Genomic DNA, 288,358 nt, shown 5'->3' on the forward strand with positions numbered 1-288,358 from the left:
GGATGCATAGAGCAAAAACTAGAAATTATAATAATCCATCTAATAGGCCCAATTAAATGAGAGATGCATGGTAGTTTGTTGTATGGCTACTTCGGGAATGTGAACTCATCATGCCCAGAAAAGGTGAGGAATTTATTCTGCAATGGTTAAAGGCTTATATGTATAATATTTATATATGAAATATTAGTGTCATCATATATTCATTCCCCTTTTGCACAAGGCTACTAGGCTGCTTTTACCTTCTTGCAATGCAAAACTTCAACCACTAGAAACTGAGACTCAAATTAAGTTCAGTTTTGATAAATTCCAACTTTTGCGTGAAAAATGGTGTATGAACATTTTTGGGTCTATTTTGTACATGTGCAAGGTTTATTTATCAAACATGCATACCCCCACCTGGTTTGGGCCCCACCTGTTTAGCTATTAAAAAAAAAAAAAATGAGAACACATATGGAATCAAAGTAGCCACCTTCTGCCTTGATGACAGCTTTGCACACTCACACATATATTTTGATATACACTGCTCAAAAAAATAAAGGGAACACTTAAACAACACAATGTAACTCCAAGTCAATCACACTTCTGTGAAATCAAACTGTCCACTTAGGAAGCAACACTGATTGACAATACATTTCACATGCTGTTGTGCAAATGGAATAGACAACAGGTGGAAATTATAGGCAATTAGCAAGGCACCCCCAATAAAGGAGTGGTTCTGCAGGTGGTGACCACAGACCACTTCTCAGTTCCTATGCTTCCTGGCTGATGTTTTGGTCACTTTTGAATGCTGGCGGTGCTTTCACTCTAGTGGTAGCATGAGACGGAGTCTACAACCAACACAAGTGGCTCAGGTAGTGCAGCTCATCCAGGAAGACACATCAATGCGAGCTGTGGCAAGAAGGTTTGCTGTGTCTGTCAGCGTAGTGTCCAATGTTTGTTGTGTCTGTCAGCGTAGTGTCCAGAGCATGGAGGCGCTACCAGGAGACAGGCCAGTACATCAGGAGACGTGGAGGAGGCCGTAGGAGGGCAACAACCCAGCAGCAAGACCGCTACCTCCGCCTTTGTGCAAGGAGGAGCCCTGCCAGAGCCCTGCAAAATGACCTCCAGCAGGCCACAAATGTGCATGTGTCTGCTCAAAGGGTCAGAAACAGACTCCATGAGGGTGGTATGAGGGCCCGACGTCCACAGGTGGGGGTTGTGCTTACAGCCCAACACCGTGCAGGACGTTTGGCATTTGCCAGAGAACACCAGGATTGGCAAATTCGCCACTGGCGCCCTATGCTCTTCACATATGAAAGCAGGTTCACACTGAGCACATGTGACAGTCTGGAGACGCCGTGGAGAACGTTCTGCTACCTGCAACATCCTCCAGCATGACCGGTTTGGCGGTGGGTCAGTCATGGTGTGGGGTGGCATTTCTTTGGGGGGCTGCACAGCCATATGCTGGTGCGGTTGGCTCTGGATTCCTCCTAATGCAAGACAATGCTAGACCTCATGTGGTTGGAGTGTGTCAGCAGTTCCTGCAAGAGGAAGGCATTGATGCATTGGTTCCATTGGTTTTGTCTTGTCTTCCTACACACCTGGTTCCAATCCCATTCATTAATTGTTGTGTATTTAACCCTCTGTTTTCCCTCATGTCCTTGTCAGAGATTGTTGTTATGCTCGGGATTTATGGATTGGTGGGCGACGGGTTCTTGTACTCACGTTTATTTTATTATGTACTTTGGTTTTGGAATTTTACTTTAAACTACTCCACTTTACCAAGTTTGATTCTCCTGCGCCTGACTTCCCTGCCACCTACACACACGACATGAAAGTCTAAAGCTGTGTTTGAATCAGAGAGCACATTTTCTATGCCAGGTGTACTCGCGCCTCATTAGCACATTATGAATGTATCCAAATAAATGTCACGAGGAAACAGTTTAAACAAATGCAAGTAGAGCTACTTTTATTTTATGCACTGTTTGACGTGACTAAGTTAGCTGTAGTTGGCTAGCTAGCAAGAAAGGGATAAGAACATTGCCTGCCAGTATGGCAAAAAAAAACATTTAGAACTAACAACTGGGTAGCGTCCATCGATACAGAACAAAAATACTTGTCACGTGGCTAGGAGTGGTGGGTGCGGAGTCAGGCGCAGAGAGCAGAGGGTTCTTTGGGTTAGCCGTATTTATTCCGTTAAGAATGTCACGCCAACAACAACAGGCGAAAATAATGACGACACCAAACAGTCCAAAAACTAACCAAACACAACCATCCACAAAGAGAACAGAAAACAAGTCCAGACAAAAGCAGACGGGCCAAGAAGGCTTAAATAGCCCTGAACAAAACCGCAAACGAGAAACAGGTGAAACCAATACAGACATAACCAACAGAAAATAAAAAGGGGTTCGGTGGCAGCTAGTAGACCGGTGACGACGAGCGCCGAGCGCCGCCCGAACAGGAAGAGGAGCCACCTTCGGTGGAAGTCGTGACAATATTGAACGACTGGGTCGCGTCTCTGGCAACCAAACCGATAGAACGAACAACCAGCAGGTTTGGGTAGCAACCCTAGATTTGTATCGGCACTATGTCTTGTGGAAGGATGCTCCCATGCTATCTCCCAGTTTCCTTTTTTTAAGTTTAACGAAAATATGTTAATCATTATTTGAATATGTTCATAATGCGCTCTAAGCCGGTGTTTGCAGGATATATTGGCACGGTTTGCCAGCCCAAGATGAACAACAACAAATAGAAAATGACTCCTGTAAAAGTCACCCAGTAAAATTCTACTTGAGAAAAAGTCTTAAAGTATCTTGTTTTAATTGTACTTAAAGATAGACTGCCACTAAAAAGCTAATCCCTTTTAAAATAGCCTATGTGACATCGATATGAGTCAGAAACATTTATTCTAGTGTCAAAATTGACTACAAAGGGTAAATAGGATATTTTTGGTCATATAGTCAGTCTTCTCTATCAGTGCTCTGTGTGTGGGTGGATGTGTGTATGTGTGTGTGTGTGTGTGTGTGTGTGTGCTGCTCTGCCCATCATTGGGAATCTGGCAAAGAATTCACCTCCAGCCTCACCTCTTGCCTGCTTACCAACTGTCATCGATGGGGAGACTAGAATTAGGTAAGTTTAGTAAGACCTATTCAAACGTAAACTTAATACCTGCTTGTGTATGAGATATTACCTATCCTAACTCCCATTGGTAATAGAACAGTTACTGTGTGTGTATGTGTTCACAGAAACATGTATAAAGCCAGCACAAGGAGACTTGATGCAAGATGCTGTGATGAAGTCCAGACTGACAGACACGCTTGATGCTGATGTCTCTGAATGGAGAAAGACCTGGCACACGGCATAAAAATGTCACTAGACCCAACTTTTACTTGTATTGTCTTTTTCTCTATTCAATGGTATCAGTCAATGTGGGGAGGGAGAAACCCTGTGTATTCTGCACCAGGATCAGGGAACTCCTGCTGTACACGGGACACCACACTGGAATGCATGACCATTCTGACATATTTTCCAAGGTAGCCCAATTACCACAAGAAGAATGCTGTTAGGTACAGTATCTGTATCGGCTGGGAATGACATTTGTACTCTATATTAGCAGAACACTGCTTCTATGGTATTTTGTAAAGGATTGTTTATTCTACATTTGAAAGTTATCAAAACACTTAGTATAGAACATCTACATGAATTCAGCAATTGCATTCTTCTCGTATTGCTTTGTAGGCTACTGACCTATTCAACTCTTCCTCTGGCACCTCACCATGCATCTGCCTGTAGTTATTGAACTCAACCTGCATCAAGTTTGTTTGTTGGCATTGAGTGGGGGGAAACAGCTGCAGGAAAGGTTCTGACAGATGGGTGTGTCTTGGTGGTGGCTAGGACACCTAAGAAACACTCACATCAAACCACACCCCCAAGCCAACTCACATTTGGCTTCTCTCCTCTTTAAGTACAGTGGTGAAAAAAGTACTGAATTGTCATTCTTCAGTAAAAGTAAACGCTACACATCAAATTCCTTATATTAAGCAAACCAGACAGCATGATTCTACATGGAACCCAAAAGGGTTCTACCTGGAACCAAATAGGTTCTACCTGGAACCAAAAATTGTTTGTCAAAGGGTTCTTGTATGGGTACAGCCGAAAACCTTTTTTAGATTCTAGATAGCGCCTTCCTCTAAGAGTGTAGCGGAGTAAAAGTAAAAGTTGTCAAAAATATAAATATCAAGGTAAAGTACAGATAACCAAAAAAATGACTTAAGTAGTACTTTAAGTACTTTACACCACTGCATATCACTTGATGTAAAAATCTGACACACAATACTCAGTCACCCTTAAAATAAAGAAATCATTTACTAAAAGTCAATGCCCTTGAAGACTATTACGTCATTGCTTTTTCCGCCTGCTATTGCTGCCTGGTGAACAATGGTGGAGGGTATGTGAGCAGCCACCACGTGTGTGTTTTAGATGAAAGATTAGATGAAAGATGAACATTCATTCTCTGGTGGGTCACCTTGATCCAAATTGCTACTGTGGGGCCAGCCAGACCACAGAAGTACACAGCACGTGTTTTTGCCCTTCAGCATAGAGAACAACTTCCTGGTAACTGCACAACTGAACGCATACCATTACCATTATCCAATCATGTGGATGTGGCCGTGCACAGTCATCAAAATGCACAAACAAGTTCTTCTAAAAACTGAGAAGAATGACAAATCCTTTCATTGTGGGTTGCTTGAGGCTCAAACATGACAAAAATGACTGGAATTCAAAATAAATGCTGAATAAATGCTAATCGTGTAGATACATACTGACAGAAAACAATTTAATGTTGATTAATGAAGGGATAGTGTTAGAAAAAAGCCCCAATATGGTCAATCTCCTTCCCTCCACATGACTATTATACTAATATATATATGAAATTACATTGGATTTTAGGCCTGTTGTGGTGACATGGCTAAATCACAGTCCCTGCTTACTTAAGATAGCCATACCAGAGAGCCTGTCCTGTTCTGGTGAATTATTTATAAACTAGATGACTATCGGCGGGGAGAGAGGGTATGGGTGGGGTTGGAGAGAGGGCAATAGGAGACAGAGGACAAGAGACCATATCTGTTTGTAATGCACATGTGTGTTACATTAGAGAGGGAAGAGGAAGACACAGGACAAGGAAGGAGAGAGAGAAAATATAGAGGGAGAGAAGCTGCCCCCTCCTCTGCTGCTACCCTATGCTCCTGCAGTTAAAGGCAGTGTATCAAGATCTATGATCCTAACCTGTCACAGCAGCAGTCCAGGCAACAGACGCCTAGAGCCATTTCCACAGGTACTGTGTGTGTGCGTGTGTTTTTGGTTTTACAATCTTTGTGGGGACCAGAAGTCCTAGGATAGTAAGGATAATAAAACAAGGATAGTAAAACAAGGAACGTTATGAAGTTGGGACATTTTGCCAGTCCTTCCAAGGAAAAAGGCTATTTTAGGCTTAGGGGTTAGGTTTAGGGTTAGAATTAGGGTTAGGGGTTAGGTTTAGGGTTATGTAGGAGTTGGGGTTAAGGTTAGGGTTTGGGGTAAAGGTTAGGTTAAGGAAAGCTGGATTTTGAATGGGAATCAATGGTTTGGTCCCCACAAGGATAGCAGAACAAATGTGTGTGTGTGTGTCTGTGTACTTGAAAGAGGCAGGCCTCATGATCAGAACAGGCCATTCCTGAGAACAAAACAGCCATTCACTTTGCACAACGGTAGGTACTACTTCTCTTTAGGCAACAGACACACACACATACTGTACACACCGACTCACCTTCCAACCCACCCACGTGCTGCTGTATTCACTAATATCGGCACTGTGTAAATTGAAAGCTGATAACAGCTATGACAGGATTCTGGGGATAAATCCCCAGTCTTTATTTGACTCCATCACCTCCTTCCTTCCCCTACTGTTAGTATAAAGGAGAGGTTGAACTCGGAGCACGACAACAGCACAGCGGCAGTCTGAATACCCCTCCATCTTGAACTCCCAACTGTGAGCATATTGGGGGCATATTGTGCAGAGGAGGCACTGATTTGGTAGCAACGTTATTCCCAGTTTAGTCATTTTATCAACAGCATTGACACCTGTATACAGTATGTGCCGAGATTTACACTCTGAGCACAGATAAACTGGAGGCTCAATACAAGATACAACCCACTAGGCACACACTGGTTGAATCAACATTGTTCCAATGAAATTGCATTTCGAACCAACGTGGAATCGACATTGAATTGACGTCTGTTCCCAGTGGGAAGTGACTTACTGTAAAACCTTGAATTTAGCTGTATGGAAACTCTGTAACTAGTACGCTAGGAGTTGGGAAGCAAGTACAGGGAGTTAATTTAATAATAAATGGAACAAAGCAAGCACCACAAGTAGTGTACAGACATAACACAGGAACAGAATCAATAACGCCTGGGGAAAGAACCAAAGGGAGTGACAGATATAGGGGAGGTAATCAGGAAGGTGATGGAGTCCAGGTGAGTCTCATGAGGCGCAGGTGCGTGTAACGATGGTGGCAGGTGTGCATAATAATCCTTGTTGATTGGCATGTTGATGTGGGATTTTCTAGAATCATATCTTTCAAGTACCAGGCAAAAGTGTGTTCAGAGTCATGTCAAAGCCATTACTTTTCCCCTACATGGAGCTGTGAATACCCCACAATATCATGTTACAGGATTTGTAACAGCTCTGTAACTGGTTTGTGTGAATCCAGACCACTACAGGGCCTCTTCTACCAACTGTCTCAAAATAGCCTGCTGGGGAGAAAAAGGCTTTTGTCACTCCTAGACATAGTATGGTGACATAACAACTGACAATTTAGTGGCCTAACTGAATCACAATAAGCCTAAAGGGACATTTTGTCTGTGCTACGCAAGACTGGATTGAAATTTCTTCAATGAACTGAAAACCCTGAAGCAAATGTTATTACCGGTATGTTGCATGACAGAATCCATGTCATATTAAAAGCAAGATGGCATCCATTGAGGTGTTAACTAATTGAAATGGTAATGGTCAAGCTATGGCATGCATCACTGTAATAGATATAGTATACATGTAGGATTTACTGTAATGAACCACCCTCACACAAAGTATATTAAATCAGTGGTGAAAATCCTTGAAGTTGTGGGGTGTCAGCCTTCCTTTAACTATGAAGTACTCTAAGTTACTATGACAGTCCCCCTTCTCCTGGCCTTTCACCTCGAGTTAGTCAAAGAAAGTATCACGCTCACACACACACACACACACACACACACACACACACACACACACACACACACACACACACAAAATAGTAGGTTTATGCAGAATAACAGACATAACTTACATTTCTTACCACCATTGAAATAGGCAGAAACATTAATAACATATTTATCCATAACAAGGGATACTATAAGACTGGTATCCTTGTTCAGCTATAGGCTCAAGACAATGTGGTTTTCTCCACAGCTGATACCATAAACCAGTTAGACATTTCTTATTTGTCAGATTGAACATGTAAACATGAATTCCACATCACCATTGATATGGTTTCCGAGGGATAGGCTCATAACAAGGAGAGCCTCAGTTTCTCCAAAACAACCTTCCTAACTCCCTCTTCCTGTCGTTTGAAGTTGCCCCTGGATATTGTGTTAACAGAGATTAGCGTGTTGATCCTAAAGCGCGCCGATCTCTGTGCATGACTAGGGGAGCCCTGCCGAGAGCAGCCAGGCTCATGTGGCAGTCCACAGATGGGCCGTATCACAAGTCACAGAGCCATGGGATAGCAAGAGGGGCGCAGACGGCAGCAGGGGAGGGGTGAAGGGGGTCTTGGAGGGAAAGAGGACTTCAGAAAAGTCCCTCCTCAAAATGAAGCCTCGGCTACGGTGGGGGCCCTATAAAATCCGAGATAAGGAGAACGCGGACGGAATCAAGGAACCTAGACAATAAAGCGGAATTCAACAATATTCAAAAACGTGTTGAAATTAGTAGGGAATCAACTAAATGTATAAAATAATAAAACAAATTGCCCAAGTTTATCATAAGACATAAACAGAATGCATCAGTGATTGATATTTCCCGCAACTTTCTGAAGAGGCAACGAGTGTACTGTATACGATGCTTGCAGCTAACACTTCTGGTAGATGGAAAGGCTTTCCCAAAAACATTCTCTATTAAATGTTAATTACAAAGAATCCTATGCTTGCCTGGCAGAATGATATCATGATTATTTGCATCAATCCAGTAGGTATGTGTTATGCAAACTCTATGTCACATGTGCCCTACAAAAACACTTAAACAACAGCCTCTTGCTAGGTGCCACTGGAATTAAAGGGTAACTACAACTCAAACGTGGTCTCCTGATGTGGTTAAAGCATTGTTGTGGACATAAAACATCCAATTTAGTTGTTTTTCTATAAAAAAATGTTTAAAAATGGGTGATTTTGAGAGCAAAAAACTGAAAAATCTGGGGGAAATGGAAATTTTGAAAAACAAAATGCCGAAAATGGAATTTGGGGGAAAAAAAACCTACAAGATTTTATAGGGCCTTAGGATCACTGCGCTTCCTCCGTCTGTGGCTCCCTCATTCACCCTCCTCCGTGCCTCATTAAAGCTCTTACTCCCCATTCTGAACCCACCGCCCTCCCACTGTCACCTAACCCTCCGCCTACGGCAGTGCCATATGCCTGCCATTCTGGTATTGGCAGAGACACGGGATCCAGATAAAATTCAACTCCAACTGATCTTAATAGGGGAAGCCAATTGCATTGCCTGTGAGGAAACTCAAACTCAAACTCAAAACATCTTGCCACATCACCTGCATATTATATTATTTGCCATACACTGTGCACACTGAACACTCTAAACACACTGTACCATTTGGATCATGCAAGCTGATGAGAACTCTTGGAGTAAGTACAGTTTGTGGTTGGCCTTCCCAGCTGGTAATCTGGGCAAAATGAGATCCAGGGTGGGTGGTGTGATAACCTAACCACTGCAAGTGCCACGCTGCCCATTTTCCTTGAGAGGGAGGAGCTCTGCTCTGGTGGAGGGAAGCCATGCTGGTCCCACACAGCGGAGCTGGGCTAAATATTCCTCTGCTCTGGGAGAGCAGACAATAGGATTACTGGCCCTGCCTTCTGCAGGCTGCCTGCCTAGACTTAGCATTGAGCAAACTGCTCTTTCAGAGAGAGTATAATTTCAGGCAGTAGTTAAAAAAAATGGTGCTAACAAGCCAAAGGGGGTCCCCGTTTTTTGTGTACCTCGTCATCCAATTGTGTACTACGCTATCCTGCTACGTTCTGCACAATATATACAGTGCATTCAGAAAGTATTCAGACCCCTTGACTTTTTCCACGTTTTGACACGTTACAGCCTTATTCTAAAATGGATTAAATAAAACATTTTCCTCATCAATATACACACAACACCCCATAATGACAAAGCGAAAACAGGTTTTTAGAAAAAGTACAGAAATACCTTATTTACATAAGTATTCCGACCCTTTGCTATGAGACTCAAAATTGAGCTCAGGTGCATACTGTTTCCAATGACCATACTTGAGATGTTTCTACAACTTGATTGTAATCCACCTGTGGTAAATTCAACTGATTGGGCATGATTTGGAAAGGCACACACCTGTCTTTATATACGGTCCCACAGTTGAAAGTGCGTATCAGAGCAAAAACCAAGCCATGATGTCGAAGGAACTGTCCGTAGAGCTTCAAGACAGGAATGTGTCGAGGAACAGATCTGGGGAAGGGTACCAAAACATTTATGCAGCATTGAAGGTCCCCAAAAACACAGTGGCCTCCATCATTCTTAAATAGGCTGCCTAGCCAAACTGAGCAATCGGGGGAGAAGGGCCTTGGTCAGGGAGGGGACCATGAACCCAATGGTTACTCTTACAGAGCTCCAGAGTTCCTCTGTGGAGATGGGAGAACCTTCCAGAAGCACAGCCATCTCTGCAAGACTCCATAAATCAGGCCTTTATGGTAGAGTGGCCAAACGGAAGCCACTCCTCGGTAAAAGGCACATGACAGCCCTCTTGGAGTTTACCAAAAAGCACCTAAAGGACTCTGACCATGACAAATAAGATTCTCTTGTCTGATGGAACCAAGATTGAACGCTTTGGCCTGAATGCCAATCGTCACATCTGGGGGAATCCGGCACCATCCCTATGGTGAAGCATGGTGGTGGCAGCATCATGCTGTGGGGATGTTTTTCAGCGGCAGGGACTGGGAGACTAGTCAGGATCAAGGGAAATATGAACAGAGCAAAGTACAGAGAGATCCTTGATAAAAATCTGCTCCAGAGCGCTCAGGTCCTCAGACTGGGGCAAAGGTTCACCTTCAAACAGGCCAAGACAAAGCAGGAGTGGCTTTGGGACAAGTATCTGAGTCCAGACTTGAACCCGATTGAAGATCTCTGGAGAGACCTGAAAATAGCTGTGCAGCGACGCTCCCAAACCAATCTGACAGAGCTTGATAGGATCTGCAGAGAAGAAAGGGAAAAACTCCCCAAATACAGGTGTGCCAAGCTTGTAGCATCATACCCAAGAAGACTGGAGGAAGTAATCGCTGCCAAAGGTGCTTCAACAAAGTACTGAGTAAAGGGTCTGAATACTTATGTAAATGTGATATTTTTTCAATACATTTGCTAAAATAAAATAAAAACTGTTTTTGCTATGTCATTATTGGATATTGTGTTTTAGATTAATGGGGGAAATACATATTTAATCAATTTTAGAATAAGGCTGTAACGTAACAAAATGTGGAAAAAGTCAAGGGGTCTGAATACTTTCCGAATGCAATGTATACTGTATGTATATAAAAATGTATTTGAATGATATGTTACAAATCCAATTTGTACAATATGTTACGAATTTGTTGTGCTTAAGATCCTGGACTGCATCTTTAAGTGATGCTTCGGTTCATGATCAACAGACTGAAAACAGGAAACAATGCACAGATTTAATGTTAGAGACTGTTGCCTAGGCAAAATGTTGATGTCTTATATCAATATCTACTTCAATTGTCACGCTACACATAAACCACTGTTTGCTGACAAGCCCTTGCTCCTGCTGTAACAATTAACCCAATGGCCTGATCCCTAACACTGTTTTCTGCGGCATTAACTTTATGGTGCAGAGGAATATTTTATCTGAGGGGCGGAGTTGCAACCAGTATGCAAAACAAGGCTGGCCTGTTGAAAACCAAATTTAAAAAAAAGAGTAATATGCCCCCAAATTCCTCACACTAGTCTAGTTTAGTAAATCAGACTGAAAAGAGAGAGGAACATAATGAATATTCATGACAGCTTGTGACAATGACGAATGTTTCAAGGTGCTAGAAAGCTATTCCTGGTACGCAAAAGCTATTCCTGGTATGCAATCATAGATCAATGCCGTTAGGGAATTGTGTACCTACAATTTCTTCGTCTTAGGTTACCACTTCCCCGTCATGTGAAATATTCTGTGGTTGTTTTAGGAGCTTACTACCACACTAGAAAGAGAATACGGTCTGCACTAGAAAGACACTATGGCACCAGAAAGAATATATCATTATTTGGCTGTGATGTTCTGTCTTCCTCTTGGTAATCATTCACACAGAGGGATACTGATTGAGTCCAATGTGTTTGTGTCACACGACTTAAACTAATATGACTTCGAAGTTGTAGAGTAGAGACAGAACTGAGAGAAGAGGGGAGTTGAGGACCTCATCTGTTTTTAGTTTTTGTATTCTGGAAAGTAACACCCACCATTTTATCACATGTTCAGTGGCAATTTGTTTAGCATAGTTTCATCCAATGTAACACAAGGAATGCTATGTGGAGAAAAAACAATCACTCATTTTATTTGAATGCTTTTCCAGCCTCTTGGGACAAAAAACAGAGCACAAAGCCAAAGCAAAAACAATTCCACAGTCATTTAAATAATATATTTGAAGCTGAACAGTGCCATATCCATGCAGTTAGAATGAGAGCGGGGTTGTGAGAGGACTGAAGGCTTCGACTGAGGGGATGAGAAGAGGGGATAACCAAAAGGACAGGGAGATGAGAGTGAGAGGGCGATAGAGGATAACAGAGGACAGAGAGAGGCAGCCATTCACTACCCTGTCCTTGGCTGCCGTTACTCTGTCCTACACTGATCAAGAGAGACATGGTGGCTGAAAGTACTTTGGTAGCCTAGACAGAGAAGCAACACCACGCCGTCAGTGACCCCAGCACTTCCCTACATCATTGCGGACCATGCACACTATTACATATCAGCAGGGGAGAGGGAAGAGAGAGGGGAGGCACAGGGTTCAACGTGTTTTCAGGGCTGAGTATCTCCCTCCCACCCGCCCATCAGGGGAACTAGACCGACTGGTCCCTCTCTCTAACAGGTAGAACCAGCATGACTCAGCTCTCTCTGGGACTTAACCCAAATTCACAGCTCAATCTCCAATGTAAAACTGTCAAGGAAACAAGGTCAGAGCCCGTCTCTCGGCACCGCTCTCTAAAACATTTGTGACATTTGGGAGGAAGGAAAAAAAACATGTTTTCTGAGAGACTGGCTCTAGATGTACCGCTACAGAAAGCCATCTCAGCTGGTGTCTGGGCCGGGGGTACGTCTCTTCAGACTGAACCACCCGACTCCCAGTCAGATACACAATAACGTCTTTCCGAACAATAACACAACTTATCCCTCAGAACTTTGCAATAATAGCTGTCTCGACTGGCCTACTTTACCCTGACCTCTGGTTGAGACTTTTGAGGGAAGGTGAGAGGGTTAGAATGATTTAAAGGGATACTTTGGGATTTTAGCAATGAGGCCTTTTATCTACTTCCCCAGAGTCAGAAGAACTCATGGATACCATTTTTATGTCTTTGTGTCCAGTTCAAAGGAACTTTGATTTCGGGAGCCAATGCTGACTAGAGTTACTGTAGTGTAATGGCTGGAAGTCTAAGGGTATCTGCTAGCATGCTGTCCACAAGTTCATCTGACTCTGGAGAAGTTGATAAAGGGCTTCATTGCCAAAATTCCACAGTATCCCTTTAATTATGGGTTTCACTTTCAAATCATAGTGAAATGAGCTTACAACTCATTAGCTTCTTCTTAGCCGCTCGTAACAAGGCATATTTACGTCCCGTTAAACTATTCATTCACATTCCATCGTTTTGCAAGTGAACACTGCCAGTTACATGGAATGTAATGCATGCTGTAGTGATGAGACATCCTGTGTTTTTCTTCAAAGGGCCCCTGTGAGAAGGAGAGAGAGGGGGGAGGGAAGCAAAGGGGAGTGGAGAGAGAGAGAACGACAGAAAGAATACATGCATAACAGGGTAACTGTTGCATCAGCAAATCTTCTCAGGTTGCCCTGTTTGGGGTGTGTGTGTGTGTGTGTGTGTGTGTGTGTGTGTGTGTGTGTGTGTGTCTGTGTTCCTCAATCTCACTCAGGTGTGTGAAATATTATCTCTCTATACTGTAGCTGCCCCAATAGTGATGGTCCACAGAGAAGCTCGCCAGCCATCAGCCAAGCTCCTGCTTATGAGATGGTACCAGGGTGCCTCCTCTGCTCACACTGCTTTGGACTCCCCCTTGTGGTTAGAGGGGAGACATGAACATGTAGGCCTACATGTGAACCCCCTACTGAGAATGCTCCCTTCCTCCATCATACCACCTCCTCTTTCTCTCTCTCTCTTTCAAACACACACACACACACACTCTCTCTCTCTCCCACTCTCTGTCTCCATCTCTCGCCAACATCTCCAGCCCCTCCCCCTACTCTGTCAAGCTGACTGCTGCATTGTGGGTCTCTGCGGCTAGCATGGTGTATCATCCTGGCTGCTGCTGACACACACACACGCAAAGCACAAAGACATAGACCCTGAAACACACACAATACAACCCACAAAAGCACACATCCACATAATGCTTTGTGTTCCACAGAAGTGATGTGCTTTAGAGTGGCTGTAGGGCAGCGAGTGGGAAGGCCCTCTGCCATAAAACTCTCATTACCACCCCCTCATAAGGATTTAATTCCACATCTTTCCTCTCCCTGACTTAATAGTAGATATGAATCTGATGAATCTGACCATCCTTCCTGTTTCTGAGCAACACAAATAAAGCTTAATAGAAAACTGGCAATTTAATTACACAGAAGAATGCTAGGAATGCTGGGATCTGAGATTGAGGACCCAGAGGCAAATTCAAGGGAGTTGATTTACTCTATGTGAGGGAAGGAGGGCATGGGGCCAGGCAGAGAGAGAGCTAAACAGTTGGGTCATGTGGGGTTTGATCCTCACACTGCAGTCAGAGTTGCGCCTCGGTTCTTGTTGAGATTATGGTCATTCCTATGGCCCCTTGGAATGGACATGGCCAATGTCACTGGTCTGTTCTCAATCAGGATTAGAAGCACAAGCATTTCGCTACACTCGCATTAACATCTGCTAACCATGTGTATGTGACAAATACAATTTGATTTGATTTGATTCTGATTGGCTAATCTCAGTTTCTGATTGGTTCATCCTAGTCCCATCCCTACACTCCTATTAGCGTCACTACATTCAGACTCCTCAGTTTACTCTTGCTCTATCCTAACCTTATCTCTCTCTCTCCTCAGATACACAAACATCCCTTTCTGAGTGTGCATCCATGGCTGTGTCAGCCTTTTGTCTCCTGTGCCTCCTTCCCTAACCTCGTGGAGCACCAGGCCACGCCACTTATCTGTGGAATTCGCCGTGCCCCTCTCCCCTCTCATCAACACCTCCTTGTGGAGCTAGCCCTTTGTCAAAACAGGCCCTGGCCTCAAAGGCTGTCTGCTCTATGTTCAGATAAAGAATTTCAGCCCAACTTCAATTTGTTCTCACATTGTCAGAGAAGCTCATCTGGATGGCTTATAGGGAGGGGAGACCAGTAAAAGGACATTGTTTCAGAAGTGCTCTGAAACAATGTCTGTTATTCACCTCGGGACATGCCGCAAATAATTCCCCTGGAAATTCTTTAAATGGCTCACATTGGTGAGATGTTTTTGAACTCTTTGTGTTTTGAATGTTGCAGTCAAAAAGAACAGGTGTTGCTAATAAAGAGAAACAAGTCTTGTTTTGTGTAAGGAATGGAGGGGGAGAGGAGAGAGGGAGTGAGCGACCCATTTGAGGCACATAGATGGGAGAGTATGAGAGAGGTGCTGTTAGTACTGCTTGTCAGCTTGGCCTTGGCTGCGTGGAGGAGACTGAGCTTCCCCTGTAGAAGCCTCTCTCCTGCCTGCTGGCCTGGGTCCCCCAGCTGCTCAGCCCTCCTCTGAGGCTCTTTCCCTCATAGGCATCCAGAAACTTTCCATATAGCAGGGAGGCGCAGCCTTGCTCCCGGGGTCGCAGAGTTCGCCCCCATGAGGAGTTGCGGTGTGCACCCTCAACTGCCTCCGAGCCAGAGCAACCTTGGAGTTCATGGAAAAACACACTAATCTGTCAGTCACCTTTGAGCTCTTCTGAAAAGGATAAATGATTTGTATACCAGTGGGTGCTGTTCATTAATATTCGGTACACCACTTCTGTTTTACTGTGGTGGAAAGATTTCTGTCTGACATGTTTTCAAATGGAATTCCGAGCCTTCGCCGGGAGATCTTAGTGATGGCAAATAAAGTACATGCCAGAGAGTGGAGATAAGACTGCCACCTTATAATAAAACATCTGTCCAGGACATAAGATCAAGCTCTCGATTCAAACGGTTTATTCCTAAACTCTTAACAGGCACGACCATAGCCTACGCCAAAAACGAATCGGTTAAATACACAATCACCAACAGTTATCTAGCACCCATGCCCAGGCCCCCTGCGGTTCCACCAACCGTAAGGACGCCTGGCACTGAACTATTCCAGGCATTCCTTTGATGGGCAGACAGCAGGGGGATTGGCCTGCTGGACCCAGCGAAACCTAGATAACTGTTTGCACCAACATACAATAAGATAATGTCATAACTCAGGCACACATACCTGTCTATGAGGATTGCTTCAACACGGTTCCTGAGTTAATGACACTCTAGACATGGACAACACATGCCATCATTAACACATTTACAAAAATTAACACAGCAGTAGAAAACACACATACAGACATATACACACACATACAAGCACACAATAGAGCAGTGTTCCAACCCACACTAAAAAAAATCCCCCATACAAAGCAGGTGAGAGGAGAACTGGTTGCACTGTACTGTGTATATGTTCAACTGTACTTTATGTGGTTCCACAGTATATCATATATACATGACACCAACAGGATCAGGGCCTCTTACATACTCTTCCTGTATATACGGTAGGTATACATCAGAGGAGGCTGATGGGAGGAGCTATAGGAGGACAGCTCATTATAATGGCTGGAATGCAACTACTCAATGGGCTTGGGAGAGGCGAAGGCCGAGACATGCATCCTCCGAAACATGACCCGCCTAGCGGCCTACTTAACACACTGCTCGCTTAACCCGAAAGTCAGCCGCGCCAATGTGTTGGAGGAAACACTGTTTGATTGACTAACGAAGTCAGCTTGCAGGCACCCGGCCCACCACAAGGGGTCGCTAGAGCACAATAAACCAGAGAAAGCCCCCCGGCAATACCTTCCCCTAACCCGGATGGCACTGGGTTAATTGTATGCCGCCTATTTGGCTCCCTGGGATCGAACCCCAGGCTGTAGTGGTGCCTCAGCAATGTGATGCAGTGTCTTAGACCTCTGCGCCACTCGGGGCACCTCATTCCATTCCATTGATTCCATTCGAGCCATTACAAGGAGCCCGTCCTCCTATAGCTCATCCCACCAGCCTCCTCTGGTATACTCCTCTGGTATACATACACTACACCTCTGAGACTAACTGTAAGGTCTGGAAATAAAAAAGAAATGAAAACACACAAACAAACAGTCGTAAGGCGACTGCAAATGGGAGACGCAGTCTTACTTTGGAATGAGACACCTTCAAGGTATAGGGTGGTAACAAGTCGGCTTGCACAATCTGTACAAGATAGTACTGTTTTACAGAAGTTAAATTATTGCAAGTAATTTATGTTTCGAAAATTATAATGTCCAAAACTATAGTCACATGTTTTAATATTATTAAAGGCATGTATGTCCTAAAACATCTCTCTGTGATGTTACATACAGTATAGAACACATTGCAAATTACATAAAGCACTAAAGAACCTCACGGACAAGATGATCTCTCTCGGATAAGAGGATCTCTGATCGTCTCCACACTGTGGTTTTGTTTGAGAATGAATGTGATTGTGCATAAGACATGTTGGAGGCACCAGGAGGAGGTGAGAGAGCCCTGTGGATGGACTGTGTGTGTGTGTGTGTGTAACACGACATCTACCACAGGCCCCGTGGGGCTGATCCAGAGATGAGGTGACTCTAAGCCTGTCTGGAAGGCCCCTCTGAGGGGATGAACGGGGAGTAAGACCTGGGCAGACAGGAAGAGGCAGAAAGAAACAATGTTGCATATGACACAAACTAAGAATCCAAATTTAGTTTGCTGTTGCATCAGTCTGCTGTATTTTAGCCTGCAAATGTACGATACCACCACAGGAGGCCGGTGGCACGTTAATTGGGGAGGACGGGTTCATTATAATGGCTGGAGCGGAATCAGTGGAATGGTTTCAAATACATCAAACACGTGGTTTCCATGTGTTTGATGCCATACCATTCGCACCGTTCCAGCCATTATTATGAGCCGTCCTCCCCTCAGCAGCCTCCACTGGACACCACTCACTACGTCAACACTCTCTTTCTGTTCAAGGACAACAAGTCAATTCACAATGTGACCCCCCCCCAGACCTTTAACAAAGAGAGCAGAAATAAATTGGATGCAAGTGAAGGGTGTTTATTTTACAAGACCCCTTAGCAAAACAGAAATGAAGAGAAGTGGATGTTCAACCAGGCTCTCCCCTTCCTTCCCCAGAGGGCGAGTGGTGAGAGTTACTGTAGAGTACTTGCATGGGCTGGGCGATGTTGTGTGTTTTTACTGTTTCACTGCAGTCTAACGGTCTATCCTCATCACCACATCCTAGTAAGGGGGCAGGTGGACTGGGTGTGGGGGGGGGGGGGGGGAATCACGCATGGGCTCACATGCTTTCCCACAATGTTAAAGGTGCATGAGCCGCACACCCCACCCCCCCACTCCCTGATTTGGCAGGCTAAACTCCTCCTGGGAGAGGGAGGTTCAACCGTGTGTTACATAAACACACTATATAAAGCACGGGGCTGACAGTGACAGGCCTTCACAGTGCCCATCTTCATACTCACGATCCCACTGACCATCCCACCACAACATGACTGGGAGCTACAGTATAGGATGACCATTGGAGTGAAATACAGCCTCAGAGGCATTAGAACCTTTCTGACATTGATGGAACTTTGACCTCTTTGTGAAAAATGACATATCCACATCTATCAGTCCACAGAATTCTCCCTGAAAGACTCATGTGAGGGTTAATACTCCCAGAATCCCTGCAGTCTTACAGTAAACAGACTAAACGCTCTACTCAAACAGCCATGTTTAAATACAGCCAAGCACTACTGGCCCCAGGGAAGAGAGCACAGCGCTGGAGCCCAGCCAGACAAATATCCAAAGTTATAATCACCAGGGATCAGCAAAACCACCCACTTCTCTCTCGCTCTCCCTCTCAGAACCAAAGCAGTCTTTCACAGAATGCCAGTAAAATAACACAGCAAATCACTGGCACTGTAGCCTTTCTGCAGAGTCAATGTTTCTGATTCACAGATCTTTGAATTAACGGCCAGACCACAGTAAAGCAGCGGACTCCTATTGTCCGGCCTCCCCTGTGACGGGAGATAACACTACACCCAAGCTGGGTTACTGGAGCCTTGATAAAGTGTGAATGGAATAGAGACAGACGGTACAAGGCCAGATGAGTGTGGGTGTACAGTATATATGTGTGTGGGTGTATGTGCATAGTGCATACAAAAAGAAAGAGGGTGGGAGGGATTAGTAGGAGGGTGAGTGAGCGGGTGGGTGGGTGGGTCGCTTTTCGTGTCACCAGTAAGGCAAAGGAGGGAACGAGTCTCAGTTTCAGAGACGCAGCTTCATCAGAATACCTTCCCAACCTTTAACCTCTGAAGGAAGATGAATCTATGGGAAATGTGAAAGAGGTTCTGTTTTTTTATTGAACCTTTATTTAATGTAGGATGTGCTCTACAGGAAGCATCAGAGCATACGCAACTCCATTAAATGGATTCTTCGGTACTTTTGTGTGCTTTTTAGCCAGGAGTTCTGAAAGTAGCGCTCATGAGCCAACAATGGTCACTGAAAATGTGCATACATACATTTTAAGTCTGAAGTTTACATACACTTAGGTTGGAGTCATTAAACTCATTTTTCAACCACTCCACAAATGTCTTGTTAACAAACTATAGTTTTGGCAAGTTGGTTAGGACATTTGTGCATGTATAGCTTCCGTCCCTCTCCTCGCCCCTACCTGGGCTTGAACCAGGGACCCACTGCACACATCAACAACAGTCACCCTCGAAGCATCGTTACCCATCGTGCCACAAAAGCAGCGGCTCTTGCAAAGCAGGGGGAACAACTACTTCGAGGTCTAAGAGTTAGTGACGTCACCAACGTCATCGAAACGCTATTAACGCGCACCACCGCTAACTAGCTAGCCATTTCACATCGGTTACACATGTCACAAGTAATTTTTCCAACAATTGTTTACAGACAGTTTATTATAAGTGAAATATTCTATTACAATTCCAGTGGATCAGAAGTTTACATACACTAAGTTTACTGTGCCTTTAATCAGCTTGTACAGATGAACTAGTACCTTCAGGCATTTGGAAATTGTTCCCAAGGATGAACCAAACTTATGGAGGTCTACAGTTTTTTTTCCCTGAGGTCTTGGCTGATTTCTTTTGATTTTCCCATGATGTCAATCAAGCAGAGGCACTGAGTTTGAAGGTAGGCCTTGAAATACATCCACAGGTACACCTCCAATTGACTCAAATGTTGTCAATTAGCCTATCAGAGGCTTCTAAAGCCATGACATAATTTTCTGGAATTTTCTAAGCTGTTTAAAGGCACAGTCAAATTAGTGTATGTAAACTTCTGACCCACTGGAATTGTGATATAGTGAATTATAAGTGAAATAATCTGTCTGTAAACAATTGTTGGAAAATTCCTTGTGTCATACACAAAGTAATGTCCTAACCAACTTGCCAGAACTATAGTTTATTAACAAGACATTTGTGGAGTGGTTGAAAAACAAGTTAAGGACTCCAACCTAAGTGTATGTAAACTTCTGACTTCAAATGTACACAATAAGACCATCTTGTAAACGGATCATGTCTGTGTTTATTTTCCAGTATGTCTGTTATCATTAGTACAGACTGTCACAATAGTGCAGCCTGTCACAATAGTGCAGCCTTATGCGACTATCTCGCAAGACACTAGCAACTGGCGGGCCCTGATACAGTGAGACAAAGGCTGCACAATGAGCATTTAAGGTAATTGAAGCCATCTCTGTATGTTTGAAATGGTCTCCACCGTCATGCTGGCATGTTGACACAGCTGTGCAGAGCGCTGGACAAACCATGGGCACACCAGATAGGTTTGACTGATGTTCTCAGCTGGGAAATAGGTCCTTGAAGAGAAATAAACTGCCGGAGAGACATCACATCAGAGGCTAAGCAGATTATAAAGCCTAGCTGCGTAGCTCGAGGAAGATTGCCAGGTGACATGAAACCGGCTGAGATAAAATCAGGTTTGTAGTTGAGACACATGGCCTTAAGGGCCAGATGATTAGCGACTCAGATCAAGAGATGTGATAAAATTGCAACAGTAAAATAAATATCCTTAGCCGAGAGAGGAGCTTCCTGCCCAGAGCCCATGCAGTCCAACCCCAACTGTGTGTAGATTAGATTCAGGGCTGGTTAAATAAAACTGGCATTCCAAACAGAATAATCTTAGAAGATTAAACTTTCTGTTTGGGAAATGGCCAAAGTACATTTTGGCAGGCCACTCGAACACCGTGATCTGCACCGTCCTCCTCAGGAAGGAGGCGGGGGTCTTACAAGGGAAAAAAAAATCTACCAGGGGCAAATTTCCACTCAGTTAAATCCTGCAGGCAAAACACAACAAATGAAGAACAGTGCCCTCTCTAAGCAACCAACCAACACATATTCAAAAGCAGCCCACAGTTATGTAACAGTGGCCTTCAGTATACCAACTCTCTTGTTATTGGTCCCTGGCTGGCTGCAACACAAATCAGATGTAAGCAATGAAGTGGTCATAATTGTTCTCAATGTTACCGAGCAGCACCAATGTTTCCAGAGACTGGGACATTGAACAAGAACATAGTGACTAAACAACATAACTGGTTTAGGCAGGCTTCTCATTAACATTTTGTAGCTAATGATGTCTGGTACAGTGGGTGCTATATAGTCAGAATTCGGGAATTATTCACTCAACACAATGATCATATGTGTGCCTACCGTTAACATGCTCTTCCCGCCGACATGGGAAATATCACCCTCTACTGAATGTAATCAGAATGGGTTTATATAAATATATATATATAAATGAACTATGCAGGAATTTATGTGCTGCAACAAAATACAGAGCATTGTTTATTAATTGGGGGGAGGAAACAGCCATACTCCCAAGAAATCTTTATGATGAGTTTCTGCTCCAAGTGTGTAGTCAGCAGAGTGCCTGCTCACCACAGAACACACACTGCATTTTGTGACAAACACCACTCCACCAATGCTCTATAATCTGAACTGGGGAAGGAACCAAAACAACATATTACACAGCTCTTAAGAGGATTTTTTATTGTTTTGCATATAGAGACGATTGTCATGTTGGGGTTATTCTACCAGTCAACAGGAAAAGGTAACACATTTTTTTCCACCATCAGGCCAATGTCTTGGGAATTGAGCCCAATCAGTCAACTTTGGGCAAATTAGGGTAGCAATTTTGCTTGTTCATCATGAAGCTCACATGATAGTCAGCTCATTTTGATTTGGACAGGACAATGTGACCCCTACTGCTGGCCATGTAAAGTACCATGTCCAGACTGTTGCCCATCAGGGCGCAAGATGTTGGAGCACAATCAGAGTTCCTTGGGTACCTAATGTACAGGTACACCACATGCATTTACCTCAAACTTCCTTGTCTGTTCAGTGCAGGATATCTTCAGAGGAAATCATTCAAACCCTGGGACATTTCTTGAATGGTTCGAATTTGGCTGGTAAATTATTCAAATGTACTAATAGGTACAACACTTAATGTGTGAGAATAAACCAGCCAGAACACAAACATTGAAAAGTAATCGGAAACAGTCCATCAGAACTTCCTCTTTCTTTCAGCCACAACATAATAATAATTGGTGGAAACATACAGTATGAACAAAGTGTTCCAACTACACAAACGTTCAGTTATCACTGCTACTGCGCTGCAACATTCCATTCATATAATTTACAGAGGGGTTAAGTGCATGTCATTAAGGAGGAAAATAGATTTTTCTACAGCTGAAACGTGGCAGTTGTCTGGGACATGGCATTGTAGATGAATGTATTGTTGAAGGGAACAAACTGACGAGTGATGATTTTGATGGCCTCTTGTGCAGCAGATCCTAAGGAAACACATTGAAAACGGTACATTTGGACCAACTCCAAGTAAACAAAATGTTTATCCCATAACAAATATAGCACGAGGATACTAGACCATAATAGGATCCAAGTCCTGTAGAACTCACCTCCCAAAAAGGATGCCACTGTGTGTGGCTCAGAAGCACCATAGCGACAGCTGTCGAAGAGCAAAGTGAAATGACATGTAGATTATTTAATCATGTTCCTCTCCTTGATGATAACCTCATACCCATTTTACAGTTAATGGAAATATTCTGGCGAAATTACAAATATAAACACAAAAACTGTAGGGAGGTTTTGCAGTGGGCTGTAAAATGACCATTCTCTCTGCAGAGAACATTTGACTGGACACTATGCACAATACATACAACTCGTGGATGTAGTCATCTTTCACATTGACGTTCAGGCTGTACTCCTGCAGAAGGCTGTTCACACACAGCTTCAACTTGCTAATGTCTTCTTCTACTTGATAATTGTAGACACCTTCAAAAAGGAGGAAGAACATATCACATATCTGGAGATGGGCAGTTTAACATTGCGGAACACAGTTTAGTTACGCTGTGTGCCAGGTTGTGAGTGACACAGTTGTGTTGGGGGCAGAACTACGCCAGCCTAGCCGTACCTGGGTAGCGGGAATGCTGCTGATAGAAACGGTCCACAGAGCGCAACATAAGGTACAACACCATCTCCCCATCTGCACTGTCCATGCAGGAGGCTGAGGAGAGAGAACAGAATCTTAGTACACACTACCAACACACAAAATCAAAGGGACTCAAAAACAGAATAGGCCAAGTCAAGGTGGGCGTCTGTACGGTGTTGAACTTACTGATCGCATCTTTATTGACCGTCTCCACGCTGTATTCTTCAGCCAGAGACCTGCAGCGCACCACCCTCAGGAAGGCAGCGTTCTTACCTGCAGACCGAAACACACAGCACAGGGCTCAACCTACTGCAGTGTTCCCTTTCATCATGGGTTCATCAAAGTGCAGCCACACTACTGTATGACAAACAACACCTGACTGACATGACGCTTTGAGTTACTGTTAAATGAGTTAGAGTATTCAATTTACATTCCTGCCATATTACGTGTCCTGTTCACATTATGGTTGTGTGTGTACTTGTCGGAATACTCACAGAATAGTTTGATGTCCTGCTCAGATATGCTCTCTGAGGGCTTTAGCAAGAGAAAAGACAGAAGTCAATCCAATTAACTAGATAATATCAGAAATCAAACCTTTTTACAATCTATCAAAGGTAATAAAATGTTGATCCTTACACAGCCCTACTGCTGCACAAGTACTACTGCAGGAGAGTTACTATGCATTTTGACATTGCATGAGATTAAATATCCCTGACACTACAGAATAAAGTTTCACATACCTTTCCAACAGACTGCAGGAGAGACTCCACATGCTTAGACACGACGGAAGCATCTTGCATTGCCTTCTCTCTATAACTGAAAACATATGCCTGCATTAATGCCCAGGCCAGGACTATGATGATCATGCCAGCACAAAGCATACCTTGTGTTCGGGAAATAAGGTTAAGGCACAGGAAATCGTAAACAACAGTGGAAATCGCAGCGTCATATGGTTTGGCACATACAATTCTACCATTTAGCTATGGACATTGGTTTATGGTTTATTATACAATGACTGTCCTCTCCTTGATATGCCCCACATTACAAGCATTGAGCTGTGCTCGCAATTAACTCATACAGCAACTGACTTTTTAATTAAACCGGCGGCTGGCTGCTTGCCATATAAATTAATAATATAATTATCACTACCTACATATTCTGGAGGTTGATGAATTTCTCTGAGTCCGCAATCATGTCTGGAATGGAGCCACGCACAGGTAGGTTTCCGCCACCGTCGTTGTGCACAAACTCCCTCACTGCTCGCGTCATCACCCAGAAGGCTGGAGTCTGCGTAAAGCAGAGAAAGACAGAACAACCAGTCATGCATTAAACCTACAAATAAATCATTCACAGGATGCTTCGATCAAGGCCCGAGTAGACGTGTCATATTTAGATTCACCTGTGATGTAATGTCATTGCATTGCTCTCCATTGAATATGTCGTCAACGCCACTTGAAATCTACAGAGAGGTGAGAGTGGAGTTAGCAAAGTTGACAAGAGTAGCAACTTCCAGTGATCTCGTGCAACCAGCAGCACGGATTAACATAATACGGCTGAAAGGAGTGAGGGGGTTTAGGGGTGCGGTATGAGAAGAGCCACCTTGGTGGGGTTAAGGGCTGTGTTGACGTTCTTGATGGCCTCCTCAAAGTTCTCCTCATCCTCAGGAGTTCCCTTCTCACTCTTCAGGATTCCTAAAGAAACCAAGTATCATGAGAACACAAACCATATACAGTCAGGCATAATCTGGATAAGATAGTGTCTGTAGACAACTAAAATTCTGTGAAAACGTAAAAATACAAATGAAGACAAGAAAAATCTGTGAAATGAAATACCTTGCCGTATAAGCTGTTTGAAGGCCTCCTTCTCTTTGTAGTTCTTCGGGAACTGAAAATTGTGCTAGAAAAAAAAAGATGTATTCAATTTTCAGCTCTCTTGCACATCATAGGTTGCTGTAGAATCTGCCTTTGGTTGTTGGTCACAGAAGTATTACCTCACTGAACCACTTTTCTAGGTATTTGGCAACAATGATGATCCATGGTGTATGACTGTGATCCTGCATAACACAAGAGCGTAAGAAAATACATGAACCAGTGAGGACAAAATTACAACTAAAATACAAAACACAACAGTGGCCTAAAAAGAAAACACACAAAAAAAACACCCAAACACACCTTCTTCCCCATTCCCTCCAAGTCGTAGGACTGGATGTGGTTCTTGAGCTCTGCAAAAGGTTGGTCAAGCCTCAGGTCCTCCAAGGCATTGTCTGGATGAGACTCAATCACTAGAGGGAGTGATTGCAAACAGCTTGTTTGAGTGTCTTCGATTTACTGCAAGAGAACACTGACCTTGAGTGCTTGTCACCATTACTACAGATACAGCAATACATGCGTGACTCACAAGAGTTGACCATACCTGTGTGCTCCTTCACTACTAGCCTCATGTAACCGACGAGGCCATACGTTCTACACACCAGGAAAGGTATGTTTGCATTCCACAACACTGACCCCAGTCTCAAACACGTGCTGTGAAAATAAAAACAAAATCATTTACATGACAAGAGAATGTTTAAAAATATATATATTTGATGTTACTTTGTAAGACTATCACAAATACCAAATAAAAACACTTCATTTGAAATATACACTACTGTTCAAAAGTTTGGGGTCACTTAGAAATGTCCTTGTTATTGAAAGAATATCACATTTTGTCCATTAAGATAATATCAAATTGATCAGAAATACAGTGTAGACATTGTTAAAGTTGTAAATGACTACTGTACTATTCATTAAATAGTACCCGCAAAACACCAGTCTCAACGTCAACAGTGAAGAGGCGACTCCGGGATGCTGGCCTTCTAGGCAGAGTTGCAAAGAAAAAGCCATATCTAAGCCTGGCCAATAAAAATAACAGATTAAGATGGCCAAAATAACACAGAGACTGGATAGAGGAACTCTGCCTAGAAGGCCAGCATCCCGGAGTCGCCTCTTCACTGTTGACGTTGAGACTGGTGTTTTGTGGGTACTATTTAATTAAGCTTCCAGTTGAGGACCTGTGAGGCATGTTTCTCAAACTAGACACGCCAATGTACTTGTCCTCTTGCTCAGTTGCGCAACGAGGCCTAGCACTCTTCTTTCTATTCTGGTTAGACAGAGTTTGCGCTGTTCTGTGAAGGGAGTAGTACACAGCGTTGGACGAGATCTTCAGTTTCTTGGAAATTTCTCACATGGAATAGCCTTCATTTCTCAGAACAAGAATAGACTGACGAGTTACGGAAGAAAGGTCTCTGTTTCTGGCCATTTTGAGCCTGTAATCGAACCCACAAATGCTGATGCTCCAGATACTCAACTAGTCTAAAGATGGCCAGTTTTATTGCTTCTTTAAATCAGGACAACAGTTTTCAGCTGTGCTAACATAATTGCAAAAGGGTTTTCTAATGATCAATTAGCCTTTTAAAATGATAAACTTGGATTAGCTAACACAACATGCCATTGGAACACAGGACTGATGGTTGCTGATGATGGGCCTCTGTACGTCTATGTAAATATTCCATAAAAAAATCTGCCGTTTCCAGCTACAATAGTCATTTACAACATCTATACTGTATTTCTGATCAATTTTAATGGATGAAACATGTACTTTTCTTTCAAGAATAAGGACATTTCTAAGTGACCCCAAAACTTTTGAACAGTGGTGTATGTCCATAAATAAATGTGTAAGAATAAGAGGATGAATAGCACCTTTCAGGCAGCTGGACACCAATCACCAGGGTAAATCTGTGGAAGAACTCTGGGTCGTTGTCCAAGAGCTTTTCAGGGCTCTATAATGGAAAATAAAATACCAGATCACAATAAGAGTTTGACAAACAAGACTGATCTACTATAAGTGCTCTGCTTGTTTTATAACACTCAGCAATCAATACATTCAGATAAAGAAGTGCACTTTGCGGGAAATGAGACCCATCAATGGCTAGTCAACCAGTGCAGCGTCATAGTAAATCTACACCTTGATCGGATTTAACACAGATCTACCGCTATACCCTGAGGATCTGTGCAGGGAAAGCTGTGACAGCCCTCTTCAGGAAGAACTGATCTACTGCTCATAGTTGAAAACACAAACCTCCTCCACAAAGTTGCCAGATACATCAGTGTTCAGCTCCTGTAGCAGCTCTGTGGCAGCCTGGGCTCGGTTCTGGAAAACACACCATCCCAAAAGACTTGTTATGACATACTGCATACAGGTAGAGCTAAGATATTGATAGAGTAGAATAGCATAATCGTTTACCCTTCCTATGCTGTTGTTGCTCAGAAAAAAGCTGAGTAGAAAAGGAAGTTAAAGATGAAGACAGTATATTGTATAAAACATTTTAAGATTAAGATCAAAAGCGCTTCAATGAGATGATAAACAATAGGCCTATCACGTTCTTACTTATTTCCGACGTCTTCCCCGGAGACTGTGTGTCCATCTACAATAGTGAACGCTCCAATGCCTGATGAAGAGAGCAACTAGCTTAGGAAGGCTAGCCTACTCATGCATTCCATTAGAGCAGTGTTTTCCCACTCCTGGTCATCGGTCTTTTCTAGTATCAAATATTGAAATATTTACCTGGAAGCACAAGGTTCTTGAGTATTTCAGTCCCAGATGCTGTGGAATTGATCAGGCATACGTGTGCATTTTCAAGTTCTTCTTGGCCATGGTCTCCCCACAATCTGAAATGGAGTACAGGCCATCATAACACCGGCATGTTGCCAATCTCCTTGTCATCTTCAATGCCTTGTTATTGAGCTATTATCACATCTCATCTGGTATGGTACATAGACGAGAACAAGGAACCTTTTTGAGATTCAGTCAATGAACGACACCAATTCTGGCTGGTGTTGTTGAAAGTAAATTAGGTGGCTAGAAGCTATAGCAGACAGCTAACCACTGACTGTAACAGGACAGCTAACTAGCATGTCAATGAAGACTAGCTACAGTAGCTAGCTATAATACTTTTAAAGCATGCTGGTTGGTTGGCATAGTTAACGTTAGGCCAAGAGAATACACTATCAATAATAAGTCAGTTAACGTTACGGGCTTGCTAGCATAACTACGTTAACTAGCTGCAATTTGTCAGTGGAGATATGTCTAACTCATGCAACGATTTAGGTTTAACAAATAACTGTATAATTTTCACATAATTTCTAGCTTTACATACCTCAATTGTCTATCGTATTTCTGGTCTTTAGAAGCTTTAGTAACTGCCATGGTCCGCTTGGAGAACCCCACCGGTTAATTTGATAGCTTCATTCGATGATTCGATAGAGAGACAAGTGATTGAACGCAGTTGTAAATTCAAAGCTGCACTTTCGATTTAACTACAGTTGACCACCAGAGGGAGTAGTAGTGAACATTCAATCGATTCAAACTTGCGCAAAATGTAATTCATTAATTCTGCCACAGTTGCATCACCCGTTCAGACTAATCAAGGAATTTGAATTTTGAATTACATATTATAGTAAGATGTGATGTGTTCTTTTAGATGCGACTTTTTAAATATTGGTTATATAATCATAAATATTAGTTATGGGTTTAAGCTGGAAAAGCAAAACAACACTATACCCATTGAAATATGTGCCATGCATTATCATTAAAAACATGTTGTGATACATGTTATTTCGTTAGTTCAGAGGAAAGTGTATCTTAATTGGCTGCTGTAATAGGTCTAATTATCATAAATGAGAGGTCTTTCTTTAGATGTTTTGAAGTACAATAAACAGAAATCAAGCGAGGTAATTGAAAAGGGGGCGTGGCAAGAAAGTATCATTACGATTGCCATTCGTCGCCACCTGATCATCCTTCCCAACCTCCACTCCCAGTCTTCATCAACACTGCTCACACACCAGCACTTCATTTTCGGCACGCCATTTATCCCATCATTTCGTACCGTCTGGGCTGTGAGTCGAGAGTCAGTCAGCATATAGATAAGGTGAATCTAAGCGGAATCCTCGCAATGACAGGGCATCACTGGGGATACGGAGAGCAGGATGGTAAGTAAACCTACCAACCTGGGAGAGCATCACTATGTAAGCTACTGTAGAACACACCGTATCGCAGCGTTGACCTTGTTTGGGGACGCTCATGCGCTGCGAGTGACAGGCATTCGGGAAAGACTGCATTTGTCTCTGCAAGACTGAATGCATATTTGATTAAATACGTTTCTATTGGCAATAGTCTATAATCACATCCATGTTTTGAACTATGTCTGCATCGGACCTTTTATTAAGAATCGACAGGTGACTGATTGGCTAATTAAAAAAATATATGTATTTATTCTGGTTTACTGCGTTCTGGGTGGGGATCTCGCATTGACATTCTCAGACAATAGTGCTAACGTTGAGAGAAACAGTAACTCTACGAGATTAGCCCAATTATACTTAACCTGCATGCCACCTTATTTAGCCATCTATTCAACAAGCAGGTTTTAGCAAGTCTTTGAATTCTAGGAGTCTATCAGTATTGTTAAGGTATTGGGGCCTATGATCAGTGTGTTGATTGATGCAGCAACCTAAAATGTTATGTCCTGGTGTGAAATTGAGAATGTCGTGGCTTTCTTCAGTTTTTATAAAATGGTGAATTAATGGATCTTATCTCCTTTCTTTACATAATGTCATGTCCAGCTCTGACCGTCTTTGTTTCTAAGGTCCAGATGCATGGCACAAAGACTACCCCATCGCCCAGGGCAATCGCCAGTCTCCCATAGACATAGTTCCTGAGGACACTGTATACGATGCCAGCCTGCCTCCCATATTCGTCTCCTACGACCACTGCAACTCAATCAACATCTGCAACAACGGCCACTCTGTGACCGTAGAGTTTGATGACACCGATGACAAAACAGGTAACAGCAACAGAGGATGAAGAGATCCTTTGAAGACCATATAATCATCCCTGAGTGGAAATCCTCTCTCACAGAGAAAATGCGGACATAAATACAAGCAATATTGAGTTACAGTATTGTTTCAGATTCGATCATCGACCCTTCAACTTTGACTGAGTGTGAAAGTCACCCAGCCCAGGAGGTATTTATCACTGTATATCACTCTGGTGGGTGGTTGTTTCTGGGCACCTTTATCACTCATGACTTTGACATTAGCCAACACAACCACTGTATTGGTAAGGGGACACCATTATGTTACGGGTACTGTGTAGTAGTACTATCATGCTATAACCACCACCCTTGCATGCACATGTGACACGTGTTTAGTGGCTGCAGTCCTACCTATACCAATCAATCCTACCTACATATGCAGATCAATTTAAAGTTCAGTGACAACAGATGCTCTACCTTCGTCCATTCTGAGCAGTGAAGTAGATTGTGGAAGCCTAATGCCCTAAATGACAAAGCATTTACTTTTACTGCCAGGAAACCTCAAATGTTAAATATTATCCATTCAAAATATGTTTTGGATTTGCATACTCCTTCACAGCCACCATCAAAATGTGGTTGATGGATAGACCACCTACATTTGTATATCATTAAGGCCACTCCTACTGGACGGTATGATTCAGTGAGATGTGTTTTGGTGGATATAGTGAAGCCAGTATTTAACTGTAGGAGTGTCTGTCTGCCAGAGCAGACATCTGACCACATCAGGTAATCTTCATGGTTGTGTCACATCTGTTTTTAAACTGACAGTCGAAGTTAACAAAGTCATAGACAAATAAGAAATGGGGAGAGACACTTTGCTTCTGTGGCATGAATAGGTCATGGGAAACAACGGTTTGAATAGAATGACAACCAAATAAGTTGGGGCTTGTATTTTGAAAAGTGGTAACTGAACACCTACTGTACAACAAAAAGGTGTTCGATCTTAACAAAAAGGCGTTCTACCTCAGTGATTTCGTACCCCTGCACATCAACTTGGTACTCGTACCCTGTGTATATAGCCAACTTATTGTTACTTGTGTATTTTTTCCTTATTATTGTTCTGTTTGTTTTCTCTCTCTACATTGTTTGGAAAGGCCCGTAAGTAAGCATTTCACTGTTAGTCTACACCAGTTGTTTACGAAGCATGTGACAAATCCATTTCATTTGAAAAAGGCCCTCCCTCAAAAGGAAAATACAAGCCACAACTGATTTTTGTTTTCTGTCTCAAAAAAGTGCGGCTGTTTGGCTAAGGTGCAGATCACTATGAAAAACAAATGTACAGAAACCAAACAAAGAAGTTCCACTCTGCATGACATGGTCTTACGATGGATAGGCTTCCCTATACTTTCACCATCAGGAGCTGATTAGAAGTTTCATCACCTAGGCATGCCCATTTTGTCCTTTTTCCCTTTTGTGGTTGTGTCCTCTCGCCTGTGTGTGTGTGTACCTTTTTGTACATGTGTGTACATGCCTAGTGTATCATTACCTCAGGAAACGTATGAACATGCTCTAAAGCACACATTACCAAGGTGCCATTCTTATCCGCCCAACCATTTCATGCGGATGAATTATTTGACGCATGGATTTTTATTTTTATTTTTTATAAATGTCAACAAACAATTTGTCCATTTGACATGGTGTGATCTTTGTTTGTAGGTCAAATGTATTATGCGAGAAATGGCGGAAATATCTTTGTGCAAATATTGATCTAGAAACCATCCTATCGAAGCAAACTTGGAGTCACGCATATATTATGTTGTGTGGTCCTCCCACTACAACTCAGGAAAGCATGCAGTTTATTAGGCTACTGATGAAATAAAAAAAAACAAAATAAAAATATAGGACAAAACACACATCACGATGAGAGACACCACAACACTGCATAGAGACCTAAGACAACAACAGCATGGCAGCAACACATGACAACGCAACATGATAGCAACACAACATGGTACGCACATTATTGGGCACAGACAACAGCACAAAGGGCAAGAAGGTCGTTTTGGTAAATAACAGAAAAATAGGCCAATCTATTGTAACTTTTGGTAACTTTTACATTAATATTTTAAAAATGTGTATATATATATATATCGGTCTCCATATTGTCCATGCATTTCTAGTAGATAGACCATAAGGTTCAAGACAAAATAGCCTAAATAATGATAAAACAATCATTAATGTCATTATTTTTTATGAACTCATCAAATAATTTACTTATTTCATTTTAATAACCGCCACCAGTATGACAACAAATGCACACTGACATAGCAAAATAAGTGTGTAAAAAAAAAAAATATATATATTTATAAATATATCTCTCCCAGGAAAAAAGAAATGTCCCTTTTTCAGGACCCTGTCTTTCAAAGATAATTCGTAAAAATCCAAATTACAAATCACAGATCTTCATTGTAAAGGGTTTAAACACTGTTTCCCATGCTTGTTCAATGAACCATAAACAATTATTGAACATGCACCTTTGGAACGGTTGTTAAGACACGAACAGCTTACAGACGGAAGGCAATTAAGTTCAGTTGTGAAAACTTAGGACACTAAAGAGGCCTTTCTACTGACTTTTCTACTTTAAAACACCAAAAGAAAGATGCCCAGGGTCCCTGCTCATCTGCGTGAATGTGCCTTAGGCATGCTGCAAGGAGGCATGAGGACTGCAGATGTGGCCAGGGCAATAAATTGCCATGTCTGTATTGTGAGATTGTGAGATGCCTAAGACAGCGCTACAGGGAGACCACGTGTAACAACACCTGCACAGGATCGGTACATCTGAACATCACACCTGCGGGACAGGTACAGGATGGCAACAACAACAGCCCGAGTTACACCAGGAACGCACAATCCCTCCATCAGTGATCAGACTGTCCGCAATAGGTTGAGGGAGGCTGGACTGAGGGCTTGTAGGCCTGTTGTAAGACAGGTCCTCACAAGACATCACCGGTAACAATGTTGCCTATGGGCACAAACCCACCGTCGAGTCGTGGTTTTGTCTCACCAGGGGTGATGGTCGGATTCGCGTTTATCATTGAAGGAATGAGCGTTACACGAAGGCCTGTACTCTGGATCGATTTGGAGGTGGAGGGTCCGTCATGTTCTGAAGCAGTGTGTCACAGCATCATCGGACTGAGCTTGTTGTCATTGCAGGCAATCTCAACTCTGTGCGTTACAGGGAAGACATCCTCCTCCCTCGTGGTACCTTTCCTGTAGGCTCATGCTGACATGACCCTACAGCATGACAATGCCACCAGCCATATGGCTCGTTCTGTGCGTGATTTCCTGCAAGACAGGAATGTTAATGTTCTGCCATGGCCAGCGAACAGCCCGGATGTCAGTCCTATTGAGCACATCTGGGACCTGTTGGAACGAAGGGTGAGGGCTAGGGCCAACCCCCCCCCCCCCCCCCCCCCCCAAAAGTAATTTTTTATGTGCACTACGTCATCACAAACACTAAGTCTGTTTGGCCGGGAAATGATTTTAGAATATTAGCATAAAAATCTGTTGCCAATTAGATGGAAGGAAACCTAGCTTGTGACACTCCGCTCTCTGGCATTCTCTTCATCTGCCATCATAAAGATGTCGTGTGTTTATATGAGTAGAGTGTGTGTGTGTGTGCTTGGCTCCAGTGGTATCAGACAGAATTTGTCACCTACTGCCCTGGCCTCCCTGAAACTCTTCAGTAAAGCGACAAACTGTCCAACACTGTCACTAACAGAGCCCATCTCAGACACTGTCTCTCCTAGGGACCTTATCCCCAGCACCACTCAAATTACATCAGTTAGTGATGGGACAAATCCTAGGCATATCAGGGTGCAGGCTGAAAGTACTCTCATTTGTCTCATGTCAGGTAAAGTAAGGCCTTCATGAGGACCTAGTTGTTTTAATACAGTACCTGTTTAGCCAAATGCTCTCTAGTACTGTAGGTAGATAGTTATTAGGAAGAGTAGTAAACCGTGTGGTTGTGGGGCAAGGTGCCGTATGTGTCTGTCAGAGTGTCTGCTGTCTGTCAGCTTTAGTGAGAGTGATTTAATGAGCAGTGGCAGGAGTTGCCATGTTGAGGTGCTCTTCCAGGCCTGGTGTGTGGTGGTTCTTGCCTGCCTGTCTAGTGTGTTGTGCTCTGCAGTGGTACCATGCTAGACAAGAGGCATAGGAGCATAGAGGCGTGGCAGTGGCTGACTGATGTCTCTTGTCCTCTGCCCTGACAGTACTCAGGGCAGGCCCCCTTGACAACGCCTACCGGCTGAAACAGTTCCACTTCCACTGGGGCGGGAAGGGCAGCCATGGCTCAGAGCACACTGTCGCAGGGAAGACCTACGCTTCAGAGGTGAGTGTTTCCCCCTAATCACACAGACGGAGCCTAGGTAACCCAATGTTCCCCGACATACTGTACATTCGGAAAGTATTCAGACCCCTTGACTTTTTCCACATTTTGTTACATTGCAGCCTTATTCTAAAATATATATATATTTTTAAACAATCATCAATCTACACACAATTTCTTAATAATTTTTGCACATTTTATAAGAAAAACGTAAATATCAAATTTACATAAGTATTCAGACCCTTTACTCAGTACTTTGAAATGCCTTTGGCAGCGATTACAGCCTTGGGTCTTCTTGGGTATGACACTACAAGCTTGGCACACCAGTATTTGGAGAGTTTATCCCATTCTTCTCTGCAGATCCTCTCAAGCTCTGTCAGGTTTTCAGGTCTCTCGAGATGTTCGATCGGGTTCAAGTCCGGGCTCTGGCTGGGCCACTCAAGGACATTCACTTGTCCCAAAGCCACTCCTGCATTATCTTAGTTGTGTGCTTAGGGCCGTTGTCCTGTTGGCAGGTGAACCTTCACCCCAGTCTGAGGTCCTGAGCACTCTGGAGCAGGTTTTCATCAAGGATCTCTTTGTACTTTGCCCCGTTCATCTTTCCCTCGATCCTGACTAGTCTCCCAGTTCCTGCCGCTGAAAAACATCCCCACAGCATAATGCTGCCACCACCATGCTTCACCGTAGGGATTGGTGCCAGGTTTCCTCCAGACATGACGCTTTGCATTTAGGCCAAAGAGTTGTTTCTCATGGTCAGAGTCCTTTAGGTGCCTTTTTGACAAACTCCAAGCGGGCTGTCATGTGCCTTTTTACTGAGGAGTGGCTGCCATCTGGCCACTCTTCCATAAAGGCCTGATTGATGGAGTGCTGCATAGATGGTTGTCCTTCTGGAAGGTTCTCCCATCTCCACAGAGAAACTCTGAACCATCAAGTTCTTGGTCACCTCCCTGACCAAGGCACTTCTTCCCCGATTGGTCAGTTTGGCCGGGTGACCTGCTCTAGGACGAGTCTTGGTGGTTCCAAACTTCTTCCATTTAAGAATGACGAAGGCCACTGTGTTCTTGGGGACCTTCAATGCTGCATAAATGTTTTGGTACCCTTCCCCAGATCTGTGCCTCGACACAATCCTGTCTTAGAGCTCTACGGACACTTCCTTCGACCTCATGGCTTGGTTTTTGCTCTGACATGCACTGTCAACTGTGGGACCTTATAGACAGGTATGCCTTTTTAAAATCATGTCCAATCGATTGAATTTACCACAGGTGGACTCTAATCAAGTTGTAGACACATCTCAAGGATGATCAATGGATACAGGATGCACCCGAGCTCAATTTCGAGTCTCGAGCAAAGGGTCTGAATATTTATATAAGTAAGGTATTTCTGTTTTTTAGATTTTTAATACATTTGTAAAAATGTGCTTTGTCATTATAGGGTATTGTGTGTAGATTGAGGATTTAAAAAACATATTTTTTTTTAGAGTAATGCTGTAACATAACAAAATGTGGATTAAGTCAAGGGGTCTGAATACTTTCTGAATGCGTTGTACATCTGCATCTATATTTGCCAAGAAGTAGTTTTCCTTTCTCTGGTTCGGTTCACCTCTAGGTAACTAGGTAACTGGTTTGTTTAGTACCTGAGACAAAGAAGCAGTGTTTCCCTGAATGTGGGTGCTTGTCTCAGGCTTGTCCCTAACCCTGCTGGCCCTCCTCCCTGTTTCCTCATGCAGCTACATCTGGTGCACTGGAACGCAGACAAGTACAAGACATTTGGGGAGGCAGCGGCAGCCCCCGATGGCCTGGCTGTCCTTGGCATCTTTTTAGAGGTGAGAGGATCTCCCCCGGCACCAGCCAGCAGCTGTTCATCTGTCAGCCAGTACATTGCTTTGGAATTGAATCTCTTTCTGCTTCACCAGGACTGTTTAACAGGGATTAGACTGAAGACCAGCAATCACTGAAGGAACAATGTAAAAACATGTTATGATATTATGTCTGAACAGAGAGGACCAAACATTTCACACGTGTTTGTGTTGCAAATTGTTCAATCATACCAGGACCATGTGGGAAATATGTGGCGCGCACTTTTATCGAAAATGTATTTAAATAATAAAAATATAATTTGTGTTTATGAAATATAGCTTATTGATAACACATTGATGTCGACACTGAAAACATTAGGAAAACCTGCTCTTTCCATGAGACTGACCAGGTGAATCCAGGTGAAAGCAATGATCCCTTATTGATGTCACTTGTTAAATCCACTTCAATCAGTGTAGATGAAGGAGAGGAGACAGGTTAAAGAAAGATTTTAAAGCCTTGATACAATTGAGATATGGATTGTGCATGTGTGCGATTGACTGTGGAAGGGCAAGACAATATTTAAGTGCCTTTGAATGGGGTATGGCAGTGGAGGCAAAAGGGGGTGCAACTCAATATTAGGAAGGTGTTCCTAATGTTTTGTGCACTCCAAGTATGCATACAGTACATGATGGTCAAAAAAACATATCAATATATGATTGTGGCAATGTGTGTATAATCTACTGTGTGTATATTTAGAATGTTAATGGGAAGCATCGTATTTTCTCATATGACAATCTGTTTGGGCTACTGTTAGAAGGTTGAGATAAAAAAAGGGAATGTGTTTTATTTACAGATCGGAGATGAACACAGAGGTTTACACAAGCTAACAGATGCTTTATACATGGTGAAGTTTAAGGTAAGTCATAATGCAAAAGAACAAATCACCTGATGAGTGACTAGAATGATTCAACAGGGCATTTGAAAGATATGCTTGATAATGTTGATACTCTGATCAAAGACTCATCTTAAGTGTAGCATAATCCATATTAGTCATGCTATTCTTTGTTCTATTTGCACCCAGGGAAGCGTTGCAGATTTCAAAGGTTTCAATCCAAAGTGCCTCCTACCTAACAGCCTCCACTTCTGGACATACCCGGGTTCCCTGACCACTCCCCCTCTTCACGAGAGTGTCACCTGGATCGTTCTGAAGGAGCCAATCATAGTCTCAGAGAAACAGGTGGGAGCCCTCACCATCTGGGTAGGGGTGAATCAGTGCTACCTGGGCCTAACCAATATGGAGATATCTCTGCTTATGGAAATGTGGGGTCTTTGCCTAGGGAAACCACAGTGAACCACTGCGTTTGCCATGATGTAAATGATGAACCATTTGAATGACAGGCGTCTGCCCTGATGGTGGGTTTCTGCCCTTCATCTGCCCTTCCTCTGCCCTTCCTCCATCAACACCAGAGAAAAGTTCAAGAAAAAAAAATGCACTGAGATTTTTACTGATTTATGTGTGAGTGTCTGTTGAATTCTTCTGAACCACTGAAATTGATCAGTTAAAGTATGTCAAGGTTCACTTTGATGGCACACTTGCAATACTATGGCTGCGTTTACACAGGCAGCCCAAATGTGATATTTTTTCCCACTAATTGGTCTTTTGACCAATCACAAATTTTCAGATCAGCTCTAGAAAACATTTGGTGTGAAAAGATCTGATAGCGCAAAAGACCAATTCGTGAAAAAATATCAGAATTGGCCTGCCTGTGTAAACGTAGCCATAGTGTTGCGAGTGAGCAATCAAAGTGAACCTTGGCATACTTTTACTTATCAGTTTCTGTTTGACAATAGACCAATTCATTTCTCTCCTCTTTTCATGGTGAATGGTTAATGATTTGAAACATCAATATAGTTGCTTATTGATGTGAAGTCTTTATGACCGTTAGTGAGTGAGCTGGGTTTGTCCTTGAACCGTCTATGATGTTACTATGGCTTCTCCAGACGGAGGGCTTTGATTGGAGGATGCCAGAGGAGTGTGTGTGTGTGTGTGGACTCAGTCGGGCTGCAGCAATGGCCTGCTGAAATCCAAGTGGGAACCCTAGATGTGAAAGACCTCTTTGTGTATCCAGGTGTCACAGCTTAAGCTCCGTTCAAACAGTGGGCATTACCCTCCGGGCTCTCGACAGTCACGCACACATCGATATCCTTTACCATGTAGCTGTGCAGTGCATGTTCTCCGAATGACTGTAGGCTAAATTATCCCTTGCATGTGCTTATATAGCTTGAAAAAAGAGGTGAGTCTGTCTACTCTAATGGTGGAATTGGCTATTAGACCCATTTCATTAATTTAAAATATTTACTTTACGCCTTGTAGTTCTAATTAATTCAAACCACAGTCTTCTATAGCTAAATGGTTAATTGAAGACCCATTTATTAACTCTGAGAGATTATCTCGTCTTTTCTTGTTTGTTTTTTTTATCAAGAAAGCAGGCTACAGCTTTAGGGATCTTGTGTTATGGATGTGGAGAAGTAGACTGTTTGAAGTCGGGGTGCATGCCCAGCTCTGCTCCATTATACAGGGGTTGAAAAAGTACCCAACTGTCATACTTGAGTAAAAGTAAAGATACCTTAATAGAAAATGATTCAAGTAAAAGTCAGTCACCCAGTAAAATACTACTTTAGTAAAAGTGTAAAAGTATTTTGTTTAAAATATACTTGCGTATCGAAAGTAAAAGTATAAATACAAAAAAATGCCTTACATTAAGCAGACCAGGTGGCACCATTTTCTTGTTTTTAAAATTTACGGAAACACTCCACACTCCAACTTTCAGACATAATTTACAAACGAAGCATGCGTGGCAGTATGGATGACCAGGGATGTTCTGTTGATAAGTGTGTGAATTTGACTATTTTCCTGTCCTGCTAAGCATCGGGTACTTTTGGGTGTCAAGGAAAATGTATTGAGTAAAAAATACATGATTTCCTTTATGAATGTAGTGAAGTAAAAGTTGTCAAAAAATATAAATAGTAAAGTACAGATACCCAAAAAAACTACATTAGTAGGACTTTAAAGTATTTCTACATTGGTACTTTACACCACTGCCATTATAACAAGCTGTTTACCAGGGAGGTGACTGCATGCCTTCCAGGACCCCTCCTGAGCTGGCCCTGTTTTGTGTTCTCAGCCTTTTTGCAATGGCACTGGGAAACGTAATTAATGTCACCTTTGGCCCATCGGCATGCTGTCTGCATACTTCTGTTCCTGGCCTGGCTGACTGTGCTGGGCCTGGGAGCCTGCTCCCTCCCTGCTCCTTCGCTGCCCTTCGTGTAGGACTCCAGGGCACAATCCTTTGATCCCTGGGAGCTGATTAACGTCATGGATGGAAACGTTTTGACCTTTTTTTAATTGTGAAATTCTTTGGAGATACTCAGCAGGGAAAAGTCTTTCTTACTTAAGAGGCTATTGTGTTTTTCCTCCCTCAGACACGGCAGCCAGGGACTGACTATAAGGTGTTTCTGTCTGTTTCCAAACATCTCTCCACAGATGGGAAAGTTCAGGATGCTGCTCTTCAACGGAGAAGAGGAAGAGGACAGGAAACGCATGGAGAACAACTTCCGACCCCCTCAACCCCTGAAAGGCCGGAAGGTGCTAGCATCCTTTGACTAACTTGACTGCAAATAACCTCCTGGTAGCATAGCCTAACATATGGTCTATTATATGTCAGAGTGAATGTCTGAATAGACTTTCTTCTCAACCTTGAATAGTTTTACTACTGATGATGAATATAGAACAAGGGGTATGAAGCATCACATCTCCCTCTAATGGTCAATTACTTTCAACCGCACTTTAATTGAATGTCAAATGCAGATATCGACGTTTGAAACAGTCATAATGACTACTATGTGCCCTCTGCACAGTTCTCTATTTTTAAACATAGTAGTCATCTGTAACATTTTTCTGAAGTGAAAGATATTGCTCACACAGCCATCCAGACATTGCCTTGACAGAAAACAGTATAATGTATGTAACTCTAGTGATTTCTTTTATTTTTAAAAATCTGATTGTACCTTTTTCAAACAAACGTCAACGTGGCCTCATGGGTGTAGTGAAAAGCATTTAAGTCAATGAACAATCCCCCTCCACCCCAAACACACGCGCACAAACGTACACACACCATTTTCTGTCCACCCAGTGGATTGCTGTTGTTTAGGCTGCTATTGTTTCTATGCAAGGTGCTATATCTTCTTCCCAAGGGTTTAGCCACACCTTATCTAACAATGGAAGATGATGCCAGTGCTCTGTAACATGTTGTCTGAATCCTGACTGCCTCTTGGTGGTAATCTATGTTGATTCATATTTAGATGGGCTGGATCCACATCGTCCCACAGTAGTTGCCATAGATCCTTTAACCCAACACTCATAACTGGAGGTGGAATTGGATTTAAATTGCTGAACTGTAAATTAAGAGTTTACTCTGTACTTTCCCTGTGCCCTGACAGCCCAGTGATTGATGGAATGGCACTAGGGCACTCTCAGCTGTACATCAGCTTTAAAGATGCCAAGCATGCGCTGAATAGAGTATTGAGTTCATGTTGGGTCAAAACAGTTCCACTTTCGAGAAATGAAGGAGAGGGCGTACACACACAGTACATTCTGTATGGAAATGGGACACTTCTGTAATGGGTTCATGTCCATGTCTTTGTGTGCTGCTCATTTCTCCTGTGCCACAGAACAGCCTCCTCCCTACAGTCGGTTCCTACACTACTGTATGGTACGTTGTTGCAGGCAGGGTGACGCTCCAGTTCTTTTACGATAATGGAAGGTCTCAGTAAGTGAAGGTCATAATGATTAATAGATCCCCACTGTAGCGACAGTTGTAAGAGACATTGCTCCTCGGTACACTATGTAATTCCTAATGAAAGTCTGCCAGGCCTCTGTGTGTTTGAGTAGTTTTACATAATGCTGTTCCATAGATAGAGGTGGGCGTTTACCCATATGGACAAACTGGTAGGGGGACACTCCTCTGCTTAGTCCCACCTATGGGAATTAAGCCTTGGAACTGGCACTTGAGCTATCTGTTTCAAACAATTGATATTGTTTTGTAAATTGTAGTTCTTCAATAATATTAGATTGATTCAGTACTGTTTCAGAAACAAAAGATGAGATTAAAGGAAATCTATCAAACGCTTTGTTGCCATTAAAATGCTTGTGTGGAGTATACAGATTACCTTTTTAAAAGTATGTTTATGACTAGTTCAAGTGTGGTTCCCAGAATTAGTCCTCACAATGGTGACTGCTGCAGTCTCTAAACATGAGTCACTGCTGCCACTGTGTAGTCTAACAGAGAGCTGGGAAGTAAGCGTTTGGAAACAGTTCCTAATGAGCCCCATGCAAGTACAAAATGCACTACAGTGGATTACTTTTAAACCCAACATGTATAGTTTTTGCCGTCCATTCCTGACTCAAACATTTCAATCAGTCCACTGAAATCAGTAAACACAACAGTTTACATGGTCACTGATTTTCTTGACAGCTATTGATGTGTGAGGAATTTCAGTATGCATTGAACCTTGATCCTGGTACAAATGTACACTACCCTTCAAAAGTTTGGGGTCACTTAGAAATGTCCTCGTTTTTGAAAGAAAAGCTTTTTTTTCTATTTTTAAAATAACATAATTGATCAGAAATACAGTGTAGACGTCAATGTTGTAAATGATTGTTGTAGCTGAAAACGTCTGATTAAAAAATATATATATATATTTTTTTAAAAATTGTATATCTACATAGACGTACAGAGGCCCATTATCAGAAATCATCACTCCTGTGTTCCAATGTTAGCTAATCCAAGTTTATCATTTTAAAAGACTAATTGATCATTAGAAAACCCTTTTGCAATTATGTTAGCACAGATAAACTGTTGTCCTGATTTAAAGAAGCAATAAAACTGTCCTTTAGACTAGTTGAGTATCTGGAGCATCAGCATTTGTGTGTTCGATTACAGGCTCAAAATGGCCAGAAACAGAGATCTTTCTTCTGAAACTTGTCAGTCTATTCTTGTTCTGAGAAATGAAGGCTATTCCTTGCAAGAAATTGCCAAGAAACTGAAGATCTTGTACAATGTTGTGTACTACTCCCTTCACAGAACAGCGCAAACTGTCTCTAACCAGAATAGAAAGAGGAGTGGAAGGCCCCGGTGCACAACTGAGCGAGAAGACAAGTACATTAGTGTCTTGTTTGAGAAACAACGCCTCTCAAGTCCTCAACTGGCAGCTTCATTAAATAGTACCCGCAAAACACCAGCCTCAACGTCAACTGAGAAGAGGCGTCTGGGATGCTGGCCTTCTAGGCAGAGTTGCAAAGAAAAAGCCATATCTCAGACTGGCCAATAAAAATAACAGATTAAGATGGGCGAAAGAACACAGACACTGGATAGAGGAACTCTGCCTAGAAGGCCAGCATCCCGGAGTCACCTCTTCACTATTGACATTGACAGGTGTTTTGCGGGTACTATTTAATGAAGCTGAAGCTGCCAAAAGTGTTTTCTAATGATCAATTAGCCTTTTAAAATGATAAACTTGGATTAGCTAACACAACGTGCCATTGGAACACAGGAGTGATGGTTGCTGATAATGGGCCTCTGTAGATATTCCATAAATCAACTGTGTCTGGCTACAAAGTCATTTACAACATTAACAATGTCTACACTGTATTTCTGATCAATTTGATGTTATTTTAATGGCCAAATATTGGTTTTCTTTCAATAACAAGGACATTTCTAAGTGGCCCCAAACTTTTGAACGGTGGTGTGTGTGTGTGTGTGTGTGCGCGAACGTGTTCAAAGAAAAAGCTTCTCAAGACTCTCAACGTTTAAACTCGGTCTCACTAATCAGAAGCCGTGAGGATATGTAAATGTAATCAGTGCGCCCCTCAGCCCAGGGGTGAGAGAACAAAGGTCAGTGATTGACGTGCTTGTTCACTGATATGAGGAGCACAGCACACAGTTGTGATTTCTTGCGTAGCCCCAGGGTGGTAGAGACATCTGGCAAAGAGCTTACTCCTGATTGATTGTGCTGTATGAGGGATATTCAAAACACTCAGGCCCTCCATTTAGTAATCACCCCAAGGCTCATTTCATCTCTCCCAGACACCTGCTAATGAACGTACTGAGAGGGCTCTTACTGTTTGCCTTGAGCCAGGCTGTCACTCTGCCACCTTCATTTCCATAACCAGCGTTGCACAACAACCATGGACCAATGCTTCAGCTGCACCAGGCTCAATGCAGCACAAGGAATTTAACACACCATAACAACACCACCTTACTGCAGACAAAAACGGGCTATCTTAGGCCTCCCAAGTGGCGCAGCGGTCTACGGTACTGCAGTGCTAGAGGTGTCACTACAGACCCGGGTTCGATCCTGGGCTGTATCACAACCGGCCGTGATCGGGTGTCCCATAGGGCGGCGCACAATTGGCCCAGCGTCGTCCGGGTTAGGGGAGGGTTTGGCTGGGGGGGCTTTACTTGGCTCATTGCGCTTTGGCGACTCCTTGTGGGGGCCGGGTGCATGCAGGCTGACCTCGGTCGTCAGGTGAACAGTGTTTCTCTGACACATTGGTGCTTGTGGCTTCCGAGTTAAGCGGGAGGTTGTTAAGAAGCACGGTTTGGCCTTCGCCTCCCGAGCCCGTTGGGGAGTTGCAGCGATGAGACAAGATCGAAAAATGTATCTTCAGTGGTCTGTGTGGGCTGCAGGGGTGCATTGATAATGATCATGGTGCAGGGTGCCTCTTGCACGTATCTATCCTGTTACTACTTTATGACCCTGGGGACATCTCTTAACTCTCGACTCCCAACTTCCATCCAGTTACCAGTAGAAGCTGTAATAGGAACCTAACCTCTGGAAATCCAGATCTAGGGCAACAGCACTAGTACGCAGAACATTGTGGGAGGCAATCCGTCTGCCTCGGGAGACTGGGACCCAGCAGCCCACCACTACAAAATCTGTTGGCAGTTTTAAAGATGTCCACATGGTGGCAGCATTTAACCATCATATATAACAGTAGTCTCCAACAAGACTTTGAGACTGATTTGAGTTTGAAGAGCCTGTGATGCCATGTAGAGCTTTATACTAAGATACCATATTTAACCTCAGGTTTCACTGCATCATGAACACGTTTTCTGCCCCAGTATTGCAAACCGTGACAACGGTCTGAAGTTAAATAACTCACAACTAAACTGTAGTATGTAGTGTAAAGTATTTTCTGTAGGGGTTATTCCTTGACCAACATAAAACAATTTTGTAAGTCATAGTACTTCTCTAAATAGACATGTCTTTGTCTGCGTAGGCTATATTGGATTCATTTCACATGAAAAATGGTCGGACAGTCATTTTGTTGATTTGAAGAATTCTGATACTCTCCAGTGTTTCTTAACTGGCCCCACTTGTCACCTGAGCAGTAACATCTATGGAAAAATTCTGTTTGCAGGTAGATGAATAATGAATGAAACCGGGTGCGTAGTGTATATTTAACATATCTTCTGACATAATCCTCCAAAGTTAGCATCCAATGAGCTTTCTTAAGCCTGAGGATACCCGAGCAAGCACATCATTGATGAGCACAATCAATGTGCTGTGTAATTGAAACTGCATTTAGTCTTCCAAAATAGGTCCTGTCAGATATATTTTTGGCATCAGGATGTCTGATTTCTACCGATGATTCTCTGACACAGCAGCATCTGACCAGCCTTTGAAATATGAACCCAATCAATCTACTATCTGTAGGACAATACACCTTTGTGTCTTTGTGCTTGAGCACACTGCCTGGGTTGTCTTTCTATTGACCATTTAGGTAACACTTTACGTTAAGTCGCTTGTATACTTGTGTGGTCATGCTGTAATTTATATAGTAACAACATTGCTGTTACATAGTACTTTGTAATTGCTTTGAGATTGCATAGTAATGGAGTTTAGCAGTTTATTTTAAGACTTTTCCTTCACTGCACATTGGACTGATGTCTCCATTTTTGTTTGTACACCGTCTTATCTCTTATTTATGTAACCCTTACAGTGAGTACTACTACACAGACTACATTTGTAAGTTTTTTTTTTTCTGATTTAATTCTCAAATTACATCCGCAAAGTGGAAAAGGGTCCTAAAACAAGTTTTGTTACTCAATATGTCAGGCCTGGAAGACTGTTATAGGCAATAATAAGCACTAACTTTCTCTTCTTCATCAGTTGACATGTCACAGTTACCATGGCTACAAACAACACAACCCAACACAAGCCCGTCGTGTATCTCCCCCACTTGCCTTTGAACAAGTGATCAATCGCTGTCACCCGCCAGAAAATAAAGGATGCCATCCCAAAATATCTCACGCCTGCCCCCCCAAATACTTGGGAGCACTGCATCGACACCTCCTAAAATACACGTGTTTTACTGTATGTGTTGGTATCTATATTTAGCAGTGTGTAGGTGTCGATTTGCCGTTCTCAGCGTAGGGTTCCTATAGACGTGCAGCTTCACTGACTACATGGCAGACCAGGGTCTCTCATCCCATAGGAACAATCCATCTGGTGATCACAATACCCTTTACACATAAAGCAGTGTAATACACATGGTGAGTATCGTCTTCACACAACCTACACCGAGGGTCATGGACTGTAATACTGACCCTGGCAGCAGACATAAATCATTCCCATGATGATTTATGGAATATTGTTCTCCAAAAAAAAAAAAAAAAAGACATCTTAATTGATAAATGGTCTAATACACAACAAGCATTTGTATCTGTGTGTCCCTGACATATCAAACATAGATTGGCAAAATGGACTTTACCTTGGTCTTTATGGTTCATTCACCTACCCATCATGTGACACCACTGGTGTGAGGTCACACGGTTTATGCAGGCTGGCAGAAACTACACAGACAACCATTAGGGAACCACCGGAAACAGGGAGACGGAGTGACCCCAAATGCACATTGATTCAGTGCATGGTGAACTGATTTGCTTCCATAGTGTTGCTACAACAGTACTAGTGACAGAACATGAGTAGCCTACTCCTCACTGTCCACGTCTGCTCTTGGCTATGCTGAGCTAGTTCTGACTGGGAGCACTTACATGTGAAATAGTGCCAATGGGAGTGAGATGTCTAGCCAGATGCCTTCTACATGATTAGTTTGAGAGAGATGGCATGCTCACAGGGCTGATGCTGGTAATGGGCTTTCCCCACTCCTTCCCAGAGAGAATAACTAAGAGCTCTGAGAGATCACCAGAATATACAGTAACTGCCTTTCAATTTACTGCCTTTTTCCAATGTCCCCAGCCCCACCATGAATACCATCCAGAGAGATGTCAAACTGCTGTGGGATTTCGTACAGAATGGATTTTTTAAACGTTTATTGTCATGAGTCTTGTTTTGGAGGCAGAACTGTGTGATTTTCCCTTTCGGCCATCTGCAAAGTCAAAATTGGCTATATTGTAAAAATTCATGTTTTTACCCCCCCCCCCCCCAGCTTTTTGATCATATACTGAACTAAAATATAAACGCAACATGCAACAATTTCAAAGATTTTAGTGAATTACAGTTCATTTAAGGAAATAAGTCTATTGAAACAAATTCATTAGGCCCTAATCTATGCATTTCACATGACTGGTAATACAGATATGCATCTTTTGGTCACAGTCCGTATCTGGTGTGACCACCATTTGCGTCATGCAGCAAGACACATCTCCTTTGCATAGAGTTGATCAAGCTGTTGAATGTTGTCCCACTCCTCTTCAATGGTTGTGTGAAATTGCTGGATATTGGCGTGAACTGGAACATGCTGTCGTACATGTCAGTCCAGAGCATCCCAAACATGCTCAATTTTTAACATGTCTGGTGAGTATGCAGGACATGGAAGATCTGGGACATTTTCAGCTTCCAGGAATGGTGCACAGATCCTTACGACACGGGACCCTGCATTATCATGCTGAAACATAAGGTGAAGGCGGAGGATGAAGGGCACAACAATGGATCTCAGGATTTCGTCAAGGTATCTCTGTGCATTATGCCTGCCCATACCATAACCCCTCTGTTCACAATGTTAACATCAGCAAACCACTTGTTGTGAGGCTGGTTGGACGTACTGCGAAATTCTCAAAAACGACGTTGGAGGCAACTCATGATAGAGAAATGAACATTCAATAATCTAGCAACAGCTCTGGTGGACATTCTTGTAGTCAGCATGCCAATTGCACGCTCCCTAAAACATTGAGACATCTGTGGCATTGTGTTGTGTGACAAAACTGCGCATTTTAGAGTGGCCTTTTATTGTCCCCAACACAAAGTGCACCTGTGGGACAAACACTTTACATGCTGCGTTTATATTTTCGTTCAGTATAATTTAAGGTTAGGCGTAGGCATTAATTAGGGGTAGCAGTGGGGTTAAGGCAGGACTGTGCAAAGGCCGGCCCACGGGGCCGTATGCAGGCTGCGACGTGATTCAATATGGCCCGCGGGAATTATACTCAGATCACAAAGATTTTGCGTTAATCAAGTTTTGAAAAACGTATTTGTTATTCAAATTAAAAGCCCAATGAAAACCGGCCTTTTTTCAACTCCGACCGCTTGTGGAACATTTATTTTGAAGGCACGTATAAATAACAACTGCACAAGGACAGACAGTGACTGACAGGCTATTTACACGTCAGTTACAAATTGAGCAAAAATGTGTTTTTCAAAGAAAAGGAAAGTAGACAGTGAATGTAGGCTGTTTAAGCAAGAGTGGACATCGACATATTTCTTTGAGGTAACGGAGAAAGCTGTGCACTTAGTGTGCAAAGAGAGCATCGTTGTCTTGAAAGACTACAACTTGTCCCGACACATCCAGACGAAGCATGCAGAGAACTATAGGAAGTCTTCTGAGCAGAAGGAGAGTTCCAAACCTCTCTGCCAATAACAGTTAGTTTGTTTTCCCCCTCACCTCTCAGACCACTCAGACAGTCCTAACAAAACTCTCGCTTGAGAAATTGCTCTTGCTAAGAAGCTATTTTTGTTTCTTTTTGACCATTTTGATTGAAAACAATCACAGTAAGGTCCTTAACTGTTAGCCAGAAATGATTTGATATAGAGATACAAACAGCTGTGTTGGGCCTTCTTTGTAGCATATTTAGATATTTAGAGTAATAGATCTCAGACAAAGTATATACAAACGTGTATAGTCATGGCAAATCCCTTATGGAGGAATTTTATAGCCTTTATATAAAATATACTGAACAAAAATATAAATGTAACAATTTCAACGATTTTACTGAGTTACAGTTCATAAAAAGAAATCAGTCAATTGAAATAAATAAATTAGGACCTTATCTATGGATTTCACATGACAGGGCATGGGCGAAGCCATGGGTATGCCTGGGAGGGCATAGGCCCACTCCCTTGAGACAAGCCCACCGACTGGGGAACCAGGCCCAGCCAATCAGAATTCGGGTTTTTTCCTACAAAAGGGTTTTTATTATAGACAGAAATACCCCTCAGTTTCATAAGCTGTCCAGATGGCTGATTTCAGACGATCCCGCAGGTGAAGAATCCAGATGTGGAGGTCCTGGGCTGGCGTGGTTACACATGGTCTGCAGTTGTGAGGCCGGTTGGATTTACTGACAAATTCTCTAAAATGACATTGGAGGCGGCTTATGGTAGAGAAATTAACATTTAATTATCTGGCAACAGCTCTGGTGCCCATTCCTGCAGTCAGCGTGCCAATTTGCACACGCCCTCAAATCTTGAGACATCTGTGACATTGTGTTGTGTAACGAAAGTGCACATTTTAGAGTGGGCTTGTATTGTCCCCAGCACAAGGTGCACCTGTGTAATGATCATGTGGTTTAATAAGCTTTTTGATATGCCACACCTGTCAGGTGGCTGGATTATATTGGCAAAGGAGAAATGCTCACTAACAGGGATGTAAACAAATATGTGCACAACATTTGAGAGAAAAAAACCTTTTGTGCTTATGGAACATATTTTTTCTTCTTTGGTTTCAGCTCATGAAACATGGGACCAACACTTTACATACATGTTGCATTTATATTTTTGTTCAGTAAAAAAAAAAAAAAGTGTAAATGATGAACATAACACCGTCAATCATGTTTTTACGACAGAGGTGCTTCTCTCATATCAATAAAGTAACCTAAAAAACGTAAGTAGGAGGAAAGAATTTGAAGACAATAATTCATTAATTAGTTAATATAATGATGAGAGCTATAGCTGCAGGCAGTATTGCTGTAAGGCAACCTGGCTGACCTGTTTTCAATAGACGGTGCTTCCCAGCAACGAGGGCTTACCGACATGTGACCTATTGAACGGTGACTGGAAAGCTTGCAAGTGGTGCTGTCAACAGCAGGACATAAATAAAGCTAAAGATAGGGCAATGTGGCTGAGGCTGCTGGTCAGCCCACTGCTTTTTATAGATACACTTTGATTTATAAAAGGCAATGGGGACTATTTTAGACCTTGGAAAATGTCTAATGATCTCTGGGTGTGTGATTGACCCCCCCCCTAGACCTAAGCGTGGTGGGTTCAGGAGATTGCAGATGTGGCGAGTGACGAGCCAACCTTAACCATGTTGGTTGAGGTACATGCAGTAGGAGATATTGTTGGTCATCCATTTGATGACTTTCCTTGAACCCAGAGGCAGGCCACCCTGTCTGATGATCACATACTAGAGAGGAGGTGACTAGGGTCATGTGGAGAGAAGGAGTGAAGGTTTACAACTTCACTCTCAAAGTGCCGTAATATTTCAGGTTAACTGCTGAGTTATGCAACCCTGTCAATCCTGTTAGCTGGTGTCAATGCTAGGGTCAGGGGTCAACATGTTGGCATGTTCCAAGAGGAATCCGCTGTAGAACAGACCAAGGACAAGGAGGTCTGTCCAGACTGGAGTCTGGTCGAGTGGGTAACACTCCTGTCTCCGGAACCCCCCTGCAGAGGTGGATCCCTGTTTGATCCCTGCATGAGCCCTAGGTTTTCTATGTCCTCTAATCTGTCTCTCGCTTCTACTCCTATAAAAATAGGTAAGTAGTTTGGAATTCTGTTCTCCTAAAAATAAGAGGCAGCTCTGCAGTGGTCACCAGCTAGCACAGCCACAAAGCAAATCAGATTTTAAACCTGACCCTAACCTTAACCCAGGCCTGGGCAATTATTTTCCATGCAGGGCCACATTAGAATATATTTTTGCCATCACGGGCCAGAATCATATTACAGGATTATACATCATGTGTATGACTGTGTTGACAGATATATCTACTGTATATCACATCCAGATATGCTACTTATTTAACTTTTTTAACATGCACAGGAATAAACCACATCCATGTTCTCCTTTTGGTAGGTATTTGTATTATTTAACATGCTATGAACTACACGGAGGGAAAAGCACACTATGCATTCAGCACCACGGACAAAACTCTGGAGAGAGGCCATCATATCAGTAATCCCATATAGACCTATCGCAATTCTTAACACAGATTATAAACTATATGCATCAATAATAGCTAAAAGAATGGAGAACATAATCCCAGAATTGATTGACAGAGATCAAACTGGTTTCAAACAAAATAGTATTTTCAAACAGATCTTACACTAAAAGAGCATTATCATTTTCACAATTTCACAGTATTATTCCAACCTCATAGTGTGGAAATATATATAAAACACAAGGAAATCACATTTTTGACTGGACTAGGCCTGGAGAAACAATGTCCAAAAGAGATGATTGCGGATGACTCCATACAGTTTTCCATTACAACTTTTTGGCATGCTGTACAAGTTTGGCCTTTGTCCAAAAATATCAAATATAAAGTCAACATCTTAATGACTAATCAAAGATGTTCTATATAAGAAACTGGACAACGTTATTGGGGTTTTAGGCTGGGTTTCTGTACAGTACTTTGAGATATCAGCTGATGTACGAAGGGCTATATAAATACATTTTATTTTATTTGATTTTATTGTAAACCAAAGTGACGGTCAAACATATAAAGCCCCAAACTTCACCTCAGAATACTTTGTGCTCAGTGAGTGAAACAGCTGAAGCCTTCAGCTGGCTTTGCAGAGAGCACTGAGGACTGGCACCAAGGACTGCCTTACACTCACCCAGGAGCCTTGCCAGGCCTGTTTCCCTGAGGCCAGGGACGTAAAGTCCCTCTCCAAGTTTCCAGGAAACATGCTTGATAAGCAGCGGGCTTATTTTGGAGTAGCCATTCAGTGTAAACTAAGAGCACTGGACGTGACAACTGTGTTACTTAACGCCATAGAGTCGATTTGATATGTTGCGTTGGTGCTTCGTATCCATGGCATAAAGGGAGAGTTCAGCTGACCCGGGGGTGTAGGGGCTAAGCCCAATCGCAGCCAGGATGACAGGAGGCCAGGTGTTGGAATTCCTGAGAGGAACCCAATACAGGTGTGGATGATTCGTTAATCCTAAGAGATCCACAGGGCCCAGCCGGCACACTGAAGCTGCTTGATGTAGTTAGTGTAGTAGTGTTTAAACTTGATGATCAGACACCAACAGCACCCTGGGTAATGTGTTATGTCACGCCCACATTACGGGTTATATAGCATTGCAGATCAGTTAACAAGAAATGGAATAGGGTTATATGCTAGGTTGGATCCCGAGTGGCGCAGCGGTCTAAGGCACTGCATCTCAGTGCTAGAGGAGTCACTATAGACCCTAGTTCGATCCCGGGCTGTATCACAACCGGCCGTGATCGGGAATCCCATAGGGCGGCGCACAATTGGCCCAGCATCGTTCGGGTTAAGGGAGGGTTTGGCCGGGGTAGGCAGTCATTGTAAAATAAGGATTTGTTCTTAACTGACTTGCCTAGTTAAATAAAGGTAAAGAAATATAAATACAGTTTAAGTTGGAAGTTTACATACACTTAGGTTAATAAAACTCATTTTTCAACCACTCCACAAATTTCTTGTTAACAAACTATAGTTTTGGCAAGTCTGTTAGGACATCTACTTTGTGCATGACACAAGTTATTTTTCCAACAATTGTTTACAGGCAGATTATTTCACTTATAATTCACTGTATCACAATTCCAGATATAAAAGACAAGGAGGGTAGATTTATACTTGTTAAATGTAAACTAGATAAGAAGGAAGTTACATTATTTAATGTATACGCACCCACAGGGAGTGACATGGTCTTCTACGGGAAGGTGTTTTATTTAATTGCCACAGAAATTGCCACAGAAACCACTGGCACTCTTATCACTCTTATCTGTGGAGGGGACTTTAACACAATTCTAAACTCAAAATTGGACAGCACAAATCAAAACAGGAAAATGAGCCTAGTTGCCAAAAAGATCAATGGGATACTGCAGGATCTAGGACTGCTCGATGTATGGCGTGACACCCACAAGATCGATAAGGAATATACTTTTTACTCAGCCCACCACACTGAATACTCCAGGTTAGACTACTTTTTTATGTACAGTGCAGATAGACACAGGCTTAAGGATTGTTGGATCGGGCAGAGCGACTTTACCTTACTCTACACCTTGATAGCAAACCAAGAAATACTAAATGGAGACTTAATACAAGCATGCTGAATGATCCAGCATTCAAGGACTCAATAAAGACAGAATTGAACATCTATTTGGAGAATAATGATAATGGGGAAGTATCTCCTGCTATATCGTGGGATGCAGCTAAGGCGGTTATTAGAGGAAAGATCATAGCCACATCATCTCTCAAGAAAAAGATTAAAAGCACAGAAACTGCTGAAATTACAGGAAACCCTAAAAACCGTAGAACGATCTCATAGTCAATACAAAGACCCTCTTATATTACGAGATTTTCAAAAGGTAAAACAGGAAATTGACCAGATTTATAGAGAAGAAGTAGAGAAAAATCTTAGGTTCCTGAAACAACGATATTATGAAACAGGCTCAAAGGCAACCAAATTACTTGCATGGAGAAATTACTCACATGAAAATTAGATGAAATACAGAATGCATTTGAATCATATTACACAAATCTGTACAAGCAACCAGAGAAGGCAGTTGCACAGACAATAGAGCACTCTGTCCCTTTAATTGGGACAGAGCAAAATGATAGACTAATTTTAGACATATCCACCAAAGAAATTAATAAAGCAATATCTCAACAAAAAGTCAACAAGTCTCCAGGCACTGATGGCTTCCCTTCAGAATGGTTCAAGACCTTCAGAGAACAATTAGCACCTCTACATAAGGCCTGTTTTAACTGGACTCTGAGGGAGGGGGGTCTCCCACCGTCATGGAGAGAGGCCATCATATCAGTAATCCCAAAAGAGGGTAAAGATAAGAAAGAATGCAGTTCATATAGACCTATCGCAATTCTTAACACAGATTATAAACTATATGCATCAATAATAGCTAAAAGAATGGAGAACATAATCCCAGAATTGATTGACAGAGATCAAACTGGTTTCATACAAAATAGGCACACAGGACAATATAAAGAGAACACTACATGTCATGGACCACATTTCTCAGAATAAGACAAGTGCAATATTAATCAGCCTAGATGCAGAAAAAGCATTTGATTCAGTGGGATGGGATTACCTATTCCAAGTTAAGGAAATATTTGGTTTCAAGAAAGAAGTGATACAGTGCATCAAAACACTGTATTCATGTCCGACCGCTAGAATAAAGATAAATGGACATTTGACACGAACGATAAAATTAGAGCGAGGGGCAAGACAAGGCTGTAATCTTTCACCCACGCTCTTCTTCTTGTACCTCGAACCATTAGCACAGGCAATAAAACAGGACCCAACCTTAGAGGGAATAACAATAAGAGGCAGTGAACATAAGATATGCATGTATGCTGATGACGTTCTGTTATTCCTTAAAGACCCAGGCTCAAGTGTACCTAGATTGATGGATGTTTTACAAACATTTGGAATATATTCAGGGTGTGTGCTTAACATACACAAGACCCAAACCCTAGTATATAATTATACTCCTCAGGAAGAGCTGAAGAGGAGATATAACTTCACCTGGACCTCTTCATCCATTAAATATCTTGGAGTATATCTACCAAAAGATACACCCAAACTTTATTGCATGAATTACGATCACATCAACAAGAAAATATATTATGACCTAGACAGGTGGAATTCACTTCCCTTAGATCTTAGTAGTAGAATTGAAACAATCAAAATTAACATCCTGCCAAGGTTACTGTATTTGTTCCAATCATTGCCCATAGAAAATCCCACCTAAACAGTTTAGGGAATGGGATAAACGGATATCAAGGAAGAGTAAGAGACCAAGAACTAGATATACAACATTACAGTTACCAAAAAAACGGTGGGGGTATGGCCTTACCAAACCTAAAAGATTATTATGTGTCAGCCCAATTGAGACCTCTGGTGTGTTGGTGCAATTCAGAATACGAATCCAAATGGAAAGACATCGAGACTACTTTGACAGAGATACCCATACAGTCAGTTTTGGGAAATAAGGACATGGTAAAAGAAATATACAATAGACAAAATCAGTGGATTAATTTCTCTCTGAAGACATGGTTTAGGGTAGTTGAGCAAAATAATTTAGACGGAGAGATAAAACTGCTGAGTTGGCCCGCATACGACCCCAGCTTCATCCCTGCAACTCAGGACAGCAGGTTTAAACAATGGACGCAGAAAGGCATCACATCATTCAGTACAATTATAAGGAATGGGAACCTAGATAACTTCCAGGACCTAAGTAAAAAACGTGGCTTGGATAAACAAGATTTTTACAGATACCTACAAGTTTGACACTATTTCTTAAGGGAGATAAAAGTGACTGACCCTCGAGCACCTCCAAAATTAATCCAAGTATTCACTAACGCATACAACTTGGGGAGTAACAAAAAAACTATTTCAAATCTCTACTTGGTTATTCATCCTCAAAGAAACATTCTACAAACTATATTAAAAAGAAATGGGAGGAGGAACTTAACATTGAAATAACTGATGAAACATGGTTGAACATATTAGAGACTCAACAAAGCTCCACCAACTCAAGGTCATGGAGAGAATTCTGTTGGAAGAATGTTATACGTTTCTTCATAACACCTAAACTGAAATGAAAACAGACTGGCTCACTACACCCTTGTTGGAGAGAATGCGGTCTACTCTCATATCTTTTGGACTTGCCCCGCAATCGAAACTTACTGGGGAGAAATAAGATCTAACATTGGAAAAATAATGGGATTTGACATAGAACAAACATTAATTTCTTTGTACATGGGTGAAATACCTGATAACTTACACAATAGAGAAAAGTACCTCTTGAAGGTACTACTGGCAGCCAGTAAAAAGGCTATCACTAGGAAATGGCTATAAGATAGACATTGTAGAAGAAATACACCACATGGAGCGTATGACCTTTGCTTTAAGAACTCAACAGGAGAGAGGTCAAGAATACTGTGAAAAATGGTTTTTGTACTTGGAAAAGGTCTAATTCAAAGATGTTAATGGAACTCATATGATGATATGATGATGAAGATATGAAGTGCACTGTAACTGCCAGATCTTTTTTTGTTGTTCTTTTATTTTACTTTATTTGTACTTTCTTTGTGTTCCTACAATAACAACAAAGTATTTAAAATAAAATAAAAACATACATGTATTGTGTAACATTAAGTCCTATGAGTGTCATCTGATGAAGATCATCAAAGGTTAGTGATTAATTCTATCTCTATTTCTGATTTTTGTGACTCCTCTCTTTGGCTGTTTTTCTGTGACTTGGCTCTGACCTAACATAATCATTTGTGATGCTTTCGCCGTCAAGCCTATTTGAAATCGGACACTGTGGTGGGATTAACAAGAAGTGTATCTTTAAAATGGTGTGAAATACTTCTATGTTTGAGGAATTTTAATTATGGGATTTCTGTTGTTTTGAATTTGGCGCCCTGCACTTTCACTGGCTGTTGTCAACTTCAAATCCAAGATGGCAGCATGTCAAGTCGTTTGTCGGTGACTAGTACATTTTAACCTACTAATAACCTATTTATTTATGGTTGCGTAACTTCGTTGTTGTGTAGTGCAAACTATTTTGTTTTTGCTGGTGTAAAGATCACGGGTCCTCCTCAACACGGCACTTCATTACTTGAAGTTGACCAAATTAACCCTATCTCTGGCTGGCCTGAGTTCCTCCTTCGTCTGCGGACTGTCTCGTCCAAGCTGCTCCTTTTTGCTCTTTGCCTGGCTGCCAGTGGCAGCTCAACAATCTCAATGTTCTCTCTATCGACCTCAACACCCAATCTACTCACACGCGCAAACACTCACATTCAGACTCATACATACACGCTGTCTCGCTCTCCCCTTACCTTCGTTGGCCTCTAATTTTTGGGGGTTTTTTTTGTCAGAGAAAATGACAGTTTTCGTGGTATTGCTTTGTGCACTGACTTTACTGAACTCTGGAGAAAACGAACATTGTCGCTGGGTGAGTAAATTTGACAATGTGCTCTCCCATCCATTGGACATTATGTCTGCAGGAACTCGCTCTTTTTCACTCAGTCCACTCGTCCAAGGGCCGATGTTTTGTGGCATGATGTGAACAGTACGAATTTGTGTCACTACCAAAGTCTAATGGTTTTAAATGACTGTTTTGTATTGTCTGGAAACTCACTTGTAGAATTTGCTTGCAGTAGGTCTCTTAAAAGAGAGAAGCCGTGCAAGGTTATTAGACAGAGGTGCCTAGATATTCTTCTTTTGTTGATGTCAGGTAATTGTACGCAGCCTGTTGTCAAAAATTGATTGGGTCAGGATTTGGGCTAAATCAACTGATGCTGATGTAATTGTGAAACCTGGCTCAGCAAGTTTTTTTTGTGTGTGTATTTTACCCCTTTTTTGTGGTATCCAATTGTTTAGTAGCTTGTCTTTAGTATCTTGTCTCATCGCTACAACTCCCGGATGGGCTCAAGAGAGACGAAGGTTGAAAGTCATGCGTCTTCCGATACACAACCCAACCAAGCCGCACTGCTTCTTAACACAGCACGCATCCAACCCAATGTGTCGGAGGAAACACCGTGCAACCTTGGTTAGCACGCACTGCGCCCGGCCCGCCACAGGAGTCACTGGTGCACAATGAAACAAGGATATCCCTATCGGCCAAACCCTCCCTAACCCAGAGGATGCTAGGCCAATTGTGCATCGCCCCAATGACCTCCCGGTCACAGCCAGTTATGACAGAACCTGGGCACGAACCCAGAGTCTCTGGTGGCACAGCTGGCGCTGCAGTACAGCACCCTTAACCACTACGCCACCCGGGAGGCCAGGAAGTCTGTTTTTGATAAGGATATTTGTTTCAGTGGTTTATCGCACTGATCGGGTTAAGAAAGGTGGGGGTGTGGCTATATATGTCAAATCTAAATTCCATGTAAGTGTGGCAAAGCACCTTATGTCTAAACTTCTTTACAGGGAAATTATCTTGATTGGTGATCTCAACTGGTGTTGGTTAAAGCCGGTGTCTGATGATTTAAAAATGTTTTGTAATTCTATGAATCTTACCCAGTTGATTAACTCACCCACTCGCCCAAATCTTAAATGCCCAGATAAATCTACCCTGATTGAGTTGATATTGTCACGTTCTGACCTTAGTTCTTTTGTTATGTCTTTGTTTTAGTATGGTCAGGGCGTGAGTTGGGTGGGTGGTCTATGTTCCGTTTTCTATGTTGTGTTTGCGTTTGGCCTGGTATGGTTCTCAATCAGAGGCAGGTGTCGTTAGTTGTCTCTGATTGAGAATCACACTTAGGTAGCCTTTTCCCACTTGTGTTCGTGGGTGTTTATTTTCTGTTCTGTATTTCACCGTTCAGGACTGTTTTCGTTTCGTTCTCGTGTCTTGTTGTTTTTGTTGGAGTATTCGTTTTCATGAAAAGAGAATAAGAATACTTACCACACTGCACCTTGGTCCTCCTCTCTATCTCCCAACGACGAGCGTTACAGATATTGACAAATGTTCCACATAAATATTCTGCGGTGTTTTTTGTAATGATTTAAGTGACCATTGTGCTGTTGTTGCTGTTAGAAATACTAAGGTTCCAAAGACAAACCCACATTTTATTCGGAAGAGAAATTTGAAGTGTTTTAATGAGCCTGCTTTCTTTCATGATTTGTTTTATTTTGACTGGAGCAAGATTGAGCTTATCCCTGATGTGGAAACGGCCTGGAAATTCTTTCATGATGGTTTTTCCCAAATAGTAAACAAACATGCCCCATTCCGCAGGTTCAGGGTTAAAGGGCGGGATAATCCATGGTTTTCTTCTGAGCTGTTTTGTTCTATTCACGACCGTAATCTAGCCTGGGAAGGAAGGTCAAGTCTGAATATTTTATATATGTTACCACTGATAACCTGAATGATCCTAGAAAGTTTTGGAAGGCTATTAAGTCTATGTCTGGTAACAGTAATGTTAATGAATTACCGTCATGTGTTTTGAAGGACTCTGTTGCTATATATGACAAAACTGAAATGCTGAATTGTTTCAATGAGCACTTTGTATCATTTGGTAGGCTATTTGATTCAGTGTCCTCTGTCTCTGTACAACCCTGTGTGGATGAACCAGTGAGAGCTGGTCAAACTTTTAGCTTTTTGCCATTCTCAGTGCAGGTGGTACATAAAGCCCTGAAATCCTTAGATCAGAGAAAGCCTGCAGGTCCTGATCTTTTGGATCCCTGCTTTATAAATCTGGCAGCTAATTTCATAGCTGAACCACTTACATCTCTGTTCAATCTATCCCTGGAATGTAATGAAATTCCAAAGATCTGGAAATCAGCATTTGTCCTACCACTTTTAAAAGAGGGAGATCCAACTCTTTTAAATAATTATAGGCCAATCTCAAAGCTGTCACCCCTGGTGAAAATACTTGAAACCCTTGTAAGTGAACAGCTAAAAGAGTTTTTATTTACTAACTCTATTTTATCAATGTACCAATCGGGCTTCAGGAAGAAGCATAGCACAATTACAGCAGCCATGAAGGTTTTAAATGATATCACTGAAGCCATTGACAAAAAACAGCACTGTGTCTCACTTTTTATTCATCTCTCTAAGGCTTTTGATACAGTTGATCATGCTATACTAAGGCAGAGATTGTCGAGTGTAGGTCTTTCAGAGCATGCAGTTGCATGGTTTGCTAACTATCTGTCTGATAAAACTCAGTGCACTCAATTTGATGGGCTTATGTCTGTTAAATTGTCTGTCTTGAATGGTGTGCCCCAAGGCTCTGTACTCGGTCCTCTCTTATTCACTATTTATATAAATGATTTAGACAAACATGTCCAAAATGCACAACTTCATTTTATGCTGATGATACTGTTATTTACTGTTGCGCCTCGTCTCTTACAAAAGCTTTCCAGAACATGCAAACTGCTTTTTATACTGTTCAACACACCTTGTGTCAATTGAAGCTTATGCTCAATACTGACAAAACTAAACTAATGGTGTTTTCAAATGCAAGAAATAGACCTCTGAACCTTTCACCTATTACTACCTGTCAGGGCAAGGAGATTGAGGTTGTAACCTCATATAAATATCTTGGAATTTTAATTGATGACGGCCTCTCTTTTAAATTGCATATTCAACAATTTACAAAAACATTGAAGCTGAAATTGGGATTTTATTTTAGGAATAAGGCCTGTTTTTCTTTTGAAACCAGCTACATTTATGCCTTTACTAGACTATGGGGATAATTTATATATGAATGCTTCCGCTCAGTGTTTGAGATCAATTGACACTCTTTACCATGGCACATTGAGATTTATTTTAAAATGCAAAACCTTTACGCACCACTGCACTTTGTATACCAGGGTTGGCTGGCCTTCTCTAGTCACTCATAGGCTCAGTCACTGGTATACTTTTATTTACAAAGCCATTTTGGGTTTACTACCTTTTTATTTGTGCATTTTTATTGTTCAGAAATGTGGTGGGTACTCTCTTCGTTCGCTGGACTTTATCCTGCTAACTGTTCCAAATGTCCAAACTGAATTTGGTAAAAGGGCTTTTATTTACTCTGCGCCATCGTTGTGGAACACCTTACAAAATACTTTTAAACTGGAAGAACTTGTCCCGATTGGTGTTTTTAAATCACCGATGAAGGATTTTGAGGCTGATTCCCTGACCTGTCAATGTTTTTAATTTGCTATTTTACACTCTTGTGAATTCAATGGTTTTTACTAGATTACTTGTCGTTTTTCATGTTGTCTGTCTGTAATTTTTTTGTAATGACTTGGTGCTGCCTATCTTGGTCTGGGCGCTCTTGAAAAATAGATTTTAATCTCAATGAGCCCTTCCTGGTTAAATAAAGGTTAAATAAATAAATAAATATTGATCCCATTAGCGGGATCTCAGCCCTAAGAAGTTTTTAAGGAAAACAAAGTCAAGGTATTGGAGTGGCCATCACAAAGCCCTGACCTCAATCCTAAAGAAAATTTGTGGGCAGAACTAAAAAAGTGTGTGTGAGCAAGGAGGCCTACAAACCTGACTTAGTTACACCAGCGCTGTCAGGAGAAATGGGTCTAAATTCACCCAACTTATTGTGGGAAGCTTGTGGAAGGCTACCTGAAACGTTTGACCCAAGTTAAACAATTTAAAGGCAATGCTACCAAATACTAATTGAGTGTATGTCAACTTCTGACCCACTGGGAATGTGATGAAAGAAATAAAAGCTGAAATAAATCATTCTCTCTACTATTATTCTGACATTTCATATTCTTAAAATAAAGTGGTGATCCTAACTGACCCAAGACAGGGAATTTTCACTAGGACTAAATGTCAGGAATTGTGAAAAACTGAATTTAAATTTATTTGGCTAAGGTGTATGTAAACTTCCAACTTCAACTGTATACATGTTACAACAATGTGTGTCTATAAGGCCATCTTAGTGCAGCTGCCAATATATTTAAGCACTTTACCCTACAGGATCATGGACAATACTGTCTGAGATCACAGAACTGTAAAGGCGCCTGTATTCTAGGTTCGGTTTGCTCCTAGCAGAACTCGGCTAGGCGAAGCGAATGTCTGTGCCTCGCATACTCCCTTAAAAACATTAAAACATCGGCAATATTACTGTGTGTGCCTCCTGAGACGCTGTAGCAACAACATACCCAGTAAAACATCCTCAAAATAGACAGAATGGATCTTAGATCAATATAGAAATCTGAAATTAAGTTGGACATTGTAGCAAAGGAGGTCCTAGTCATGTAATTTTACATCTAACTAAAATGTTTGGTGCAGCATTTAGTTGTCTCTCGGTGAATGACCACAAACACTTAATTGAAGAATCCTATCCATTGTTCCCACTCCTACTAAGAGTAGTACTGTTGGCCAATCACCGACGATGGGGGCGTAGACTTCGGCTACTGAACTCCAACGCATCAATAAAATGTTTTGTGTGGGGGAACAGCCGTAAAAAAAAAACTGCCGAATACCAAAACGAACAAAAACATCACAAAATGTCATCATAATATATGCGCGAAATGTTTAGACTGGGAACCATATGACAGGCTTTAAGAGTGCTTTGCGCTTTGCTGCCCCATCCTATTGGAACACTTTGCAGAAGGACTTAAAATTAGATAATTTTATTCTGATTGATGTTTTTAAATCCTGAATTGGACGACTACTGACTGCACGTGTTTTCAAACCTGCTCTTTTAAGCTCTCTTATGTACTTGGCACTGTTTTAACTTCCATTAGTTGTTAAGTTGTATGTGTTGTTGTATCTATTGTGTCAATACATGTATGCTGCTCTCTTGGCTGGGGCTCACTTGAAAAAGAGATGGAAATCTCAATGTGACTAACATTTAAAACAAAGCAGCTTTGTGGACTTGTGACACGACATTGGATACTCTAGGTGACATCTCGCTCTTTGTAATAGTTTTAGTTTGTGTGACCTTAAAGCGCTGTTTTGTCTCTGTTTTGATTTTGTTCTTCTCATTATTGGTCCATCTGCTCTTCAATTGTTTTAAAAGCCTTCATTATAGTAATGTATAGTACATCCACCTCTGTCAACATCTGTCTGTGCGTGTGATCATCCCTGTATTTATCAATGCATTTGGCCATTTTGTTTTTCGATTTGCACAGACTGTGGCCCATAGGGCTCTGTGAAGGGAGAGCTTCTGTCAGGACCAGCATAGCAGAGGAAAGGGAGAAAGATTTGAAGGAGATCTGAGCAGCGGCAGCCTTCACAACTGCCAGGCTCAACTTTTAAGGGAGCTATCTGTGCTTCTGTTGTTACTGGGACAGAGCCGTGAGATTAAAACCACTGATAGTCCCCTCACTGTGAGAGGTACTGTGAAGCTTGGTCTTTCAAATGAAAGATCTGTTGGAGAGAGGGTGAGGGGTTCGATGAGTTTAAAGAGGGGGCTTGTGTAAATGGAAAAAGTGAGTTCAAGATCTGCATTTGTCATTTCAAATGACGCTACTAGGTTCTCTCTCTCGCTCATATCCCAAAACAAACAGATGAGTAAGGGAGAGTCTTCGCTGTCTGCTTTGCCTCTTATCTTCTTTAGTCGGTCAAAATGCTCTCTTCTCTGTTGGCTTCATTGTTTTGATTTAAAATAGACCGACCTACTATAGCTCCCATTATGATGATATCAAGCAACATCATATTCATGTAGCCAGGCGTACTGTAGTTTGAAGTGTATACATTGATTGCATGCATAGTAAGGTGCTGATCAATATGAACCTTGAAGCCTTATGCCTGGCCTATCTTGAATATCCCTTGTAGTAGGAGTTGAAATATCATACAGACTGCCTGTGCCTCTGCCTGAGTGGAATTGCCCACACAGAGACAAAGCATCACATCCCACACAGCTCAAGGCTGCTTCTCCTTGTGATCTTACACATTGGCACTCCACTGGTGGGCACTACACACTCCACAGACTCAGACAGTAGGCGAATAGTGTGGGATACTACTGTGTCAGTGTGACTGTGGAGCAGCTTAGCTCAGGTGTTACTCTTGTACTATCACATAATGAACGAGTGAGCTGGAAGTGCTGGGAAGAGTGGGCGGCCATGTTGGATAAAATGAGCAACTTTTGCTCTTTTGTAGTGTGGCTGAGCTGAGTTGAGCCGTCAGTAAACCTTGAGAGGAGATGTGAGTGACTGTGGAGGCTGACTCTGTGTGTGACAGTGTACTGCAAAGGAGTATGTGTGGGAGTAGGAGAGAGGGGTTTGTGTAGGCAGGTTGTGTAGGCAGCAAGTGACTGTCCAGGGTGTTTGTAGTGCTTGAAATCAATTTATGTGCTGTGTTTTGTTCTAGGCAATTATCGATGACGGTGACAAATTGGTCATTTGGGTCATGGTAGGCACTTACATGGGAATAATATGTAAAATATATATATAATAATAATAATAAAACTAAGAATGTAATTAACATGGTTATTCATAATTGGAAACAAAAAACATTATGAGTATTGTGGGACAATTCTAGGTTTTGTTCAGTGTTTTAAAAGAACAGCAGCAGGCCATGCAGAGTGCAGCATTTAATGAGTGATAGTGCACAGTCACATGTGTTGTGTTCCCACAGCGTGCTCTCATTATGATGAATTGCACTGACTGCTTTCCTTTCTAGTGTCCAAACCTCTGTCTGTTACTATAGGAGCAGGGAGTAATCTAAAATGGATTCTCTGTTTTACTGGGGGATTGTCTCACTAAATTACGATTCTTTCTTGACAGACGCAACATTGAGCAGATGGCCAGACCAACGCACATGCAATACGGGTCTGGGTGCAGAGATCACTAAATTACAGACATACACATACTGCATGTTGTACTGTATGCGGTATGTGTTGGACATGCCGGCAAAAGCCAGCCATGCTGAGGTCCCTTCTCATGCTCCTGATTCTTTTCATAGCACCCATTCAGAGCATTGTTATGGCTTCCCAAAGAAAGCTGCTTAGCTCACAATGTCCCCATCCTAATGAGAGCCATGTGATTTAATGAAACCATTGTCCCTGAACAACCTTCCCTCTCTCCACAGTCCTCCACTCCTCTCCTCTTATCTCTCCACCTAGCTGTGAATCACACGGGTAGGCCTACTTTCTTCCCTCCCTGCCATGTAATCACGCCACTCTTTTGTGAAGTGAAAATGTCACAAAGGAGCGGCCTGATTTCAAAGAAAAAATATGAATGATACTCTTCATGGCATTATGTAGTAGTTGACTGAGGAGAACAAATGATTGTCATGGCATACAATGGAGGCATTATGGGATCTTCAGGAGGGTTACAATAATCAAACAACTAACCAAAACGCTCTCCATGTATTCATCCCACTTACTTCACTGAAAATAATTATAGATCACGATTGTCTGTAACCTTTTACCTATCACGACATTATATTGTATGTTGTGACATGTTGTTGTAGCCCATCACAGTGGCTTTTGCCATAATCTACTATTCGTCTGAGTACAATAAGAAGTGCTAGACCAAAAGCTAAGCTAATTGTATTAGCAAAGCAAAGCAGTAGCATTCTCACAGGGTGACCAATACTGACTGCCTTAATGCAATTACACAAAGGTCTATTCCATAGCCCACGCCTGGAACACTACTTTGATAGGGAAGATGCAGAGCCCATTATCTGCTATATGAATTTAAACGTCTGTGCCTCTCTGTGAATTATCCTGTACTACGTCACAAGTCACAAGGCTTCAAGGTCCAAATGAATCAAGAGCACCATCCACATCTCGTCCACCGCATCGCCATCCCGCAGATAGCATGAATGACGCACAGACCTGGTCCAACCTGTTGCTTACTTACAGAAACAAACCTCCAAATGGGTTATTTTTCATACAAAAAGAGTGAAAAGAAATCAGACGGACTCAGACATGAAGTTCGTACAAGCTGTTCCTAAGTGTTCTTCAGCGGTCTAACGGGCAGTAATGTACTTCACTCTTTTCAAAGGACTTCCTGCTCCTTCTCTGTTGCTTGGCAAATAATGCCTAAAGTGGGTCTGGAGACTGGAGAGTGCCTTTTCTTTAGCTGCCTACTTATACACCTCTGTGCTTTGATGAAGTGATGACCTTGCTCTGCTGTAGCACAATGCAAATGTCAGATGCAATGTTACGTGAACAGGCACCGTGGAAATGACTGTAAAATCATTCTGAAATACAAATTCATAATTTGGAGTGTACATATTCTTGTAGTATACATTCTTTTGCATGTCGTTTTCTTCAATAGTGGTGATAGCAATGGTTTTAGGCTACTGTTTGATATTGTTGTGTGAGGGCAGGACAGCGACCCGGATTCTGGAATAAACCCCTCCCGTGCCAGTGCCAGCCCCCTTAGGCAGAATCCGTTTCTGTTACTAAATTGGACCTTATTGGAGCCAAACCATGCCTTTCTGTTTCTGGGAAGGCTATGACGTCATGAGGAGCAGCTGGGGACAGCTGGATATGTTGGATATAGTTCCATGCAGCACAACAACAGTTAGGCTAACCGGAGAGCAGAGGCAGCCAGCTGGAGCATGAGGTTCACTGTCATGCAATCCAATACCTCAGTAACTTTTTCAATGTTTCCTGTCACTGAGTGTTTACAAGTTAATCTGGAAAGACCTTGAATAGTCAGGGCTTTTCATAGGTAAGACACTAATAGGCATAAGAAGAGGATAAATTATAACTAGGTGTTAATATAGTCAGCGAATCCAATCATGTTGTAATCAAAATGCTAAATTCAGACACCCTGTTTCTTGATTTCATGTTTCTTATTTTGAATTTGGTTCAAATGAGACTAATAAAACGCAGACACATTTGAAGGAGAGTAGTTATTTTCTGCAGACGTATTCTGTGTGTCGCAGAGCAGACCCTAATCACAACCCCAAAATGGTCCCTTTCCCAAACCCACGGGAGATAGAAATACTCGATATGATTAAATATCCATCAGATCAGGGAAATTACAGGTTTCCTGGTAGAGAGAGAAAGGCTTTTCACATTCTGTCTTCTAACCTTCAGTCGACTTCTGTAATCTTGCCCGTTGTAAACAGGCCGGTGCAGGGGAGGTAGGTGGAGAGGGGGCTAAGTGGCCAAAGCCCTATTAAATTAATCAAGGCAGCGGCCCTCTCTTTCTGAGAGAATAAGTGGGTTTATAAATAGGCGTTGGCGGCGGTGATGGTAAATTCCTTCCAAGTGTGTAACTTTCTATCTGCCCAGAGTTTTGTCCGAATTGGCAGTGGTGAGAGCAGCTAATTTTCACGCTGCTGCCAAGGCTGGCATGGCATCACTTTAAGGTCATTCACTTCCTGCTCTTACCAACTGAACAGGGCAACAGATAGACAGTAGAAGTGGGTCCCCCACTCACGGCAGAGGTAAAGCCAAGCAGAGGTACCCCAGGGATTCCCTAACGAAACATTCAGTATGGCAGCTTTTAAACTATCTCAGGAACACTTGTTAGGTTCTATAATGGTACTATGATGTCAAACTCTCCCAGTGCTTGACTTGGACTAAAATAGGTTCCGGGACTCATTTTGGTTTACGGTACTGTTTATATTTAGGTGCAGGAGCTCCACAATACCTTTGAGATAATATTCTATAAGAGGAACAGGAGTTCAAGCAGTAGAACATTTGAGGTGCCGGTACTCACCTCTGGTGAGCTCCTGCCCAAGTTGAGCACTGAGCTTTCCTACATGCTGCTGAAATACAAATAACCCCCTTTACAGATGCTCACATTATCATGTTTGACCAAAGTCAAATTGCTCACTGAGAGAATTCAAAATATACTTTTTAAAATGGGAGGGGGGGACATACCACAATGTTAAGTGACCCAGCAATGGAAACAGTACAGAATGCAAGCAAAGTCACAAAGCATCCATATTACCTCTCATTTTCCTTGAGCCAGTTGGCGTTGACACGTCAAAAAACGTCTCCTTCGGCCTCCTGGATGGTGCAGTGGTCTAGGGCACTGCATCGCAGTGCTAGCTGTGCCACCAGAGACTCTGGGTTCGAGCCCAGGCTCTGTCGCAGCCGGCCGCGACTGGGTGGTCCATGGGGTGACGCACAATTGGCCTAGCGTCGTCCGGGTTAGGGAGGGTTTGGCCGGTAGGGATATCCTTGTCTCATCGCGGACTAGTGACTCCTGTGGCGGGCCGGGCGCAGTGCACGCTGACCAGGTCGCTAGGGGCACGGTGTTTCCTCCGACACATTGGTGCGGCTGGCTTCCGGGTTGGATGTGTGCTGTGTTAAGAAGCAGTGCAGCTAGGTTGGGTTGTGTTTCAGAGGACGCATGACTCTCGACCTTCGTCTCTCCCGAGCCCATACGGGAGTTGTAGCGATGAGACGAGATAGTAGCTATTAAAAAAACTATATTTTTTAAACGTCTCCTTCATACATGTCCCTGTCCCATAGCCAGCTGAACCACTCTGGTCCACAGAGACGCAGAATATGGGCACAGAGAGGCTAATAATAGAGCAACAGTCCCTCACAGCCATACTAATGCTTGACCCTATGTCAAAAGCAGGCTTGCTGGGCCTCTTCTACAGGGCTTTTGCGGTTATTCTGATTCCGAAGTATGTAAGCATATGCTGTTTTTAGCTGGGTCACGTGTGTATTCGTTCCAGTGTAATTCCCTTGTGTATGATTCCATGCACATGTACTACTGTTGGCTACTATTAGAAGACAACATGGAGGAGCATCTTGCCTACCTGTTCTATATATGGTACACTGGATTGAAATGTTATTTTCAAACGTCTTAGTGCTTTCCTGTTGTTGTTGTTATTGTGTTTTTCCTAGTACAGCCTAGTACGCCTGTGGAGCATTGTGGAACACGGCTGAGCAGAGTGCCTGTGAACTCCTTTCTGCTTTGATACACCACAGCCCATTAACCCTGCTTGGGAGATTATATCGCTAACCCATCTGCTGACCTGCACACAGATGTATACATGAATAGCTATTGTCTCAGCGTCCACATAAACCAGATGCATGACAGGGAATAATGTGGCTGCTGGTCTTTGTTTTAAGGGCCGCCAACGGAGCTTGGGCCAATTGCTCCAAGGGAAAGTGCACCATTAGAAAACCATAATACATCGACTTGGCTAAACATCTTTCCTTTTTTAGTATACAATTATGTTGGTTGCCGCTGGGCGTCATTCAGTGGACCTTGAGCATTGGGCTATTTATGGCATCCCCCGGGTCTATTTATAGCCCAGCACCCTTGTCAGGTCATCAAGTTCACCTATGCTATTGTCATCATCCTGTAAATTGGAGGCACCTTGCTAAATGGGATTAAGACTGCTCTCTGGATAACCCTGGCTGTTCTTTTACATGTATAACCATTTTGAGGGGGTTATTATAGATCCACAGGGGATGGAATGATTAAAGGCCCAGTGCATTCAAAAATGTGATATCCTGTGTTTTATATACATTTCCACACTATAGGGTTGGAATAATACTGTGAAATAGTGAAAATTATGATAATGCCATTTTAGAGGTTTCTAGAGCTTAGAGGTTTAAAGACCACCTGCAATTTTAGCCTGTTTTGGTGGGTTAATTAGTTAATAGACCATTAAGAAAGAGAATTCCGAACCTCTCTGCCAATAATAAGTACTTTTCAGTTATCCCCTCCCCACTCAGACCACTCCGACAGTCCTAGCAAAAGTCTTGCTTGAGAAATTGCTCTACTAAGAAGCTATTTTTGTTATTTTATGCCATTTTATTACGTACAGGGTATTAAACCTGGGATTACTTTAACAATATATCAACCTCGATGTGGTTAAGCCTTCTAAAAAGCATTGTGAATGAACAGTAGGCTTCTCTTTTCAATAGTTTTATTACAATGTGAAATGTAATCAGTGGAATGATATGGTGCGAAGAATAGATTAAATTTGGCATCGTGCATTTTAATTACAAGGTTTAAAATCAACATTAAACAGGAAAAACCTACTGATTCTTACAAATCATTACATGTCAATATTTGAAATAGATAAAATGCTAAAATAACTAAATGTAACATCCCTATAATGCATAGCAGTATGACGCAATCTTAATTAATGATAATATTGTAATTGCGAGTATTGTGTGTGTCACAAAATATGACAGATACTATAACTGAAACGCAACAAATGTCTCATAAATGCTGTAGATGAGCAATGCCAAAAGTCTACAACTTGGGTGGTTCTTGAATTGCGGTGGCATTTAAAACCATCAAAAACACTTTCAAATGACGAATAGTTACATTTCAAACATGTTTTTGTCTATGATAAAATATAATACAAGCCATTTATACTGCCTTTATGTTTATGCATTTTTGAAAATATTTAGGGTTAGCAAATTGCCTTGTCCCAGTTGTGACCCAGTAGAGTTGTAGTCGGTGTCATATATTGAGAGTTCAGCCAGGTTTTTAGAACGGACGCCATGTTGGTTTCCAGTTTTCTTAGTCGTATGTACGGGATACGCATGTTATACATAATATACATTGTCCAACAAAATACTTGTTGGCACCTTTATTCACAATATTTTGGTGATATTTTGGTTACGAGAGCGTCTCCGACAATTCCCTATGAAATGACCCACCCCTCATGACAAAGTACTACTGAATTACTACACAGAACCTATTTGTGCAGTAGTGACTATGTAGAGTTTTGTAGGGAGTGTGTAGTGAATATGTAGATTATGCATTACTCAAGATACACAAGTAGAGTTTTGTAGTATTCAGTAGGAAAACAGTAGTGTTTCCAGTAGTAATCAGGTATACATTTTTACTACTTGATGTTGATAAATAAGTAGTCTAAACATTACAGCTTTACTACACAGGCGTGTCTATAGCAATCAAGTGGAGTTTTTAGCCATTTATATTGTTGTTTAGCCATTTATATTGCTTTTTACTACATCAACAAGATTGCTAGCCAAAACGGTATTAGCCGTTAGCCATTGTCATAGAGATGTATTGAGTTTAGCCTAGTTGTTTGCTAGCCACATTGAAATGTAGATATGTAGCCTCTGTTTTTGTCATGCTAGTTAATTAGTATGTGTGTTTGTATGCAAATGTTGGGTATGTTCATATTGGTATACTTAGCCATTCTACTTACCTCTTTTGACATAAGAAGACTAGAGACCACCAAATGTTTTTCTGTGTTGTTTTATGTGACCTCTGTTAGCTGATGATTGGTAATGGCTTATAATTGGTTGTCTCTTCTGCTTGTCTGTATTTTCTAAAAGGTTACGTGGTGGAGAAATGTTGCTGCAACAGAAAACAGGATCTAAAGATAGTTAAGTCAAAGCTGAATGAAGACAAGGCCTGAAATGGATTAACATAAAAGTGGAAATGTGTCATTTAATATGTCATTAATTTAATACAAATACAAAATGTATATATAATTGTTTGATGATATAACTACATTTAGAAACTGCTATGTAGTTACACAGTAGTCATTAAGGGAGAATTATGTAGTGATTTGAGTAGGAAATATGTTGTGTTCACCAGTCATAAAATGTCCCAATTTATCACTCATTACTACTTAAATTATTACATAAATCACTACTGGTTTACTACATATCTCAATAGCAATCAAGTAGTAAAATCAGTAGGTTTTGTGTAGTAATTCAGTAGTACTTTTTCATGAGGGGTCTGTAAACAAGCAAAACAGAGCAGCAAAGTTTTTTTAATTATCAGCATTCTGAATAATGTGTATCCAAGTCTCTACTGTGTTGTGGTGTCAACAAATGGCATTTTTCCACTTTCGCGGGACATCTTCATAGGTTTTTAAAAACGACCAGAAATAAACATTACAGCGTGGAAGCGTTGATTATCACTTGGCAATGGCTATGGAGCAAAAAGTGTCTCTTTCAGCGCGTTCAGACAGAAATTACATTGGCCAAACTCTCGCTATATACAGTATACTCTATGGCTCTGGTTGTTGTGACATGTTTTGGGGGATTTAGAGATATCTATCTATTATTTTGAATGCTAGAAAGTAAACAAAAGTATTAAACAGATTGTAAAGATCTATAAAAACAGTAGACTATTAAAAAAAAGTATGTTTTACTAATATAACGTTTCCCTCAGTTTTATATCATTGGTGTTACCGCCTCGAAAATCATTCATTACGTAAGGGATAATCAACGAGAGGCATGCGTTCTATGCAAAATAATGAGCAACTTGGAAGGTGTGTTCCACAACACGCAAGTGTGTTTCCCACTAGTGAGCATTCCCTCCAGTGGCAAACTGTTAATGGGGGAATGGTCTATTAAATACAATTACAAGCTAATCATACCCTTTTAGTATATCATACATTTAAGGATTCCATTGATCATTTGATGTGTCTAAATCCAAAGTCTTGCATGGTGTTGCTCTATTTAAATGAAGGAAAATTACATTGTGAGCAGAATTATTACTCATATCACTTTAGTAAGTGATCTTTAAAGGGTTAATGACCTTAGATTTTAGTATACTTGGCCTCCATTTCAGAAAATCCTAATTTACCTAAAATGTACTCCTACTGGTGGTACAATGTTATCATAATGGTAAAAATGATTTAAAGTCATTAAGCTGCCATTAGTTGATTTATACTGGGAAGATGTACCCAAATACATTTACTATAAATAAAAAAATGCACTGCCCAAATACCACCGCAATATAAGAACTACCCACTAGGTAAATACTATGCACAGTACTGAATAAACATTCTCACTATGTCATTGCTCTACTATCATGGCCCTGTCCATATGGGCAAAGTCGGAGACATATGCAGGCAGTACCCTCACAGTGAGATCCTCAGGGGTTCTCTCTCCTGGTTGGTTTTGCTCGGAGGTTTGGGGTTCTGGTAGGACAGCCTCACAAACACAACGATTAGAATGATTCCTGGGATAAATAAGAAAGATAAAATTAGGCCCAACATACTAAAATATCCCATGACTAACTCAAATGTAAGATCCTGAAAAAGATCCTAAGTGAACTCAGATCATCATGACACAAAATTACACAAAGGTCCATTTTGCTTATACTTCAGGCTCGGTTTCTGAAGTAAAACACGCTTTAGAAATACATTTGATTGATTGATTGACGTGGCTATTTTAACTTGGTAGCTTAATTAAAGGTGTTCAGTCTACAGTCAAACAGCAGCTACCCTTACCTATGACCCCCAAGGTTCCCAGTAGGATGCCGACGGTGGACTGGACGGTTGGCATGCCTTGCAGCTGCTTAGCGGCGGTCCTGCAGTTTCCTCTCACATTGCATGGGCACACCGTCACTGTGATTTAAGACACAGTCAACGCAACTCACAAAGGGGACATATTCAGCACTCGTAAACACATTACAGATACCCCGAGCAGACCACGATGACAGGGAGAGAACATCTCCATGCCCCTGAGGCCTCAGGGTTTTACTAAATCAGTTCGGTGTGCTGTAGAGGGGGATCACTAGGCAGAGACCAGGCTGCGACAGGGGGAGAAGATGCACCTGCGGTACATCCTGTCATGAGACCGCGTCAGTCTGAACACAATGTCTCAGGATGACCAGTACTCTATTCCAACATGCTGCCATTCATCAGGGAAACAAATCTACAGGGATTATTTTATTTAACTAGGCAAGTCAGTTAAGAACAAATTCTTATTTTCAATGATGGCCTAGGAACAGTGGGTTAACACGGCACTTGTGAAGGTGGTAAATGACATTTTAATGGCATCGGACCGAGGCTCTGCATCTGTCCTCGTGCTCCTAGACCTTAGTGCTGCTTTTGATACCATCGATCACCACATTCTTTTGGAGAGATTGGAAACCCAAATTGGTCTACACGGACAAGTTCTGGCCTGGTTTAGATCTTATCTGTCGGAAAGATATCAGTTTGTCTCTGTGAATGGTCTGTCCTCTGACAAATCAACTGTACATTTCGGTGTTCCTCAAGGTTCCGTTTTAGGACCACTATTGTTTTCACTATATATTTTACCTCTTGGGGATGTTATTCGAAAACATAATGTTAACTTTCACTGCTATGCGGATGACACACAGCTGTACATTTCAATTAAACATGGTGAAGCCCCAAAATTGCCCTTGCTAGAAGAATGTGTTTCAGACATAAGGAAGTGGATGGCTGCAAACTTTCTACTTTTAAACTCGGACAAAACAGAGATGCTTGTTCTAGGTCCCAAGAAACAAAGAGATCTTCTGTTGAATCTGACAATTAATCTTAATGGTTGTACAGTCGTCTCAAATAAAACTGTGAAGGACCTCGGCGTTACTCTGGACCCTGATCTCTCTTTTGAAGAACATATCAAGACCATTTCAAGGACAGCTTTTTTCCATCTACGTAACATTGCAAAAATCAGGAACTTTCTGTCCAAAAATGATGCAGAAAAATTAATCCATGCTTTTGTCACTTCCAGGTTAGACTACTGCAATGCTCTACTTTCCGGCTACCCGGATAAAGCACTAAATAAACTTCAGTTAGTGCTAAATACGGCTGCTAGAATCCTGACTAGAACCAAAAAATTTGATCATATTACTCCAGTGCTAGCCTCTCTACACTGGCTTCCTGTCAAAGCAAGGGCTGATTTCAAGGTTTTACTGCTAACCTACAAAGCATTACATGGGCTTGCTCCTATCTATCTCTCTGATTTGGTCCTGCCGTACATACCTACACGTACGCTACGGTCACAAGACGCAGGCCTCCTAATTGTCCCTAGAATTTTTAAGCAAACAGCTGGAGGCAGGGCTTTCTCCTATAGAGCTCCATTTTTATGGAACGGTCTGCCTACCCATGTCAGAGACGCAAACTCGGTCTCAACCTTTAAGTCTCTACTGAAGACTCATCTCTTCAGTGGGTCATATGATTGAGTGTAGTCTGGCCCAGGAGTGGGAGGGTGAACGGAAAGGCTCTGGAGCAACGAACCACCCTTGCTGTCTCTGCCTGGCCGGTTCCCCTCTTTCCACTGGGATTCTCTGCCTCTAACCCTATTACAGGGGCTGAGTCACTGGCTTTACTGGGGCTCTCTCATGCCGTCCCTGGAGGAGGTGCGTCACCTGAGTGGGTTGAGTCACTGATGTGGTCATCCTGTCTGGGTTGGCGCCCCCCCCCCCCCCCCCCCCCCCCCCCTTAAGTTGTGCCGTGGCGGAGGTCTTGTGGGCTATACTCAGCCTTGTCTCAGGATGGTAAGTTGGTGGTTGAAGATATCCCTCTAGTGGTGTGGGGGCTGTGCTTTGGCAAAGTGGGTGGGGTTATATCCTTCCTGTTTGGCCCTGTCCGGGGGTGTCCTCGGAGTGGGCCACAGTGTCTCCTGACCCCTCCTGTCTCAGCCTCCAGTATTTATGCTGCAGTAGTTTATGTGTCGGGGGGCTAGGGTCAGTTTGTTATATCTGGAGTACTTCTCCTGTCCTATTCGGTGTCCTGTGTGAATCTAAGTGTGCGTTCTCTAATTCTCTCCTTCTCTCTTTCTCTCTCTCGGAGGACCTGAGCCCTAGGACCATGCCCCAGGACTACCTGACATGATGACTCCTTGCTGTCCCCAGTCCACCTGGCTGTGCTGCTGCTCCAGTTTCAACTGTTCTGCCTTATTATTATTCGACCATGCTGATCATTTATGAACATTTGAACATCTTGGCCATGTTCTGTTATAATCTCCACCCGGCACAGCCAGAAGAGGACTGGCCATCCCACATATGCTCTCTCTAATTCTCTCTTTCTTTCTCTCTCTCGGAGGACCTGAGCCCTAGGACCATGCCCCAGGAATACCTGACATGATGACTCCTTGCTGTCCCCAGTCCACCTGACTGTGCTGCTGCTCCAGTTTCAACTATTCTGCCTTATTATTATTCGACCATGCTGGTCATTTATGAACATTTGAACATCTTGACCATGTTTTGTTATAATCTCCACCCGGCACAGCCAGAAGAGGACTGGCCACCCCACATAGCCTGGTTCCTCTCTAGGTTTCTTCCTAGGTTTTGGCCTTTCTAGGGAGTTTTTCCTAGCCACCGTGCTTCTTCACCTGCATTGCTTGCTGTTTGGGGTTTTAGGCTGGGTTTCTGTACAGCACTTTGAGATATCAGCTGATGTACGAAGGGCTATATAAAATAAATTTGATTGATTGATTGATTGAACTGCCTTGTTCAGGGGCAGAACAACAGATTTTTACCTTGTCAGCTCGGGATTCGATCTTGCAAACTTTCAGTTACTAGTCCAACGCTCTAACCACTAGTCTACCCTGCCACCCCAGAGCAGATGCTGTCAACCAGATTGAGTTGTGGAGATATTCTGAGGGGTGGGAGGGCCAGGAGAAAACACATGAACACAGACCCAGCATACTGTATGCCCAACCCACTCCTATTTGTTTTCAGAGAAAGGACAGACATTAATTACAGAGTAATTACAGCTGCAACATCCCAGTGTGAAAGGAATGCCCAGAAGTGACATTGATTGTAAACACTGCATGTTTCTTTTGATAGTTCAATTGTCCATCGACATGACTGTAATAACAGCACAGCTACCAGAGAGAACAATGGTGGTGCTGACAGAAATGTATATTCTACTGAAAGGAATGGATGACAAATAATGGCCATCTATGATTGTGACAAAATCAAAGTTACAGTTGTAATACATGAGAAATTATACGTGTCACATTTTGTAAACATGTCCTCGTAGAGCAATATATTCTGCTTCAACACATACTGTTGAAGTCAGAAGTTTACATACACTTAGGTCGAAAATCATGAAAACTTATTTTTCAACCAATCCTATAGAACATTTGTGGGCAGAACTGAAAAAGCGTGTGCGAGCAAGGAGGCCTACAAACCTGACTCAGTTACACCAGCTCTGTCAGGAGGAATGGGCCAAGGAAGCTTGTGGAAGGCTACCCGAAATGTTTGACCCAAGTTTAACAACTTAAAGGCAATGCTACCAAATACTAATTGAGTGTATGTAAACTTCTGACTCACTGGGAATGTGATGAAAGAAATAAAAGCTGAAAGAAATAATTCTCTACTATTATTCTGACATTTCACATTCTTAACTGACCTAAAACAGGGAATTTTTACTAGGATTAAATGTCAGGAATTGTGAAAAACTGAGTTTAAATATATTTGGCTAAGGTGTATGTAAACTTCCGACTTCAACTGTATCAATATGTGTCACCTGGCAGGTTGATGAAGGTGCTCCTGGGAGGAGAGCTGCTGTCAGAGATGGTGAAGGGGACCGTGTAGACCTCAGGAGACAGGTATGGGATGTTCAGGGACAGGTTGGTATGGGTGTCTGAGGAAAGACAGATATTACATTGGTAGCCTATGGTAAACCTTTATGACAAAGGTTTATTGGGCTCCATAACTTTGACATTTTCTGTACGTATTCTTGGTCAAATTAAACAATTGTTCACATAACTTTTCCAAGAATCATACACTATATTACCAAAAGTATGTGGACACCCCTTCAAATTAGTGGATTCTGCAATTTCAGCCACACCTGTTGCTGACTGGTGTAAAGCATTGAGCACACAGCCATGCAATCTCCATACACAAACGTTAGCAGTAGAATGGCCTTCCTGAAGAGCTCAGTGACTTTCAATGTGGCACTGTCATAGGATGCAACCTTTCCAACAAGACAGTTCATCAAATTTCTTCCCTGCTAGATCTCCCCAGGTCAAATGTAAGTGCTGTTATTGTGAAGTGGAAACGTCTAGGAGCAACAACAGCTCAGCCACGATGTGGTAGGCCACACAAGCTCACAGAATGGGACCGCCGAGTACTGTAGCGCATAACGCGTACAAATTGTCTGTCCTCTGTAGAGGGGGTATCAGCAGGCAGACTGGGCTGAGACCAGGCTGCGACAGGGGGAAAGGGTGCACCTGCGGCCCATCCTAGCCTGAGACTGAGTCAGTCTGAACACAATGTCTCAGGATGACCAGTACTCTATTCCAACATGCTGCCAAACATCAAGGAAACAAATCTACAGGGATCTATGAGATGTCCTTTTCTATTTACAGAGCAGATGCTGTCAACCAGATTGAGTTGTGGGGATATTCTGAGGGGTGGGAGGGCAAGGAGAAAACACATGAACACAGACTCAGCATATGCCCAATCCACTCCTATTTGTTTTCAGAGAAAGGACATTAATTACAGAGTAATAACAGCTGCAACATCCCAGCGTGAAAGGAAAGGACAGAAGTGACATTGATTGTAAACACTGCATGTTTCTTTTGATAGTTCAATTGTTCATCGACATGACTGTAATAACAGCACAGCTACCAGAGCGAACAATGGTGGTGCTGACAGAAATGTATATTCTACTGAAATGAATGGATGACAAATAATGGACATCTATTATTGTGTCCTCGGTTGCAATACTCACTCCCGTGTTCCAAATTGCCTCTGGAAGCAACGTCAGCACAAGAACTGTTCGTCTGGAGCTTCATGAAATGGCTTTCCATCGTTCTCTGGAGTGATGAATCACGCTTCACCATCTGGCAGTACGACGGAAGAATCTGGGTTTGGCGGATGCCAGGAAAACGCTACCTGCCCCAATACATAGTGCCAACTGTACAGTTTGGTGGAGGAGGAATAATGGTCTGGTGCTGTTTTTCATGGTTCGGGCTAGGCCCCTTAGTACCAGTGAAGGGAAATCTTAATGCTACAGCATACAATGACAATCTAGACAATTCTGTGCTTCCAACTTTGTGGCAACAGTTTGGGGAAGGCCCTTTCCTGTTTCAACATGACAATGCACAAAGCGAGGTCCATACAGAAATGGTTTGTCGAGATTGGTGTGGAAGAGCTTGACTGGCCTGCACAGAGCCCTGATCTCAACCCCATCAAACACCTTTGGGATGAATTGGAACACCGACTGCGAGCCAGGCCTAATCGCCCAACATCAGTGCTCACTAATGCTCACTAATGCTCTTGTGGCAGAATGGAAGCTAGTCCTCGCAGAAATGTTCCAACATCTATTGGAAAGCCTCCCAATAAAACTGGAGGCTGTTATAGCAGCAAAGGGGGGACCAACTCCATATTAATGCCCATGATTTTGGAATGAGATGTTTGATGAGCAGGTGTCCACATACTTTTGGTCATGCAGTGTACTTTTAAGACCAATTTAACTGACGGTACACAGAAACTTTTGTCCATTTTGGCTAGCGTCTAAAAGCAAAGTAAACATCAGAGGGAAATTCCAAAATCCCCAAAGCCTGTGCAAGAATGAAAAACATTACCTCTAATATATTTTTAAACATCTGCTTGTTCTCAGTAAAGAGTCTGCGATACAGGCCAATTCATTGGTAATGCCATTCACAGCTAAATATACAGTAAATACCCATGGCTGAATGATTAACTAGGTTTTGGTGAACATGTGTAAAATACTGGCATGATCAACAGCCCACATCAACATTATTCGGATAGAGGAAAGACCTAGGTCGGTTTATTATACACATCCTGTATGTGTGAGGGACCCTGTCACTTGTGTCCGGTAGACCCTCTGTGACGCAAAACAAACACAGTGGCCAAGGGGTGACGAAGGTTGGTTCTAGTGCAAATGCACTGATACTTTATCTAATCTATGAATGAATCCAAAATACAGCGATGTTTAACAGAGGGTCTACTATCAGACTGTTAGCTGTTATCTGGGGGTCCAAAAGCCCCTGGCTGGCCTCTGACACTGCTCCCCTTCATGTGCCTCCGTTCTGAAAGAGATGGAGAGACACAAAGGACATTCTAATCTTCTTCTATCTTCTACTATTATCACTACAGTTGCTGTACCAGGCGGTGATACAGCCTGACAGGATGCTCTCGATTGTGCATCTGTAAAAGTTTGTGAGTGTTTTTGTGACAAGTCAAATTTCTTCAGCCTCCTGAGGTTGAAGAGGCGCCTTCTTCACCACGCTGTCTGTGTGGGTGGACCACTTCAGTTTGTCAGTGATGTGTACGCCGAGGAACTTAAAACTTTCCACCTTCTCCACTACTGTCCCACAGATGTGGATAGGGGGGTGCTCCCTCTGCTGTTTCCTGAAGTCCCCAATCATCTCCTTTGTTTTGTTGATGTTGAGTGTGAGGTTGTTTTCCTGACACCACACTCCAAGGGCCCTCACCTCCTCCGTGTAGGCCATCTCGTCATTGTTGGTAATCAAGCCTACCACTGTAGTGTCATCTGCAAACTTGATCAATTGAGTTGGAGGCGTGCATGGCCACACAGTCATGGGTGAACAGGGAGTACAGGAGAGGGCTGAGAATGCACCCTTGTGGGGCCCCGGTGTTGAGGATCAGCGGGGTGGAGATGTTGTTTCCTACCCTCACCACCTGGGGGCGGCCCGTCAGAAAGTCCAGGACCCAGTTGTACAGGGCAGGGTCGAGTCCCAGGGTCTCGGGCTTAATGACGAGTTTGGAGGGTACTATGGTGTTAAATGCTGAGCTGTAGTCGATGAACTCAGAATTCTTACATAGGTATTCCTCTTGTCCAGATGGGTTAGGGCAGTGTGATTGTGATTGTGTCGTCTGTGGACCCATTGAGGTGGTAAGCAAATTGGAGTGGGTCTAGGGTGCCAGGTAGGGTGGAGGTGATATGATCCTTGATTAGTCTCTCAAAGCACTTCATGATGACGGAAGTGAGTGCTATGGGGATAGTCATTTAGCTCAGTTACCTTAGCTTTCTTGGGAACAGGAACAATGGTGGCCCTCTTGAAGCATGTGGAAACAGCCGACTGGGATAGGGATTGATTGAATATGTTCGTAAACACACCAGCCAACTGGTCTGCACATGCTCTGAAGACGCAGTTAGGGATGCCGTCTGGGACAGCAGCCTTGCGAGGGTTAACACGTTTAAATGTTTTACTCACGTTGGCTGCGGTGAAGGAGAGTCCACAGGTTTTGGTAGCGGGTCGTGTCGGTAGCACTGTATTGTCCTCAAAGCAAGCGAAGAAGTTGTTTAGTTTGTCTGGGAGCAACGGGGCTGGTTTTCTTTTTGTAGTCTGTGATTGACTGTAGACCCTGCCATGTTCCTCTCGTGTCTGAGCCGTTGAATTGCGACTACTTTGTCTCTATACTGACGCTTAGCTTGTTTGATTGCCTTGGGGAGGGAATTGCTACAAATGTTGTATTCTGTCATGTTTACGGTCTCCTTGCTCTGATTAAAAGCAATGGTTCGCGCTTTCAGTTTTGCACGAATGCTGCCATCAATCCACAGTTTCTGGTTGGGGAAGGTTTTAATAGTCGCGGTTGGTACAACATCACTGATGCACTTGCTAATAAACTCGCTCACCGAATCAGCGTATACATCAATGTTGTTGTTCGATGTCGTCCGGGAATATATCCCAGTCCACGTGATCGAAGCAATCTTGAAGCGTGGAATCAGATTGGTCGGACCAGCGTTGAACAGACCTGAGCACGGGCGTTTCCTGTTTTAGTTCCTGTCTATAGGCTGGGAGCAACAAAATGGAGTCGTAGTCAGATTTGCAGAAAGGAGAGCGAGGAACCTTGAGAGAATGCCAAAAGTGTGCAAAGCTGTTGTCAAGGCAAAGGGTGGCTACTTTGAAGAATCTCAAATATAAAATATATTTTGATTTGTTTGATTTGTTTGGTTGCTACATGATTCCATATGTGTTATTTCAAAGTGTTTGATATTGTTACGGTGAGTGAATGAGGACCCAAAAGCGAACTAACTTAAACAGAGCTTCTTTAATAACCAAACGTAGGTAGGCTCAGATAGACCGGCAGATTCCGACAGGACAGGACAAGGTTACAGCAAACAGGACGATAGTCTGGTTCAGGCATGAAACACAACAAACAAGAATCCGACAAGGACAGGAACAAAAACAGAGAGAGATATAGGGGACTAATCAGAGGGAAAAGGGGAACAGGTGGGAGAAGGGGTGACTGGGTAGTTAGGAGGAGACAAGGCACAGCTGGGGGAAAGAGGGGGAGAAAAGGTAACCTAACAACGACCAGCAGAGGGAGACAGGGTGAAGGGAAAGGACAGAAACACACAACATGACAATACATGACAGTACCCCCCCACTCACCGAGCGCCTCCTGGCGCACTCGAGGAGGAAACCTGGCGGCAACGGAGGAAATCCTCGATCAGCGCACGGTCCAGCACGTCCCGAGAGGGAACCCAACTCCTCTCCTCAGGACCGTACCCCTCCCAATCAACGAGGTACTGGTGACCACGGCCCCGAGGACGCATGTCCAAAATCCTGCGGACCCTGTAGATGGGTGCGCCCTCGACAAGGATGGGGGGGGGGGGGGGAGACGAGCGGGGGCGCGAAGAACGGGCTTAATACAGGAGACATGGAAGACCGGGTGGACGCGACAAAGGTATCGCGGAAGAAGAAGTCGAACTGCGACAGGATTAATGACCCGAGAAATACGGAACGGACCAATGAACCGCGGGGTCAACTTGCGAGAAGCCGTCTTAAGGGGAAGGTTCTGAGTGGAGAGCCAAACTCTCTGACCGCGACAATATCTAGGACTCTTAGTTCTACGCTTATTAGCAGCCCTCACAGTCTGCGTCCTATAACGGCAAAGTGCAGACCTGACCCTCTTCCAGGTGCGCTCGCAACGTTGGACAAAAGCCTGAGCGGAGGGGACGCTGGACTCGGCGAACTGAGATGAGAACAGCGGAGGCTGGTACCCGAGGCTACTCTGAAAAGGAGATAGCCCGGTCGCAGACGAAGGAAGCGAGTTGTGGGCGTATTCTGCCCAGGGGAGCTGTTCTGACCAAGACGCAGGGTTGCGAAAAGAAAGACTGCGTAAGATGCGACCAATAGTCTGATTGGCCCGTTCTGCTTGACCGTTAGACTGGGGGTGAAAGCCGGAAGAGAGACTGACGGAAGCCCCAATCAAACGGCAAAACTCCCTCCAAAATTGAGACGTGAATTGCGGACCTCTGTCCGAAACGACGTCTGACGGAAGGCCATGAATTCTGAAAACATTCTCGATGATGATTTGTGCCGTCTCTTTAGCAGAAGGAAGCTTAGCAAGGGGAATGAAATGAGCCGCCTTAGAGAACCTATCGACAACCGTAAGAATAACAGTCTTCCCCGCTGACGAAGGCAGTCCGGTGACAAAATCTAAGGCGATGTGAGACCACGGTCGAGAGGGAATGGGAAGCGGCCTGAGACGGCCGGCAGGAGGGGAGTTACCGGACTTAGTCTGCGCGCAGACCGAACAAGCAGCCACGAAACGACGCGTGTCATGCTCCCGGGTGGGCCACCAAAAACGCTGGCGAATGGAAGCAAGCGTACCCCGAACGCCAGGGTGGCCGGCTAACTTGGCAGAGTGAGTCCACTGAAGAACGGCCAGACGAGTAGGAACGGGAACGAAAAGAAGGTTCCTAGGACAAGCGCGCGGCGACGGAGTGTGAGTGAGCGCTTGCTTTACCTGCCTCTCAATTCCCCAGACAGTCAACCCGACAACACGCCCCTCAGGGAGAATCCCCTCGGGGTCAGTGGAAGCTATTGAAGAACTGAAGAGACGAGATAAAGCATCAGGCTTGGTGTTCTTAGAGCCCGGACGATAAGAAATCACGAACTCGAAACGAGCGAAAAACAACGCCCAACGCGCCTGACGCGCATTAAGTCGTTTGGCAGAACGGATGTACTCAAGGTTCCTATGGTCAGTCCAAACGACAAAAGGAACAGTCGCCCCCTCCAACCACTGTCGCCATTCGCCTAGGGCTAACCGGATGGCGAGCAGTTCGCGGTTTCCCACATCATAGTTACGTTCCGACGGCGACAGGCGATGAGAAAAATACGCGCATGGGTGGACCTTGTCGTCAGAGAGGGAGCGCTGAGAAAGAATGGCTCCCACGCCCACCTCTGACGCGTCAACCTCGACAACGAACTGTCTAGAGACGTCAGGTGTAACAAGGATAGGAGCGGATGTAAAACGATTCTTGAGGAGATCAAAAGCTCCCTGGGCGGAAACGGACCACTTAAAGCACGTCTTGACAGAAGTAAGGGCTGTGAGAGGAGCTGCCACCTGACCGAAATTACGGATGAAACGACGATAGAAGTTCGCGAAGCCGAGAAAGCGCTGCAGCTCGACGCGTGACTTAGGGGCGGGCCAATCAATGACAGCTTGGACCTTAGCGGGATCCATCTTAATGCCTTCAGCGGAAATAACAGAACCGAGAAATGTGACGGAGGAGGCATGAAAAGTGCACTTCTCAGCCTTCACAAAAAGACAATTCTCTAAAAGGCGCTGGAGGACACGTCGAACGTGCTGAAGATGAATCTGGAGTGACGGTGAAAAAATCAGGATATCGTCAAGGTAAACGAAAACAAAGATGTTCAGCATGTCTCTCAGGACATCATTGACTAATGCCTGAAAGACAGCTGGAGCGTTAGCGAGGCCGAAAGGAAGAACCCGGTATTCAAAGTGCCCTAACGGAGTGTTAAACGCCGTCTTCCACTCGTCCCCCTCCCTGATGCGCACGAGATGGTAAGCGTTACGAAGGTCCAACTTAGTGAAAAACCTGGCTCCCTGCAGGATCTCGAAGGCTGAAGACATAAGAGGAAGCGGATAACGATTCTTAACTGTTATGTCATTCAGCCCTCGATAATCTATGCAGGGGCGCAGAGACCCGTCCTTCTTCTTGACAAAAAAAACCCCCGCTCCGGCGGGAGAGGAGGAGGGGACTATGGTACCGGCGTCAAGAGCTACAGACAAATAATCCTCGAGAGCCTTACGTTCGGGAGCCGACAGAGAGTATAGTCTACCCCGGGGGGGAGTGGTTCCCGGAAGGAGATCAATACTACAATCATACGACCGGTGTGGAGGAAGAGAGGTGGCCCTGGACCGACTGAACACCGTGCGCAGATCGTGATATTCCTCCGGCACCCCTGTCAAATCACCAGGCTCCTCCTGTGAAGAAGAGACAGAGGAAACAGGAGGGATAGCAGACATTAAACATTTCACATGACAAGAGACGTTCCAGGAGAGGATAGAATTACTAGACCAATTAATGGAAGGATTATGACAAACTAGCCAGGGATGGCCCAAAACAACAGGTGTAAAAGGTGAACGAAAAATCAAAAAAGAAATGGTTTCGCTATGATTACCAGAAACAGTGAGGGTTAAAGGTAGCGTCTCACGCTGAATCCTGGGGAGAGGACTACCATCCAGGGCGAACAAGGCCGTGGACTCCCTTAACTGTCTGAGAGGAATGTCATGTTCCCGAGCCCAAGTCTCGTCCATAAAACAGCCCTCCGCCCCAGAGTCTATTAAGGCACTGCAGGAAGCTGACGAACCGGTCCAGCGTAGATGGACCGACAAGGTAGTGCAGGATCTTGAAGGAGAGACAGGAGTAGTAGCGCTCACCAGTAGCCCTCCGCTTACTGATGAGCTCTGGCTTTTACTGGACATGAAGTGACAAAATGACCAGCAGAACCGCAATAGAGACAGAGGCGGTTGGTGATTCTCCGTTCCCTCTCCTTAGTCGAGATGCGGATACCTCCCAGCTGCATAGGCTCAGCTCCCGAGCCGGCAGAGGAAGATGGTAGTGATGCGGAGAGGGGGGCAACGGAGAGCGCGAGCTCCTTTCCACGAGCTCGGTGACGAAGATCAACCCGTCGCTCAATGCGAATAGCGAGTTCAATCAAGGAATCCACGCTGGAAGGAACCTCCCGGGAGAGAATCTCATCCTTTACCTCTGCGCGGAGACCCTCCAGAAGACGAGCGAGCAAGGCCGGCTCGTTCCAGCCACTGGAGGCAGCAAGAGTGCGAAACTCAATAGAGTAGTCTGTTATGGATCGATTGCCTTGACATAGGGAAGACAGGGCCCTGGAAGCCTCCTCCCCAAAAACAGATCGATCAAAAACCCGTATCATCTCCTCCTTAAAGTCCTGATACTGGTTAGTACACTCAGCCCTTGCCTCCCAGATTGCCGTGCCCCACTCACGAGCCCGTCCAGTAAGGAGAGATATGACGTAGGCGACACGAGCAGTGCTCCTGGCGTAAGTGTTGGGCTGGAGAGAAAACACAATATCACACTGGGTGAGGAACGAGCGGCATTCAGTGGGCTCCCCAGAGTAACACGGCGGGTTATTGATTCTGGGCTCCGGAGATTCGAAAGCCCTGGAAGTGGCCGGTGGATCGAGGCGGAGATGGTGAACCTGTTCTGTGAGGTTGGAGACTTGGGTGGCCAGGGTCTCAACGGCATGTCGAGCAGCAGACAATTCCTGCTCGTGTCTGCCTAGCATCGCTCCCTGGATCCCGACGGCTGAGTGGAGAGGATCCGAAGTCGCTGGGTCCATTCTTGGTCGGATTCTTCTGTTACGGTGAGTGAATGAGGACCCAAAAGCGAACTAACTTAAACAGAGCTTCTTTAATAACCAAACGTAGGTAGGCTCAGATAGACCGGCAGATTCCGACAGGACAGGACAAGGTTACAGCAAACAGGACGATAGTCTGGTTCAGGCATGAAACACAACAAACAAGAATCCGACAAGGACAGGAACAAAAACAGAGAGAGATATAGGGGACTAATCAGAGGGAAAAGGGGAACAGGTGGGAGAAGGGGTGACTGGGTAGTTAGGAGGAGACAAGGCACAGCTGGGGGAAAGAGGGGGAGAAAAGGTAACCTAACAACGACCAGCAGAGGGAGACAGGGTGAAGGGAAAGGACAGAAACACACAACATGACAATACATGACAGATATCTTCACTATTATTCTTCCATGTAGAAAATAGTAAAAATAAAGAAAAACCCTTGAATGAGTAGGTGTGTCCAAACTTTTGACTGGTACTGTATGTAAATGTGATATAAACTTCTTTTTTATATATACATTTGCAAATATTTCTAAAAACCTGTTTTTGCTTTGTCATTATGGGGTATTTTGTGTATATTGATGAGGGGGAGAAAACGATTTAATAAATTTTAGAATAAGGCTGTAACATAACGTGGAAAAAGTCAAGGGGTCTGAATACTTTCCGAATGCACTGTATATCATCTTGTTAGGTAAGGCTGCAACCGACCGGCGTCAGTGACATAAACAGTAGAGGAGCCCTTGGTCTGCCGCATCCTCAATGGTTCTTATTTCTTTGATGCCATTGACAGGAATAGTGTATGTGAGAGTTTAAAAAAAATATAGACCTGCTTTTATCACAGCCCAGGAATAATGGAAAATATAGAGGTAAATCATTGCTGTGTCTATTTATGACTAATTAGAATTGACTGACTTTCTGTTCTGTGGTGGACAGGAACAGTGGAATCTACTGGTACCCTCTCAGGACAAGCACAGCACAGCCGACTATGTGAGCTTCTCAAAGACAGAGGCTGCGTCACACCTCCGTCACTCTCTCCAGCCTCTCCAGTTGTCAGGGAGGAGGGCTAAGAGCCACAAAGGTGAGGTAAATAGGTGCGCCACGGCACGTCTGCAGGAGGTGTTATTAGGGACAAGTCTTGCGGCTGCTGGGTGCTGCTGGGAAAAATACACTTTTAGCCTCTTAGCCTTTCAGCCTGGCGGGCCCCAGCTGTGACATCACACAAATTAAAAGGGAAATATAATTATAGCCAGCCTTCCGCAGCTTCCAATAATAACGCGTCAGAGAGAAATGGCGAGAGAGAAAAACTAAAGAGAAAAGGTTGTCACGGTGATACAATAGAGAGACTATGACAGCACAGCCGAGTCGACACGCCTGATTAATGTATGTCAGCCTGACACATTACAGACAGGCACAGCGACAGGAAGAGGGCCATTAGGTGATTTAGAGACATTGTCTATTCAGAGCGCCTCAGAAGAAAGGATGGGGGCAATTTACTTCCACTGTCAGTCAGTGTCTCAGTGCCACTCACTCTAATCCTCTACACGTGTCTGTGGATCAACAGGTGGTCTGAATGGATCCCTGAATTACATCCTATTCACTGTTCATCACACTGTAGCAAAACACCCTGGATTGTTCTCTTTCCAATATTATTCCATGTACATGCTTTCTATTTTGAAAACCATTTTATCGTCAATGACGTTACCCTATACACGGGTAACCACAATGAGAGTGTCAGGTCTAACGTCACCGTGACGACTCAAATAGAATAAGTGGCCTAATTTGGTACTTTCATTTAGCTGTCTGGTAGTGGTTCTTACACAGACATGACTCAACCAATCCCATACCTCGATCTGGATTGATCCTGCAGAGAGGTTAATGTTTCCTGGGTCCTGCATCCTACAGCATGGTGCGAGCCTACAATGTCATAGCGTTGGGTCACCATGTCGCTACTACAGTGACCACACCTACAGTATTGTCATGGTAATATACACAACAATTTCCACTGCTGGACTGGTTACTAAAATATCTGATGGTCTAAGAGGCTGGTTTGAGCGTGTGTTGATCTTTCTGCTTGTCAAGATAAAATACAAATGTGTTAGTGAAAAAACAGAAGATAGTTTATCTGGATGATGAGGCAGACCATTGATGGGGGTGAGTTTCCAGTTGCCGCGCACAGTGGCGTCACTGCGGAGGGAGAAGTTGAGCCTGCCACCGTGCTGGGGACCATCACTGTCCCGGGATGCCAGCACCAAGGCCTGGTCCTCCCAGCGTGGGGTACATAGGTACTTCCAGGAGTAGTCTCCCACCAACACCGGACTGTTGTCATTCACATCCAGGATATGGACTGTGACCAGTGTTGAAGCTGACAGAGAAGAGTTCCCTGGGAGGCAAATAGTACAGTTTTAATAAACATTAGTACCCACTGAATCATTGGTAACAACAGTCCTCGTGTTGTACCGTATTGGGTGCTGCTGGCCTTGCTTTGACAAGCACAGAGGGACATTAAAAGCATATTTTAAAATGTTTCTGATACCTGTACACTTTGATCCAACTAACATAATACATGATCTCCTCCACCAATTAACACCACTGCCCTCTCTAACCTCTATAGGTGTGGATTCAAGATGTGAGTCAGAGCCCCCATTCTGTGGGTTATGGACCAGTCTGAATAGATTTTTCACTAGATGTGATAAGTGCATGCGAGGGATAAGGGCAGCGGGTAATTGGAGAGGTGCCGTGTGCAGCTCTCAGACCCTGCAAGTCTGTCTTCTGTTCTGAGTCGTGCTTAACTAGTGTGGGGGAGGATTGGATTGGAGTTTTCTATACGACATACACCCCCTCCTCACTTCCCACTCTACACCCACCAGTTAGCTAGCTACACACTGGCTGTCACTTCGCATGACTCACTCCCTGCTTATTACATTGACAGTGAATACTGTGTGGTCTTGAATTCTCAATGTAAGTATTGTTTTAGCCTTGCATTATTACATTTGAAACCCTCTGGGGCAAACACAAGGTCAAGGTCTAAGTTGCCCTGGACCCTCTGTCTGGAAAGATATAGAAGTAGACATTATTCTCAGAAAACCATCTTACGTCCATCTTCAGCCATGACCTCCATGGTGTAGGTGCTGTTTTCTTCTCTGTCCAAGGCCTGGACAGTCTTCAGCTCACCTGAGTACTTCCCAATGGAGAAATACCTCTTTGTGTCTCCTCTGAGCGAGTATCTGGACAAAAACAAAACGGGGTGGGATAACACAATGATCTATGCCTTTAAACTGTGAATTAATGTTTATTTTTATATTATTTCCGATGAACGATGTTTCACCTGATTGGGTGTGAGTCTGGGTCATATCCACGAATAGTGGCAATAACCCGTCCTGGCTCCTCCCCCTCTCTGACGGTGACCTCGTAGTGGCTCTGGGACAGGATGGGGCCCTCGTTGATATCATCCACATAGATGGAGACGGTTGCCGTGGACGCTGGGCCATACCTCCCTCGTACCAGGGCCACTGGGTTTTGAGCACTAAGGACCAGGATGTACTCGCTCTCCCGCTCAAAGTCCAGCACCTGCATGCATACAGGTTGCCATAGAAATGCTGCTCATATGGAAGGGCACGCACTTACATACATGTAGTGTTCGAATAGTTGTAAAACATGGGAACACAGTGTTCTACAGTGCAAGAATGAACACCAGGAAAATAATCATGGGAGGGATTTACTAACATTTCCCAGAAAATAGCAGACATAATCTAAAGAGCATCAAAGCAGTCAGTGAATGTGTTGTGAATGTGCCATTTCAGCACTCCATGAGACGCACAGGCTGCTCATTTAGACTGAGCAACATATCGAACCGCCCCCTCCAACACAGGCATGGGATTGTATTACGCTCATGGAGCAAACACAGGAGGTCAGAAAGAGCTTGTATATATCTGCTGGGAATCGACGTGTTCCACAGATTTACAGGCTGATCCTACTGGAAAGGAGAGGGTTGTGGAACACTGCACAGTGACTCTAAACAAGTCCTCTATAATACCGTCACCTGCATATTACCGTCAGACAAGCTGAATTACCGGCAGAGAGGAGTTTTATTTCCACTGTAAAACAAACTGGAATGACAGGGAGGGCCATTTGATTCACGTGTCACTTGACATGAATCCTGCCTGTGACAGAGAATCCCGTTAGTGGACAGCCGTTGCTATGCTTACTCTGTGAGTTCACAGCCCGTCATTGTATCCCCTGTGTTGTCTACGTTCGGGTGAAATTAAGTGATTGCTGTTGCTAATAACATGTCGCCTGGCCCAAATAGCTACCTCTGTTGCTAGAGAGAAAACACAGATGTTGTTCAGTGTTGGAGTGACTAATGGTGTTGACTGGAAGTGAAGTGCAGGTTTGTATCAGGCAACAACCAGAAGAATCCAACCACCCCTCAGCTGCTGTTGCTGGCCTTAAGTTGCTGTGTGGAGGGCGGCCCACTAGGTTAAATAGGGACACTTGAAGCATGAGAGTCTCCAGCTCAATGGGTTTAAAAAGAAGGAGACGATTACTTGTGATCCCCTCTTTCATAGCAAGATCATAATAAGATCAAAGCATTAGTCCAGTGTGTGGGTGTGTGTGTGCGTGTGTGTGTGTATGGTATGTGTGTGTGTGTGTTAATTTGTAATCTCTATTCTTCCCACTGAAAATGATTGAATCAGCTATGTGCACCTGCCACCCAGCTCAAGGCGACTGACCACACACTTTTTTACGCCATCCTCTCTCATTCACTATTCATGACGACAGGTACTGCATGTATGCGCGTAGGAGACATTGCAACAGAACACATGCTTGACATGGGTCTGGTAAAAGGCCTGGAGTTTTCCCTGATCCGGTCACATGGATTAGCACGATATACCCAACCTCAGACACATCCGCCTACAGCACAGCAGGAGCTGAATATTCTCCTTGCTATTATCCTCACGCTCTCACAACAACTGTTGCACAGCACCAGAGAGACAGATTAGCTAGTGTTCAGTTAGCGGTGCCTTGCCTATGTGGTTTATAGTGAGTAAACTGTAATTGCTTTCTACAGACTAATGGCACTGTGTAATTATTCCATTAGAGTTTGTGCAAGCTGCTGTTATTGAGACAACGGGACTACCCTCTGGGTTGTCTCAGTCCCGCCACAAGATCACATATTAGTGAGCATGCTCTGATGTACTAACAAGCTATTTTACCAGACGGACGGTCGTTGGCTGGCTTTAAGCCTGTAACTGCTGCACTAAGGATACACTGTATGTGGTGCTTCAAAATGAGCTATAGTAGGCCTATGTCAGAACCTTATACAGCATATCATTACTGTATGGCAGGGTTCATCAGAGACAATGCAAAGGGAATGTGCTCCAGTCCTGTATTAGTTTAGACACCTGTTTTACCTCTGCGGAATATAGGTAACATTCCTCTACTCCCACAGAGAGGTAGAAGGTAGTTGCCCCGCTTCCAGAGAATGGGGACACAAACAATGACAAACACTCCGTCTTTGTCTCCAAAGCCCTCATGTCCAGGCCAGGGGAGATAGCTGAGGCAGGGCGGTGCTGGGGCAGGGCTGGGAGGGTGGAGGGGATTACAGGAGACCAGGGACGAGCCAGAGACACCCCAGGGATGGGCTCAGATTATTTTGGGATAAACTATTGTTTTTGTCATGGCTTATTTTTGGGACACGTGTCATTGAAATACCCATGTGTGTGTGTGTGTGTATGAAGAGACATAGAAAGTGATATGCAAAGCAAGATTCAATATGCATGTATATTTTCCTTATGGTTACTTAATGAAATGCATAATTATTAGAGTCAATATTGCATATTTCTATGAAGATATTATTACCATGTTAAGATCATGTTAAAATGCATCCTATTCATCGACATCTAGGGCTCTTTGGGTTGTGTCTTATTTGTGAATGAACAAGAGAGAATAGAGACTGTTGAATGAAGGAGATTGCCGTACCTTGGAGAGGATGAGGGAAACTTCATTGGTCTGCTTGTCTGTGACCAGCATGAACACCTCCTCCTCGTTGCCAGACTCCAGCCTGTAATTCACCTGCCAGCTGTCTCCTCCCCTCTCATCAGCATCCCATGCTGACACAGCCGTTACCGTGGCTCCCAAAGGAGCATCCTCTGCCAGGTGGAAGGGGCCATACTAAGAGAGAAGGGGAGAAAGGAGAGAGAAAGGTGACAGGAGAAAGGGAGCGAGGAGGGGGGATGAGGACAGGGAGAAGGAAAAGATAATGAAGCATGGGCATCTGCATAGCTTTCTTTTGGGCTCCCGAGTGGCGCAATGGTCTAAGGCGTCACTACAGATGCTGTGTCACAACCGGCCGTGATTGGGAGTCCCATAGGGCGGTGCCCAATTGGCCCAGTGTAGGCTGTCATTGTAAATAAGAATTTGTTCTTAACTGACTTGCCTAGTTAAATAAAGGTAAAATAAAAAAATAAAACAATTATCTCTGGGCTTTTAGGCTGGGTATCTGTAAAGCACTGTGTGACAACTATTGAAAAGGACTATAAAATAAATGTGATTTATTTTTAAAAATGTATAATTTAATATTATATTGATTTAGCTTGGAATTTGCACTTTTAGGATGACTCCATTGGTTCCGTTGTTCCAGGCTAACTAGCTAACTATATCAAGTGCATTTCAAATATTTGAACATATTTGACATAATCTAGGTTATGTATTTGACCCAGGTCTGGTGTGTCTATGCAGGCATGTCCCCTGTGGCCCTGTGTTGTTGACCTTCATTCACACACCTCCTATCTCTCTGCTTGGGAGTCCTTTAATCAGCCACTCACTGTGGCCCTCCACTGAAATGGCTGTGTCTCTGATCTGCCTGCCTGAGCTAGAGGGTCGCTGATACCATGGGTCTCACCACTCACCTGCCAGCTCCCTACAAACCCGATCACATGTTGCTGGAAAAAGCAGGGGCACTCTGGCGTGACCCACTCAAGAGCTTTTTCCACCTCTCTGTGTGTGTGTGTGTGTGTGTGTGTGTGTGTGTGTGTGTGTGTGTGTGTGTGTGTGTGTGTGTGTGTGTGTGTGTGTGTGTGTGTGTGTGTGTGTGTGTGTGTGTGTGTGTGTGTATGTGTGTGTGTGTGTGTGTGTGTGTGTGTGTGTGTGTGTGTGTGTGTGCCAGAGTGAGAGAATATGAGCCTGGGGCTGGCATCGACTCAAAAAATGATCGCCAGCATTGTTGAGGTGCATAGAGAATCCATAATGAGAATGGCTGTAAATCTTTTGGCATGGATTGAACCCAATGAGGAACAAACTGGATGACACTGGAATAACTCTAGAATATGAATATGTCTCCTGTATCTTAACAGTACCTTCTCTCACTCCGAGAGCATCTAAACATAGCAAGCACAGTTCGGGTTTACATTGACTTAGTCTAGCACCAGTGAGGACAACAACAGCTTTGTGCTTCATTGTCACATGTCCCCATTTTAAGATGGCGATTTGCTCCCACATCTTTCACAACTATCCTGTCTCCTGCATTATTCAGGAGGTGTGGGTGTAGACTGTTTTCCATTCTGGAACAGTATGTGAGAAAATGGTCTATCTTTGGCCCGTATACTGCATACCTTGAGGCCATCGCTAATCCAATGTTGTCTCATTGTGACCTCAGCGGTGACTTCATTATTAATGAGGATCGACTATGAAAAAGACAGCTGGAAACACTGACTGTCCCCAAAGATGCTCTCATAGATCAAAAATAGTGTTTATGTTAAGACTAAGGTCCCTTTCAGGGACACTCCCCCCGTACCAGAGGAGATGACGACACTGTGCGGCTAATGACATTTCTTATGAGTCACTTCTAAGGCCTTTTTATTGACAAATTCCAGAACAACGCAGTTCATTTCTGTACTAGAAGGGATGCATTTTTTCACTTTTAACCAAGTATTTCATATTTCATCTAGAACTGCTTTTTTGGACCAGTGAGCTCAGACATAATAGTAAATATTGCTCAGTGCGATGATTTTTCTATAAAGATGTGAAATGTTCCGACTGCTGTATGTGTGAGGGATATCATTTAGAGCTGTCTTATGGCGACGCTGTGGATTTGCCTATTCTATAAATAAAGGATTCTCACAGGCCTCATCTGAGGCTTATTCAGATTAACTCAGAGAACATTGTCCATTTGGAGCACAATGAGAAATAAACCCTACAATAATATGTTTCCATCTTTAAAGTTGTAGGATACTCATTTGATCACCCTGTTGTAGGAGAACTTTCCAGCAATGCAGGAAATGTAATGTAAAATGTAGTGTATTTGAGGTTTGAAAATGCTTCTGAAGTTTGTCATTTCCTCTCTGAAATTTCTGACTTGATTCTCCCTTACGAAAAATGGTCCATTAATTATAATCCACATAATAATTCACATTTTCTGTTGCTGAAGGATTACTTTCCTGCTGTAGCAAACTGGCTCAAATGAAGGTCCTACATTTGTATAAGCCTGAGATTAAAGCTTGGATCCCCCTCAAAGCACTCCATCTCGCTCCCCTCTGGGAAATCAAATCAGTGACCTGGAGGGAGAGTTCACACAGCAGCCATCCAACAGAAGAGAAACATCTAATATACTGTATAAGAGAGAGATTTTCAATGAGTGCCCTGAATCACGTCTATCCCCCAAACCCAAAATCACACTGTCAGTCCCCTCTTCAGCCTGTGTAAAGGTACCTCGTGTGGAGTGAAGACGGGTGGGTTGTTGTTTTCGTCCTGCACTGTCACAACCACAGTACAGGAGCTGTTTAGGCCTGCAAATGAAATCATCATCAGAGAGAGATAGGCTCCATTAGTGAGTCACTTAGTTTGGCATGCCTCTTTCATACTGAAGCCCTCAGTCTTAATCATGATCATCAGTCACTGTAGTGTCATATTTAAACAATATTCTCCTCAAAGGAAGCAGAGGGAAAACCTCCAACGTTACATCTGCTAGTCTAAAACTAATTTACACTACCACTGCACCCGTGTCTACATATCACAATAGGTTACTACTATAGAGTATCTCTGGATTATCTTTACATTGTACTATGTATACATTATCTTTGTGGAAGTAATCCCTCACCCCTCTCCCTAACACCACAGAACCACATTGCCATGCAGTACTGTTGGTCACCTTTAGCGTCCTCGGCAGTGATGGTCAGTGTGTACTGTGGGGCGGCTCCCTCCAGGTTGTCTGCCTGCACTGAGATGACCCCCGAGTCACGGTCCACCCGGAACAAGGCACGAGGGCTCTCTGGGATCTGGCCAACCAGCCGGTAGAAGATCCTCACGTTATCTGTTTTCGGATCATCGTTGTCGGCTGCTTGAACTGTGAGGATTTCCGTCCCTGGGAAAAGACCAAAGTCCTCACAGATTAGTGTGTGGGCAAAAACAAATTTTCTTTGAGTGAGAAACACAGAATCCTATTTTGAGCGTACTGATGAATTTCTCCATGTTTTTTTATTTTGGAGTATTTAGTTTCAAGCGTAAACAAAAGGCCTTTGCGATCTAGTATGTTCCAGAGTTGTCTGTAGGTGTGTGTTAAAAGAGTGTTCTGAGGGTTGTGCCTCACCCCGTGGGGCGAGCTCCTTGACCACGGTGTGGTACTGTGTGGTAGGGAACGTGGGCCTGTTGTCGTTGGCATCGCCCACCATCACCCTCAGCTCCACAGGCTTGGCGATCTCCCTGCCATCCGGACGCTCCACCACGATGCTGATCTGGAACTAACAGACAGAGGCACATGGGGTCATGTGCTTTTACAAAGTGTCTAGATCAAATCTCCCTGCCTGGACACACAGTGAGACCACAGACAGACACACTGGAATAACACAAAGTGCCAGCTCTCAGCCAGGAAAGATCTTCATGTTCTGTATTGAACGTGGCACAATTACACACTTGAACCACAGTCTGAGATGAAGCCACAACAATTTTGTATTCATTATATATTGAGCTTTCTTAGAACAGATGGCGGGTTGGAGGTGTGTGGGGTGTATGTGTGTGAATGAAATAAGTTGTTGCTTTTTTAGAGTGCAGATTGCTCACCCCCCCTTGCCCCTTTCACTCCGACCTGTCTTTAGAAGATGAAGCCATTAGGTTAACGATAGGCAGTGACAGTGCCAACACTCAGCGTGTCCATTGATTCCTTGACTGCTACTCAGCTCACAGAACTGAGGCATTTTGCTTGTATAGCGCCTTCTTTGACACATCCAGAGATGATTCATCATCTCTGCGCCCTATACGGGCACGCAACTCTGTCGACACCAAGCGAGAGGTACTGTACATGTGCATGCATCCCCTTCCTCCTCTCCTCCCGCTTCCCTCCATCAGCTGTAAGAGTCACATGTCGCTGACATATGAGTCTCAGTCAGTCAGCGGGGAACCGTCTCAATCAGGGAACCTGGACTGCCTCACTCGTGTTGTGTGAGGAGGTGGATCGATAGGCTGTGACTCAGTGTGATGCATGATGGAACATGACAACTCCATCATGATAGGTGACAGTCACTGCCAGGTAGGGATAGAGGAGAAGGAGGGAAGAGGGTGTGTGTCTATCTTTATAATTACTGTACTATAGGTATAGTTCAGACAGAATAGACTCTCTGAGGGCTTTCTGTAGAAACAGCACATCCAATACAGTGATGTGTTTTTCCTTGTGTCAGACCAGTGAGCAGTAAGGTCTCTGGCCAGACACGTTGCTTGCTACTCTGCAGAATGAACCCAAAGTCACCCTGTGCCAAAAAGTGATGTTTATCTAATCCTGTACAGCTTTGGAGCTTAGCTTCTTGGCAAACTGCAGAGGAGGAAAAAAGACACGTTGGGATTTGAATCATGACGCTCCTTTTCTTGTTTACCCAGATTTTCCTCCGTCCTTTCAGTGTAATGTTGTACATCACATTACATGACTATGCGTTCGCAGCCCTAACAAGTCCTTACTATATGATAAAGACAGGAGGTACGATACAATATGAATGAAAAATGTGTGGTCACTCACCTGGTCCTGAGTCTCTCTGTCTAGTGGGGCGTTGAGAGAGATGACTCCCTCTCTGCTGACAGTGAACAGCATCTCTGGGAATTCCCCCTCCAGGCTATACTCTACCAGACCTCCACTCCACTTCACCTAGACACAGCATAGGGAAGCAGGGAAAGCACAGAACAGCTCATAAACTGAACATGGTCAATTCAACGTTCTCTCTGAACTGCGGGATTGTAGGATTGACCCCCCTCTTCCGCTGTTCCCACTCTCTGTCTCTCTCATGTACCTAGGCTTTACTAGAAAGGGAAACCCTGACCTTTAGTTAAAACCTGTGAGGTGTTTAACCTGTTATGATAAAGTGCTGCGTCAATGTACAGGAAGTGATGAGGACCAGAGACCTCTTCCAAAACAAAAGCTCATACATGTTGGATGGGGAGCTTCCACTGATTTAAACCACAGGGCCGGACAGGGTATGATTGGCTCAGAGGACCCCATGAAACAGCACCCAAGAAGGAGAGGTCGCCGGCAGAGACACAGAGGGCATGTGCATCTCCTCAACACACTGTCACACTCCACTCCATTGTTTTGGAGCTGGCTCCCCAAACACTGAGGCTGTGTATACACAAGCCCCTCTTCTCACGACTGCTGTCTTCCCAGTGTCATGGTATTTCAGGGCCTCAGTGCTTTGAAGAGATGTAGTATATAACAATGTTATTAATGACTTGGTTGTTCTAAAAATGGATATGAGTAGAGTACACTGTAGCTGATGTAATGTTTTGCTTTCTGTGCTTTTTTTTAACAGCTTGCAGTGCACGCTCTGACTTCTCTGTCACCTTGTGAATAAGCAGTCTTAAAGGGCAATTCCGACACTTTTCAACCTCATATTCATTATCTCCAGCATCATACCGGTGTCTACATATGTGAAAACGGCGTGTTTCTATGATCTGTGGTTAAAAAGATAAGAAGAAAAGTCCGAAAAATGTATCTGTGACATCAGTGATTTTCAAAACCTGCAACGAGTTTCTAGCCTGAGGGAAGGTCTTTTCTTTCTCCTCACGTCACCAAGAAATTCTCACAGTGTTTGAAAATCACCATTTTTTAAATGTTTTCACTTTTGATGATGTCATCGGGTAGAACTTTGTAACTTTGTATATTTTTCTTCAAAACTTTGAAATGTGCCGTTTTCACATTTGTAGACACTGCTATTGTGCTGGAGATAATGAAAATGAGGTTGAAAAGTGGGGTAATTGCCCGTTAAGTGCATAACTACTGTATTTCTAATAGACAAATCTGACTTCCATGTATACGAAGTATGCACAATGTGGAATTCTCCTGCCTTGATTTAGCCTAATCGTTATTTTGGAAAAAGACCGAAAATGACCAAAGAGGAGCAATGCTTCTTGAGACCAACAACCAAAGTGCAGCTGTAACAATATCAATGACTGAAGGAAAATATTTTGAAAGACAAATGCACGATAGAAGAGAAACCCATGAGCATAACGCTTCATGTGTCTCACAACATTTTACTGAGTAGGAACACGACTTTCCATGCTGCTGATAGTAAAGGGCTCCCAGCCATACTCAGTCTTTCAACATGACCCCCCCCCAATCTGCTTGGTAACAGCACAGCTATGAGTCCTACCGCCTACATACACATGGTGGTAAATGCAGAGTGGGTGGAGAGAGGCTTTTCCCATCATGTAGGCATCATCACCAGTGGTGGATTCTACACTGTTAACCCTTTACATGGACATGCAGATGTGGTGTTATGTGCTGCCCCGACAACTATAATTATAATATAGTAATAGCATGTTGACAAACAGATTACTACTAAGTAAATGCACTGTAAAAAAAAACACAAGTAATAGCCGATATAATATTTACATCGCAGTATAAAATAGTATACATCATGATAAAATAGTATACATCATGATGATTTGTGGACCTTTGTAGCTCTTGGCTCAGTTGGTAGAGCATGACGCTTGTAACACCAAGGTAGTGGGTTTGATTCCCGGGACCACCCATCCATAAAATATATGCACGCATGACTGTGGATAAAAGCGTCTGCTAAATGGCATATTTTATTATTATTTTGCAATCAGATTTAAAAGAAGCTTCTAGTTTTGTGAGGGTTTGAGAATCTCAAGAACAGAGTCATCTTGTACTTTAAACCTGAGCCATGTTTTTCTGTCAGCAGCCCACCTCCCCGACCCTGCCTATGAGCTGTGAAGAGCTCTAGAGTACAACCTCTAGCACATTCTCTCTCAATCTCTCTCACAAACACACATAGACACACACATTTATGTTTTCCGGCAGAGATTAGGAGGATTTGCTTGAGATTTTGCCTGTCCACATTTGGATGGATTTTATTTTATGTTGGTAAATTGGCATGGAAAATGTGAAAAAGATCAAATCTGCCCATGTTTTGAGTCCACACGTTTTCAGTGGGCGGATGGCACTGGCGTGAGTGAGAGGAGGAGGAGAGGGAGAAGAGGAGGAGGAGGGGAGTTGCTGTTGCGACACCCACAGACCACACTGAAATGTAGAAATACACATATTTGCAGCAAATCATGACTTTATGTTCTCAAGTTTGCATTACTGTCTTAAGGTCTCGAGTTTGCATTTCTGTCCATGTTCCATTGTTGTAAGCATCTATATTTAGAAAACAGACTATTGTTCAATTTTTGTAAGCACCTATATATTGAACACAGACTATTGTTCCATTGTTATAAGCACCTATATATAGAACACAGACTATTGTTCCATTGTTATAAGCACCTATATATAGAACAGACTATTGTTCCATTGTTGTAAGCACCTATATATAGAACACAGACTATTGTTCCATTGTTATAAGCACCTATATATAGAACACATACTATTGTTCCATTGTTGTAAGCACCTATATATAGAACACAGACTATTGTTCCATTGTTATAAGCACCTATATATAGAACACATACTATTGTTCCATTGTTATAAGCACCTATATATAGAACACATACTATTGTTCCATTGTTGTAAGCACCTATATATAGAACACAGACTATTGTTCCATTGTTATAAGCACCTATATATAGAACAGACTATTGTTCCATTGTTGTAAGCACCTATATATAGAACACAGACTATTGTTCCATTGTTGTAAGCACCTATATATAGAACAGACTATTGTTCCATTGTTGTAAGCACCTACATATAGAACACATACTAATGTTCCATTGTTGTAAACACCTATATATAGAACAGACTATTGTTCCATTGTTATAAGCACCTATATATAGAACACATACTATTGTTCCATTGTTGTAAGCACCTATATATAGAACAGACTATTGTTCCATTGTTGTAAGCACCTATATATAGAACACATACTATTGTTCCATTGTTGTAAGCACCTATATATAGAACACAGACTATTGTTCCATTGTTGTAAGCACCTATATATATAGAAAACAGACTATTGTTTTCCAGACTAATAAATGTTGATAGAGATGCAGAGAAGATCAATACTACTGAGTAGTTACAGAACGTCCTGTTTTCCTCTTTCTGATAATGTCAGATGTTTCCAGTTATTTACGCAGCTTTAGTGATTTGGTGCTGATGCAAGCACTGGGCCGTGGCTGATATTATAAATGTTGAATAACAAGCTGAAGGTCAGACTGTAAAGAAGACCAGGTGCAGATACAGAGACACTGGCCCCGGACAGAGCACAGAGACTATTCAATCACAACCGCTAAGTCAGAAACAAAGTGTGATGTTTGATTGAACAATCTTTGACATTATAGACACACACACACAGACACACACACACACACACACCACCAACAGAACCTCAGGCTGCAGTGACTCAGGCAGTGGAAAGCCTAGGGGTATGAATGACATTAATAATGCACACCTTGGTCTCTTAAGGGGGGGGGGGGGGGGGGGTTAAAAAGACAACAACACAACTGCAGTATCCTGATGGTTCACCCATTCCATTCCATTATTACATTTTACAATGAACAGTCAAATAAAATATTGGATGAAAGTTCACAGTGTTTGATATTTGTCAGATGATCCCTTTCCATGATTCTATACTAGAGGCAAAGGTCACCTGAGCATGTAATGTATGCAGGAATATCCCTGAAAGCATCACTGTGTGTCACCTGTGAGATGGGGATGGAGAAGGAGCATGATACTAGTCACCTGTAAGATGGGGTAGGGGCCAGGGAGGTTCTACCTGTGAGATGGGAATGGGGTAGGGTCTAGGGAGGTTCTACCTGTGAGATGTGGATGGAGTAGGGGCCAGGGACGTTCTACCTGTGAGATAGGGATGGAGTAGGGGCCAGGGTGATTCTACCTGTGAGATGGGAATGGGATAGGGGCCAGGGTGATTCTACCTGTGAGATGGGAATGGGGTAGGGTCCAGGGAGGTTCTACCTGTGAGATGGGGTAGGGGCCAGGAATGTTATACATGTGAGATGTGGATGGGGTAGAGGCCAGGAAGGTTATACCTGTGAGATGGGGTAGGGGCCAGGAAGGTTATACCTGTGAGATGTGGATGGGGTAGGGACTAGGAAGGTTCTACCTGTGAGATGGGATGGGGTAGGGACCAGGAAGGTACCTGTGAGATGGAGATGGGATAGGGTCCAGGGAGGTTCTACCTGTGAGATGGGGATGGGATAGGGTCCAGTGAGGTTCTACTTGTGAGATGGGGATGGGATAGGGTCCAGGGAGGTTCTACCTGTGAGATAGGGATGGGGTAGGGGCCAGGGAGGTTCTCCTGGAGGCGAACAGGGTCCGGTGACGCCCAGGTGTTCCCCGTCACCTCCACTGTCACGATGCCCGTGGAGAAGAAAGCGTTGGGTTTCCCCCCCATGTCCTTCACCATCACTGACAGCTTGTAGCGACCACACATCTCTGGGTCCAGGGTGGAAGCCCCTGGAACACACACACACACACATATCAATATATTACAATCAGAGAGCTGCATTACGTTGTTCACAGACAGCACGTTGAAAAAAGCGGGAAAACATTGTTAATAACCCACTAACAAGTACATCATAAAGACGTAATTAGCTAATTTCACAGTTAAATGGCCCCTATAGCGGCAGCCAATGGGGTGGATTGGGGTTGTTAGTGTTGTCTAGCTTCAGTCAAGCTGTAACATAAGGGCACCAGCACTGTGCAGAAATAGTCAATAAATCCAGAAATAACACCAGCACTGTCCAAATTGGGACTTTTTAAAATCAGATTTAACTGGTGTATGTGTGTATGTGTGTACGTATGTGTGTGTGTACGGGGATGTGCGTGTGTGTATGTGGATTGTGCCCGTGTGTGTATGTGGATTGAGAAGGGGTGTACTAAGTAATTCATTTAACAGTGAACAGAGAAAAGTAAGACAATACCATGTAGAATAAAACAGGGCAGCTGAGTGAGGGGCCTGTAACTCACCGTCCTCAGTGAGAGACACCTCGCCGGTCACAGAGTCTATGAAGAACATGTGACTGGAGGGGATCCTGGGGGTCTGGTCCATCAGGCTGAAGCGCAGGTCAGCATGGGCTGTGTTACGGTCGTCACGGTCAGATGCCCCCACCTGCATGAATGAGATCCCTAGCCAAGAGACAGAGAGACAAGCTTCTTTACCGCTGTGTACATTCACACTGTGATTTGACTAGCATGACAATGCCTCGTTCTTATAGTGAAACATCCTTACACAGTCGAAATGCTAGTATTCCTCCTGGACAATCTTGATTTAATTATGATAACCTTCTGACTTTATTCTAACATCATTTGTCATGGCTTTGCATTTGGTAAAAACATTACTTGTTAACATATTTGTATCTACTGTAGTTCATTTGAATAGAGGGTCACTTTATGGGGTTATTAATATAATATCCTCTCAATGTAAAGTCTGCTCTTCAATTTCTTCAATTTCCTGAAGGTCATGTCCCAATGTAATCAATGGTAACCCACTATTATCTGGTGGTGTGATGCTCACACACGCACACAGCTCCCTCCACTCAAACGCGAGTCTCCTCAGTGACATAAATCCAGACGCTTGAGTCATCTCTGACGCAAGAACTCAAAGAACTACCCCACAATAGCCCAAGATCAGACTGTAGTAAGACTTCAATAAAAAAAGATGAAGCACATCACCTCTACTTCTAATACACATACCGTACATGTCCTTCACTAGAGCCATGTGGATAGTTCAGGTGATACTATTCATGTATAAGTCATAAAGATTCAGACAATGCAAACATCACTCATCAGTGTGTATCAAGAAATAAACTCATGAATGTGTCACAAATTAAAATCCCTTCTGTGAACTCCGGTATTTGTTTTGTCCTGAATGGTGGATGGGCTCTATGTTCTGGCTAGTACAACCAACCTTTCAGAAGTCCCAGCTGCACACTGCCTCTCATGCTCTCCTCGATAAACACAGGCACGTTGTCGTTTTTGTCAATGACGCATACCTCCACCATAAAGCTCTGAGACTGCACGGATGCTGAGAAGGACACCTGCGAAAAGCACAAAGTAAATGCAAACTGTAAGTATGAAGGGCAAATATAAGTTCATATAGACACATACGGAAGGTAGCCTGAAGATCTACTTTGATTGTAATTAACTAAGGAGCCTATGTCTCATTTGGTGTTGCTAGACAGTACATTGTTTGAGGACATTGTTTCTCTCAAGCCAGAGATAATACACCCCAATTAAAACAAATCATTGCAATATTTCGCATTCAATTTTATGGTATTTTTGATGAGGATGATTATAATTTCGTTCATTGAATTCTCACAGGTCATAATCACATGTATTGTAAACATATCACTACATGCTTAGATAATGCCATAAATGTGTGACTGTCAACCTGCAGAGAGTAAGATGGCTGCTTCTCTCTGTCCAGAGGCTTCAAGGCGTAAAGAAATCCTGCCTCAACTCCAAAGATCCCCTCATCGTCCCCTGTCACCACCACGTCAGTGGAGGTAGCTGGGAGGTTAGGGAGCTGTGTTGGACAAGTACAAAAATATGACTTAAATTTACAAGTCCCTCTTCTGTCACACCCTGATCTGTTTCACCTGTTCAAAAGTGATCGTATCTACCCCCTCCAGGTGTTGCTTATTTTCCCCAGTGTATTTATCCCTGTGTTTCCTGTCTCTCAGTGCCAGATCGTCTTGTATGTTTTGTCAAGTCAATCATCGTGTTTTTCCTGTACTCCTTTTCTGTTCTCTTTTTATAGTCCTCCCAGTTCGGACTCCTGCCTGACTCTGGACTATTTTCCTGCCTGCCTGATCATCCTGCCTGCCCTGACCTTGATTCTGCCTTCCCTTCGGTACCTATTAGACTCTGATCTGGTTTTGACCTTTTTGCCTGTCCGCGACCATTCTCTTGCCTACCCCTTTGGATGAATAAACATTGTAAGACTCCAACCATCTGCCTCCTGTGTCTGCATCTGCGTCTCGCCTTGTGCCTTGATATCTTCAATACAATTAGACTTTAACTTTAGTATTCTCGGCAAGAGTCACATGTGCAGCTAAAATAAAACGTCTGCTTACTGTGTGTGGGCAAATGTTGACCTTTTACGTCAAAGTTGAAAAGATAACTATGTCACTGCAAGCACAGGAGATCTCTGGGCCTTGTGTAATGAATTTTTGCTCTGTTCATAAAAAGTCAATTGAACATTCACCCATTCTATGATGTGTAAATGGTTGAGTATGTGTATGTATAGCTCCATCTGGCAATCCTTTTGACTCTTTTGAGTGAGCGGTTATGTGTCATAATGACCGTTGATATTTTCCCCCTTGTGGAAAACTTGTTCACCGCTGACAGTTTGTTCTCAAGGGTGTCACAAGCTGCTGGCAGAGGGGCTGTCACGAAACAGACGCCCTCTGGTCCAGACCCACAATCCCCGTGTCTGGCTCGGCCATGGTCAGGTATGAATGGGTATCCTAGTCATGGTGCTGTGTGACTGTCTGTCGTAGAGGACTGTCATGCAGCCTGGCCTGGTATGGTGTTATTGTTGCATGGCTAGAGCAGCCTATAAAACAGCAGCATGCTGGTGATCTCGTGTTTCCAATCAGCACTGCATGTTTTACGACTTCACATACCACATAGCAACTGGTTCTCAGCCGCCACAGCCGTGCCAATGATCTCAGCATGCGTTTAACTCCCGAGAACCCAACATTTTGATTTGGTCTGGGAAACTTATTTTTTGACTGCCCCATAACCTAATTTTAGACCAACAGGCTGAAAAGTTTATATTTAAGACTATGCAGTGGTTGACAAAGTAGCTAATCGTTCAAAACCAAACATTCTTCTCTTGTTATGCCTCTAATGTGTTGACATGAAATGCAAATGTTTTCATGACAGAAATGTACCTTTTTCATTCTTGCATTCATGTTGTGATAAAACACAACAGCTATCATGTGCCAGAGCAGAATATCTGAGAAGATCAGAGCCGTTCAAATAGTAAAACAGGTGAGAAAACAACTCTGTCAGTGCCTTTTCTGCTCAAGAACACACATTTTTAAGTAATAATGTTGTCCTTTCCACCCTAACACTAAGTTGTGCCAATTGTCTGATCTCCACCATGTCCACCATTAAAGTGAATCTGAGATGTGTTTTGATCATACATCATGCAAAAGGGAAGAACATTGACTGGACTCAAAAAGGCGTCCAATTACAGTGTCAAACACATGCACAGCCGGGACAAACTTGATGATTTATAAGTGCCATTTTGAAAAGAATCCTCCTGCCATGAATGCAGGGCTGATGGTCTAGCATTGAACAGACAGCCAGAGGCGTTCCAATTTTTGTTTCGGGATGAGGGGGCTATGCGGGAGTAGCTCCGTCATAATTATATCTTGAGCACTAAGTGTAGTGCAAGAGCGAAACATTGTATGGCCCTTCTCTCTCTTTAACTTGCATACAGCCATTAATACATCAATCTCAGCAGGCCCAGGGATGCATCACACAGACTGGCAGCAATATGGAGAGAATTATTCCTTAATTATTATTCCCCTATAAGCAAGCTGCTTTGTTGTAAATGTTTATTTTTTTTTGGCAAAAATGGTCAATCTAACTGAAATGTCTTACCTTAGCCAGGTACCATGGGAAAATACCATCATAGTTTTCAGGGACGCCAATTTTAAGATTGGCCCCTGAGCACTGTGCAGGAGTCTGAAGTACCACCAACTACACAATTCCAAGGAGACAAAGGACAGCATGAATTTCAATAATTTAGTTTAAGTTTGTTTTCACAAAAACAGTATAAAAAAAGGATAATAATCTGAGATTGCTATAATAACTTGTGAAGGCCACATTCAAAGGAAGCATACTTACAGTCAGTGTAATGATAAAGATGGACATAACTTATCTTCTAGTCATGTGTTTCTGTAACTGTATATCTGTAAAGTCAGGATGCACAACATTTCCAATCAAACAGTGGTTATCTTTTACGTTTGGGAACACATGGTTTCTATAATTTCTGTCTTGTTACTGATTGATTCTCACTGTTATAAAGCAGAGAAAGAAAGATGGAGAAAGAAAAACAATGTGAAGGCTGCATGTGCAACTATTCTATTTTACTAATCTTTTAAAACATTTTTTTTTAAACTAGACCTACCAATCTGCGGAATCAACCATCTTTAAAAGAAAATAATTTAAAAAGTAAATAAATACAACTTCAATAGGCCTACATCTGTGCAAGAAAATGTTTAATTTAAATGCCTGTTAGGTTAAACATATACTCAGTAGCCATGGGCAGTAGGCCTACATGGTACATTAATGTCTCATCACATTCACAGACCTAAAAGCTGAACTAACCCTGCAACCTGGACTCAAGGGTAGACGTAACATAGTCAATATAAAATCTGGGTCACTCAAATTAGTTTATGTTTCAAATTACAATTTCTATATGTTGCGAATTCCAATTTGTGTGATATTTCATGAATTACAATTTGTTCAATATGTTACAAATTTGAATGATATGTTACGAATTACAATTTGTTTTGGCTAACGTTAGCTAGGTGGCTAACACTAACGTTCGCTAGGTGGCTAACACTAACGTTAGCTTGGTGGTTAACATTAGCTAGGTTAGGGGTTAATGGTTAGGGGAAGGGTTAGCTAACATGCTAAGTAGTTGCAAAGTCACAAAAAAGTAGTAAGTAGTTTCAAGGTTATGCACCCGGCCAACAACCCTCCTTTAGTTTTTTGCCTTAAGTAGCCTTCTGTCTTGTGTAACCATATCGAAGCCATACTATTTTGAGTGTACTATGTCACGTATAGTCTATGAGACCGGGCTGCACTCTCTGTTTCCAGCACACGATTACACCTGCGACACAAAACAGCCTAGCAATGAATTGTTCTCTCAATAAAAATAATAAATAAATATTATGACTTTATAGTATGTGTTATATGGTCACAAAGGAGAAGGCAATTGGCACAAGAAAGAGTTAAGGATGAGATTTTGCATTCCAATAAATGACCCCAAAATAAAATTATGCTGGGCACAAGTCGTAGGAACCCCTGTGCCTCGCTCATCGCGCCGCAGACAGCAATTCACAACACCCATAGGCCATTCGCTTGGAACAATATTTAGATGTCTTATTATGATTTACAAAGACCGGCGAATGAAAACAAACGCACTCTCTCAAAATCAACCTGTAGGTCAGAATAAGAGCCTGTACCTCACAAAATCTGAATAAATGACTGGCAAACATCACTTATCTACCTAACACTCCACGATCATTTTTATAACTAAATTTTCATTCGAAAACGTTATATTTATTTTGTCTTACCTTCTCTCAATCTTGTGCGTGTTCCCTATGAAGGTGGGAGAACGGTTTGAATAGTGTGGAAAAACGAAGTGCGTTTGCAGGACTCTCCAGTTTAATGTTTTACTACCTTGTTTCCTTCCAGTAATTCTGTTGGTCAACAAGACTCCAGTCCACTGAACAATCTAATGAATGAATATTTATGAGGACATAAATCAAATAACAAGGAGGTCTGTTTTAAATATATATACACCTTTCGTTTTTGGTGTAGCCTAATTGTTTTATGATCTGGGTAAGAAAAAATATGGAATAGTTGTATTTCATTTTTTTTATTAAAAAAATTCAAATGTAAACATAAGGAAATTATTAAATATTAAAAGGAAGTGCAAATCAACTGTATTTAAAGCAAAACATTAAATTCACATGACAAATATAACTTATTGCTTTCTTCATTCACATCTGGACTGAAGGTAAGGACAATAGAATAATATATATTTTCCAAAACCTGGCCTAATCCCCATTACACATTATTCATGTGCTCAGTATCATGGCCAAAGTACGAACCTGCGTACCCAGTTTCAAGTAAAAATGACTCCAGGTGACAGAATGCAGTGAAATCACTCATAGTGCTTACATTTCCATTGCTTTTCAGGACAGTGTACCATAATCTAATATTTCATGAGGGCTATATACAACACTACCAACACTAAATGGAGTAGAACCAAACACACTGTCCCCCATTATCAAGGCAATCTTACAACTCATGGTTTAAAATAACAAGCCTTGGTGGATTTAATATACATACACATAAGGCAGACAAAAAAAAATGAAACCTCATGCAGATCATTAACATGAACATGTCTGTTGTGTTTAATTAATATAATAAAATATATAATTTCTGTACAGCTCTATCAGTCCTTGGGGTTAGTGATAAAAACACACAGCGTCTGGTCTTGAAGGCCTAAGAGAAAAAAGCAGTCCAGATACTGTACTCTCAGAGGACCGAGAGGTCATGGCAGGACTTGGACTTCTGTCTGAAGGCCATCTTCTTGTTCTTCCGGGCCACCATACGGCCCAGGAAACGCTTGGCCTTCTTGCCAATGCTCTCGCGTCGCTTGCAGTTGGCCATGCGGCGAGCATTCTCCTCCTTGCTGTCTTTGCGCAGTCGGATCTGCCGGACGATGCCATCGAACAGGTCCCTGACGTTGTGGTGGAGATTGGCTGAGGTCTCAATGAACTTGCAGTCAAACACCACAGCGCAAGCACTGCCCTCTGCAACAGCAACAAAAAAGAGGAGAGGCGCAGGTGAGAATCTATCATGTTCCCTGGGGACAGTGACTTCACCCTCACCATTATGCCTTTGCATAACACCTTGATACTAGCTTTGACATTCTAAAATAAGTAGCACTATGCAAATACAGAGATGCCTTGGACAGAAGAGATCACCGTCACTTACCATCCACAGAGACTTCTCTGGACCGCACCAGGTCGCTCTTGTTGCCCACAAGGATGATGGGAATGTTTTCAGACTGGCGAGCTCTGCGTAGCTGGATGCGTAGCTCTGACGCCTTCTCAAAGCTGGACTTGTCTGTCACTGAGTAGACGATGATGTAGGCGTCACCTATCCTCATGCACTGTTCCTTCAGCCACTGACTGTTATCCTGCAGGCGAAAGAGAAATAGAATTAGATTAGCTACATTGCTTATCTAATCAAAAGCTACAGGTGCTCAAATAGATTATAGTGATATATGATATTATACACCAGCATTAGAGCACTACACATTACGTCAAATGATATGCTATGACTAAGACCAATTTTACTGAGGGTCAGACTGAAATTGCATAATTTGCAGTATATGCCTCACCTGCTCCCAAATGTCGTACAACAAGATGGACGCCTCCTCCTCGTCCACCTCGATCGATCTGTCATATGTGTTTCCTGAAACAAAAGCAAGCAGACAGATAAATACTCCTGGCCCAAATTCTACAAACCCACTAACTTGGTCGAGTGTGAAGTCTCACTCACTATTGCCCATTTATATTGCCCATTTCATGATGCTTTTAGTACAGCTTATTAACTCTCAATGAACCTGTAACTATCTGTGATGGGTACTACTGTGCATTACTGTCTCCTTCCCTCAGTCATTGATTTTCATATCTCCCATCCACTATCGCTGTGGCTGTATATGTCAACAGCAGTACTTTGATATATGTGGCGCCTTACTGACTGGATGGAAATAGCAATAATCAATGTACTTCAACTTGTGTGCCAAGATGATATGGAAACCAATCCTATATTTACTTAGTTTGGAGCCTATGTACATTAGCTCTAATGGGGTGCTGAGAACAGCCACAGTCAAACAGTTATTTTCTTTGTCTAAAAAAGTATTGCCTTTGAGTGTATTCTCAATGCTATATAAACTTCAACACCATCATCTTCGGTAACCGTCATCAGACACACACCTGTCTCGTCGCAGTCGTGACCATCCTCGACTCCACCGAAAATACGCGCCAGGCTAGACTTGCCGACACCCTGCTCGCCGAGGAGAACCACCTTGTACACATGTCCCTCCGAGTCGCTGCCGGAGGAGATAACGGAATCGGACGAGTCCGATACACAGCTGTCTCGGTGAGGCTCACCGGGGGTGTAGGACGTGCAGCGCATAAGGTTGGACAGCTCTCCAGTTTGCACCTTGCGCATCTCGCGGTCGTCCACTGGCATGCTTCTTCTGTGCAGGTTCTGCAGGTGCATGGGAAACGGCATGCTCCCTCTCCTTTTGTCCATGTTCCGCAATTTGTCACCTTTGTTCAAAGTCATAATTTTTTTTGTCTGTGAAATAGATGCGCTCTTTAGTAAGATTCCGCTGTTAACATGAAAAGCAACCAACTCTGACAAAGAATGCATTTCTCATCACTACGCCTATATGTTGATTTTTTTTTAAATCCTTTATTTGGCCACAGCTTATATGAACTTTTGTGTCATATTTATTTGAACAAATGAATTTAAGACAATCGTGTGCCTGTATCCTATGATATTAATTACGGTTTGATGGAGCATTGACAATGTTAAAATTTAAGTTGAACTCAAATTATTTGAAACAGCAATAGCCTAATTAATGTATTATCACGACTGCAAAATAATTCAATTCCATAGGCAAACTTACATTTGATGTGCGTCTGTGGTATTCCAAAATCCTGAATCAGACAATCCACTTGTGATCTATCCTTTCGTTAGCTTGGTCACTCAGTGAAGGGAAGTTTCGGTTTGATACAGTGAACTGCACGGATCCCCATATTTATCTAGTTGCCGAGCGAGTGACGTCACCATGAGGTTTGCCTCTGAGAGTCACGTCTCTTCTCATTATAGTGCTACGTAACATCATGCCAGGGAGGGAGGAGAGGAAGTGAGGACCGCTCCACAGAAACGTGATTGGAAATGATGCGCGGGCGGGCAGAGGGATTTTCCCCTCCTGCAATGCAATGCCATCGTGCCAGTGATGTAATTATTTTTGCAGAGTAATTCGGCCATTTACTCTCAATAAGGGGTAGGCTAACTAGCATAGTTTTAACACCAGTTGGCCCAGAGCCATGGAGAGTTGACCTGACACGGCCTCCGTGCTTAGTGATGGCGCGCGCCACAATGTATATGGACAGGTCAGGTGTTCCCAGCCATTCGCAAGGTTTACCATGTTCAATCAATTATTTTAAATAACACGATTTGTTTGTAATTGATAAATGATCTGCTACAAATCGTCAGTGGATTAGCCAAGAGCATCTGAGACTTCAAGCATTTCCAAAAGATGCTTCTCAGCATTTCGGCCCGTAGCCTTGGTGACACGAGTTGTGATGTGAATGAGATTAATGTGAAAAAAAGCGACGATTCACCACAGAAATAGGACACATTATCACTTAAAACGACGCCTGGTCATATCACTGGGGCCACATGTATCCCAAAGGACTCAGCAAGCGACAGGAAAGAAAGACCATGAAAGAAAACCATTGCGAACCAAAATAATGATGATTTCACCTGCATCAGTCTGATTGAGGTTAGTTAATCTAGTCTGTAGTCGCCATCTGCTGGTGGTTATGTGAAATGCACAATGTTATTGTAGGCTGCTGGGACTGCAAGGTCTGTCTTTTACCATTCTGCTTCATGAGAAGGAGAGAAGACCAGTGACAAAGGAAGAATTACTAGCTTACTTCATTATTATCTCTGGCAAGTTGGCAAGCCTCATTCCTCATGATTGGAGACAATGCTCAATACATAAAGTCATTGGGTGGTGTATTGCCAGACAGACTAATGTTAAACGCATTCTCAAGTGACATTAACTGTCACACAGTTACTAAAGGTTTTCAGTTGAATAGCACAATGTTTCCAAAAACATGTATTGGTCAAATCTTTTCATTGATTGATGTTTTTCTTTGTTGTCTGGGCTTCTTTTGGTGGTCTATGAAACGTGTTTGACTCGCTGGGTTGCTCTGACTCAGTGGTAGCTTGATCTTTTTATCTTCTGTCTCCATCACTCACATACACATGCAGAACAGTGTGGAGATGGAGATGTTTTTCTCCATTCTTATAAACAAAGTCCACATTAAGATACCAGCTGTTTTGTCCTCAGTGACTCACTAGTTATATTGGGTTGCTCCTGTAGTTTCATTAGCATAACATTTTTAACATTGAATAATAGATCAGTCAGTGTTTACGTAGCCTACTGAAGCCTGCTGAGTGGTCAGAGTGGTGTTCACTGATTGTGGGCTATATAGGGTTGAAAACCTCAGTGAGAGAACCCATGGTGTAGGCTGTTGTTATTTACAGAAATACATTTGCATATTTCCGTTAGGAAACGCCTACTCTGTGAAGTGTGCGTGTTCAATATCACAATTCGCCTTTGCACTCCTAAACCACGCACTCCTAAATAACACATCTTAGTCCACTCTGCTCGAAACAGATTCTAGTATTGGGAACAGAATTCTGTATTGAGATCAAATGTTTCATCGATGACAAAATTGTCGGCCAAAACCCATCTCGTTTCATCTTCTCCCACGGCCGGCACTGGGTTTTATTTGGTAGTGAGTAGAAACGCCAAGCGGATTCTTCACATTTATACATCCGGTGAAATATCTGTCTCATTGTTCAATCTGCGCTACAACGGTGGATATTGCTCGTCTGCCTGCGGCTAACTCTAGCAGGATTGTAACTGCGCGTGCATGTCGCACGTGGCTGGCTAGTCCAACACTGAACTCTTCATTGAAACAATGCTGAAACTTCAAACCAAGGGCAAATCAGTGGTACATTTTAATTTGTGCCGAAATCGAAATTAAAATAAGTTATCTTGCAAATTCAGCAGGCTATCAGGTGAAATAGACGTTTAGAAGTGTCGTCTTTATTTAATTACTTTGGTGTGGTTATCAATGCACTAGCACCTTTTTTTACCTCTCCTATGATAATTATTTTTTTATTAAGTTGTACAAAAGTTTTACTGTGCGTGAAGTTTCAAATGCATTTGTCATTACTAAATGTGTAATGTCATCGGTATTTTAACATTACAATGTTTTAACACACAAAAACAACACACTCTTTGTGAGAGTGGGGGAATCTGATTTAATTGGTCCTCAACTTGTGGCTCAGACACTTCATTCATGATACATGTAGTTAGCCTGCCCTGGAGCAGGTTAGTTCTGAAGATTTCAGTGACATTTACCTGGCTAAAAGGAGAGCCACTTCATTGGTAGCAGTTATCCCAAGTTGAACTCAGAGTTGACCAAAGTTACCTCGCTAACTCCTCAAACTACATTCGTAGTATAAGGCTCTCCAGCCTGGCTTTTGAATTTTCAGGTATTTACTTAAAAAATAAATGGTAAAATGGTAATGACACAATAATAACCTATGTCACAAGAAAAAGTCTTATGTACTTAACTGTTCCATAGGGAATGAAGAGGAGTAAGTAAGTAGTCGTGCAAGGAATAGTCAGCTCCACTGAGACATGAGCTGTGTTCGAATACCCAGACTAAAATACTGTATGCTACACACTTAATGACTATATACTACATACTATTAGTTCATTTTAGTATACTATAAACGAACAGTATGCTTTCAGTTGAGCGTACTAGCTCTTCGCCTGTCTACTGGAAGTTGATGCTGTTGCTATGCAACCTCTTGCTAGCTAGTTAGCTTAACAAATTACTAGTTAGACATTGTACGACTTGGGGTGTGTTCTTAAATTCAATGTGGAGTACCAGAGTGCGCTCCTAAATTCAGAGCATTGTCAGATTGTCTGTTTGTAAATTCAGAGCGTTTCGCTCTCGGCGCGCACACTGGGTGCTCAGGCCGAAGAGTAAGGTTGATTTGAGCATTCTGACCTTACAACAGCAGTCAAGCACCCAAGCTAATGTTGGCTAGCTTGCTAGCTACTTCCAGATACAAATGAGACCACTGACCATTTTACTCACCATAGCAGAGCTGGTTAGGCCGTTTATGTTATCCAGTGCGTTGGTGACAGTAACTGTGCTGCTGGCAACAATTTAATTACACTTTCTTGCAGACATTTACTGACACCGGCCATATTCAACGGGTGTTGAGCGCTGGTATATTCATTATTCTGCGCTCTGGTACACTCAGACAGAGTGCTCTGAAATCGGAGTAGATAGCCAGAGCGAATTTACAAAAGCACCCGAATGTTCATTTCCTGAAGAATTGCATTATGGGCCCTACAGTACCAAAATAGTGTCCTCTGCGTGTATACTTCATATTTTGGCGAATTTAATACGACATCCGGGAACCTTTGGCATACTATGACCAATAAGCATACTATATACTCAATTCACATCACAAATAGTACGGTTAGTGCGGTTAGTATGAGAATTCGAACACAGCTATGCTGTATCTAAGAAATCTTCATTTTACTTTTGTACAATGCTACTCAACCAATGCTGCTTGGATAGGCTACTACAGTCATCTCCAATGCAACGAGAAGACTTCAGATCAGGCAGATTGTATCTACAGGAATCTGAAACAATTCTTCTCTGGTCCCCAATCTGAGACACCACATGTTAGCTGACAATGCATTGGCAATGGTAACCTTTAAATTCAACACCTTAGCCCACCACACTGACCCCCTCCTGACCTCTGATGACCCTTCACACAAACAGCCTTTCAGGTGAACACAAACTAGTGAACTTCTATATGGGTAAATTACTTCAGACAAATAGCTTGGTTGTGTGTATCGGTAACAGCATAGATTTGGTGCTATATTGGTGGAAGGCACTGACAACCCTCAGGGAATTGCAGATGGTCTTTAAATGGGCAAAATGGAACAGCATTGGAAAAGTGTTCTGTTACAGTTAGAAGAAACCGTATCACTCATCCATTTTTAATGCACAGCAATGGCAGCAGATTCAAGTGGTAACTGAGAGAAGTCTCCGGGGATAATAACTCCAGAACATTTCTACAACTTCATTTAATTTAGCTTTGTTTCAAACAAATTATATCACACATTTTATTAATCATAGTAGGCTAGTTCTAAATTAACTATGGCATGTATCTCTAAATAATCTAGCATGCAATTTTAAAAGGTATGGTTTACTTTATCATCAGTGTAACATCTTAAAAGAAGAATATTTTATTGCCCATGTTTACAGAAAACAGAAATGTGTCTTGTTTTACGTTTCAATTGTCAGGAGAGCGTCTAGGATCGCTTCCCACCCAGATTTTAACTTTGGGCCTGGGATTCAAACCTGCAACCCTTGAGGTTGCTGCTGCCTGAAAAATGCTACCTGCCAAAACCGAACCAGAGACCATCAGATCTTCAGTCTAACGCCCTACTGCGCCAAGGATATCGCTCATTAGACAAGGTTTTCCACCAGGAATTAACAAGTGTTGCGAATTCGGGGGGGGGTATTTTCTACCAAGAATGGACATACTCGCCGATGCCGACCCTGTATCGAATCCCGACACTGCTGCTGTATTTAGACTTGAATCTTTCTTTTTTATGCTCTCTTTTCCTACTGTGAAAATCTGACAGTAGAAAAGCATTGGGCTTCTTCTGACAATTCTCGTGAATCTGTCATCATCATTCATAACTTTTTAATATGAAAACCTGTTTATTTTCGTCAAACTGCTCTCCCTCGTCATGATTCAAACTTGTTAAAGGGTAAATGTGTTAAGCCTAAACACCACAGGAGTTCAATCTTGTTTATCTCAATTAAGAGAAAGGGCTTAATCTATACATTTAAGATCATTTTTACACCGAAAACGTAATGTTAGCGAAATTGTTTTGAATGTAAATCAAGGAAGTAATTGAAGCCGTGACAATGACAAATATACTCAAATTGCTTGAAATCGGTGCACATAGCACACAAAAATATGAACGCAACATGTCAAATGTTGGTCCCATGTTTCACGAGCTGAAATAAAACCCAGAATGTTTATATGCACAAAAAGTGTATTTCTCTCAAATTCTGTGCACAAATTTGTTTACATACCTGTTAGTGAGCATTTCTCATTTGCCAAGATAATCCATCCACTTGACAAGTGTGGCATATCAAGAAACTGATTAAACAGCATGATCATTACACCTTGTCCAGTGCACCTTGTGCTGGGGAGGAGAAAGGGTGGAGGAGTTGAGGAGAGTTCAGGGTTTTGTCCAACCCATAATCTCCCAACTAAATGTACCCTTTGAACCTGTGTTTCAGGCCAAATTTAGAAGTCTCGCAAAATAAACACTTGCCGAAACCCGGGATCAAACCAGGGACCTTTAGATCTTCAGTCTAACGCTCTCCCAACTGAACTATTTCGGCCATCCTGCTAAAATATTATTTCTCATTATTTTCTAAGGTGTCTTGTTAGCTGTCTAATTGATTTAATTGACTTTAGTATGTGTAGACCTCTCGCAAAAACTGTTCCTGCCGAAACCCGGGATCGAACCAGGGACCTTTAGATCTTCAGTCTATCTGGTAATAGGTGGAGGGGACGAGCTTATGGTGTATTTTATACATTGTCCATGAGAGGGGGGTAGTGAACACATGAAATTTGCACTTACCCTTCAGGATGACGCAATATTAATGTGGTCTAACTCACCCATTCATACTTTATAGTTGATATATTATATAAGTTATAGTATTGCTTACAAATACAATTTTAACGCATTCTTTGAAAACAAACTTATCCTTTTACTTTGTCAAATCTTAACTGTATGGTAGGTATCATTTCTATTGCATAAAGGCTTTTTATATTATCTTATGATATGTTTTTGTCTTCGCCGAATTGTCCACATGTAAAATTCATAGCAGAGGATGGTTTCGATCCATCGACCTCTGGGTTATGGGCCCAGCACGCTTCCACTGCGCCACTCTGCTATCTGGTAATAGGTGGAGGGGACGAGCTTATGGTGAAGATCTTATCGGCTCCTTAATGTCACGAACCAAATGTAGACCTTTCGCAAAAACTGTTCCTGCCGAAACCCGGGATCAAACCAGGGACCTTTAGATCTTCAGTCTAACGCACTCCCAACTGAGCTATTTCGGCCACCTTAAAGTGGTTGTGGTGTGGTTGGCTGTCTGGTGTATTCTGCTGACTTTAGGATCATGATTATTTTCTATTAATCTTTCTCCAACAGCGAGTGACAAATGCCTCCACATGGATGGAGTAATCACGCACACGTTATTTTTGAAGCGTCCACCTGCTGGTCCCCTGACAAACTCACACATACTTTCAATTAGAATTTTTGTTCAAATTAGGCTAACCCAATTACTGACGACAGCTACGAAAATGAGCCTCAGTTGATCTGGAGTCTTCTTCCTAACAGACACAGGCTCTCAATGTGTAATGGAAGTTCTAGAACTACTCAGATAAAATGACGTGTTATTTTATCCATTGTCCATGAGAGGGTGAACACATCAAATTTGCACTTACCCTTCAGGATGACGCAATATTAATGTGGTCTAACTCACCCATTCATACTTTATAGTTGATATATTATATAAGTATTGCTTACAAATACAATTTTAACGCATTCTTTGAAAACAAACTTATCCTTTTATTTTGTCAAATCTTAACTGTATGGTAGGTATCATTTCTATTGCATAAAGGAAGATGAATGAATGAAGATCTTATCGGCTCCTTAATGTCACGAACCAAATGTAGACCTCTCGCAAAAACTGTTCCTGCCGAAACCCGGGATCGAACCAGGGATCTTTAGATCTTCAGTCTAACGCTCTCCCAACTGAGCTATTTCTCTACCATAAACCAACATTTTCATGCCAATCATCTGCCGCTATCACCTCATGTTTCAGCATGATAATTCAGGGTCCCATGTCGTAAGAATCTGTACACCATTCCTGGAAGCTGAAAATGTCCCAGGTCTTCCATGGCCTGCATACTCACCAGACATGTCACCATTTAGCATGTATGGGATGCTCTGGATCAACGTGTACGACAACGTGTTACAGTTCCCGCCAATATCCAGTAACTTCACACAGCCATTAAAGAGTAGTGTGACAACATTCCACAGGCCACAGCCTGATCAACTCTATGCAAAGGAGATGTGTCGCACTGCATGAGGCAAACGGTGGTCACCCCAGATACTGACTGATTTTCAGATCCATGCTCCTACCTTTTTTTTTAAAGGTATCTGTGACCAGATGCATATCTGTATTCTTAGTCATGTGAAATCCATGGATTAGGGCCTAATGAATTTATTTACATTGACTGATTTCCTTATATGAACTGTAACTCAGTAAAATCTTTGAAATTGTTGCATGTTGCGTTTATATTATTATTCGGTGTAGTTTATACAATGGAGCATTCAAAGACTGACATTAATAGATCAAAATGTGATTAGAGCATTCAGATAATGTCACGAACGTCATCAGGGAAATGACCGGACCAAGGTGCAGCGTTGTGAGCGTACATTTCTTTTTATTTTGAATGTCGCAAACAAAAACAAGAACCAACACCACACCGCTTACTAGGGCTATACAGGCCACTAACAAAGTCAACTACCCACAACTAAGGTGGCAAAACAGGCTGCCTAAGAATGATTCCCAATCAGAGACAACTATAGACAGCTGTCCCTGATTGAGAACCATACCCGGCAAAAACATACAAACAGAAAACATAGAATGCCCACCACACATCACACCCTGACCTAACCACATAGAGAAATAAAACGGCTCTCTAAGGTCAGGGCGTGACAGATAAGGGCTTTTGTGAGTGAATTAAGAAGAAGGAGAGAATACTGTTGAGTAATAAATACATGAAAAATGATGCTGTATAAGCTTAAAAAATAGTAAGGAGGACTGGGGGCTGACTGAGGGACAGCCGAGCATAGTCATGGAGCATGGACAGAAGCCCAACCGGGCACACATGTGGAGATCACAGACAGCAACATGGTCTCAGAACATTTCATATTATTCTGTACGTAAATCTGATACATCTATTTGGTATTGTTTTTTGGATGCATATCATCCATTTCAAATGATATGTTACGAATTACAATCATACAAAAGTTACAAATGTTAGCTAGCTGGCTAACATTAGCTAGGGGTTAGGAATAAAGGTTAGGGTTAAGGTTAGGAGTTAGGTTGAAGGTTTATGGTAAGGGTTAGATTAAAGGGCTAGCTTAGGTTTAGGGTAACGCCCAGCCAGACACAGGCCTCGAGGGCTCGGACAGAGGCCCAGCAGGGCACAGGTGTTGAGGGCACATACAACGGATAAAGGCTGGTGTCTTTCAGGACAAGGCTCCCATCTGGCAACTTTTTGAAGGTGGGCCGCTTCATATCTGCTATTTGTAATTATGACTATAACATGTAACATTTAATCACAGTGAGCAGATCGGATGTTTAGTTGGAACATTAAATTAATAGTGTTTAACCTTTAGCTAACATCTCAACTTGCTCAGCACATTAGAACACACAACACACAAGCATAAGTAAGTGCATGTGTATTCAATATCAACAGCTAGCTAGCTGTAGCGTTGGTGAAGTAATTTCAAAGTATCTAATTTTAGCTAGCTGGGTGTGACAAAACAAAGGCCTAATATAAAATCACACAATGATTTCAGCTTAGTATGGAAATATTGGGGCTGACAGATTATTTTGATGATAATGTGACAAACTATTCCGATCATCTATCAAGGAGAGCAGGAAATGTGGAAACAAATGTGCTTGAAGGAAATGAGACTCCTTCACTCAAGCATCATTATGCAAATTACATTTATGCTACATGGGATTAATCACAAATTAAATGTGTAAAGTAGTACAAATACATGTACAGTAGCTAGTTGTGCTAGACATTTTATCGATAAAAGGATATGTAGCATATTGTTTTTAAATATTTGCATGCTTTTCTCCTCCCAGTAAAAAACAGCTGATTCATAGGGGGTGTAGCGGATCTCAAAACTCTTCTGCGAAGGACTCAGGTAGGAGGATACTCTTGTGCTTCCTCTCTGGGAGAAGGCTATCGAGTCGGGACGGCCACTCCTCTGTTGGCCTTTTCTCAATTAGATTTGCTCAAGTCCTGCGTCCTCTCTTCTGTGTCCTCTCTCGCCTTCTTTTGAAAAAGTTTAAATTACGTTTACAGTGTTGGATCCCAAAATAAATGTGTAATGTCATTAAAACAAATTGAGTCAGACGTGAAAGACAAATTGGAATTCGTAGCATATCATACGTTTAGCAAAATCTTAACATATTGTACATGTTGCTAATTTGTAATGTATTGTACGTTTTGGAAATTCTTAACATCATACAAATTGTAATTCATATCATATGAAATGGATGATGGACATTCCTAAATAATACATACAATATGAAATGTAACATATCATATTAAATGGAATATCTTTGATATACATACAGAATAATATGAAATCCTCTGAGTATAGGTTGGGTCACGGAGAAAGGGTGGAGGAGTTGAGGAGAGTTCAGGGTTTTGTCCAACCCATAATCTCCCAACTAAATGTACCCTTTGAACCTGTGTTTCAGGCCAAATTTAGAAGTCTTGCAAAATAAACACTTGCCGAAACCCGGGATCGAACCAGGGACCTTTTGATCTTCAGTCTAACGCTCTCCCAACTGAACTATTTCAGCCATCCTGCTAAAATATTATTTCTCATTATTTTCTAAGGTGTCTTGTTAGCTGTCTAATTGATTTAGTTGACTTTAGGATATTTTCTATCCTTTTATTTTGTCAAATCTTAACTGTATGGTAGGTATCATTTCTATTGCATAAAGGCTTTTTATATTATCTTATGATCTGTTTTTGTCTTCGCCGAATTGTCCACATGTAAAATACATAGCAGAGGATGGTTTCGATCCATCGACCTCTGGGTTATGGGCCCAGCACGCTTCCGCTGCGCCACTCTGCTATCTGGTAATAGGTGGAGGGGACGAGCTTATGGTGTATACAATGAAGATCTTATCGGCTCCTTAATGTCACGAACCAAATGTAGACCTCTCGCAAAAACTGTTCCTGCCGAAACCCGGGATCGAACCAGGGACCTTTAGATCTTCAGTCTAACGCTCTCCCAACTGAGCTTAAAAAATAGTAAGGAGAACTGGGGGCTGACTGAGGGACAGCCGAGCATAGTCATGGAGCATGGACAGAAGCCCAACCGGGCACACATGTGGAGATCACAGACAGCAACATGGTCTCAGAGCATTTCATATTATTCTGTACGTAAATCTGATACATCTATTTGGTATTGTTTTTTGGATGCATATCATCCATTTCAAATGATATGTTATGAATTACAATCATACAAAAGTTACAAATGTTAGCTAGCTGGCTAACATTAGCTAGGGGTTAGGAATAAAGGTTAGGGTTAAGGTTAGGAGTTAGGTTGAAGGTTTATGGTAAGGGTTAGATTAAAGGGCTAGCTTAGGTTTAGGGTAACGCCCAGCCAGACACAGGCCTCGAGGGCTCGGACAGAGGCCCAGCAGGGCACAGGTGTTGAGGGCACATACAACGGATAAAGGCTGGTGTCTTTCAGGACAAGGCTCCCATCTGGCAACTTTTTGAAGGTGGGCCGCTTCATATCTGCTATTTGTAATTATGACTATAACATGTAACATTTAATCACAGTGAGCAGATCGGATGTTTAGTTGGAACATTAAATTAATAGTGTTTAACCTTTAGCTAACATCTCAACTTGCTCAGCACATTAGAACACACAACACACAAGCATAAGTAAGTGCATGTGTATTCAATATCAACAGCTAGCTAGCTGTAGCGTTGGTGAAGTAATTTCAAAGTATCTAATTTTAGCTAGCTGGGTGTGACAAAACAAAGGCCTAATATAAAATCACACAATGATTTCAGCTTAGTATGGAAATATTGGGGCTGACAGATTATTTTGATGATAATGTGACAAACTATTCCGATCATCTATCAAGGAGAGCAGGAAATGTGGAAACAAATGTGCTTGAAGGAAATGAGACTCCTTCACTCAAGCATCATTATGCAAATTACATTTATGCTACATGGGATTAATCACAAATTAAATGTGTAAAGTAGTACAAATACATGTACAGTAGCTAGTTGTGCTAGACATTTTATCGATAAAAGGATATGTAGCATATTGTTTTTAAATATTTGCATGCTTTTCTCCTCCCAGTAAAAAACAGCTGATTCATAGGGGGTGTAGCGGATCTCAAAACTCTTCTGCGAAGGACTCAGGTAGGAGGATACTCTTGTGCTTCCTCTCTGGGAGAAGGCTATCGAGTCGGGACGGCCACTCCTCTGTTGGCCTTTTCTCAATTAGATTTGCTCAAGTCCTGCGTCCTCTCTTCTGTGTCCTCTCTCGCCTTCTTTTGAAAAAGTTTAAATTACGTTTACAGTGTTGGATCCCAAAATAAATGTGTAATGTCATTAAAACAAATTGAGTCAGACGTGAAAGACAAATTGGAATTCGTAGCATATCATACGTTTAGCAAAATCTTAACATATTGTACATGTTGCTAATTTGTAATGTATTGTACGTTTTGGAAATTCTTAACATCATACAAATTGTAATTCATATCATATGAAATGGATGATGGACATTCCTAAATAATACATACAATATGAAATGTAACATATCATATTAAATGGAGTATCTTTGATATACATACAGAATAATATGAAATCCTCTGAGTATAGGTTGGGTCACGGAGAAAGGGTGGAGGAGTTGAGGAGAGTTCAGGGTTTTGTCCAACCCATAATCTCCCAACTAAATGTACCCTTTGAACCTGTGTTTCAGGCCAAATGTAGAAGTCTCGCAAAATAAACACTTGCCGAAACCCGGGATCGAACCAGGGACCTTTTGATCTTCAGTCTAACGCTCTCCCAAATGAACTATTTCGGCCATCCTGCTAAAATATTATTTCTCATTATTTTCTAAGGTGTCTTGTTAGCTGTCTAATTGATTTAGTTGACTTTAGGATATTTTCTATCCTTTTATTTTGTCAAATCTTAACTGTATGGTAGGTATCATTTCTATTGCATAAAGGCTTTTTATATTATCTTATGATCTGTTTTTGTCTTCGCCGAATTGTCCACATGTAAAATACATAGCAGAGGATGGTTTCGATCCATCGACCTCTGGGTTATGGGCCCAGCACGCTTCCGCTGCGCCACTCTGCTATCTGGTAATAGGTGGAGGGGACGAGCTTATGTTGTATACAATGAAGATCTTATCGGCTCCTTAATGTCACGAACCAAATGTAGACCTCTCGCAAAAACTGTTCCTGACGAAACCCGGGATCGAACCAGGGACCTTTAGATCTTCAGTCTAACGCTCTCCCAACTGAGCTATTTCGGCCACCTTATTTTCTATTAATCTTTCTCCAACAGCGAATGACAAATGCCTCCACATGGATGGAGTAATCACGCACACGTTATTTTTTATGAATGTCACGAACCAAATGTAGACCTCTCGCAAAAACTGTTCCTGCCGAAACCCGGGATCGAACCAGGGACCTTTAGATCTTCAGTCTATCTGGTAATAGGTGGAGGGGACGAGCTTATGTTGTATACAATGAAGATCTTATCGGCTCCTTAATGTCACGAACCAAATGTAGACCTCTCGCAAAAACTGTTCCTGCCGAAACCCGGGATCGAACCAGGGACCTTCAGTCTAACGCTCTCCCAACTGAGCTATTTCGGCCACCTTAAAGTGGTTGTGGTGTGGTTGGCTGTCTGGTGTGTTCTGCTGACTTTAGGATCGCCTCCACCTGGATGGAGTAATCACGCACACGTTATTTTTTATGAACGTCACGAACCAAATGTAGACCTCTCGCAAAAACTGTTCCTGCCGAAACCCGGGATCGAACCAGGGACCTTTAGATCTTCAGTCTAACGCTCTCCCAACTGAGCTATTTCGGCCACCTTAAAGTGGTTGTGGTGTGGTTGGCTGTCTGGTGTATTCTGCTGACTTTAGGATCGCCTCCACCTGGATGGAGTAATCACGCACACGTTATTTTTTATGAATGTCACGAACCAAATGTAGACCTCTCGCAAAAACTGTTCCTGCCGAAACCCGGGATCGAACCAGGGACCTTTAGATCTTCAGTCTATCTGGTAATAGGTGGAGGGGACGAGCTTGTGTTGTATACAATGAAGATCTTATCGGCTCCTTAATGTCACGAACCAAATCTAGACCTCTCGCAAAAACTGTTCCTGACGAAACCCGGGATCGAACCAGGGACCTTTAGATCTTCAGTCTAACGCTCTCCCAACTGAGCTATTTCGGCCACCTTATGTTCTATTAATCTTTCTCCAACAGCGAATGACAAATGCCTCCACATGGATGGAGTAATCACGCACACGTTATTTTTTATGAATGTCACGAACCAAATGTAGACCTCTCGCAAAAACTTTGAAAACAAACATATCCTTTTATTTTGTCAAATCTTAACTATTTCGGCCACCTTAAAGTGGTTGTGGTGTGGTTGGCTGTCTGGTGTATTCTGCTGACTTTAGGATCATGATTATTTTCTATTAATCTTTCTCCAACAGCGAGTGACAAATGCCTCCACATGGATGGAGTAATCACGCACACGTTATTTTTGAAGCGTCCACCTGCTGGTCCCCTGACAAACTCACACATACTTTCAATTAGAATTTTTGTTCAAATTAGGCTAACCCAATTACTGACGACAGCTACGAAAATGAGCCTCAGTTGATCTGGAGTCTTCTTCCTAACAGACACAGGCTCTCAATGTGTAATGGAAGTTCTAGAACTACTCAGATAAAATGACGTGTTATTTTATCCATTGTCCATGAGAGGGTGAACACATCAAATTTGCACTTACCCTTCAGGATGACGCAATATTAATGTGGTCTAACTCACCCATTCATACTTTATAGTTGATATATTATATAAGTTATAGTATTGCTTACAAATACAATTTTAACGCATTCTTTGAAAACAAACGTATCCTTTTATTTTGTCAAATCTTAACTGTATGGTAGGTATCATTTCTATTGCATAAAGGCTTTTTATATTATCTTATGATCTGTTTTTGTCTTCGCCGAATTGTCCTCATGTAAAATACATAGCAGAGGATGGTTTCGATCCATCGACCTCTGGGTTATGGGCCCAGCACGCTTCCGCTGCGCCACTCTGCTATCTGGTAATAGGTGGAGGGGACGAGCTTATGGTGTATACAATGAAGATCTTATCGGCTCCTTAATGTCACGAACCAAATGTAGACCTCTCGCCAAAACTGTTCCTGCCGAAACCCGGGATCGAACCAGGGACCTTTAGATCTTCAGTCTAACGCTCTCCCAACTGAGCTATTTCTCTACCATAAGCCAACATTTTCATGCCAATCATCTGCCGCTATCACCTCATGTTTCAGCATGATAATTCAGGGTCCCATGTCGTAAGAATCTGTACACCATTCCTGGAAGCTGAAAATGTCCCAGGTCTTCCATGGCCTGCATACTCACCAGACATGTCACCATTTAGCATGTATGGGATGCTCTGGATCAACGTGTACGACAACGTGTTACAGTTCCCGCCAATATCCAGTAACTTCACACAGCCATTAAAGAGTAGTGTGACAACATTCCACAGGCCACAGCCTGATCAACTCTATGCAAAGGAGATGTGTCGCACTGCATGAGGCAAACGGTGGTCACCCCAGATACTGACTGATTTTCAGATCCATGCTCCTACCTTTTTTTTTAAAGGTATCTGTGACCAGATGCATATCTGTATTCTTAGTCATGTGAAATCCATGGATTAGGGCCTAATGAATTTATTTACATTGACTGATTTCCTTATATGAACTGTAACTCAGTAAAATCTTTGAAATTGTTGCATGTTGCGTTTATATTATTATTCGGTGTAGTTTATACAATGGAGCATTCAAAGACTGACATTAATAGATCAAAATGTGATTAGAGCATTCAGATAATGTCACGAAGGTCATCAGGGAAATGACCGGACCAAGGTGCAGCGTTGTGAGCGTACATTTCTTTTTATTTTGAATGTCGCAAACAAAAACAAGAACCAACACCACACCGCTTACTAGGGCTATACAGGCCACTAACAAAGTCAACTACCCACAACTAAGGTGGCAAAACAGGCTGCCTAAGAATGATTCCCAATCAGAGACAACTATAGACAGCTGTCCCTGATTGAGAACCATACCCGGCAAAAACATACAAACAGAAAACATAGAATGCCCACCACACATCACACCCTGACCTAACCACATAGAGAAATAAAACGGCTCTCTAAGGTCAGGGCGTGACAGATCATGATCATGATTCATCAAATTTGCACTTACCCTTCAGGATGACGCAATATTAATGTGGTCTAACTCACCCATTCATACTTTATAGTTGATATATTATATAAGTTATAGTATTGCTTACAAATACAATTTTAACGCATTCTTTGAAAACAAACGTATCCTTTTATTTTGTCAAATCTTAACTGTATGGTAGGTATCATTTCTATTGCATAAAGGCTTTTTATATTATCTTATGATCTGTTTTTGTCTTCGCCGAATTGTCCACATGTAAAATACATAGCAGAGGATGGTTTCGATCCATCGACCTCTGGGTTATGGGCCCAGCAAGCTTCCGCTGCGCCACTCTGCTATCTGGTAATAGGTGGAGGGGACGAGCTTATGGTGTATACAATGAAGATCTTATCGGCTCCTTAATGTCACGAACCAAATGTAGACCTCTCGCAAAAACTGTTCCTGCCGAAACCCGGGATCGAACCAGGGACCTTTAGATCTTCAGTCTATCTGGTAATAGGTGGAGGGGACGAGCTTATGTTGTATACAATGAAGATCTTATCGGCTCCTTAATGTCACGAACCAAATGTAGACCTCTCGCAAAAACTGTTCCTGCCGAAACCCGGGATCGAACCAGGGACCTTTAGATCTTCAGTCTAACGCTCTCCCAACTGAGCTATTTCGGCCACCTTATTTTCTATTAATCTTTCTCCAACAGCGAATGACAAATGCCTCCACATGGATGGAGTAATCACGCACACGTTATTTTTTATGAATGTCACGAACCAAATGTAGACCTCTCGCAAAAACTGTTCCTGCCGAAACCCGGGATCGAACCAGGGACCTTTAGATCTTCAGTCTATCTGGTAATAGGTGGAGGGGACGAGCTTATGTTGTATACAATGAAGATCTTATCGGCTCCTTAATGTCACGAACCAAATGTAGACCTCTCACAAAAACTGTTCCTGCCGAAACCCGGGATCGAACCAGGGTCCTTTAGATCTTCAGTCTAACCCTCTCCCAACTGAGCTATTTCGGCCACCTTAAAGTGGTTGTGGTGTGGTTGGCTGTCTGGTGTATTCTGCTGACTTTAGGATCGCCTCCACCTGGATGGAGTAATCACGCACACGTTATTTTTTATGAATGTCACGAACCAAATGTAGACCTCTCGCAAAAACTGTTCCTGCCGAAACCCGGGATCAAACCAGGGACCTTTAGATCTTCAGTCTATCTGGTAATAGGTGGAGGGGACGAGCTTATGTTGTATACAATGAAGATCTTATCGGCTCCTTAATGTCACGAACCAAATGTAGACCTCTCGCAAAAACTGTTTCTGCCGAAACCCGGGATCGAACCAGGGACCTTTAGATCTTCAGTCTAACGCTCTCCCAACTGAGCTATTTCGGCCAACTTATTTTCTATTAATCTTTCTCCAACAGCGAATGACAAAGGCCTCCACATGGATGGAGTAATCACGCACACGTTATTTTTTATGAATGTCACGAACCAAATGTAGACCTCTCGCAAAAACTGTTCCTGCCGAAACCCGGGATCGAACCAGGGACCTTTAGATCTTCAGTCTATCTGGTAATAGGTGGAGGGGACAAGCTTATGTTGTATACAATGAAGATCTTATCGGCTCCTTAATGTCACGAACCAAATGTAGACCTCTCGCAAAAACTGTTCCTGCCGAAACCCGGGATCGAACCAGGGACCTTTAGATCTTCAGTCTAACGCTCTCCCAACTGAGCTATTTCGGCCAACTTAAAGTGGTGTTGTGTGGTGTGGTTGGCTGTCTGGTGTATTCTGCTGACTTTAGGATCATGATTATTTTCTATTAATCTTTCTCCAACAGCGAGTGACAAATGCCTCCACATGGATGGAGTAATCACGCACACGTTATTTTTGAAGCGTCCACCTGCTGGTCCCCTGACAAACTCACACACTCTCTAAGGTCAGGGCGTGACAGATCATGATCATGATTCATCAAATTTGCACTTACCCTTCAGGATGACGCAATATTAATGTGGTCTAACTCACCCATTCATACTTTATAGTTGATATATTATATAAGTTATAGTATTGCTTACAAATACAATTTTAACGCATTCTTTGAAAACAAACGTATCCTTTTATTTTGTCAAATCTTAACTGTATGGTAGGTATCATTTCTATTGCATAAAGGCTTTTTATATTATCTTATGATCTGTTTTTGTCTTCGCCGAATTGTCCACATGTAAAATACATAGCAGAGGATGGTTTCGATCCATCGACCTCTGGGTTATGGGCCCAGCACGCTTCCGCTGCGCCACTCTGCTATCTGGTAATAGGTGGAGGGGACGAGCTTATGGTGTATACAATGAAGATCTTATCGGCTCCTTAATGTCACGAACCAAATGTAGACCTCTCGCAAAAACTGTTCCTGCCGAAACCCGGGATCTTTAGTCTAACGCTCTCCCAACTGAGCTATTTCGGCCACCTTATTTTCTATTAATCTTTCTCCAACTGCGAATGACAAATGCCTCCACCTGGATGGAGTAATCACGCACACGTTATTTTTTATGAATGTCACAAACCAAATGTAGACCTCTCGCAAAAACTGTTCCTGCCGAAACCCGGGATCGAACCAGGGACCTTTAGATCTTCAGTCTATCTGGTAATAGGTGGAGGGGACGAGCTTATGTTGTATACAATGAAGATCTTATCGGCTCCTTAATGTCACGAACCAAATGTAGACCTCTCGCAAAAACTGTTCCTGCCGAAACCCGGGATCGAACCAGGGACCTTTAGATCTTCAGTCTAACGCTCTCCCAACTGAGCTATTTCAGCCACCTTAATTTCTATTAATATTTCTCCAACAGCGAATGACAAATGCCTCCACATGGATGGAGTAATCACGCACACGTTATTTTTTATGAATGTCACGAACCAAATGTAGACCTCTCGCAAAAACTGTTCCTGCCGAAACCCGGGATCGAACCAGGGACCTTTAGATCTTCAGTCTATCTGGTAATAGGTGGAGGGGACGAGCTTATGTTGTATACAATGAAGATCTTATCGGCTCCTTAATGTCACGAACCAAATGTAGACCTCTCGCAAAAACTGTTCCTGCCGAAACCCGGGATCGAACCAGGGACCTTTAGATCTTCAGTCTAACGCTCTCCCAACTGAGCTATTTCGGCCACCTTAAAGTGGTTGTGGTGTGGTTGGCTGTCTGGTGTATTCTGCTGACTTTAGGATCGCCTCCACCTGGATGGAGTAATCACGCACACGTTATTTTTTATGAATGTCACGAACCAAATGTAGACCTCTCGCAAAAACTGTTCCTGCCGAAACCCGGGATCGAACAAGGGACCTTTAGATCTTCAGTCTAACGCTCTCCCAACTGAGCTATTTCGGCCACCTTATTTTCTATTAATCTTTCTCCAACAGCGAATGACAAATGCCTCCACATGGATGGAGTAATCACGCACACGTTATTTTTTATGAATGTCACGAACCAAATGTAGACCTCTCGCAAAAACTGTTCCTGCCGAAACCCGGGATCGAACCAGGGACCTTTAGATCTTCAGTCTATCTGGTAATAGGTGGAGGGGACGAGCTTATGTTGTATACAATGAAGATCTTATCGGCTCCTTAATGTCACGAACCAAATGTAGATCTCTCGCAAAAACTGTTCCTGCCGAAACCCGGGATCGAACCAGGGACCTTTAGATCTTCAGTCTAACGCTCTCCCAACTGAGCTATTTCGGCCACCTTAAAGTGGTTGTGGTGTGGTTGGCTGTCTGGTGTATTCTGCTGACTTTAGGATCATGATTATTTTCTATTAATCTTTCTCCAACAGCGAGTGACAAATGCCTCCACATGGATGGAGTAATCACGCACACGTTATTTTTGAAGCGTCCACCTGCTGGTCCCCTGACAAACTCACACATACTTTCAATTAGAATTTTTGTTCAAATTAGGCTAACCCAATTACTGACGACAGCTACGAAAATGAGCCTCAGTTGATCTGGAGTCTTCTTCCTAACAGACACAGGCTCTCAATGTGTAATGGAAGTTCTAGAACTACTCAGATAAAATGACGTGTTATTTTATCCATTGTCCATGAGAGGGTGAACACATCAAATTTGCACTTACCCTTCAGGATGACGCAATATTAATGTGGTCTAACTCACCCATTCATACTTTATAGTTGATATATTATATAAGTTATAGTATTGCTTACAAATACAATTTTAACGCATTCTTTGAAAACAAACGTATCCTTTTATTTTGTCAAATCTTAACTGTATGGTAGGTATCATTTCTATTGCATAAAGGCTTTTTATATTATGATCTGTTTTTGTCTTCGCCGAATTGTCCACATGTAAAATACATAGCAGAGGATGGTTTCGATCCATCGACCTCTGGGTTATGGGCCCAGCACGCTTCCGCTGCGCCACTCTGCTATCTGGTAATAGGTGGAGGGGACGAGCTTATGGTGTATACAATGAAGATCTTATCGGCTCCTTAACGTCACGAACCAAATGTAGACCTCTCGCAAAAACTGTTCCTGCCGAAACCCGGGATCTTTAGATCTTCAGTCTAACGCTCTCCCAACTGAGCTATTTCGGCCACCTTATTTTCTATTAATCTTTCTCCAACTGCGAATGACAAATGCCTCCACCTGGATGGAGTAATCACGCACACGTTATTTTTTATGAATGTCACGAACCAAATGTAGACCTCTCGCAAAAACTGTTCCTGCCGAAATCCGGGATCGAACCAGGGACCTTTAGATCTTCAGTCTATCTGGTAATAGGTGGAGGGGACGAGCTTATGTTGTATACAATGAAGATCTTATCGGCTCCTTAATGTCACGAACCAAATGTAGACCTCTCGCAAAAACTGTTCCTGCCGAAACCCGGGATCGAACCAGGGACCTTTAGATCTTCAGTCTAACGCTCTCCCAACTGAGCTATTTCAGCCACCTTAATTTCTATTAATATTTCTCCAACAGCGAATGACAAATGCCTCCACATGGATGGAGTAATCACGCACACGTTATTTTTTATGAATGTCACGAACCAAATGTAGACCTCTCGCAAAAACTGTTCCTGCCGAAACCCGGGATCGAACCAGGGACCTTTAGATCTTCAGTCTATCTGGTAATAGGTGGAGGGGACGAGCTTATGTTGTATACAATGAAGATCTTATCGGCTCCTTAATGTCACGAACCAAATGTAGACCTCTCGCAAAAACTGTTCCTGCCGAAACCCGGGATCGAACCAGGGACCTTTAGATCTTCAGTCTAACGCTCTCCCAACTGAGCTATTTCGGCCACCTTAAAGTGGTTGTGGTGTGGTTGGCTGTCTGGTGTATTCTGCTGACTTTAGGATCGCCTCCACCTGGATGGAGTAATCACGCACACGTTATTTTTTATGAATGTCACGAACCAAATGTAGACCTCTCGCAAAAACTGTTCCTGCCGAAACCCGGGATCGAACAAGGGACCTTTAGATCTTCAGTCTAACGCTCTCCCAACTGAGCTTTTCGGCCACCTTATTTTCTATTAATCTTTCTCCAACAGCGAATGACAAATGCCTCCACATGGATGGAGTAATCACACACACGTTATTTTTTATGAATGTCACGAACCAAATGTAGACCTCTCGCAAAAACTGTTCCTGCCGAAACCCGGGATCGAACCAGGGACCTTTAGATCTTCAGTCTATCTGGTAATAGGTGGAGGGGACGAGCTTATGTTGTATACAATGAAGATCTTATCGGCTCCTTAATGTCACGAACCAAATGTAGACCTCTCGCAAAAACTGTTCCTGCCGAAACCCGGGATCGAACCAGGAACCTTTAGATCTTCAGTCTAACGCTCTCCCAACTGAGCTATTTCGGCCACCTTATTTTCTATTAATCTTTCTCAAACAGCGAATGACAAATGCCTCCACATGGATGGAGTAATCACGCACACGTTATTTTTTATGAATGTCACGAACCAAATGTAGACCTCTCGCAAAAACTGTTCCTGCCGAAACCCGGGATCGAACCAGGGACCTTTAGATCTTCAGTCTATCTGGTAATAGGTGGAGGGGACGAGCTTATGTTGTATACAATGAAGATCTTATCGGCTCCTTAATGTCACGAACCAAATGTAGATCTCTCGCAAAAACTGTTCCTGCCGAAACCCGGGATCGAACCAGGGACCTTTAGATCTTCAGTCTAACACTCTCCCAACTGAGCTATTTCGGCCACCTTAGAGTGGTTGTGGTGTGGTTGGCTGTCTGGTGTATTCTGCTGACTTTAGGATCATGATTATTTTCTATTAATCTTTCTCCAACAGCGAGTGACAAATGCCTCCACATGGATGGAGTAATCACGCACACGTTATTTTTGAAGCGTCCACCTGCTGGTCCCCTGACAAACTCACACATACTTTCAATTAGAATTTTTGTTCAAATTAGGCTAACCCAATTACTGACGACAGCTACGAAAATGAGCCTCAGTTGATCTGGAGTCTTCTTCCTAACAGACACAGGCTCTCAATGTGTAATGGAAGTTCTAGAACTACTCAGATAAAATGACGTGTTATTTTATCCATTGTCCATGAGAGGGTGAACACATCAAATTTGCACTTACCCTTCAGGATGACGCAATATTAATGTGGTCTAACTCACCCATTCATACTTTATAGTTGATATATTATATAAGTATTGCTTACAAATACAATTTTAACGCATTCTTTGAAAACAAACGTATCCTTTTATTTTGTCAAATCTTAACTGTATGGTAGGTATCATTTCTATTGCATAAAGGCTTTTTATATTATCTTATGATCTGTTTTTGTCTTTGCCGAATTGTCCACATGTAAAATACATATTTCGATCCATCGACCTCTGGGTTATGGGCCCAGCACGCTTCCGCTGCGCCACTCTGCTATCTGGTAATAGGTGGAGGGGACGAGCTTATGGTGTATACAATGAAGATCTTATCGGCTCCTGAATGTCACGAACCAAATGTAGACCTCTCGCAAAAATTGTTCCTGCCGAAACCCGGGATCGAACCAGGGACCTTTAGATCTTCAGTCTAACGCTCTCCCAACTGAGCTATTTCGGCCACCTTAAAGTTGTTATGGTGTGGTTGGCTGTCTGGTGTATTCTGCTGACTTTAGGATCATGATTATTTTCTATTAATCTTTCTCCAACAGCGAGTGACAAATGCCTCCACATGGATGGAGTAATCACGCACACGTTATTTTTGAAGCGTCCACCTGCTGGTCCCCTGACAAACTCACACATACTTTCAATTAGAATTTTTGTTCAAATTAGGCTAACCCAATTACTGACGACAGCTACGAAAATGAGCCTCAGTTGATCTGGAGTCTTCTTCCTAACAGACACAGGCTCTCAATGTGTAATGGAAGTTCTAGAACTACTCAGATAAAATGACGTGTTATTTTATCCATTGTCCATGAGAGGGTGGTAGTGAACACATCAAATTTGCACTTACCCTTCAGGATGACGCAATATTAATGTGGTCTAACTCACCCATTCATACTTTATAGTTGATATATTATATAAGTTATAGTATTGCTTACAAATACAATTTTAACGCATTCTTTGAAAACAAACGTATCCTTTTATTTTGTCAAATCTTAACTGTATGGTAGGTATCATTTCTATTGCATAAAGGCTTTTTATATTATCTTATGATCTGTTTTTGTCTTCGCCGAATTGTCCACATGTAAAATACACAGCAGAGGATGGTTTCGATCCATCGACATCTGGGTTATGGGCCCAGCACGCTTCCGCTGCGCCACTCTGCTATCTGGTAATAGGTGGAGGGGACGAGCTTATGGTGTATACAATGAAGATCTTATCGGCTCCGTAACGTCACGAACCAAATGTAGACCTCTCGCAAAAACTGTTCCTGCCGAAACCGAACCAGGGACCTTTAGATCTTCAGTCAAACGCTCTCCCAACTGAGCTATTTCGGCCACCTTATTTTCTATTAATCTTTCTCCAACAGCGAATGACAAATGCCTCCACATGGATGGAGTAATCACGCACACGTTATTTTTTATGAATGTCACGAACCAAATGTAGACCTCTCGCAAAAACTGTTCCTGCCGAAACCCGGGATCGAACCAGGGACCTTTAGATCTTCAGTCTAACGCTCTCCCAACTGAGCTATTTCGGCCACCTTAAAGTGGTTGTGGTGTGGTTGGCTGTCTGGTGTATTCTGCTGACTTTAGGATCGCCTCCACCTGGATGGAGTAATCACGCACACGTTATTTTTTATGAATGTCACGAACCAAATGTAGACCTCTCGCAAAAACTGTTCCTGCCGAAACCCGGGATCAAACCAGGGACCTTTAGATCTTCAGTCTATCTGGTAATAGGTGGAGGGGACGAGCTTATGTTGTATACAATGAAGATCTTATCGGCTCCTTAATGTCACGAACCAAATGTAGACCTCTCGCAAAAACTGTTCCTGCCGAAACCCGGGATCGAACCAGGGACCTTTAGATCTTCAGTCTAACGCTCTCCCAACTGAGCTATTTCGGCAACCTTAAAGTGGTTGTGGTGTGGTTGGCTGTCTGGTGTATTCTGCTGACTTTAGGATCGCCTCCACCTGGATGGAGTAATCACGCACACGTTATTTTTTATGAATGTCACGAACCAAATGTAGACCTCTCGCAAAAACTGTTCCTGCCGAAACCCGGGATCAAACCAGGGACCTTTAGATCTTCAGTCTATCTGGTAATAGGTGGAGGGGACGAGCTTATGTTGTATACAATGAAGATCTTATCGGCTCCTTAATGTCACGAACCAAATGTAGACCTCTCGCAAAAACTGTTCCTGCCGAAACCCGGGATCGAACCAGGGACCTTTAGATCTTCAGTCTAACGCTCTCCCAACTGAGCTATTTCGGCCACCTTAAAGTGGTTGTGGTGTGGTTGGCTGTCTGGTGTATTCTGCTGACTTTAGGATCGCCTCCACCTGGATGGAGTAATCACGCACACGTTATTTTTTATGAATGTCACGAACCAAATGTAGACCTCTCGCAAAAACTGTTCCTGCCGAAACCCGGGATCAAACCAGGGACCTTTAGATCTTCAGTCTATCTGGTAATAGGTGGAGGGGACGAGCTTATGTTGTATACAATGAAGATCTTATCGGCTCCTTAATGTCACGAACCAAATGTAGACCTCTCGCAAAAACTGTTCCTGCCGAAACCCGGGATCGAACCAGGGACCTTTAGATCTTCAGTCTAACGCTCTCCCAAATGAGCTATTTCGGCCACCTTATTTTCTATTAATCTTTCTCCAACAGCGAATGACAAATGCCTCCACATGGATGGAGTAATCACGCACACGTTATTTTTTATGAATGTCACGAACCAAATGTAGACCTCTCGCAAAAACTGTTCCTGCCGAAACCCGGAATCGAACCAGGGACCTTTAGATCTTCAGTCTATCTGGTAATAGGTGGAGGGGACGAGCTTATGTTGTATACAATGAAGATCTTATCGGCTCCTTAATGTCACGAACCAAATGTAGACCTCTCGCAAAAACTGTTCCTGCCGAAACCCGGGATCGAACCAGGGACCTTTAGATCTTCAGTCTAACGCTCTCCCAACTGAGCTATTTCGGCCACCTTAAAGTGGTTGTGGTGTGGTTGGCTGTCTGGTGTATTCTGCTGACTTTAGGATCATGATTATTTTCTATTAATCTTTCTCCAACAGCGAGTGACAAATGCCTCCACATGGATGGAGTAATCACGCACACGTTATTTTTGAAGCGTCCACCTGCTGGTCCCCTGACAAACTCACACATACTTTCAATTAGAATTTTTGTTCAAATTAGGCTAACCCAATTACTGACGACAGCTACGAAAATGAGCCTCAGTTGATCTGGAGTCTTCTTCCTAACAGACACAGGCTCTCAATGTGTAATGGAAGTTCTAGAACTACTCAGATAAAATGACGTGTTATTTTATCCATTGTCCATGAGAGGGTGGTAGTGAACACATCAAATTTGCACTTACCCTTCAGGATGACGCAATATTAATGTGGTCTAACTCACCCATTCATACTTTATAGTTGATATATTATATAAGTTATAGTATTGCTTACAAATACAATTTTAACGCATTCTTTGAAAACAAACGTATGCTTTTATTTTGTCAAATCTTAACTGTATGGTAGGTATCATTTCTATTGCATAAAGGCTTTTTATATTATCTTATGATCTGTTTTTGTCTTCGCCGAATTGTCCACATGTAAAATACACAGCAGAGGATGGTTTCGATCCATCGACCTCTGGGTTATGGGCCCAGCACGCTTCCGCTGCGCCACTCTGCTATCTGGTAATAGGTGGAGGGGACGAGCTTATGGTGTATACAATGAAGATCTTATCGGCTCCTTAACGTCACGAACCAAATGTAGACCTCTCGCAAAAACTGTTCCTGCCGAAACCCGGGATCGAACCAGGGACCTTTAGATCTTCAGTCTATCTGGTAATAGGTGGAGGGGACGAGCTTATGTTGTATACAATGAAGATCTTATCGGCTCCTTAATGTCACGAACCAAATGTAGACCTCTCGCAAAATCTGTTCCTGCCGAAACCCGGGATCGAACCAGGGACCTTTAGATCTTCAGTCTATCTGGTAATAGGTGGAGGGGACGAGCTTATGTTGTATCCAATGAAGATCTTATCGGCTCCTTAATGTCACGAACCAAATGTAGACCTCTCCCAAAAACTGTTCCTGCCGAAACCCGGGATCGAACCAGGGACCTTTAGATCTTCAGTCTAACGCTCTCCCAACTGAGCTATTTCGGCCACCTTAAAGTGGTTGTGGTGTGGTTGGCTGTCTGCCGAAACCCGGGATCGAACCAGGGACCTTTAGTCTAACGCTCTCCCAAATGAGCTATTTCGGCCACCTTATTTTCTATTAATCTTTCTCCAACAGCGAATGACAAATGCCTCCACATGGATGGAGTAATCACGCACACGTTATTTTTTATGAATGTCACGAACCAAATGTAGACCTCTCGCAAAAACTGTTCCTGCCGAAACCCGGAATCGAACCAGGGACCTTTAGATCTTCAGTCTATCTGGTAATAGGTGGAGGGGACGAGCTTATGTTGTATACAATGAAGATCTTATCGGCTCCTTAATGTCACGAACCAAATGTAGACCTCTCGCAAAAACTGTTCCTGCCGAAACCTGGGATCGAACCAGGGACCTTTAGATCTTCAGTCTAACGCTCTCCCAACTGAGCTATTTCGGCCACCTTAAAGTGGTTGTGGTGTGGTTGGCTGTCTGGTGTATTCTGCTGACTTTAGGATCATGATTATTTTCTATTAATCTTTCTCCAACAGCGAGTGACAAATGCCTCCACATGGATGGAGTAATCACGCACACGTTATTTTTGAAGCGTCCACCTGCTGGTCCCCTGACAAACTCACACATACTTTCAATTAGAATTTTTGTTCAAATTAGGCTAACCCAATTACTGACGACAGCTACGAAAATGAGCCTCAGTTGATCTGGAGTCTTCTTCCTAACAGACACAGGCTCTCAATGTGTAATGGAAGTTCTAGAACTACTCAGATAAAATGACGTGTTATTTTATCCATTGTCCATGAGAGGGTGGTAGTGAACACATCAAATTTGCACTTACCCTTCAGGATGACGCAATATTAATGTGGTCTAACTCACCCATTCATACTTTATAGTTGATATATTATATAAGTTATAGTATTGCTTACAAATACAATTTTAACGCATTCTTTGAAAACAAACGTATCCTTTTATTTTGTCAAATCTTAACTGTATGGTAGGTATCATTTAGATCTTCAGATCTTTAGATCTTCAGTCTATCTGGTAATAGGTGGAGGGGACGAGCTTATGTTGTATACAATGAAGATCTTATCGGCTCCTTAATGTCACGAACCAAATGTAGACCTCTCGCAAAATCTGTTCCTGCCGAAACCCGGGATCGAACCAGGGACCTTTAGATCTTCAGTCTATCTGGTAATAGGTGGAGGGGACGAGCTTATGTTGTATCCAAAGAAGATCTTATCGGCTCCTTAATGTCACGAACCAAATGTAGACCTCTCGCAAAATCTGTTCCTGCCGAAACCCGGGATCGATCCAGGGACCTTTAGATGTTCAGTCTAACGCTCTCCCAACTGAGCTATTTCGGCCACCTTAAAGTGGTTGTGGTGTGGTTGGCTGTCTGGTGTATTCTGCTGACTTTAGGATCGCCTCCACCTGGATGGAGTAATCACGCACACGTTATTTTTTATGAATGTCACGAACCAAATGTAGACCTCTCGCAAAAACTGTTCCTGCCGAAACCCGGGATCGAACCAGGGACCTTTAGATCTTCAGTCTAACGCTCTCCCAACTGAGCTATTTCGGCCACCTTAAAGTGGTTGTGGTGTGGTTGGCTGTCTGGTGTATTCTGCTGACTTTAGGATCGCCTCCACCTGGATGGAGTAATCACGCACACGTTATTTTTTATGAATGTCACGAACCAAATGTAGACCTCTCGCAAAAACTGTTCCTGCCGAAACCCGGGATCAAACCAGGGACCTTTAGATCTTCAGTCTATCTGGTAATAGGTGGAGGGGACGAGCTTATGTTGTATACAATGAAGATCTTATCGGCTCCTTAATGTCACGAACCAAATGTAGACCTCTCGCAAAAACTGTTCCTGACGAAACCCGGGATCGAACCAGGGACCTTTAGATCTTCAGTCTAACGCTCTCCCAACTGAGCTATTTCGGCCAACTTACTTTCTATTAATCTTTCTCCAACAGCGAGTGACAAATGCCTCCACATGGATGGAGTAATCACGCACACGTTATTTTTGAAGCGTCCACCTGCTGGTCCCCTGACAAACTCACACATACTTTCAATTAGAATTTTTGTTCAAATTAGGCTAACCCAATTACTGACGACAGCTACGAAAATGAGCCTCAGTTGATCTGGAGTCTTCTTCCTAACAGACACAGGCTCTCAATGTGTAATGGAAGTTCTAGAACTACTCAGATAAAATGACGTGTTATTTTATCCATTGTCCATGAGAGGGTGGTAGTGAACACATCAAATTTGCACTTACCCTTCAGGATGACGCAATATTAATGTGGTCTAACTCACCCATTCATACTTTATAGTTGATATATTATATAAGTTATAGTATTGCTTACAAATACAATTTTAACGCATTCTTTGAAAACAAACGTATGCTTTTATTTTGTCAAATCTTAACTGTATGGTAGGTATCATTTCTATTGCATAAAGGCTTTTTATATTATCTTATGATCTGTTTTTGTCTTCGCCGAATTGTCCACATGTAAAATACACAGCAGAGGATGGTTTCGATCCATCGACCTCTGGGTTATGGGCCCAGCACGCTTCCGCTGCGCCACTCTGCTATCTGGTAATAGGTGGAGGGGACGAGCTTATGGTGTATACAATGAAGATCTTATCGGCTCCTTAACGTCACGAACCAAATGTAGACCTCTCGCAAAAACTGTTCCTGCCGAAACCCGGGATCGAACCAGGGACCTTTAGATCTTCAGTCTATCTGGTAATAGGTGGAGGGGACGAGCTTATGTTGTATACAATGAAGATCTTATCGGCTCCTTAATGTCACGAACCAAATGTAGACCTCTCGCAAAATCTGTTCCTGCCGAAACCCGGGATCGAACCAGGGACCTTTAGATCTTCAGTCTATCTGGTAATAGGTGGAGGGGACGAGCTTATGTTGTATCCAATGAAGATCTTATCGGCTCCTTAATGTCACGAACCAAATGTAGACCTCTCCCAAAAACTGTTCCTGCCGAAACCCGGGATCGAACCAGGGACCTTTAGATCTTCAGTCTAACGCTCTCCCAACTGAGCTATTTCGGCCACCTTAAAGTGGTTGTGGTGTGGTTGGCTGTCTGCCGAAACCCGGGATCGAACCAGGGACCTTTAGTCTAACGCTCTCCCAAATGAGCTATTTCGGCCACCTTATTTTCTATTAATCTTTCTCCAACAGCGAATGACAAATGCCTCCACATGGATGGAGTAATCACGCACACGTTATTTTTTATGAATGTCACGAACCAAATGTAGACCTCTCGCAAAAACTGTTCCTGCCGAAACCCGGAATCGAACCAGGGACCTTTAGATCTTCAGTCTATCTGGTAATAGGTGGAGGGGACGAGCTTATGTTGTATACAATGAAGATCTTATCGGCTCCTTAATGTCACGAACCAAATGTAGACCTCTCGCAAAAACTGTTCCTGCCGAAACCTGGGATCGAACCAGGGACCTTTAGATCTTCAGTCTAACGCTCTCCCAACTGAGCTATTTCGGCCACCTTAAAGTGGTTGTGGTGTGGTTGGCTGTCTGGTGTATTCTGCTGACTTTAGGATCATGATTATTTTCTATTAATCTTTCTCCAACAGCGAGTGACAAATGCCTCCACATGGATGGAGTAATCACGCACACGTTATTTTTGAAGCGTCCACCTGCTGGTCCCCTGACAAACTCACACATACTTTCAATTAGAATTTTTGTTCAAATTAGGCTAACCCAATTACTGACGACAGCTACGAAAATGAGCCTCAGTTGATCTGGAGTCTTCTTCCTAACAGACACAGGCTCTCAATGTGTAATGGAAGTTCTAGAACTACTCAGATAAAATGACGTGTTATTTTATCCATTGTCCATGAGAGGGTGGTAGTGAACACATCAAATTTGCACTTACCCTTCAGGATGACGCAATATTAATGTGGTCTAACTCACCCATTCATACTTTATAGTTGATATATTATATAAGTTATAGTATTGCTTACAAATACAATTTTAACGCATTCTTTGAAAACAAACGTATCCTTTTATTTTGTCAAATCTTAACTGTATGGTAGGTATCATTTAGATCTTCAGATCTTTAGATCTTCAGTCTATCTGGTAATAGGTGGAGGGGACGAGCTTATGTTGTATACAATGAAGATCTTATCGGCTCCTTAATGTCACGAACCAAATGTAGACCTCTCGCAAAATCTGTTCCTGCCGAAACCCGGGATCGAACCAGGGACCTTTAGATCTTCAGTCTATCTGGTAATAGGTGGAGGGGACGAGCTTATGTTGTATCCAAAGAAGATCTTATCGGCTCCTTAATGTCACGAACCAAATGTAGACCTCTCGCAAAATCTGTTCCTGCCGAAACCCGGGATCGATCCAGGGACCTTTAGATGTTCAGTCTAACGCTCTCCCAACTGAGCTATTTCGGCCACCTTAAAGTGGTTGTGGTGTGGTTGGCTGTCTGGTGTATTCTGCTGACTTTAGGATCGCCTCCACCTGGATGGAGTAATCACGCACACGTTATTTTTTATGAATGTCACGAACCAAATGTAGACCTCTCGCAAAAACTGTTCCTGCCGAAACCCGGGATCGAACCAGGGACCTTTAGATCTTCAGTCTAACGCTCTCCCAACTGAGCTATTTCGGCCACCTTAAAGTGGTTGTGGTGTGGTTGGCTGTCTGGTGTATTCTGCTGACTTTAGGATCGCCTCCACCTGGATGGAGTAATCACGCACACGTTATTTTTTATGAATGTCACGAACCAAATGTAGACCTCTCGCAAAAACTGTTCCTGCCGAAACCCGGGATCAAACCAGGGACCTTTAGATCTTCAGTCTATCTGGTAATAGGTGGAGGGGACGAGCTTATGTTGTATACAATGAAGATCTTATCGGCTCCTTAATGTCACGAACCAAATGTAGACCTCTCGCAAAAACTGTTCCTGACGAAACCCGGGATCGAACCAGGGACCTTTAGATCTTCAGTCTAACGCTCTCCCAACTGAGCTATTTCGGCCAACTTACTTTCTATTAATCTTTCTCCAACAGCGAATGACAAAGGCCTCCACATGGATGGAGTAATCACGCACACGTTATTTTTTATGAATGTCACGAACCAAATGTAGACCTCTCGCAAAAACTGTTCCTGCCGAAACCAGGGACCTTTAGATCTTCAGTCTATCTGGTAATAGGTGGAGGGGACGAGCTTATGTTGTATACAATGAAGATCTTATCGGCTCCTTAATGTCACGAACCAAATGTAGACCTCTCGCAAAAACTGTTCCTGCCAAAACCCGGGATCGAACCAGGGACCTTTAGATCTTCAGTCTAACGCTCTCCCAACTGAGCTATTTCGGCCACCTTAAAGTGGTTGTGGTGTGGTTGGCTGTCTGGTGTATTCTGCTGACTTTAGGATCATGATTATTTTCTATTAATCTTTCTCCAACAGCGAGTGACAAATGCCTCCACATGGATGGAGTAATCACGCACACGTTATTTTTGAAGCGTCCACCTGCTGGTCCCCTGACAAACTCACACATACTTTCAATTAGAATTTTTGTTCAAATTAGGCTAACCCAATTACTGACGACAGCTACGCAAATGAGCCTCAGTTGATCTGGAGTCTTCTTCCTAACAGACACAGGCTCTCAATGTGTAATGGAAGTTCTAGAACTACTCAGATAAAATGACGTGTTATTTTATCCATTGTCCATGAGAGGGTGAACACATCAAATTTGCACTTACCCTTCAGGATGACGCAATATTAATGTGGTCTAACTCACCCATTCATACTTTATAGTTGATATATTATATAAGTATTGCTTACAAATACAATTTTAACGCATTCTTTGAAAACAAACGTATCCTTTTATTTTGTCAAATCTTAACTGTATGGTAGGTATCATTTCTATTGCATAAAGGCTTTTTATATTATCTTATGATCTGTTTTTGTCTTCGCCGAATTGTCCACATGTAAAATACATAGCAGAGGATGGTTTCGATCCATCGACCTCTGGGTTATGGGCCCAGCACGCTTCCGCTGCGCCACTCTGCTATCTGGTAATAGGTGGAGGGGACGAGCTTATGGTGTATACAATGAAGATCTTATCGGCTCCTTAATGTCACGAACCAAATGTAGACCTCTCGCAAAAACTGTTCCTGCCGAAACCCGGGATCGAACCAGGGACCTTTAGATCTTCAGTCTAACGCTCTCCCAACTGAGCTATTTCTCTACCATAAGCCAACATTTTCATGCCAATCATCTGCCGCTATCACCTCATGTTTCAGCATGATAATTCAGGGTCCCATGTCGTAAGAATCTGTACACCATTCCTGGAAGCTGAAAATGTCCCAGGTCTTCCATGGCCTGCATACTCACCAGACATGTCACCATTTAGCATGTATGGGATGCTCTGGATCAACGTGTACGACAACGTGTTACAGTTCCCGCCAATATCCAGTAACTTCACACAGCCATTAAAGAGTAGTGTGACAACATTCCACAGGCCACAGCCTGATCAACTCTATGCAAAGGAGATGTGTCGCACTGCATGAGGCAAACGGTGGTCACCCCAGATACTGACTGATTTTCAGATCCATGCTCCTACCTTTTTTTTTAAAGGTATCTGTGACCAGATGCATATCTGTATTCTTAGTCATGTGAAATCCATGGATTAGGGCCTAATGAATTTATTTACATTGACTGATTTCCTTATATGAACTGTAACTCAGTAAAATCTTTGAAATTGTTGCATGTTGCGTTTATATTATTATTCGGTGTAGTTTATACAATGGAGCATTCAAAGACTGACATTAATAGATCAAAATGTGATTAGAGCATTCAGATAATGTCACGAACGTCATCAGGGAAATGACCGGACCAAGGTGCAGCGTTGTGAGCGTACATTTCTTTTTATTTTGAATGTCACAAACAAAAACAAGAACCAACACCACACCGCTTACTAGGGCTATACAGGCCACTAACAAAGTCAACTACCCACAACTAAGGTGGCAAAACAGGCTGCCTAAGAATGATTCCCAATCAGAGACAACTATAGACAGCTGTCCCTGATTGAGAACCATACCCGGCAAAAACATACAAACAGAAAACATAGAATGCCCACCACACATCACACCCTGACCTAACCACATAGAGAAATAAAACGGCTCTCTAAGGTCAGGGCGTGACAGATCATGATCATGATTCATCAAATTTGCACTTACCCTTCAGGATGACGCAATATTAATGTGGTCTAACTCACCCATTCATACTTTATAGTTGATATATTATATAAGTTATAGTATTGCTTACAAATACAATTTTAACGCATTCTTTGAAAACAAACGTATCCTTTTATTTTGTCAAATCTTAACTGTATGGTAGGTATCATTTCTATTGCATAAAGGCTTTTTATATTATCTTATGATCTGTTTTTGTCTTCGCCGAATTGTCCACATGTAAAATACATAGCAGAGGATGGTTTCTATCCATCGACCTCTGGGTTATGGGCCCAGCACGCTTCCGCTGCGCCACTCTGCTATCTGGTAATAGGTGGAGGGGACGAGCTTATGGTGTATACAATGAAGATCTTATCGGCTCCTTAATGTCACGAACCAAATGTAGACCTCTCGCAAAAAATGTTCCTGCCGAAACCCGGGATCGAACCAGGGACCTTTAGATCTTCAGTCTAACGCTCTCCCAACTGAGCTATTTCGGCCACCTTATTTTCTATTAATCTTTCTCCAACAGCGAATGACAAATGCCTCCACATGGATGGAGTAATCACGCACACGTTATTTTTTATGAATGTCACGAACCAAATGTAGACCTCTCGCAAAAACTGTTCCTGCCGAAACCCGGGATCGAACCAGGGACCTTTAGATCTTCAGTCTATCTGGTAATAGGTGGAGGGGACGAGCTTATGTCGTATACAATGAAGATCTTATCGGCTCCTTAATGTCACGAACCAAATGTAGACCTCTCGCAAAAACTGTTCCTGCCGAAACCCGGGATCAAACCAGGGACCTTTAGATCTTCAGTCTAACGCTCTCCCAACTGAGCTATTTCGGCCACCTTATTTTCTATTAATCTTTCTCCAACAGTGAATTACAAATGCCTCCACATGGATGGAGTAATCAGGCACACGTTATTTTTTATGAATGTCACGAACCAAATGTAGACCTCTCGCAAAAACTGTTCCTCCTGCCGAAACCCGGGATCGAACCAGGGACCTTTAGATCTTCAGTCTATCTGGTAATAGGTGGAGGGGACGAGCTTATGTTGTATACAATGAAGATCTTATCGGCTCCTTAATGTCACGAACCAAATGTAGACCTCTCGCAAAAACTGTTCCTGCCGAAACCCGGGATCGAACCAGGGACCTTTAGATCTTCAGTCTAACGCTCTCCCAACTGAGCTATTTCGGCCACCTTAAAGTGGTTGTGGTGTGGTTGGCTGTCTGGTGTATTCTGCTGACTTTAGGATCATGATTATTTTCTATTAATCTTTCTCCAACAGCGAGTGACAAATGCCTCCACATGGATGGAGTAATCACGCACACGTTATTTTTGAAGCGTCCACCTGCTGGTCCCCTGACAAACTCACACATACTTTCAATTAGAATTTTTGTTCAAATTAGGCTAACCCAATTACTGACGACAGCTACGCAAATGAGCCTCAGTTGATCTGGAGTCTTCTTCCTAACAGACACAGGCTCTCAATGTGTAATGGAAGTTCTAGAACTACTCAGATAAAATGACGTGTTATTTTATCCATTGTCCATGAGAGGGTGAACACATCAAATTTGCACTTACCCTTCAGGATGACGCAATATTAATGTGGTCTAACTCACCCATTCATACTTTATAGTTGATATATTATATAAGTATTGCTTACAAATACAATTTTAACGCATTCTTTGAAAACAAACGTATCCTTTTATTTTGTCAAATCTTAACTGTATGGTAGGTATCATTTCTATTGCATAAAGGCTTTTTATATTATCTTATGATCTGTTTTTGTCTTCGCCGAATTGTCCACATGTAAAATACATAGCAGAGGATGGTTTCGATCCATCGACCTCTGGGTTATGGGCCCAGCACGCTTCCGCTGCGCCACTCTGCTATCTGGTAATAGGTGGAGGGGACGAGCTTATGGTGTATACAATGAAGATCTTATCGGCTCCTTAATGTCACGAACCAAATGTAGACCTCTCGCAAAAACTGTTCCTGCCGAAACCCGGGATCGAACCAGGGACCTTTAGATCTTCAGTCTAACGCTCTCCCAACTGAGCTATTTCTCTACCATAAGCCAACATTTTCATGCCAATCATCTGCCGCTATCACCTCATGTTTCAGCATGATAATTCAGGGTCCCATGTCGTAAGAATCTGTACACCATTCCTGGAAGCTGAAAATGTCCCAGGTCTTCCATGGCCTGCATACTCACCAGACATGTCACCATTTAGCATGTATGGGATGCTCTGGATCAACGTGTACGACAACGTGTTACAGTTCCCGCCAATATCCAGTAACTTCACACAGCCATTAAAGAGTAGTGTGACAACATTCCACAGGCCACAGCCTGATCAACTCTATGCAAAGGAGATGTGTCGCACTGCATGAGGCAAACGGTGGTCACCCCAGATACTGACTGATTTTCAGATCCATGCTCCTACCTTTTTTTTTAAAGGTATCTGTGACCAGATGCATATCTGTATTCTTAGTCATGTGAAATCCATGGATTAGGGCCTAATGAATTTATTTACATTGACTGATTTCCTTATATGAACTGTAACTCAGTAAAATCTTTGAAATTGTTGCATGTTGCGTTTATATTATTATTCGGTGTAGTTTATACAATGGAGCATTCAAAGACTGACATTAATAGATCAAAATGTGATTAGAGCATTCAGATAATGTCACGAACGTCATCAGGGAAATGACCGGACCAAGGTGCAGCGTTGTGAGCGTACATTTCTTTTTATTTTGAATGTCACAAACAAAAACAAGAACCAACACCACACCGCTTACTAGGGCTATACAGGCCACTAACAAAGTCAACTACCCACAACTAAGGTGGCAAAACAGGCTGCCTAAGAATGATTCCCAATCAGAGACAACTATAGACAGCTGTCCCTGATTGAGAACCATACCCGGCAAAAACATACAAACAGAAAACATAGAATGCCCACCACACATCACACCCTGACCTAACCACATAGAGAAATAAAACGGCTCTCTAAGGTCAGGGCGTGACAGATCATGATCATGATTCATCAAATTTGCACTTACCCTTCAGGATGACGCAATATTAATGTGGTCTAACTCACCCATTCATACTTTATAGTTGATATATTATATAAGTTATAGTATTGCTTACAAATACAATTTTAACGCATTCTTTGAAAACAAACGTATCCTTTTATTTTGTCAAATCTTAACTGTATGGTAGGTATCATTTCTATTGCATAAAGGCTTTTTATATTATCTTATGATCTGTTTTTGTCTTCGCCGAATTGTCCACATGTAAAATACATAGCAGAGGATGGTTTCTATCCATCGACCTCTGGGTTATGGGCCCAGCACGCTTCCGCTGCGCCACTCTGCTATCTGGTAATAGGTGGAGGGGACGAGCTTATGGTGTATACAATGAAGATCTTATCGGCTCCTTAATGTCACGAACCAAATGTAGACCTCTCGCAAAAAATGTTCCTGCCGAAACCCGGGATCGAACCAGGGACCTTTAGATCTTCAGTCTAACGCTCTCCCAACTGAGCTATTTCGGCCACCTTATTTTCTATTAATCTTTCTCCAACAGCGAATGACAAATGCCTCCACATGGATGGAGTAATCACGCACACGTTATTTTTTATGAATGTCACGAACCAAATGTAGACCTCTCGCAAAAACTGTTCCTGCCGAAACCCGGGATCGAACCAGGGACCTTTAGATCTTCAGTCTATCTGGTAATAGGTGGAGGGGACGAGCTTATGTCGTATACAATGAAGATCTTATCGGCTCCTTAATGTCACGAACCAAATGTAGACCTCTCGCAAAAACTGTTCCTGCCGAAACCCGGGATCAAACCAGGGACCTTTAGATCTTCAGTCTAACGCTCTCCCAACTGAGCTATTTCGGCCACCTTATTTTCTATTAATCTTTCTCCAACAGTGAATTACAAATGCCTCCACATGGATGGAGTAATCAGGCACACGTTATTTTTTATGAATGTCACGAACCAAATGTAGACCTCTCGCAAAAACTGTTCCTCCTGCCGAAACCCGGGATCGAACCAGGGACCTTTAGATCTTCAGTCTATCTGGTAATAGGTGGAGGGGACGAGCTTATGTTGTATACAATGAAGATCTTATCGGCTCCTTAATGTCACGAACCAAATGTAGACCTCTCGCAAAAACTGTTCCTGCCGAAACCCGGGATCGAACCAGGGACCTTTAGATCTTCAGTCTAACGCTCTCCCAACTGAGCTATTTCGGCCACCTTAAAGTGGTTGTGGTGTGGTTGGCTGTCTGGTGTATTCTGCTGACTTTAGGATCATGATTATTTTCTATTAATCTTTCTCCAACAGCGAGTGACAAATGCCTCCACATGGATGGAGTAATCACGCACACGTTATTTTTGAAGCGTCCACCTGCTGGTCCCCTGACAAACTCACACATACTTTCAATTAGAATTTTTGTTCAAATTAGGCTAACCCAATTACTGACGACAGCTACGCAAATGAGCCTCAGTTGATCTGGAGTCTTCTTCCTAACAGACACAGGCTCTCAATGTGTAATGGAAGTTCTAGAACTACTCAGATAAAATGACGTGTTATTTTATCCATTGTCCATGAGAGGGTGAACACATCAAATTTGCACTTACCCTTCAGGATGACGCAATATTAATGTGGTCTAACTCACCCATTCATACTTTATAGTTGATATATTATATAAGTATTGCTTACAAATACAATTTTAACGCATTCTTTGAAAACAAACGTATCCTTTTATTTTGTCAAATCTTAACTGTATGGTAGGTATCATTTCTATTGCATAAAGGCTTTTTATATTATCTTATGATCTGTTTTTGTCTTTGCCGAATTGTCCACATGTAAAATACATATTTCGATCCATCGACCTCTGGGTTATGGGCCCAGCACGCTTCCGCTGCGCCACTCTGCTATCTGGTAATAGGTGGAGGGGACGAGCTTATGGTGTATACAATGAAGATCTTATCGGCTCCTTAATGTCACGAACCAAATGTAGACCTCTCGCAAAAACTGTTCCTGCCGAAACCCGGGATCGAACCAGGGACCTTTAGATCTTCAGTCTAACGCTCTCCCAACTGAGCTATTTCTCTACCATAAGCCAACATTTTCATGCCAATCATCTGCCGCTATCACCTCATGTTTCAGCATGATAATTCAGGGTCCCATGTCGTAAGAATCTGTACACCATTCCTGGAAGCTGAAAATGTCCCAGGTCTTCCATGGCCTGCATACTCACCAGACATGTCACCATTTAGCATGTATGGGATGCTCTGGATCAACGTGTACGACAACGTGTTACAGTTCCCGCCAATATCCAGTAACTTCACACAGCCATTAAAGAGTAGTGTGACAACATTCCACAGGCCACAGCCTGATCAACTCTATGCAAAGGAGATGTGTCGCACTGCATGAGGCAAACGGTGGTCACCCCAGATACTGACTGATTTTCAGATCCATGCTCCTACCTTTTTTTTTAAAGGTATCTGTGACCAGATGCATATCTGTATTCTTAGTCATGTGAAATCCATGGATTAGGGCCTAATGAATTTATTTACATTGACTGATTTCCTTATATGAACTGTAACTCAGTAAAATCTTTGAAATTGTTGCATGTTGCGTTTATATTATTATTCGGTGTAGTTTATACAATGGAGCATTCAAAGACTGACATTAATAGATCAAAATGTGATTAGAGCATTCAGATAATGTCACGAACGTCATCAGGGAAATGACCGGACCAAGGTGCAGCGTTGTGAGCGTACATTTCTTTTTATTTTGAATGTCGCAAACAAAAACAAGAACCAACACCACACCGCTTACTAGGGCTATACAGGCCACTAACAAAGTCAACTACCCACAACTAAGGTGGCAAAACAGGCTGCCTAAGAATGATTCCCAATCAGAGACAACTATAGACAGCTGTCCCTGATTGAGAACCATACCCGGCAAAAACATACAAACAGAAAACATAGAATGCCCACCACACATCACACCCTGACCTAACCACATAGAGAAATAAAACGTCTCTCTAAGGTCAGGGCGTGACAGATCATGATCATGATTCATCAAATTTGCACTTACCCTTCAGGATGACGCAATATTAATGAGGTCTAACTCACCCATTCATACTTTATAGTTGATATATTATATAAGTTATAGTATTGCTTACAAATACAATTTTAACGCATTCTTTGAAAACAAACGTATCCTTTTATTTTGTCAAATCTTAACTGTATGGTAGGTATCATTTCTATTGCATAAAGGCTTTTTATATTATCTTATGATCTGTTTTTGTCTTCGCCGAATTGTCCACATGTAAAATACATAGCAGAGGATGGTTTCGATCCATCGACCTCTGGGTTATGGGCCCAGCACGCTTCCGCTGCGCCACTCTGCTATCTGGTAATAGGTGGAGGGGACGAGCTTATGGTGTATACAATGAAGATCTTATCGGCTCCTTAATGTCACGAACCAAATGTAGACCTCTCGCCAAAACTGTTCCTGCCGAAACCCGGGATCGAACCAGGGACCTTTAGATCTTCAGTCTAACGCTCTCCCAACTGAGCTATTTCTCTACCATAAGCCAACATTTTCATGCCAATCATCTGCCGCTATCACCTCATGTTTCAGCATGATAATTCAGGGTCCCATGTCGTAAGAATCTGTACACCATTCCTGGAAGCTGAAAATGTCCCAGGTCTTCCATGGCCTGCATACTCACCAGACATGTCACCATTTAGCATGTATGGGATGCTCTGGATCAACGTGTACGACAACGTGTTACAGTTCCCGCCAATATCCAGTAACTTCACACAGCCATTAAAGAGTAGTGTGACAACATTCCACAGGCCACAGCCTGATCAACTCTATGCAAAGGAGATGTGTCGCACTGCATGAGGCAAACGGTGGTCACCCCAGATACTGACTGATTTTCAGATCCATGCTCCTACCTTTTTTTTTAAAGGTATCTGTGACCAGATGCATATCTGTATTCTTAGTCATGTGAAATCCATGGATTAGGGCCTAATGAATTTATTTACATTGACTGATTTCCTTATATGAACTGTAACTCAGTAAAATCTTTGAAATTGTTGCATGTTGCGTTTATATTATTATTCGGTGTAGTTTATACAATGGAGCATTCAAAGACTGACATTAATAGATCAAAATGTGATTAGAGCATTCAGATAATGTCACGAACGTCATCAGGGAAATGACCGGACCAAGGTGCAGCGTTGTGAGCGTACATTTCTTTTTATTTTGAATGTCGCAAACAAAAACAAGAACCAACACCACACCGCTTACTAGGGCTATACAGGCCACTAACAAAGTCAACTACCCACAACTAAGGTGGCAAAACAGGCTGCCTAAGAATGATTCCCAATCAGAGACAACTATAGACAGCTGTCCCTGATTGAGAACCATACCCGGCAAAAACATACAAACAGAAAACATAGAATGCCCACCACACATCACACCCTGACCTAACCACATAGAGAAATAAAACGGCTCTCTAAGGTCAGGGCGTGACAGATAAGGGCTTTTGTGAGTGAATTAAGAAGAAGGAGAGAATACTGTTGAGTAATAAATACATGAAAAATGATGCTGTATAAGCTTAAAAAATAGTAAGGAGGACTGGGGGCTGACTGAGGGACAGCCGAGCATAGTCATGGAGCATGGACAGAAGCCCAACCGGGCGCACATGTGGAGATCACAGACAGCAACATGGTCTCAGAGCATTTCATATTATTCTGTACGTAAATCTGATACATCTATTTGGTATTGTTTTTTGGATGCATATCATCCATTTCAAATGATATGTTACGAATTACAATCATACAAAAGTTACAAATGTTAGCTAGCTGGCTAACATTAGCTAGGGGTTAGGAATAAAGGTTAGGGTTAAGGTTAGGAGTTAGGTTGAAGGTTTATGGTAAGGGTTAGATTAAAGGGCTAGCTTAGGTTTAGGGTAACGCCCAGCCAGACACAGGCCTCGAGGGCTCGGACAGAGGCCCAGCAGGGCACAGGTGTTGAGGGCACATACAACGGATAAAGGCTGGTGTCTTTCAGGACAAGGCTCCCATCTGGCAACTTTTTGAAGGTGGGCCGCTTCATATCTGCTATTTGTAATTATGACTATAACATGTAACATTTAATCACAGTGAGCAGATCGGATGTTTAGTTGGAACATTAAATTAATAGTGTTTAACCTTTAGCTAACATCTCAACTTGCTCAGCACATTAGAACACACAACACACAAGCATAAGTAAGTGCATGTGTATTCAATATCAACAGCTAGCTAGCTGTAGCGTTGGTGAAGTAATTTCAAAGTATCTAATTTTAGCTAGCTGGGTGTGACAAAACAAAGGCCTAATATAAAATCACACAATGATTTCAGCTTAGTATGGAAATATTGGGGCTGACAGATTATTTTGATGATAATGTGACAAACTATTCCGATCATCTATCAAGGAGAGCAGGAAATGTGGAAACAAATGTGCTTGAAGGAAATGAGACTCCTTCACTCAAGCATCATTATGCAAATTACATTTAGGCTACATGGGATTAATCACAAATTAAATGTGTAAAGTAGTACAAATACATGTACAGTAGCTAGTTGTGCTAGACATTTTATCGATAAAAGGATATGTAGCATATTGTTTTTAAATATTTGCATGCTTTTCTCCTCCCAGTAAAAAACAGCTGATTCATAGGGGGTGTAGCGGATCTCAAAACTCTTCTGCGAAGGACTCAGGTAGGAGGATACTCTTGTGCTTCCTCTCTGGGAGAAGGCTATCGAGTCGGGACGGCCACTCCTCTGTTGGCCTTTTCTCAATTAGATTTGCTCAAGTCCTGCGTCCTCTCTTCTGTGTCCTCTCTCGCCTTCTTTTGAAAAAGTTTAAATTACGTTTACAGTGTTGGATCCCAAAATAAATGTGTAATGTCATTAAAACAAATTGAGTCAGACGTGAAAGACAAATTGGAATTCGTAGCATATCATACGTTTAGCAAAATCTTAACATATTGTACATGTTGCTAATTTGTAATGTATTGTACGTTTTGGAAATTCTTAACATCATACAAATTGTAATTCATATCATATGAAATGGATGATGGACATTCCTAAATAATACATACAATATGAAATGTAACATATCATATTAAATGGAGTATCTTTGATATACATACAGAATAATATGAAATCCTCTGAGTATAGGTTGGGTCACGGAGAAAGGGTGGAGGAGTTGAGGAGAGTTCAGGGTTTTGTCCAACCCATAATCTCCCAACTAAATGTACCCTTTGAACCTGTGTTTCAGGCCAAATTTAGAAGTCTCGCAAAATGAACACTTGCCGAAACCCGGGATCGAACCAGGGACCTTTTGATCTTCAGTCTAACGCTATCCCAACTGAACTATTTCGGCCATCCTGCTAAAATATTATTTCTCATTATTTTCTAAGGTGTCTTGTTAGCTGTCTAATTGATTTAGTTGACTTTAGGATATTTTATATCCTTTTATTTTGTCAAATCTTAACTGTATGGTAGGTATCATTTCTATTGCATAAAGGCTTTTTATATTATCTTATGATCTGTTTTTGTCTTCGCCGAATTGTCCACATGTAAAATACATAGCAGAGGATGGTTTCGATCCATCGACCTCTGGGTTATGGGCCCAGCAAGCTTCCGCTGCGCCACTCTGCTATCTGGTAATAGGTGGAGGGGACGAGCTTATGGTGTATACAATGAAGATCTTATCGGCTCCTTAATGTCACGAACCAAATGTAGACCTCTCGCAAAAAATGTTCCTGCCGAAACCCGGGATCGAACCAGGGACCTTTAGATCTTCAGTCTAACGCTCTCCCAACTGAGCTATTTCAGCCACCTTATTTTCTATTAATCTTTCTCCAACAGCGAATGACAAATGCCTCCACATGGATGGAGTAATCACGCACACGTTATTTTTTATGAATGTCACGAACCAAATGTAGACCTCTCGCAAAAACTGTTCCTGCCGAAACCCGGGATCGAACCAGGGACCTTTAGATCTTCAGTCTATCTGGTAATAGGTGGAGGGGACGAGCTTATGTTGTATACAATGAAGATCTTATCGGCTCCTTAATGTCACGAACCAAATGTAGACCTCTCGCAAAAACTGTTCCTGCCGAAACCCGGGATCGAACCAGGGACCTTTAGATCTTCAGTCTAACGCTCTCCCAACTGAGCTATTTCGGCCACCTTATTTTCTATTAATCTTTCTCCAACAGCGAATGACAAATGCCTCCACATGGATGGAGTAATCACGCACACGTTATTTTTTATGAATGTCACGAACCAAATGTAGACCTCTCGCAAAAACTGTTCCTGCCGAAACCCGGGATCGAACCAGGGACCTTTAGATCTTCAGTCTATCTGGTAATAGGTGGAGGGGACGAGCTTATGTTGTATACAATGAAGATCTTATCGGCTCCTTAATGTCACGAACCAAATGTAGACCTCTCGCAAAAACTGTACACGTTACACGTTATTTTTGAAGCGTCCACCTGCTGGTCCCCTGACAAACTCACACATACTTTCAATTAGAATTTTTGTTCAAATTAGGCTAACCCAATTACTGACGACAGCTACGAAAATGAGCCTCAGTTGATCTGGAGTCTTCTTCCTAACAGACACAGGCTCTCAATGTGTAATGGAAGTTCTAGAACTACTCAGATAAAATGACGTGTTATTTTATCCATTGTCCATGAGAGGGTGAACACATCAAATTTGCACTTACCCTTCAGGATGACGCAATATTAATGTGGTCTAACTCACCCATTCATACTTTATAGTTGATATATTATATAAGTTATAGTATTGCTTACAAATACAATTTTAACGCATTCTTTGAAAACAAACGTATCCTTTTATTTTGTCAAATCTTAACTGTATGGTAGGTATCATTTCTATTGCATAAAGGCTTTTTATATTATCTTATGATCTGTTTTTGTCTTCGCCGAATTGTCCTCATGTAAAATACATAGCAGAGGATGGTTTCGATCCATCGACCTCTGGGTTATGGGCCCAGCACGCTTCCGCTGCGCCACTCTGCTATCTGGTAATAGGTGGAGGGGACGAGCTTATGGTGTATACAATGAAGATCTTATCGGCTCCTTAATGTCACGAACCAAATGTAGACCTCTCGCCAAAACTGTTCCTGCCGAAACCCGGGATCGAACCAGGGACCTTTAGATCTTCAGTCTAACGCTCTCCCAACTGAGCTATTTCTCTACCATAAGCCAACATTTTCATGCCAATCATCTGCCGCTATCACCTCATGTTTCAGCATGATAATTCAGGGTCCCATGTCGTAAGAATCTGTACACCATTCCTGGAAGCTGAAAATGTCCCAGGTCTTCCATGGCCTGCATACTCACCAGACATGTCACCATTTAGCATGTATGGGATGCTCTGGATCAACGTGTACGACAACGTGTTACAGTTCCCGCCAATATCCAGTAACTTCACACAGCCATTAAAGAGTAGTGTGACAACATTCCACAGGCCACAGCCTGATCAACTCTATGCAAAGGAGATGTGTCGCACTGCATGAGGCAAACGGTGGTCACCCCAGATACTGACTGATTTTCAGATCCATGCTCCTACCTTTTTTTTTAAAGGTATCTGTGACCAGATGCATATCTGTATTCTTAGTCATGTGAAATCCATGGATTAGGGCCTAATGAATTTATTTACATTGACTGATTTCCTTATATGAACTGTAACTCAGTAAAATCTTTGAAATTGTTGCATGTTGCGTTTATATTATTATTCGGTGTAGTTTATACAATGGAGCATTCAAAGACTGACATTAATAGATCAAAATGTGATTAGAGCATTCAGATAATGTCACGAACGTCATCAGGGAAATGACCGGACCAAGGTGCAGCGTTGTGAGCGTACATTTCTTTTTATTTTGAATGTCGCAAACAAAAACAAGAACCAACACCACACCGCTTACTAGGGCTATACAGGCCACTAACAAAGTCAACTACCCACAACTAAGGTGGCAAAACAGGCTGCCTAAGAATGATTCCCAATCAGAGACAACTATAGACAGCTGTCCCTGATTGAGAACCATACCCGGCAAAAACATACAAACAGAAAACATAGAATGCCCACCACACATCACACCCTGACCTAACCACATAGAGAAATAAAACGGCTCTCTAAGGTCAGGGCGTGACAGATAAGGGCTTTTGTGAGTGAATTAAGAAGAAGGAGAGAATACTGTTGAGTAATAAATACATGAAAAATTATGCTGTATAAGCTTAAAAAATAGTAAGGAGGACTGGGGGCTGACTGAGGGACAGCCGAGCATAGTCATGGAGCATGGACAGAAGCCCAACCGGGCACACATGTGGAGATCACAGACAGCAACATGGTCTCAGAGCATTTCATATTATTCTGTACGTAAATCTGATACATCTATTTGGTATTGTTTTTTGGATGCATATCATCCATTTCAAATGATATGTTACGAATTACAATCATACAAAAGTTACAAATGTTAGCTAGCTGGCTAACATTAGCTAGGGGTTAGGAATAAAGGTTAGGGTTAAGGTTAGGAGTTAGGTTGAAGGTTTATGGTAAGGGTTAGATTAAAGGGCTAGCTTAGGTTTAGGGTAACGCCCAGCCAGACACAGGCCTCGAGGGCTCGGACAGAGGCCCAGCAGGGCACAGGTGTTGAGGGCACATACAACGGATAAAGGCTGGTGTCTTTCAGGACAAGGCTCCCATCTGGCAACTTTTTGAAGGTGGGCCGCTTCATATCTGCTATTTGTAATTATGACTATAACATGTAACATTTAATCACAGTGAGCAGATCGGATGTTTAGTTGGAACATTAAATTAATAGTGTTTAACCTTTAGCTAACATCTCAACTTGCTCAGCACATTAGAACACACAACACACAAGCATAAGTAAGTGCATGTGTATTCAATATCAACAGCTAGCTAGCTGTAGCGTTGGTGAAGTAATTTCAAAGTATCTAATTTTAGCTAGCTGGGTGTGACAAAACAAAGGCCTAATATAAAATCACACAATGATTTCAGCTTAGTATGGAAATATTGGGGCTGACAGATTATTTTGATGATAATGTGACAAACTATTCCGATCATCTATCAAGGAGAGCAGGAAATGTGGAAACAAATGTGCTTGAAGGAAATGAGACTCCTTCACTCAAGCATCATTATGCAAATTACATTTAGGCTACATGGGATTAATCACAAATTAAATGTGTAAAGTAGTACAAATACATGTACAGTAGCTAGTTGTGCTAGACATTTTATCGATAAAAGGATATGTAGCATATTGTTTTTAAATATTTGCATGCTTTTCTCCTCCCAGTAAAAAACAGCTGATTCATAGGGGGTGTAGCGGATCTCAAAACTCTTCTGCGAAGGACTCAGGTAGGAGGATACTCTTGTGCTTCCTCTCTGGGAGAAGGCTATCGAGTCGGGACGGCCACTCCTCTGTTGGCCTTTTCTCAATTAGATTTGCTCAAGTCCTGCGTCCTCTCTTCTGTGTCCTCTCTCGCCTTCTTTTGAAAAAGTTTAAATTACGTTTACAGTGTTGGATCCCAAAATAAATGTGTAATGTCATTAAAACAAATTGAGTCAGACGTGAAAGACAAATTGGAATTCGTAGCATATCATACGTTTAGCAAAATCTTAACATATTGTACATGTTGCTAATTTGTAATGTATTGTACGTTTTGGAAATTCTTAACATCATACAAATTGTAATTCATATCATATGAAATGGATGATGGACATTCCTAAATAATACATACAATATGAAATGTAACATATCATATTAAATGGAGTATCTTTGATATACATACAGAATAATATGAAATCCTCTGAGTATAGGTTGGGTCACGGAGAAAGGGTGGAGGAGTTGAGGAGAGTTCAGGGTTTTGTCCAACCCATAATCTCCCAACTAAATGTACCCTTTGAACCTGTGTTTCAGGCCAAATTTAGAAGTCTCGCAAAATGAACACTTGCCGAAACCCGGGATCGAACCAGGGACCTTTTGATCTTCAGTCTAACGCTCTCCCAACTGAACTATTTCGGCCATCCTGCTAAAATATTATTTCTCATTATTTTCTAAGGTGTCTTGTTAGCTGTCTAATTGATTTAGTTGACTTTAGGATATTTTCTATCCTTTTATTTTGTCAAATCTTAACTGTATGGTAGGTATCATTTCTATTGCATAAAGGCTTTTTATATTATCTTATGATCTGTTTTTGTCTTCGCCGAATTGTCCACATGTAAAATACATAGCAGAGGATGGTTTCGATCCATCGACCTCTGGGTTATGGGCCCAGCACGCTTCCGCTGCGCCACTCTGCTATCTGGTAATAGGTGGAGGGGACGAGCTTATGGTGTATACAATGAAGATCTTATCGGCTCCAACAGCGAGTGACAAATGCCTCCACATGGATGGAGTAATCACGCACACGTTATTTTTGAAGCGTCCACCTGCTGGTCCCCTGACAAACTCACACATACTTTCAATTAGAATTTTTGTTCAAATTAGGCTAACCCAATTACTGACGACAGCTACGAAAATGAGCCTCAGTTGATCTGGAGTCTTCTTCCTAACAGACACAGGCTCTCAATGTGTAATGGAAGTTCTAGAACTACTCAGATAAAATGACGTGTTATTTTATCCATTGTCCATGAGAGGGTGGTAGTGAACACATCAAATTTGCACTTACCCTTCAGGATGACGCAATATTAATGTGGTCTAACTCACCCATTCATACTTTATAGTTGATATATTATATAAGTATTGCTTACAAATACAATTTTAACGCATTCTTTGAAAACAAACGTATCCTTTTATTTTGTCAAATCTTAACTGTATGGTAGGTATCATTTCTATTGCATAAAGGCTTTTTATATTATCTTATGATCTGTTTTTGTCTTCGCCGAATTGTCCTCATGTAAAATACATAGCAGAGGATGGTTTCGATCCATCGACCTCTGGGTTATGGGCCCAGCACGCTTCCGCTGCGCCACTCTGCTATCTGGTAATAGGTGGAGGGGACGAGCTTATGGTGTATACAATGAAGATCTTATCGGCTCCTTAATGTCACGAACCAAATGTAGACCTCTCGCAAAAACTGTTCCTGCCGAAACCCGGGATCGAACCAGGGACCTTTAGATCTTCAGTCTAACGCTCTCCCAACTGAGCTATTTCTCTACCATAAGCCAACATTTTCATGCCAATCATCTGCCGCTATCACCTCATGTTTCAGCATGATAATTCAGGGTCCCATGTCGTAAGAATCTGTACACCATTCCTGGAAGCTGAAAATGTCCCAGGTCTTCCATGGCCTGCATACTCACCAGACATGTCACCATTTAGCATGTATGGGATGCTCTGGATCAACGTGTACGACAACGTGTTACAGTTCCCGCCAATATCCAGTAACTTCACACAGCCATTAAAGAGTAGTGTGACAACATTCCACAGGCCACAGCCTGATCAACTCTATGCAAAGGAGATGTGTCGCACTGCATGAGGCAAACGGTGGTCACCCCAGATACTGACTGATTTTCAGATCCATGCTCCTACCTTTTTTTTTAAAGGTATCTGTGACCAGATGCATATCTGTATTCTTAGTCATGTGAAATCCATGGATTAGGGCCTAATGAATTTATTTACATTGACTGATTTCCTTATATGAACTGTAACTCAGTAAAATCTTTGAAATTGTTGCATGTTGCGTTTATATTATTATTCGGTGTAGTTTATACAATGGAGCATTCAAAGACTGACATTAATAGATCAAAATGTGATTAGAGCATTCAGATAATGTCACGAACGTCATCAGGGAAATGACCGGACCAAGGTGCAGCGTTGTGAGCGTACATTTCTTTTTATTTTGAATGTCGCAAACAAAAACAAGAACCAACACCACACCGCTTACTAGGGCTATACAGGCCACTAACAAAGTCAACTACCCACAACTAAGGTGGCAAAACAGGCTGCCTAAGAATGATTCCCAATCAGAGACAACTATAGACAGCTGTCCCTGATTGAGAACCATACCCGGCAAAAACATACAAACAGAAAACATAGAATGCCCACCACACATCACACCCTGACCTAACCACATAGAGAAATAAAACGGCTCTCTAAGGTCAGGGCGTGACAGATAAGGGCTTTTGTGAGTGAATTAAGAAGAAGGAGAGAATACTGTTGAGTAATAAATACATGAAAAATGATGCTGTATAAGCTTAAAAAATAGTAAGGAGGACTGGGGGCTGACTGAGGGACAGCCGAGCATAGTCATGGAGCATGGACAGAAGCCCAACCGGGCACACATGTGGAGATCACAGACAGCAACATGGTCTCAGAGCATTTCATATTATTCTGTACGTAAATCTGATACATCTATTTGGTATTGTTTTTTGGATGCATATCATCCATTTCAAATGATATGTTACGAATTACAATCATACAAAAGTTACAAATGTTAGCTAGCTGGCTAACATTAGCTAGGGGTTAGGAATAAAGGTTAGGGTTAAGGTTAGGAGTTAGGTTGAAGGTTTATGGTAAGGGTTAGATTAAAGGGCTAGCTTAGGTTTAGGGTAACGCCCAGCCAGACACAGGCCTCGAGGGCTCGGACAGAGGCCCAGCAGGGCACAGGTGTTGAGGGCACATACAACGGATAAAGGCTGGTGTCTTTCAGGACAAGGCTCCCATCTGGCAACTTTTTGAAGGTGGGCCGCTTCATATCTGCTATTTGTAATTATGACTATAACATGTAACATTTAATCACAGTGAGCAGATCGGATGTTTAGTTGGAACATTAAATTAATAGTGTTTAACCTTTAGCTAACATCTCAACTTGCTCAGCACATTAGAACACACAACACACAAGCATAAGTAAGTGCATGTGTATTCAATATCAACAGCTAGCTAGCTGTAGCGTTGGTGAAGTAATTTCAAAGTATCTAATTTTAGCTAGCTGGGTGTGACAAAACAAAGGCCTAATATAAAATCACACAATGATTTCAGCTTAGTATGGAAATATTGGGGCTGACAGATTATTTTGATGATAATGTGACAAACTATTCCGATCATCTATCAAGGAGAGCAGGAAATGTGGAAACAAATGTGCTTGAAGGAAATGAGACTCCTTCACTCAAGCATCATTATGCAAATTACATTTAGGCTACATGGGATTAATCACAAATTAAATGTGTAAAGTAGTACAAATACATGTACAGTAGCTAGTTGTGCTAGACATTTTATCGATAAAAGGATATGTAGCATATTGTTTTTAAATATTTGCATGCTTTTCTCCTCCCAGTAAAAAACAGCTGATTCATAGGGGGTGTAGCGGATCTCAAAACTCTTCTGCGAAGGACTCAGGTAGGAGGATACTCTTGTGCTTCCTCTCTGGGAGAAGGCTATCGAGTCGGGACGGCCACTCCTCTGTTGGCCTTTTCTCAATTAGATTTGCTCAAGTCCTGCGTCCTCTCTTCTGTGTCCTCTCTCGCCTTCTTTTGAAAAAGTTTAAATTACGTTTACAGTGTTGGATCCCAAAATAAATGTGTAATGTCATTAAAACAAATTGAGTCAGACGTGAAAGACAAATTGGAATTCGTAGCATATCATACGTTTAGCAAAATCTTAACATATTGTACATGTTGCTAATTTGTAATGTATTGTACGTTTTGGAAATTCTTAACATCATACAAATTGTAATTCATATCATATGAAATGGATGATGGACATTCCTAAATAATACATACAATATGAAATGTAACATATCATATTAAATGGAGTATCTTTGATATACATACAGAATAATATGAAATCCTCTGAGTATAGGTTGGGTCACGGAGAAAGGGTGGAGGAGTTGAGGAGAGTTCAGGGTTTTGTCCAACCCATAATCTCCCAACTAAATGTACCCTTTGAACCTGTGTTTCAGGCCAAATTTAGAAGTCTCGCAAAATGAACACTTGCCGAAACCCGGGATCGAACCAGGGACCTTTTGATCTTCAGTCTAACGCTCTCCCAACTGAACTATTTCGGCCATCCTGCTAAAATATTATTTCTCATTATTTTCTAAGGTGTCTTGTTAGCTGTCTAATTGATTTAGTTGACTTTAGGATATTTTCTATCCTTTTATTTTGTCAAATCTTAACTGTATGGTAGGTATCATTTCTATTGCATAAAGGCTTTTTATATTATCTTATGATCTGTTTTTGTCTTCGCCGAATTGTCCACATGTAAAATACATAGCAGAGGATGGTTTCGAGCCATCGACCTCTGGGTTATGGGCCCAGCACGCTTCCGCTGCGCCACTCTGCTATCTGGTAATAGGTGGAGGGGACGAGCTTATGGTGTATACAATGAAGATCTTATCGGCTCCTTAATGTCACGAACCAAATGTAGACCTCTCGCAAAAACTGTTCCTGCCGAAACCCGGGATCGAACCAGGGACCTTTAGATCTTCAGTCTAACGCTCTCCCAACTGAGCTATTTCGGCCACCTTATTTTCTATTAATATTTCTCCAACAGCGAATGACAAATGCCTCCACCTGGATGGAGTAATCACGCACACGTTATTTTTTATGAATGTCACGAACCAAATGTAGACCTCTCGCAAAAACTGTTCCTGCCGAAACCCGGGATCGAACCAGGGACCTTTAGATCTTCAGTCTATCTGGTAATAGGTGGAGGGGACGAGCTTATGTTGTATACAATGAAGATCTTATCGGCTCCTTAATGTCACGAACCAAATGTAGACCTCTCGCAAAAACTGTTCCTGCCGAAACCCGGGATCAAACCAGGGACCTTTAGATCTTCAGTCTAACGCTCTCCCAACTGAGCTATTTCGGCCACCTTAAAGTGGTTGTGGTGTGGTTGGCTGTCTGGTGTATTCTGCTGACTTTAGGATCATGATTATTTTCTATTAATCTTTCTCCAACAGCGAGTGACAAATGCCTCCACATGGATGGAGTAATCACGCACACGTTATTTTTGAAGCGTCCACCTGCTGGTCCCCTGACAAACTCACACATACTTTCAATTAGAATTTTTGTTCAAATTAGGCTAACCCAATTACTGACGACAGCTACGAAAATGAGCCTCAGTTGATCTGGAGTCTTCTTCCTAACAGACACAGGCTCTCAATGTGTAATGGAAGTTCTAGAACTACTCAGATAAAATGACGTGTTATTTTATCCATTGTCCATGAGAGGGTGGTAGTGAACACATCAAATTTGCACTTACCCTTCAGGATGACGCAATATTAATGTGGTCTAACTCACCCATTCATACTTTATAGTTGATATATTATATAAGTATTGCTTACAAATACAATTTTAACGCATTCTTTGAAAACAAACGTATCCTTTTATTTTGTCAAATCTTAACTGTATGGTAGGTATCATTTCTATTGCATAAAGGCTTTTTATATTATCTTATGATCTGTTTTTGTCTTCGCCGAATTGTCCACATGTAAAATACATAGCAGAGGATGGTTTCGATCCATCGACCTCTGGGTTATGGGCCCAGCACGCTTCCGCTGCGCCACTCTGCTATCTGGTAATAGGTGGAGGGGACGAGCTTATGGTGTATACAATGAAGATCTTATCGGCTCCTTAATGTCACGAACCAAATGTAGACCTCTCGCCAAAACTGTACCTGCCGAAACCCGGGATCGAACCAGGGACCTTTAGATCTTCAGTCTAACGCTCTCCCAATTGAGCTATTTCTCTACCATAAGCCAACATTTTCATGCCAATCATCTGCCGCTATCACCTCATGTTTCAGCATGATAATTCAGGGTCCCATGTCGTAAGAATCTGTACACCATTCCTGGAAGCTGAAAATGTCCCAGGTCTTCCATGGCCTGCATACTCACCAGACATGTCACCATTTAGCATGTATGGGATGCTCTGGATCAACGTGTACGACAACGTGTTACAGTTCCCGCCAATATCCAGTAACTTCACACAGCCATTAAAGAGTAGTGTGACAACATTCCACAGGCCACAGCCTGATCAACTCTATGCAAAGGAGATGTGTCGCACTGCATGAGGCAAACGGTGGTCACCCCAGATACTGACTGATTTTCAGATCCATGCTCCTACCTTTTTTTTTAAAGGTATCTGTGACCAGATGCATATCTGTATTCTTAGTCATGTGAAATCCATGGATTAGGGCCTAATGAATTTATTTACATTGACTGATTTCCTTATATGAACTGTAACTCAGTAAAATCTTTGAAATTGTTGCATGTTGCGTTTATATTATTATTCGGTGTAGTTTATACAATGGAGCATTCAAAGACTGACATTAATAGATCAAAATGTGATTAGAGCATTCAGATAATGTCACGAACGTCATCAGGGAAATGACCGGACCAAGGTGCAGCGTTGTGAGCGTACATTTCTTTTTATTTTGAATGTCGCAAACAAAAACAAGAACCAACACCACACCGCTTACTAGGGCTATACAGGCCACTAACAAAGTCAACTACCCACAACTAAGGTGGCAAAACAGGCTGCCTAAGAATGATTCCCAATCAGAGACAACTATAGACAGCTGTCCCTGATTGAGAACCATACCCGGCAAAAACATACAAACAGAAAACATAGAATGCCCACCACACATCACACCCTGACCTAACCACATAGAGAAATAAAACGGCTCTCTAAGGTCAGGGCGTGACAGATAAGGGCTTTTGTGAGTGAATTAAGAAGAAGGAGAGAATACTGTTGAGTAATAAATACATGAAAAATGATGCTGTATAAGCTTAAAAAATAGTAAGGAGGACTGGGGGCTGACTGAGGGACAGCCGAGCATAGTCATGGAGCATGGACAGAAGCCCAACCGGGCACACATGTGGAGATCACAGACAGCAACATGGTCTCAGAGCATTTCATATTATTCTGTACGTAAATCTGATACATCTATTTGGTATTGTTTTTTGGATGCATATCATCCATTTCAAATGATATGTTACGAATTACAATCATACAAAAGTTACAAATGTTAGCTAGCTGGCTAACATTAGCTAGGGGTTAGGAATAAAGGTTAGGGTTAAGGTTAGGAGTTAGGTTGAAGGTTTATGGTAAGGGTTAGATTAAAGGGCTAGCTTAGGTTTAGGGTAACGCCCAGCCAGACACAGGCCTCGAGGGCTCGGACAGAGGCCCAGCAGGGCACAGGTGTTGAGGGCACATACAACGGATAAAGGCTGGTGTCTTTCAGGACAAGGCTCCCATCTGGCAACTTTTTGAAGGTGGGCCGCTTCATATCTGCTATTTGTAATTATGACTATAACATGTAACATTTAATCACAGTGAGCAGATCGGATGTTTAGTTGGAACATTAAATTAATAGTGTTTAACCTTTAGCTAACATCTCAACTTGCTCAGCACATTAGAACACACAACACACAAGCATAAGTAAGTGCATGTGTATTCAATATCAACAGCTAGCTAGCTGTAGCGTTGGTGAAGTAATTTCAAAGTATCTAATTTTAGCTAGCTGGGTGTGACAAAACAAAGGCCTAATATAAAATCACACAATGATTTCAGCTTAGTATGGAAATATTGGGGCTGACAGATTATTTTGATGATAATGTGACAAACTATTCCGATCATCTATCAAGGAGAGCAGGAAATGTGGAAACAAATGTGCTTGAAGGAAATGAGACTCCTTCACTCAAGCATCATTATGCAAATTACATTTAGGCTACATGGGATTAATCACAAATTAAATGTGTAAAGTAGTACAAATACATGTACAGTAGCTAGTTGTGCTAGACATTTTATCGATAAAAGGATATGTAGCATATTGTTTTTAAATATTTGCATGCTTTTCTCCTCCCAGTAAAAAACAGCTGATTCATAGGGGGTGTAGCGGATCTCAAAACTCTTCTGCGAAGGACTCAGGTAGGAGGATACTCTTGTGCTTCCTCTCTGGGAGAAGGCTATCGAGTCGGGACGGCCACTCCTCTGTTGGCCTTTTCTCAATTAGATTTGCTCAAGTCCTGCGTCCTCTCTTCTGTGTCCTCTCTCGCCTTCTTTTGAAAAAGTTTAAATTACGTTTACAGTGTTGGATCCCAAAATAAATGTGTAATGTCATTAAAACAAATTGAGTCAGACGTGAAAGACAAATTGGAATTCGTAGCATATCATACGTTTAGCAAAATCTTAACATATTGTACATGTTGCTAATTTGTAATGTATTGTACGTTTTGGAAATTCTTAACATCATACAAATTGTAATTCATATCATATGAAATGGATGATGGACATTCCTAAATAATACATACAATATGAAATGTAACATATCATATTAAATGGAGTATCTTTGATATACATACAGAATAATATGAAATCCTCTGAGTATAGGTTGGGTCACGGAGAAAGGGTGGAGGAGTTGAGGAGAGTTCAGGGTTTTGTCCAACCCATAATCTCCCAACTAAATGTACCCTTTGAACCTGTGTTTCAGGCCAAATTTAGAAGTCTCGCAAAATGAACACTTGCCGAAACCCGGGATCGAACCAGGGACCTTTTGATCTTCAGTCTAACGCTCTCCCAACTGAACTATTTCGGCCATCCTGCTAAAATATTATTTCTCATTATTTTCTAAGGTGTCTTGTTAGCTGTCTAATTGATTTAGTTGACTTTAGGATATTTTCTATCCTTTTATTTTGTCAAATCTTAACTGTATGGTAGGTATCATTTCTATTGCATAAAGGCTTTTTATATTATCTTATGATCTGTTTTTGTCTTCGCCGAATTGTCCACATGTAAAATACATAGCAGAGGATGGTTTCGATCCATCGACCTCTGGGTTATGGGCCCAGCACGCTTCCGCTGCGCCACTCTGCTATCTGGTAATAGGTGGAGGGGACGAGCTTATGGTGTATACAATGAAGATCTTATCGGCTCCAACAGCGAGTGACAAATGCCTCCACATGGATGGAGTAATCACGCACACGTTATTTTTGAAGCGTCCACCTGCTGGTCCCCTGACAAACTCACACATACTTTCAATTAGAATTTTTGTTCAAATTAGGCTAACCCAATTACTGACGACAGCTACGAAAATGAGCCTCAGTTGATCTGGAGTCTTCTTCCTAACAGACACAGGCTCTCAATGTGTAATGGAAGTTCTAGAACTACTCAGATAAAATGACGTGTTATTTTATCCATTGTCCATGAGAGGGTGGTAGTGAACACATCAAATTTGCACTTACCCTTCAGGATGACGCAATATTAATGTGGTCTAACTCACCCATTCATACTTTATAGTTGATATATTATATAAGTATTGCTTACAAATACAATTTTAACGCATTCTTTGAAAACAAACGTATCCTTTTATTTTGTCAAATCTTAACTGTATGGTAGGTATCATTTCTATTGCATAAAGGCTTTTTATATTATCTTATGATCTGTTTTTGTCTTCGCCGAATTGTCCTCATGTAAAATACATAGCAGAGGATGGTTTCGATCCATCGACCTCTGGGTTATGGGCCCAGCACGCTTCCGCTGCGCCACTCTGCTATCTGGTAATAGGTGGAGGGGACGAGCTTATGGTGTATACAATGAAGATCTTATCGGCTCCTTAATGTCACGAACCAAATGTAGACCTCTCGCAAAAACTGTTCCTGCCGAAACCCGGGATCGAACCAGGGACCTTTAGATCTTCAGTCTAACGCTCTCCCAACTGAGCTATTTCTCTACCATAAGCCAACATTTTCATGCCAATCATCTGCCGCTATCACCTCATGTTTCAGCATGATAATTCAGGGTCCCATGTCGTAAGAATCTGTACACCATTCCTGGAAGCTGAAAATGTCCCAGGTCTTCCATGGCCTGCATACTCACCAGACATGTCACCATTTAGCATGTATGGGATGCTCTGGATCAACGTGTACGACAACGTGTTACAGTTCCCGCCAATATCCAGTAACTTCACACAGCCATTAAAGAGTAGTGTGACAACATTCCACAGGCCACAGCCTGATCAACTCTATGCAAAGGAGATGTGTCGCACTGCATGAGGCAAACGGTGGTCACCCCAGATACTGACTGATTTTCAGATCCATGCTCCTACCTTTTTTTTTAAAGGTATCTGTGACCAGATGCATATCTGTATTCTTAGTCATGTGAAATCCATGGATTAGGGCCTAATGAATTTATTTACATTGACTGATTTCCTTATATGAACTGTAACTCAGTAAAATCTTTGAAATTGTTGCATGTTGCGTTTATATTATTATTCGGTGTAGTTTATACAATGGAGCATTCAAAGACTGACATTAATAGATCAAAATGTGATTAGAGCATTCAGATAATGTCACGAACGTCATCAGGGAAATGACCGGACCAAGGTGCAGCGTTGTGAGCGTACATTTCTTTTTATTTTGAATGTCGCAAACAAAAACAAGAACCAACACCACACCGCTTACTAGGGCTATACAGGCCACTAACAAAGTCAACTACCCACAACTAAGGTGGCAAAACAGGCTGCCTAAGAATGATTCCCAATCAGAGACAACTATAGACAGCTGTCCCTGATTGAGAACCATACCCGGCAAAAACATACAAACAGAAAACATAGAATGCCCACCACACATCACACCCTGACCTAACCACATAGAGAAATAAAACGGCTCTCTAAGGTCAGGGCGTGACAGATAAGGGCTTTTGTGAGTGAATTAAGAAGAAGGAGAGAATACTGTTGAGTAATAAATACATGAAAAATGATGCTGTATAAGCTTAAAAAATAGTAAGGAGGACTGGGGGCTGACTGAGGGACAGCCGAGCATAGTCATGGAGCATGGACAGAAGCCCAACCGGGCACACATGTGGAGATCACAGACAGCAACATGGTCTCAGAGCATTTCATATTATTCTGTACGTAAATCTGATACATCTATTTGGTATTGTTTTTTGGATGCATATCATCCATTTCAAATGATATGTTACGAATTACAATCATACAAAAGTTACAAATGTTAGCTAGCTGGCTAACATTAGCTAGGGGTTAGGAATAAAGGTTAGGGTTAAGGTTAGGAGTTAGGTTGAAGGTTTATGGTAAGGGTTAGATTAAAGGGCTAGCTTAGGTTTAGGGTAACGCCCAGCCAGACACAGGCCTCGAGGGCTCGGACAGAGGCCCAGCAGGGCACAGGTGTTGAGGGCACATACAACGGATAAAGGCTGGTGTCTTTCAGGACAAGGCTCCCATCTGGCAACTTTTTGAAGGTGGGCCGCTTCATATCTGCTATTTGTAATTATGACTATAACATGTAACATTTAATCACAGTGAGCAGATCGGATGTTTAGTTGGAACATTAAATTAATAGTGTTTAACCTTTAGCTAACATCTCAACTTGCTCAGCACATTAGAACACACAACACACAAGCATAAGTAAGTGCATGTGTATTCAATATCAACAGCTAGCTAGCTGTAGCGTTGGTGAAGTAATTTCAAAGTATCTAATTTTAGCTAGCTGGGTGTGACAAAACAAAGGCCTAATATAAAATCACACAATGATTTCAGCTTAGTATGGAAATATTGGGGCTGACAGATTATTTTGATGATAATGTGACAAACTATTCCGATCATCTATCAAGGAGAGCAGGAAATGTGGAAACAAATGTGCTTGAAGGAAATGAGACTCCTTCACTCAAGCATCATTATGCAAATTACATTTAGGCTACATGGGATTAATCACAAATTAAATGTGTAAAGTAGTACAAATACATGTACAGTAGCTAGTTGTGCTAGACATTTTATCGATAAAAGGATATGTAGCATATTGTTTTTAAATATTTGCATGCTTTTCTCCTCCCAGTAAAAAACAGCTGATTCATAGGGGGTGTAGCGGATCTCAAAACTCTTCTGCGAAGGACTCAGGTAGGAGGATACTCTTGTGCTTCCTCTCTGGGAGAAGGCTATCGAGTCGGGACGGCCACTCCTCTGTTGGCCTTTTCTCAATTAGATTTGCTCAAGTCCTGCGTCCTCTCTTCTGTGTCCTCTCTCGCCTTCTTTTGAAAAAGTTTAAATTACGTTTACAGTGTTGGATCCCAAAATAAATGTGTAATGTCATTAAAACAAATTGAGTCAGACGTGAAAGACAAATTGGAATTCGTAGCATATCATACGTTTAGCAAAATCTTAACATATTGTACATGTTGCTAATTTGTAATGTATTGTACGTTTTGGAAATTCTTAACATCATACAAATTGTAATTCATATCATATGAAATGGATGATGGACATTCCTAAATAATACATACAATATGAAATGTAACATATCATATTAAATGGAGTATCTTTGATATACATACAGAATAATATGAAATCCTCTGAGTATAGGTTGGGTCACGGAGAAAGGGTGGAGGAGTTGAGGAGAGTTCAGGGTTTTGTCCAACCCATAATCTCCCAACTAAATGTACCCTTTGAACCTGTGTTTCAGGCCAAATTTAGAAGTCTCGCAAAATGAACACTTGCCGAAACCCGGGATCGAACCAGGGACCTTTTGATCTTCAGTCTAACGCTCTCCCAACTGAACTATTTCGGCCATCCTGCTAAAATATTATTTCTCATTATTTTCTAAGGTGTCTTGTTAGCTGTCTAATTGATTTAGTTGACTTTAGGATATTTTCTATCCTTTTATTTTGTCAAATCTTAACTGTATGGTAGGTATCATTTCTATTGCATAAAGGCTTTTTATATTATCTTATGATCTGTTTTTGTCTTCGCCGAATTGTCCACATGTAAAATACATAGCAGAGGATGGTTTCGAGCCATCGACCTCTGGGTTATGGGCCCAGCACGCTTCCGCTGCGCCACTCTGCTATCTGGTAATAGGTGGAGGGGACGAGCTTATGGTGTATACAATGAAGATCTTATCGGCTCCTTAATGTCACGAACCAAATGTAGACCTCTCGCAAAAACTGTTCCTGCCGAAACCCGGGATCGAACCAGGGACCTTTAGATCTTCAGTCTAACGCTCTCCCAACTGAGCTATTTCGGCCACCTTATTTTCTATTAATATTTCTCCAACAGCGAATGACAAATGCCTCCACCTGGATGGAGTAATCACGCACACGTTATTTTTTATGAATGTCACGAACCAAATGTAGACCTCTCGCAAAAACTGTTCCTGCCGAAACCCGGGATCGAACCAGGGACCTTTAGATCTTCAGTCTATCTGGTAATAGGTGGAGGGGACGAGCTTATGTTGTATACAATGAAGATCTTATCGGCTCCTTAATGTCACGAACCAAATGTAGACCTCTCGCAAAAACTGTTCCTGCCGAAACCCGGGATCAAACCAGGGACCTTTAGATCTTCAGTCTAACGCTCTCCCAACTGAGCTATTTCGGCCACCTTAAAGTGGTTGTGGTGTGGTTGGCTGTCTGGTGTATTCTGCTGACTTTAGGATCATGATTATTTTCTATTAATCTTTCTCCAACAGCGAGTGACAAATGCCTCCACATGGATGGAGTAATCACGCACACGTTATTTTTGAAGCGTCCACCTGCTGGTCCCCTGACAAACTCACACATACTTTCAATTAGAATTTTTGTTCAAATTAGGCTAACCCAATTACTGACGACAGCTACGAAAATGAGCCTCAGTTGATCTGGAGTCTTCTTCCTAACAGACACAGGCTCTCAATGTGTAATGGAAGTTCTAGAACTACTCAGATAAAATGACGTGTTATTTTATCCATTGTCCATGAGAGGGTGAACACATCAAATTTGCACTTACCCTTCAGGATGACGCAATATTAATGTGGTCTAACTCACCCATTCATACTTTATAGTTGATATATTATATAAGTATTGCTTACAAATACAATTTTAACGCAAAAACTGTTCCTGCCGAAACCCGGGATCGAACCAGGGACCTTTAGATCTTCAGTCTAACGCTCTCCCAACTGAGCTATTTCGGCCACCTTATTTTCTATTAATATTTCTCCAACAGCGAATGACAAATGCCTCCACCTGGATGGAGTAATCACGCACACGTTATTTTTTATGAATGTCACGAACCAAATGTAGACCTCTCGCAAAAACTGTTCCTGCCGAAACCCGGGATCGAACCAGGGACCTTTAGATCTTCAGTCTATCTGGTAATAGGTGGAGGGGACGAGCTTATGTTGTATACAATGAAGATCTTATCGGCTCCTTAATGTCACGAACCAAATGTAGACCTCTCGCAAAAACTGTTCCTGCCGAAACCCGGGATCAAACCAGGGACCTTTAGATCTTCAGTCTAACGCTCTCCCAACTGAGCTATTTCGGCCACCTTAAAGTGGTTGTGGTGTGGTTGGCTGTCTGGTGTATTCTGCTGACTTTAGGATCATGATTATTTTCTATTAATCTTTCTCCAACAGCGAGTGACAAATGCCTCCACATGGATGGAGTAATCACGCACACGTTATTTTTGAAGCGTCCACCTGCTGGTCCCCTGACAAACTCACACATACTTTCAATTAGAATTTTTGTTCAAATTAGGCTAACCCAATTACTGACGACAGCTACGAAAATGAGCCTCAGTTGATCTGGAGTCTTCTTCCTAACAGACACAGGCTCTCAATGTGTAATGGAAGTTCTAGAACTACTCAGATAAAATGACGTGTTATTTTATCCATTGTCCATGAGAGGGTGGTAGTGAACACATCAAATTTGCACTTACCCTTCAGGATGACGCAATATTAATGTGGTCTAACTCACCCATTCATACTTTATAGTTGATATATTATATAAGTATTGCTTACAAATACAATTTTAACGCATTCTTTGAAAACAAACGTATCCTTTTATTTTGTCAAATCTTAACTGTATGGTAGGTATCATTTCTATTGCATAAAGGCTTTTTATATTATCTTATGATCTGTTTTTGTCTTCGCCGAATTGTCCACATGTAAAATACATAGCAGAGGATGGTTTCGATCCATCGACCTCTGGGTTATGGGCCCAGCACGCTTCCGCTGCGCCACTCTGCTATCTGGTAATAGGTGGAGGGGACGAGCTTATGGTGTATACAATGAAGATCTTATCGGCTCCTTAATGTCACGAACCAAATGTAGACCTCTCGCCAAAACTGTACCTGCCGAAACCCGGGATCGAACCAGGGACCTTTAGATCTTCAGTCTAACGCTCTCCCAATTGAGCTATTTCTCTACCATAAGCCAACATTTTCATGCCAATCATCTGCCGCTATCACCTCATGTTTCAGCATGATAATTCAGGGTCCCATGTCGTAAGAATCTGTACACCATTCCTGGAAGCTGAAAATGTCCCAGGTCTTCCATGGCCTGCATACTCACCAGACATGTCACCATTTAGCATGTATGGGATGCTCTGGATCAACGTGTACGACAACGTGTTACAGTTCCCGCCAATATCCAGTAACTTCACACAGCCATTAAAGAGTAGTGTGACAACATTCCACAGGCCACAGCCTGATCAACTCTATGCAAAGGAGATGTGTCGCACTGCATGAGGCAAACGGTGGTCACCCCAGATACTGACTGATTTTCAGATCCATGCTCCTACCTTTTTTTTTAAAGGTATCTGTGACCAGATGCATATCTGTATTCTTAGTCATGTGAAATCCATGGATTAGGGCCTAATGAATTTATTTACATTGACTGATTTCCTTATATGAACTGTAACTCAGTAAAATCTTTGAAATTGTTGCATGTTGCGTTTATATTATTATTCGGTGTAGTTTATACAATGGAGCATTCAAAGACTGACATTAATAGATCAAAATGTGATTAGAGCATTCAGATAATGTCACGAACGTCATCAGGGAAATGACCGGACCAAGGTGCAGCGTTGTGAGCGTACATTTCTTTTTATTTTGAATGTCGCAAACAAAAACAAGAACCAACACCACACCGCTTACTAGGGCTATACAGGCCACTAACAAAGTCAACTACCCACAACTAAGGTGGCAAAACAGGCTGCCTAAGAATGATTCCCAATCAGAGACAACTATAGACAGCTGTCCCTGATTGAGAACCATACCCGGCAAAAACATACAAACAGAAAACATAGAATGCCCACCACACATCACACCCTGACCTAACCACATAGAGAAATAAAACGGCTCTCTAAGGTCAGGGCGTGACAGATAAGGGCTTTTGTGAGTGAATTAAGAAGAAGGAGAGAATACTGTTGAGTAATAAATACATGAAAAATGATGCTGTATAAGCTTAAAAAATAGTAAGGAGGACTGGGGGCTGACTGAGGGACAGCCGAGCATAGTCATGGAGCATGGACAGAAGCCCAACCGGGCACACATGTGGAGATCACAGACAGCAACATGGTCTCAGAGCATTTCATATTATTCTGTACGTAAATCTGATACATCTATTTGGTATTGTTTTTTGGATGCATATCATCCATTTCAAATGATATGTTACGAATTACAATCATACAAAAGTTACAAATGTTAGCTAGCTGGCTAACATTAGCTAGGGGTTAGGAATAAAGGTTAGGGTTAAGGTTAGGAGTTAGGTTGAAGGTTTATGGTAAGGGTTAGATTAAAGGGCTAGCTTAGGTTTAGGGTAACGCCCAGCCAGACACAGGCCTCGAGGGCTCGGACAGAGGCCCAGCAGGGCACAGGTGTTGAGGGCACATACAACGGATAAAGGCTGGTGTCTTTCAGGACAAGGCTCCCATCTGGCAACTTTTTGAAGGTGGGCCGCTTCATATCTGCTATTTGTAATTATGACTATAACATGTAACATTTAATCACAGTGAGCAGATCGGATGTTTAGTTGGAACATTAAATTAATAGTGTTTAACCTTTAGCTAACATCTCAACTTGCTCAGCACATTAGAACACACAACACACAAGCATAAGTAAGTGCATGTGTATTCAATATCAACAGCTAGCTAGCTGTAGCGTTGGTGAAGTAATTTCAAAGTATCTAATTTTAGCTAGCTGGGTGTGACAAAACAAAGGCCTAATATAAAATCACACAATGATTTCAGCTTAGTATGGAAATATTGGGGCTGACAGATTATTTTGATGATAATGTGACAAACTATTCCGATCATCTATCAAGGAGAGCAGGAAATGTGGAAACAAATGTGCTTGAAGGAAATGAGACTCCTTCACTCAAGCATCATTATGCAAATTACATTTAGGCTACATGGGATTAATCACAAATTAAATGTGTAAAGTAGTACAAATACATGTACAGTAGCTAGTTGTGCTAGACATTTTATCGATAAAAGGATATGTAGCATATTGTTTTTAAATATTTGCATGCTTTTCTCCTCCCAGTAAAAAACAGCTGATTCATAGGGGGTGTAGCGGATCTCAAAACTCTTCTGCGAAGGACTCAGGTAGGAGGATACTCTTGTGCTTCCTCTCTGGGAGAAGGCTATCGAGTCGGGACGGCCACTCCTCTGTTGGCCTTTTCTCAATTAGATTTGCTCAAGTCCTGCGTCCTCTCTTCTGTGTCCTCTCTCGCCTTCTTTTGAAAAAGTTTAAATTACGTTTACAGTGTTGGATCCCAAAATAAATGTGTAATGTCATTAAAACAAATTGAGTCAGACGTGAAAGACAAATTGGAATTCGTAGCATATCATACGTTTAGCAAAATCTTAACATATTGTACATGTTGCTAATTTGTAATGTATTGTACGTTTTGGAAATTCTTAACATCATACAAATTGTAATTCATATCATATGAAATGGATGATGGACATTCCTAAATAATACATACAATATGAAATGTAACATATCATATTAAATGGAGTATCTTTGATATACATACAGAATAATATGAAATCCTCTGAGTATAGGTTGGGTCACGGAGAAAGGGTGGAGGAGTTGAGGAGAGTTCAGGGTTTTGTCCAACCCATAATCTCCCAACTAAATGTACCCTTTGAACCTGTGTTTCAGGCCAAATTTAGAAGTCTCGCAAAATAAACACTTGCCGAAACCCGGGATCGAACCAAAAGCCAACATTTTCATGCCAATCATCTGCCGCTATCACCTCATGTTTCAGCATGATAATTCAGGGTCCCATGTCGTAAGAATCTGTACACCATTCCTGGAAGCTGAAAATGTCCCAGGTCTTCCATGGCCTGCATACTCACCAGACATGTCACCATTTAGCATGTATGGGATGCTCTGGATCAACGTGTACGACAACGTGTTACAGTTCCCGCCAATATCCAGTAACTTCACACAGCCATTAAAGAGTAGTGTGACAACATTCCACAGGTCACAGCCTGATCAACTCTATGCAAAGGAGATGTGTCGCACTGCATGAGGCAAACGGTGGTCACCCCAGATACTGACTGATTTTCAGATCCATGCTCCTACCTTTTTTTTTAAAGGTATCTGTGACCAGATGCATATCTGTATTCTTAGTCATGTGAAATCCATGGATTAGGGCCTAATGAATTTATTTACATTGACTGATTTCCTTATATGAACTGTAACTCAGTAAAATCTTTGAAATTGTTGCATGTTGCGTTTATATTATTATTCGGTGTAGTTTATACAATGGAGCATTCAAAGACTGACATTAATAGATCAAAATGTGATTAGAGCATTCAGATAATGTCACGAACGTCATCAGGGAAAGGACCGGACCAAGGTGCAGCGTTGTGAGCGTACATTTCTTTTTATTTTGAATGTCGCAAACAAAAACAAGAACCAACACCACACCGCTTACTAGGGCTATACAGGCCACTAACAAAGTCAACTACCCACAACTAAGGTGGCAAAACAGGCTGCCTAAGAATGATTCCCAATCAGAGACAATTATAGACAGCTGTCCCTGATTGAGAACCATACCCGGCAAAAACATACAAACAGAAAACATAGAATGCCCACCACACATCACACCCTGACCTAACCACATAGAGAAATAAAACGGCTCTCTAAGGTCAGGGCGTGACAGATCATGATCATGATTCATCAAATTTGCACTTACCCTTCAGGATGACGCAATATTAATGTGGTCTAACTCACCCATTCATACTTTATTATTGATATATTATATAAGTTATAGTATTGCTTACAAATACAATTTTAACGCATTCTTTGAAAACAAACGTATCCTTTTATTTTGTCAAATCTTAACTGTATGGTAGGTATCATTTCTATTGCATAAAGGCTTTTTATATTATCTTATGATCTGTTTTTGTCTTCGCCGAATTGTCCACATGTAAAATACATAGCAGAGGATGGTTTCGATCCATCGACCTCTGGGTTATGGGCCCAGCACGCTTCCGCTGCGCCACTCTGCTATCTGGTAATAGGTGGAGGGGACGAGCTTATGGTGTATACAATGAAGATCTTATCGGCTCCTTAACGTCACGAACCAAATGTAGACCTCTCGCAAAAACTGTTCCTGCCGAAACCCGGGATCTTTAGATCTTCAGTCTAACGCTCTCCCAACTGAGCTATTTCGGCCACCTTATTTTCTATTAATCTTTCTCCAACTGCGAATGACAAATGCCTCCACCTGGATGGAGTAATCACGCACACGTTATTTTTTATGAATGTCACGAACCAAATGTAGACCTCTCGCAAAAACTGTTCCTGCCGAAACCCGGGATCGAACCAGGGACCTTTAGATCTTCAGTCTATCTGGTAATAGGTGGAGGGGACGAGCTTATGTTGTATACAACGAAGATCTTATCGGCTCCTTAATGTCACGAACCAAATGTAGACCTCTCGCAAAAACTGCTCCTGCCGAAACCCGGGATTGAACCAGGGACCTTTAGATCTTCAGTCTAACGCTCTCCCAACTGAGCTATTTCAGCCACCTTAATTTCTATTAATCTTTCTCCAACAGCGAATGACAAATGCCTCCACATGGATGGAGTAATCACGCACACGTTATTTTTTATGAATGTCACGAACCAAATGTAGACCTCTCGCAAAAACTGTTCCTGCCGAAACCGGGGATCGAACCAGGGACCTTTAGATCTTCAGTCTATCTGGTAATAGGTGGAGGGGACGAGCTTATGTTGTATACAATGAAGATCTTATCGGCTCCTTAATGTCACGAACCAAATGTAGACCTCTCGCAAAAACTGTTCCTGCCGAAACCCGGGATCGAACCAGGGACCTTTAGATCTTCAGTCTAACGCTCTCCCAACTGAGCTATTTCGGCCACCTTAAAGTGGTTGTGGTGTGGTTGGCTGTCTGGTGTATTCTGCTGACTTTAGGATCGCCTCCACCTGGATGGAGTAATCACGCACACGTTATTTTTTATGAATGTCACGAACCAAATGTAGACCTCTCGCAAAAACTGTTCCTGCCGAAACCCGGGATCGAACAAGGGACCTTTAGATCTTCAGTCTAACGCTCTCCCAACTGAGCTATTTCGGCCACCTTATTTTCTATTAATCTTTCTCCAACAGCGAATGACAAATGCCTCCACATGGATGGAGTAATCACGCACACGTTATTTTTTATGAATGTCACGAACCAAATGTAGACCTCTCGCAAAAACTGTTCCTGCCGAAACCCGGGATCGAACCAGGGACCTTTAGATCTTCAGTCTATCTGGTAATAGGTGGAGGGGACGAGCTTATGTTGTATACAATGAAGATCTTATCGGCTCCTTAATGTCACGAACCAAATGTAGACCTCTCGCAAAAACTGTTCCTGCCGAAACCCGGGATCGAACCAGGGACCTTTAGATCTTCAGTCTAACGCTCTCCCAACTGAGCTATTTCGGCCACCTTATTTTCTATTAATCTTTCTCCAACAGCGAATGACAAATGCCTCCACATGGATGGAGTAATCACGCACACGTTATTTTTTATGAATGTCACGAACCAAATGTAGACCTCTCGCAAAAACTGTTCCTGCCGAAACCCGGGATCGAACCAGGGACCTTTAGATCTTCAGTCTATCTGGTAATAGGTGGAGGGGACGAGCTTATGTTGTATACAATGAAGATCTTATCGGCTCCTTAATGTCACGAACCAAATGTAGATCTCTCGCAAAAACTGTTCCTGCCGAAACCCGGGATCGAACCAGGGACCTTTAGATCTTCAGTCTAACGCTCTCCCAACTGAGCTATTTCGGCCACCTTAAAGTGGTTGTGGTGTGGTTGGCTGTCTGGTGTATTCTGCTGACTTTAGGATCATGATTATTTTCTATTAATCTTTCTCCAACAGCGAGTGACAAATGCCTCCACATGGATGGAGTAATCACGCACACGTTATTTTTGAAGCGTCCACCTGCTGGTCCCCTGACAAACTCACACATACTTTCAATTAGAATTTTTGTTCAAATTAGGCTAACCCAATTACTGACGACAGCTACGAAAATGAGCCTCAGTTGATCTGGAGTCTTCTTCCTAACAGACACAGGCTCTCAATGTGTAATGGAAGTTCTAGAACTACTCAGATAAAATGACGTGTTATTTTATCCATTGTCCATGAGAGGGTGAACACATCAAATTTGCACTTACCCTTCAGGATGACGCAATATTAATGTGGTCTAACTCACCCATTCATACTTTATAGTTGATATATTATATAAGTTATAGTATTGCTTACAAATACAATTTTAACGCATTCTTTGAAAACAAACGTATCCTTTTATTTTGTCAAATCTTAACTGTATGGTAGGTATCATTTCTATTGCATAAAGGCTTTTTATATTATCTTATGATCTGTTTTTGTCTTCGCCGAATTGTCCACATGTAAAATACATAGCAGAGGATGGTTTCGATCCATCGACCTCTGGGTTATGGGCCCAGCACGCTTCCGCTGCGCCACTCTGCTATCTGGTAATAGGTGGAGGGGACGAGCTTATGGTGTATACAATGAAGATCTTATCGGCTCCTTAACGTCACGAACCAAATGTAGACCTCTCGCAAAAACTGTTCCTGCCGAAACCCGGGATCGAACCAGGGACCTTTAGATCTTCAGTCTAACGCTCTCCCAACTGAGCTTAAAAAATAGTAAGGAGGACTGGGGGCTGACTGAGGGACAGCCGAGCATAGTCATGGAGCATGGACAGAAGCCCAACCGGGCACACATGTGGAGATCACAGACAGCAACATGGTCTCAGAGCATTTCATATTATTCTGTACGTAAATCTGATACATCTATTTGGTATTGTTTTTTGGATGCATATCATCCATTTCAAATGATATGTTACGAATTACAATCATACAAAAGTTACAAATGTTAGCTAGCTGGCTAACATTAGCTAGGGGTTAGGAATAAAGGTTAGGGTTAAGGTTAGGAGTTAGGTTGAAGGTTTATGGTAAGGGTTAGATTAAAGGGCTAGCTTAGGTTTAGGGTAACGCCCAGCCAGACACAGGCCTCGAGGGCTCGGACAGAGGCCCAGCAGGGCACAGGTGTTGAGGGCACATACAACGGATAAAGGCTGGTGTCTTTCAGGACAAGGCTCCCATCTGGCAACTTTTTGAAGGTGGGCCGCTTCATATCTGCTATTTGTAATTATGACTATAACATGTAACATTTAATCACAGTGAGCAGATCGGATGTTTAGTTGGAACATTAAATTAATAGTGTTTAACCTTTAGCTAACATCTCAACTTGCTCAGCACATTAGAACACACAACACACAAGCATAAGTAAGTGCATGTGTATTCAATATCAACAGCTAGCTAGCTGTAGCGTTGGTGAAGTAATTTCAAAGTATCTAATTTTAGCTAGCTGGGTGTGACAAAACAAAGGCCTAATATAAAATCACACAATGATTTCAGCTTAGTATGGAAATATTGGGGCTGACAGATTATTTTGATGATAATGTGACAAACTATTCCGATCATCTATCAAGGAGAGCAGGAAATGTGGAAACAAATGTGCTTGAAGGAAATGAGACTCCTTCACTCAAGCATCATTATGCAAATTACATTTAGGCTACATGGGATTAATCACAAATTAAATGTGTAAAGTAGTACAAATACATGTACAGTAGCTAGTTGTGCTAGACATTTTATCGATAAAAGGATATGTAGCATATTGTTTTTAAATATTTCCATGCTTTTCTCCTCCCAGTAAAAAACAGCTGATTCATAGGGGGTGTAGCGGATCTCAAAACTCTTCTGCGAAGGACTCAGGTAGGAGGATACTCTTGTGCTTCCTCTCTGGGAGAAGGCTATCGAGTCGGGACGGCCACTCCTCTGTTGGCCTTTTCTCAATTAGATTTGCTCAAGTCCTGCGTCCTCTCTTCTGTGTCCTCTCTCGCCTTCTTTTGAAAAAGTTTAAATTACGTTTACAGTGTTGGATCCCAAAATAAATGTGTAATGTCATTAAAACAAATTGAGTCAGACGTGAAAGACAAATTGGAATTCGTAGCATATCATACGTTTAGCAAAATCTTAACATATTGTACATGTTGCTAATTTGTAATGTATTGTACGTTTTGGAAATTCTTAACATCATACAAATTGTAATTCATATCATATGAAATGGATGATGGACATTCCTAAATAATACATACAATATGAAATGTAACATATCATATTAAATGGAGTATCTTTGATATACATACAGAATAATATGAAATCCTCTGAGTATAGGTTGGGTCACGGAGAAAGGGTGGAGGAGTTGAGGAGAGTTCAGGGTTTTGTCCAACCCATAATCTCCCAATTAAATGTACCCTTTGAACCTGTGTTTCAGGCCAAATTTAGAAGTCTCGCAAAATAAACACTTGCCGAAACACGGGATCGAACCAGGGACCTTTAGATCTTCAGTCTAACGCTCTCCCAACTGAACTATTTCGGCCATCCTGCTAAAATATTATTTCTCATTATTTTCTAAGGTGTCTTGTTAGCTGTCTAATTGATTTAGTTGACTTTAGGATATTTTCTATCCTTTTATTTTGTCAAATCTTAACTGTATGGTAGGTATCATTTCTATTGCATAAAGGCTTTTTATATTATCTTATGATCTGTTTTTGTCTTCGCCGAATTGTCCACATGTAAAATACATAGCAGAGGATGGTTTCGATCCATCGACCTCTGGGTTATGGGCCCAGCACGCTTCCGCTGCGCCACTCTGCTATCTGGTAATAGGTGGAGGGGACGAGCTTATGGTGTATACAATGAAGATCTTATCGGCTCCTTAATGTCACGAACCAAATGTAGACCTCTCGCAAAAACTGTTCCTGCCGAAACCCGGGATCGAACCAGGGACCTTTAGATCTTCAGTCTAACGCTCTCCCAACTGAGCTATTTCGGCCACCTTAAAGTGGTTGTGGTGTGGTTGGCTGTCTGGTGTATTCTGCTGACTTTAGGATCATGATTATTTTCTATTAATCTTTCTCCAACAGCGAGTGACAAATGCCTCCACATGGATGGAGTAATCACGCACACGTTATTTTTGAAGCGTCCACCTGCTGGTCCCCTGACAAACTCACACATACTTTCAATTAGAATTTTTGTTCAAATTAGGCTAACCCAATTACTGACGACAGCTACGAAAATGAGCCTCAGTTGATCTGGAGTCTTCTTCCTAACAGACACAGGCTCTCAATGTGTAATGGAAGTTCTAGAACTACTCAGATAAAATGACGTGTTATTTTATCCATTGTCCATGAGAGGGTGAACACATCAAATTTGCACTTACCCTTCAGGATGACGCAATATTAATGTGGTCTAACTCACCCATTCATACTTTATAGTTGATATATTATATAAGTATTGCTTACAAATACAATTTTAACGCAAAAACTGTTCCTGCCGAAACCCGGGACCTTTAGATCTTCAGTCTAACGCTCTCCCAACTGAGCTATTTCGGCCACCTTATTTTCTATTAATCTTTCTCCAACAGCGAATGACAAATGCCTCCACCTGGATGGAGTAATCACGCACACGTTATTTTTTATGAATGTCACGAACCAAATGTAGACCTCTCGCAAAAACTGTTCCTGCCGAAACCCGGGATCGAACCAGGGACCTTTAGATCTTCAGTCTATCTGGTAATAGGTGGAGGGGACGAGCTTATGTTGTATACAATGAAGATCTTATCGGCTCCTTAATGTCACGAACCAAATGTAGACCTCTCGCAAAAACTGTTCCTGCCGAAACCCGGGATCGAACCAGGGACCTTTAGATCTTCAGTCTAACGCTCTCACAACTGAGCTATTTCGGCCACCTTAAAGTGGTTGTGGTGTGGTTGGCTGTCTGGTGTATTCTGCTGACTTTAGGATCATAATTATTTTCTATTAATCTTTCTCCAACAGCGAGTGACAAATGCCTCCACATGGATGGAGTAATCACGCACACGTTATTTTTGAAGCGTCCACCTGCTGGTCCCCTGACAAACTCACACATACTTTCAATTAGAATTTTTGTTCAAATTAGGCTAACCCAATTACTGACGACAGCTACGAAAATGAGCCTCAGTTGATCTGGAGTCTTCTTCCTAACAGACACAGGCTCTCAATGTGTAATGGAAGTTCTAGAACTACTCAGATGAAATGACGTGTTATTTTATCCATTGTCCATGAGAGGGTGGTAGTGAACACATCAAATTTGCACTTACCCTTCAGGATGACGCAATATTAATGTGGTCTAACTCACCCATTCATACTTTATAGTTGATATATTATATAAGTATTGCTTACAAATACAATTTTAACGCATTCTTTGAAAACAAACGTATCCTTTTATTTTGTCAAATCTTAACTGTATGGTAGGTATCATTTCTATTGCATAAAGGCTTTTTATATTATCTTATGATCTGTTTTTGTCTTCGCCGAATTGTCCACATGTAAAATACATAGCAGAGGATGGTTTCGATCCATCGACCTCTGGGTTATGGGCCCAGCACGCTTCCGCTGCGCCACTCTGCTATCTGGTAATAGGTGGAGGGGACGAGCTTATGGTGTATACAATGAAGATCTTATCGGCTCCTTAATGTCACGAACCAAATTTTTTATGAATGTCACGAACCAAATGTAGACCTCTCGCAAAAACTGTTCCTGCCGAAACCCGGGATCGAACCAGGGACCTTTAGATCTTCAGTCTATCTGGTAATAGGTGGAGGGGACGAGCTTATGTTGTATACAATGAAGATCTTATCGGCTCCTTAATGTCACGAACCAAATGTAGACCTCTCGCAAAAACTGTTCCTGCCGAAACCCGGGATCAAACCAGGGACCTTTAGATCTTCAGTCTAACGCTCTCCCAACTGAGCTATTTCGGCCACCTTATTTTCTATTAATCTTTCTCCAACAGCGAATGACAAATGCCTCCACATGGATGGAGTAATCACGCACACGTTATTTTTTATGAATGTCACGAACCAAATGTAGACCTCTCGCAAAAACTGTTCCTGCCGAAACCCGGGATCGAACCAGGGACCTTTAGATCTTCAGTCTATCTGGTAATAGGTGGAGGGGACGAGCTTATGTTGTATACAATGAAGATCTTATCGGCTCCTTAATGTCACGAACCAAATGTAGACCTCTCGCAAAAACTGTTCCTGCCGAAACCCGGGATCGAACCAGGGACCTTTAGATCTTCAGTCTAACGCTCTCCCAACTGAGCTATTTCGGCCACCTTAAAGTGGTTGTGGTGTGGTTGGCTGTCTGGTGTATTCTGCTGACTTTAGGATCATGATTATTTTCTATTAATCTTTCTCCAACAGCGAGTGACAAATGCCTCCACATGGATGGAGTAATCACGCACACGTTATTTTTGAAGCGTCCACCTGCTGGTCCCCTGACAAACTCACACATACTTTCAATTAGAATTTTTGTTCAAATTAGGCTAACCCAATTACTGACGACAGCTACGAAAATGAGCCTCAGTTGATCTGGAGTCTTCTTCCTAACAGACACAGGCTCTCAATGTGTAATGGAAGTTCTAGAACTACTCAGATGAAATGACGTGTTATTTTATCCATTGTCCATGAGAGGGTGGTAGTGAACACATCAAATTTGCACTTACCCTTCAGGATGACGCAATATTAATGTGGTCTAACTCACCCATTCATACTTTATAGTTGATATATTATATAAGTATTGCTTACAAATACAATTTTAACGCATTCTTTGAAAACAAACGTATCCTTTTATTTTGTCAAATCTTAACTGTATGGTAGGTATCATTTCTATTGCATAAAGGCTTTTTATATTATCTTATGATCTGTTTTTGTCTTCGCCGAATTGTCCACATGTAAAATACATAGCAGAGGATGGTTTCGATCCATCGACCTCTGGGTTATGGGCCCAGCACGCTTCCGCTGCGCCACTCTGCTATCTGGTAATAGGTGGAGGGGACGAGCTTATGGTGTATACAATGAAGATCTTATCGGCTCCTTAATGTCACGAACCAAATTTTTTATGAATGTCACGAACCAAATGTAGACCTCTCGCAAAAACTGTTCCTGCCGAAACCCGGGATCGAACCAGGGACCTTTAGATCTTCAGTCTATCTGGTAATAGGTGGAGGGGACGAGCTTATGTTGTATACAATGAAGATCTTATCGGCTCCTTAATGTCACGAACCAAATGTAGACCTCTCGCAAAAACTGTTCCTGCCGAAACCCGGGATCAAACCAGGGACCTTTAGATCTTCAGTCTAACGCTCTCCCAACTGAGCTATTTCGGCCACCTTATTTTCTATTAATCTTTCTCCAACAGCGAATGACAAATGCCTCCACATGGATGGAGTAATCACGCACACGTTATTTTTTATGAATGTCACGAACCAAATGTAGACCTCTCGCAAAAACTGTTCCTGCCGAAACCCGGGATCGAACCAGGGACCTTTAGATCTTCAGTCTATCTGGTAATAGGTGGAGGGGACGAGCTTATGTTGTATACAATGAAGATCTTATCGGCTCCTTAATGTCACGAACCAAATGTAGACCTCTCGCAAAAACTGTTCCTGCCGAAACCCGGGATCGAACCAGGGACCTTTAGATCTTCAGTCTAACGCTCTCCCAACTGAGCTATTTCGGCCACCTTAAAGTGGTTGTGGTGTGGTTGGCTGTCTGGTGTATTCTGCTGACTTTAGGATCATGATTATTTTCTATTAATCTTTCTCCAACAGCGAGTGACAAATGCCTCCACATGGATGGAGTAATCACGCACACGTTATTTTTGAAGCGTCCACCTGCTGGTCCCCTGACAAACTCACACATACTTTCAATTAGAATTTTTGTTCAAATTAGGCTAACCCAATTACTGACGACAGCTACGAAAATGAGCCTCAGTTGATCTGGAGTCTTCTTCCTAACAGACACAGGCTCTCAATGTGTAATGGAAGTTCTAGAACTACTCAGATAAAATGACGTGTTATTTTATCCATTGTCCATGAGAGGGTGGTAGTGAACACATCAAATTTGCACTTACCCTTCAGGATGACGCAATATTAATGTGGTCTAACTCACCCATTCATACTTTATAGTTGATATATTATATAAGTTATAGTATTGCTTACAAATACAATTTTAACGCATTCTTTGAAAACAAACGTATCCTTTTATTTTGTCAAATCTTAACTGTATGGTAGGTATCATTTCTATTGCATAAAGGCTTTTTATATTATCTTATGATCTGTTTTTGTCTTCGCCGAATTGTCCACATGTAAAATACATAGCAGAGGATGGTTTCGATCCATCGACCTCTGGGTTATGGGCCCAGCACGCTTCCGCTGCGCCACTCTGCTATCTGGTAATAGGTGGAGGGGACGAGCTTATGGTGTATACAATGAAGATCTTATCGGCTCCTTAATGTCACGAACCAAATTTTTTATGAATGTCACGAACCAAATGTAGACCTCTCGCAAAAACTGTTCCTGCCGAAACCCGGGATCGAACCAGGGACCTTTAGATCTTCAGTCTATCTGGTAATAGGTGGAGGGGACGAGCTTATGTTGTATACAATGAAGATCTTATCGGCTCCTTAATGTCACGAACCAAATGTAGACCTCTCGCAAAAACTGTTCCTGCCGAAACCCGGGATCAAACCAGGGACCTTTAGATCTTCAGTCTAACGCTCTCCCAACTGAGCTATTTCGGCCACCTTATTTTCTATTAATCTTTCTCCAACAGCGAATGACAAATGCCTCCACATGGATGGAGTAATCACGCACACGTTATTTTTTATGAATGTCACGAACCAAATGTAGACCTCTCGCAAAAACTGTTCCTGCCGAAACCCGGGATCGAACCAGGGACCTTTAGATCTTCAGTCTATCTGGTAATAGGTGGAGGGGACGAGCTTATGTTGTATACAATGAAGATCTTATCGGCTCCTTAATGTCACGAACCAAATGTAGACCTCTCGCAAAAACTGTTCCTGCCGAAACCCGGGATCGAACCAGGGACCTTTAGATCTTCAGTCTAACGCTCTCCCAACTGAGCTATTTCGGCCACCTTAAAGTGGTTGTGGTGTGGTTGGCTGTCTGGTGTATTCTGCTGACTTTAGGATCATGATTATTTTCTATTAATCTTTCTCCAACAGCGAGTGACAAATGCCTCCACATGGATGGAGTAATCACGCACACGTTATTTTTGAAGCGTCCACCTGCTGGTCCCCTGACAAACTCACACATACTTTCAATTAGAATTTTTGTTCAAATTAGGCTAACCCAATTACTGACGACAGCTACGAAAATGAGCCTCAGTTGATCTGGAGTCTTCTTCCTAACAGACACAGGCTCTCAATGTGTAATGGAAGTTCTAGAACTACTCAGATAAAATGACGTGTTATTTTATCCATTGTCCATGAGAGGGTGGTAGTGAACACATCAAATTTGCACTTACCCTTCAGGATGACGCAATATTAATGTGGTCTAACTCACCCATTCATACTTTATAGTTGATATATTATATAAGTTATAGTATTGCTTACAAATACAATTTTAACGCATTCTTTGAAAACAAACGTATCCTTTTATTTTGTCAAATCTTAACTGTATGGTAGGTATCATTTCTATTGCATAAAGGCTTTTTATATTATCTTATGATCTGTTTTTGTCTTCGCCGAATTGTCCACATGTAAAATACATAGCAGAGGATGGTTTCGATCCATCGACCTCTGGGTTATGGGCCCAGCACGCTTCCGCTGCGCCACTCTGCTATCTGGTAATAGGTGGAGGGGACGAGCTTATGGTGTATACAATGAAGATCTTATCGGCTCCAACAGCGAGTGACAAATGCCTCCACATGGATGGAGTAATCACGCACACGTTATTTTTGAAGCGTCCACCTGCTGGTCCCCTGACAAACTCACACATACTTTCAATTAGAATTTTTGTTCAAATTAGGCTAACCCAATTACTGACGACAGCTACGAAAATGAGCCTCAGTTGATCTGGAGTCTTCTTCCTAACAGACACAGGCTCTCAATGTGTAATGGAAGTTCTAGAACTACTCAGATAAAATGACGTGTTATTTTATCCATTGTCCATGAGAGGGTGAACACATCAAATTTGCACTTACCCTTCAGGATGACGCAATATTAATGTGGTCTAACTCACCCATTCATACTTTATAGTTGATATATTATATAAGTATTGCTTACAAATACAATTTTAACGCATTCTTTGAAAACAAACGTATCCTTTTATTTTGTCAAATCTTAACTGTATGGTAGGTATCATTTCTATTGCATAAAGGCTTTTTATATTATCTTATGATCTGTTTTTGTCTTCGCCGAATTGTCCACATGTAAAATACATAGCAGAGGATGGTTTCGATCCATCGACCTCTGGGTTATGGGCCCAGCACGCTTCCGCTGCGCCACTCTGCTGTCTGGTAATAGGTGGAGGGGACGAGCTAATGGTGTATACAATGAAGATCTTATCGGCTCCAACAGCGAGTGACAAATGCCTCCACATGGATGGAGTAATCACGCACACGTTATTTTTGAAGCGTCCACCTGCTGGTCCCCTGACAAACTCACACATACTTTCAATTAGAATTTTTGTTCAAATTAGGCTAACCCAATTACTGACGACAGCTACGAAAATGAGCCTCAGTTGATCTGGAGTCTTCTTCCTAACAGACACAGGCTCTCAATGTGTAATGGAAGTTCTAGAACTACTCAGATAAAATGACGTGTTATTTTATCCATTGTCCATGAGAGGGTGAACACATCAAATTTGCACTTACCCTTCAGGATGACGCAATATTAATGTGGTCTAACTCACCCATTCATACTTTATAGTTGATATATTATATAAGTTATAGTATTGCTTACAAATACAATTTTAACGCATTCTTTGAAAACAAACGTATCCTTTTATTTTGTCAAATCTTAACTGTATGGTAGGTATCATTTCTATTGCATAAAGGCTTTTTATATTATCTTATGATCTGTTTTTGTCTTCGCCGAATTGTCCTCATGTAAAATACATAGCAGAGGATGGTTTCGATCCATCGACCTCTGGGTTATGGGCCCAGCACGCTTCCGCTGCGCCACTCTGCTATCTGGTAATAGGTGGAGGGGACGAGCTTATGGTGTATACAATGAAGATCTTATCGGCTCCTTAATGTCACGAACCAGATGTAGACCTCTCGCCAAAACTGTTCCTGCCGAAACCCGGGATCGAACCAGGGACCTTTAGATCTTCAGTCTAACGCTCTCCCAACTGAGCTATTTCTCTACCATAAGCCAACATTTTCATGCCAATCATCTGCCGCTATCACCTCATGTTTCAGCATGATAATTCAGGGTCCCATGTCGTAAGAATCTGTACACCATTCCTGGAAGCTGAAAATGTCCCAGGTCTTCCATGGCCTGCATACTCACCAGACATGTCACCATTTAGCATGTATGGGATGCTCTGGATCAACGTGTACGACAACGTGTTACAGTTCCCGCCAATATCCAGTAACTTCACACAGCCATTAAAGAGTAGTGTGACAACATTCCACAGGCCACAGCCTGATCAACTCTATGCAAAGGAGATGTGTCGCACTGCATGAGGCAAACGGTGGTCACCCCAGATACTGACTGATTTTCAGATCCATGCTCCTACCTTTTTTTTTAAAGGTATCTGTGACCAGATGCATATCTGTATTCTTAGTCATGTGAAATCCATGGATTAGGGCCTAATGAATTTATTTACATTGACTGATTTCCTTATATGAACTGTAACTCAGTAAAATCTTTGAAATTGTTGCATGTTGCGTTTATATTATTATTCGGTGTAGTTTATACAATGGAGCATTCAAAGACTGACATTAATAGATCAAAATGTGATTAGAGCATTCAGATAATGTCACGAACGTCATCAGGGAAATGACCGGACCAAGGTGCAGCGTTGTGAGCGTACATTTCTTTTTATTTTGAATGTCGCAAACAAAAACAAGAACCAACACCACACCGCTTACTAGGGCTATACAGGCCACTAACAAAGTCAACTACCCACAACTAAGGTGGCAAAACAGGCTGCCTAAGAATGATTCCCAATCAGAGACAACTATAGACAGCTGTCCCTGATTGAGAACCATACCCGGCAAAAACATACAAACAGAAAACATAGAATGCCCACCACACATCACACCCTGACCTAACCACATAGAGAAATAAAACGGCTCTCTAAGGTCAGGGCGTGACAGATAAGGGCTTTTGTGAGTGAATTAAGAAGAAGGAGAGAATACTGTTGAGTAATAAATACATGAAAAATGATGCTGTATAAGCTTAAAAAATAGTAAGGAGGACTGGGGGCTGACTGAGGGACAGCCGAGCATAGTCATGGAGCATGGACAGAAGCCCAACCGGGCACACATGTGGAGATCACAGACAGCAACATGGTCTCAGAGCATTTCATATTATTCTGTACGGAAATCTGATACATCTATTTGGTATTGTTTTTTGGATGCATATCATCCATTTCAAATGATATGTTACGAATTACAATCATACAAAAGTTACAAATGTTAGCTAGCTGGCTAACATTAGCTAGGGGTTAGGAATAAAGGTTAGGGTTAAGGTTAGGAGTTAGGTTGAAGGTTTATGGTAAGGGTTAGATTAAAGGGCTAGCTTAGGTTTAGGGTAACGCCCAGCCAGACACAGGCCTCGAGGGCTCGGACAGAGGCCCAGCAGGGCACAGGTGTTGAGGGCACATACAACGGATAAAGGCTGGTGTCTTTCAGGACAAGGCTCCCATCTGGCAACTTTTTGAAGGTGGGCCGCTTCATATCTGCTATTTGTAATTATGACTATAACATGTAACATTTAATCACAGTGAGCAGATCGGATGTTTAGTTGGAACATTAAATTAATAGTGTTTAACCTTTAGCTAACATCTCAACTTGCTCAGCACATTAGAACACACAACACACAAGCATAAGTAAGTGCATGTGTATTCAATATCAACAGCTAGCTAGCTGTAGCGTTGGTGAAGTAATTTCAAAGTATCTAATTTTAGCTAGCTGGGTGTGACAAAACAAAGGCCTAATATAAAATCACACAATGATTTCAGCTTAGTATGGAAATATTGGGGCTGACAGATTATTTTGATGATAATGTGACAAACTATTCCGATCATCTATCAAGGAGAGCAGGAAATGTGGAAACAAATGTGCTTGAAGGAAATGAGACTCCTTCACTCAAGCATCATTATGCAAATTACATTTAGGCTACATGGGATTAATCACAAATTAAATGTGTAAAGTAGTACAAATACATGTACAGTAGCTAGTTGTGCTAGACATTTTATCGATAAAAGGATATGTAGCATATTGTTTTTAAATATTTGCATGCTTTTCTCCTCCCAGTAAAAAACAGCTGATTCATAGGGGGTGTAGCGGATCTCAAAACTCTTCTGCGAAGGACTCAGGTAGGAGGATACTCTTGTGCTTCCTCTCTGGGAGAAGGCTATCGAGTCGGGACGGCCACTCCTCTGTTGGCCTTTTCTCAATTAGATTTGCTCAAGTCCTGCGTCCTCTCTTCTGTGTCCTCTCTCGCCTTCTTTTGAAAAAGTTTAAATTACGTTTACAGTGTTGGATCCCAAAATAAATGTGTAATGTCATTAAAACAAATTGAGTCAGACGTGAAAGACAAATTGGAATTCGTAGCATATCATACGTTTAGCAAAATCTTAACATATTGTACATGTTGCTAATTTGTAATGTATTGTACGTTTTGGAAATTCTTAACATCATACAAATTGTAATTCATATCATATGAAATGGATGATGGACATTCCTAAATAATACATACAATATGAAATGTAACATATCATATTAAATGGAGTATCTTTGATATACATACAGAATAATATGAAATCCTCTGAGTATAGGTTGGGTCACGGAGAAAGGGTGGAGGAGTTGAGGAGAGTTCAGGGTTTTGTCCAACCCATAATCTCCCAACTAAATGTACCCTTTGAACCTGTGTTTCAGGCCAAATTTAGAAGACTCGCAAAATGAACACTTGCCGAAACCCGGGATCAAACCAGGGACCTTTTGATCTTCAGTCTAACGCTCTCCCAACTGAACTATTTCGGCCATCCTGCTAAAATATTATTTCTCATTATTTTCTAAGGTGTCTTGTTAGCTGTCTAATTGATTTAGTTGACTTTAGGATATTTTCTATCCTTTTATTTTGTCAATCTTAACTGTATGGTAGGTATCATTTCTATTGCATAAAGGCTTTTTATATTATCTTATGATCTGTTTTTGTCTTCGCCGAATTGTCCACATGTAAAATACATAGCAGAGGATGGTTTCGATCCATCGACCTCTGGGTTATGGGCCCAGCACACTTCCGCTGCGCCACTTTGCTATCTGGTAATAGGTGGAGGGGACGAGCTTATGGTGTATACAATGAAGATCTTATCGGCTCCAACAGCGAGTGACAAATGCCTCCACATGGATGGAGTAATCACGCACACGTTATTTTTGAAGCGTCCACCTGCTGGTCCCCTGACAAACTCACACATACTTTCAATTAGAATTTTTGTTCAAATTAGGCTAACCCAATTACTGACGACAGCTACGAAAATGAGCCTCAGTTGATCTGGAGTCTTCTTCCTAACAGACACAGGCTCTCAATGTGTAATGGAAGTTCTAGAACTACTCAGATAAAATGACGTGTTATTTTATCCATTGTCCATGAGAGGGTGGTAGTGAACACATCAAATTTGCACTTACCCTTCAGGATGACGCAATATTAATGTGGTCTAACTCACCCATTCATACTTTATAGTTGATATATTATATAAGTTATAGTATTGCTTACAAATACAATTTTAACGCATTCTTTGAAAACAAACGTATCCTTTTATTTTGTCAAATCTTAACTGTATGGTAGGTATCATTTCTATTGCATAAAGGCTTTTTATATTATCTTATGATCTGTTTTTGTCTTCGCCGAATTGTCCACATGTAAAATACATAGCAGAGGATGGTTTCGATCCATCGACCTCTGGGTTATGGGCCCAGCACGCTTCCGCTGCGCCACTCTGCTATCTGGTAATAGGTGGAGGGGACGAGCTTATGGTGTATACAATGAAGATCTTATCGGCTCCAACAGCGAGTGACAAATGCCTCCACATGGATGGAGTAATCACGCACACGTTATTTTTGAAGCGTCCACCTGCTGGTCCCCTGACAAACTCACACATACTTTCAATTAGAATTTTTGTTCAAATTAGGCTAACCCAATTACTGACGACAGCTACGAAAATGAGCCTCAGTTGATCTGGAGTCTTCTTCCTAACAGACACAGGCTCTCAATGTGTAATGGAAGTTCTAGAACTACTCAGATAAAATGACGTGTTATTTTATCCATTGTCCATGAGAGGGTGAACACATCAAATTTGCACTTACCCTTCAGGATGACGCAATATTAATGTGGTCTAACTCACCCATTCATACTTTATAGTTGATATATTATATAAGTATTGCTTACAAATACAATTTTAACGCATTCTTTGAAAACAAACGTATCCTTTTATTTTGTCAAATCTTAACTGTATGGTAGGTATCATTTCTATTGCATAAAGGCTTTTTATATTATCTTATGATCTGTTTTTGTCTTCGCCGAATTGTCCACATGTAAAATACATAGCAGAGGATGGTTTCGATCCATCGACCTCTGGGTTATGGGCCCAGCACGCTTCCGCTGCGCCACTCTGCTGTCTGGTAATAGGTGGAGGGGACGAGCTAATGGTGTATACAATGAAGATCTTATCGGCTCCAACAGCGAGTGACAAATGCCTCCACATGGATGGAGTAATCACGCACACGTTATTTTTGAAGCGTCCACCTGCTGGTCCCCTGACAAACTCACACATACTTTCAATTAGAATTTTTGTTCAAATTAGGCTAACCCAATTACTGACGACAGCTACGAAAATGAGCCTCAGTTGATCTGGAGTCTTCTTCCTAACAGACACAGGCTCTCAATGTGTAATGGAAGTTCTAGAACTACTCAGATAAAATGACGTGTTATTTTATCCATTGTCCATGAGAGGGTGAACACATCAAATTTGCACTTACCCTTCAGGATGACGCAATATTAATGTGGTCTAACTCACCCATTCATACTTTATAGTTGATATATTATATAAGTTATAGTATTGCTTACAAATACAATTTTAACGCATTCTTTGAAAACAAACGTATCCTTTTATTTTGTCAAATCTTAACTGTATGGTAGGTATCATTTCTATTGCATAAAGGCTTTTTATATTATCTTATGATCTGTTTTTGTCTTCGCCGAATTGTCCTCATGTAAAATACATAGCAGAGGATGGTTTCGATCCATCGACCTCTGGGTTATGGGCCCAGCACGCTTCCGCTGCGCCACTCTGCTATCTGGTAATAGGTGGAGGGGACGAGCTTATGGTGTATACAATGAAGATCTTATCGGCTCCTTAATGTCACGAACCAGATGTAGACCTCTCGCCAAAACTGTTCCTGCCGAAACCCGGGATCGAACCAGGGACCTTTAGATCTTCAGTCTAACGCTCTCCCAACTGAGCTATTTCTCTACCATAAGCCAACATTTTCATGCCAATCATCTGCCGCTATCACCTCATGTTTCAGCATGATAATTCAGGGTCCCATGTCGTAAGAATCTGTACACCATTCCTGGAAGCTGAAAATGTCCCAGGTCTTCCATGGCCTGCATACTCACCAGACATGTCACCATTTAGCATGTATGGGATGCTCTGGATCAACGTGTACGACAACGTGTTACAGTTCCCGCCAATATCCAGTAACTTCACACAGCCATTAAAGAGTAGTGTGACAACATTCCACAGGCCACAGCCTGATCAACTCTATGCAAAGGAGATGTGTCGCACTGCATGAGGCAAACGGTGGTCACCCCAGATACTGACTGATTTTCAGATCCATGCTCCTACCTTTTTTTTTAAAGGTATCTGTGACCAGATGCATATCTGTATTCTTAGTCATGTGAAATCCATGGATTAGGGCCTAATGAATTTATTTACATTGACTGATTTCCTTATATGAACTGTAACTCAGTAAAATCTTTGAAATTGTTGCATGTTGCGTTTATATTATTATTCGGTGTAGTTTATACAATGGAGCATTCAAAGACTGACATTAATAGATCAAAATGTGATTAGAGCATTCAGATAATGTCACGAACGTCATCAGGGAAATGACCGGACCAAGGTGCAGCGTTGTGAGCGTACATTTCTTTTTATTTTGAATGTCGCAAACAAAAACAAGAACCAACACCACACCGCTTACTAGGGCTATACAGGCCACTAACAAAGTCAACTACCCACAACTAAGGTGGCAAAACAGGCTGCCTAAGAATGATTCCCAATCAGAGACAACTATAGACAGCTGTCCCTGATTGAGAACCATACCCGGCAAAAACATACAAACAGAAAACATAGAATGCCCACCACACATCACACCCTGACCTAACCACATAGAGAAATAAAACGGCTCTCTAAGGTCAGGGCGTGACAGATAAGGGCTTTTGTGAGTGAATTAAGAAGAAGGAGAGAATACTGTTGAGTAATAAATACATGAAAAATGATGCTGTATAAGCTTAAAAAATAGTAAGGAGGACTGGGGGCTGACTGAGGGACAGCCGAGCATAGTCATGGAGCATGGACAGAAGCCCAACCGGGCACACATGTGGAGATCACAGACAGCAACATGGTCTCAGAGCATTTCATATTATTCTGTACGGAAATCTGATACATCTATTTGGTATTGTTTTTTGGATGCATATCATCCATTTCAAATGATATGTTACGAATTACAATCATACAAAAGTTACAAATGTTAGCTAGCTGGCTAACATTAGCTAGGGGTTAGGAATAAAGGTTAGGGTTAAGGTTAGGAGTTAGGTTGAAGGTTTATGGTAAGGGTTAGATTAAAGGGCTAGCTTAGGTTTAGGGTAACGCCCAGCCAGACACAGGCCTCGAGGGCTCGGACAGAGGCCCAGCAGGGCACAGGTGTTGAGGGCACATACAACGGATAAAGGCTGGTGTCTTTCAGGACAAGGCTCCCATCTGGCAACTTTTTGAAGGTGGGCCGCTTCATATCTGCTATTTGTAATTATGACTATAACATGTAACATTTAATCACAGTGAGCAGATCGGATGTTTAGTTGGAACATTAAATTAATAGTGTTTAACCTTTAGCTAACATCTCAACTTGCTCAGCACATTAGAACACACAACACACAAGCATAAGTAAGTGCATGTGTATTCAATATCAACAGCTAGCTAGCTGTAGCGTTGGTGAAGTAATTTCAAAGTATCTAATTTTAGCTAGCTGGGTGTGACAAAACAAAGGCCTAATATAAAATCACACAATGATTTCAGCTTAGTATGGAAATATTGGGGCTGACAGATTATTTTGATGATAATGTGACAAACTATTCCGATCATCTATCAAGGAGAGCAGGAAATGTGGAAACAAATGTGCTTGAAGGAAATGAGACTCCTTCACTCAAGCATCATTATGCAAATTACATTTAGGCTACATGGGATTAATCACAAATTAAATGTGTAAAGTAATACAAATACATGTACAGTAGCTAGTTGTGCTAGACATTTTATCGATAAAAGGATATGTAGCATATTGTTTTTAAATATTTGCATGCTTTTCTCCTCCCAGTAAAAAACAGCTGATTCATAGGGGGTGTAGCGGATCTCAAAACTCTTCTGCGAAGGACTCAGGTAGGAGGATACTCTTGTGCTTCCTCTCTGGGAGAAGGCTATCGAGTCGGGACGGCCACTCCTCTGTTGGCCTTTTCTCAATTAGATTTGCTCAAGTCCTGCGTCCTCTCTTCTGTGTCCTCTCTCGCCTTCTTTTGAAAAAGTTTAAATTACGTTTACAGTGTTGGATCCCAAAATAAATGTGTAATGTCATTAAAACAAATTGAGTCAGACGTGAAAGACAAATTGGAATTCGTAGCATATCATACGTTTAGCAAAATCTTAACATATTGTACATGTTGCTAATTTGTAATGTATTGTACGTTTTGGAAATTCTTAACATCATACAAATTGTAATTCATATCATATGAAATGGATGATGGACATTCCTAAATAATACATACAATATGAAATGTAACATATCATATTAAATGGAGTATCTTTGATATACATACAGAATAATATGAAATCCTCTGAGTATAGGTTGGGTCACGGAGAAAGGGTGGAGGAGTTGAGGAGAGTTCAGGGTTTTGTCCAACCCATAATCTCCCAACTAAATGTACCCTTTGAACCTGTGTTTCAGGCCAAATTTAGAAGACTCGCAAAATGAACACTTGCCGAAACCCGGGATCAAACCAGGGACCTTTTGATCTTCAGTCTAACGCTCTCCCAACTGAACTATTTCGGCCATCCTGCTAAAATATTATTTCTCATTATTTTCTAAGGTGTCTTGTTAGCTGTCTAATTGATTTAGTTGACTTTAGGATATTTTCTATCCTTTTATTTTGTCAATCTTAACTGTATGGTAGGTATCATTTCTATTGCATAAAGGCTTTTTATATTATCTTATGATCTGTTTTTGTCTTCGCCGAATTGTCCACATGTAAAATACATAGCAGAGGATGGTTTCGATCCATCGACCTCTGGGTTATGGGCCCAGCACACTTCCGCTGCGCCACTTTGCTATCTGGTAATAGGTGGAGGGGACGAGCTTATGGTGTATACAATGAAGATCTTATCGGCTCCAACAGCGAGTGACAAATGCCTCCACATGGATGGAGTAATCACGCACACGTTATTTTTGAAGCGTCCACCTGCTGGTCCCCTGACAAACTCACACATACTTTCAATTAGAATTTTTGTTCAAATTAGGCTAACCCAATTACTGACGACAGCTACGAAAATGAGCCTCAGTTGATCTGGAGTCTTCTTCCTAACAGACACAGGCTCTCAATGTGTAATGGAAGTTCTAGAACTACTCAGATAAAATGACGTGTTATTTTATCCATTGTCCATGAGAGGGTGAACACATCAAATTTGCACTTACCCTTCAGGATGACGCAATATTAATGTGGTCTAACTCACCCATTCATACTTTATAGTTGATATATTATATAAGTTATAGTATTGCTTACAAATACAATTTTAACGCATTCTTTGAAAACAAACGTATCCTTTTATTTTGTCAAATCTTAACTGTATGGTAGGTATCATTTCTATTGCATAAAGGCTTTTTATATTATCTTATGATCTGTTTTTGTCTTCGCCGAATTGTCCACATGTAAAATACATAGCAGAGGATGGTTTCGATCCATCGACCTCTGGGTTATGGGCCCAGCACGCTTCCGCTGCGCCACTCTGCAATCTGGTAATAGGTGGAGGGGACGAGCTTATGGTGTATACAATGAAGATCTTATCGGCTCCTTAATGTCACGAACCAAATGTAGACCTCTCGCCAAAACTGTTCCTGCCGAAACCCGGGATCGAACCAGGGACCTTTAGATCTTCAGTCTAACGCTCTCCCAACTGAGCTATTTCTCTACCATAAGCCAACATTTTCATGCCAATCAGCTGCCGCTATCACCTCATGTTTCAGCATGATAATTCAGGGTCCCATGTCGTAAGAATCTGTACACCATTCCTGGAAGCTGAAAATGTCCCAGGTCTTCCATGGCCTGCATACTCACCAGACATGTCACCATTTAGCATGTATGGGATGCTCTGGATCAACGTGTACGACAACGTGTTACAGTTCCCGCCAATATCCAGTAACTTCACACAGCCATTAAAGAGTAGTGTGACAACATTCCACAGGCCACAGCCTGATGAACTCTATGAAAAGGAGATGTGTCGCACTGCATGAGGCAAACGGTGGTCACCCCAGATACTGACTGATTTTCAGATCCATGCTCCTACCTTTTTTTTTAAAGGTATCTGTGACCAGATGCATATCTGTATTCTTAGTCATGTGAAATCCATGGATTAGGGCCTAATGAATTTATTTACATTGACTGATTTCCTTATATGAACTGTAACTCAGTAAAATCTTTGAAATTGTTGCATGTTGCGTTTATATTATTATTCGGTGTAGTTTATACAATGGAGCATTCAAAGACTGACATTAATAGATCAAAATGTGATTAGAGCATTCAGATAATGTCACGAACGTCATCAGGGAAATGACCGGACCAAGGTGCAGCGTTGTGAGCGTACATTTCTTTTTATTTTGAATGTCGCAAACAAAAACAAGAACCAACACCACACCGCTTACTAGGGCTATACAGGCCACTAACAAAGTCAACTACCCACAACTAAGGTGGCAAAACAGGCTGCCTAAGAATGATTCCCAATCAGAGACAACTATAGACAGCTGTCCCTGATTGAGAACCATACCCGGCAAAAACATACAAACAGAAAACATAGAATGCCCACCACACATCACACCCTGACCTAACCACATAGAGAAATAAAACGGCTCTCTAAGGTCAGGGCGTGACAGATAAGGGCTTTTGTGAGTGAATTAAGAAGAAGGAGAGAATACTGTTGAGTAATAAATACATGAAAAATGATGCTGTATAAGCTTAAAAAATAGTAAGGAGGACTGGGGGCTGACTGAGGGACAGCCGAGCATAGTCATGGAGCATGGACAGAAGCCCAACCGGGCACACATGTGGAGATCACAGACAGCAACATGGTCTCAGAGCATTTCATATTATTCTGTACGTAAATCTGATACATCTATTTGGTATTGTTTTTTGGATGCATATCATCCATTTCAAATGATATGTTACGAATTACAATCATACAAAAGTTACAAATGTTAGCTAGCTGGCTAACATTAGCTAGGGGTTAGGAATAAAGGTTAGGGTTAAGGTTAGGAGTTAGGTTGAAGGTTTATGGTAAGGGTTAGATTAAAGGGCTAGCTTAGGTTTAGGGTAACGCCCAGCCAGACACAGGCCTCGAGGGCTCGGACAGAGGCCCAGCAGGGCACAGGTGTTGAGGGCACATACAACGGATAAAGGCTGGTGTCTTTCAGGACAAGGCTCCCATCTGGCAACTTTTTGAAGGTGGGCCGCTTCATATCTGCTATTTGTAATTATGACTATAACATGTAACATTTAATCACAGTGAGCAGATCGGATGTTTAGTTGGAACATTAAATTAATAGTGTTTAACCTTTAGCTAACATCTCAACTTGCTCAGCACATTAGAACACACAACACACAAGCATAAGTAAGTGCATGTGTATTCAATATCAACAGCTAGCTAGCTGTAGCGTTGGTGAAGTAATTTCAAAGTATCTAATTTTAGCTAGCTGGGTGTGACAAAACAAAGGCCTAATATAAAATCACACAATGATTTCAGCTTAGTATGGAAATATTGGGGCTGACAGATTATTTTGATGATAATGTGACAAACTATTCCGATCATCTATCAAGGAGAGCAGGAAATGTGGAAACAAATGTGCTTGAAGGAAATGAGACTCCTTCACTCAAGCATCATTATGCAAATTACATTTAGGCTACATGGGATTAATCACAAATTAAATGTGTAAAGTAGTACAAATACATGTACAGTAGCTAGTTGTGCTAGACATTTTATCGATAAAAGGATATGTAGCATATTGTTTTTAAATATTTGCATGCTTTTCTCCTCCCAGTAAAAAACAGCTGATTCATAGGGGGTGTAGCGGATCTCAAAACTCTTCTGCGAAGGACTCAGGTAGGAGGATACTCTTGTGCTTCCTCTCTGGGAGAAGGCTATCGAGTCGGGACGGCCACTCCTCTGTTGGCCTTTTCTCAATTAGATTTGCTCAAGTCCTGCGTCCTCTCTTCTGTGTCCTCTCTCGCCTTCTTTTGAAAAAGTTTAAATTACGTTTACAGTGTTGGATCCCAAAATAAATGTGTAATGTCATTAAAACAAATTGAGTCAGACGTGAAAGACAAATTGGAATTCGTAGCATATCATACGTTTAGCAAAATCTTAACATATTGTACATGTTGCTAATTTGTAATGTATTGTACGTTTTGGAAATTCTTAACATCATACAAATTGTAATTCATATCATATGAAATGGATGATGGACATTCCTAAATAATACATACAATATGAAATGTAACATATCATATTAAATGGAGTATCTTTGATATACATACAGAATAATATGAAATCCTCTGAGTATAGGTTGGGTCACGGAGAAAGGGTGGAGGAGTTGAGGAGAGTTCAGGGTTTTGTCCAACCCATAATCTCCCAACTAAATGTACCCTTTGAACCTGTGTTTCAGGCCAAATTTAGAAGTCTCGCAAAATAAACACCTGCCGAAACCCGGGATCGAACCAGGGACCTTTTGATCTTCAGTCTAACGCTCTCCCAACTGAACTATTTCGGCCATCCTGCTAAAATATTATTTCTCATTATTTTCTAAGGTGTCTTGTTAGCTGTCTAATTGATTTAGTTGACTTTAGGATATTTTCTATCCTTTTATTTTGTCAAATCTTAACTGTATGGTAGGTATCATTTCTATTGCATAAAGGCTTTTTATATTATCTTATGATCTGTTTTTGTCTTCGCCGAATTGTCCACATGTAAAATACATAGCAGAGGATGGTTTCGATCCATCGACCTCTGGGTTATGGGCCCAGCACGCTTCCGCTGCGCCACTCTGCTATCTGGTAAAGGGTGGAGGGGACGAGCTTATGGTGTATACAATGAAGATCTTATCGGCTCCTTAATGTCACTTAATGTCAATGTTAATGTTTAGATCTTCAGTCTAACGCTCTCCCAACTGAGCTATTTCTCTACCATAAGCCAACATTTTCATGCCAATCATCTGCCGCTATCACCTCATGTTTCAGCATGATAATTCAGGGTCCCATGTCGTAAGAATCTGTACACCATTCCTGGAAGCTGAAAATGTCCCAGGTCTTCCATGGCCTGCATACTCACCAGACATGTCACCATTTAGCATGTATGGGATGCTCTGGATCAACGTGTACGACAACGTGTTACAGTTCCCGCCAATATCCAGTAACTTCACACAGCCATTAAAGAGTAGTGTGACAACATTCCACAGGCCACAGCCTGATCAACTCTATGCAAAGGAGATGTGTCGCACTGCATGAGGCAAACGGTGGTCACCCCAGATACTGACTGATTTTCAGATCCATGCTCCTACCTTTTTTTTTAAAGGTATCTGTGACCAGATGCATATCTGTATTCTTAGTCATGTGAAATCCATGGATTAGGGCCTAATGAATTTATTTACATTGACTGATTTCCTTATATGAACTGTAACTCAGTAAAATCTTTGAAATTGTTGCATGTTGCGTTTATATTATTATTCGGTGTAGTTTATACAATGGAGCATTCAAAGACTGACATTAATAGATCAAAATGTGATTAGAGCATTCAGATAATGTCACGAACGTCATCAGGGAAATGACCGGACCAAGGTGCAGCGTTGTGAGCGTACATTTCTTTTTATTTTGAATGTCGCAAACAAAAACAAGAACCAACACCACACCGCTTACTAGGGCTATACAGGCCACTAACAAAGTCAACTACCCACAACTAAGGTGGCAAAACAGGCTGCCTAAGAATGATTCCCAATCAGAGACAACTATAGACAGCTGTCCCTGATTGAGAACCATACCCGGCAAAAACATACAAACAGAAAACATAGAATGCCCACCACACATCACACCCTGACCTAACCACATAGAGAAATAAAACGGCTCTCTAAGGTCAGGGCGTGACAGATCATGATCATGATTCATCAAATTTGCACTTACCCTTCAGGATGACGCAATATTAATGTGGTCTAACTCACCCATTCATACTTTATAGTTGATATATTATATAAGTTATAGTATTGCTTACAAATACAATTTTAACGCATTCTTTGAAAACAAACGTATCCTTTTATTTTGTCAAATCTTAACTGTATGGTAGGTATCATTTCTATTGCATAAAGGCTTTTTATATTATCTTATGATCTGTTTTTGTCTTCGCCGAATTGTCCACATGTAAAATACATAGCAGAGGATGGTTTCGATCCATCGACCTCCGGGTTATGGGCCCAGCACGCTTCCGCTGCGCCACTCTGCTATCTGGTAATAGGTGGAGGGGACGAGCTTATGGTGTATACAATGAAGATCTTATCGGCTCCTTAATGTCACGAACCAAATGTAGACCTCTCGCAAAAACTGTTCCTGCCGAAACCCGGGATCGAACCAGGGACCTTTAGATCTTCAGTCTAACGCTCTCCCAACTGAGCTATTTCTCTACCATAAGCCAACATTTTCATGCCAATCATCTGCCGCTATCACCTCATGTTTCAGCATGATAATTCAGGGTCCCATGTCCTAAGAATCTGTACACCATTCCTGGAAGCTGAAAATGTCCCAGGTCTTCCATGGCCTGCATACACACCAGACATGTCACCATTTAGCATGTATGGGATGCTCTGGATCTACGTGTACGACAACGTGTTACAGTTCCCGCCAATATCCAGTAACTTCACACAGCCATTAAAGAGTAGTGTGACAACATTCCACAGGCCACAGCCTGATCAACTCTATGCAAAGGAGATGTGTCGCACTGCATGAGGCAAACGGTGGTCACCCCAGATACTGACTGATTTTCAGATCCATGCTCCTACCTTTTTTTTAAAGGTATCTGTGACCAGATGCATATCTGTATTCTTAGTCATGTGAAATCCATGGATTAGGGCCTAATGAATTTATTTACATTGACTGATTTCCTTATATGAACTGTAACTCAGTAAAATCTTTGAAATTGTTGCATGTTGCGTTTATATTATTATTCGGTGTAGTTTATACAATGGAGCATTCAAAGACTGACATTAATAGATCAAAATGTGATTAGAGCATTCAGATAATGTCACGAACGTCATCAGGGAAATGACCGGACCAAGGTGCAGCGTTGTGAGCGTACATTTCTTTTTATTTTGAATGTCGCAAACAAAAACAAGAACCAACACCACACCGCTTACTAGGGCTATACAGGCCACTAACAAAGTCAACTACCCACAACTAAGGTGGCAAAACAGGCTGCCTAAGAATGATTCCCAATCAGAGACAACTATAGACAGCTGTCCCTGATTGAGAACCATACCCGGCAAAAACATACAAACAGAAAACATAGAATGCCCACCACACATCACACCCTGACCTAACCACATAGAGAAATAAAACGGCTCTCTAAGGTCAGGGCGTGACAGATAAGGGCTTTTGTGAGTGAATTAAGAAGAAGGAGAGAATACTGTTGAGTAATAAATACATGAAAAATGATGCTGTATAAGCTTAAAAAATAGTAAGGAGGACTGGGGGCTGACTGAGGGACAGCCGAGCATAGTCATGGAGCATGGACAGAAGCCCAACCGGGCACACATGTGGAGATCACAGACAGCAACATGGTCTCAGAGCATTTCATATTATTCTGTACGTAAATCTGATACATCTATTTGGTATTGTTTTTTGGATGCATATCATCCATTTCAAATGATATGTTACGAATTACAATCATACAAAAGTTACAAATGTTAGCTAGCTGGCTAACATTAGCTAGGGGTTAGGAATAAAGGTTAGGGTTAAGGTTAGGAGTTAGGTTGAAGGTTTATGGTAAGGGTTAGATTAAAGGGCTAGCTTAGGTTTAGGGTAACGCCCAGCCAGACACAGGCCTCGAGGGCTCGGACAGAGGCCCAGCAGGGCACAGGTGTTGAGGGCACATACAACGGATAAAGGCTGGTGTCTTTCAGGACAAGGCTCCCATCTGGCAACTTTTTGAAGGTGGGCCGCTTCATATCTGCTATTTGTAATTATGACTATAACATGTAACATTTAATCACAGTGAGCAGATCGGATGTTTAGTTGGAACATTAAATTAATAGTGTTTAACCTTTAGCTAACATCTCAACTTGCTCAGCACATTAGAACACACAACACACAAGCATAAGTAAGTGCATGTGTATTCAATATCAACAGCTAGCTAGCTGTAGCGTTGGTGAAGTAATTTCAAAGTATCTAATTTTAGCTAGCTGGGTGTGACAAAACAAAGGCCTAATATAAAATCACACAATGATTTCAGCTTAGTATGGAAATATTGGGGCTGACAGATTATTTTGATGATAATGTGACAAACTATTCCGATCATCTATCAAGGAGAGCAGGAAATGTGGAAACAAATGTGCTTGAAGGAAATGAGACTCCTTCACTCAAGCATCATTATGCAAATTACATTTAGGCTACATGGGATTAATCACAAATTAAATGTGTAAAGTAGTACAAATACATGTACAGTAGCTAGTTGTGCTAGACATTTTATCGATAAAAGGATATGTAGCATATTGTTTTTAAATATTTGCATGCTTTTCTCCTCCCAGTAAAAAACAGCTGATTCATAGGGGGTGTAGCGGATCTCAAAACTCTTCTGCGAAGGACTCAGGTAGGAGGATACTCTTGTGCTTCCTCTCTGGGAGAAGGCTATCGAGTCGGGACGGCCACTCCTCTGTTGGCCTTTTCTCAATTAGATTTGCTCAAGTCCTGCGTCCTCTCTTCTGTGTCCTCTCTCGCCTTCTTTTGAAAAAGTTTAAATTACGTTTACAGTGTTGGATCCCAAAATAAATGTGTAATGTCATTAAAACAAATTGAGTCAGACGTGAAAGACAAATTGGAATTCGTAGCATATCATACGTTTAGCAAAATCTTAACATATTGTACATGTTGCTAATTTGTAATGTATTGTACGTTTTGGAAATTCTTAACATCATACAAATTGTAATTCATATCATATGAAATGGATGATGGACATTCCTAAATAATACATACAATATGAAATGTAACATATCATATTAAATGGAGTATCTTTGATATACATACAGAATAATATGAAATCCTCTGAGTATAGGTTGGGTCACGGAGAAAGGGTGGAGGAGTTGAGGAGAGTTCAGGGTTTTGTCCAACCCATAATCTCCCAACTAAATGTACCCTTTGAACCTGTGTTTCAGGCCAAATTTAGAAGTCTCGCAAAATAAACACCTGCCGAAACCCGGGATCGAACCAGGGACCTTTTGATCTTCAGTCTAACGCTCTCCCAACTGAACTATTTCGGCCATCCTGCTAAAATATTATTTCTCATTATTTTCTAAGGTGTCTTGTTAGCTGTCTAATTGATTTAGTTGACTTTAGGATATTTTCTATCCTTTTATTTTGTCAAATCTTAACTGTATGGTAGGTATCATTTCTATTGCATAAAGGCTTTTTATATTATCTTATGATCTGTTTTTGTCTTCGCCGAATTGTCCACATGTAAAATACATAGCAGAGGATGGTTTCGATCCATCGACCTCTGGGTTATGGGCCCAGCACGCTTCCGCTGCGCCACTCTGCTATCTGGTAAAGGGTGGAGGGGACGAGCTTATGGTGTATACAATGAAGATCTTATCGGCTCCTTAATGTCACTTAATGTCAATGTTAATGTTTAGATCTTCAGTCTAACGCTCTCCCAACTGAGCTATTTCTCTACCATAAGCCAACATTTTCATGCCAATCATCTGCCGCTATCACCTCATGTTTCAGCATGATAATTCAGGGTCCCATGTCGTAAGAATCTGTACACCATTCCTGGAAGCTGAAAATGTCCCAGGTCTTCCATGGCCTGCATACTCACCAGACATGTCACCATTTAGCATGTATGGGATGCTCTGGATCAACGTGTACGACAACGTGTTACAGTTCCCGCCAATATCCAGTAACTTCACACAGCCATTAAAGAGTAGTGTGACAACATTCCACAGGCCACAGCCTGATCAACTCTATGCAAAGGAGATGTGTCGCACTGCATGAGGCAAACGGTGGTCACCCCAGATACTGACTGATTTTCAGATCCATGCTCCTACCTTTTTTTTTAAAGGTATCTGTGACCAGATGCATATCTGTATTCTTAGTCATGTGAAATCCATGGATTAGGGCCTAATGAATTTATTTACATTGACTGATTTCCTTATATGAACTGTAACTCAGTAAAATCTTTGAAATTGTTGCATGTTGCGTTTATATTATTATTCGGTGTAGTTTATACAATGGAGCATTCAAAGACTGACATTAATAGATCAAAATGTGATTAGAGCATTCAGATAATGTCACGAACGTCATCAGGGAAATGACCGGACCAAGGTGCAGCGTTGTGAGCGTACATTTCTTTTTATTTTGAATGTCGCAAACAAAAACAAGAACCAACACCACACCGCTTACTAGGGCTATACAGGCCACTAACAAAGTCAACTACCCACAACTAAGGTGGCAAAACAGGCTGCCTAAGAATGATTCCCAATCAGAGACAACTATAGACAGCTGTCCCTGATTGAGAACCATACCCGGCAAAAACATACAAACAGAAAACATAGAATGCCCACCACACATCACACCCTGACCTAACCACATAGAGAAATAAAACGGCTCTCTAAGGTCAGGGCGTGACAGATCATGATCATGATTCATCAAATTTGCACTTACCCTTCAGGATGACGCAATATTAATGTGGTCTAACTCACCCATTCATACTTTATAGTTGATATATTATATAAGTTATAGTATTGCTTACAAATACAATTTTAACGCATTCTTTGAAAACAAACGTATCCTTTTATTTTGTCAAATCTTAACTGTATGGTAGGTATCATTTCTATTGCATAAAGGCTTTTTATATTATCTTATGATCTGTTTTTGTCTTCGCCGAATTGTCCACATGTAAAATACATAGCAGAGGATGGTTTCGATCCATCGACCTCTGGGTTATGGGCCCAGCACGCTTCCGCTGCGCCACTCTGCTATCTGGTAATAGGTGGAGGGGACGAGCTTATGGTGTATACAATGAAGATCTTATCGGCTCCTTAACGTCACGAACCAAATGTAGACCTCTCGCAAAAACTGTTCCTGCCGAAACCCGGGATCGAACCAGGGACCTTTAGATCTTCAGTCTAACGCTCTCCCAACTGAGCTATTTCTCTACCATAAGCCAACATTTTCATGCCAATCATCTGCCGCTATCACCTCATGTTTCAGCATGATAATTCAGGGTCCCATGTCGTAAGAATCTGTACACCATTCCTGGAAGCTGAAAATGTCCCAGGTCTTCCATGGCCTGCATACTCACCAGACATGTCACCATTTAGCATGTATGGGATGCTCTGGATCAACGTGTACGACAACGTGTTACAGTTCCCGCCAATATCCAGTAACTTCACACAGCCATTAAAGTGTAGTGTGACAACATTCCACAGGCCACAGCCTGATCAACTCTATGCAAAGGAGATGTGTCGCACTGCATGAGGCAAACGGTGGTCACCCCAGATACTGACTGATTTTCAGATCCATGCTCCTACCTTTTTTTTTAAAGGTATCTGTGACCAGATGCATATCTGTATTCTTAGTCATGTGAAATCCATGGATTAGGGCCTAATGAATTTATTTACATTGACTGATTTCCTTATATGAACTGTAACTCAGTAAAATCTTTGAAATTGTTGCATGTTGCGTTTATATTATTATTCGGTGTAGTTTATACAATGGAGCATTCAAAGACTGACATTAATAGATCAAAATGTGATTAGAGCATTCAGATAATGTCACGAACGTCATCAGGGAAATGACCGGACCAAGGTGCAGCGTTGTGAGCGTACATTTCTTTTTATTTTGAATGTCGCAAACAAAAACAAGAACCAACACCACACCGCTTACTAGGGCTATACAGGCCACTAACAAAGTCAACTACCCACAACTAAGGTGGCAAAACAGGCTGCCTAAGAATGATTCCCAATCAGAGACAACTATAGACAGCTGTCCCTGATTGAGAACCATACCCGGCAAAAACATACAAACAGAAAACATAGAATGCCCACCACACATCACACCCTGACCTAACCACATAGAGAAATAAAACGGCTCTCTAAGGTCAGGGCGTGACAGATCATGATCATGATTCATCAAATTTGCACTTACCCTTCAGGATGACGCAATATTAATGTGGTCTAACTCACCCATTCATACTTTATAGTTGATATATTATATAAGTTATAGTATTGCTTACAAATACAATTTTAACGCATTCTTTGAAAACAAACGTATCCTTTTATTTTGTCAAATCTTAACTGTATGGTAGGTATCATTTCTATTGCATAAAGGCTTTTTATATTATCTTATGATCTGTTTTTGTCTTCGCCGAATTGTCCACATGTAAAATACATAGCAGAGGATGGTTTCGATCCATCGACCTCTGGGTTATGGGCCCAGCACGCTTCCGCTGCGCCACTCTGCTATCTGGTAATGGGTGGAGGGGACGAGCTTATGGTGTATACAATGAAGATCTTATCGGCTCCTTAATGTCACGAACCAAATGTAGACCTCTCGCAAAAACTGTTCCTGCCGAAACCCGGGATCGAACCAGGGACCTTTAGATCTTCAGTCTAACGCTCTCCCAACTAAGCTATTTCGGCCACCTTAAAGTGGTTGTGGTGTGGTTGGCTGTCTGGTGTATTCTGCTGACTTTAGGATCATGATTATTTTCTATTAATCTATCTCCAACAGCGAGTGACAAATGCCTCCACATGGATGGAGTAATCACGCACACGTTATTTTTGAAGCGTCCACCTGCTGGTCCCCTGACAAACTCACACATACTTTCAATTAGAATTTTTGTTCAAATTAGGCTAACCCAATTACTGACGACAGCTACGAAAATGAGCCTCAGTTGATCTGGAGTCTTCTTCCTAACAGACACAGGCTCTCAATGTGTAATGGAAGTTCTAGAACTACTCAGATAAAATGACGTGTTATTTTATCCATTGTCCATGAGAGGGTGAACACATCAAATTTGCACTTACCCTTCAGGATGACGCAATATTAATGTGGTCTAACTCACCCATTCATACTTTATAGTTGATATATTATATAAGTTATAGTATTACTTACAAATACAATTTTAACGCATTCTTTGAAAACAAACGTATCCTTTTATTTTGTCAAATCTTAACTGTATGGTAGGTATCATTTCTATTGCATAAAGGCTTTTTATATTATCTTATGATCTGTTTTTGTCTTCGCCGAATTGTCCACATGTAAAATACATAGCAGAGGATGGTTTCGATCCATCGACCTCTGGGTTATGGGCCCAGCACGCTTCCGCTGCGCCACTCTGCTATATGGTAATAGGTGGAGGGGACGAGCTTATGGTGTATACAATGAAGATCTTATCGGCTCCTTAATGTCACGAACCAAATGTAGACCTCTCGCCAAAACTGTTCCTGCCGAAACCCGGGATCGAACCAGGGACCTTTAGATCTTCAGTCTAACGCTCTCCCAACTGAGCTATTTCTCTACCATAAGCCAACATTTTCATGCCAATCATCTGCCGCTATCACCTCATGTTTCAGCATGATAATTCAGGGTCCCATGTCGTAAGAATCTGTACACCATTCCTGGAAGCTGAAAATGTCCCAGGTCTTCCATGGCCTGCATACTCACCAGACATGTCACCATTTAGCATGTATGGGATGCTCTGGATCAACGTGTACGACAACGTGTTACAGTTCCCGCCAATATCCAGTAACTTCACACAGCCATTAAAGAGTAGTGTGACAACATTCCACAGGCCACAGCCTGATCAACTCTATGCAAAGGAGATGTGTCGCACTGCATGAGGCAAACAGTGGTCACCCCAGATACTGACTGATTTTCAGATCCATGCTCCTACCTTTTTTTTTAAAGGTATCTGTGACCAGATGCATATCTGTATTCTTAGTCATGTGAAATCCATGGATTAGGGCCTAATGAATTTATTTACATTGACTGATTTCCTTATATGAACTGTAACTCAGTAAAATCTTTGAAATTGTTGCATGTTGCGTTTATATTATTATTCGGTGTAGTTTATACAATGGCGCATTCAAAGACTGACATTAATAGATCAAAATGTGATTAGAGCATTCAGATAATGTCACGAACGTCATCAGGGAAATGACCGGACCAAGGTGCAGCGTTGTGAGCGTACATTTCTTTTTATTTTGAATGTCGCAAACAAAAACAAGAACCAACACCACACCGCTTACTAGGGCTATACAGGCCACTAACAAAGTCAACTACCCACAACTAAGGTGGCAAAACAGGCTGCCTAAGAATGATTCCCAATCAGAGACAACTATAGACAGCTGTCCCTGATTGAGAACCATACCTGGCAAAAACATACAAACAGAAAACATAGAATGCCCACCACACATCACACCCTGACCTAACCACATAGAGAAATAAAACGGCTCTCTAAGGTCAGGGCGTGACAGATAAGGGCTTTTGTGAGTGAATTAAGAAGAAGGAGAGAATACTGTTGAGTAATAAATACATGAAAAATGATGCTGTATAAGCTTAAAAAATAGTAAGGAGGACTGGGGGCTGACTGAGGGACAGCCGAGCATAGTCATGGAGCATGGACAGAAGCCCAACCGGGCACACATGTGGAGATCACAGACAGCAACATGGTCTCAGAGCATTTCATATTATTCTGTACGTAAATCTGATACATCTATTTGGTATTGTTTTTTGGATGCATATCATCCATTTCAAATGATATGTTACGAATTACAATCATACAAAAGTTACAAATGTTAGCTAGCTGGCTAACATTAGCTAGGGGTTAGGAATAAAGGTTAGGGTTAAGGTTAGGAGTTAGGTTGAAGGTTTATGGTAAGGGTTAGATTAAAGGGCTAGCTTAGGTTTAGGGTAACGCCCAGCCAGACACAGGCCTCGAGGGCTCGGACAGAGGCCCAGCAGGGCACAGGTGTTGAGGGCACATACAACGGATAAAGGCTGGTGTCTTTCAGGACAAGGCTCCCATCTGGCAACTTTTTGAAGGTGGGCCGCTTCATATCTGCTATTTGTAATTATGACTATAACATGTAACATTTAATCACAGTGAGCAGATCGGATGTTTAGTTGGAACATTAAATTAATAGTGTTTAACCTTTAGCTAACATCTCAACTTGCTCAGCACATTAGAACACACAACACACAAGCATAAGTAAGTGCATGTGTATTCAATATCAACAGCTAGCTAGCTGTAGCGTTGGTGAAGTAATTTCAAAGTATCTAATTTTAGCTAGCTGGGTGTGACAAAACAAAGGCCTAATATAAAATCACACAATGATTTCAGCTTAGTATGGAAATATTGGGGCTGACAGATTATTTTGATGATAATGTGACAAACTATTCCGATCATCTATCAAGGAGAGCAGGAAATGTGGAAACAAATGTGCTTGAAGGAAATGAGACTCCTTCACTCAAGCATCATTATGCAAATTACATTTAGGCTACATGGGATTAATCACAAATTAAATGTGTAAAGTAGTACAAATACATGTACAGTAGCTAGTTGTGCTAGACATTTTATCGATAAAAGGATATGTAGCATATTGTTTTTAAATATTTGCATGCTTTTCTCCTCCCAGTAAAAAACAGCTGATTCATAGGGGGTGTAGCGGATCTCAAAACTCTTCTGCGAAGGACTCAGGTAGGAGGATACTCTTGTGCTTCCTCTCTGGGAGAAGGCTATCGAGTCGGGACGGCCACTCCTCTGTTGGCCTTTTCTCAATTAGATTTGCTCAAGTCCTGCGTCCTCTCTTCTGTGTCCTCTCTCGCCTTCTTTTGAAAAAGTTTAAATTACGTTTACAGTGTTGGATCCCAAAATAAATGTGTAATGTCATTAAAACAAATTGAGTCAGACGTGAAAGACAAATTGGAATTCGTAGCATATCATACGTTTAGCAAAATCTTAACATATTGTACATGTTGCTAATTTGTAATGTATTGTACGTTTTGGAAATTCTTAACATCATACAAATTGTAATTCATATCATATGAAATGGATGATGGACATTCCTAAATAATACATACAATATGAAATGTAACATATCATATTAAATGGAGTATCTTTGATATACATACAGAATAATATGAAATCCTCTGAGTATAGGTTGGGTCACGGAGAAAGGGTGGAGGAGTTGAGGAGAGTTCAGGGTTTTGTCCAACCCATAATCTCCCAACTAAATGTACCCTTTGAACCTGTGTTTCAGGCCAAATTTAGAAGTCTCGCAAAATAAACACCTGCCGAAACCCGGGATCGAACCAGGGACCTTTTGATCTTCAGTCTAACGCTCTCCCAACTGAACTATTTCGGCCATCCTGCTAAAATATTATTTCTCATTATTTTCTAAGGTGTCTTGTTAGCTGTCTAATTGATTTAGTTGACTTTAGGATATTTTCTATCCTTTTATTTTGTCAAATCTTAACTGTATGGTAGGTATCATTTCTATTGCATAAAGGCTTTTTATATTATCTTATGATCTGTTTTTGTCTTCGCCGAATTGTCCACATGTAAAATACATAGCAGAGGATGGTTTCGATCCATCGACCTCTGGGTTATGGGCCCAGCACGCTTCCGCTGCGCCACTCTGCTATCTGGTAAAGGGTGGAGGGGACGAGCTTATGGTGTATACAATGAAGATCTTATCGGCTCCTTAATGTCACTTAATGTCAATGTTAATGTTTAGATCTTCAGTCTAACGCTCTCCCAACTGAGCTATTTCTCTACCATAAGCCAACATTTTCATGCCAATCATCTGCCGCTATCACCTCATGTTTCAGCATGATAATTCAGGGTCCCATGTCGTAAGAATCTGTACACCATTCCTGGAAGCTGAAAATGTCCCAGGTCTTCCATGGCCTGCATACTCACCAGACATGTCACCATTTAGCATGTATGGGATGCTCTGGATCAACGTGTACGACAACGTGTTACAGTTCCCGCCAATATCCAGTAACTTCACACAGCCATTAAAGAGTAGTGTGACAACATTCCACAGGCCACAGCCTGATCAACTCTATGCAAAGGAGATGTGTCGCACTGCATGAGGCAAACGGTGGTCACCCCAGATACTGACTGATTTTCAGATCCATGCTCCTACCTTTTTTTTTAAAGGTATCTGTGACCAGATGCATATCTGTATTCTTAGTCATGTGAAATCCATGGATTAGGGCCTAATGAATTTATTTACATTGACTGATTTCCTTATATGAACTGTAACTCAGTAAAATCTTTGAAATTGTTGCATGTTGCGTTTATATTATTATTCGGTGTAGTTTATACAATGGAGCATTCAAAGACTGACATTAATAGATCAAAATGTGATTAGAGCATTCAGATAATGTCACGAACGTCATCAGGGAAATGACCGGACCAAGGTGCAGCGTTGTGAGCGTACATTTCTTTTTATTTTGAATGTCGCAAACAAAAACAAGAACCAACACCACACCGCTTACTAGGGCTATACAGGCCACTAACAAAGTCAACTACCCACAACTAAGGTGGCAAAACAGGCTGCCTAAGAATGATTCCCAATCAGAGACAACTATAGACAGCTGTCCCTGATTGAGAACCATACCCGGCAAAAACATACAAACAGAAAACATAGAATGCCCACCACACATCACACCCTGACCTAACCACATAGAGAAATAAAACGGCTCTCTAAGGTCAGGGCGTGACAGATCATGATCATGATTCATCAAATTTGCACTTACCCTTCAGGATGACGCAATATTAATGTGGTCTAACTCACCCATTCATACTTTATAGTTGATATATTATATAAGTTATAGTATTGCTTACAAATACAATTTTAACGCATTCTTTGAAAACAAACGTATCCTTTTATTTTGTCAAATCTTAACTGTATGGTAGGTATCATTTCTATTGCATAAAGGCTTTTTATATTATCTTATGATCTGTTTTTGTCTTCGCCGAATTGTCCACATGTAAAATACATAGCAGAGGATGGTTTCGATCCATCGACCTCTGGGTTATGGGCCCAGCACGCTTCCGCTGCGCCACTCTGCTATCTGGTAATAGGTGGAGGGGACGAGCTTATGGTGTATACAATGAAGATCTTATCGGCTCCTTAACGTCACGAACCAAATGTAGACCTCTCGCAAAAACTGTTCCTGCCGAAACCCGGGATCGAACCAGGGACCTTTAGATCTTCAGTCTAACGCTCTCCCAACTGAGCTATTTCTCTACCATAAGCCAACATTTTCATGCCAATCATCTGCCGCTATCACCTCATGTTTCAGCATGATAATTCAGGGTCCCATGTCGTAAGAATCTGTACACCATTCCTGGAAGCTGAAAATGTCCCAGGTCTTCCATGGCCTGCATACTCACCAGACATGTCACCATTTAGCATGTATGGGATGCTCTGGATCAACGTGTACGACAACGTGTTACAGTTCCCGCCAATATCCAGTAACTTCACACAGCCATTAAAGTGTAGTGTGACAACATTCCACAGGCCACAGCCTGATCAACTCTATGCAAAGGAGATGTGTCGCACTGCATGAGGCAAACGGTGGTCACCCCAGATACTGACTGATTTTCAGATCCATGCTCCTACCTTTTTTTTTAAAGGTATCTGTGACCAGATGCATATCTGTATTCTTAGTCATGTGAAATCCATGGATTAGGGCCTAATGAATTTATTTACATTGACTGATTTCCTTATATGAACTGTAACTCAGTAAAATCTTTGAAATTGTTGCATGTTGCGTTTATATTATTATTCGGTGTAGTTTATACAATGGAGCATTCAAAGACTGACATTAATAGATCAAAATGTGATTAGAGCATTCAGATAATGTCACGAACGTCATCAGGGAAATGACCGGACCAAGGTGCAGCGTTGTGAGCGTACATTTCTTTTTATTTTGAATGTCGCAAACAAAAACAAGAACCAACACCACACCGCTTACTAGGGCTATACAGGCCACTAACAAAGTCAACTACCCACAACTAAGGTGGCAAAACAGGCTGCCTAAGAATGATTCCCAATCAGAGACAACTATAGACAGCTGTCCCTGATTGAGAACCATACCCGGCAAAAACATACAAACAGAAAACATAGAATGCCCACCACACATCACACCCTGACCTAACCACATAGAGAAATAAAACGGCTCTCTAAGGTCAGGGCGTGACAGATCATGATCATGATTCATCAAATTTGCACTTACCCTTCAGGATGACGCAATATTAATGTGGTCTAACTCACCCATTCATACTTTATAGTTGATATATTATATAAGTTATAGTATTGCTTACAAATACAATTTTAACGCATTCTTTGAAAACAAACGTATCCTTTTATTTTGTCAAATCTTAACTGTATGGTAGGTATCATTTCTATTGCATAAAGGCTTTTTATATTATCTTATGATCTGTTTTTGTCTTCGCCGAATTGTCCACATGTAAAATACATAGCAGAGGATGGTTTCGATCCATCGACCTCTGGGTTATGGGCCCAGCACGCTTCCGCTGCGCCACTCTGCTATCTGGTAATGGGTGGAGGGGACGAGCTTATGGTGTATACAATGAAGATCTTATCGGCTCCTTAATGTCACGAACCAAATGTAGACCTCTCGCAAAAACTGTTCCTGCCGAAACCCGGGATCGAACCAGGAACCTTTAGATCTTCAGTCTAACGCTCTCCCAACTGAGCTATTTCGGCCACCTTAAAGTGGTTGTGGTGTGGTTGGCTGTCTGGTGTATTCTGCTGACTTTAGGATCATGATTATTTTCTATTAATCTATCTCCAACAGCGAGTGACAAATGCCTCCACATGGATGGAGTAATCACGCACACGTTATTTTTGAAGCGTCCACCTGCTGGTCCCCTGACAAACTCACACATACTTTCAATTAGAATTTTTGTTCAAATTAGGCTAACCCAATTACTGACGACAGCTACGAAAATGAGCCTCAGTTGATCTGGAGTCTTCTTCCTAACAGACACAGGCTCTCAATGTGTAATGGAAGTTCTAGAACTACTCAGATAAAATGACGTGTTATTTTATCCATTGTCCATGAGAGGGTGAACACATCAAATTTGCACTTACCCTTCAGGATGACGCAATATTAATGTGGTCTAACTCACCCATTCATACTTTATAGTTGATATATTATATAAGTTATAGTATTACTTACAAATACAATTTTAACGCATTCTTTGAAAACAAACGTATCCTTTTATTTTGTCAAATCTTAACTGTATGGTAGGTATCATTTCTATTGCATAAAGGCTTTTTATATTATCTTATGATCTGTTTTTGTCTTCGCCGAATTGTCCACATGTAAAATACATAGCAGAGGATGGTTTCGATCCATCGACCTCTGGGTTATGGGCCCAGCACGCTTCCGCTGCGCCACTCTGCTATATGGTAATAGGTGGAGGGGACGAGCTTATGGTGTATACAATGAAGATCTTATCGGCTCCTTAATGTCACGAACCAAATGTAGACCTCTCGCCAAAACTGTTCCTGCCGAAACCCGGGATCGAACCAGGGACCTTTAGATCTTCAGTCTAACGCTCTCCCAACTGAGCTATTTCTCTACCATAAGCCAACATTTTCATGCCAATCATCTGCCGCTATCACCTCATGTTTCAGCATGATAATTCAGGGTCCCATGTCGTAAGAATCTGTACACCATTCCTGGAAGCTGAAAATGTCCCAGGTCTTCCATGGCCTGCATACTCACCAGACATGTCACCATTTAGCATGTATGGGATGCTCTGGATCAACGTGTACGACAACGTGTTACAGTTCCCGCCAATATCCAGTAACTTCACACAGCCATTAAAGAGTAGTGTGACAACATTCCACAGGCCACAGCCTGATCAACTCTATGCAAAGGAGATGTGTCGCACTGCATGAGGCAAACAGTGGTCACCCCAGATACTGACTGATTTTCAGATCCATGCTCCTACCTTTTTTTTTAAAGGTATCTGTGACCAGATGCATATCTGTATTCTTAGTCATGTGAAATCCATGGATTAGGGCCTAATGAATTTATTTACATTGACTGATTTCCTTATATGAACTGTAACTCAGTAAAATCTTTGAAATTGTTGCATGTTGCGTTTATATTATTATTCGGTGTAGTTTATACAATGGCGCATTCAAAGACTGACATTAATAGATCAAAATGTGATTAGAGCATTCAGATAATGTCACGAACGTCATCAGGGAAATGACCGGACCAAGGTGCAGCGTTGTGAGCGTACATTTCTTTTTATTTTGAATGTCGCAAACAAAAACAAGAACCAACACCACACCGCTTACTAGGGCTATACAGGCCACTAACAAAGTCAACTACCCACAACTAAGGTGGCAAAACAGGCTGCCTAAGAATGATTCCCAATCAGAGACAACTATAGACAGCTGTCCCTGATTGAGAACCATACCTGGCAAAAACATACAAACAGAAAACATAGAATGCCCACCACACATCACACCCTGACCTAACCACATAGAGAAATAAAACGGCTCTCTAAGGTCAGGGCGTGACAGATAAGGGCTTTTGTGAGTGAATTAAGAAGAAGGAGAGAATACTGTTGAGTAATAAATACATGAAAAATGATGCTGTATAAGCTTAAAAAATAGTAAGGAGGACTGGGGGCTGACTGAGGGACAGCCGAGCATAGTCATGGAGCATGGACAGAAGCCCAACCGGGCACACATGTGGAGATCACAGACAGCAACATGGTCTCAGAGCATTTCATATTATTCTGTACGTAAATCTGATACATCTATTTGGTATTGTTTTTTGGATGCATATCATCCATTTCAAATGATATGTTACGAATTACAATCATACAAAAGTTACAAATGTTAGCTAGCTGGCTAACATTAGCTAGGGGTTAGGAATAAAGGTTAGGGTTAAGGTTAGGAGTTAGGTTGAAGGTTTATGGTAAGGGTTAGATTAAAGGGCTAGCTTAGGTTTAGGGTAACGCCCAGCCAGACACAGGCCTCGAGGGCTCGGACAGAGGCCCAGCAGGGCACAGGTGTTGAGGGCACATACAACGGATAAAGGCTGGTGTCTTTCAGGACAAGGCTCCCATCTGGCAACTTTTTGAAGGTGGGCCGCTTCATATCTGCTATTTGTAATTATGACTATAACATGTAACATTTAATCACAGTGAGCAGATCGGATGTTTAGTTGGAACATTAAATTAATAGTGTTTAACCTTTAGCTAACATCTCAACTTGCTCAGCACATTAGAACACACAACACACAAGCATAAGTAAGTGCATGTGTATTCAATATCAACAGCTAGCTAGCTGTAGCGTTGGTGAAGTAATTTCAAAGTATCTAATTTTAGCTAGCTGGGTGTGACAAAACAAAGGCCTAATATAAAATCACACAATGATTTCAGCTTAGTATGGAAATATTGGGGCTGACAGATTATTTTGATGATAATGTGACAAACTATTCCGATCATCTATCAAGGAGAGCAGGAAATGTGGAAACAAATGTGCTTGAAGGAAATGAGACTCCTTCACTCAAGCATCATTATGCAAATTACATTTAGGCTACATGGGATTAATCACAAATTAAATGTGTAAAGTAGTACAAATACATGTACAGTAGCTAGTTGTGCTAGACATTTTATCGATAAAAGGATATGTAGCATATTGTTTTTAAATATTTGCATGCTTTTCTCCTCCCAGTAAAAAACAGCTGATTCATAGGGGGTGTAGCGGATCTCAAAACTCTTCTGCGAAGGACTCAGGTAGGAGGATACTCTTGTGCTTCCTCTCTGGGAGAAGGCTATCGAGTCGGGACGGCCACTCCTCTGTTGGCCTTTTCTCAATTAGATTTGCTCAAGTCCTGCGTCCTCTCTTCTGTGTCCTCTCTCGCCTTCTTTTGAAAAAGTTTAAATTACGTTTACAGTGTTGGATCCCAAAATAAATGTGTAATGTCATTAAAACAAATTGAGTCAGACGTGAAAGACAAATTGGAATTCGTAGCATATCATACGTTTAGCAAAATCTTAACATATTGTACATGTTGCTAATTTGTAATGTATTGTACGTTTTGGAAATTCTTAACATCATACAAATTGTAATTCATATCATATGAAATGGATGATGGACATTCCTAAATAATACATACAATACAATAAATGGAGTATCTTTGATATACATACAGAATAATATGAAATCCTCTGAGTATAGGTTGGGTCACGGAGAAAGGGTGGAGGAGTTGAGGAGAGTTCAGGGTTTTGTCCAACCCATAATCTCCCAACTAAATGTACCCTTTGAACCTGTGTTTCAGGCCAAATTTAGAAGTCTCGCAAAATAAACACTTGCCGAAACCCGGGATCGAACCAGGGACCTTTAGATCTTCAGTCTAACGCTCTCCCAACTGAACTATTTCGGCCATCCTGCTAAAATATTATTTCTCATTATTTTCTAAGGTGTCTTGTTAGCTGTCTAATTGATTTAGTTGACTTTAGGATATTTTCTATCCTTTTATTTTGTCAAATCTTAACTGTATGGTAGGTATCATTTCTATTGCATAAAGGCTTTTTATATTATCTTATGATCTGTTTTTGTCTTCGCCGAATTGTCCACATGTAAAATTCATAGCAGAGGATGGTTTCGATCCATCGACCTCTGGGTTATGGGCCCAGCACGCTTCCGCTGCGCCACTCTGCTATCTGGTAATAGGTGGAGGGGACGAGCTTATGGTGTATACAATGAAGATCTTATCGGCTCCTTAATGTCACGAACCAAATGTAGACCTCTCGCAAAAACTGTTCCTGCCGAAACCCGGGATCGAACCAGGGACCTTTAGATCTTCAGTCTAACGCTCTCCCAACTGAGCTATTTCGGCCACCTGAAAGTGGTTGTGGTGTGGTTGGCTGTCTGGTGTATTCTGCTGACTTTAGGATCATGATTATTTTCTATTAATCTTTCTCCAACAGCGAGTGACAAATGCCTCCACATGGATGGAGTAATCACGCACACGTTATTTTTGAAGCGTCCACCTGCTGGTCCCCTGACAAACTCACACATACTTTCAATTAGAATTTTTGTTCAAATTAGGCTAACCCAATTACTGACGACAGCTACGAAAATGAGCCTCAGTTGATCTGGAGTCTTCTTCCTAACAGACACAGGCTCTCAATGTGTAATGGAAGTTCTAGAACTACTCAGATAAAATGACGTGTTATTTTATCCATTGTCCATGAGAGGGTGAACACATCAAATTTTCACTTACCCTTCAGGATGACGCAATATTAATGTGGTCTAACTCACCCATTCATACTTTATAGTTGATATATTATATAAGTTATAGTATTGCTTACAAATACAATTTTAACGCATTCTTTGAAAACAAACGTATCCTTTTATTTTGTCAAATCTTAACTGTATGGTAGGTATCATTTCTATTGCATAAAGGCTTTTTATATTATCTTATGATCTGTTTTTGTCTTCGCCGAATTGTCCACATGTAAAATACATAGCAGAGGATGGTTTCAATCCATCGACCTCTGGGTTATGGGCCCAGCAAGCTTCCGCTGCGCCACTCTGCTGTCTGGTAATAGGTGGAGGGGACGAGCTTATGGTGTATACAATGAAGATCTTATCGGCTCCTTAATGTCACAAACCAAATGTAGACCTCTCGCAAAAACTGTTCCTGCCGAAACCCGGGATCGAACCAGGGAACTTTAGATCTTCAGTCTAACGCTCTCCCAACTGAGCTATTTCGGCCACCTTAAAGTGATTGTGGTAGGGTTGGCTGTCTGGTATATTCTGCTGACTTTAGGATCATGATTATTTTCTGTTAATCTTTCTCCAACAGCGAGTGACAAATGCCTCCACATGGATGGAGTAATCACGCACACGTTATTTTTGAAGCGTCCACCTGCTGGTCCCCTGACAAACTCACACATACTTTCAATTAGAATTTTTGTTCAAATTAGGCTAACCCAATTACTGACGACAGCTACGAAAATGAGCCTCAGTTGATCTGGAGTCTTCTTCCTAACAGACACAGGCTCTCAATGTGTAATGGAAGTTCTAGAACTACTCAGATAAAATGACGTGTTATTTCATCCATTGTCCATGAGAGGGTGAACACATCAAATTTGCACTTACCCTTCAGGATGACGCAATATTAATGTGGTCTAACTCACCCATTCATACTTTATAGTTGATATATTATATAAGTATTGCTTACAAATACAATTTTAACGCATTCTTTGAAAACAAACGTATCCTTTTATTTTGTCAAATCTTAACTGTATGGTAGGTATCATTTCTATTGCATAAAGGCTTTTTATATTATCCACCTTAAAGTGGTTGTGGTGTGGTTGGCTGTCTGGTGTATTCTGCTGACTTTAGGATCATGATTATTTTCTATTAATCTTTCTCCAACAGCGAGTGACAAATGCCTCCACATGGATGGAGTAATCACGCACACGTTATTTTTGAAGCGTCCACCTGCTGGTCCCCTGACAAACTCACACATACTTTCAATTAGAATTTTTGTTCAAATTAGGCTAACCCAATTACTGACGACAGCTACGAAAATGAGCCTCAGTTGATCTGGAGTCTTCTTCCTAACAGACACAGGCTCTCAATGTGTAATGGAAGTTCTAGAACTACTCAGATAAAATGACGTGTTATTTTATCCATTGTCCATGAGAGGGTGAACACATCAAATTTTCACTTACCCTTCAGGATGACGCAATATTAATGTGGTCTAACTCACCCATTCATACTTTATAGTTGATATATTATATAAGTTATAGTATTGCTTACAAATACAATTTTAACGCATTCTTTGAAAACAAACGTATCCTTTTATTTTGTCAAATCTTAACTGTATGGTAGGTATCATTTCTATTGCATAAAGGCTTTTTATATTATCTTATGATCTGTTTTTGTCTTCGCCGAATTGTCCACATGTAAAATACATAGCAGAGGATGGTATCAATCCATCGACCTCTGGGTTATGGGCCCAGCAAGCTTCCGCTGCGCCACTCTGCTGTCTGGTAATAGGTGGAGGGGACGAGCTTATGGTGTATACAATGAAGATCTTATCGGCTCCTTAATGTCACAAACCAAATGTAGACCTCTCGCAAAAACTGTTCCTGCCGAACCCCGGGATCGAACCAGGGACCTTTAGATCTTCAGTCTAACGCTCTCCCAACTGAGCTATTTCGGCCACCTTAAAGTGGTTGTGGTAGGGTTGGCTGTCTGGTATATTCTGCTGACTTTAGGATCATGATTATTTTCTGTTAATCTTTCTCCAACAGCGAGTGACAAATGCCTCCACATGGATGGAGTAATCACGCACACGTTATTTTTGAAGCGTCCACCTGCTGGTCCCCTGACAAACTCACACATACTTTCAATTAGAATTTTTGTTCAAATTAGGCTAACCCAATTACTGACGACAGCTACGAAAATGAGCCTCAGTTGATCTGGAGTCTTCTTCCTAACAGACACAGGCTCTCAATGTGTAATGGAAGTTCTAGAACTACTCAGATAAAATGACGTGTTATTTCATCCATTGTCCATGAGAGGGTGAACACATCAAATTTGCACTTACCCTTCAGGATGACGCAATATTAATGTGGTCTAACTCACCCATTCATACTTTATAGTTGATATATTATATAAGTATTGCTTACAAATACAATTTTAACGCATTCTTTGAAAACAAACGTATCCTTTTATTTTGTCAAATCTTAACTGTATGGTAGGTATCATTTCTATTGCATAAAGGCTTTTTATATTATCCACCTTAAAGTGGTTGTGGTGTGGTTGGCTGTCTGGTGTATTCTGCTGACTTTAGGATCATGATTATTTTCTATTAATCTTTCTCCAACAGCGAGTGACAAATGCCTCCACATGGATGGAGTAATCACGCACACGTTATTTTTGAAGCGTCCACCTGCTGGTCCCCTGACAAACTCACACATACTTTCAATTAGAATTTTTGTTCAAATTAGGCTAACCCAATTACTGACGACAGCTACGAAAATGAGCCTCAGTTGATCTGGAGTCTTCTTCCTAACAGACACAGGCTCTCAATGTGTAATGGAAGTTCTAGAACTACTCAGATAAAATGACGTGTTATTTTATCCATTGTCCATGAGAGGGTGAACACATCAAATTTTCACTTACCCTTCAGGATGACGCAATATTAATGTGGTCTAACTCACCCATTCATACTTTATAGTTGATATATTATATAAGTTATAGTATTGCTTACAAATACAATTTTAACGCATTCTTTGAAAACAAACGTATCCTTTTATTTTGTCAAATCTTAACTGTATGGTAGGTATCATTTCTATTGCATAAAGGCTTTTTATATTATCTTATGATCTGTTTTTGTCTTCGCCGAATTGTCCACATGTAAAATACATAGCAGAGGATGGTTTCAATCCATCGACCTCTGGGTTATGGGCCCAGCAAGCTTCCGCTGCGCCACTCTGCTGTCTGGTAATAGGTGGAGGGGACGAGCTTATGGTGTATACAATGAAGATCTTATCGGCTCCTTAATGTCACAAACCAAATGTAGACCTCTCGCAAAAACTGTTCCTGCCGAAACCCGGGATCGAACCAGGGACCTTTAGATCTTCAGTCTAACGCTCTCCCAACTGAGCTATTTCGGCCACCTTAAAGTGATTGTGGTAGGGTTGGCTGTCTGGTATATTCTGCTGACTTTAGGATCATGATTATTTTCTGTTAATCTTTCTCCAACAGCGAGTGACAAATGCCTCCACATGGATGGAGTAATCACGCACACGTTATTTTTGAAGCGTCCACCTGCTGGTCCCCTGACAAACTCACACATACTTTCAATTAGAATTTTTGTTCAAATTAGGCTAACCCAATTACTGACGACAGCTACGAAAATGAGCCTCAGTTGATCTGGAGTCTTCTTCCTAACAGACACAGGCTCTCAATGTATAATGGAAGTTCTAGAACTACTCAGATAAAATGACGTGTTATTTTATCCATTGTCCATGAGAGGGTGAACACATCAAATTTGCACTTACCCTTCAGGATGACGCAATATTAATGTGGTCTAACTCACCCATTCATACTTTATAGTTGATATATTATATAAGTATTGCTTACAAATACAATTTTAACGCATTCTTTGAAAACAAACGTATCCTTTTATTTTGTCAAATCTTAACTGTATGGTAGGTATCATTTCTATTGCATAAAGGCTTTTTATATTATCCACCTTAAAGTGGTTGTGGTGTGGTTGGCTGTCAGGTGTATTCTGCTGACTTTAGGATCATGATTATTTTCTATTAATCTTTCTCCAACAGCGAGTGACAAATGCCTCCACATGGATGGAGTAATCACGCACACGTTATTTTTGAAGCGTCCACCTGCTGGTCCCCTGACAAACTCACACATACTTTCAATTAGAATTTTTGTTCAAATTAGGCTAACCCAATTACTGACGACAGCTACGAAAATGAGCCTCAGTTGATCTGGAGTCTTCTTCCTAACAGACACAGGCTCTCAATGTGTAATGGAAGTTCTAGAACTACTCAGATAAAATGACGTGTTATTTCATCCATTGTCCATGAGAGGGTGAACACATCAAATTTGCACTTACCCTTCAGGATGACGCAATATTAATGTGGTCTAACTCACCCATTCATACTTTATAGTTGATATATTATATAAGTATTGCTTACAAATACAATTTTAACGCATTCTTTGAAAACAAACGTATCCTTTTATTTTGTCAAATCTTAACTGTATGGTAGGTATCATTTCTATTGCATAAAGGCTTTTTATATTATCCACCTTAAAGTGGTTGTGGTGTGGTTGGCTGTCTGGTGTATTCTGCTGACTTTAGGATCATGATTATTTTCTATTAATCTTTCTCCAACAGCGAGTGACAAATGCCTCCACATGGATGGAGTAATCACGCACACGTTATTTTTGAAGCGTCCACCTGCTGGTCCCCTGACAAACTCACACATACTTTCAATTAGAATTTTTGTTCAAATTAGGCTAACCCAATTACTGACGACAGCTACGAAAATGAGCCTCAGTTGATCTGGAGTCTTCTTCCTAACAGACACAGGCTCTCAATGTGTAATGGAAGTTCTAGAACTACTCAGATAAAATGACGTGTTATTTTATCCATTGTCCATGAGAGGGTGAACACATCAAATTTTCACTTACCCTTCAGGATGACGCAATATTAATGTGGTCTAACTCACCCATTCATACTTTATAGTTGATATATTATATAAGTTATAGTATTGCTTACAAATACAATTTTAACGCATTCTTTGAAAACAAACGTATCCTTTTATTTTGTCAAATCTTAACTGTATGGTAGGTATCATTTCTATTGCATAAAGGCTTTTTATATTATCTTATGATCTGTTTTTGTCTTCGCCGAATTGTCCACATGTAAAATACATAGCAGAGGATGGTATCAATCCATCGACCTCTGGGTTATGGGCCCAGCAAGCTTCCGCTGCGCCACTCTGCTGTCTGGTAATAGGTGGAGGGGACGAGCTTATGGTGTATACAATGAAGATCTTATCGGCTCCTTAATGTCACAAACCAAATGTAGACCTCTCGCAAAAACTGTTCCTGCCGAACCCCGGGATCGAACCAGGGACCTTTAGATCTTCAGTCTAACGCTCTCCCAACTGAGCTATTTCGGCCACCTTAAAGTGGTTGTGGTAGGGTTGGCTGTCTGGTATATTCTGCTGACTTTAGGATCATGATTATTTTCTGTTAATCTTTCTCCAACAGCGAGTGACAAATGCCTCCACATGGATGGAGTAATCACGCACACGTTATTTTTGAAGCGTCCACCTGCTGGTCCCCTGACAAACTCACACATACTTTCAATTAGAATTTTTGTTCAAATTAGGCTAACCCAATTACTGACGACAGCTACGAAAATGAGCCTCAGTTGATCTGGAGTCTTCTTCCTAACAGACACAGGCTCTCAATGTGTAATGGAAGTTCTAGAACTACTCAGATAAAATGACGTGTTATTTCATCCATTGTCCATGAGAGGGTGAACACATCAAATTTGCACTTACCCTTCAGGATGACGCAATATTAATGTGGTCTAACTCACCCATTCATACTTTATAGTTGATATATTATATAAGTATTGCTTACAAATACAATTTTAACGCATTCTTTGAAAACAAACGTATCCTTTTATTTTGTCAAATCTTAACTGTATGGTAGGTATCATTTCTATTGCATAAAGGCTTTTTATATTATCCACCTTAAAGTGGTTGTGGTGTGGTTGGCTGTCTGGTGTATTCTGCTGACTTTAGGATCATGATTATTTTCTATTAATCTTTCTCCAACAGCGAGTGACAAATGCCTCCACATGGATGGAGTAATCACGCACACGTTATTTTTGAAGCGTCCACCTGCTGGTCCCCTGACAAACTCACACATACTTTCAATTAGAATTTTTGTTCAAATTAGGCTAACCCAATTACTGACGACAGCTACGAAAATGAGCCTCAGTTGATCTGGAGTCTTCTTCCTAACAGACACAGGCTCTCAATGTGTAATGGAAGTTCTAGAACTACTCAGATAAAATGACGTGTTATTTTATCCATTGTCCATGAGAGGGTGAACACATCAAATTTTCACTTACCCTTCAGGATGACGCAATATTAATGTGGTCTAACTCACCCATTCATACTTTATAGTTGATATATTATATAAGTTATAGTATTGCTTACAAATACAATTTTAACGCATTCTTTGAAAACAAACGTATCCTTTTATTTTGTCAAATCTTAACTGTATGGTAGGTATCATTTCTATTGCATAAAGGCTTTTTATATTATCTTATGATCTGTTTTTGTCTTCGCCGAATTGTCCACATGTAAAATACATAGCAGAGGATGGTTTCAATCCATCGACCTCTGGGTTATGGGCCCAGCAAGCTTCCGCTGCGCCACTCTGCTGTCTGGTAATAGGTGGAGGGGACGAGCTTATGGTGTATACAATGAAGATCTTATCGGCTCCTTAATGTCACAAACCAAATGTAGACCTCTCGCAAAAACTGTTCCTGCCGAAACCCGGGATCGAACCAGGGACCTTTAGATCTTCAGTCTAACGCTCTCCCAACTGAGCTATTTCGGCCACCTTAAAGTGATTGTGGTAGGGTTGGCTGTCTGGTATATTCTGCTGACTTTAGGATCATGATTATTTTCTGTTAATCTTTCTCCAACAGCGAGTGACAAATGCCTCCACATGGATGGAGTAATCACGCACACGTTATTTTTGAAGCGTCCACCTGCTGGTCCCCTGACAAACTCACACATACTTTCAATTAGAATTTTTGTTCAAATTAGGCTAACCCAATTACTGACGACAGCTACGAAAATGAGCCTCAGTTGATCTGGAGTCTTCTTCCTAACAGACACAGGCTCTCAATGTATAATGGAAGTTCTAGAACTACTCAGATAAAATGACGTGTTATTTTATCCATTGTCCATGAGAGGGTGAACACATCAAATTTGCACTTACCCTTCAGGATGACGCAATATTAATGTGGTCTAACTCACCCATTCATACTTTATAGTTGATATATTATATAAGTATTGCTTACAAATACAATTTTAACGCATTCTTTGAAAACAAACGTATCCTTTTATTTTGTCAAATCTTAACTGTATGGTAGGTATCATTTCTATTGCATAAAGGCTTTTTATATTATCCACCTTAAAGTGGTTGTGGTGTGGTTGGCTGTCAGGTGTATTCTGCTGACTTTAGGATCATGATTATTTTCTATTAATCTTTCTCCAACAGCGAGTGACAAATGCCTCCACATGGATGGAGTAATCACGCACACGTTATTTTTGAAGCGTCCACCTGCTGGTCCCCTGACAAACTCACACATACTTTCAATTAGAATTTTTGTTCAAATTAGGCTAACCCAATTACTGACGACAGCTACGAAAATGAGCCTCAGTTGATCTGGAGTCTTCTTCCTAACAGACACAGGCTCTCAATGTGTAATGGAAGTTCTAGAACTACTCAGATAAAATGACGTGTTATTTTATCCATTGTCCATGAGAGGGTGAACACATCAAATTTGCACTTACCCTACAGGATGACGCAATATTAATGTGGTCTAACTCACCCATTCATACTTTATAGTTGATATATTATATAAGTATTGCTTACAAATACAATTTTAACGCATTCTTTGAAAACAAACGTATCCTTTTATTTTGTCAAATCTTAACTGTATGGTAGGTATCATTTCTATTGCATAAAGGCTTTTTATATTATCCACCTTAAAGTGGTTGTGGTGTGGTTGGCTGTCTGGTGTATTCTGCTGACTTTAGGATCATGATTGTTTTCTATTAATCTTTCTCCAACAGCGAGTGACAAATGCCTCCACATGGATGGAGTAATCACGCACACGTTATTTTTGAAGCGTCCACCTGCTGGTCCCCTGACAAACTCACACATACTTTCAATTAGAATTTTTGTTCAAATTAGGCTAACCCAATTACTGACGACAGCTACGAAAATGAGCCTCAGTTGATCTGGAGTCTTCTTCCTAACAGACACAGGCTCTCAATGTGTAATGGAAGTTCTAGAACTACTCAGATAAAATGACGTGTTATTTTATCCATTGTCAATGAGAGGGTGAACACATCAAATTTTCACTTACCCTTCAGGATGACGCAATATTAATGTGGTCTAACTCACCCATTCATACTTTATAGTTGATATATTATATAAGTTATAGTATTGCTTACAAATACAATTTTAACGCATTCTTTGAAAACAAACGTATCCTTTTATTTTGTCAAATCTTAACTGTATGGTAGGTATCATTTCTATTGCATAAAGGCTTTTTATATTATCTTATGATCTGTTTTTGTCTTCGCCGAATTGTCCACATGTAAAATACATAGCAGAGGATGGTTTCGATCCATCGACCTCTGGGTTATGGGCCCAGCACGCTTCCGCTGCGCCACTCTGCTGTCTGGTAATAGGTGGAGGGGACGAGCTTATGGTGTATACAATGAAGATCTTATCGGCTCCTTAATGTCACGAACCAAATGTAGACCTCTCGCAAAAATTGTTCCTGCCGAAACCCGGGATCGAACCAGGGACATACTAATGATCTTCAGTCTAACGCTCTCCCAACTGAGCTATTTCGGCCACCTTAAAGTTGTTATGGTGTGGTTGGCTGTCTGGTGTATTCTGCTGACTTTAGGATCATGATTATTTTCTATTAATCTTTCTCCAACAGCGAGTGACAAATGCCTCCACATGGATGGAGTAATCACGCACACGTTATTTTTGAAGCGTCCACCTGCTGGTCCCCTGACAAACTCACACATACTTTCAATTAGAATTTTGTTCAAATTAGGCTAACCCAATTACTGACGACAGCTACGAAAATGAGCCTCAGTTGATCTGGAGTCTTCTTCCTAACAGACACAGGCTCTCAATGTGTAATGGAAGTTCTAGAACTACTCAGATAAAATGACGTGTTATTTTATCCATTGTCCATGAGAGGGTGGTAGTGAACACATCAAATTTGCACTTACCCTTCAGGATGACGCAATATTAATGTGGTCTAACTCACCCATTCATACTTTATAGTTGATATATTATATAAGTATTGCTTACAAATACAATTTTAACGCATTCTTTGAAAACAAACGTATCCTTTTATTTTGTCAAATCTTAACTGTATGGTAGGTATCATTTCTATTGCATAAAGGCTTTTTATATTATCCACCTTAAAGTGGTTGTGGTGTGGTTGGCTGTCTGGTGTATTCTGCTGACTTTAGGATCATGATTATTTTCTATTAATCTTTCTCCAACAGCGAGTGACAAATGCCTCCACATGGATGGAATAATCACGCACACGTTATTTTTGAAGCGTCCACCTGCTGGTCCCCTGACAAACTCACACATACTTTCAATTATAATTTTTGTTCAAATTAGGCTAACCCAATTACTGACGACAGCTACGAAAATGAGCCTCAGTTGATCTGGAGTCTTCTTCCTAACAGACACAGGCTCTCAATGTGTAATGGAAGTTCTAGAACTACTCAGATAAAATGACGTGTTATTTTATCCATTGTCCATGAGAGGGTGAACACATCAAATTTGCACTTACCCTTCAGGATGACGCAATATTAATGTGGTCTAACTCACCCATTCATACTTTATAGTTGATATATTATATAAGTTATAGTATTGCTTACGAATACAATTTTAACGCATTCTTTGAAAACAAACGTATCCTTTTATTTTGTCAAATCTTAACTGTATGGTAGGTATCATTTCTATTGCATAAAGGCTTTTTATATTATCTTATGATCTGTTTTTGTCTTTGCCGAATTGTCCACATGTAAAATACATAGCAGAGGATGGTTTCGATCCATCGACCTCTGGGTTATGGGCCCAGCACGGTTCCGCTGCTCCACTCTGCTGTCTGGTAATAGGTGGAGGGGACGAGCTTATGGTGTATACAATGAAGATCTTATCGGCTCCTTAATGTCACAAACCAAATGTAGACCTCTCGCAAAAACTGTGCCTGCCGAAACCTGGGATCGAATCAGGGACCTTTAGATCTTCAGTCTAACGCTCTAACGCTTTTAGGCTTTTTATATTATCTTATGATCTGTTTTTGTCTTCGCCGAATTGTCCACATGTAAAATACATAGCAGAGGATGGTTTCGATCCATCGACCTCTGGGTTATGGGCCCAGCACGCTTCCGCTGCGCCACTCTGCTATCTGGTAACAGCAGAGAGAAGATATAACTATAGTGTGTGTTTAGTATTTCTGCCTACAGCATGGACTCAAACATGCTACAAGGGATTTATGTTAGATGAAAATACAATGGCAGCATAGGAGATACATTTGCCATTTACTCAACATAAACAGAACAACCAGTCCAGTTAGCATGTCAGGAGAGAAACATTAAGTCTACTCCTGGACTAAGGAGAATTTTATATTCATCCATCAGGACAGTCAGCTTGTCCTTGCATTGGATATCAGACACTGGTTGACCACCTCCAGATGCTGGGAGTTCTCGAGGGCAGCGGCCACTCTCTCTTTGTCTGCCAGCTGTTTGTTGACTGGAACAAAAACAAAGGGTTTAGTTCGGGGCAATTCCACAATAACTGAGTGATGCTGACACTTTGATATTTCACTTTAAAATATGTAAAAAAAAAAACAATGATTGAAAAGTTAAACAACCCAATTTTCGTAAGAGAATTACAGCAAAAAAAGCACAAACCGTTCTTCTGTTACCAAACTTTGTATCTGCACTGATCTTCAAGTAAATGTGTTTTTGTAACATTTTCTGTGGAAATTGTTAAAAGTAATCCTTGTGCATAGAGGTGTGCATAGACCTGTCATGGTTAACACATGTTTCCCATGCCAATAAAGAACCTTGAATTTCCTTGAATTGAGAGGTGGGAAGAGAGTGAAAGACAGAGAGAGATGGAGAGTGAGAGAAACAGAAAGAGAAAGACAGCAGGGCAAATTTACTTTGTGAAAATCACCCTCCTGTGTGGCTGGCCATCCTTCCCCCGTAGGTACATGTGATTGCCTAACACCCTGATCTGTTTCACCTGTCCTTGTGATTGTCTCCACCCCCGGTGTATTTATTCCTGTGTTTATTGTCTCACGGTTCCAGTTTGTCTTGTATGTTCAAGTCAACCAATGTGTTTTTCCCATGCACCTGCTTTTTCTATTCTCTTTTTGATAGTCCTCACGATTTTGACCCTTGCCTGTTTCTATACCCGCCTGCCTGACCGTTCTGCCGGCCACTCTGTACCTCCTGCACTCTGAACTGGTTTTGACCTTTTGCTTGTCCATGACCAATCTCTTGGATTATAATAAATATCAAAGACCCAAACCATCTGCCTCCTGTGTCTGCATCTGGGTCTCGCCTTGTGCCCTTATAGTTGGAAGACAGGAGTTGTTGAAATACTGAAGTTTAAGGCGGCTGTGATGACAGAGCTGTGGAAGGGGATCAGTTTGAGGTAGGCTATACTTTCAAACTGAAAAGTATGTATCTCCCCTTCATAACACTGCACTAAAACATCAAATGTTCTCACAGGTGGCTTGCGTCAGACTGGAGGGACAGTTAAGTCCAGTCACTGGACAAGAAGACACTTGTGAGGTTCTCATCAATCAATAATATCAATTGTGTAAGCACATGGAAATAATCTTTAAATTATTTGACACATGATTTAAGTGGTGTGCTGTGAGTGATGGACAATGATTCCATAGTACCGGAACTGGCCATATAATTAATTTGTTTAATTTCGCACCGAACTTAAGAAAAAACTATTACTCTGCATATAATAGAAGAAACACTTGTGTATTACCATTTTAATTAGATCTGACAGTGTAGCAAGTTTATTTATTGGCCAAACGTTTTCTGTAGTTGCGGATCAGACCTGCACAACGATCAGGAGGAATTTTGGATCAATCCTCTTTACAAAACTTCCAGTTCAGCAATATTCTTATGACGTCTGGTGTGAACCGCTCTCTTGAGGTCATGCCACCATCTCAATCGGGTTGAGGTCAGGACTGACTAGGCCACTCCATAAGATGTATTTTCTTCTGAAGCCATTCTGTTGATTTACTTCTGTTTTGGGTCGTTGTCCTGTTGCGTCACCCAACTTCTGTTGACCCTCAATTGGCAGACAGCCTTATATTCTCCTGCAAAAAGTCTTGATAAACTTGGGAATTATTTTTCCGTTGATGCTAGCAAGCTGTCCAAGCCCTGAGGCAGCAAAGTAGACCCCAAAGTAGACCCAAACCATGATGTTTGTGGTGTCAAGTAGTGTCAAGCCAGGTCCTCTTTTGCGAACTTCAGACGTGCAGAAATTGGTTTTTTTTGGGCAGCAGTGTCTTCTCCCGTGGTGTTCTCCCGTGAACACCATTATTGTTTAGTGTTTTACGTATCGTAGACTCGTCAACAGAGATGTTAGCATGTTCCAGAGATTTCTGTAAGTCTTAAGCTGACACTCTAGGATTCTTCACCTCATTGTGCTCTTGCAGTCATCATTGCAGGACAGCCACGCCTAGGGAGAGTAGCAACAGTGCTGAACTTTCTCCATTTATAGACCATTTGTCTTAATGTGGACTGATGAACATCAAGGCTTTTAGAATTTTTGTAACCCTTTCCAGCTTTATGCAAGTCAACAATTCTTAATCTTAGGTCTTCTGAGATCTCTTTTGTTCAAGGCATGGTTCACATCAGGCAATGCTTCTTGTGAAGAGCAAACTCAAATTTTGTGAGTTGTGTAGGGCAGGGCAACTCTAACCAACATCTCCAATATTCTCATTCATTGGACTCCAGGTTAGCTGACTCCAATTAGCTTTTGGAGAAGTCATTAGCCTAGAGGTTCACATACTTTTTCCAACCTCCACTGAATTTTTAAATTATTTTTTCAATGTAGACGAGAAAAACTATTTGTGTTATTAGTTTAAGCACACTGTCTATTGTTGTGACTTAGATGAAGGTTAGATCAAGTTTGATCAATTTATGCAGAAATCCAGGTAATTAACAAAGGGTTCACACTTTTTCTTGCACTGTATATCAATCAGCTTTGCACCAGGTGCCTCTTAGTAGGCTACACTAATTTTGTAATCAATGTTCATAGATTCCAATTTATGTTAATCTGTCTGATACCCAGTGGTTGTTAAATTCTGGCTATAAATAAAACAGAATAGAATGCCAAGCTCTCATTTGATCAGATCCCGATTTATTTGCGAGAGCTCTCTAGTTTACACAAATACATTCCTTTTAAACCATCCTAACCTACGCACATACATACACACCAACATATGGACTTTCTCATGAGTCTCACCACAGATTATAACCACTCAGCTGACAGTTCCAGGCTCCCCCAGATACTAGAGCTCTGGAGGGGCTCTCCCTGTCCTATCTCCGCAGATATACAGCCAGGTCGGTTCAAACATAGGTTAATGTGCCTCTCCGTTCTCTTTCTACCCCCACATACATTCATTTCTTCCTAGGTCCATGCCATATAACCCCTTCCTAATGAACAAACATTATTTAACACTACAAGAAAGACAGGGTAGAATTCTTGCCAGTTATAGTTATACCTCATTTAGTCATTATTCATAAAAAATCCCATAACACTTTCTAATGTAAAATTATATATATTTTTACCATGAGTATATCAGTTGACATCAATTCATTAGGGTGAAACAACTATTAAATCATATGCTGCTATAAATAGTCATGCTACGTTATTTTTCTTCATCAGCCACTGAGCTTTAACGGGACACATGATGGTGTAGGATGCAGTGTGAATTAAACACAGCAAAAAAAGACTCACTGTCAACTTCGTTTTATTTTTCAGCAAACTTAACAAGTGTAAATATTTGTATGAACATAAGATTCAACAACTGAGACAAACTGAACAAGTTCCACAGACGTCTGACTAAGAAATTGAATAATGTGTCCCTGACCAAAGGGGGATCAAAAGTAACAGTCAGTAGCTGGTGTGGCCACGTGCTGCATTAAGTACAGCAGTGCATCTCCTCCTCATGGACTGTACCAGATTTACCAATTCTTGCTGTGAGATGTTACCCCACTCTTACACCAAGGCACCTGCAAGTTCCTGGACATTTCTGGGGGGAATGGCCCTAGCCCTCACCCTCCGATCCAACAGGTCCCAGACGTGCTCAATGGCATTGAGATCCTGTCTCTCTCTCAGTGGTCAGTGGAAAGGCCTCTTTAGTGTCCTAGGTTTTCATAACTGTGACCTTAATTGCCTACCGTCTGTAAGCGTCTTAATGACCGTTCCACAGGTGCATGTTCATTAATTGTTTATGGTTCATTGAACAAGCATGGAGACAGTGTTTAAACACTTTACAATGAAGATCTGTGAAGTTATTTGGATTATTATGAATTATCTTTGAAAGACAGGGATGTTTCTGAAAGGGATGAAAGGGATGAAAGTTGCAAGGGGTAGCAATGACTTACAACATGCTGCACCAACACTTTATTACATCAATAATACATTCATACTATGTAATCGTTTGAAACACACACAGCTGTTAGTGCTTAATTCATTGTCAAACGGTAGAGGTAGTGTTTCCTCTGTTTCACACTGAGGTAAAGCCCCACAATCCTCTTCTGGAGATGCGCCGTCTGCCCTGTCTGAAGTGTGGCTGTCAAACAGGGCAAATTACAAACATGACTCCACTGACATCAATGCAATTATGAAGTTGAGTCCGAGAAACATTCACTTTTCTACCTGTTGGATTCTGGCTTGAAATATACTAATTCCTATCATCATATTAGAAAGTATTGATTACTTTACAGGTATAAGAAATGTATATTTTAGGGGTCAATGAAGGGTGAGTAGGAACTTTGGGTATGGAAAGTTACTGAGTAAGACAGGGGGATGTGCATGAAGTTCATATTCTGTTCAAACATGTTATTGCTGAATATGAATATTTCTAAGGAAGGAGGCAAAGGGGAGCAGTTTGGTTTCAGTTCCTGATAAGGCAGGCCAGTTTCTGTGGAACTAGGACAATGAGGGATGTGGACTCAACTTGAGATAAGGTCAGCAGTTGAAGAGAGAAGACGCTGGGGGGGCGGAATCTGACTACAGTCATATTCTACACATACACTTCCATGCCCATGAGGGTCCTAGACTTAGGCAGGCCATGACAATACCAGTGAGAGGAACTTAGTGTTTCTGCATAACAACAGAGTGTTTATCTTAGACATGCAAGGTGGCAATTCCACCCATTCACATGCAGAACGGAGGGGGTGCATTTTTAGAAGCTCCTCTAACTCTGGACATGCCTGCACAACTTTCTGCAAGTATAGCCAGTATTGGCATGCAACATTACAGCAGAAAAAGCCCACCGTGCCAGTAGAAGACAGCTCCTTCTGCAAGTACATTGCTTAGGCATACAGTGCCTTGCGAAAGTATTCGGCCCCCTTGAACTTTGCGACCTTTTGCCACATTTCAGGCTTCAAACATAAAGATATAAAACTGTATTTTTTGTGAAGAATCAACAACAAGTGGGACACAATCACGCCCAATTGTTCAGTTTTTGATTTGTTAAAAAAGTTTGAAATATCCAATAAATGTCGTTCCACTTCATGATTGTGTCCCACTTGTTGTTGATTCTTCACAAAAAAATACAGTTTTATATCTTTATGTTTGAAGCCTGAAATGTGGCAAAAGGTTCAAGGGGGCCGAATACTTTCCCCATGCTTCACAGTAGGTATGGTGTTCTTTGGATGCAACTCAGCATTCTTTGTCCTCCAAACACGACGAGTTGAGTTTTTACCAAAAAGTTATATTTTGGTTTCATCTGACCATATGACATTCTCCCAATCTTCTTCTGGATCATCCAAATGCTCTCTAGCAAACTTCAGACGGGCCTGGACATGTACTGGCTTAAGCAGGGGGACACGTCTGGCACTGCAGGATTTGAGTCCCTGGCGGCGTAGTGTGTTGCTGATGGTAGGCTTTGTTACTTTGGTCCCAGCTCTCTGCAGGTCATTCACTAGGTCCCCCCGTGTGGTTCCGGGGGGGGGGTTGCGTGGAGCCCTAGATCGAGGGAGATTATTAGTGGTCTTGTATGTCTTCCATTTCCTAATAATTGCTCCCACAGTTGATTTCTTCAAACCAAGCTGCTTACCTATTGCAGATTCAGTCTTCCCAGCCTGGTGCAGGTCTACAATTTTGTTTCTGGTGTCCTTTGACAGCTCTTTGGTCTTGGCCATAGTGGAGTTTGGAGTGTGACTGTTTGAGGTTGTGGACAGGTGTCTTTTATACTGATAACAAGTTCAAACAGGTGCCATTAACACAGGTAACAAGTGGAACACAGAGGCGCCTCTTAAAGAATAAGTTATAGGTCTGTGAGAGCCAGAAATCTTTGTAGGCGACCAAATACTTATTTTCCACCATAATTTGCAATTAAATTCATTAAAAATCCTACAATGTGATTTTCTGGATTTTTTTTCTTCTCATTTTGTCTGTCATAGTTGAAGTGTACCTATGATGAAAATTACAGGCCTCACTCATCTTTTTAAGTGGGAGAACTTGCACAATTGGTGGCTGACTAAATACTTTTTTGCCCCACTGTAGTTACCATCTCCCAAATTAAAGGTCTTTACTTATTTCATCTATAAACAACTTATTAATCATAACCTCATATCGTTCTGAACAGTCGTAACCTCCGGCCTTTTGATTCAGTACTACACAAATTGGTTTAATTATTTATTTACTAGCAAACTAAATGGTAACATAAACATATACACTTAATACATTAGACACTTAAATACTTAAATAATACATTAGAAACTTAAATACATTTTTCTAGGTACTTTACTTAGGACAGCTAATCAGCCGTACCAGTGATTTGTCCGGGAGGTGACTTTATCGTCTCTACCTCGTGTTCAGATTTCAGAGTTCAAATCACTTTTGGATGTGAGCTACAGTTACACGCCTCTCTGGTCTGATATGTTAACTTCTTGGCGCACCCATCCCGTTAGCGGGATCATTTTCGTCAACATCCGCTGAATTGCAGAGCGCCAAATTCAAATTAAATTCCTAAAAATATAACATTTTCATGAAATCACAAGTGCAATGTAGCAAAACACAGCTTAGTTTATTAATCTACCTGGCGTTGTCATATTTCAATAAAGCTATCCAAGAGTTTATGTGAGGATAGCTCTCAGTAGACAAAACATTAAAAACAGCTATCAGCAAAGTAGATTGGTCACGAAAGTCAGAAAAGCAATAAAATGAATTGCCTACCTTTGATGATCTTCGGATGTTTGCACTCACGAGACTCCCAGTTACACAATAAATGTTCCTTTTGTTCCATAATGATTATTTTAACATCCAAAAACCTCCATTTGGTTGGCGCGTTATGTTCAGAAATCCACAGGCCCGAGCGGTCACAACGGGGCAGACGAAAATTCCAAATAGTATCCGTAAAGTTTGTAGAAACATGACAAACGTTTTTTTATAATCAATCCTCAGGTGGTTTTTACAATAAATAATCGATAATATTTCAACCGGACCATAGCTTTTTCAATAGGAGTGAGAGAGAAAATGTCTGCTCCAAGCTGCTCACGCATGCAAAACACTGCTGGCACCCAGCCATCCAATGACGCAATGTGATCTTTCTCGCACATTTTTTCAGAATAAAAGCCTGAAACTATATCTAAAGTCTGTTCACACCATGTGGAAACCATAGGAAAATGAATCTGGTTGATATGCCTTTAAATGGAGGGAAGGCATGCAATGGAACAGAGGTTTCAGGAAAAACGGTACTTCCTGATTGGATTATCCTCAGGTTTTCGCCTGCAATATCAGTTATGTTATCCTCTCAGACAATATTTTGACAGTTTTGGAAACTTTAGTGTTTTCTATCGTAATCTGACAATTGTATGCATATTCTAGATTCTGGGCCTGAGAAATAGGCAGTTATATTTGGGTACATTTTTCATCCAAACATCAAAATACTGCCCCCTACACTCAAGAGTTTAACTCTTAACCCCTCATTTTATACAGTTCTTCAAAAGGGGTGGTTCGTCAAACTGACACTCTCTGACCACATTAAGGGCAAGGCTTGTCACTTGTACAAAGTTATGCAAATCGTATCTTTTATGGCTCCTAAAATCATGTCCCTCTTAACAAAATGTTTTTATATTTCATGCACAACAGAGGATGGAAACTTCATACATGTAGTATGTATACAGTATTTCCTTTAATCTTTTTTAATGACATCACAAAATAACAACCAGCCCGACATCCGTGTTCTTTTAGGTCGCCTCTGACCATTCCCCTCGTTCTATATTAGAAATATTGTTCCAGTATTCGCTTTAAAACGTGTTAGAGTTTTGGAGGGAAAATCTGTGAAACAAAGGCAAATTCCTCGGGTTAATTTGGAGAGGGAGAGAGCTGAATGTTCTGTCCTTGATTTACAGCAGGGCGTGAGCTGTCACCTGCCACCAGCTCCCTTCGTACCCCTCTGCGGGTGAAAGGGGGTCTGGCTGAAGTTATTTACTGCAAAGCTGATCTGACCCATTTGGAGATGGGCAGATAACTGGATGTTTGTGCCTGGCACTGTCCGCTCCTTGGTCCTTGAGTGGCCCACTCCTCTAGGCTTGCCTGCCACCCGGGCTCCCGTCGCACCCTGGCCTTTGTGCGTCATCGCTTTGGTGGCCTACCAGACAGTATCGAAATAACAAATGTTTATTACTAGAACAGGGGGCAGGCAAAACAACAGGTCAAGGGCAGGCAAAGGTCAGTAATCCAGATCAGAGTCCAAAAGGTACAGAACGGCAGGCAGTCTCTGGGTCAGGGCAGGCAGAGGTCAATAATCCAGTGTGGTGGGACAAGGTACAGGACGGCAGGCAGGGTCAGAGCAGGCAGAATGGTCAAAACCATGAAAACTAGAAACAGACCGGAGCAAGGGGGAAAAAGCTGTTAGGCTTGGTGAACAAAACAAACTGGCAACAGACAAACAGAACTCCGGTATAAATACACAGGGTCTAATGGGGGAGATGAAAGACACCTGGTGGGGGGTGGAGACAAACACAAAGACAGGTGAAACAGATCAGGGTGTGACAAAAACTACTTTGGAGGTTATGATTATCCTGGCTAGCAATGCATACCAATATTGTAGATCAAAGCCTTTAAAGTGAAGGAAGTAATGTTTGGATGTGGGTCATGAACTGATTACATTTGAAACTCATGATCCACAATATTCTCTGTACTCTAAGGTCACTGACTGGATGGATAAAGAAATATCTTGCATGTCATAGTTTCCCTTCTCTTTGGAACCCTCAAGCACTTTATTTTCTCCAACAGGCCGGGTCTCTCCATATCTTAATAATTTGATTGATATTATATAGGTTACTTACTACCGAAGACTAGGTCTATAGGACGCATTTAGTTCTACAAGGTGACACCATAGACTTATGAGTCAACTCACGTCATTCAACCATTGCTTCACAAGGCTGCTGGGTCTGTAATGTTGTTCTGCCACCATGTCTGAGGTGAGGATGATGGAGATGTGATAAAGAGGATGGATGGAGGACTTACTGATGCAATTTTACCGGTATTTGTAGCCAATCGGATCCACAGAAAACCTCAGGTGGTAAAGCCCATCTACAATACACCATTTTATTACTGATATGTTCTGCTGACTGGAGATGTTTAAGCTACTCATTATGATTATGTTTAGTTGTGTAGGGCAGCCAAATAAACTACAGTACAGCAGCATGAGCGTTGAGGAGTAAAAGTGAGATATTATTCAAGTACTATGATGTTTTTTTGAATTTGGGTTGTTTTTAATAAAGTGTCCCAGTCTCATTCCCCAACTGAACATGCTTTAGGATCATGCAGTCTTTTGACAAATTATTGTCAGTGTTGCTGACTGTGTTTTATTTTAAACGACTTTGATCATGAAATGGAATGACTGACACCGTGTTTGATCCTGAACCCATTCTTCCTCATCAGTGCTTTTCCTCACGATTGGAATTCTCACATTATTGTGTAATAATTTGGCACATAGGACCCTGCTGTGGGTTTCTGGATTATGACAATTTACCTGTGTTTCATAGGTGCGGGTATAAGGAGCCGTTTTTCTTCCATGCCCAAATTTAGAGCGAGCGGGTGGGCGAGGTCTCCTGCCTGCATACATCACTACCTCCTGAAGCTCATTTTTCTTATTTAAGCGACAACCCAGAAAGAATAGATTTGAACGAGAGAGACGTTTCCCCTCTACTCGTAAACTGATTACTTTTTACCTCTTGGTGGAACGACTGTCCAGAAATTATTGAAAACAAATGGGGGCATTTTGGTTTGTGGAGCTGGGTGTATTAATATTATTTCTCCAGGTAAGAGTTTTTTAATTCTACTTTAAAAGTAACACAATGTAGGCTATGCCATTTACCTGGGAATACAGTTCAATTTCAATTTAAGGGGCTTTATTGGCATGGGAAACATATGTTTACATTGCCAAAGCAAGTGAAATAGATACTAAACAAAAGTTTAAATAAACAATAAAAAATTAACTGTTAACATTACACTTACAAGTTCCAAATTATTATGTCTATATACAATGTTGTAATGATTTGCAAATAGTTAAAGTACAAATGGGAAAATAAATAAATAAAGGTTGTATTTACATTGGTGTTCTTCACTGGTTGCCCTTTTCTTGTGGCAACAGGTCACAAATATTGCTGCTGTGATGGCACACTGGTATTTCACCCAATAGATATGGGAGTTTATCACAATTGGATTTGTTTTAGAATTCTTTGTGGGTCTGTGTAATCTGAGGGAAATATGTGCCTGTAATATGGTCATTGTGATAGTATAATTGCATTTCTATGGAAATCTGGTGAATATTTATTTTATGACCTTGTGCAGTTGATTATAAATAATAAAACTGTTTATTTTCTTTTTTCCTTTTGTAAGGCGTTCAAACCAGGGTTGTCGGAGGAGTCAAAATGTCTTCCAGGTTTCAATTCAGAAATGTACATTTTCAAAGTGGAAAGAAATCACTTACGAAGTGGCCGGAGTCTTGGAAAAGGTAAGAACTAACTAATGGTAGCTTCCTAACTGTCATACATTTTTGCCCTGTCTTGTGCTAACATCGCGTTCAAAACAACTGGGAACTCGGAAATCTCAGACTTCAGTGTGTTCAAAACTTGGGGAAAAAAACGAGCTCCGACTGGGAAATATCTATTTGAACCTTCAACAAAAAATTCCCCCTAATAATTCATGCTGTTCTGGAAGAAAAGGGGGTCTGACCTGGTGCTAGATTTACCTAATAAACTGGTGAGTGTAATTGAGCTCAGCTGAATAAAATAGAAAGGATACTTTTCCCATTCTGGACCGATTGTCGCATATGAATTGGCTATGTTAGGCATAAAAGTGATCATTTGAAACCAGTCCTATACGCTAGATTTAGAGTTATTTGGTAACTTAGTTGTGAACGATACAAACCTTTTTAGAATGTCGTAGAAATCAAACATATAAACTCAGCAAAAAAAAGAAACGTCCCTTTTTCAGGAACCTGTCTTTCAAAGATAATTCATAAAAATCCAAATAACTTCACAGATCTTCATTGTAAAGGGTTTAAACACTGTTTCCCATGCTTGTTCAATGAACCATAAATAATTAATAAACATGCACCTGTGGAACGGTTATTAAGACGCTTACAGATGGTAGGCAATTAAGGTCACAATTATAAAAACTTAGGACACTAAAGAGGCCTTTCTACTGACTCTGTAAAACACCAAAAGAAAGATGATCAGGATCCCTGCTCATCTGCGTGAATGTGCCTTAGGCATGCTGCAAGGATGACTGAAGATGTGGCCAGGGCAATAAATTGCAATGTCCGTACAGTGAGACGCCTAAGACAGCGCTACAGGGAGACAGGACGGGGCAGCTGATCGTCCTCACAATGGCAGACCACGTGAAACAACACCTGCACAGGATCGGTACATCCAAACATCACACCTACAGGACAGGTACAGGATGGCAAGAACAACTGTCTGAGTTACACCAGGAACGCACAATCCCTCCATCAGTGCTCAGACTGTCCGCAATAGGTTGAGAGAGACTGGACTGAGGGCTTCTAGGCCTGTTGTAAGGCAGGTCCTCACCAGACATCACCGGCAACAACGTCGCCTATGAGTCACTGTAATCTACATTTATCCCCCTCCTGAACTTCCTGTTCACCCATGACTGTGTGGCCATGCACATCTCCAACTCAATCAATCAAGTTTGCAGACGACACAACAGTGTTAGGCCTGATTTAGCAACAACAACGAGACAGCCAGTTGTAAAACAAATGTGTTTGTGACAGGGGGCCTGATTATTTGTTGCTCTGGACTTCAGCTTTACCACCTACATCTTTCTTTAATTTGTTCAAAACTTTGGTGACAACCACCATCTTGCCAAAAGAGTGGTAGTCGCTGTACCTCTACCTACCTGATTCTCTAGTACCTAACTACAGTGCCTTGCAAAAGTATTCGTCCCCTTGGCATTTTTCTTATATTGCATGACAACCTTTAATTTAAATTGATTTTTATTTGGATTTCATGTAATGGACATATGCAAAATAGTCCAAATTGGTGAAAATTACTTGTTTAAAAAAATTGAAGGAAAAAAAATATATAAATGAAAAGTGGTGCGTGCATATGTATCCCCCCCCCCCCCCCTCCCCTTGCTATGAAGCCCCTAAATAAGATATGGTGCAACCAATTACCTTCAGAAGTCACATAATTATTTAAAGTCCACCTGGGTCCAATAAGCAAGGAGCACCACCAAGCAAGTGGCACCATGAAGACCAAGGAGCTCTCCAAACAGGTCTGGGACAAAGTACAGATCAGGGTTGGGTTTTGAAAAAAAAATCAGAAACTTTGAACATCCCAAGGAACACCATTAAATCCATGATTTAAAAAAAATGGCACCACAACAAATCTGCCAAGAGAGGGCCGCCCACCAGAACTCACAGACCAGGCAAGTAGGACATTAATCAGAGGCAACAAAGAGACCAAAGATAACCCTGAAGGAGCTGCAAAGCTCCACAGTGGAGATTTGAGTATCTGTCCATAGGGCTACTTCAAGCCGTGCACTCCACAGAGCTGGGCTTTACGGAAGAGTGACCAGAAACAAGCCATTGCTTAAAGAAAAAAATAAGCGAACACATTTAGTGTTCGCCAAAAGGCATGGGGGAGGCTCCCCAAACATATGGAAGAAGGTACTCTGGTCAGATGAGACTAAAATTGAGCTTTTTGGCCATCAAGGAGAACGCTATGTCTGGTGCAAACCCAACATCTCTCATCACCCCAAGAACACCATCTCCACAGTGAAGCATGGTGGTGGCAGCCTCATGCTGTGGGGATGTTTATCATCGGCAGGGACTGGGAAACTGGTCATAATTGAAAGAATGACGGATGGCGCTAAATACAGGGAAATTCTTGAGGGAAACCTGTTTCAGTCTTCCAGAGATTTGAGACTGGGATGGCGATTCACCTTCCAGCAGGACAATGACCCTAAGCATACTGCTAAAGAAACACTTGAGTGGTTTTAAACCTTTAAATATCTTGGAATGGCCAGTCAAAGCCCAGACCTAAATCCAATTGAAAATTTGTGGTATGACTTAAAGATTGCTGTACACCAGTGGAACCCATCCAACTTGAAGGAGCTGGAGCAGTTTTGCCTTGAATAATGGGCAAAAATCCCAGTGGCTAGATGTGCCAAGCTTATAGAGACATACCCCAAGACACTTGCAGCTGTAATTGCTGCAAAAGGTGGCTCGACAAAGTAATGACTTTGGGGGGGGGGTGAATAGTTATGCACGCTAACTTCCGGCGCCGACAGAGATGGCCGCCTCGCTTCGCGTTCCTAGGAAACTTAGCAGTTTTTTGTTTTTTTACGTGTTATTTCTTACATTGGTACCCCAGGTCATCTTGGGTTTCATTACATACAGTCGAGAAGAACCAGAGCGGTCTTCTGGTCAGACTCCGGAGACGGGCACATCGTGCACCACTCCCTAGCATTCTTCTCGCCAATGTCCAGTCTCTTGACAACAAGGTTGATGAAATCCGAGCAAGGGTAGCATTCCAGAGGGACATCAGAGACTGTAACGTTTTTCGCTTCACGGAAACATGGCTCACTGGAGAGATGCTATCGGAGTCGGTGCAGCCAGCTGGTTTCTCCACGCATCGCACAGACAGAAACAAACATATTTCTGGTAAGAAGAGGGGCGGGGGCGTATGCTTCATGGTTAACGTGACGTGGTGTGATCATAACAACATACAGGTACTCAAGTCCTTCTGTTCACCTGATTGTGCCACTGACACGGCCCGCAACTAAAACATGCGGACTCTCCTACACTGCAGCCGACGTGAGGAAAACGTTTAAACGTGTCAACCCTCGCAAGGCTGCAGGCCCAAACGGCATCCCCAGCCGCGCCCTCAGAGCATGCGCAGACCAGCTGGCTGGTGTGTTTACGGACATATTCAATCAATCCCTATCCCAGTCTGTTGTTCCCACATGCTTCAAGAGGGCCACCATTGTTCCTGTTCCCAAGAAAGCTAAGGTAACTGAGCTAAACGACTACCGCCCCGTAGCACTCACTCCGTCATCATGAAGTGCTTTGAGAGACTAGTCAAGGACCATATCACCTCCACCCTACCTGACACCCTAGACCCACTCCAATTTGCTTACCGCCCAAATAGGTCCACAGACGATGCAATCTCAACCACACTGCACACTGCCCTAACCCATCTGGACAAGAGGAATACCTATGTGAGAATGCTGTTCATCGACTACAGCTCTGCATTTAACACCATAGTGCCCTCCAAGCTCATCATCAAGCTCGAGACCCTGGGTCTCGACCCGCCCTGTGCAACTGGGTACTGGACTTCCTGACGGGCCGCCCCCAGGAGGTGAGGGTAGGCAACAACATTTCCACCCCGCTGATCCTCAACACTGGGGCCCCACAAGGGTGCGTTCTGAGCCCTCTCCTGTACTCCCTGTTCACCCACGACTGTGTTGCCACGCACGCCTCCAACTCAATCATCAAGTTTGCGGACGACACAACAGTGGTAGGCTTGATTACCAACAACGACGAGACGGCCTACAGGGAGGAGGTGAGGGCCCTCGGAGTGTGGTGTCAGGAAAATAACCTCACACTCAACGTCAACAAAACTAAGGAGATGATTGTGGACTTCAGGAAACAGCAGAGGGAACACCCCACTATCCACATCGATGGAACAGTAGTGGAGAGGGTAGTAAGTTTTAAGTTCCTCGGCGTACACATCACAGACAAACTTAATTGGTCCACCCACACAGACAGCATCGTGAAGAAGGCGCAGCAGCGCCTCTTCAACCTCAGGAGGCTGAAGAAATTCGGCTTGTCACCAAAAGCACTCACAAACTTCTACAGATGCACAATCGAGAGCATCCTGTCGGGCTGTATCACCGCCTGGTACGGCAACTGCTCCGCCCACAAACGTAAGGCTCTCCAGAGGGTAGTGAGGTCTGCACAACGCATCACCGGGGGCAAACTACCTGCCCTCCAGGACAATTACACCACCCGATGTCACAGGAAGGTCATAAAGATCATCAAGGACAACAACCACCCGAGCCACTGCCTGTTCACCCCACTATTATCCAGAAGGCGAGGTCAGTACAGGTGCATCAAAGCTGGGACCGAGAGACTGAAAAACAGCTTCTATCTCAAGGCCATCAGACTGTTAAACAGCCACCACTAATATTGAGTGGCTGCTGCCAAAACACTGACTCAACTCCAGCCACTTGGGAAATGATGTAAAATATATCACTAGCCACTTTAAACAATGCTACCTAATATAATGTTTACATACCCTACATTATTCATCTCATATGTATATGTATATACTGTACTCTATATCATCTACTGCATCTTTATGTAATACATGTATCACTAGCCACTTTAACTATGCCACTTTGTTTACATACTCATCTCATATGTATATACTGCACTCAATACCATCTACTGTATCTTGCCTATGCCGCTCTGTCATTCATATATCTTTATGTACATATTCTTTATCCCCTTACACTTGTGTCTATAAGGTAGTAGTTTTGGAATTGTTAGCTAGATTACTTGTTGATTATTACTGCATTGTCGGAACTAGAAGCACAAGCATTTCGTTACACTCGCATTAACATCTGCTAACCATGTGTATGTGACAAATAAAATTTGATTTGATTGATTTGATTTGAACAAGTTCTGTTTTTTTTTGTCTCATTTCTTCTTTGTTTTACAAAAAAAAATATTTAGCATTTTGAAAGCGGTAGGCATGTTGTGTAAATCAAACCCCCTAAAAAAACATTTTAATTCCATGTTGTAAGGTGGCAAAATAGGAAAAATGCCAAGGGGGTGAATACTTTAGCAAGCCACTGTATCAATAGAATGAGCAGAAAGCAGAAGTGGGTACTGTGGCATTCATCCAGTTCAGTTTTACTTCTGAAAACCACACTTCCATATCTTTCTCAACCACACATTTCTTGTTTTGTGTGTCATTGCACAATTTCTGCATAACATTTAGCCAGTTCATTAGGCTGGAAAGAGGTGTATTGATTTGTTTAAAAAAATAAAAATACTCAATCAACTTCTTTTGTAAGCTAATAGGAGCATAATGATACATTCAGATCTCTTTGTAGAGCTAGGTCTATGCCTCAGAATGTTTATAGTAGTCATGTGAAACCAGATGTTGCTGCCTGCCTGTCCTTGAGTCTCAACCCAGGGCTGGGCAAGTCAACTCTGCTCTCTGTCCACACAGGATGATTCTAGTAGACTACTTGTATACCATGACAGCTTAATCTCCACCTAGTACATTGTATATTGTTCTAAGTTGCACAGTACTAGTTATACATGTCATGTTAATAGTTACATGAGGATATGGGTCAATTTACTCCTTTGCAAGTCTGACATGTTGTGGGTTTTTACATTGTGCAAATAATAAGCCCTGCATAATGTCTTTGCAGCAGATCAGAGCTGCGATCATGAGGCGACTAGGCCTAAGTGTTTTAGGAGGCCATTTTGCTGCTTCGTTACTATGACCAGTATTCCATTTATACATTTACTGAGAGAGTCTGTGGTGGCTCTTATCAGTTTCTCTCAAGAAGGCACTGATGGAATATGGCTCCTGTTATGAATTTGAAATGAATGCAACAGTACTTTAAATCTGCTCCTGTTGTTGAATTGCTTTCAATGGTTACTTTTTAGGCCCACTTGTATTATGGTTGCGATATTATTTTTAAAATGATATCCTCTGACCACCTTTCTCTTTGACCTTGCAGTGGTTTTTGATGACTGCACCATCCGTACCAGCTTTCTCTTTCACTCCGAGGATTCACGCTTCAAAGTAGATGGCGACGGGACGCTGAAACTGAAGAGGGGGCTGACTCTGCATAATGGACATAAGGAGTTCTATGTCTCTACCCATTCCAAGGGCAAGAAGTTCACGGTTCCAGTCAGAGTGCTGCATGAGGCCAGACATGGCCACCACCACAATCACCATGAGATGACCACCCAGCCCAAGGTATATGACTGGTTAAATTAATGAGAATATGGTGTCCTCTAGTGGATAGATGGGCAACTGCATCTCTGGAAGGGTTTCAATGACATGTATAGCTGGAAATATTCTGTAATTGAAACAGATTTTTTTTTTCAGGTTAATTGAAGTTTGATGGCAGTTTCTGTAAAATGCTCTATGTATTTTGGTGCTTGTAAAACCATGGACTTGATATTTGATGGTTTTTGTTTCAATTCCACAGCCAGGAGCAAGTCTGTCTCTACCTGTTCTGAACTTCCCTAAGTCTTCAGGAGGTCTGAAAAGAAGGAAGAGGGACTGGGTCATTCCTCCCATCAACTTCCCAGAGAATGCCCGAGGCCCGTTCCCCAAGAATATGGTGCAGGTAAGTGTCTTGTAGGTTAAGGAGCGTTTTTCCGTTACTCTAATATCAGCGTTGGACATTTCGTCATTGACGTGGATTCTATTATCCTTGTAAACCAGATCAAGTCCAGCAATGATAAAGAGGTGAAGATCCAGTACAGCATCACTGGCACTGGGGCAGACCTACCTCCTGTGGGACTCTTCACTGTGGACAAAAACTCTGGAATACTCTATGTGACCCAGCCTTTGGACAGGGAGAAAAAAGACCAATACATTGTACGGTTTGCGTATCCTAATTTTCCTCCCTTGACTTAATTGAAAACTGATTATATATCGTTTTAAAGTAATGTTTGCCGTTACTTTTCTCTCTAGCTCCTAGCCCATGCTGTTGCAGTGGGTGCAGGTATAGCTGAGGATCCCATGGAGATCATTGTGAAAGTCATCGATATGAATGACAACAAACCTGTATTTACACAAGATCCATTTACGGGAACAGTTCATGAGGCATCAAAACCAGGTATGTTGTTCACACACACACTCAGTATTTACGATGCTTAACAATGTTCTTTTTTTAAGGAAGATTATGCCAGGACGATTCAGATTTGATTTTTTTCCTCACTCTGTTCAGGTGATGAGGTCATGCAGGTAACGGCCACTGATACTGATGAGGAGGGCTCTGCCAATTCTGATGTCAGATACACCATTCTCAGTCAGGAGCCTCCACTACCAAGCCCCAACATGTTTGTCATCAACCCTGTGACTGGAGGGATTCGGGTTAACGCACCTGGGTTGGACAGAGAGGTTGGTCTCTTTTCAAATCAATAGTCTTGTCGATCACTTATTCATTGTGTATATTCCACATGCATTACACTTGTGATTCTGATTTTAATTTTCTACTTAATTTGTCAGAAATTTACCAAATATACTTTGGCAATCCAAGCTGCCGATACGGAGGGAAATGGCCTTACCAGCTTTGGCAAAGCCATCATTACAGTAACGGACAGCAATGACAACGCGCCACAGTTTGTGACGCCTTCGGTAAGCACATTTCTGAAGACAATTTAAAATTGAAGACTTACAACTGTTTTAACACGCAATGGAATTGCCCTCTCTTTGTTGCTTTATAATCATGCGTCTCTCCTTTGCAGTACACCGTGTCAGTCCCAGAGAATAAAGTGGATGCCTTGGTGGTGAAAATGCCAGTGACTGATGGAGATGAGCCTCACTCCTCTGCCTGGGCCACCACCTACAAGATAGTTGACGGGGACCCTCAAGGCCTTTTCAATGTGTGCACAGGCCCTAGCAAGCTGGAGGGCACCATTATGACAGTAAAAGCATGTTCAAATCCTCTCCTGTAGATATATTTGAGCTGCTACACTGGAGGTACAGCAAAAGCAGCCTGTCAATGTAGCTTTTTAGCTGCTTTTCTGGAATGGTATCCTGGAGGAAGCAATTTTCACTCCCCTTCGTATTTATTTGGACAGTGACGCTAAAACGTTTTAATTTGACTCTATACTTGTGTTTTTTTTACTTGAGATCCTATGTTTTATGAGGCGACAGTATACAATGTCACCTTTTTATTTGATGGTATTTTCATACATATCTGTTTTAACGTTTAGAAATGAAAGTACTTTATGTTTCTAGTCCCCCCATTTTGAAGGTGTAGTAAGTATTTGGACAAATTCACTAATGGTGTATTAAACTAGTCAAAAGTTTAGTCCCGTATTCCTAGCACGCAATGACTACATCAAGTTTGACTCTACTTTGTTTTTGTTGTTTCTGATTGTGTTGTGACCAATAGACCCTTTTACAGTTCATGACACACTGACGTCACACACAGTTGCACGCGACTCTTGGCGGCAGAGAAAGCCATCGCCTTCTGCGCCCATTCCTCATAGCCTAGATTTATATTTGTATTACTTCTATACAAAATAACTTTTTGGGGTTCTCATACGCTTACAATGATGTTTTGACAATGATGTTTTGATTCTTGCTTGAACAGTCGCTAAGGTTATATTTGGTTGTGGTCATTGCAAAATAGCTGGAAATATTCTGTCATTGAAACTTTGTTTTAAAATTAAAAATGTTAATGTTAAGGTATGATGTTTGATGGCAGTTTCTGTAAAATGCTCCATGTATGTATTTTGGTGCTTGTAAAACCCTAGACTTGATATTTCATGGTTTGTTTCAATTCCACAGCCTGGAGCAAGTCTGTCTCTACCTGTTCTGAACTTCCCCAAGTCTTCAGGAGGTCTGAAAAGAAGGAAGAGGGACTGGGTCATTCCTCCCATCAACTTCCCAGAGAATGCCCGAGGCCCGTTCCCCAAGAATATGGTGCAGGTAAGTGTCTTGTAGGTTAAGGAGCGTTTTTCCGTTACTCTAATATCAGTGTTGGACATTTCGTCATTGACGTGGATTCTATTATCCTTGTAAACTAGATCAAGTCCAGCAATGATAAAGAGGTGAAGATCCAGTACAGCATCACTGGCACTGGGGCAGACCTACCTCCTGTGGGACTCTTCACTGTGGACAAAAACTCTGGAATACTCTATGTGACCCAGACTTTGGACAGGGAGAAAAAAGACCAATACATTGTACGGTTTGCGTATCCTAATTTTCTTCCCTTGACTTAATTGAAAACGGATTATATTTAGTTTTAAAGTAATGTTTGCCGTTACTTTTCTCTCTAGCTCCTAGCCCATGCTGTTGCAGTGGGTGCAGGTATAGCTGAGGTTCCCATGGAGATCATTGTGAAAGTCATCGATATGAATGACAACAAACCTGTATTTACACAAGATCCATTTACGGGAACAGTTCCTGAAGCATCAAAACCAGGTATGTTGTTCACACACACTCAGTATTTACAATACTTAATGATGTGATGTTTTTGAAGGAAAATTATGCTATATTTTGCTATAAGTATTTTCACTCTGTTCAGGTGATGAGGTCATGCAGGTAACGGCCACTGATGCTGATGAGGAGGACTCTGCCAATTCTGATGTCAGATACACCATTCTCAGTCAGGAGCCTCCACTACCAAGCCCCAACATGTTTGTCATCAACCCTGTGACTGGAGGGATTCGGGTTAACGCACCTGGGTTGGACAGAGAGGTTGGTCTCTTTTCAAATCAATAGTCTTGTCAATCATTTATTCATTGTGTACATTCTACTTGCGTTACATTTGTGACCCTGACTTAATTTGCTACTTAATTTGTTTCAGAAAATTCCCAAATATACTTTGGCAATCCAAGCTGCCGATATGGAGGGAAATGGCCTTACCAGCTTTGGCAAAGCCATCATTACAGTAACGGACAGCAATGACAACCCTTCGGTATGCACATTTCTGAAGACAATTTCAAATTGAAGCCTTACAACTGTTTTAAAACACAATGGAATTGCCCTCTCTTTGTTGCTTTATAATCATGCGTCTTTCCTTTGCAGTACACTGTGTCAGTCCCAGAGAATAAAGTGGATGTGACTGATGGAGATGATCCTCACTCCTCTCCCTGTTCCACCACCTACAAGATAGTTGACGGGGACACTCAAGGCCTTTTCAGTGGGAGCACAGGCCCTAGCAAGCTAGAGGGCATCATTACAACAGCTAAGGTATGTTGAAATCCTCTCCTATAGATATATTTGAGCTGCTAATCTGGAGGCGTCGGAAAAGCAGCCTGTCAATGTAGCTTTTTAGCTGTTACTCTGGAATGATTTCCTGAAGGAATTATCTTTCACTCCCCTTCGTAAGGCTGAAACTGTAAGGCTGAAACGTTTTAATTTTACTCTATACTATAGCATTTTTTGACTTGGGATCCAATGTTTTATGAAGCGACAGTACACAACGTGACCTTTCTATTTGAGGGTATTTTCATACATATCTGTTTTAACGTTTAGAAATGAAAGTACTTTATGTTTCTTGTCCCCCCCATTTTGAAGGTGTAGTAAGTATTTGGACAAATTCACTAATGGTGTATTAAACTAGTCAAAAGTTTAGTACTTTGGTCCCATATTCCTAATACGCAAGTTTGACTCTACTTTGCTTTCATTGTTTCTGATTATGTTGTGCCCAATAGACCCTTGAGTTGCGCGCGACTCTTGGCGGCAGTAAGAAAGTCATCGCCACCTGCGCCAATTCAACCTGGCCTATATTTAAATGTATTACTTTATTACTTCTAAACAAAATCACGTTTTAGGGTTCTCATATGCTTACAATTAGTGGCAATTTTAGCATGTACATCTTGGGGTGCAATCAAAACAAAAATGTGGGATGCATGCCAGCAAAGCCACTACACAATACGTTAATTGTGCTATAACGGTGAAAACGTTGTTAGGGTCTATCAGCGGAGCCTTGTCTGGCAGTGAAACAGTTCATTTTTAAAACATTGTTTCCAAACTGATATGTTACACGTATTAATGTTATAATAACATGCAAAACAGGCAAGCCAAAAAAACAAACACTGTCTTGCTTGGACAGTCGCTAAGGTTATATTTGATTGTGGTCTTTGCAAAATTATCTATTTTGGATGCAGCAGTTGTTAGCTAGAATGCTAACGCTTATTGATATAGACTGTAGCAAAAGCTAGTCAAAGAGCCATTTTACTGGTTGAAGTTTTAAGTGTTTAAAAAAAAAAGTATAATGCAGTTGATTTGCGATGATGACACAAACATATTAAGCAGGAATTCCTACGAGTCCAATTATAATCCAAAAGTAGTGTGAATTGCACTCGTAAGCAACATGTAGAGATGCTTTTCTTTTTCTGTCGTTCGATAAGAACTCCCCCTTGTTCTGCCACCAATTTGCACGCATCGCACTTGTGCAAAAATGTTTGCAAACACAGAGAGGGAAAGGGGGATACTAGTCAGTTGTACAACTGAATGCATTCAACAGAAATGTGTCTTCCGCATTTAACCCAACCCCTCTGAATCAGAGAGGTGCGGAGGGCTGCCTTAATCAACATTCATGTCTTCGGTGCCTGGGGAACAGTGAATAAACTCCCTTGCTCAGGTGCAGAACAGCAGATTTTTACCTTGTCAGCTCAGGGATTCAACCTTTTGGTTACTGGCCCAACGCTCTAACCACTAGGCTGCCTGACGCCTGAAAGGGTCTATTGAAATGAATGGTAAGTAATGTATTGTCATTTGGGAGTCTATTTTATTGTAAATGAGAATAGAACGCTTCTACATTAATGTGGATGGTACCATTATTGTGGATAATCATGACTAAATCTTGAATCACGTTGAGTGAGAGTTCGATATCATACCCCTCACACCCCCCTCAAAAAAAAGTATAACCTCCCCTGTTATTATTGGTAATGGTGAGACGTTAAAGAATAGAAAGGAAAAGGGGGATGCCGAGTCAGGTTAGAATGTTTTGGGGGTATGATCTTTATGTTTCTCACTCATATCATTATTCACGATTCATTCAGGATTATCCGTAATCATGGTAGCATCCACATTAATGTAAAATTGTTCAGAAACATTTTTATTTACAATAGAAGTGATTCTCATTTACCATTAATTTCTATTGGGCACAACATCATCCAAAACAAAACCAACACACTGAAAATGCATCCAACAAGTTTGTAGTCGCAAGCTTGATGTAGTCATTGCGTGCTAGGAAATACTACCAAATAGGAATATGAAACCAAATACTATACATTTGACAAGTTTTATACACTGTGAATTTGTCCTTACACCTATGACACCTTCAATTGGGGGGACTAGATACATGAAGTGCTTACATTTTATAAACGGTAAAACATATTTATGGAAAGACCCTAAAATAAACGTTACAGTATGTACTGTCGCTTCATATGAAACATTTTATCTAAAATGATGGAGTGTAGAGCAAAATAAAGTTTTGGCTACGCTGTCCAAATGTGTAGGGGGAGAGTATGCTTGTAGATATAAACGCAATTATCCTGATTCTATGTCTGAAGGATTCCTATGCTGATGGGCTTTTCTGTTTCTTTCAACACAGCCGCTTGACTTTGAGAAGAAGAACAAGTACACTCTGCTGGTCACTGTGCAGAATGAAGTCCCATTCGCAATCAGCCTGCCCACCTCCACTGCTACTGTTGTAGTGAATGTGGAGGATGTGAATGAAGCTCCAGTCTTCACCCCAGTGGAGAAGATTATCAGGAAACCTGAGGACCTCCCTGTTGACAGTGACCTGGTTCTGTACACCGCCACAGACCCAGACACTGCAAGGAATCAGAAAGTCACGTAAGATTAGAACTTAATTTACAATTTCTTATGTTTTGTAAGAGGAAAACATTTTTCAAATGACGACTGTACAGGTTGTAAGCAATGCTCTTACTTATTTTTTTACATTTACTACACAGATACAAGATACGCAATGATCCTGCTGGATGGCTAAATATCAACAAAGACACTGGGCTGATCAAAGTCAAGAGCCTCATGGACAGAGAATCCACTTTTGTCCAAGACAACAAATACTCTGTTGTTGTTCTGGGCATCGACAACGGTATTTAAATGTTCCCTTTTTCTAATGTTAATATTTAAAATTTTGTAAATGACCACACCCTAAACTTGACCCTGAGTGACAGTGCTCTAATTTGGATATGCAGATGAAATCCCGGCAACTGGCACTGGTACCCTTATCATAGAGCTGGAGGATGTGAATGATAATGCTCCAACCATCGACGAGAGTGTGATCAGGGTCTGCAACAAGGAGTCCTCCCCACAGCTGCTGTCAGTCACTGATAAAGACAGCACGGGCTTTGCTGCTCCATACACCGTACAGCTTCAGGGGTCGTCCCATTCTAGCTGGACTGCCAGAATGAACGACACAAGTATGTATTGATTTTTCCCAGAACTACAGTACTTGCCCCCCTTTAAAACAATTGCGTTGTTAAATGTTACCCGTTTTCCATTTCAGAGACGGGCATTATCCTGACACTGAAGACTGTGTTGGACAGTGGAGATTACATGGTTGTCCTGAGAGTGTCTGACAACCAGGGCCTGCACCATGACAGCACCATCCAGGCCTCAGTGTGTGACTGCAAAGGAGCGGATGTTCAGTGCACCGATGAAGCTGCAACAGGCTTCGGCCTCTAGCAGTCTTACTACTCCTATGTAAGTTGTTCATTTGTTTAACCCGGCACTAAAGTGTTTAGTCAGTGCTGTCCTTGACGCGTACATATGTAATTGTTAATACACAGTGATGTACTAGTGTGTTAAGGCCCTGTGTTTATGTTGTGCTCCAGTGTTGTCTCTTCTGCTGCTCATGTTCCTGCGGAAGAGAGGTGGTGAGAAGGAGCCTCAGGAGGACGATGTCATCTACTACTATGACGAGGAGGGAGGTGGTGAGGATGACCAGGTGAAAGGGACTCACCAGACTAGCTCAGAACAAGCCCATTAGGTTCTCCCTATAAAGACTATCCTTAAGCATGACATTTATTTTACTGAAAGCCTAATCAGCCTTAGGATTTTTTTGTTAACTGAGATTAATTAACAAGCTCAATAATTGCTTTTAAAAATGTTTGATAAACATCTAAGTTTGGGTATTTTTTATTATAATCAAATTGTTTTTTCTTTCTTGCTTCTGAAGAGTGAATTATGTATAAAGGATATATCCCTTTAGTACAATGATGGACATGTGATGGGTTGTCATTTATTTAATAAAACTAACATTTATTCACTGCTGAGGTACTAGATGGCGATGATTGACTGGAAGAGGTCTGGGTCGATGAATGATGGCATTTCCTCATACCCACAGAACAGATTGTACAAGCTGTAGTTAAGCAATAAGGCCTGAGGGGGTGTGGCATATGGCCAATATACCGCGGCTAAGGGCTGTTCTAGACCTCAGCTGAATCTGGCGTTCGCTTAGATTGTAAACTGTCATGGTCAAAACATATGGTTGTAAAGATGGGGAGAGGTCTGTCTGTAATAAAGAGATGCTCCGCTTTTTTTTGACACCACACTCCAAAAACCAAGTTATGCAGGCTCTAGTTTTGTCTAATCTTGATTACTGTCAGGTTGCGTGGTCGAGAGCTGCAAGGAAAGACAGCTAAGCTACAGTGTCTTGCTCTTCAATGTAATCAGAGGGTTGATATAAATACCATGCCAGTCTCTCTTGGCTAAGAGTTGAGGAGAGACGGACTGCATCGCTTCTTCTTTTTATAAGAAACATGAATGTGTTGAAAATCCCAAGTTGTTTTGCGTAGTCAACTTACACACAGCTCTGACACACACACGTACCCCATCAGACATGCCACCAGGGTTCTTTTCACAGTCCCCAAATCCAGAACAAATTCAAGAAAGGATACAGAATTATATAGAGCCATTATTGCATGGAACTCTGTTCCATCTCATGTTGCTCAAATAAACAGCAAATCTGGTTTCAAAAAACAGAACGCAAAACCTCACGGCACAATGACTCTTCCCTATTTGATCTAGATAGCAATACATACAAACTGTGTGTGCATTTAAAAAAATCTATGTATGTAGTTCTGTTGTCTATTAATGTTCTGTGTTGTCATGTTTTGTGTGGGCACAAATATGAGTAGCTACTGCTTTTGCAACAGCTAATGGGGATCCTAATAAAATACCAATCAGCGAGGCTCGAACCATCCAGTTTATAATGGAGATTGTAGGTTACGTTTAGACTTGTGCATGGCACAATATGCAATTTGTTTAGTCTTACACTGTCCCATGGGGCATGGCTTTGGTACCACCGATCCCTGGAGTGTTGCTGGGGGATCTTAGTGGAGACTGGCAGATGCATTTCTCAGCATATCCTGGCTGGAGCTGTCTCGGCCCATCCTTCACCTTTCTGATACACTCAATTTATACCAACAGAATTCTTTAGCAGCAGGACACCATGGACCCGGTCAACCATGGACAACTTCTACAACTACTTACATTGTGGAGATCAATATGAATGTAACCGTTTCAGAGGTTTGGTAGAAACGTTGACCTGACCAGCCTTTACTGGACAGACCCAGAGGATGAGGATGGTAGACAAACACAAGGCTCGGCTCCAGACGTGATCTTGACCTCTGTTGCCGTTCTCCATGACGTGTGCGTCAGCTGACGCCGCAGCAGCTCCTAACTATAGCCACTGTGACACCACAAAAGACTCCTCTCACCCTATAAATACCCTGTAGCCAGAGCAAGAGAGGCATGGACCTGATACCCATACAGCAGCAGACAGGTCAAAAATAGAGGCAGTGGGGCTATTTCTGACCCAGTGTGAATTGGCCCTGGCCAAACTCTAGCTCCTGGGTTGGGCCTACAGCCCCTATCAAATCAAACCTTATTTGTCACATGCGCTGAATACAAGTGTAGACTTTCGCGTGAAATGCTTACTTACAAGCCCTTAACCAACAGTGCAGTTCAAGAAGAAGAAAATATTTACCAAGTAGACTAAAATAAAAAGTAATAATAAAACGTATGTCTGCGCGAGTGAGTTGGTTTTCTCCAATTCCATAGAGCTGTGCCTCTCTATTTCCCTTTGGAACAATCCCTGGGCCTGATCCAGGGATTCACCTGCCATTAATCCTCCCTTAAATATAAGAATGAGTGTGAGTTGTTGTCTCAACCTGGCTCGTGGGAAGAGACAAAGAGCTCTTATAGGACCAGGGCACAAATAATAATATAATAATAATCAATCATTTTGCTCTGTATTTAGCCATCTTACATATAAAACCTTATTTGTTCATCAAAAATGGTTAATACCTTTATTTAACTAGGCAAGTCAGTTAAGAACAAATTCTTATTTTCAATGAAGGCCTAGGAACATTGGGTTAACTGCCTTGTTCAGGGGCAGAACGACAGCTCGGAAATTCGATCTTGCAACCTTTCAGTTACTAGTCCAATGCTCTAACCACTAGGCTACCTACCTCACCACAGATTAATGAGAAGGGTGTGCTTGAAAGGATGCACATAACTCTGCAATGTTTGGTTGTATTGGAGAGAGTCTCAGTCATTTTCCACACACAGTCTGTGTATGTATTTAGTTTTCATGCTAGCGAGGGCCGAGAATCCACTCTCACATAGGTACGTGGTTGCAAAGGGCATCAGTGTCTTAACAGCCGATTTACCAAGGCAGGATACTCTGAGCGCAGCCCTATCCAGAATTCTGGCAACAGCTTCTGATTAAATTCAATTGTCATAGAACCGCTTGTTGCAATTTCGATGAGGTTCTCTTGTTCACATATCGGTAAGTGGACTGGAGGCATGGCATGAAAGGGATAACAAATCCAGTTGTTTGTGTCGTTCGTTTCGGGAAAGTACCTGCGTAATTGCGCACCCAGCCAGGTCAGGTGCTTCGCTATATCACATTTGACATTGTCCGTAAGCTTGTTCATTTGCATACAAAAAATCATACAATGATGGAAAGACCTGTGTGTTGCCCTTGTTAATGCAGACAGAGAAGAGCTCCAACTTCTTAATCATAGTCTCAATTTTGTCAAGATTCAGATCATTCAGGTGAGAAAAAATGTCACCCAGATAGTCCAGACATGTGAGAAACTTGTCATCATGCAAGCGGTCAGACAAGTGAAAATGATGGTCAGTAAAGAAAATTTAAGCTCGTCTCTCAATTTTAAAAAATGTGTCAATACTTTTCCCCTTGATAACCAGCATGCTCCTGTATGTTGTAAAGGCATTACATGGTCGTTGCCCATATCATTGCATAATGCAGAAAATACAATAGAATTCAGGGGCCTTGCTATAACAAAGTTAACCATTTTCACTGTAGTGTCCAAAACACCTTTGAAGCTGTCAGGCTTCCCTTGGCAGCCTCTCGTGGATGCTGCAGTGTACCCAAGTGGTGTCAGGAGCAACTGCTTGCACGCGCGTTACCACTCCACTATGTCTCCCTGTCATGGCTTTTGCTCCATCAGTACAGATACCAACAGATCTTTACCACCAAAGTCCATTTGATGTCACAAAGATGTCTAGTACTTAAAAAATATCCTTACCTGTTGTCCTGGTTTCCAGTGGTTTGCAGAAGAGGTTGTCTTCCTTAATTGACCCCCCATAAACGTAACGGACATATACCAGGAGCTGGTATAAGCCACATCTGTTGACTCATCCAGCTGTAATGCATATAATTCACTGGCTTGTAAGTGAAGCAGTAATTGTTTCAAAACATCTGCCATGATACTGATACGTCGTGAAACAGTGATGTTTGATGAAGACATTGTCTATAGTTTTTTGGGGCCTTTCCCCCCAGCATTGACCCAGCCATATCCGCGGCAGCATAAAGAATTAAGTCCTCCACAATAGTATGGGGCTTGCCTGTCCTAGCCACTCGGTAGCTCACCATATATGACGCTTCTAGACCATTCTTTTAAGGGTATCTGTTGCTTTTATACATGTCCTACTACTCGAAAGTCATCTTAATTCTCGCTCAAAAAACTCCTGAGGCTCATTTTTCAAATTGGCATGTTTCGTTTCTAAATGTCTGCGCAAGAGTGATGGAAGGTTTCATCGATTTGTGAGATAGTTATTTTGCACATATAACACACTGTGGCTTAGGAAAGGCACTACTCCCAATATAAGTGAACCCCAAATCAATGTAGTTCTCAACATACAGTATTTGCGCCTCTTCGATGGTCCAACGTCCCTGTCTGTTGTTCGGTGCTTTCCCGGGTAAGGGGCAGTAGCTCATCGGCTGCATCAGATTCACAACTGTCAGTGTCCATGCTAGCCGGGCTAGCAACAAATGTAGAATTACTGATGCTAGCATTGGATGTGCTCATGGAAGCAGAACAACTTGTGTCGTCGACAGGTGCAGGTGTAGTACTGCTGGTAGTAGCAGTTCGAGCAAACAGAATGAGCAGCTATGTTTGGCTACATACCGACGGTTAGTGGAATTCCAGCGAGAATAGGAAAGGAATACACTTTTTGGCCTAAATGCAAAGCCTTTTGGGCCAATTCAACGCATCAGTGAGTAACTGCCTCATTATTTTCAAGCATGGTGATGGCGGCGACATGGTATGGGTATGCTTGACATCAGAAAATACTGGAGTTGGTCAGGATAAAAAAAAAACGGGATGGAGAGAAGCACAGGAAACAGCCTAGAGGAAAACTGCTTCAGTCTGCTTTACACCAGATACTGGGAGATGAATTCACCTGTCAGCCAGACAATAACCTACAACACAAGGCCAAATCTACACTGGAGTTGCTTACCAAGAAGGCAGTGAATGTTCCTGAGTAGCCAAGGTACAGTTTTGACTTAAATCTGCGATAAAATCTATGGCAAGACTTGAGTTGCTGCCATGATCCCCAACATCTTGACAGAGCTTGAGAATTGTTTAACAAATAATGGGCAAGTATTGCACAACCCAGCTGTGCAAAGCTCTTAGAGACTAACCCAAGAAGACTCACAGCTGTAATCAATGCCAAATGAGTTTCTAATGTATTGACTCAGGGAGCTGAATACTAATGCAACGACTATATTTTAGTTATTTAATTTGTCTAAATCTTTAAAAGAATGTTTGAATTCTTCTTCCTCATTGACATTAGAGTATTTTGTGTAGATTGTTGACAAAAAAAGAAAATTCAATCAATTTTAACCACATTTTGTAACACAATTAAAATGTAAGGAAATCCAAGGGATCTGAATAGGCACTGTATCTATCTATTTTCAAACTGGTTTCCAATAGGCCGATGTGGCATGGGGTCATACAGTATCAGTCTATTGGAAAATCTGTATCAATGAAAAGTGTTAAAGACCATCTGGTAATAGATCCATTTAGAATAGCACTGTACATTAGGGATAGTACCTACAGCCTTTAGACAAAAGAGGAATCCTGTATCGGCACCAGATTTAAGATTAGTGAGTTGGTCAAAGTTGACATTTTTCCAGTGTATTTTGGCCTATCAGCGCGTCATGGACATACCCAGACTGCCTACACCCACATGCCGCCATGGCAACATTGTCAAAGCATGAGTGCATGCAAGCTCAGCTTGACTTATCCAGCGGGGTTGGGATATCCAGCCGGGTCATGTCTATATGGATATTAATACAAACGTTTAGGCCTATAAATACTGGCTAACCTGTTTATAATAAGCATGCCACTACTCCATTGCTAGTATCATAGTAATACAATCCCATTTGCCACTTATAGCCCCTGTGAAGACAAAGTGGGGCTATTTTTAGTCTATCCAGCGGATGCTATCTGGCCTGGTTGGATATTTTTATGAACGACCTCAGCACAGCCTTGCACCGATTCAGATTTGTAGAATATTTTCCACAGCGAGTGTTGGGCATTTATAAATATATCTTGCTCCTGTAGCTCCCTGACACACTTTGTATGACTGCTATGTGTTGCATTTGATACCAAAACCCTGCCACTATGCTGCTGTGGATTAGGGTGGAAGGATTCAGGGGGGTAATTATATCTGTCAACTTGTTGTGGGAAGAAAAAGCCCTGAAGTCCTCGAAAGATGCAGCTTGGTAAGATGTAGAGGCCCATCAAAATCAGCCAAAGCCCCCGCCCTATTTTCTATCTGTTATCTGAGATTGTTTTCAACCAAGGGGACTTGCTTGTTCACCACATTCACATTCCATGCCCTGACCTTTAACCCCAAAGTACAAGTTGTCCCATTATTTAAAGGAGTCCATCTTCAGAGTGATAGTAACTGTGAAACACCTACATCATTTTCAACATTTGATTAATGACCAGCCAACAGTAAAGTTCCTGAGGTTCCAAAATCATATGGCTTGCCATGCTAATTCTATTGTACTTACAAAACATTTTTATTTGTGCCTGAAAATTATACATTAACATGATCGGAAATATAGTATCATTGCTAAAGATTGAGTATGTGTGCACTTTTGATGATAATCAAATGCAGCTTTGTTCAAATACATTGTTTCATATGAAAGCTCACCAGACAGAAGGGTATTTATGCATGATCCCTCACCATACCCTCCATTTAGTCTCTTTGCCTGTTTCTTTTTTTAAATGTCACCTTTATTTAACCAGGTAGGCCAGTTGAGAACAAGTTCTCACTTACAACTGCGACCTGGCCAAAATAAAGCAAAGCAGTGTGACACAAACACAGAGTTACACATGGAATAAACAAACATACAGTCAATAACACAATAGAAAAAAAAGTATATATACAGTGTGTGCAAATGAGGGAGGACAAGGGAGGTAAGGCAATAAATAGGCCACAGTGGCAAAATAATTACAATATAGCAATTAAACACATGAGTGATATATGTGCAGAAGATGAATGTGCAAGTAGAGATACTGGGGTGCAAAGGAGAAGAAAAAAAATAATAGTATGGGGATGAGGTAGTTGGATGCGCTTTGGTGACAAAACGGATGGCAATGTGATAGACTGCATCCAATTTGCTGATTTTGGCTTGGAGATGCTTAATGTGAGTCTGGAAGGAGAGTTTACAGTCTAACCAGACACCTAGGTATTTGTAGATGTCCACATATTCTAAGTCAGAACCGTCCAGAATAGTGATGCTAGACGGGCGGGCAGGTGCTGGTAGCGATCGGTTGAAGAGCGTGCATTTAGTTTTACTTGCATTTAAGAGCAGTTGAAGGCCACGGAAGGAGAGTTGTATGGCAATGAAGCTCTGTAACGGCAGTTGGAAGGAGAGGACCAAAGCGCAGCGTGGTAAGTGTCCATGTTAAATTTATTCAATAACTGAACACAAACACAAAGTAAACAAAAGAACAACCGAAACAGTCCTGTCTGGTAGAGACACAGAGACAGAAAACAACGACCCACAACTCAAGTGGGAAAAACAGGCTGCCTAAGTATGGTTCTCAATCAGAGACAACGTTTTCCAGCTGCCTCTGATTGGGAACCATACCAGGCCAAACACATAGAAATAGAAAACATTAGAACACAAAACATAGAATGCCCACCCCAACTCACGCCCGACCAAACTAACATAGAGACATAAAAAAGGAACCAAGATCAGGATGTGACAGTACCCCCCCCCCGCCCAAAGGTGCGGACTCCGGCCGCAAAACCTAAACCCATAGGGCATCTGTCCGCGGTGGTGGCTCTGGCGCAGGACGTGGACCCCACTCCACCGTAGTCTTGGCCCACTTAAGTTGCGCCTTTGGAGCGGCGACCCTCGCTGCCGACCTCGGACTGGGGACCCTTGCAGCGGGCCCCGAATAGACCGGCAGCGCCGGAGTGAAGGGCGGCTCTGGCAGCGCCGGAGTGAAGGGCGGCTCTGGCAGCGCCGGTGTGACGGGCGGCAGACTCTGGCAGCGCCGGAGTGAAGGGCGGCTCTGGCAGTGCCGGAGTGACGGGCGGCAGACTCTGGGAGCGCCGGAGTGACGGGCGGCAGACTCTGGGAGCGCCGGAGTGACGGGAGGGAGACTCTGGGAGCGCCGGAGTGACGGGAGGGAGACTCTGGGAGCGCCGGAGTGACGGGAGGGAGACTCTGGCAGCGCCGGAGTGACGGGAGGGAGACTCTGGCAGCGCCGGAGTGACGGGAGGGAGACTCTGGCAGCGCCGGAGTGACGGGAGGGAGACTCTGGCAGCGCCGGAGTGACGGGAGGGAGACTCTGGCAGCGCCGGAGTGACGGGAGGGAGACTCTGTAGCGCACTGGGCTAAGAACGCGTACTGGGGACACCGTGCGCTCCACCGTGTGCTCCATAATTAGATAGGTTGATTTTGCAAATACACCAAAGCCTTCTTTCTTCATTATAAGAAAGGTTACTGTAGTGTCACTTGTCATTTCTTTCTCTTTGGGTGAGTGAAGTGTTTTTTCTTGACTGTTTTCACACACTATGACACCAGTCACCTTTAAACCTGCAGAGGGGAAACACAAACAGAGGATCTTAGAGATGACAACGGGTCATGAGGAGAATGTTTTCAACCAGTCAACCACTGTGTGTGGAGTTTGAAAGGTCTTTATAACTTTGAGATATGCTGAGATATGCAGTGCATTCATGTTACTAAGATTTATAGTGACAGTACTAGGATATTACAGTCACATTATTGGCAACAGAACTGCTCTAGTCCTATCTAAAGAGACTCTGCCTTTGTGGTGCTTGCAACATCGCCCAATTAAATTGTGTTTTGGAATGTGGTAAAAACAACAACCTTGAAAACCGAGAAAAGACACAAGATATGCTGTTCTGTGTTCACCCGTGAGTTCCAGGTGGTCACTATGGACGTCACAGAGCCTGATCAGAGTACTCTTCCTCAGACTCTTCCTAGTAACTCAGTGCTTCTAGTACATGTTGGGAGTGGGACCTCTGGCTGAGTTGTTCACAGACCCTCCAAACAGAAAGACCCTCCTGACAGACATACCCTCTAGACAGACGGACCGACAGACCCTGCAGACAGAGAGTTTCACGTGACTTGATGTGACGTAAAAACAGAGGCACTGAAAGGGAGGGAATGAACCGATTCCTCTTTGAAAAGCTAATGAACTGCCTTTAAAATTAAACTCACATGACAAATATAACTTATTGCTTTCTTCATTCACACTTGGACTGGAGGTGAGGACAATATAATAATATATTTTTCCAAAACATGGCCAAACCCCCATTACACATTATTCATGTCCTCATTATCATGGCCAAAGTACAAGTATCCAGTTTCAGGTAAAAATGACTCCAGGTGACAGAATGCAGTGAAATTTCTCATAGTGGAATGCAGTGACTCACTCAGGTTGATCCAGTGAACGGTACGGATCCCCATATTTATCTAGTAGCCGAGCGACTGACTTCACCATGGGGCAGGGTTTGCCTCCGAGTTGGTCTGACAAGGTTTCCATGCTTTGTGATGGCATGCAACAAAATTAATCTGGACAGGTGAGGTGTTCCCAGCCATTCGCAAGGTTTAACATTTTCAATCAATCTTTTAAATAACACAATGTGTTTGTAATTGAGAAGTTACCTCCTACACTTTGTGAAATAAAATTGTATTTGTCGCATACTCCAAATTCACCTTACAGTGAAATGCTTACTTATAAGCCCCTAACCAACAATGCAGTTAAAAAAAATACAAATAAGAATAAGAAATAAAAGGAACAAGTAATTAAAGAGCAGCAGTAAAGTAACAATAGAGAGACTATATATAGGGTCATTGTCCTGCTGCAAGGTGAATCTCCATCCCAGTCTCAAATCTCTGGACTGAAACAGGTTTCCCTCAAGAATTCCCCTGTATTTAGCCCCATCCATCATTCCTTAAATTCTGAACAGTTTCCCAGTCCCTGCTGATGAAAAACATCCCCACAGCATGATGCTGCCACCACCATGCTTCACTGGGGTGATGAGGTGTTGGGTTTGCGCCAGACATAGCGTTCTCCTTGTTGGCCAAAAAGCTCAATTTTAGGCTCATCTGACCAGAGTACCCTTTTCATATGTTTGGGGAGTCTCCCAAATAGCCTTTAGGCGAACACCAAACGTGATTGCTTATTTTTTTCTTAAATCATTGGCTTTCTTTCTGGCCACTCTTCCATAATCCCAGCTCTGTAGAGTGTATGGTTTAAAGTGGTCCTATGGACAGATATTCAAATCTCCACTGTGGAGCTTTGCAGCTCCTTCAGGGTTATCTTTGCTCTCTTTGTTGCCTCTCTGATTAATGCCCTCCTTGCCTGGTCCGTGAGTTTAAGTGAGCAGCCCTCTCTTGGCAGGGTTGTTGTGGTGCCATATCCTTTCCATTTTTTTAAATCATGGATTTAATGGTGTTCCTTGGGATGTTCAAAGTTTCTGAATTTTTTTCAAAACCCAACCCTGATTTGTACTTCTCCACAACTTTGTCCCTGACCTGTTTGGAAAGCTCCTTGGTCTTCATGGTGCCGCTTGTGTCATGTTCGTCAAATTGATGAGACCAAGGCGCAGTGTGATAAGCATACATTCTTCTTTTAATTAACAAATAAACACTAAACAAACTAACAAATAAACAAAACGACCGTGACACTATATAACACGAGTGCTGACAGGCAACTACACATAGACAATAACCCACAAAACCAAAATGGAAAATGGCAACCTAAATAGGATCCCCAATCAGAGACAACGATAAACAGATGCCTCTAATTGGGAACCAATTCAGGCCACCATATACCTACATTTACCTAGACAAACCAAAACCCCATAGATATACAAAAAACTCTAGACAAGACAAAAACACACATACCACCCTGACCCTGACCTAACCAAAATAATAAGGAAAACAAAGATAGAAGATGCTGAGTGATGATGCAGACTCTGGGACCTTTCGGAACAGGTGTACAGTTTACATACACCTTAGCTAAACACATTTAAACTTGGTTTTTCACAATTCCTGACATTTAATCCTAGTAAAAATTCCCTGTCTTAGGTCAGTTAGGATCACCACTTTATTTTAAGAATGTGAAATGTCAGAATAATAGTAGAGAGAATGATTTATTTCAGCTTGTATTTCTTTCATCACATTCCCAGTGGGTCAGAAGTTTACATACACTCAATTAGTTTTTGGTAGCATTGCCACAAGCTTCCCACAATAAGTTGGGTGAATTTTGGCCCATTCCTCCTGACAGAGCTGGTGCAACTGAGTCGGGTTTGTAGGCCTCCTTGCTAGCACAAGCTTTTTCAGTTCTGCCCACATATTTTCTACAGGATTGATGTCAGGGCTTTGTGATGGCCACTCCAATACCTTGACTTTGTTGTCCTTAAGCCATTTTGCAACAACTGGAAGTATGCTTAGGGTCATTGTCCATTTGGAAGACCCATTTGCGACCAAGCTTTAATTTCCTGACTGAGGTCTTGAGATGTTGCTTCAATATATCCATATAATTTTCCTTCCTCATGAAGCCATCTATTTTGTGAAGTGCACCAGTCCCTCCTGCAGCAAAGCACCCCCACAACATGATGCTGCCACCCCCGTGCTTCACGGTTGGGATGGTGTTCTTCGGCTTGCAAGCCTCCGAAGGTCATTATGGCCAAACAGTTCTATTTTTGTTTAATCAGACCAAAGGACATTTCTACAAAATGTATGATCTTTGTCCCCATGTGCAGCTGCAAACTGTACTCTGGCTTTTTTAATGGCGGTTTTGGAACAGTGGCTTCTTCCTTGCTGAGCGGCCTTTCAGGTTATGTCGATATAGGACTCGCTTTACTGTGGATATAGATACTTTTGTACCTGTTTCTCCAGCATCTTCACAAGGTCCTTTGCTGTTGTTCTGGGATTGATTTGCACTTTTTGTACCGAAGTACAATCATCTCTAGGAGACAGAACCTCCTTCCTGAACGGCCTGGTCCCATGGTGTTTATACGGCCTCCTTCCTGAACGGCCTGGTCCCATGGTGTTTATACTTGCGTACTATTGGAAGCAAAGAGGCACTGAGTTTGAAGGTAGGCCTTGAAATACATCCACAGGTACACCTCCAAATGACTCAAATTATGTCAATTTGCCTATCAGAAGCGTCTAAAGCCATGACGTCATTTTCTGGAATTTTCCAAGCTGTTTAAAGGCACAGTCAACTTAGTGTATGTAAACTTCTGGAATTGTGATACAGTGAATTATTAGTGAAATAATCTGTCTGTAAACAATTGTTGGAAAAATTACTTGTGTCATGCACAAAGTAGATGTCCTAACCGACTTGCCAAAACTATAGTTTGTTAACAAGAAATTTGTGGCATGGTTGAAAAACAAGTTTTAATGACTCCAACCTAAGTGTACGTATGTAAACCTCCGACTTCAACTGTATATAGGTGGACAGGTGGACTTTATGTAAGTAATTATGTGACTTCTGAAGGTAATTGGTTGCACCAGATCTTATTTAGGGTCTTCATAGCAAAGGGGGTGAATACACTTTTAAGTTCTTTATTTTTTTGCATTTTTTTAAACAAGTAAGTTTTTTCATTTCACTTCACCAATTTGGACTATTTTGTGTATGTCCATTACATGAAATTCAAATAAAAATACATTTAAATTACAGTTTGTAATGCAACAAAATAGGAAAAACGCCAAGGGGATGAATACTTTTTCAAGGCACTGTAAACTTCTTTCACAACTCCACACACATAATAACGTTATGCATCAAATTCTACTGATAAGACATGTTATCCTCAAATAATCCAAAGTCATGTTATCCTCGTTCCCAACGAGACATGCTAATCTCAATGTTAACGAGACATGTTATCCTCGTTACTAACGAGACATGTTATCCTCTGAAACATGTTAGCCTTCTGATTATTGAGACATGTTATCCTGTACTGTAGAACCAATGGCGGTGTCGGAAAAACCTTAGATAACATTACCGATTAAAAAAACTCAGCTCACAGAACTGGTTGGGGCATTCATTCACCTCTTTCACACATGAGATGCATCCTCAACAATTCTCTATTTGGGGTAACTTATTTTTTTAACTTATTGTGTTCATAGTGTTGCTGCTACTGTCTCTTATGACCGAAAATAACTTCTGGACATCAGAAAAGCGATTACTCACCACGGACTGGAAGACACTTTTTCCTTTAACGAGTCAGACAAGAAGGATATCCTGCTTTCACTGGAACAGGCCCAGTGTCACGGATCCTCCCGGTACTGATGCTCATTCTGTTCACCAGTTCCGGAGGTCTAAGTCACCGGCTTTCTAGGCTTCACTGAACGGCATTCATTATCATCAACCCCGGACTGTCTTGTCTGATTACACACACCTGGTTCCCATTTCCCCTGATTAGTATGTTATATATGTGCCCTCTGTTCCCTCTCTCCGTTATCGTTTCCACGTCCATTGGTGGTGCGAGTACCTATGCGTTGGTGCAGCTGTTATGCTGCGTGCTATATATATATATATTGTGTATTACGGGAATCGTCCCATGGCGTTCAACAAGGTTTACCCTCGCTCTTTTGTTTGGGTACAGCCCAGTGTTTTTGAATACGTGTTTGTTTTGGGTGTATTAAAAACCCCTATTGTGTAATCCTGCGCCTGTCTCCAAAATCATTTATTCCGGCGTGACACCCAGATCCACGCCTTTTGTGTGAAGAAAAGACGCCAGAAACGAAACCGCATATCGGGCACCCTTATGAGAATCCGGAGTAAACTTCCATTGCCTTCCATTCTTCTTGCTAACGTGCAATCATTGGAAAATATGATAGTGCACAATGTCTAATATTACATTAAGATTATCCTACCAGCGGGACATTAAAAACTTTAGCATCTTATGTTTCACAGAGACATGGCTGATCGAAGATACGGACAATATAGAGCTGGTGGGATTTTCCATGCACCGGCAGAACAGAGACGCTACCTCTGGTAACAAGAGGGGTGGGGGTGTGTGTTTCAAGTTTCAAGATATTGCTCACCTGGGGTAGAGTACCTTATGATACGCTGTAGACCACACTATCTACCAAGAGAGTCCTCATCTGTATTATTCATATCCGTCTATTTACCACCACAAAGCGAAGCTTGCACTAAGACCACTCTCAACCAACTCTATAAGGCCATAAGCAAAGAAGAAAATGCTCACCAGAAGCGGTGCACCGAGTAGCCGGGGGACTTTAATGCAGGCAAACTTAAGTTTTACCATATTTTTACCAGCATGTCACATGTGCAACCAGGGGGGGGGGGGAAATCCTAGACCACCTTTACGCCACACACAGAGATGCATACAAAGCTCTCCCCCCTCCCTCCATTTGGCAAATCAGACCATAATTCTATCCTCCTGATTCCTGCTTACAAGCAAAAACTAAAGCAGGAAGTAACAGTGACTTGCTCAATATGGAAGTGGATAGATGATGCGGATGCTACACTACAGGACTGTTTTGCTAGCACAGACTGGAATATGTTCTGGGATTCATCCAATGGCATTGAGTAATACACCACCTCAGTCATCGGCTTCATCAATAAGTGCATCGATGACATCATCCCCACAGTGACTGTATGTACATATCCCAACCAGAAGCCATGGATTATAGGCAACATCTGCATCGAGCTAAAGTCTAGAGCTGCCGCTTTCAAGGAGCGGGAGCCTAATCCGGATGCTTATAAGAAATCCCACTATGCCCTCACACACACCATCAAACAAGCAAAGCGTCAATAAAGGATTAAAATTGATTCCTACTACACCTTCATCAAGTTCTGACGACACAACAGTGGTAGGATCACAGACACCGATGAGACGGCCTATAGGTAGGAAGTCAGAGAACTGGCAGTGTGGTGCTAGGACAACAACCTCTCCCTCAATGTGAGCAAGACTAAGGAGATGATCGTGGACTACAGGAAAAGGCGGACCGAACAGGCCCCCATTAACATCGATGGAGCTGTAGTGGAGCGGGTCGAGAGTTTCAAGTTCCTTGGTGTCCGCATCCCCAACAAACTATCATGGTCCAAACATACCAAGACAGTCATGAAGAGGGCACCACAAAACCTTTTCCCCCTCAGGAGACTGAAAATATTTGCCATGGGTCACCCAAATCATCAAAAGGTTCTACAGCTGCACCATCGAGAGCATCCTGACCGGTTGCATCACCGCCTATTATGGCAACTGCTTGGCATCTGACCGTAAAGCGCTACAGAGGGTAGTGCGAACGACCCAGTACATCACTGGGGCCAAGCTTCCTGCCATCCAGGACCTATATAATAGGCGGTGTCAGAGGAATGCCCATAAAATTGTCAGACTCAAGTCACCCAAGTTAAAGACTGTTTTCTCTGCTACCGCACGACAAGCAGTACCGGAGCGACAAGTCTAGGACCAAAAGGCTCCTCAACAGCTTCTAGCCCCAAGCCATTAGACTGCCGAACAATTCATAAAATCGCCACCGGACAATTTATATTGACCTCCCCTCCCCGCATCCCTTTTGTACACTGCTGCTACTCGCTGTTTGCTTGTATGCAGTCACTTCGCTCCCACCTACATATACAGATGACCTCAATTAGCCTGTGCCCTCGCACACTGACTCGGTACCGGTGCCCCCTGTATATAGCCTCGTTATTGTTCTTCTTATTGTTACTTTTTTATTATTACTTTTCATTTTAGTCTAATTGGTAAATATTTTCTTCTTATTGAACCACACTGTTGGTTAAGGGCTTGTAAGTAAGCATTTCCCGGTAAAGTCTACACTTCTTGTATTCGGCGCATGTGACAAATAAAGTTTGATTTGATTTGAAATGTAATTTTAATGGTAAAATTCTTGAATGCAAAATTCTCTTAACATTAGCTGGAAATGTGGAAATGGAAAACAAAATGGTAATGGAAATGAAAAGGCCTTATGGTTGCGCTTGAGGAAAGGTCGTGGTCACCAAATCAATAGGTTTCTTCCACTTGGGGTATTGATTGTGCACAACAAATTTGATGGAAATCCAGCCATTACTTTGAGATAGATCTTGTTCTCAGCCTGTGGGCATCATGTATGTAGTGATCCAATATCCATAGCCATTCAAAAGTTATAACTGGCCCTTGCTCAGCCTTACTCACCAAGAGCCCAGCGCCAAGCCTTCTTGCTAGGAAAGTCACTGATCAAGTGTTTGAAGTTCAGCTTTCTAGCTAACTGACTTTCAATGGACAGCATGGCAAGACTGCAAAGCCTTTCCTGGGACATAGTGGACCTCAAATCTTTTTTTTAATCAGTTTTAGCTTACTGAAAGCTCTCTCGCCACCAGCACCAGTCACAGGTTGTGTACAAAATATACATAATGCAATGCACACTTCTCCAAAAATGCTTTGCAGCTGCATCTTACCAATTGCATTCAGAAGACCAAGAGGGGAGGAAAGTAGCAGCATATACAGTGTTCAGGTGTCTTACTTCATTTTGAAACTCAGGTGTGAGATCTCTGTAATACTTCATGATCAGTGGTTGGCATACAGAAGGGGCTTTTATCCTCACTAATCTGCCCAACATTCAGAACAACAGAAAATGATTCTACAACTTTGGCAGTGGTGTGGAACCTGGTGTCCAAGTCACTTATGATATTGTACATATCAGTAAAAAACACTGTTCCGAAACACCGTTGCTACACTGTCCTGAGCTGTCTCCTCTTGAGAGGTCTCATCATGGAATCTCTTCCTTTTCCTCTGGCGGCTGTGTTTCTTGCTATATTGAGATACAACATCCATTTGCGTAGCAATCAGTGTTGCCTCAGACAAGAGAAACTCCCATCCATCTCTAAGAGTCTGCATATTTCCTTTAAGGCTCTGATATTGGCTGCCTCTGTGTCAAGTGAGATTTTTCCTGACTGGAGAATCACATTCCTTTAATCAACACATTGCAGTACCTGCAATTATGCCAACTGACATGTCATTCAACAGAATGCTGCTTATCTCCTTCTTCAGTTGGGAGTAGAGCTGGTTCAGGGGGATGGGGAGAGAGGGCTGTTGAGCCTGAAGCTGCATCTGTTGGGCCTGGGACAACTGATTTAGTATGAATAGCTTGCTAAAAGTTTGCCTGCATTGATTAAATGTCAGCTAAAAGATAAGCAAAATGTTAGGGGAGCAAAAGTAGCCTATTTCACTATGGACTAAGCTAACAGGTTCATTTCCACCACTCGCAGACTACACCCACCTTCCTTTGTGAAAAATTGGGTAACATACCGTTGCCCTTTATTTTCTCTCTCCTGTCTTCTTCTCGTTGGAAGACAGATTTTTCTTTAGGAAGCAGAGACATGATGCTCCACTGGCACTCCTCACTCGCAATTCACTGCTTGCAAGTACCGTTCGCGCCTGGTTTGGGGGCAGGACCGATTAAACTAAAGCTGATTAAACAGCATGATCATAACACAGGTACACCTTGTGCTGGGGACAATAAAAAGCATCTCTAAAATGTACAGTTTTGTCACACAACACAATGCCAGATGTCTCAAATAGAAGCGTGCAATTGGCATGCTGACTGCAAGAATGTCCACCAGTACTTATGGGCAGGCATAAACTACAGACAAGGAACAGAATTGCATTTTATTGATGGCAATTTGTATGCACAGAGATGCCGTGACAAGATCCTGAGGCCCATTGTCGTGCCATTCATCTGCCGCCATCACTTCATGTTTCAGCATGATAATGCAGGGTCCCATGTAACAAGGATCTGTATAGCATTCCTGGAAGCTGAAAATGTCCCAGTTCTTCCATGTCCTGCATACTCACCAGACATGTCAACCATTGAGCATGTTTGGGATGCTCTGGATCGACGTGTCCGACAGCCTGTTCCAGTTCCCGCCAATATCCAGCAACTTCACACAGCCAGTGAAGAGGAGTGGGACAACATTCCACGGGCCACAATCAACAGCCTGATCAACTCTATGTAAAGGAGATGTGTTGAGCTGCATGAGGCAAATGATGGTCACACCAGATACTGACAGGTTTTCTGATCCACGCCCCTACTTTTTTTTTTTAAGGTATCTGTATTCCCAGTCATGTGAAATCCATAGATTAGGGCCTAATGAATTATTTTCAATTGACTAACTTCCTTATATGTAACTCAGTAAAATCTTTGAAATTGTTGCATGTTGCGTTTATATTTTGGTTCAGTGTAGTTTATACAATGGAGCATTAATTGATTAAAATGTAATTAGAGCATCCAGATCAGGGATTTTGTGCTCAGAGTGAACTAAGAGGAAGGGGAGAATGCTGTTGAGTAATACATCAATGTAAAATGATGCTGTATGAGCTTGAAAAATAGTAATACAGTTAAATAAACACCACAGAGCGACAAACAAATTGAACACAAATAATTACAATGATATATAATGAAGTGTAATTAAGTGTAATTAATTGTTTAGGCTACAAGTGTTTAATCACAAATGAAATGTGTAAAGTAGTAAGTGACAAGACATGTCGCTAGTTTTGCTAGACATTTTATACATAAAAGGATAAGTAGCATATTGTTTTAAAATATGTGCGTGCTGTTCTCCTCCCAGTAAACAACAGCTGATTCAAAGGAGGTGTGGCAGATCTCAAAACTCTTCCGCAAAGGACTCCGGTAGGATAATCTTGTGCTTCCTCTCCGAGCAGAGGCTATCAAGCAGGCGAGGACACTCCTCCATTCGCCTAACTAATTGGTCTTTTCTCATCTCTCCTGCGTAGTCTCTCCCCTCATTTTGAAAAAGGCCAAACGTAATCGAGGAGAAGCGGCAAGGAGAGTCAACTTGGATGAAAATGCGCTTATATGAAATAACAAGCTCCTTTTCCACTCGCGTGTCATCAGAAAATTTACGTTTACAGTGTTGAATCCCAAAATAAATGTGTAAAGTCATGACAACAAATTAAGTCAGTTGTGTAAGTCAAATTGGAATTAGTAACATCATACGTTTAGCAAAATCTTAACATATTGTACATTTAGCTAATTCGTAACATCATACGAATTGTAATTCATAACATATCAAACGAAATGGATGATGGACATCCACAAATAATACATACACCATTTAGTATATGTTACATTTCATATTGTATCTTTGATATAATTACTGAATAATATGAAATGCTCTGAGACCAGGTTGGGTCAGAGAGGAAAGATAGAGGAGTTGAGGATGGTATTTTGTCCAAACGAGAATCTTCCTACAATCGCCACACCAGATTTTCTCTTTGAACCTGGGATTCAAACCAGCAACCCTGTTTTCTGGCTTCAGTTAGAACTGTCTAAGAGTGCCTGCCGAAACCAGGGACCTTTAGACACTGTGTTAACTTCATAAGTTAACTTAAGAAGCTAACCTTCTCCAGACGAGCTTCAATGCCATACAAGTCTCCTTCCGTGGCCTCCAACTGCTCGTAAATGCAAGTTTAAAAACTAAATGCATGCTCTTCAACTGATCGCTGCCCGCACCTGCACGCCCGTCCAGCATCACTAGTCTGGACGGTTCTGACTCAAGAGTGTGTGGACAACTACAAATATCTAGATGTCTGGCCAGACTGTGAACTCTCCTTACAGACTCACATTAAGCATCGGCTTCCTATTTCGCAACAAAGCATCCTTCACGCATGCTGCCAAACATACCCTCGTATGGCTTGTTCTCAAATAGCCTACCTGGTTAAATAAAGGTTAAATCAATTAAAAAATCAGTCTAACGCTCTCCCAACTGAGCTATTTCGGCTGCATTTCGGCCCCATATCAATTACTCATACTTTTCTAAGGTCTTGGATTGGCTGCCAGGACAATTAATGTTTTCTACTCATTTTTCTCATAGAAAGACAATGCTGCCAGCTGCTGGTCCCCTGGCAAACTCACACATATCTCGTGTTAGAATTTGTATACTTACTACAGGTACAAAAAGGAGCCTCAGTGGATCTGGAGTCATCTTGCTAACATACACAGGTTCTCAATGTGTAATGGAAGTTCGAGAACTACTCAGATGTTATTTTATCCATTGTCCATGAGAGGGTGGTAGTGAACACATCAAATTTGCACTTACCCTTCGGGATGACGCAATATTCATGTCGTCTATAACTCACCAATTAATTCTTTATAGCTGATATATAAGTTAAAGTATTGCTTACAAACACCATTTTAACGCATTCATTGTAACAATGCTCTCCTTTTATTTTGTCTAACCATAACTGTATGTAGGTATCATTTCTACTGCATAAAGGCATTTTACAATTTAAAAAATTCTGCTGAATTGTCGAAATGTAAAAGACATAGCAGAGGATGGTTTCGATCCATCGACCTCTGGGTTATGGGCCCAGCACGCTTCCGCTGCGCCACTCTGCTGACTGTCTCAATGTGGAGGAAGTGTAGCCTTTAACCCTGTGGGACCAACTCATTGCATATGCAATGAAGATCTGAGGCTCTCTGATGAGCATTTGAAAAGAACAATACTTATTTCACTGCCATAGTAAAATAAGTATAGACAAATCTAACGAAAAACTGCATATCATTAAACGTATTAATTTTATATCAAGTCATTTATTTACAACCACATTTAAGTGAGAAAAACAACTCAAATGCTATTTCACACATTTTATACTATTTTGGACAAATATAAAATAAGGCATCTGATGAAAAAAAAAGTATTTTTCCCCAGACGTATGTTATAAACAATGGCCTTTCTTATTCAGTGTCAGGGCCACTTCCCCAGTCATTAGGTTTACATTTGATTTGAGAAACATTTTCTGTTCTCTTTGCAAATGCCATTAATCAGGTATACTTTCAATGAAATAAGATATGACCTTGTGTTTTATTGCTTATTTACTTGTATAATAAAGGATACAATGCTTGTTTATTATAGTGTGCAAAACTGAAGATCTAGTGAAGATATAACTAGTGTGTGTTTAGTATTTCTGCCTACAACACAGACTCAAACATGATACAAGGGATTTCTGTTAGATGAAAATAATACAATGGCAGCATAGGAGATACATTTGCCATTTACTCAACATAAACAGAACAACCAGTCCAGTTAGCATGTCAGGAGAGAAACATTAAGCCTACTCCTGGACTAAGGAGAATGTTCTATTGATCCATCAGGGCGGTCAGCTTGTCCTTGCATTGGATATCAGACACTGGTTGACCACCTCCAGATGCTGGGAGTTCTCGAGGGCAGCGGCCACTCTCTCTTTGTCTGCCAGCTGTTTGTTGACTGGAACAAAAACAAAGGGTTTAGTTCGGGGCAATTCCACAATAACTGAGTGATGCTGACACTTTGATATTTCACTTTAAAATATGTAAAACAAAACCCAATGATTGCAAAGTTAAACAACCCATACAACTCTATGCAAAAGGACTACTTTTTACAATTTTCACAAAAACGCAGTTACTTCAATAACAGTGCATATGCAAAGTTCCATAACATAATTTTCAGCATAAAGCACAAATTGTCATTCTGTTACCAAAGTTTGCATCTGCACTGTTGCTCAAGTAAAGGTGTTTTTGTACAATTTTCTGTGGAAATTGTTAAAAAGTAGGCCTTGTGGATCGAGTTGTATGGTTTGCTTAACTTTGCATTCATTGGTTTTTGTTTGACATAGTTTAAAGTGAAAATTCAGTCTCAGTATCACCGTTACTGTGGAATTGATATTAGGGCTTCTCGAAAGGGGTAGTCTACAATAGTCGTCTTGAAGGCGTGATTGTTTGTCTCAGCCTCAATGTTGAGTTACTTCAGAGGCATGTCACTTTACCTGCATCTTCTGAGGTATGCGTCCCAGGAGTGATGTGCACATCAATCTGCAGAGATATGATTAGGCATAGACGGTACATGACCCACTATATTAATGTTAAATGTTCAGACAATTAAATAATATTAAAGCTTGCTCTGACAGCTCACAAGCACTTAAATTCTTTCACCCACCTTAAACTTTTCTGGTAGGGATCGCAGCAGCTTGACTTTGATGGACAGGCCTATGATAGTTGCCATGCTGCAGTGGGGTATAGTGGGGGTGAACTCCACACCCACAGTGTTTTCTTGGTCATCTACCTGTAAAGAAAAATCAAGTTGGTTTTATTAGGATAACACAGTATAGGCTATCTGCTTTCCTTAGTAGCTACACAGGTATGTCTGTGTCGAACTTCTACATGGGGGAAAAGTTGAGAAAGAAGTTTAACTCACGCGCACTCGCACTTGTTCCACGACATTCAATTCCTCGAGGGACAGTGGGTGTTCAGGATCATTAATGGATCTGATGAGATGTAGCACGGGTTAAGGTGAAATTTGACAACACAATGTTGAGTAATTAGCTTTAATAAAGAATGAAGCATCATATGCAAAGTTGATTGGTATGACATTGAACGCTCAATTGATGTATATTTTAACTAGCTACACCGAAAGGATATCAAATATTTATCTGTCGTCGATGGGATCAGCAACATCTTCGTCTTCGTCCTTTGCGGTCTGAAGTCTCTCGCCTGTTCGTTGAAAAATCAAGGGATTTGCGTTCTCTAAACCGGTCCCCACTGACATTGTGATGTTGCAATTACAGAAATATGGTATACTTGTTTGCGCTATCGTTTTTTACTCTGGACCACGGGAGTGAACGATCGACTTCCGGAAACGGTAGACGTCAAAACGTACGCAGGCGCATCCCTGCGATTTAGTGTCATCTTGGATTTCCAGATGTATCCAGCAGATGGCAGTATTCTCATCTTAAATTCTGTATTGTGTGAACTTTAAGGTTAATCTATAAATGGTAAAGTTACACAGAAGCAAGAAAATAATGATCCAAGTAAAACAATGTTCATACTAAAATGTTTCATAAATAACAGTAATTCAATTAGCCCTCTTACACGTGTATTGTGAATCCCAGGAAAGTAGCTTTTTACCATAGACTCAAATGTTAAACTCTAGGTAATTTCTTTAGTAGCAGTATAAATAACATATGACTCAGAATACCAACTGCAATGCACCATTTCAAAGTCAAGCCTAACCCATAATTGTACAATTAATCACCTGTGTCTGTGTGCGTTGGAACATGTTTGAAAATGTTTAAACTGTACTTTCACTATGTATGTTTATAGTATTAATAGCAGTCGACAAATTCAATGTTGTTATGTCCAGATTTGGAGTGATACATGGCATAAATTACCATCTTGGGTGATTTCTTTTACTGTGCCAAATAATCTAAATAGCTTAAAGACATTAGCTCTTAGAAATACTGGGCACACTATTGAAATACCCCAAACCCATTTGTTGATTGTCACCAATGCAAACAATAACATTGAAAACCACTACTGAAAAACCTTGGTAATATATCACTAAGGACTTCCTTTAATCTGAATGCAAACTGACCTTCTCTCTGTCCATCTTGTCAACAGCTGTTGAAAAAACTTTCTGGTTTGCTAGCTCCAGTAGACAATGAGCCTCCCTTGTACCCTAAAGCCTGTCTCAGGCTGAAATACCTGTTTAGATGGAACCTGATAACACACCTTCCTTATACCATTTGCATGAACCCAGCTTGGCTGTGAGCTCATAGGAGGCAGCAGTATCTTGTTGAACTTTATTCAACCCCTGTAAATGATCATATTGTATCCTAAACCAACAAAACACATTCACCTGAATTACAAGAACTGTGATTATGCAAGTATTTCAGTATCAAAGCCTGTAAAGTAAAAGTACAGTCTACCAACTGAAATTCTCAAGCTAGTCCTCATCCCCTTTTGTATTTAAGTTACTCATTCATCAGCAGTGTCAGAGGGATTAGTTCAGTGAGACAGTTAGCTGAACAACCCACATTGTGTCAACAATAACAATTAAGGTAAAGGCAGGCAGGAGTCTTGGGTGTGGTTAGTTTGCTCTAGGCTAAGTGCTGGGCTGCTAGCCATTCCTCCAGGGACACTTATCAGCATGCTATCCTTGCCCTAGTCTTTGCTGGCCCAGGCAATACTATGTACAAGTAACTTTTCACCTTATGCAAATAAAGAGAGGAGTCAGGAGACTGCCAAAAAGGTGTGCCATCTCTCTACAGGTGGAAGGAAGGCCAAGACAGACAGAGAGGATAAAATCCTTTTAGCCCTAGAATGTGGGGTCAGGTAGCATGTGAGGGATTTTTTTTCATCCCACTGAACCCACCCTTTCAGTAGGTAAAGAGAGACTTTCAACACAGTTTCTGCATGACACTCCACAGTGACATCACAGCAGCTTTGAGAACTGGTTGAGAGTGCCTCAGGGGCTGAAACACCTGTGAGCCTGGAGTCCTGCAATTGAGACAGCGTGGGTCCTGTCTGGGTGCACTGTTGCAAGAGTGCCATTTCATCTCAATACTCCGTGTGGAGCAGAGTAGATTCACAGACACCGTCATCATGCCTGAAGCCGTGAAGTTTAATGTAGCTCTCCTGGAGACAGGAGGTCCCATCCACACATTCCAGGAAAACAAAAACCCAGGCACAACACAATACACGTCTGGTCTATCCCCGGCCCTGGCCGTTGCTCTAGACAAATCTGAAAATGCTGTAAAGCTTGGGGCTAGTTAATCCGGGAAATAAAAGGATGCTAGCTATTTAGAAACATGATTCCATAACCTAATGCAATTGTGGAGGTTATGCATAAACATTTTATAGAGTCTAAAAGCCCCACTCTGCGTTGATGGGCTTTTAAGGGCCAATGGTGTAGAGAGGAAGTCAATCACTAGACAATGGAGGGAAATTGGCTGATCACAGCATTTAAATTGATGTCCACTGACTACCTTAAGTCAATGGGTGAGCTCATTAGGAATGTACAGTATACAATAGCCAAAGTACTGCACGTAGGCCTACACTGAAAAAGTGTCATATCTCCGTAGAGCATTTCTCTTTAATCTTGATCTAAGGTGTGGGGGGGTTGAATAAGGCTATTATCATGCTATATCTTTGATGTGAATGAGCACAGAGACAGATGAGCATGTTGGCTGCTACCTTGGAGACTAAATACAGGAAGTGGTTGTAATACCGAACCAGTTGCTCTTTGAACATATAACTACCCCCTTCCCCATCGCCCTGAGCATCACCTTGTTCATTTTTTTTGTATTTAACTACGCAAGTCAGTTAAAAACAAATTCTTATTTACAATGACGGTTAACTGCTGTCGCCCAACAGGCTCTATCAGCCATCTTTCTAAAACCACAAAACACAACAACCCATAACATATACTGTATAATTCATGATCAACACACTGTAGCTAGTTTGCTCTCTAGCTTTCAGGGTTGAACTGAAATGCGGATAACAAATGCTTAAAACGTTGCTGTTATATTAACCCTAAGTGCCAAACATATCCCATTAGACAGATGGATAATCATTGACGATAGGTGTACTATAATAAACAAATACTTGATTCAGGAGACGTACAAGACTTTGTTTATTATAATGTTTTCAAAAGGATTTCCTTAACGCTTTGTGTACGTTTCAGCCTCTATCATTTCAATAGGGACAATAAGGTCGAAACCAATTACATTCTTTACACATTGACAGTGGTTAATAAATGACAGACAGCCAATGGCCTTGACAGAACCCGCCATGAGAAATCAGCTAGACTTGTTGAAACCATTACGCATCTGTGGAAAAACCCTGTTTCATTGCTTCAAAAAGATCATGTTAGATTCTTTACACTCATAGAATAAGGGAGACAACGTTCTTATGGAAAACCTGAAACAAACTGTTTTTCGATGAATAATTCAAGCTTCTTAAAATGGTCATTCAGGATATTTTCTTCAAGGATTCTAAACAAAGTAACTGTGTGACTTTTGCTTCAGTACATCTTTAACCATTAGTCACTGGCTCTAGCAGGATAGAATTCCCCGAAGAGATTTCCTGTTAACAATATGACCACATTAACAAGTCAGGGCACAGTCAGTCTCCCAGCCATACACAGTAAAATAAACAGATGAGACCCTGAATGTCAGACTGTGTTATGGGATGACAGTCTAAATGCAAAATTAAATTAAATTAAGACATAAAAGTTATAAAAGTTAAAATATAGGCTACACTTTCACTCCTGTGAGACCATCTGAAGGGAACCTGTGAACTGAGCAACAATTTTGCTATCAAAATGGATGGCCAATCCAAGTAAGGGGAACATTAAAGTCCAATGTACTGGTGATGATGATAGAATGAGCCTTCACTGACACACATGCAGTACTGAGTACAGCAACACAGGCTCTCACTCTGGCGAAGTCTGGGAACTCTCTCACAGTCACGTGTTATAGCACAGTTTACTTTACCACACTCACGGGAGTATTTGTCCTTTGGGGTTAATATACAAGCACACAACTAAATAATGATTAACAAGATTCCCATAGCCTCCTGTACTCTCTGACTGAGGAGTTGGGAGTCTTCCTCCTAATTAGCACAAAGTCAAGTCCAGCTAGGGAGTGTAGTTCTGGAGAATCTATTATACATTCCAGCAAAGATAAGGAAAACTGAAATAAATACTGTCCTTCAGTGGAGGCGAAGACATTGTAATATTTACAAGGACGTCTCATATGAGACTTGAGTCTCACACAATGGATAAAAAGTGCATGATACGCCTATCTAGGACTGCAGTAGCAAATTACACTGTAGTGTGTTAATGTATTCATTATGAGCAAGAGGTTTAAATGATTTGTGATGTTCTGAGTCCGAAATGGGATGAAAAGCCTAAAAATATATTCCATCAAACAATACGCTACTGTATTTATCTGCTGGGTCATGAAGTGAGGCATGTGATTAAGTCAGTTGTTAGATATGGACTACTTACCATGTAATTTCTGATTGACCTCCACTGTTCATACTTACTATGACAAAACACAGACACGATTTGATTTCTCATACAATACCAGCTGCTGTTCATTCAGATTGTGGATTCAGAGACGACGAGATACAACACAAAGAAGGGAACCGGAAGAAAGAAGATAAGATCATAAAATTGCTTGACTCACAATTTCCCACTTTCATGTCAAGTGACTGTGGAACTGTGAGCATCAGATTAATTGTAAATGGAGGTTCTGAAGACTGTCAAATGGTTTGAGTGGAGACAACTGGACTATATTTCACATGGCGTCTTTACCTCTTTTTACACCACTTTATGTGAGGATAATTTCCTATTCAGAAACATCACAAACTGTCCAATATTACTTATAAAGCAAGTATAAAGCAAGTATAAAGCAAGTATAAAGCAACACATTACTTTTCAATTGAATTATGGGGCTATCGAGGCCTAGTCAGTCAGTAAGATATACACAAACAAGCAGGGAAATAGAAACAGACAAAAAACAACATGGGGCAAAGAGATATTTAGATTTCAAAATACAGTAGCTTAACATCTGAAGGGATATGATAGAACGCGCATTTATCACATTGGCATGCGCCAATCTAAATTCTGTGTGCTACTGTCTTGCTTTGCAGTTAAATATTCAGCAATTGTAGCTAGTGTAATAGCTAATGAGAAGAATAGTACATTATTCAAGCTAGTGGTAAGTGAATTTCAAACCAAAACCATATTCTCTACATTATTTTGTTTTATAGGGTGAACGCTAGTAATTAGGTAGATAGTTGCCCCATGTCAAATGGGCCAGGGCTAACGTTAGCTAGCTAGTTAGCTTGTGGCTCAACTACATTACAGCATGTTTCTGACCTTTTCAAAACAGATGTCGGAAATGTAATGGTAGTTTTCTGTAGGCTATTTAGCTTCATTATGCCGCATTCACGTGACCAACTCATCAGATGGCGTGCAAAAGATCTTGGCTAGCTAACATTAGCTCGTTTGAAAAACATGCACTCGTGTCCAAATACAGCGCTTAACGGCCTCAAACATTCAGTTTGAATCTTTGTGATATTACTAAACATTTCCTGATAATAAAGTTGCAAATTACTTAGTTTTGTTGTTTTAGTGAAGACTAGTCAGGAGGGCAACAGTAACATACAGTTTGGCTTTGATATTTCAACTTTCGGCGCCAAAAGTTGTTTTGAAAACAGCATTAGTTCAATTTCCGTCAGTCGTTTTGTGCCTTTGTTTCTGCCATGGCAATCATGGATTAACAGGTAGGGAGGGACTGCTAAAACTAGTTTGGAGGTTATGATTATGCTAGCTAGCAATGCATACCAGTATTGTGGATCATGAGTAGAAAAGCCTTTAATGTGATGTTTGGATGTGGGTCATGAACTGATCACATGTGAAACTCATGATCCACAATATTCTCTGTACTCTAAAGTCACTGATTGAATGGATAAAGAAATATCTTGCATGTCATACCTTCCCTTCCCTTTGGAACCCTCAAGCACTTTTATTTTCTCCAACAGCCCAGTCGCTCCATATTTTAATAATGTAATTGAAACGTTACTTACTACTAAAGACTAGGTATATAGGACGTCTTTGGTTCTACAAGGTGACATCATAGACTTATCATTCAACAATTGCTTCACAAGGCTGCTGGGTCTCCAAAGCAAGCAGAGGATTTAATGTTGTTCTGCCACGACGTCTGAGGTGAGGATGATGGAGATGTGATAAAGAAGATGCATGGAGGACATCCTGCTGCAATTTTTCATGTATTTGTAGCCAATCAGGTCCACAGAAAACCTCAGGTGGTAGAGTAAAGCCCATCTACAATACATAAGTTTAGTACTGATATGTTATGCTGACTGTAAATGTTTAAGCTACTCCTTATTAATATGTTTTATCATGATTAAACTATATGTATTTATCAGTCATTTGTTAAAATGTAAAGCTTATTTTGACAAATTATAGCTTTTCACAAATATAGACTGCTCCAGTCTGTGAAATTGTCAGTGTTGCTGTGTTTTGTTTGAAGCGACTTTGATCATGAAATGGAATGACTGACACCGTGTTTGATCCTGAACCCATTCTTCCTCATCAGTGCTTTTCCTCTCGATCGGAATTCTCACACTATTGTGTAATATTTTGGCACATAGGACCCTGCTGTGGGTTTCTGGATTATGACAATTTACCTGTGTTTCATAGGTGCGGGTATAAGGAGCCGTTCTTCTTCCATGCCCATACTTGGAGCGAGCGGATGGGCGAGGTCACTCCCCAGAAACTACCTGCTGAAGCTCATTTCTCACTTAACCGATAACCCAGAAAGCACACGTTTGAAGAATAGACTTTTCTCCTCTACACGTAAAGGGATTACTTTTTACTGTTGGTGGAACGACTATCCAAATATTATTGAAAACAAATGGGGGCATTTTGGTTCGTGGAGTTGGGCGTATTAATATTATTTCTCCAGGTAAGAGTTTTTTTTATTTCACTCTAAAGTAGCACGAAATGTAGGCAACGTCATTTACCTGGGAATACGTTGGCTAATATAGTCTGAACCCGTATCTGGTTCAGCCTACAGGTCTTATTTAAAAACGTATTTATGAAAAAATGTCATGATTTGTCTGGTGTTTTTGTTTTAGTCAGCGTTGCGTTAGTCGGTTATTTGCTTAATTATCAGGTTAACGCACCCGGATATGTTTTTATACATATGCCACATTTCGCAATAGGGTGCTGTGCTATTTGTAGAATATCAACAATAGTAGTGAGTGGTCATTATGATAGTATAAATGCATTTCTATGGTAATCTGGTGAAATATTTATTTTATGACCGTGTGCCGTTTTTATAAATACAATTCCTTTTTTTCCTTTTGTAAGGCTTTCAAACCAGGGTCGTCGGAGTCAAAATGTCTACCAGGTTTCAATCCAGAAATATACCTTTTCAAAGTGGAAAGATATCACTTACAAAGTGGCCGGAGACTAGGAAAAGGTAAGAACTAACTGATGGTAGCTTCCTCGCTGTCACATTTTTGCCCGGTCATACGCTAACGCCTTGTTCAAAACAACTGGGAAATATCGAACCTCGGTGCGTTCAAAGCTAAAGGCATAAAACGAGCTCCGACTGGGAAATATCTATTTGAAATGTCTTCCAACTCAAAATTACAATTCGGGCCTCTTTCAAGAGCTCCGACCTGAAGATCACTGGCATCATGATTTGACCTCGTATTTTTCCGAGTCCCAGTTGTTTTGAACGCTGCATAAGACCGTGTGTCATCACTTCAGAAAACATTTTAGTTTCATTCACAGCAGACGGTGTTCTGTTTTGAATATTTCAGTACACGTTGATAAATGTGTATCCATTGTTCAATTTGTCAGAAGTGGTTCAATTGGAAGTATTTTGTGTTTAAATATTTGTTCAGTTGCCGAGAGCCTTCGTGATTCCTAATCAAACTGTGCACAGCTGTTTATTGTACAGACAATCCACTGAGCACACATTGTTTTCAGGTTTTGCTATGACTGTGGGCCTTGTCTCTGGCTTCTCTATGAAATTACACTGATTCACAAAATTAATAGAGCAATTTGGTGAGTGAACTTGCTTTGTTTAACAGCACAACATATCAAGAAATACAAGGCTGGTTAGTTTTCACACTCGAGTGTTGCTTTGTTTCTATGTAAAGAATTCACTCATGTGTCTAGGACCGCCAGTAACTCCCTTTGATAAGCCTTTGTTTGTTGAGGTGCGGCTGGCAAGACGACTCTGTACATTACTTGGCAAATATGGCATTGAACTTTTCTCAGTCATAGTTTGTTTACAATAGCATTGTGGTTTGTCTGATCCGCATTGGGGCTAATGGAGGGATTTTTCACACATTTGCTAAGAAATCGAAGTGTCACTTACAATTGTGTGACCAATTTAGTATGCTAGATTTGTATTGTTATGGCTTTTAATTATGCTTCAAACAAGTTGACTTAATTGAAGGCTGTTTTTTCCTTGTAAGGAGGTTGACCAGACTGAGTGAGCTCATCGATGAGACATGCTAAATCTCTGGTAGTTTAACTGGGCGTGTAGGCATAAGCTCTGATCTGATCAGTAGAGTGAAACTGGTTAGACTTCCTGGAATAACCATTAGGCCGGCCAAGATTCCTCTGAGTGACTTCTGACATTGATTGTCATTCGCGTCAACTGACAGCATATTACAAATGAATAATGCATATCAATGAGAAATGATCATGATCATCTCATAGCAAAAAGGCTATATTATTGAACATGTAACTCCTGTAACGAAGCAGCCAATGTAAATTGACATTTGCAAGGAAAACCTTGTTCTAAACAGTGCACCTGATGCGAGCGGTTCCATATGGGACCGAGATCATCTGTTAAACTTAGAAAGGGGAAAT

The 288,358-nt window shown here is 41.8% G+C and overlaps 5 protein-coding genes, 76 non-coding genes and 2 pseudogenes across 83 annotated transcripts in view; 3 read left to right on the forward strand and 80 right to left on the reverse strand.

Annotated features, from left to right (window-relative positions):
* Positions 1-21,791: 21,791 nt before the first annotated feature.
* On the reverse strand, positions 21,792-28,663 carry LOC110526285 (NEDD8-activating enzyme E1 regulatory subunit). The gene is made up of 20 exons (XM_021607112.2): positions 28,471-28,663; positions 27,879-27,982; positions 27,702-27,762; positions 27,558-27,588; positions 27,393-27,464; positions 27,014-27,093; positions 25,689-25,798; positions 25,448-25,557; positions 25,267-25,329; positions 25,109-25,172; positions 24,876-24,967; positions 24,676-24,735; positions 24,430-24,563; positions 24,017-24,092; positions 23,771-23,810; positions 23,463-23,549; positions 23,259-23,351; positions 23,005-23,119; positions 22,744-22,793; positions 21,792-22,620 (listed from the first exon to the last, which is right to left on the reverse strand). Exons 1-20 carry the CDS (start codon positions 28,518-28,520, stop codon positions 22,511-22,513), a joined length of 1,602 nt encoding a protein of 533 aa, XP_021462787.1. The 5' UTR covers positions 28,521-28,663; the 3' UTR covers positions 21,792-22,510.
* A 438-nt stretch (positions 28,664-29,101) lies between these two features.
* Positions 29,102-41,910, forward strand: LOC110526286 (carbonic anhydrase 7). Its single transcript, XM_021607114.2, has 7 exons — positions 29,102-29,302; positions 29,956-30,153; positions 34,395-34,513; positions 36,237-36,332; positions 37,160-37,222; positions 37,388-37,543; positions 39,851-41,910. Exons 1-7 carry the CDS (start codon positions 29,266-29,268, stop codon positions 39,971-39,973), a joined length of 792 nt encoding a protein of 263 aa, XP_021462789.2. The 5' UTR covers positions 29,102-29,265; the 3' UTR covers positions 39,974-41,910.
* A 27,158-nt stretch (positions 41,911-69,068) lies between these two features.
* LOC110526287 (cadherin-16) lies at positions 69,069-107,364 on the reverse strand. Of its 2 annotated transcripts, XM_036980636.1 has the most exons (18): positions 107,254-107,364; positions 105,797-105,861; positions 105,551-105,649; positions 103,326-103,460; positions 102,843-102,972; positions 101,903-102,061; positions 101,193-101,389; positions 96,485-96,610; positions 95,069-95,219; positions 94,631-94,843; positions 94,192-94,268; positions 91,465-91,656; positions 88,811-89,052; positions 88,579-88,709; positions 87,626-87,865; positions 76,374-76,490; positions 72,381-72,497; positions 69,069-72,109 (listed from the first exon to the last, which is right to left on the reverse strand). In XM_036980636.1, the coding sequence occupies exons 2-18, from the start codon at positions 105,821-105,823 to the stop codon at positions 72,009-72,011; spliced, it is 2,454 nt and encodes an 817-aa protein (XP_036836531.1). In that variant the 5' UTR covers positions 105,824-105,861; positions 107,254-107,364; the 3' UTR covers positions 69,069-72,008. The 2 variants fall into 2 exon arrangements, with proteins under 2 accessions (XP_036836531.1, XP_036836533.1); XM_036980638.1 differs by lacking the exon at positions 107,254-107,364 and having other exon boundaries at positions 105,797-106,198.
* A 347-nt stretch (positions 107,365-107,711) lies between these two features.
* LOC110526288 (GTP-binding protein RAD) lies at positions 107,712-110,516 on the reverse strand. Its single transcript, XM_021607116.2, has 5 exons — positions 110,394-110,516; positions 109,693-110,059; positions 109,095-109,168; positions 108,686-108,890; positions 107,712-108,501 (listed from the first exon to the last, which is right to left on the reverse strand). Exons 2-5 carry the CDS (start codon positions 110,045-110,047, stop codon positions 108,224-108,226), a joined length of 912 nt encoding a protein of 303 aa, XP_021462791.1. The 5' UTR covers positions 110,048-110,059; positions 110,394-110,516; the 3' UTR covers positions 107,712-108,223.
* Positions 110,517-115,952: 5,436 nt separating this feature from the next.
* trnaf-gaa lies at positions 115,953-116,025 on the reverse strand. Its single transcript has one exon. It is a non-coding gene; the product is annotated as a tRNA-Phe (tRNA).
* Positions 116,026-122,950: 6,925 nt separating this feature from the next.
* On the reverse strand, positions 122,951-123,024 carry trnaf-gaa. Its single transcript has one exon. It is a non-coding gene; the product is annotated as a tRNA-Phe (tRNA).
* Positions 123,025-123,153: 129 nt separating this feature from the next.
* trnaf-gaa lies at positions 123,154-123,368 on the reverse strand. The gene is made up of 2 exons: positions 123,332-123,368; positions 123,154-123,189 (listed from the first exon to the last, which is right to left on the reverse strand). It is a non-coding gene; the product is annotated as a tRNA-Phe (tRNA).
* A 145-nt stretch (positions 123,369-123,513) lies between these two features.
* Positions 123,514-123,586, reverse strand: trnaf-gaa. The gene has a single exon. It is a non-coding gene; the product is annotated as a tRNA-Phe (tRNA).
* A 295-nt stretch (positions 123,587-123,881) lies between these two features.
* On the reverse strand, positions 123,882-123,955 carry trnaf-gaa. Its single transcript has one exon. It is a non-coding gene; the product is annotated as a tRNA-Phe (tRNA).
* A 2,616-nt stretch (positions 123,956-126,571) lies between these two features.
* On the reverse strand, positions 126,572-126,644 carry trnaf-gaa. Its single transcript has one exon. It is a non-coding gene; the product is annotated as a tRNA-Phe (tRNA).
* A 280-nt stretch (positions 126,645-126,924) lies between these two features.
* Positions 126,925-126,997, reverse strand: trnaf-gaa. Its single transcript has one exon. It is a non-coding gene; the product is annotated as a tRNA-Phe (tRNA).
* A 295-nt stretch (positions 126,998-127,292) lies between these two features.
* On the reverse strand, positions 127,293-127,365 carry trnaf-gaa. The gene has a single exon. It is a non-coding gene; the product is annotated as a tRNA-Phe (tRNA).
* Positions 127,366-127,645: 280 nt separating this feature from the next.
* On the reverse strand, positions 127,646-127,718 carry trnaf-gaa. Its single transcript has one exon. It is a non-coding gene; the product is annotated as a tRNA-Phe (tRNA).
* A 996-nt stretch (positions 127,719-128,714) lies between these two features.
* On the reverse strand, positions 128,715-128,787 carry trnaf-gaa. Its single transcript has one exon. It is a non-coding gene; the product is annotated as a tRNA-Phe (tRNA).
* A 280-nt stretch (positions 128,788-129,067) lies between these two features.
* Positions 129,068-129,140, reverse strand: trnaf-gaa. Its single transcript has one exon. It is a non-coding gene; the product is annotated as a tRNA-Phe (tRNA).
* A 145-nt stretch (positions 129,141-129,285) lies between these two features.
* Positions 129,286-129,358, reverse strand: trnaf-gaa. Its single transcript has one exon. It is a non-coding gene; the product is annotated as a tRNA-Phe (tRNA).
* Positions 129,359-129,638: 280 nt separating this feature from the next.
* Positions 129,639-129,711, reverse strand: trnaf-gaa. Its single transcript has one exon. It is a non-coding gene; the product is annotated as a tRNA-Phe (tRNA).
* Positions 129,712-130,855: 1,144 nt separating this feature from the next.
* Positions 130,856-130,928, reverse strand: trnaf-gaa. Its single transcript has one exon. It is a non-coding gene; the product is annotated as a tRNA-Phe (tRNA).
* Positions 130,929-131,208: 280 nt separating this feature from the next.
* trnaf-gaa lies at positions 131,209-131,281 on the reverse strand. The gene has a single exon. It is a non-coding gene; the product is annotated as a tRNA-Phe (tRNA).
* Positions 131,282-131,778: 497 nt separating this feature from the next.
* On the reverse strand, positions 131,779-131,851 carry trnaf-gaa. The gene has a single exon. It is a non-coding gene; the product is annotated as a tRNA-Phe (tRNA).
* Positions 131,852-132,131: 280 nt separating this feature from the next.
* Positions 132,132-132,204, reverse strand: trnaf-gaa. Its single transcript has one exon. It is a non-coding gene; the product is annotated as a tRNA-Phe (tRNA).
* Positions 132,205-132,995: 791 nt separating this feature from the next.
* On the reverse strand, positions 132,996-133,068 carry trnaf-gaa. The gene has a single exon. It is a non-coding gene; the product is annotated as a tRNA-Phe (tRNA).
* Positions 133,069-134,078: 1,010 nt separating this feature from the next.
* On the reverse strand, positions 134,079-134,151 carry trnaf-gaa. Its single transcript has one exon. It is a non-coding gene; the product is annotated as a tRNA-Phe (tRNA).
* Positions 134,152-134,446: 295 nt separating this feature from the next.
* Positions 134,447-134,519, reverse strand: trnaf-gaa. The gene has a single exon. It is a non-coding gene; the product is annotated as a tRNA-Phe (tRNA).
* Positions 134,520-134,814: 295 nt separating this feature from the next.
* trnaf-gaa lies at positions 134,815-134,887 on the reverse strand. The gene has a single exon. It is a non-coding gene; the product is annotated as a tRNA-Phe (tRNA).
* A 295-nt stretch (positions 134,888-135,182) lies between these two features.
* Positions 135,183-135,255, reverse strand: trnaf-gaa. Its single transcript has one exon. It is a non-coding gene; the product is annotated as a tRNA-Phe (tRNA).
* Positions 135,256-135,535: 280 nt separating this feature from the next.
* trnaf-gaa lies at positions 135,536-135,608 on the reverse strand. The gene has a single exon. It is a non-coding gene; the product is annotated as a tRNA-Phe (tRNA).
* A 1,114-nt stretch (positions 135,609-136,722) lies between these two features.
* On the reverse strand, positions 136,723-136,795 carry trnaf-gaa. The gene has a single exon. It is a non-coding gene; the product is annotated as a tRNA-Phe (tRNA).
* Positions 136,796-137,173: 378 nt separating this feature from the next.
* trnaf-gaa lies at positions 137,174-137,246 on the reverse strand. Its single transcript has one exon. It is a non-coding gene; the product is annotated as a tRNA-Phe (tRNA).
* Positions 137,247-138,092: 846 nt separating this feature from the next.
* Positions 138,093-138,165, reverse strand: trnaf-gaa. The gene has a single exon. It is a non-coding gene; the product is annotated as a tRNA-Phe (tRNA).
* Positions 138,166-138,310: 145 nt separating this feature from the next.
* trnaf-gaa lies at positions 138,311-138,383 on the reverse strand. The gene has a single exon. It is a non-coding gene; the product is annotated as a tRNA-Phe (tRNA).
* A 295-nt stretch (positions 138,384-138,678) lies between these two features.
* trnaf-gaa lies at positions 138,679-138,752 on the reverse strand. The gene has a single exon. It is a non-coding gene; the product is annotated as a tRNA-Phe (tRNA).
* A 1,054-nt stretch (positions 138,753-139,806) lies between these two features.
* On the reverse strand, positions 139,807-139,879 carry trnaf-gaa. The gene has a single exon. It is a non-coding gene; the product is annotated as a tRNA-Phe (tRNA).
* A 378-nt stretch (positions 139,880-140,257) lies between these two features.
* Positions 140,258-140,330, reverse strand: trnaf-gaa. The gene has a single exon. It is a non-coding gene; the product is annotated as a tRNA-Phe (tRNA).
* Positions 140,331-141,176: 846 nt separating this feature from the next.
* trnaf-gaa lies at positions 141,177-141,249 on the reverse strand. Its single transcript has one exon. It is a non-coding gene; the product is annotated as a tRNA-Phe (tRNA).
* Positions 141,250-141,394: 145 nt separating this feature from the next.
* trnaf-gaa lies at positions 141,395-141,467 on the reverse strand. The gene has a single exon. It is a non-coding gene; the product is annotated as a tRNA-Phe (tRNA).
* A 295-nt stretch (positions 141,468-141,762) lies between these two features.
* Positions 141,763-141,836, reverse strand: trnaf-gaa. The gene has a single exon. It is a non-coding gene; the product is annotated as a tRNA-Phe (tRNA).
* A 267-nt stretch (positions 141,837-142,103) lies between these two features.
* trnaf-gaa lies at positions 142,104-142,176 on the reverse strand. The gene has a single exon. It is a non-coding gene; the product is annotated as a tRNA-Phe (tRNA).
* Positions 142,177-144,463: 2,287 nt separating this feature from the next.
* On the reverse strand, positions 144,464-144,536 carry trnaf-gaa. The gene has a single exon. It is a non-coding gene; the product is annotated as a tRNA-Phe (tRNA).
* A 280-nt stretch (positions 144,537-144,816) lies between these two features.
* Positions 144,817-144,889, reverse strand: trnaf-gaa. The gene has a single exon. It is a non-coding gene; the product is annotated as a tRNA-Phe (tRNA).
* Positions 144,890-145,172: 283 nt separating this feature from the next.
* Positions 145,173-145,245, reverse strand: trnaf-gaa. The gene has a single exon. It is a non-coding gene; the product is annotated as a tRNA-Phe (tRNA).
* A 2,287-nt stretch (positions 145,246-147,532) lies between these two features.
* trnaf-gaa lies at positions 147,533-147,605 on the reverse strand. Its single transcript has one exon. It is a non-coding gene; the product is annotated as a tRNA-Phe (tRNA).
* A 280-nt stretch (positions 147,606-147,885) lies between these two features.
* On the reverse strand, positions 147,886-147,958 carry trnaf-gaa. The gene has a single exon. It is a non-coding gene; the product is annotated as a tRNA-Phe (tRNA).
* A 283-nt stretch (positions 147,959-148,241) lies between these two features.
* On the reverse strand, positions 148,242-148,314 carry trnaf-gaa. The gene has a single exon. It is a non-coding gene; the product is annotated as a tRNA-Phe (tRNA).
* Positions 148,315-153,894: 5,580 nt separating this feature from the next.
* trnaf-gaa lies at positions 153,895-153,967 on the reverse strand. The gene has a single exon. It is a non-coding gene; the product is annotated as a tRNA-Phe (tRNA).
* A 280-nt stretch (positions 153,968-154,247) lies between these two features.
* On the reverse strand, positions 154,248-154,320 carry trnaf-gaa. Its single transcript has one exon. It is a non-coding gene; the product is annotated as a tRNA-Phe (tRNA).
* A 3,810-nt stretch (positions 154,321-158,130) lies between these two features.
* On the reverse strand, positions 158,131-158,203 carry trnaf-gaa. Its single transcript has one exon. It is a non-coding gene; the product is annotated as a tRNA-Phe (tRNA).
* A 3,909-nt stretch (positions 158,204-162,112) lies between these two features.
* On the reverse strand, positions 162,113-162,185 carry trnaf-gaa. Its single transcript has one exon. It is a non-coding gene; the product is annotated as a tRNA-Phe (tRNA).
* A 383-nt stretch (positions 162,186-162,568) lies between these two features.
* Positions 162,569-162,641, reverse strand: trnaf-gaa. The gene has a single exon. It is a non-coding gene; the product is annotated as a tRNA-Phe (tRNA).
* Positions 162,642-162,921: 280 nt separating this feature from the next.
* Positions 162,922-162,994, reverse strand: trnaf-gaa. The gene has a single exon. It is a non-coding gene; the product is annotated as a tRNA-Phe (tRNA).
* A 3,656-nt stretch (positions 162,995-166,650) lies between these two features.
* trnaf-gaa lies at positions 166,651-166,723 on the reverse strand. Its single transcript has one exon. It is a non-coding gene; the product is annotated as a tRNA-Phe (tRNA).
* Positions 166,724-170,632: 3,909 nt separating this feature from the next.
* trnaf-gaa lies at positions 170,633-170,705 on the reverse strand. The gene has a single exon. It is a non-coding gene; the product is annotated as a tRNA-Phe (tRNA).
* Positions 170,706-171,088: 383 nt separating this feature from the next.
* trnaf-gaa lies at positions 171,089-171,161 on the reverse strand. Its single transcript has one exon. It is a non-coding gene; the product is annotated as a tRNA-Phe (tRNA).
* Positions 171,162-171,441: 280 nt separating this feature from the next.
* trnaf-gaa lies at positions 171,442-171,514 on the reverse strand. The gene has a single exon. It is a non-coding gene; the product is annotated as a tRNA-Phe (tRNA).
* Positions 171,515-172,012: 498 nt separating this feature from the next.
* Positions 172,013-172,085, reverse strand: trnaf-gaa. The gene has a single exon. It is a non-coding gene; the product is annotated as a tRNA-Phe (tRNA).
* A 280-nt stretch (positions 172,086-172,365) lies between these two features.
* On the reverse strand, positions 172,366-172,438 carry trnaf-gaa. Its single transcript has one exon. It is a non-coding gene; the product is annotated as a tRNA-Phe (tRNA).
* Positions 172,439-177,866: 5,428 nt separating this feature from the next.
* trnaf-gaa lies at positions 177,867-177,939 on the reverse strand. Its single transcript has one exon. It is a non-coding gene; the product is annotated as a tRNA-Phe (tRNA).
* Positions 177,940-178,219: 280 nt separating this feature from the next.
* Positions 178,220-178,292, reverse strand: trnaf-gaa. Its single transcript has one exon. It is a non-coding gene; the product is annotated as a tRNA-Phe (tRNA).
* A 145-nt stretch (positions 178,293-178,437) lies between these two features.
* On the reverse strand, positions 178,438-178,510 carry trnaf-gaa. Its single transcript has one exon. It is a non-coding gene; the product is annotated as a tRNA-Phe (tRNA).
* Positions 178,511-178,790: 280 nt separating this feature from the next.
* On the reverse strand, positions 178,791-178,863 carry trnaf-gaa. Its single transcript has one exon. It is a non-coding gene; the product is annotated as a tRNA-Phe (tRNA).
* A 280-nt stretch (positions 178,864-179,143) lies between these two features.
* Positions 179,144-179,216, reverse strand: trnaf-gaa. The gene has a single exon. It is a non-coding gene; the product is annotated as a tRNA-Phe (tRNA).
* Positions 179,217-182,279: 3,063 nt separating this feature from the next.
* On the reverse strand, positions 182,280-182,352 carry trnaf-gaa. Its single transcript has one exon. It is a non-coding gene; the product is annotated as a tRNA-Phe (tRNA).
* Positions 182,353-183,191: 839 nt separating this feature from the next.
* Positions 183,192-183,264, reverse strand: trnaf-gaa. Its single transcript has one exon. It is a non-coding gene; the product is annotated as a tRNA-Phe (tRNA).
* A 983-nt stretch (positions 183,265-184,247) lies between these two features.
* On the reverse strand, positions 184,248-184,320 carry trnaf-gaa. The gene has a single exon. It is a non-coding gene; the product is annotated as a tRNA-Phe (tRNA).
* A 280-nt stretch (positions 184,321-184,600) lies between these two features.
* trnaf-gaa lies at positions 184,601-184,673 on the reverse strand. The gene has a single exon. It is a non-coding gene; the product is annotated as a tRNA-Phe (tRNA).
* A 983-nt stretch (positions 184,674-185,656) lies between these two features.
* trnaf-gaa lies at positions 185,657-185,729 on the reverse strand. The gene has a single exon. It is a non-coding gene; the product is annotated as a tRNA-Phe (tRNA).
* Positions 185,730-186,009: 280 nt separating this feature from the next.
* Positions 186,010-186,082, reverse strand: trnaf-gaa. Its single transcript has one exon. It is a non-coding gene; the product is annotated as a tRNA-Phe (tRNA).
* A 989-nt stretch (positions 186,083-187,071) lies between these two features.
* Positions 187,072-187,144, reverse strand: trnaf-gaa. The gene has a single exon. It is a non-coding gene; the product is annotated as a tRNA-Phe (tRNA).
* A 280-nt stretch (positions 187,145-187,424) lies between these two features.
* trnaf-gaa lies at positions 187,425-187,497 on the reverse strand. Its single transcript has one exon. It is a non-coding gene; the product is annotated as a tRNA-Phe (tRNA).
* A 14,330-nt stretch (positions 187,498-201,827) lies between these two features.
* trnaf-gaa lies at positions 201,828-201,900 on the reverse strand. The gene has a single exon. It is a non-coding gene; the product is annotated as a tRNA-Phe (tRNA).
* Positions 201,901-206,570: 4,670 nt separating this feature from the next.
* Positions 206,571-206,643, reverse strand: trnaf-gaa. Its single transcript has one exon. It is a non-coding gene; the product is annotated as a tRNA-Phe (tRNA).
* A 3,308-nt stretch (positions 206,644-209,951) lies between these two features.
* trnaf-gaa lies at positions 209,952-210,024 on the reverse strand. The gene has a single exon. It is a non-coding gene; the product is annotated as a tRNA-Phe (tRNA).
* A 7,037-nt stretch (positions 210,025-217,061) lies between these two features.
* trnaf-gaa lies at positions 217,062-217,134 on the reverse strand. The gene has a single exon. It is a non-coding gene; the product is annotated as a tRNA-Phe (tRNA).
* A 3,639-nt stretch (positions 217,135-220,773) lies between these two features.
* trnaf-gaa lies at positions 220,774-220,846 on the reverse strand. The gene has a single exon. It is a non-coding gene; the product is annotated as a tRNA-Phe (tRNA).
* A 383-nt stretch (positions 220,847-221,229) lies between these two features.
* Positions 221,230-221,302, reverse strand: trnaf-gaa. The gene has a single exon. It is a non-coding gene; the product is annotated as a tRNA-Phe (tRNA).
* An 808-nt stretch (positions 221,303-222,110) lies between these two features.
* trnaf-gaa lies at positions 222,111-222,183 on the reverse strand. Its single transcript has one exon. It is a non-coding gene; the product is annotated as a tRNA-Phe (tRNA).
* Positions 222,184-223,569: 1,386 nt separating this feature from the next.
* On the reverse strand, positions 223,570-223,642 carry trnaf-gaa. The gene has a single exon. It is a non-coding gene; the product is annotated as a tRNA-Phe (tRNA).
* Positions 223,643-225,028: 1,386 nt separating this feature from the next.
* On the reverse strand, positions 225,029-225,101 carry trnaf-gaa. The gene has a single exon. It is a non-coding gene; the product is annotated as a tRNA-Phe (tRNA).
* Positions 225,102-227,065: 1,964 nt separating this feature from the next.
* On the reverse strand, positions 227,066-227,138 carry trnaf-gaa. Its single transcript has one exon. It is a non-coding gene; the product is annotated as a tRNA-Phe (tRNA).
* Positions 227,139-228,524: 1,386 nt separating this feature from the next.
* On the reverse strand, positions 228,525-228,597 carry trnaf-gaa. The gene has a single exon. It is a non-coding gene; the product is annotated as a tRNA-Phe (tRNA).
* Positions 228,598-242,210: 13,613 nt separating this feature from the next.
* Positions 242,211-257,589, forward strand: LOC110526289 (annotated as a pseudogene). Its single transcript, XR_005052183.1, has 20 exons — positions 242,211-242,363; positions 242,944-243,058; positions 249,331-249,572; positions 249,808-249,948; positions 250,047-250,202; positions 250,299-250,443; positions 250,555-250,727; positions 250,836-250,964; positions 251,075-251,254; positions 252,126-252,266; positions 252,365-252,520; positions 252,617-252,761; positions 252,865-253,037; positions 253,147-253,257; positions 253,368-253,532; positions 255,904-256,148; positions 256,268-256,410; positions 256,514-256,738; positions 256,825-257,021; positions 257,153-257,589. The product of XR_005052183.1 is annotated as a B-cadherin-like (transcript).
* Positions 257,590-277,693: 20,104 nt separating this feature from the next.
* Positions 277,694-280,698, reverse strand: LOC110526290 (annotated as a pseudogene).
* Positions 280,699-286,193: 5,495 nt separating this feature from the next.
* LOC110526291 (B-cadherin) overlaps positions 286,194-288,358 on the forward strand; it is an 18,280-nt gene continuing 16,115 nt past the window's right edge. The window contains exons 1-2 of the mRNA XM_021607117.2: positions 286,194-286,430; positions 286,838-286,949. Of these exons, the coding sequence (XP_021462792.2) occupies positions 286,380-286,430; positions 286,838-286,949 (163 nt within the window). The 5' untranslated portion in view covers positions 286,194-286,379. The remainder of the gene's footprint in view (positions 286,431-286,837; positions 286,950-288,358) is intronic.

This window comes from Oncorhynchus mykiss, chromosome 6 (assembly GCF_013265735.2).
Source record: "Oncorhynchus mykiss isolate Arlee chromosome 6, USDA_OmykA_1.1, whole genome shotgun sequence".
Taxonomy (NCBI): Eukaryota; Metazoa; Chordata; class Actinopteri; order Salmoniformes; family Salmonidae; genus Oncorhynchus; species Oncorhynchus mykiss.

What these genes read in the sequence shown, in the direction of transcription:
- LOC110526287 (XM_036980636.1), bottom strand. Translation starts at nt 105,823, where the DNA reads ATGTCCATCTTTATCATTACACTGACT. An exon ending in AGCCATCTTACTCTCTGCAG is followed by an intron (nt 102,973 to 103,325) that starts GTTGACAGTCAC and finishes TGCTTTTCGCAG; the next exon opens with GTGTCCTTCTCAGCATCCGT. An exon ending in CAAGGAGCTCGCCCCACGGG is followed by an intron (nt 94,844 to 95,068) that starts GTGAGGCACAAC and finishes GTCTTTTCCCAG; the next exon opens with GGACGGAAATCCTCACAGTT.
- LOC110526285 (XM_021607112.2), bottom strand. Translation starts at nt 28,520, where the DNA reads ATGGCAGTTACTAAAGCTTCTAAAGACCAGAAATACGATAGACAATTG. An exon ending in CAAGAACCTTGTGCTTCCAG is followed by an intron (nt 27,763 to 27,878) that starts GTAAATATTTCA and finishes TCTCTTCATCAG; the next exon opens with GCATTGGAGCGTTCACTATT. An exon ending in GGGGAAGACGTCGGAAATAA is followed by an intron (nt 27,589 to 27,701) that starts GTAAGAACGTGA and finishes TTTTCTACTCAG; the next exon opens with CTTTTTTCTGAGCAACAACA.
- LOC110526286 (XM_021607114.2), top strand. Translation starts at nt 29,266, where the DNA reads ATGACAGGGCATCACTGGGGATACGGAGAGCAGGATG. An exon ending in GGGATACGGAGAGCAGGATG is followed by an intron (nt 29,303 to 29,955) that starts GTAAGTAAACCT and finishes TTTGTTTCTAAG; the next exon opens with GTCCAGATGCATGGCACAAA. An exon ending in TCATAGTCTCAGAGAAACAG is followed by an intron (nt 37,544 to 39,850) that starts GTGGGAGCCCTC and finishes ATCTCTCCACAG; the next exon opens with ATGGGAAAGTTCAGGATGCT.
- LOC110526288 (XM_021607116.2), bottom strand. Translation starts at nt 110,047, where the DNA reads ATGACTTTGAACAAAGGTGACAAATTGCGGAACATGGACAAAAGGAGA. An exon ending in TCACGACTGCGACGAGACAG is followed by an intron (nt 109,169 to 109,692) that starts GTGTGTGTCTGA and finishes CTTTTGTTTCAG; the next exon opens with GAAACACATATGACAGATCG. An exon ending in CAGAGAAGTCTCTGTGGATG is followed by an intron (nt 108,502 to 108,685) that starts GTAAGTGACGGT and finishes TTGCTGTTGCAG; the next exon opens with AGGGCAGTGCTTGCGCTGTG.